General features: G+C 39.6%; 18 protein-coding genes, 5 long non-coding RNA genes and 2 pseudogenes across 36 annotated transcripts; 14 read left to right on the top strand and 11 right to left on the bottom strand.

The window, feature by feature from the left end:
• The first annotated feature begins 10,626 nt into the window (after positions 1-10,626).
• Positions 10,627-12,740, top strand: LOC133729672 (polyphenol oxidase, chloroplastic-like). Its single transcript, XM_062157238.1, has one exon. It carries the CDS (start codon positions 10,807-10,809, stop codon positions 12,613-12,615), a length of 1,809 nt encoding a protein of 602 aa, XP_062013222.1. The 5' UTR covers positions 10,627-10,806; the 3' UTR covers positions 12,616-12,740.
• A 647-nt stretch (positions 12,741-13,387) lies between these two features.
• Positions 13,388-14,282, bottom strand: LOC133733356 (polyphenol oxidase, chloroplastic-like). Its single transcript, XM_062160994.1, has one exon. The coding sequence runs from the start codon at positions 14,233-14,235 to the stop codon at positions 13,507-13,509; it is 729 nt and encodes a 242-aa protein (XP_062016978.1). The 5' UTR covers positions 14,236-14,282; the 3' UTR covers positions 13,388-13,506.
• A 1,011-nt stretch (positions 14,283-15,293) lies between these two features.
• LOC133733354 (polyphenol oxidase latent form, chloroplastic-like) lies at positions 15,294-16,154 on the bottom strand. The gene has a single exon (XM_062160993.1). The coding sequence runs from the start codon at positions 16,067-16,069 to the stop codon at positions 15,428-15,430; it is 642 nt and encodes a 213-aa protein (XP_062016977.1). The 5' UTR covers positions 16,070-16,154; the 3' UTR covers positions 15,294-15,427.
• Positions 16,155-30,595: 14,441 nt separating this feature from the next.
• Positions 30,596-32,678, top strand: LOC133729670 (uncharacterized). Of its 3 annotated transcripts, none has more exons than XM_062157235.1 (4): positions 30,596-30,710; positions 30,894-31,000; positions 31,878-32,077; positions 32,273-32,678. In XM_062157235.1, exons 2-4 carry the CDS (start codon positions 30,911-30,913, stop codon positions 32,526-32,528), a joined length of 546 nt encoding a protein of 181 aa, XP_062013219.1. In that variant the 5' UTR covers positions 30,596-30,710; positions 30,894-30,910; the 3' UTR covers positions 32,529-32,678. The 3 variants fall into 3 exon arrangements, with proteins under 3 accessions (XP_062013219.1, XP_062013218.1, XP_062013217.1); XM_062157234.1 differs by having other exon boundaries at positions 30,647-30,772; XM_062157233.1 differs by lacking the exon at positions 30,596-30,710 and having other exon boundaries at positions 30,834-31,000.
• A 734-nt stretch (positions 32,679-33,412) lies between these two features.
• Positions 33,413-35,043, bottom strand: LOC133729669 (dof zinc finger protein DOF1.4-like). Its single transcript, XM_062157232.1, has one exon. The coding sequence runs from the start codon at positions 34,587-34,589 to the stop codon at positions 33,702-33,704; it is 888 nt and encodes a 295-aa protein (XP_062013216.1). The 5' UTR covers positions 34,590-35,043; the 3' UTR covers positions 33,413-33,701.
• An 11,343-nt stretch (positions 35,044-46,386) lies between these two features.
• Positions 46,387-51,155, bottom strand: LOC133729668 (uncharacterized). The gene is made up of 16 exons (XM_062157231.1): positions 50,856-51,155; positions 50,207-50,326; positions 49,973-50,092; positions 49,819-49,881; positions 49,588-49,695; positions 49,037-49,114; positions 48,575-48,667; positions 48,390-48,476; positions 48,070-48,171; positions 47,853-47,972; positions 47,688-47,750; positions 47,426-47,562; positions 47,182-47,263; positions 46,885-47,081; positions 46,739-46,808; positions 46,387-46,649 (listed from the first exon to the last, which is right to left on the bottom strand). Exons 1-16 carry the CDS (start codon positions 51,066-51,068, stop codon positions 46,575-46,577), a joined length of 1,728 nt encoding a protein of 575 aa, XP_062013215.1. The 5' UTR covers positions 51,069-51,155; the 3' UTR covers positions 46,387-46,574.
• Positions 51,156-52,120: 965 nt separating this feature from the next.
• LOC133729667 (probable polyol transporter 4) lies at positions 52,121-54,672 on the top strand. The gene is made up of 2 exons (XM_062157230.1): positions 52,121-52,514; positions 53,157-54,672. The coding sequence occupies exons 1-2, from the start codon at positions 52,292-52,294 to the stop codon at positions 54,521-54,523; spliced, it is 1,590 nt and encodes a 529-aa protein (XP_062013214.1). The 5' UTR covers positions 52,121-52,291; the 3' UTR covers positions 54,524-54,672.
• Positions 54,673-58,147: 3,475 nt separating this feature from the next.
• Positions 58,148-59,872, bottom strand: LOC133733352 (uncharacterized). Its single transcript, XM_062160990.1, has one exon. The coding sequence runs from the start codon at positions 59,697-59,699 to the stop codon at positions 58,272-58,274; it is 1,428 nt and encodes a 475-aa protein (XP_062016974.1). The 5' UTR covers positions 59,700-59,872; the 3' UTR covers positions 58,148-58,271.
• Positions 59,873-61,532: 1,660 nt separating this feature from the next.
• On the bottom strand, positions 61,533-63,044 carry LOC133729487 (transcription initiation factor IIF subunit alpha-like). Its single transcript, XM_062157022.1, has one exon. It carries the CDS (start codon positions 63,042-63,044, stop codon positions 61,533-61,535), a length of 1,512 nt encoding a protein of 503 aa, XP_062013006.1.
• Positions 63,045-72,903: 9,859 nt separating this feature from the next.
• On the bottom strand, positions 72,904-76,150 carry LOC133729666 (protein RTF1 homolog). Its single transcript, XM_062157229.1, has 2 exons — positions 75,993-76,150; positions 72,904-75,282 (listed from the first exon to the last, which is right to left on the bottom strand). The coding sequence occupies exon 2, from the start codon at positions 75,240-75,242 to the stop codon at positions 73,269-73,271; it is 1,974 nt and encodes a 657-aa protein (XP_062013213.1). The 5' UTR covers positions 75,243-75,282; positions 75,993-76,150; the 3' UTR covers positions 72,904-73,268.
• Positions 76,151-76,471: 321 nt separating this feature from the next.
• Positions 76,472-78,605, top strand: LOC133734103 (uncharacterized). 8 transcript variants are annotated; one of them, XR_009858073.1, is made up of 6 exons: positions 76,472-76,638; positions 76,871-77,151; positions 77,359-77,393; positions 77,799-77,830; positions 78,019-78,071; positions 78,332-78,605. It is a non-coding gene; the product is annotated as an uncharacterized LOC133734103 (long non-coding RNA). The 8 variants fall into 8 exon arrangements; XR_009858072.1 differs by having other exon boundaries at positions 78,327-78,605; XR_009858069.1 differs by having other exon boundaries at positions 78,263-78,605.
• Positions 78,606-81,826: 3,221 nt separating this feature from the next.
• On the top strand, positions 81,827-93,494 carry LOC133729664 (uncharacterized). Of its 2 annotated transcripts, none has more exons than XM_062157227.1 (10): positions 81,827-81,983; positions 82,083-82,297; positions 89,895-90,065; positions 90,148-90,383; positions 90,668-90,872; positions 91,416-91,497; positions 91,594-91,808; positions 92,237-92,407; positions 92,492-92,727; positions 93,035-93,494. In XM_062157227.1, exons 1-10 carry the CDS (start codon positions 81,914-81,916, stop codon positions 93,282-93,284), a joined length of 1,851 nt encoding a protein of 616 aa, XP_062013211.1. In that variant the 5' UTR covers positions 81,827-81,913; the 3' UTR covers positions 93,285-93,494. The 2 variants fall into 2 exon arrangements, with proteins under 2 accessions (XP_062013211.1, XP_062013212.1); XM_062157228.1 differs by having other exon boundaries at positions 81,830-81,983; positions 91,425-91,497.
• Positions 93,495-94,273: 779 nt separating this feature from the next.
• On the top strand, positions 94,274-96,106 carry LOC133729693 (uncharacterized; annotated as a pseudogene).
• Positions 96,107-97,200: 1,094 nt separating this feature from the next.
• LOC133729662 (uncharacterized) lies at positions 97,201-100,175 on the top strand. The gene is made up of 5 exons (XM_062157225.1): positions 97,201-97,359; positions 97,428-97,642; positions 97,978-98,148; positions 99,237-99,475; positions 99,742-100,175. The coding sequence occupies exons 1-5, from the start codon at positions 97,290-97,292 to the stop codon at positions 99,986-99,988; spliced, it is 942 nt and encodes a 313-aa protein (XP_062013209.1). The 5' UTR covers positions 97,201-97,289; the 3' UTR covers positions 99,989-100,175.
• Positions 100,176-100,793: 618 nt separating this feature from the next.
• On the top strand, positions 100,794-101,556 carry LOC133731376 (uncharacterized). The gene is made up of 4 exons (XM_062158762.1): positions 100,794-100,863; positions 100,946-101,157; positions 101,217-101,276; positions 101,344-101,556. The coding sequence occupies exons 1-4, from the start codon at positions 100,794-100,796 to the stop codon at positions 101,554-101,556; spliced, it is 555 nt and encodes a 184-aa protein (XP_062014746.1).
• Positions 101,557-110,852: 9,296 nt separating this feature from the next.
• LOC133729661 (uncharacterized) lies at positions 110,853-111,751 on the bottom strand. Its single transcript, XR_009856453.1, has 2 exons — positions 111,503-111,751; positions 110,853-111,409 (listed from the first exon to the last, which is right to left on the bottom strand). It is a non-coding gene; the product is annotated as an uncharacterized LOC133729661 (long non-coding RNA).
• Positions 111,752-112,485: 734 nt separating this feature from the next.
• Positions 112,486-114,453, top strand: LOC133733344 (uncharacterized). The gene is made up of 5 exons (XM_062160981.1): positions 112,486-112,644; positions 112,713-112,927; positions 113,261-113,431; positions 113,528-113,766; positions 114,027-114,453. Exons 1-5 carry the CDS (start codon positions 112,575-112,577, stop codon positions 114,271-114,273), a joined length of 942 nt encoding a protein of 313 aa, XP_062016965.1. The 5' UTR covers positions 112,486-112,574; the 3' UTR covers positions 114,274-114,453.
• Positions 114,454-115,001: 548 nt separating this feature from the next.
• Positions 115,002-116,900, top strand: LOC133729660 (uncharacterized). The gene is made up of 5 exons (XM_062157224.1): positions 115,002-115,159; positions 115,242-115,456; positions 115,844-116,014; positions 116,117-116,340; positions 116,454-116,900. Exons 1-5 carry the CDS (start codon positions 115,090-115,092, stop codon positions 116,698-116,700), a joined length of 927 nt encoding a protein of 308 aa, XP_062013208.1. The 5' UTR covers positions 115,002-115,089; the 3' UTR covers positions 116,701-116,900.
• A 329-nt stretch (positions 116,901-117,229) lies between these two features.
• LOC133729659 (wings apart-like protein 1) lies at positions 117,230-124,007 on the bottom strand. The gene is made up of 12 exons (XM_062157223.1): positions 123,368-124,007; positions 122,570-122,669; positions 122,130-122,469; positions 121,556-121,668; positions 120,827-120,952; positions 120,642-120,735; positions 119,843-120,564; positions 119,168-119,424; positions 118,222-118,369; positions 117,931-118,028; positions 117,753-117,834; positions 117,230-117,598 (listed from the first exon to the last, which is right to left on the bottom strand). Exons 1-12 carry the CDS (start codon positions 123,859-123,861, stop codon positions 117,515-117,517), a joined length of 2,658 nt encoding a protein of 885 aa, XP_062013207.1. The 5' UTR covers positions 123,862-124,007; the 3' UTR covers positions 117,230-117,514.
• A 40,266-nt stretch (positions 124,008-164,273) lies between these two features.
• LOC133729657 (uncharacterized) lies at positions 164,274-165,781 on the top strand. Its single transcript, XR_009856452.1, has 2 exons — positions 164,274-164,535; positions 165,076-165,781. It is a non-coding gene; the product is annotated as an uncharacterized LOC133729657 (long non-coding RNA).
• Positions 165,782-170,004: 4,223 nt separating this feature from the next.
• On the bottom strand, positions 170,005-175,107 carry LOC133729656 (uncharacterized). Of its 4 annotated transcripts, XR_009856449.1 has the most exons (8): positions 174,961-175,062; positions 174,417-174,554; positions 174,253-174,328; positions 172,653-172,700; positions 172,461-172,556; positions 171,902-171,978; positions 171,532-171,579; positions 170,005-170,042 (listed from the first exon to the last, which is right to left on the bottom strand). It is a non-coding gene; the product is annotated as an uncharacterized LOC133729656 (long non-coding RNA). The 4 variants fall into 4 exon arrangements; XR_009856450.1 differs by lacking the exon at positions 171,532-171,579; XR_009856448.1 differs by lacking the exon at positions 170,005-170,042 and having other exon boundaries at positions 170,063-171,978; positions 175,044-175,107.
• A 27,938-nt stretch (positions 175,108-203,045) lies between these two features.
• Positions 203,046-204,828, bottom strand: LOC133729651 (uncharacterized). Its single transcript, XR_009856443.1, has 2 exons — positions 204,713-204,828; positions 203,046-203,691 (listed from the first exon to the last, which is right to left on the bottom strand). It is a non-coding gene; the product is annotated as an uncharacterized LOC133729651 (long non-coding RNA).
• LOC133729650 (RNA polymerase II C-terminal domain phosphatase-like 1) lies at positions 203,435-204,827 on the top strand. Its single transcript, XM_062157217.1, has 3 exons — positions 203,435-203,710; positions 204,524-204,561; positions 204,691-204,827. Exons 1-3 carry the CDS (start codon positions 203,435-203,437, stop codon positions 204,695-204,697), a joined length of 321 nt encoding a protein of 106 aa, XP_062013201.1. The 3' UTR covers positions 204,698-204,827.
• Positions 204,829-207,687: 2,859 nt separating the features above from the next.
• Positions 207,688-208,211, top strand: LOC133731375 (protein RTF1 homolog; the record flags this gene model as incomplete). Its single annotated transcript, XM_062158761.1, has 1 exon — positions 207,688-208,211. A coding segment is annotated over one exon (321 nt), but the record flags the coding sequence as incomplete, so codon positions are not given.
• A 707-nt stretch (positions 208,212-208,918) lies between these two features.
• On the top strand, positions 208,919-210,051 carry LOC133731374 (protein RTF1 homolog; annotated as a pseudogene).
• Positions 210,052-225,408: the final 15,357 nt, after the last annotated feature.

Raw genomic sequence — 225,408 nt, 5'->3', positions numbered from 1 at the left:
GTTCAAATGTTCAATACTTAATTTAGGTTAATGTTATGATTGTTATCGTACTTTAAGTCTTTAAGAGTTCAAGTGAATGAAATTTGGATTCTAGGGTTTCAAACTTTCAATTTTAGAGTTTCAGCTTTCAATAGTGTTCTGTGTTCATTGATTTGCTTGTTCATTGAAGATACAAGCTTAGTTTCTCACTGATTTGCTTTTCTGTGATCTGATTTGGGGTTTTATCTTTTGTGTTCACTATTTTCAGGATGGAAGGCAATTCGGAGCCTGCTGCAACACCAACTGATGTCATCGGGAGTAGCATTGGAACTACACCAGCAAGCACACCATCTGGAACTGCTGCTGCATCAGGAACTGCACCAAGTGATGTTGCTGCTGCTCAACTTCAAGTTGTTCAATCCACTGCTGCTGATACTTCAAGTCAACTTCCTCCTGCTGATGCTGGAAGCAAAAGAAAGAACAAGAGCATTGCTTGGGATCATTTCACCAAGCTTCTGAATGCTGATGGTACGAAGATGGAGAAGCCTCGAGCCAAGTGCAATTACTGTCTGCAGACATACCTTGTGCACGCGAAGTCAAATGGGACTACAAGCATGAGGAACCACATGCTCTATCAATGTAAGAAGTGTCCTCTCTACCTTCCTTAAAAAAAAAACAGAAGTTCCTAGCATTTGATTCTGCTGAACTTGGTGCAAACCTGAAAGCTTTTGGTTATGATATGGATGTATCTAGGATTGCATGTGCTAGGATGGTTATTAGAGATGAACTTCCATTTAGTTTCGTGGAGGGACAAAGGTTTATAGACTTCATGAAGGTAACTCAACCGCAGTTTAGTCCACCTTCCCGTAGGGCTATAAGGAGAGATATATGGGATCTATATCAATGTGAGAAGACTAGGATTAGGAATATCTTAGCTACCTATTCTCAGAGAGTGAGCCTGACCACTGATACTTGGACTTCGATCCAAAATATCAATTATATGGTCTTAACTGCCCACTTTATCGATGACAGTTGGGCATTGCATAAGCGTATCCTTAACTTTGTTGTCATCCCTAATCATAAGGGCAAGACAATTGGGAAGCTTGTAGAGTCATGCTTGATAGGATGGGGAATAGAAAAGGTGTTTACCATTGTTGTGGATAATGCTAGCCCGAACCAAGTTGCGCTTGATTATATGCGGGAAAAGATAGGAAATTGGAAAGAGCTTGTGTTGAATGGTAGCTTTTTGCACATGAGGTGCTGCTGCCATATCCTTAACTTGATAGTTAAGGATGGCATGGAGGAGTTGGACAGTTCCATCGATGCAATTAGGAACTGTGTTAAATACATCAGATCATCTCCTTCAAGGTTGGATAAACTTCGAAAGGCTGCAGCTCAGGAAAAGGTAGAGCATAAGGGTGGCATTGTTCCCTTGGATGTATGCACCAGGTGGAACTCAACTTACTTCATGCTTGATATTGCCGTGAAGTTTAAGAAAGCTTTTATGAGGTTAGAGGATGAGGACACACAGTTTGAGGGATATTTTCAAGAAAGAGTTGGTGGGAAGAAAAGGGATGGGCCTCCTACTTCTGTTGATTGGGAGAAGGCATCAAGACTTGTGAAGTTTTTGAAGATTTTCTATGATGCGACGATTCAATTTAGTGGCACCAAAGTTGTGACAGCCAATCAGCCCATTCTTTGGATGTGTACCATTATTGGGGAGTTAGATAAATGCATCCAAGGTTCAGATCCTCTCTTGGTGAACATTGGGACATCAATGAAGAAGAAGTTCGATAAGTATTGGAAAAAGCTGGAGGACATGAACAAGATCTGCCTAATTGCTGTTGTGATGGATCCAAGATACAAGTTGCTATATCTGAGCTACTTCTTCCCCAAGTTGCAGCAAGACAAAGCAATGGTGCAGTTGATGGTGGATGAGGTCAAGGCCACTTTTATAAAGTTGTACGAGGAATATGCTGAGGCTGATCCAGAAGCTGCCCAAGCTTCAATTGAGGCCACTATGCCTAAAATGGATTCTGCAAATGAACTAAGTGTGGAGGAGGACAGCCATGCTCAGAATATTTCTGGTTTCATGAAGCTGAGACAAGAACAAGATGTTGTCGAGATAAAAACAGAGGTTGACAAGTACCTCCTTGAAGCTGCCGAAGACCCTACAAACCTGAACTTCAACTTATTGGCTTGGTGGAAAGAAAATGCAGCTAGGTTCCCCATTCTATCGCAGATTGCATGAGACGTGTTTGCTGTTCCTGCATCCACAGTTGCATCTGAAAGTGCCTTTTCTCTTGGAAAAAGGGTCATCGATCCTTTTAGAGCAAGCTTAACTCCCAGAATGGTGGAATGTCTAGTATGCTGCAGTGATTGACTGAGGGCAAACAGTGTGTCTACACTATACAAAGAGCCAACAAAGACTGAGCTTGATCTCTATGCAGAACTGGAAAAGCTTGAATCAGGTTTGGTAGTTGGAACTTTGCATTTCTGTTAGTTTCTGCATTTCTGTTTGAAGTGTTGGATTGTTGTGAATTTCTGAAATTTTCTTTAACTGTTGCTTTCAATATCTAAGCTTGATTTCTGCTTGTTTATATGTTTTTGAAGATGTGTCTGGAGTTACATAAGTCTCTGTTTCTGAGGAGTACAAAGGGAAGAAGTGAAGAATTGAGGATGTTGCCGCAGATATCTCATGAGGGTCTACAACTTTTTAGTTTTTATTATGTTAATTTTCAATGGAACTGCTGGTTTGTAATTTGGTAATTTGAAATTTGAACTACTGTTGGAGCTGGACTGCTAGTTATGACTGCTGGTTATGTACTTATGTTTATGCGTTAAACTTCGAACTGTGATGGGATGAACTTGTTTACATCTGTGTTTATTTGGTGATGTTGATTATTATGTATTTATGTTGATTGTTGAGAACATAGTTCATTAGTTTGAACATTGCAGGTTGAAAACTTGAAAATTTGAATACTTTGCCACTAGCAGGTTGTTGTAGTCTTGTAGTTATGTAACAGTGTGATTATATGAATGTTGCTCAGTTTGGGCATTTTCAGTTTGTAGGGTGTTGAAAACAGCGATTTAGGGCTAAAACAAATGTATTTGTAACGAAATTTGGGCATCAGAAAGAATAAAACTTTGGGCCTGAAAATGAAGTATTTGGGCCCAAAATGGAACCGAAACCGAACCGGCCCGACCCGGAATTCAGTTGCACCGATAAATTCGGCCTGACCCGTTACATTTCGGTTGTCGGTTTCAAATCTGGCCCAACCGACAAATGCGGTTCGGATTCGGTTTGGGCCCAGAACCGAACCAGCCCGACATATGCCTAGGCCTCCCTGAATCTACAGATCTAGGGGCTTCTGCAGACAAAATTTGGTGGAAATTGGAGGTCCATAAGATGGTGAACCGGTGGAATATTTGCTGCGGGTTGTATGTAGCTTCCGGTGGCCTGTTCGGTAGGTTTCCGGCCAGTTCTTGGAGTGCCGCCACAGGTTATGGACTCCTGGGGTCGAGGGCTTCAAGGTGGGAGGTGGAGGCAGAAAAGGCTTCAAGGTTTTGTATTCGAATTTGGGGTCTTAGCTTCTTGAATCAGGGTTTGGCTATTTGTTTCAGGGTTAGGGCTTCGTGCTGATAACGTGTTTTAGGGAAACGATATTTGAGAGAGAATTGCTGTGTCTTCTCATTGATAATAAGGGCCTCTTTATATAGAGGATTACAATGCATAGAATCCGAATCATATAAGGAAAGATTAATCATACATTGAATAGAAATATCTAGATTCTTCTAATTAAATCATATTACCACTAAGTTAATGAACCTAGAGTTTGGGTTAGACACACAATTAGAGATTTACTTGAACACTTAATTAATAAAGATATCAATTATTAATCTTTAGTCCACCATGATTTGGGGATTATACCTCACAGGATACTAAACCCAAAACTAAATAATCTCCTCACAACTCCTTGGTCAATAGAAGAAAACGATATATATCTTCTTTTGTCCTGTTGATAACGAATAGTTGAATACTAACAAGCCATCACTTTTTCGTATCAAAAAAAAACAAGCCATCACTTTTACTTAATTTGTCAGCTTCTACCAAGTAGCATTTGGAACGGCCGAACGGGTGCTAGTTTCATCATAACGAAGTAGGAACGTTATCTACTAGGCAATACGAGTTGCCAAGTCGCATACTTAGACGTGCTTCGTATAATCTTCCATCACGTGGGAAAAACCCCATATCCCACGTACACACAATGTAAAACAACGTAGCATTAATTGGGATCCATACACACGCGTGAGACTATTCAAGACATGAAGCTTCTACGAAACCATACTAATTGTGAACTTTCTTAAAGATTTAGGAATTAATTAACATGGCTTCCATCATTCTTAAATCCAATCCAAGGATTTGATATAATGTAATTTGAAATGTTAAAATAACTAGAGCAAAGTAACAAAAATGTCATGATTGATCCACTAAGTAGATTGTTTTTTAAAAAAATCATATTTATAAAACTCTTTTATTTGTAAGATATGAATTAATGACAACAAACTTGTCGAACAGACACGCTAAGATTGTCTTGATTGTCTGACTGAAGACTGCCACCACACCATAATAGGAAGATAGGTGGTCATTATTTCATAATTAGCGATGGGATACATACACCCGCTTAAGACTATTCAGGACATCAAGCTTCTACGACCACAATAATTGTGAACTTTCTTGAAGAGTTGTTCAGGGATCAATATGGCCAACCTCATACTTAATTGCATGTGGTTGGCTGGTTGCCATGTAAATCCAATCCAAGGATTTGGTATAATGTAACGAATGTTAAGAAAACTAGAGCAAAGTAAAAAGTTTGAGTTGAACAGCCATGTTATGATAACATGATTGATCCACTAATTAAATTTAAAAAAAATAAAAGTTCATACTTAGAACTTTATAAGACCCATTTTACTTATTAATAATTTAATATGAATTAGCGACAACAGACTTGTCGAACAATATTCTTAACATTCTGACTGTCTGACTGAAGGCTGCCACCACATCGTAATACGGGTGAGTCATTATTTCCTAATTAAAAGAGAACCCAAACCTCTACAATCTACCTAGCTATTTTTTTTTTTTTTGAAAAGGGGTTTGGAACCCAGCCTAACTGGGAGGCTCAGCCCCACGCCCGTTATTATTATTAAGATTTAAATGATGATTGTACAGCGAGGGGGACGTAATACCTATACCTCGAGTACTAGTACAAGAATCCTCATAGAGAACATCCTGGATAATCACAGGTGTCTCATCTAACCAATACTCATCTAAATAATTAACACTAGCAAGGTGTGTCAATCTATGGGCAACACCATTTGCTTCACGATATATAGATTGTAAAGAATAATAGGGGATTGCTTGCAAATATGCTTTACAATCCTCCACAATACAACCTACCTCCGAAAGATCCTCCAAATCTCCCTTTAGGGCGTTCACCACAGCAGCACAATCAGTCTCAATGTCAACCTGATCATAGCCTTGGTGGATAACAAGTAGGAGGCCAGCTCTCATCGCTTCAATTTCCATTTGTAGAGCCGATCTAACAAAGGAAAAGGGCCGTGCAATTGCAGCTAAGCACACACCGAGGTCATCTCTAATAACGGCACCAATTCCTCCCTGCCCGGAAGCCTCATGATAAGCCCCATCTATATTCAGCTTGAGTCTCCCACTGGGTGGGAGCTGCCACTTCGTCCTCCGTTTGATTGTCTTCTTCTGTTTGACCGTATGCACAGCTTGGTAATCAGCAAGAAGCTTAGATGCCCAAATTGCCGCATTCAAGGGACAGAACGTGGACCCCTTCCACACAACAGAGTTTCTCTCCACCCAAATGGCCCATAGTAGCATATAAAAAATATATTTCTCATGATTGGATAGAATTTCACAAACATGCAAAATCCATGCAATTAGAGTAGGAAAATGTTGGTGACGTACCTTCAGATTCAAAGGACCAAACCTCCAGAATTCTTCAACTTTACTACACATTTTGAAGATATGCAAGTCATCTTCAGCATGGTTGTTGCAAACGGCACAAGTTGTATCCAAGGAAACACCTCTCCTTGCTAATGCAATCCGTGTGGGAACAATGCCCCTACACAACCTCCACATAAAAGAACGAACCTTTGGAGGAATGTTGGCCTTCCATAAACCCAACCAGTGCTTCTCCACAACCCCTCTTGAGCTACTTGAGGTTGAAGCGCGCTGATGCAAGTTCTCTGTGAGTCGAAAAGCATGATAACCACTTCTAACACTGTATCTCCCCTTCTTATCAAAATGCCACACCTATTTATCCACCGATCCACGGATACTCAATGGTATACTAGCAATAGTGCTAGCCTCTACGTCCGTAAAAATTTCTTGAATAAAAGGCACTGCCCACTCACCACTCTCCTGTTCAATGAGATCCTCCACAAGATAGTTTTCGGTTCCATCCATAGGAGTAGAGAACGGTTTGAAACTATACGACAAGGGCAGCCAGGGGTCATCCCACACCCTAATCGAGGAACCATTGCCAACTTTGAGTCTCAATCCCCTACGTAACACTTCCTGACCCTTCATAATACTCCTCCATGCAAAAGAAACATCACCCTTGATTGAAGCATGCATAAAATCAGTGTGTGGGAAATATCTTGATTTCAGAAGCCGAGCAACAAGTGAGGTGGGTTCGTGAATCAGTCTCCATCCTTTCTTAGCTAGAAGAGTGAGGTTAAAATGATGCATATTCCGAAAGCCCAAACCCCCTTCAGATTTAGGATAACACAATCGTTCCCATGACAACCAATGTAACTTCTTGTCCTCCTCCGAAGAACCCCACCAAAACTTTGCCATCAAGCTATGCATCTCATTACACAAATGCACCGGTATCTCAAAACAGCTCATAACATACGTTGGAATTGATTGTGCAACAGCTTTTATTAAAATCTCCTTCCCGGCCGTTCTAAGACACTTCTCTCTCCAGCCCTTAGTTCTCTTCTTTATGCGGTCATTTAAAAAGCTAAAAGCCTCTGTCTTGGAATAGCTAATATCAATGGAAAGCCCAAGATACATCTCATGTTTTTCAACCCGTTCCACATGAAGAACTGCAGCAAGTTCATCTTGCATATCTCGTCGGACGTTCTTACTGAAGGCAATGTTGCTTTTTTGGTAGTTCACAAGCTGTCCCGAACAACTAGCATACACTTCTAGGATCTCTTTCAAAACCCTTGCATCATCAAACTCAGCCTGGAAAAAAATAAAAGAATCGTCTGCGAAGAAAAGATGTGAAATACAAGGTGCACCAGTACAAAGCTCAATCCCATGTAAGTGCCCTTCAACCTCAGCTTTCAAGATAAGTCTTGACAAGATCTCCGCACACAGTAAGAAGAGATAAGGTGAAATACAGTCCCCTTGCCGTAAGCCCCTAGAAGGTCGAATGTTTCCCCTAGGTTCACCATTCAATATGAAGGAATAGGATACTGTTCGCACGCAGCACATGATCCACCGAGTCCAAACTGTGTTGAAACCAAACCCTAGCAAAACAAACTCGAGAAAATCCCACTCGACTCTATCATAGGCTTAACTCATATCAAGCTTTAAAGCACCAAAGCCAAAATTACCCCTCCTCCTGCGTTTCAGAAAGTGCGATATTTCAAAAGCCACAAGGGAGTTATCAGAGATCAACCTCCCAGGAACGAATGCACTCTGGAACGGGGAGATGAGATCATGGAGAAGGGGCTTCAAACGGTTAGCTAGAACTTTGGAGCCTACTTTATAGATCACGTTACAAAGACTTATAGGTCTTAATTGATGCATAGTCTCAGGATGCTTGATTTTTGGGATGAGCGTAACATTGGTGTGGTTAATTTGCCTCGTCCAGCTTTCAGACCCAATAAAACATCTCACTGCTTCTACCACATCAGCACCCACCACCGACCAAAAGTGTTGGTAGAAACAAGGGGAGAAACCATCAGGTCCCGGGGATTTCGAGGGGTGCATTTGCTTCAAAGCTCTAAGGACTTCATCAGCTGAAATAGTCCTAGTTAACTCCACATTCATCTCCTCAGTAACAATCCTAGGGATGACGTCCTCCACCCGTTCGAAACCCGTGGGATCAGAAGACGTGAAAAGGTTTCGGAAGTAGGTCAAAACCACATCTTCAAGATCCTCATCTTCTGTGCACCATCTATTAGCATCATTAAAGAGACCCTTGATCATAGTCTTCCGCTTTCTGTTGCTGGCTCGCTGATGGAAGAATTTTGTGTTCATGTCCCCATCTGTAAGCCAGAAAACCTTGGCTCACTGTTTCCAGAATGTCTGCTCAAGATGAAGTAATTCCCCAAGTTTAGTCTCCAACGCCATACGAACAGAATCCACCGGGGCTGATAAAGAAGTATCATAAAAAATAGCAAGTTGTCCTCTGATGTCTTCAATCTGCCTCTTTAAATCCCCAAACTTTGCTTGACTCCACACGACTAGGGCGCGTCTCGTGGAATCGATCTTACTACATACCCTAGGGAACGGATGATCACCACTCCCCCCAGACCAACCCGCCTCCACAATCTTGGAGCATTCCTCATCTCTCAACCACAACTCCTCAAATTTGAATCGCCTCTTCCTCCTTTTCTTCCTCTTTTTACGACGCTGAGTTATCTCCAACAGGATAGGGAGATGATCACTCCTACTAGGCTTGAGATTATAAGCCCTAGAAACAGGGAACCTGTTGAACCAACTAGTTGAAGATAGGAACCTATCCAGCCTCACTTTAACTTCACCACCACCCCTAATACCTCTCCAAGTGAATGGAGGCCCAGACCAAGAAACATCACGGAGTTGAAAGGATGAGCAAAAAGTCCTAAAGCCATCCATTTGATGCTCCCCACGAAGTAAGCCACCCTCCTTTTCCCTCCTGGAAACAATCTCATTGAAGTCACCTCCGAGAACCCATGGCTGAGAGCAGTCCCGCCCAATAGTGCTGAGTAGCTCCCAAGTCCGATGACGATCCTCCACTTTCGGAAACCCATAGATCCCCGTAAACCGCCAAGAGGTGGAGGGGTCGGATTTTCCAATGAGTACATCAATATGGTTCTTAGAGTAGGAATTCAAAGACACCTCAATATCTTGCCGCCAGAATAAACAAACCCCACCACTGCGACTATAACCCTTGCCTTTCTTCTTTTGTTTAAAAGTACAGGAAACTGAAAAAACATGAGAAAAACCGATCTGGCTTCGAACATCCACCATCTCAGCAGTAGTACATCTAGTTTCGGAAAGGAAAATTAAACTGGGAGAATTTTGGGATACCAATCCCTTAAGGCCTTGAACTGTCTCGGGGTTCCCGCACCCTTGACAGTTCCAGCAAAGAATCCTCATGGCTCGTGATGGGCCAAACCCGGACCCATCACGGTCGGACGTTTAGGAGTACGTCCAGAACTCGATGCCGAGGCAATAGAAACTGCCACCTTGCTGCTCTTCCCCACAACGTAACCTTTCTTCATACCGTGCCCATGCAAAACCGCCTTCGTCTTCCCATGCATGACAGGCCTAGTCTCATCGGGGGCTTGAGTGGCCTTGATCAAGTCCCCAACAGCTCTAACCACTTTGTCTTTTCTCTGGGCCTTCCCCACCTTAGAGCCCAAACCCCCATTACGATTATGCAAGTTAGGGCCTGACACCCCCTGTCCCACCAACGCTGGAACATGCAAATCAGCGCCTATAATTACAGAGTTGCCAGCTGGATAACCCTCAATCCCAACATTCTCTCCTAAATTCAAGGAGATCAGCTCGGATGGACTTCCCCCCTCATTCAAAGCCTGTTTTCCCTCCCCAGACACAGGGATCGACATCAAATCAACCATGGGTTTTGCACTCTGCAATGAAGTGTCATTACTCCCAATCTCCCTTCCTGATCCCGCCACAAAATTAGGGATTCGAAATAAAGTTTCCCTCGAATCCGCACATTCCAAAATAGGGACATCCTGTAAACCCTCTTCCGCCGTGTAGTTCATCCGCCGGACTGTCTCCGTCATCCGCCGCCGTTTACAAACCGTGCTCTCAAAGCTATCCCCTGTTGTACCTGAATCTATCTCCATAGCCTGATCTGGAGGTGCAGGTCCAACCAAATCCAACTCCCATTCCTCCCTATATCTAGTGAAGCCAATTGTTGGGAACTCCGGCGCCACCATTGTCCAGCCCGTCTTCTTAGCCGGTAGTAAACCGAACCGCGTTCCCCCACCACCAGAACAAAGCTCAGACTCGCGGTGTTCTGCCTACCTAGCCAACCACCGCTCCTTCTTCTCCGCATTAAGCAGGACATCATAGGTTGGCTCCGACACCTCACCAGCAATCCGACGGGGGCAAGTATTTCCAGTATGTGCGAGCAAACCACAGTATAGGCAAAAATGAGGCAGCCTCTCAATCTACCTAGCTATATTCAGATTCAAATTTGCTCACCACGTTTATTTTGTGGTGATATCACCACCCTATTAAAACTTGTCACGTCATATAGACTTAATTTAATACTTAAAATATAATTTTTTAATAAAACATCATGATTAACTATAATTATATTTCATAACACATGACAGCTTTATATTTGGTAGTGAACAAATTTAAATCCGCTATATTCCCACGTTAATGATGGTGCATGCATGGCAGTCCTATCGAATATTTTATTTGTCAACCATTCGGGGCTGCCTACCCTAATGTCTGCATCTGTATTATGGCAAGAAAAGTAAACCCAAACCCATTATAAAGCCGTGCCCCCATGAGTTTTATACCCAAACCAGATCACCATGGCTTCTCTATCACCTCCACCAGTCACCACAACAACCATTTCCATTTCAAGTTCCCTCTCTTCTTTCTCTCAAACCAGTTCCCAAATTTCCTTAATCCAAAACCCTAGGCTTTCCTTAATACGTACCAGGATTTTATGCAAAGCCACAAACAGTAATCAAAACCCTAGCGATGGACAAAAACGTCCCCAAAAAAACCTAGACCGGAGAAATGTGCTCATTGGGCTCGGAGGCCTATACGGTGTTGGTCTTGGTGGCGCCGACCCTTTCGCCTTTGCAAAGCCGGTGGCTCCACCGGACCTATCCAAGTGCGGAGCAGCAGACTTACCAACCGGTGCTCAACCAACAAATTGCTGCCCACCAATATCTGACAAGATAGTCGACTTCACCTTTCCTTCCTCCTCTCCACTCCGCGTCAGACCGGCAGCTCACGCCGTTGATCAGGCCTATATCGACAAATACTCCAAGGCCATTGAGCTCATGAAAGCCCTCCCCGACTCCGATCCACGCAGCTTTACTCAACAAGCCGATATTCACTGCGCTTACTGTGACGGCGCGTATGATCAAGTCAGTTTTCCTGATCTCGAGCTCCAAATCCACCAGTCATGGCTGTTCTTCCCCTTCCACAGATACTACTTATATTTCTACGAGAGAATTCTCGGAAAACTCATCGGCGACCCCACATTCGCATTGCCATTTTGGAACTGGGACTCCCCTCCGGGAATGAAGCTGCCAGCCCTCTTCGCTGACCCAAGCTCGCCGCTCTACGATGAGCTCCGAAACGCCAACCACCAGCCTCCAGCGCTCCTTGACCTAGACTGGAACCAGACCGACGTACCGACCACCGAGGCTGACCAAATATCAAGCAATTTGAAGATTATGTACAGGCAGATGGTGTCCAACGCCAAGAAACAGCAGCTCTTCTTTGGACAAGCTTACAGGGCTGGCACCGATCCAGATCCTAGAGCCGGCTCAATCGAGACTACTCCTCACGGGCCAATCCACGTCTGGACTGGTGATAACACCCAGCCCAATTACGAGGACATGGGGAACTTCTACTCTGCTGCTAGAGACCCTATTTTCTTCTCACACCATTCTAATGTCGATAGGATGTGGAGTGTATGGAAAACATTGGGTAAGAAGAACAAGGATATTACCGATCCAGATTGGTTGGACACAGGGTTCCTATTCTATGACGAGAACGCGCAGCTTGTGCGCGTAAAGGTACGCGACTGCCTTGACTCCAAAAAGCTTGGATATGTGTACCAAGATGTGGACATTCCATGGTTGACGTCCAAACCAACACCGCGTAGGTCGAAGCTTGCGAAAGCAGCCAAGGCCATTGGGGTGGCGCGTGCAGCGACCTCCGGACCAAAGGTGGTGGGAAGAGGCGATTTTCCAATAAAGTTGGACTCGAAGATTAGTACTGTGGTAACGAGGCCAAAGCAGAAGAAGAGGAGTAAGAAGGAGAAGGAGGACGAGGAGGAGATACTTGTGATCGAAGGGATCGAGTTTGATGAAGATGTGGCGGTGAAGTTTGATGTGTACGTTAATGACTTGGAAGACGATGATGAGCCGGGCAAGCCGGACGACAGTGAGTTTGCCGGGAGCTTCGTGAACGTGCCCCATAAGCATAAGGAGAAGAAGAAAAAGAAGAAGACTACGAGTTGCTTGAGGTTGGGGTTAACGGATTTATTGGAGGATTTGGGGGCTGAAGATGATGAGAGTGTGGTGGTGACTTTGGTGCCGAGGTATGGGACTAAGTCTCTCAAGATTCGTAGCGTCAAAATTGAGTTTCTTGCTGATTGAGCAAGCCTGATGTGTAAACTATGTATGTCGTTCATCTTTCAATTGGGTGAGTTTTGAACTTACCATTTGAAAGATAATGTTATTCTTTACTTATCATTAACATACAAAGATTCATTTTGTGAAAAGAGTTGTGAACTTGTGATATATATGGTAAATTGGTGATTGGGGTCCGTCCGATCGATCAAGTTCTAAAAATAGCATAAAGCTTGATGAAGGTTTTGTTGGCTGCATCTATAATTTTGACAACCAATAGCCACTTGTTTAAAATATTATCTTTTCTTTGACAATCTTTGTCATTCTTTTCCTTTGTTTGATCAGGAAACAATCAAAAGTGTTCAGGTCCACTTGTTTTATCGGATTGGGGACCGATGCTGAACCAGAGAATTGGATAACACTTGGGAGTAGTTGGGGCATATTCTATCTCATAATACCCAAGAATTAACTATTTGAAGCTTTTAATGAAATAATAAACAAAAACCCTCAATAATGAATTATACTAGATTCACTAAAAATAAAAGAAATAAGGCGCCATAGTAGAGTTTCCAATTAAAGTGCTAATATTTGTTTAATTGTTTGGTACTTATATGCATGGAAGTTAAACCCTAAACCTAATCGAATGACTACCATATATAGTTGTGAAGAACTGCCCTAGCCTATATAATGGTTCCTATTTGAAAAACTTTCTAATATTACAAATTAAAAGTTATAATATGACTGATAGGAACACAGACCTATGGAATTAAACACATAAGAAACATAAAAACACCAAAAAGAAACCTGAGAACCTAAAAGTAGATCCAATTATTTTAGAAAATTAAGTGTGCTTGGTGCTTGCTGTTACATCGATTATTTGTAGCAAGTAAAACTCAGAACACCATATACATAGACATATCATTTGAGAAACTCGATCTTGATCTTCCCAATAGTGACAGGTCGTTTCACATGCTTTGGCACCAAAGTCACCTTGATACTGTCATCACCGTCAGCACCCAAATCGTCCAACAAGTCCGTTATCCCAAGCCTAAGACTCGTCGTCACGGTCTTCCTCCGATGCGGCAAATACACAAAGCTCCCCGCAAATTCCGAGTTATCGGGTCGACTCAGATCTTCTTCGTCATCGTTGACATGCACGTCGAACTTCACAAACTCATCCGCCACAAACTCGATCCCTTGAATCGCTAACACCTCCTCTTCCTCTTCCTTTTCCTCCTTTGTCCGACACTTCTTCGGCCTCGGCACAGTGACGCTGATCACCGAGTCCAAAGTGATCGGGAACTCAGTGAGTTCTACTAGCTTCATGGGCGTTGACTCGGCCGCAGCATATGCTTCGGATTCACTAAAAGCCGGTGGTATTTCACTCATCTTTGATCCTAGCGCACTGAATAGCAAGTTTCTCCTGACCAGTTTGAATTTGTCTACAGAGCGTTGCTCATGATCAGCATCATTTTGATTACTATTTGTATTTGTAATTGGTTTGACATAAACTCTAAATACAGAGCGAGGGTTGGGAATTCGAAGCAAGGAAATTCGTGAATTTTTTTGGAAGATGGGAGAGATTGAAGAGTCGTGTAGGGTTGAGAGATTTGGTGTGGGCAAGGACGGTGGAGGAGGAGAAGCCATATAACTTTGATATTTGACTAGTTGTATCTTGTAACTTTGGTCATTGTATTGGACTTTAATTTTTAATTTGGGATATTTTGGAGGTCGGCAATGTTTATGCAATCATATTATAACTTAACTTTTATCCTTGATCATGTTGGGATTGGGAACTTTACAAAATTTACAGGGGATATCTATAAGGAGATTTCTTATTATAAATTTGGCCTGGCTTGCACCTCCATAATGCAAACCTAACCTTCTTGTGTGGAAGATCCAATCTGTTATGGCAACTCCTAAACCTCTATTATCTTCTTGGTTAAGTCACAGCTCGTAAGCGATAACTTTTCTTTTGAAGGTAAAGTGTGAGACCACTCACTAGATTCAACGTTCATGAAGGAAAGTGAGCCTTTCTTCAGATTTGCATGATTAGCTTCATCTTTTGCCAACCACTGCAAGTGGCCTAGTGGTTCTTGCCTAGTTGGGTGTGCTCCCCAACCTCGGTTCGAACCCCGAAGTTGTCAAAGTAGTCAGACATTGTGCTGCAATGCACAGTTGAAGCATTTCACATGCGCCGAAGGGGTTTATCTTGAGCCTAGGAAGCCTTTGGGTTCCCATTGACAAAGTCAAAAAAAAAAAAAAAAAACTTCATCTTTTGCCGAGTTATAACTTGGTGAAGGTTTGTATTCAACTCAACCACAAAAACTTTTAACTATTATTTTCAAAAATTCTCCTCTACCATAAATTTCCAAGTTGTACGACATAATTTTTAGGATGGGTTTTGATTTCCAGTACATCAGAACTTCGAACGAATTTTTTTTATAATCATTTTAGTTTTTATTTAAAAAATTCGTGAAATTACGTTGTGATTTGAGTTTTTTCACTTAAAGAAAATTATTATTTGAGGTCTTGAGGATGGAAAAATTTTGGTGTAAAAATAAGATTTAAAAAATCATAATAAAAATCTACACTAAAAAATCTTGTGTGTTATAGGCCGTATTTTGAATAGAAATTAGTATGGAGAATTTTTTTTTCATATTTTTTAAATTATGAGATTCATTTTCCAGGTACTTGGGACGACATAATACATGAACTATTGTTATTTTATAATTTTTGAACTTCTTTTTTTCATCTTGACAAAATTACAAGCACATAAAATGTTTCATACATTAACATGCACTCGACCAACAACATAATCAAGTAGCTCAATGAACATCTAGGCACTGAAATACTCGATCTTGATCCTCCCAATGGTGATAGGTCGTTGCACATACCTTGGCACCAAAGTCACCTTAATACTACTATCACCATCAGCTCCCAAATCCTCCAACAAGTCCGTTATCCCCAAATGCAAACTCGTTCTCACCCTCTTCCTGCTCTGCGGCAAGAACACCAAGCTTCCGGCAAATTCAGACGCGTCGGGTCGACTTAGATCGTCCTCGTCATCATTCACATGCACATCGAACTTCACAGCCTTATCCGCCACGAACTCAATGCCTTCGATCGACAGCACCTCCTCTTCCTCTTCCTTTTCTTTCTTGCTCCTCGACCTCCTCGGCCTCGGCACCATGACACTGATCACCGAGTCTAAAGCTGTCGGGAACTCAGTGAGTCGAACCAGCTTCTTTGACTCGGTTGCGCGTGCTAAGTTTGGATGATTGACCAAGATTAGCCCTCCCAAACCCAGAAGCACATTTCTCCTATCGAATTTTAGTACAGAAACTTGGTGGTTGCCAAGATTTTGATCACTGTTGAGTGTAGCTCTAGCACGATTTTGGACTGAAGAAACAAGGGTTCTGTTTGGAAATGAGTAACAGATTGACGGGGTTGAGTAATGGGGAATCAAATTCATAGACATAGCTTTGTTTTCGTATGAAAGGGAGATATGAACGATTATATATGTGGTACTGGATCTTTTGATGACCAATCACATTCACAACCACAAGCTCTTCTATATATTTATAGGTGTTGTGTTGTTTTGTTGATAAGGATGAGACTTTCTTGTAACATGGTGGCCTACGCTCGTCAAAATCACGCCCACTACATTGACTTTATACAACACGTCGCAATTCTTTAAAGGGAAAAATTCACCAACGGTGTCTGGACACTTTGGTGACTTTCAAAATGATACCTGAACTCTGAATGTTATCAATGTGATACCTGGATTCATTATTTCGTATCAATGTTGTACCTACGACTAATTTCCGTCACGGAGCCGTTAAATTTTGCACGTGCATCGCACGTGAGTCACTAAATAAAGATAAAAAGACTGATTTACCCTCAAATTTTTTTTTCCTTTTTCTTTTTATTTTTCTTCTTCGACCTTTCTTTCTTTCTTCTTCCTTTTTGGTTTCTTCTTCCACCGTTTTTTTTTTTTGGTAACACTTCTTCTTCCCCTAGTTTGAATCATCAAGATTCAAATCATCTCAGGTTTGATCTCGCAATATTCTCCGTTCATTGTCTCCTTCTCAATCTTCTTTTCATTTTTCTATCTCCGGATTCTCCTCAGTTGCGCCGGATTCTCCTTTGATTTTGGATCCGAGTTCTGGATTCATCACATAATGGTCTCGAATTCATGTAATTATTAATTGGTTGAAATTGGGAGGTGATGGCTACATTTAGTTATATATAGTCCAATTCCGGTAACATCTGAGAAATCAAACTTTCTCTGAGAGTTTTGCTAATATTTGGTTGAATTTACGCCAGCGATTTAACCGGTGAAATATTTTTGGTTTCTTCTTCCCCTGTTTTTTTTTTTGGTAACGCTTCTTCTTCCCCTGGTTTGAATCATCAAGATTCCATTCTGGCTACGTCATGGCCTTGAAGAAAACCGGCGCCGCCTTAAGCGATTACGGCCACGCAGAATCACAACAGACACAAGAAGAGCTACTCCTCCATCACGATCAGCGACCACTGGACTCCACCGCCACTGAGCAACTGGCTCCTCCTCCGCCGCTCGAACACCTCCCTCTGCCTTTGCCGACCTTCACTTCCAGCCCGCCGATCAAGCGCGCCACCAGCCTGCCGACGAAGGTCCAAAAATCGAGGATGCAAGGGGTTAGGTTGCCCATTGCTGAAGAGGACGAATCCGCCCACGCCTCCTCCTCCCCCGACCGCGACATCACCATGGAGTTCGCCGCGGCAATGCGGAGCCAGGTGGCAACACCAGCAGCGGCGGTGAGAACCAAGAAGACCTTGCAGAAACTCTGATTTTCATTTTCCATCACCACCCACAACCACACCTCCACCAAAACTCGAACTCAAAATCCATTAATATCAAGTTATTTAACTACAACAAAACACCAGCAAGTTTACAGAGAACCCAACCAAATCCCAATCCCAATCCCAATTTCAATTTCAATTTCAATTTCGTCCTCCAAAATGAAGGACAGAGTTTTCCCGAAGCCTTGCTTGTCGAATATCTGAAATCGGTGATGGAGTACGCCGCCGATCCTTTCGTCGAGGTCAACTGCGTCGGCGCCATGTGCCTGAAGAATCGGCGAGTGAAGTCAGAGAGATGATTGAGGGGAGAGGAAGAAGACGAGAGGTGGAAGGGTTAAAAGACAGATTTAATGGCGTCTGAAGGCAGAAAGCAAGAAGAAGAAAGAAAGAAATATCGAAGAAGAAGAAAAAGAAGAAGAAGAAGAAAAAGAAAAATAAAAAGAAAAAGGAAAAAAAAATTTGAGGGTAAATCCGTCTTTTTATCTTTATTTAGTGACTCACATGCATCGCACGTGCAAAATTTAACGGCTCCGTGACGGAAATTGGTCGTAGGTACGACGTTGATACAAAATAATGAATCCAGGTATCACATTGATAACATTCAGAGTTCAGGTATCATTTTGAAAGTCACCAAAGTGTCCAGACACCGTTGGTGAATTTTTCCCTTCTTTGAATCTTAACTTAATAGCTAGGTGTCATGGGCTTAGAATGGACCGAACAATTGGGCTGATTTGGGCTATATTAAATTAAGGGTTAAATACTTGTTACTCCCTGTACTTTGCTCCAGAAAACAGTTCAGTCCCTCACCTTTTAAATTAAATTGGATAGTCCTTATTCTCTCTGATTCTCACACAACAGGTCCGTAATAGGTCTAAAATGACTATTATACCCCTCACTTCCTCTTTTTTATTATTATTATTTTTTTACTCTCTCTCTCTTTTTTTTTCTTTTAGTTTTTTTGGTTCTCTCTCCCCCCTCTTCTTCTTCCTTTTCTCCCTCCGCAGCGACTGCCATTCACGGATCCGTACTACCCATTCACCATGCCTATCTCTCACCAGCGCCTGTTCCTCTCCCAAAGCCCCCAATTGTCCACCCAAACAACGCCGCACTCCTCTTCGACCTCAGTATCATACCCCTCTCCACCGTAATCCTCCACACCCCTTCCTCGGCATCACCCAGTCCCACCACTACGCCTTCCTCACCGCCAAACCACCACCACCACCTCAATTAGGTCGTTGGGCTTGGATTTTGATTGGCCCAAGGTTTCGATTCTCCGGCTTCCAATTATGTGGCATGATACTAGATCGAACACTTTCGGAAGCTCTGGGTCTCATTTCCGAGGAGACAGTTCGTCGAAGTGGATGTTGGGTCTACCGTCAGATCTTCTCCCCAGCTGGGTTTTGCTAGAAACTGAACTAGAAGAGCTCGAATTGGAGCTGGAAGTTGTGGCACTTTGATTTGATCTTCTTGTCAATTTTAGAATTTGAAATCCAATTCAATCGCATTCTCTTCATCGTCACCGCCCCTTTGATTTGATCTTCTTGTTTTCTAAATTGAAGCTCACATCGCCGTTCTGGTTTTGATCATCTGTCTCAGTCGAATGTGTGAGTCGATTGAGACGGTGGTAGCGGGCTGGTTGCCGATCTCACCTAACCGGAAGAGAGAACACAAATTGGTAGCCGTAGATGGATTTATAGCCCTTTTCGAACCCTAATTCTTGATCGAGAAAATTGAATACCCAGATGGCAATTTTGACTGAAAAGAAGGCAAAGTTGAATACCCAGATGATGAATTTGATTGAAAGAAGGCTGGGATTTTGATCGGCTTGTTGCTTGGAGTGCAGAGAGAGAGAGAAAGCTAAGAGAGAGAAGCAGAAAAATAAGAAATAAAAAGATAGAGAAATATAGAAAAAGAGAGAAAATAATTAAAATAAATAGAAAAAAGATGAAGTGAGGGGTATAATAGACATTTTGGACTTATCGTGTGAGAATTAAAGAGAATAAGGACTATCCAGTTTAATTTAAAAGGTGAGGGACTAAACTGTTTTTCGGGGAAAAGTTTGAGGAGTAACAAGCATTTAATCCTTAAATTAACATCGGGTTTTTACTTTATGGATGTAATATTCGCCGGCCCACATTGGAAAATTTTGGTCAATCACCTATGAATCTAAGATTCTAAACCAGTTTATTGCAGCATCAATATTTCATTGTTTAATATCCAAAAAAAAAATATTTCATTGTTTAATTAATGTGTTAGAAACTAACGGTTGGGTTGCAAGGTACAAAGTACAAGTACTTCAATATTGTACATGAATCTGTACTGCGGCTTGAATCTGTACTAAAACGTACTCCAACACCATTGTATATAATTATGAAGCACATCCTATATACGCTCTCTGAGGCGTCTTTCAATTTGTTCTCTTGTTATTTATCTCTAAAGCTATGAGTTTTGCAGTCTAGATCATACTTCCTTGATCTTGTTTCTTTTGTTCATCCATTATAGTGCAAGCTGCTATGCTACACAAAGAAAGTCGGGCCGGCAGTTTTTCATACCTTGGCACCAAAGTCACCACTAGATCGTGGTTATCCTCGCCAACCTGTCTTGTTGGAGGACGATCGAGTCGAAGATGATAATAATCGATCTAGTGATGATTTTGGTGCCAAGGAATGGGAAATGGTGAACCCAGTTTTGTTTGTACATATATATGGAGCCTGCATATATGTAATTGACGAAGCTTTTGGAGGTTGAGGAGGATCGATTCAGATGGCACTTGAAGGGATCTAGCTTAGTGGTAGAAATAAAATGCTCTGATGGGACAGATGATGCTGATTGCTATCCATTACAGGTCAAGCAAGTAATTGTTATATGATTTGATCAGGAGGACCTAACAACTTAGAACATCCTTTAGGTTTCTTCTTAGATAGAAAGCGACTTCGATACTGTGAGCCCTAGAAAAATGTATCGATCTTAGTGGAGATTTCACGAGAAATTGTTTAGCAATCTCGATAAACGTCAGAGTGCTCGAGAATATTTTCAGAAATTTTCTTAAAGTGAAATCCTCGATTTAAGAGTTGGATGGTAAAGTACACGACACGACGAGTTCGTGAGAATTTTTGGGGAATTTTTCGGACACCCGAAATGTTTATAATGAATTTCCGAAGTTTGGAAATTATGGAAATTCATTTTAAATAAATAGAATTTGTCCCTGATGCGATCTGGGCCGTTAATTAACCACCGCTTGATCTCGGCCGTTGGATCAGACTCAGGTTGGGCTATAAATAGTGGCAGATGAGAGTGAACGACCCAGATGGCTCCGGAGGATTCCAGAGCTCTCGACCCGGATCGACGACTCGACGACCCGATAGTAGGACCCAACCGGAATTTTCGTTTCCGGCGACGAAACGACAGGCAGACCACCCACGTTCGTTTCCTCTCTTCATCGCCGATGCGCCGCTGGCCTCAGATCGTCCATTTGATGACTGATGGCGACGGTACGACGTCGAGAAGCTGCTGCAACCTGGGTAGTTTTCCGGTGATTTCCGGCGACAGATTAAGCTGCATGAGGTGAGGAAATCCTTCTCCTCTTCATTCTCTACATCTGGGTATAATCAGTTTTCGAATTCGAATAGGTTCTGATGAGATTGTGTTTTTGGGTGTCGTCGGACCTCACTGCAAATCCGGTTTCCGGCAGAGTTTCCGGAGTTTTGAATCGTCTCCGATGGTGATTCTAATCCTGGAACTCAAAGGGGTGATTGTATTGGCTAGGCTGAGTTGATGAACCCAGAATTGATTAAGCTGGAGATCGACTTGCTGTGTTCGTCCGCCAGGGAGCAGACCTGCAATATAGGTTCTGTTCTTCATCTACTTTGATCTCAAGGTTAGTTGGAATTTGTTTTAAGGGTTCTGCGAATTTATTTGCTGCTGGAATTGATTGCATGCGTTTGCATGCTTACCGTGAAATTTTGTTTGAGGGAGGTGATTTTGGTTTGTTGTGAATTAAAAAGGAATTGGGGTTAATTGGAAACCTGGACGAGTTGGTAAACTGATAGTGTGTGTCTAGATTGGGTTGTTGCTTTCTGATTGGTATTAAAGGTGATCAAGCTTGATTGTTAATTGGACATGTGAGGTTGAATTGTACGTGGTGATTTCTGTTTGGCTCCAAAACCAGTTGGCTTGCAAACTGTCTCTTTTGAGCGAGTGATTGCGCAGGCGTGCAAGCACCGCGGGGTGCAGTCGTTGGGGTAGTCCCTTGACCTGACTTCTTCTTCAAGCGCTGTGGACGAGGAGAGCACCAACCTCGTCACAGGGTTCTTCTCTAGCCTTTCGGAAAAGGACTTTTGCCTTACGGATAAGGACTTTGGTTGTGGTCTCTTGCGTTCACCGAATCGATACTTAGTGTTGTAGACTAAGCAGAGCAATCACTGGGAAGTTGGGAGAAAGCACGGGTTGCGCTAAAGCGTGACTTTAGCTTCGCTGGGTTGCGAGGGCGTTACCCTTGCTTCGCTGGCAGTAACGGTGGCGGTTGCGCTCGCAGTCGGCTCGCTGGGAGACTGGGACTGGAAGTACGGCCGCCGGGTTGGTCTGGTGATGCTGACAGTCGGCTCTTGGAGAGACTAGGACTGGCGCACCGTCACCGGGTTTCAACAAGGTTGAAGGTTTGCTCCGGGGAGGCTTTGTAATCGCTAGGATTGATTGATATGAGAGAGGTCCTTTTCTGTATCGTCTTTAGCCTCTATATATAGGCTGCTGCAGCTTCATTTTCCAAATAGGAATGAAATACTATATTTTAGGCCACAGTTATTGGCCTTGAATCAAATCAAAACTCTTAATAGTTTTGATATTATCGTAGGCGATAATTAATAATTATCCTCTGTCACCGCTGGAATATAGGCAAGGTTACTTGCCTCTTTGAGTCCTGGATGTAATCTTCTTGGATGCGGTAGGATATGCACGTCTTTATGTTTATATATATATCTTCGCGACTTGGTGAGGACTCCTCGCGGGGACTCTACAATCATCAATTGCATGGGCAAGCATTTGGTCGCTTACATATGATTGGCTGGTGAATGATGGCCCACCATGCTATTTAATTGCATGAATACTTTGAATATAAGTGGAGAAGGACAGCACGTTGCCATGTTTAATTGCATGGGGAATCTTCCTTACTTGAACCATGCATGAGCCACCATACATACATCATATATATATATTCCTCTTTGACCACCATCAAGCATGATTGCATGCTTCCATATATGCCATTGCACATTAATTGCATGGGAATATATGAATATTTGCATGGGCACGTTATTGTTTTCCCTTGCATAATCTTGGTAATCAAGCATACAAATCACCATTAATTATCAAATATTTGATAATTAAATAGTAAATCGAGGATTAATCAGATTTGCTTCGATATTGCTTGATCTCCAAGTAGGCTTTATTCGAGTCCTCCTTGTCGGGAAAAAATGTTATTTTGGGTTCAAACATTGCCCCCCAGACCTCGAAGTCAAAGTTCCCCATCTTGACTGAAGAGGTCTTGAGTCAGCACTAATCTTGCAATAACGTCGCTTTATAGCCACTTGCATTGGCTTCAACTGATATCACTGGACTGATTAAGTATAGGCCATGAAGCTTGATTGCCACCAACTCAATCTTGATAGACAAAGACCTGCAAATGATGTACTTGCCATAAGTTTTTGAATTGCTCCACAAAGTATTATCAACCTGGATGAAAAACTTTTATTTTTAGGCCACTGAAATTGGCCTTAAAGAGCTTAAACACTGCATAAGTCTTGAGCAAGAATATTGGCAAAGTGAAACTTTGGTAAAAACTTAAAAGCCACAGGTGTTGGCCTTAAAAATGATATCTTCTCCAAAACTTCTCTGAAGAGAAATCTCAGTAAGGAGGAAATCCCCTTGAGGAAGATAGAAATCTTCTCAAGGAAGATCTAAGTGAGGAGCAAATGTCCTTGAGGAGAAATCTCAGTAAGCTTGATTTAAATGTGCTTCGCGAACACACATTCCTCGCGAAGGTTTCTCTGATATTTGCCTTGAGCTCGCGAACAAATGCAAGACCTCGCGAAGATTTGTTGACTATCAACTTGCGAAAATCTCCTTAAGGAGGATCCTAGTAAGGAGCAAATCCCCTCGAGGAAGATCTTGATGAGGACGAAATCGGAGTGAGCTTGATGAAAGTTCTTCGCGAAGTATTTTTACTTGTTGCATTTACTCTCTACCTCGTGAAGTCTCCAAACTGCTCGCGACCCTTCGCGGTGATGAGAATGGGTTTCGGCTGCAAATGTTCGCGAACTCTGGACTCTTCGCGGTGACCAACCTCTTTGCAGAGTGTTTTACACCAAAGCCTTTTTTCCTTGTGACCCCGCTACGTCTTTCAATGAAGGTTAGGTGTTACTGGCAAGTGCTAAAAATTAGGCCAGCTAGCAGCATCTTGTATCATTAATACACCATGATCGTGTCGAATGGTAACCACCTCTGAGTGAATGAATAAATATGTGGCAGGCATCATGGTCATGCCCCTGGCAACATGTTGTAGCTATGCATGGTTTAATCCAGAAAACATGCTAGCGGCAGGTGCACTTCTTCATGCAGAGTATCCATTCATGCATGTGATAGCTGCATCACATGTAAGACAATTTCTTCTCGTGCAATTAATACAATTAAGCCACCATGTTGGCTGTACGTTTAGCATGTATTGTAAGAACATACCACCGCTTCACTGCCTTGGCTTCTTCTTCATTATATATATGTATGCAAAAGCCACCAGCTGGCTCTGAACCTCTTTTGAAGAAGGCTTAGAAGAACCCGATCCTGATGCCTCTATGTCAAACGGAATTATTCAGCCAGTATCTAGATCTAACGATAATTTGGTGCTTCCAAATGAAATGCCCAGTATGCAGATCGATGAACCAAATCCAGATGATCAAGAAATTCAAATAATTCAAGACCCTGTTTCATTTGCTTGTAAACGTATGCAGAAGACCATTGCAAGCTGAAGTTAATCCCACACAAACTACCACAGTCCTCCAAACTCTATTTAAGATAATAAGGAATGCTCCTGAACAACCCAGGTGAATCGAAATACAGAAGACTGCGCAAGGCTAAGAAATGTCGCAAACTACAAAGCCGCCATGGAATTTCTGTTTCTGATTGGCTTCAATGAAAATGTTGTGGATGAAATTAGACAGCCAGAAACTTATCTAGTGTTGAAGCGGGATGATCCGGCCTTATTGTGGCCTGCCAAGTCTTCCCATCTGTAATCTCCCTTGTATTGTGCTTCAGGTACTGCTTACATATTGAACGTGTGGCATTGTAACGTGTTTGTTTATGTGGAACATTTATCCCATGTATTCCCTTATGTGCGAACCAATGTATGCTGCCATTGCAATTGGCATTCATCACTTGTGTCACCTGTCGCCCCAAGTCGCTGACCTTCTCAGGAAATCTTCAAACTCCGTGTGAAATCATCACGAGAATGCTACTGTGCTCTGTTGAGGATTGTAATCTTAAGGCAACAGTTCTGCCCCCCAAGTCTACACACGTCTTTACAGAATGTTTCTCTCAAGCATTCCATCAAACACCTTGCGGGCATATATCATATTCTCAGATTTTTGGCTAAGGCTCAACTGAATAACCCACAGGAGATCAATTAATCAGCACAAAGCACAAACAATCACTATTTCCTGGGGATTGGGTTCAATTCTTCGTAGCAGCAGTGGAAGATGACTCTGGGTTGGATACGGAACCTTCTGCAATTCGATTTTGCTTCTTCTCGCCGCTGGAAGAAACTCTCCCTGACTCCGTTTTGGCGTCAAACTCCTTCCACGATGCTATACCTCGATGCCTGCCACTGTGGTTGGCAGAAGATTGTCCATTAAGGTCCACTCGCTGGCCTTTAGATCGACTTCGCCTCAGTTGTATTTCGCTCGCGAGGAATGGGTGAAGTGTATTTAACGAACGCTCGCTGCACGTGACCAGTGCTCGCCAGAAAAGCGTTCGCGAAAGGTTCCTCGCTAGTATTCGGCCTCCTTCGCGAGCACTCGCTCCTCGCGGCCTACAAACTCTCTTTTTGTATTTTTCTTTTTGTATTTTTTTTTTTTTTTTTTTTGACTAACTAAAGAAAGATGCAAACTGAAAATTGACAGAAAATTAGAAGCAAATAAAGAAGCTAGCAGCAGTGCGTTTAGCTAACCTCTAGAAGGCCACGGGGGAGGCCACCTATGCTTCACTCCAAGCTCTGACGCATCAAAATTTATGACATGAAAATCCCTCTTGCGAGAACTTATAGGAAAGCAACAAAGATACTTCGCGTCGAAAACTTGGAAGAAATTTGGCTCGTAGGAGGAGTATTAATTGCCCCCCAAGTATCTTTGTTGGTTGGCGAAGCATGATCTTCAAGTGAAATTTTGGAGATGATGGTGTCCCAAGATCGGCTTTGTCGCCAACTACCATGTCATAGAACATGGTGTCTTCAGAATAAGCCACAAATTGGCCCTTATATTTAACCACTTGTTGGAGGAATTTGAACTGCTGCATATGATTTTTGGAACCAATAATTAAATTGTAATCATCATCATATTCATCATATATTGGCTCCATGTTGAGATCATATTTAGAATCACCAAAATTTGATGAATCGATCTCTTCTTCAGAAATAGGCATATCAAATATTTGTTTGCCTCTATTTTCTTTCCAGGCATCATATTGAGACGCCTCTATGGACTGTATAGTATCATCATAGACAAATTCCTTTTGCAAGAAATTTGAATAACTGTAAACAAGAGTTAACTTGTATTGATGATACTCAAATTTGCAGTCGCGAAGGACAAATTGGCCACTAGAATAATTATTCTGGCCATTCTTGCAAGGTGGGTTGAAGATGTATCTTCCATGTATATCAAAGCCACCGCTTGGCCTTGAAACACTGATGAAGAAATTCAAGTGGAATTGATTAATAAAGCCACAGATTGGCTTCTCTTGACCACAACTTAATTGATAATTAAGTTGGCCATGATTGTGGCCACCTTCACCATGACGTCCAGTAGCATGGCCAAAGCTTAATTGATGATAGTAAGGTGGGCCATGCCTCAATTGATAATTAAGTAGGCCATGCTCTTGACCCTTTTCATGGTCATGACGTTCAGTAGCAGAGTCATAATTAACTTGATCATGAACTTGCTTCTTTTGATCAAGGGGGTGAACCTGGACTCCATCTTGCCCCCCATGCATCTGATCAGTAGCCACGTATTTGGCTTGATCAGTGGAGAAATTAGATATTTGTTCAGAGACAATTTTCTTGTCAGAAGAACAATTTTGTTGATGATCTTCTCCATGTACAGCCTCTATGGCCGCGTGTGCTATGGCCATCTTGGCGAGCTTTTGTGCATGCGCCTTAGCCTTAGCTTGTTCTGATTTCGCGAATAAAGCTGCCAGATGCTTCCGAAAATTGTCGTTGTCGACCATAAGGATGCGGAGTCGCTCCTCGATGCTAGCATCCTCTGGGATGATGAGGGGCACGAACTCGTCATCAATGTCAGTATTGCCAGTGGTGGCAACGTTGGCCATCTTATCACTTTAGGAATTTCTTTTGGGAAAGATTTTCCCCTGGCATCCCAATGATGGTGAATATAAAAAGACTTTAGCGTGGTCCCACTGGGCGTGCCAAAATGTTTGGCTCCAAAACCAGTTGGCTTGCAAACTGTCTCTTTTGAGCGAGTGATTGCGCAGGCGTGCAAGCACCGCGGGGTGCAGTCGTTGGGGTAGTCCCTTGACCTGACTTCTTCTTCAAGCGCTGTGGACGAGGAGAGCACCAACCTTGTCACAGGGTTCTTCTCTAGCCTTTCGGAAAAGGACTTTTGCCTTACGGATAAGGACTTTGGTTGTGGTCTCTTGCGTTCACCGAATCGATACTTAGTGTTGTAGACTAAGCAGAGCAATCACTGGGAAGTTGGGAGAAAGCACGGGTTGCGCTAAAGCGTGACTTTAGCTTCGCTGGGTTGCGAGGGCGTTACCCTTGCTTCGCTGGCAGTAACGGTGGCGGTTGCGCTCGCAGTCGGCTCGCTGGGAGACTGGGACTGGAAGTACGGCCGCCGGGTTGGTCTGGTGATGCTGACAGTCGGCTCTTGGAGAGACTAGGACTGGCGCACCGTCACCGGGTTTCAACAAGGTTGAAGGTTTGCTCCGGGGAGGCTTTGTAATCGCTAGGATTGATTGATATGAGAGAGGTCCTTTTCTGTATCGTCTTTAGCCTCTATATATAGGCTGCTGCAGCTTCATTTTCCAAATAGGAATGAAATACTATATTTTAGGCCACAGTTATTGGCCTTGAATCAAATCAAAACTCTTAATAGTTTTGATATTATCGTAGGCGATAATTAATAATTATCCTCTGTCACCGCTGGAATATAGGCAAGGTTACTTGCCTCTTTGAGTCCTGGATGTAATCTTCTTGGATGCGGTAGGATATGCACGTCTTTATGTTTATATATATATCTTCGCGACTTGGTGAGGACTCCTCGCGGGGACTCTACAATCATCAATTGCATGGGCAAGCATTTGGTCGCTTACATATGATTGGCTGGTGAATGATGGCCCACCATGCTATTTAATTGCATGAATACTTTGAATATAAGTGGAGAAGGACAGCACGTTGCCATGTTTAATTGCATGGGGAATCTTCCTTACTTGAACCATGCATGAGCCACCATACATACATCATATATATATATTCCTCTTTGACCACCATCAAGCATGATTGCATGCTTCCATATATGCCATTGCACATTAATTGCATGGGAATATATGAATATTTGCATGGACACGTTATTGTTTTCCCTTGCATAATCTTGGTAATCAAGCATACAAATCACCATTAATTATCAAATATTTGATAATTAAATAGTAAATCGAGGATTAATCAGATTTGCTTCGATATTGCTTGATCTCCAAGTAGGCTTTATTCGAGTCCTCCTTGTCGGAAAAAAATGTTATTTTGGGTTCAAACAATTTCCTTTTGTTTTACTATTGGTCAAGGAAAATTTCCAGGGTATGCCATGGTATTTTCAATATGGCATAATCATGGTTTTGTTTATCATGGGATCTGGATGCTGAAAGTTACACGATTAAATAGAAGGCTAATCATGGTCCAAGTTTAATGTTGGGTGCCCTTAGTAATTTTCAGGGTGCACCTAATTGAAAAGGAAATTGTGTTGATTTGAGAAACATCTTGATATGGTTATGATTGGTGAAAAATCTAAAAAATGATAAAATATTCGGTAATTGGGATAATTATCGAATTTGTGGTGATTGGTCAAAGGTTGGTCAAACTGTGGTCAATCTTGGTCAAAACAGGAAAGGTTGGTTAGACGATTTATTAATCGTCGATATTTTATATAATTGTTCAATATGATATTAATGGTCGAAATGTCGGAATCTAGGACTCCAATTACCCGAGGAACGGAAGGTTCGCGACTCTCAGAGTATGTGATAGGAAGCATCGGAATCCAGGTAGGGATTCAAGACTCTCCTCGGTTAGTGATTTTCTTATATTGTTATTAAATGATGCATGTTAGATGGTATGGTTTGGTTATGTTCAAATGCAACGCATACTAATCAAACCATGTGAGAAATGTGATGGCTTGAGAGCGAAGGGTGGCTCTGACTTCCTTGGGTTCGATCCCCAAAACCTCCGGAGGGTTAGTTACACCGGTCGGACGGTGAGCGATCGCAATGACGACCCGATCTGTGTGTGTAGCTAGGTAGCGGACGCTCTCGCTACGCTCTCGCTACGCTTACCTGGTGATAAATTAATTTGAGGTAAGGTCGTGTAGTGGGTCTATGGGACCGGCCATCAAGTAATACTTGGATTTGGCGCCATATTTATTAAAGCATCATGCATCGGTTTTTAAGTTATAAAATCTTATAAAGTTTGTCGTTCCTTGGAATCTTTGGTTAAGCATGTTTTCATACTGGGATCCCAAAGATATATTTGCTGGTTTCAAACCTAGTCGTGGTAGAGTTCCTGTAGAGCAGCGAGGACGAAAGCTCACCCCTACAACAGTGTGGATGCAGGTACTGTGCACTGGTGACGGGACAATAGCGGACGGAGCTGGGTGTGTGGAACAAGTTCGGTAAATTTTGTCGTTTAGACCTTGTTCTAGATTCTATTTCTTGAACTTCGTATTCCGAGACTTGTTGATAGTTAGCCTTGTGTCAATTTTGGTTGAGTTCTCATTTCCTTGAAGTTCGTACCTCGTGTGTGAGAATTCATTTCAAGTTCTAGACGAATGAAATAAACTTTAGCAACTCAAGGATTTTCACCTCAAAAATATTTGTAGCTTCCGCTGTGTTTATACGAAAAGTTTTCAAACAAAATGCCTAGCGGTTCTCTAGAATGTAAATCGAGCGTTCGGTTTATGTTTTAGAGGCTCGCGGCACGGTGACGTGCTTAAGCTGGTGAGGTGCAGTTTGGGGCGTTACAGAAAATATCTACCAAGTCCTAATTTACCCTATGAATGGGGAAATCTAAACCAACCAACTATATATTAGTTATTAGTCTAGTAACCTATTTACATCATGAATGTTACATTGAAGTTGGAATCCTTCATTTTCAAAATGGTAAAATAGAAATGGAAGAATTTAATTTTATATTTCAAGTGAAGCGTAAAGAACTATACTACAGTAGGAGTTGTTCAACATGACAGTGGATCTCATAGGGTCACCATCGAAGATAAAAGCTTTGATGCTCGAACACCTGTGGATGCCAGTTATTTATTTTCACAAAAGAAACATAAAATATTTGTACTAAGAGCCGAATTAACAACTGCAGACGGGAAAAAACGATCCAACACGTGACAAAAGATCTCGAACATCAAGAAGAGGGTCGTCGACTCTTACATTAAATCGAAAACAATGACAAAGTGAAGAGCCAATCACACGATCTCCAAATTGAGATTAATATGTTTAATCTCGAAATTATAAGTTTCTATCTTTTTGGTACAACTCGAAATTATAAGTTGCAACTCTAGAGACCAAATTAAACTTTTAAGTTCATGGTATTATACCAAAAGAAAATAAATTTTATTTATTTATTTATATTTAACAAAGAAAAAAGAAGAAGATCGAAGGAGATGGGTTATAAAAGGTCCCAAGTCCATTTTGTCCTAACCCTTTATTTGTAAGAAGAGAATCTAGGTTTTCCTAATTTCCCGGGAGCGGCGGCGGCCGGCGGGGGGTTAATTCACCACGAAGTAAAAAGAGTGGTAAAACCATGTTTCTCGGAAGCGTGTGAAAGATTTAGTTTGTGACTGGTCCATAAACAAAAGTGATTATAACGTTTTGCGCTTTATCTTCTTTTATGTCCCAACATTATTTATAATCTCCTATTCCTATTCTCATAGTGGGGTTTAGACTTTTCCTGATAGAGAGGTTTTGTGGGATTGTAGCTATTTGAAGGAGAATAATGGCTTCAAGGCTGGTCTTGGCTGTCACTTTTGTGCTTGATCTTATTGCCTTTGCTCTTGCTGTGGCTGCTGAGCAGAGGAGGTCAAACGTAAGTCCCTTTTATCACTCTCTATTATTCTCACATGGTTGTTGATTCAGAACTGTTTTTCTTTTTAGAATTAGGGGTTGGATTCATTTGGGTGCTCTTGCTTCATTTTTGTATGTTGGGTTTTTACTGAAGCTTGATGCTGGTTTATGAAGAGGGGTTGTTTCTTTGTTTGTTTCTGAGGGTTTTGTGGGTTTTTGAAATTTTTGAGAGAGAGAGAGAGAGACTATGTGATGATTTTGGCATTTACACATAAATAATAAGAGGGTATATGGTTTGAATCTGGGTTATTTTCAAACTACAAGTCCAATATGGTCAACTTTAGGATAAAGATGAAATTTGGAAATTGGGTTATCTAGATGAGGGGATATTTGCTATCCTTCTGGTAAATCTGGTATTTAGTTTACAACAAGTTATTTCAAAGATTCAATGACAACTTAGAAATTGGGGTTGCGCCCGTGACACAGGATTTGGTTTAGAATCTGAAATTTGCTTGTGAAGGCTAGTAACTCGTTGGCAGGATTCTTAATCAGTATAACATGAATAGACACAGAAGAAGCTAGAGGTTGTAGTTAATATGAGACTATGAATCTTGATTAAATATCTGAAAGAGCCGAAAGTAAAAAGACAAATCTTGTATATGTTTCTCCTCCTCGATGTTTGATTAGAGTTGTTGGCATAGTTTACTTTCAATTGATGTTAACAGGAAATCGGAGTAAACATGCTCTATTCGTTCAAATACAAGATTAAATGGTTTCTCCTACAAGTAGAACAATGCTACTTAAAGTCATTGAGTAATTTGACTAATTTCAGTGATACTAGAGGATATATTAGTTTTGCTCTGTCTGGTCCTAATTCCTCGATGATTTCTCCCTGGCAGTCTAAGATTCAGAAAGATGGAAATTCCAGCTACTGTGTGTATGACTCCGACATTGCCACCGGCTTAGGTGTTGGGGCATTTCTGTTCCTGTTGACAAGTCAGGCTCTGTTAATGATTGTAAGTCGATGCTTGTGCTGTGGAAAGGCTTTGAGACCGAGTGGTTCTAGGTCATGGGCAATCATGCTATTCATTACCAGCTGGTATGTTCTTGTTCTTGCACAGATTTTCAGTTGAATAACTTGGTCATGCTCTGAGAATATTACATGGTTCATAATCTGTAGTCATTTGCAACTAGACCTGCTAATAAATCTAAACTTTAATTTGCTTGTCACTTGTTGTCCAAAGACCAATCTTGGACTTGTAATTGACTGCCGTGTATCATATTGAATCTTCAGGGTATTTTTCTGTATTGCTGAGGCGTGCTTACTTGCGGGTTCAGTGAGAAATGCCTACCACACCAAGTACAGGACCAAGTTACCTACTGAAAACCTTTCATGTGAGACATTGAGGAAGGGGATCTTCGGGGCTGGCGCTGCCTTTGTGGTCTTCACAGGCATAGTCTCTGAGTTCTACTATGCTAGTTACTCCAAGGCTAATGATGCAGAGGCTCACTACGCCAGAGACACTGGAGTGAGGATGCAGAACCTTTGAATCAGATATTGCAGTTTATTATGTGACATATTCTTCTTAATTCATGACTAAGGCAACAGGACATATGATTGAATTCATGATTTAATGTGTGATATGGAGTTTAGTAGGGGATTTTACTCTAGTTTTTAATGTTCTGCGTCTCTTAGCTTATTGGACTCATGCTTACGGAGACATCCCATGTTATGACAATAATTTTGGTTTTGGGCCGGCCCAAAATTTTTCAGATGATGAGGATCCTTCTGACACTTGGATATTCATAAGAATGCATATATGTCACCCAATTTCAAGCACTTCCCTACCATCCGGTGAAACTATAACCGGGGAAAGAAGGTCGACTCTAATTCGACTTTGTAAAACGGCTTAAGAGGTGTAATATAAGTGGGAGTTTGGATAAAAGGATATCGTAACTTTGCTTATTCCGTGAATTGAAAACGGAGTATTGGTTTTTTCCGATTCGACAGGCTGATACAAACGAAAGACATGGTGAGGTGGGGAGATATTCATCAAATCTACAATATGGTCATACAATTTCAACTTTTCCATAAGAACATATATTAACAACACAATGTTTTGGCAATTACTTTACAACCAAAACATTCTGTCGGGACTAGAAGCAAAGAATAGTTTGGAACCAGTGGCCATAAAATATGGGGAAACGAATCCCTGTAATGATCCAGAAGTAGTCCAAAATATACATGTATATCCAAAAGAATCTTCCATCACATTCTGTCAGTCACTTCTTGCTGTACAAGACCCCATTTTCTGTCATCTTTCCTTATATCACAAAGCACTAAGAGTGCCCCAAAATTCAATCAAATTAATTTGTTTGTGGGTTTCAACAAGCTAATTAAAGAAAATGAAAGAGCAAAACTGCAAGATTATAGTTACAAAATGGACAAATCTTAATTAGTAGCCTTGAAGCTGAAGCTTCAAAAAGTCAGCTTCAAACAGTCTACATCTCTCTGTGTAGAAATTACAAGATTGAGAGAGTGAAATAAATGAAGTACCAGAAAATCATGATCACCTGAAGATCAAGATCATAGCACAAAATACATAATTGACAATGACATAGAAAGAGACTGTTTGATACACACCCAACCCAATTCAAAGAGAAAAATTAACCTCTATAGATACCCACTAACTAATTAAAATGGTTAAGTAAATAATATTCCTTTATGGGTTCATATCAGAATCATCCCAAGGCACATTGAGATCAGTAGAAACAAGGGTTTCAATGTCCTCCCAATTCCAGTCGTTTGATGTGTACATGCCGACGCTTGAATTATTAGCCTGCGGGATTGTGATGGTTGTTGAGGGCATGATGCTGGTGATGGTTGGCTCCTCCATGGATTTGAATTCTTGGGGGTAGTTGCAAACATTTGGGGATTGAAAAGATGTTGAAATTGCGTCAAAGGAACTTGAAGTACTTGAGCTTGAGAAGGGAAAGCTCAGTACTTGGGCTCTACCAGCTTGAAGAAAATTATAAGGCATAGTAGTACTACTTAAACCTGATGACGATGAAAATATATGGTTGTCCAATTCACTTGAGGTGATTAAATTCTGTTGAGGAAGAAGAACTCCCGTATGCGAGTTGAGCCTTTGCTCTCCATCAATTGCCAAGTGGCTGTTAAGCCTTTGCACACCGTCGGTTCGATCAAATACCAAGTTGGTATTATTGACCCTAGTCGTCGTGGCAATAGTACTAGCACCATTTGTGGTGGTTTTGGCGGCGGAGGCACTAGAGTTCGGTTTCCTGGTGCGCTTGTTTTTCCGACCATGGCCACCAACAGGGACGTTTCGGAGTGTTCCACCGTTGGTCCAGTGCCTCTTGCAAGCTCTGCAGAAGTGCCTAGGCTGAGTCTTGTTGTAGTTGTTGTAGTAACAGAACTTTGTGTTTGTTGATTCACACCTCGGACACTTCAACTGCTCCGATTGCTCCTGGCTTTGTTGCTGTTGCCGCCTCGCCACAGGCGGTTTTGGCAGCTCAAAGCTTTGTGCTTGCAACAAGGTCTGGCTCCAATCCAAGCCATCACTACTAACCTGCTTTGTACTCAATCCCATCTCCCAAACCAAATACCTTGATCAAAACCTGAAACTGATGACGATCCCTTAAGATGGATGATCTAATTAAGCGAATATCCTTTTCGATTTGTGATCTAGATGAAGAATTCTAGCCCTTGGAACGAGGGAGAAGAAGAGAAAGCAATCGGAAGAGGACGAGGTTAATGTTGCTTATAAGGCAGAGAGTTTCAGGTGCTGTAACGAAATGGCCAGGAAGCTGATGAGAAGTGAGGAGCATATCTTTATGTAAAAGGAATATTAGTGTTTATTAACACAGGAATATATAAGAGAGATGATGATGATGATCAGAAATTTCTTGTGAAGCTTTTGTATGGTCCAAGATAGTTTGTGATTGATGTATGTGGGGTTTGGTACTACTGGTGAAGATGAGGTGGTGGCTGGCAACCCTATTAGAATTATGCAAACTTATAGGTGACAATCAATAGTAGCATGCTCCCACAATTTTATAGAGAAAAAGAGGAAGGTACTTAAGTAATAAGAGAAGAACCAACGTGGAGAAGAAGGATGGGAAATGGGAAAGAGAATTACTTAACCATGAAGGTGATGGTGGGTTGGTGACTTGGTGACATGTGGCTACTTCGTCACCATTGATAGTGCTTTGTAGTGTTGGATGTGTAAAAAGAACATGTACTGCGTGTATCGTTTCTCCCTTATGTTAAACTTCCTTCATCGTAAACAACAGTGACTAATCTCAAAGTTCATTATACTTCAGATGATTACATGTGGCCGGTGGCCCATCACAAAAGTAATTTAAAAATTATCATATTTCAGTAAAATGAGAATATTCAATATTATGTTCTTATTTCACGAAATTTTGCATTGTCGTTATATTTAGTATGAATATTATTCTATTCATGATTAAATACATTGTTGAAGTAAAATTATGCATATCATGTTAATAAGACGACAATTTTTCAACGAAATGATATTACGTACGTGATGTCTTGGGATATATACACAAAATATTTTAGGTTTTCATTTCATTAGCGATAGGTAAAAAATCACAAATAGTCACTGAGTTATGACTCATTCGACACTTAACTCACTGTATTTTCAACAATATCATTTAACTCACTCATTTTTACATCCGTCTTTCACTTAACTCACTGTCATTAATTGTACCGTTAAAAGCAGTTAAAATTGAGGGTATATTTATCAAAACGCTTAAAAATACATTTTTAACTTTAAAAAAAATCTAAATTTATTATATTTGTTTCAATTTTTTTTAGTTTCTGAAATTTCTAATAAAAAAGAATTTTAATTTAATTTAAATATATAATTTGATAAAAAATTGTCTTTCTTTTTTAAAGATTTTTTTTTAAAAAAAAAGTTAGAAATGCATTTTTTTAGTGTTTAGACAAATATACCCTTAATTTCAATGACTTTTAACAGTAGAATTAGCGACAATAAGTTAAGTGTAAAAATGAGTAAGTTAAGTGATATTGTTGAAAATATAGTGAGTTAAGTGTCGAATGAATCATAACTCAGCAACCATTTGTGATATTTTCCCTTAGCGATAATATGTTTCCCGTTTCCATTCCATTCCATTCCACTAGAGAGGAAGTTGTGAACATATCAAGGAATAAAAGTACATGTAATACGGTCCAGGGGCTAGTTACCTTACCTAGCTAGCTCGTCTTTCTGTGGTGTTGTTTTGTGAAGGACTAGTTAAGTATATAGAGGGGTGGCGGGTAGACCCCAACTTTGTAGGGATAGATATGAACAGTGCAATCACCATCACGTGGCTACTAGTTAGGGTAAACCCTACAACGTAGGTTTCTGAATTCTGATCGACGATCCTCATTACTTATGGGCCTTTGTACATGTGATTACACGTTACGTATCTTGGCGTTTTATTCCCGTCACATCCATGCATGCAAGCACCATGCAAATCTAGGATACAAAACTAGCTAGAAACGTATTTTCGGATTTTCTTCAATAAAATCGACCCAATATATATAGTTGAGATAGGCTGAATCGATCTATATATTAATTTTCGATAATGGTATATTGGTATACTATAGTTCTATTCATCTGAGCTAAAGGTATTGTGTTATATTGAGATAATCTACCACTATTGAAAATGAGCATATATATATATATATATAATATTTATCCAGAGCGAGGCCTCGCACTGAAATTAAAGTGCGAGGCTTCTCATCTTCACATCTCGACCATTCAGTTTTTAGATACTAATATGTAGATCATCTCTACAATTTTCAACTAAATTAATGATCTTTAAGGTATCTCTGCACATTAACATATTTAACGGTTACTTAAAGAAATATAGCGATTTCTAATGATAAATGACTACGATTATTGATAGATTACAATAATAATTAATAAACAAAATAATTGACTTTTAATTTTCGCGTTAGACTAGTGAAATATATATTCCACTGTCCTCGAACTCGGCTCATGAGGACGGAGGGAATGTATAGTTTTTAGTTTTCAGTGGATATAATGAGTGGCTGGTAGTTTGCCGTCACACAAATAGGACAGGCCGGCTACGAGAGCCACGTGCATATATATAATTAGGGCACCACAGGATTTTGAAGATAGCAAATATATATTCCCATGTTTGCTAAGATTGCTTGTGATCAAAGACAAAGACAGTGTGAATGGAATTGAAATAATCTGAAGAACTTGTTCGTCCATCTGTTGGTTAGGTAAAGGTTCGTCTTCCACGTAATTCTCAAAGATACGACGGAATCAGAATGTCTGTCGTAAACGAATAAACCCTAAAAAACTAAGAAGCAAAAAGGAAAGTCGTAATAAGGTGACCAAAGAACACGAAGCTAAGCCACCATATTCATACCCCATTCCAGATTTCATAAAAATATTCATTCAATCTCTTATTCAAAAAAAAAAATATTCAATCTCACTGTGGGAGTGGTCAAATTCTGCTGGGCCCGCAATTAAAGCGATTAACTCCGTAGTTAGTATGGCGTTAAATTTCAGTCATGAATGCGGTGATTATTACGACAATAACTACGCACAATGAGTATGATTATAAGTGCGCAATGAGTGACTATCATAAATACGCAATGAATGACGGTCGTAAGTACGCAATGATTAACTGTTATTAGTGCAGCAATAATTGTCATCATAAAGTGTGTAAATAAATGCAGCCATAAAAGCCGGAATAATGACGGCTTGCTCCCTAAGTAAGTCATCGCCTATATAAAGGAGGCTCGACGTCCAGGTAATCCATCGAATTCCAATTCACTCTACTCCACTACTAAGAAACGTACTGACTTAGGCATCGGAGAGTTTTCTGCAGGTACCCCCCCTCCTCCTCGAGCCGACGGTCAAACTTCGAGTCAACGCTCGAGGGAAGCTTCTCGATCGTTCCCGGTCAGCTCCCGCTCCAGTCCGCATTCATTGGTGAGTCAAACTCCTCAACGGAATTTTTCGACACCAACAAGTGGCGCCGTCTGTGGGAAACACTTTTCCCTAAAAAGTGATGGCGGGAGCTGCACCATTAGAAATCTCATTTCTGTCACTAAGGACTGGGAGTGATGGAATACAAGCCCCGAAGTGATAAAAGTCTGGGTAACGTAAACTAGCGTTCTTTCCTTTAGTAATCATATTCTGATTTTTTCCTTTTATAATTGAAATATATTTGTGGTTAGTGTTGTTGAAATGTATGTGTAAGGCTGGTGGCCAGAGTAAATACCCAAGGCCGGTGGCCAAGGAGAATAAAATGTTGTTGATCAGATTCAAAGGGAAATGGGGGCAATTCCATATCTCATGCTGAAAATGAATCTTTGCCTTGAGGAAAGAATCGAGGCGGCTAGGGCCCGAGGAAAGAATCGAGGCGGCCAGGGCCCGAGGAAAGATTCAGGGCGGCCAAGGCCCGAGGAAAGATTCGGGGCGGCCAGGACGGCCAGGGCCCGAGGAAAGAATTGGGGCGGCCAGGGCGGCCAGGGCCTGAGGAAAGAATCGGGGCGGCCAGGGCTCGAGGAAAGAATCGGGACGGCCAGGGCTCGAGGTAATAATTGAGGCAAGATTCGAAACAGCCAGAGAATGGAAATTTCCTCTTAGGACGAGTGTCCAAAGAGAAAATTTGGGGGCATTGTGGGAGTGGTCAAATTCTGCTGGGCCCGCAATTAAAGCGATTAACTCCGTAGTTAGTATGGCGTTAAATTTCAGTCATGAATGCGGTGATTATTACGACAATAACTACGCACAATGAGTATGATTATAAGTGCGCAATGAATGACTATCATAAATACGCAATGAATGACGGTCGTAAGTACGCAATGATTAACTGTTATTAGTGCAGCAATAATTGTCATCATAAAGTGTGTAAATAAATGCAGCCATAAAAGCCGGAATAATGACGGCTTGCTCCCTAAGTAAGTCATCGCCTATATAAAGGAGGCTCGACGTCCAGGTAATCCATCGAATTCCAATTCACTCTACTCCACTACTAAGAAACGTACTGACTTAGGCATCGGAGAGTTTTCTGCAGGTACCCCCCCTCCTCCTCCTCGAGCCGACGGTCAAACTTCGAGTCAACGCTCGAGGGAAGCTTCTCGATTGTTCCCGGTCAGCTCCCGCTCCAGTCCGCATTCATTGGTGAGTCAAACTCCTCTACGGAATTTTTCGACACCAACACTCACTGACCAAACAAAGAGAATTACAGAAAAGCTTAAAATATAGATGGGAAACGCATGCATGCCAACCCTTTGTTTTATTCTTTACTATCATTATCACTGGTTAATTAAACTCACTGGTTAATTATTATTAATTTCCATGTGAAGCAGGATTGAGAAGGGTCCAAAATGATTGTCCCACGAGTCACCGTATCGTGGGGTGATGGGGGTCCTTGAGGCTGGACCAGGTTTGATTGATGGTCCCAGATAGAAATAAACATGGACGATCGATCTGATAATCGATCTCGGTATATATGTTTAGGTTGGTCCATATATGAAACATTAATCAAATATATAATTAAGGTCACTTTGATTAATTTTGACTATTTTTGAAACCAAACCAGTTGTTAGCTAGTCAGCAATCATGAATCATAAACCTCTATATATGAATAAGGAAATGAATATATAAAAAACCAGTAGTTGCAGCTGGTCTAGTTATTCCTGTTTATACTTCAAAGCTTAACAGGAAGCCTAGTGCTTAATTGCTTGAGATCTGTCGTTGCAAAGAAGATTCATGGCTAGGGGTCTACTATAGTCAATTGCATGGGTCAAATAAGCAATTGTCACACACAAGAAATGAGTGAAGAAAATGTTAAGACATGTATAGGTACCTTATTTGACTTAGGTCTCTAATGCTATGGTGGGTACTGGGTAGCTAGGGAGAGGCAGGTGATGGGTCCATTGAGTGTTTATCACTTGCATGGAACGATACATATAGTAACAAATAATTAGAAGTGTAGATTGGATTTTTCGTAAAATAATTCTGCCAACTAATTAAACCCTAGCTAGTGTCAAATTAGGGTTTGACAGAACCTTACCCATGTGATTTCTATGAGTCTAATCTATCGACTGGTAGGGATTGTGTACATGATAGACCTTTAGGTATTGCTCTTATTCAAATCTAGCCATTATTCATATAATTGAATAACAATTATCAAGATCCTAGGAGTCTAGAAGTATTGCGATATTGGCACACCAACCAGAATTTGGAAAGAAACTTACTAACTTAGGTTTTTTTTTGCTAGTAAGGTAAATTTAACTCAGTTTTATATAAAAAATGTTCAAAATTTCCTATTATGGAGCAGTAGTATCAAGGAAAACTAATGTCCTATATCAACAACTAATCACCTCCAAATTCTCATATACAACTCACATGCACTAACATTCGTCCGTGAAATTCTTCTATATATTCTCATTTTTCAACGGCAGATAGTACATCCAGGGTTGTTTTAATAGTTTTATTAGCAAGGACAGACGAATTGTGTGATATACATGCATACATAACTTGCTCAAGATGGATTTAGTGTGCAAGAGAAAAATTCCGTTAGGACAAACTTGTAAGGACTTCGACTTTCTTGCATGGTTGACACTAAATGATTTCAATACTACTACTTAAGTACTCCAATCCTTTGGGTTGTAAAATCCACTTCTTTTTTTTCACTATTGAAAGTACAACTATGACGCACTATTATTTTGCAAATGGGCATGTAGACTAGTTTTATGATCAACTAATGTTAATCAGTACAGGGAACCAATGTGGCAATTCAAAACTAAAATCACATTAATTGTTACTAAGTCAACCTATAATTAGGAGAAAATGTGGCCGATCGAGTGTCATTGCCAGTTTGAGAATGTATAAAGTTACATTTGGAATTAGGGTGCGGCTATTGCCACCCTACTAACTACTTTGTTCACCATACTTTCTCTTCTCACCCTACATTTATTTTTTTAATTTGTAGTTTACTTTGTTCACCCATTTGCAGTACTCAAAATACCTTTTTTCAAGTCACCCTACTGATTATTTTGTTCACCCTACTTTCTTTTCTCACCCTACATATATTTTTTAAATTTCAAGTCTACTTTGTTCACCCTACTTTCTTTTCTCTCCCCACATTATTTTTAAAATTTCAAACCATATGGTGTTTTCAGACAACATGATTACCTCATTTTCAGGATCCAAGTAGGTGTTTTCAGACTCCATTAGCGTTAATTTGATAAATTTTGAGGCATAAAGCTTGTTACCATAGCATAAGAACAATTGTAGATGATGAAAAAAAAATAAAGAGTTAGGGTTTAACGGTGAATGGAAATATTAAGAACGTGTTTTAATAAGAGATTGTCTTTTATTGTAATTTTTATATTAAGATATTTTAGTTTTTTAATAAATCATAAAGTTGTAGGGTGAACAAAATAGTTAGTAGGGTGGCAATATCCAAGGGTGAGGCATTATTCTGTATGCCAATAGCAACATTTTCCGCAGGTTTAGGAGTACCTGACATACACGACTCTTAGAAGAAAAGATGTTTTTCAAAACGAAATGGTAACTTTGTAAGCCTTTAGCTCGACCTTTACAATCTGCAAAGAAAGACTCAATACTCCAATGGTTAAGAAGCATAGGCTGCCCTCGGGTTTTCAATTAAGGTTAGAGCCCCATAATTTCTTATTTTCGCCCCCAACATAGTAGAAAGAAAACGGTCCAATGATTAATACATCAACCAACACATTGGTACATCAATCAGAATTCATAAAGCAACAAATTACTTTGTTCTAATAATTCTTAGTTATTAAAAAGAAAAGAAAAAAAAAATAGGGTCACAAGATATGTTATCTAACGAACACTGCATATCCAAATGACCATTTGGTAGTCTCTTTATTGGTATACTTTGCACCAACCATTTATGCAGCCCTATCAACTATCAGTTTCCTGACTTTCCTCCAATCTTCCACCAACCACTTCTTCATTGCTGTGCACACCTTCTATATATTCTCATTTTTGGTCTTGTACTATCGTATTTTATAGCAAAGTAAAGACCATTTGTGTGATACACGTACATAATATTAAACTTGCTCGATCAAGGTGGATTTAGTATGCAGGAGAAAAGGTGATTTAGAACTTGTAAAATGATTAGTTTCCAAAGTTCTTCGAAGTATTTTTCCGTATCCTTATGACATGTGTGTAGGTTCTGATGTTGTTGACATGAAGGCTAGATGTGGTATCCAAAATCAAAGACCAGAAGGGAAATATAAGCACAACATTCGTAGGCAAAGTGCATGAGAAGTGAATTAATCGTCGATCATATATTGAAGATCACCAGAACTAGACTTGGCTTCCAGTACGTAGAACTTGAATTTGAAACAATATACCAAAACACGCCTAGCTAGAGTATTTGATATCCTCTTCTTGTTGGATTTGCCTCCTTATTTCTGCATGTTAACGCTTTCCCTTCTGCAGAAGGAAGAAGAAGAAGAGAGTCTCATTCTAAATTTTATTATAGAATGTTGATATGATGTAATGTAATTTACTTTTTTTTTAATTTCCTTGGGCTTCGGCTTCTTAATCGGGGAGCTGTTTGTTCAGTTTTCGGATCACAATCCTCAACCTCCGAACTTGTGCTCCATCTTCAAGCGACTTTTGATTTGGGGATTCTCAGAAATCGATCCTAACAATTTCTCAAAGTTGTAAAAATGTGGGACGCCATTGCTTTTTTTGAAGCTTTTTGTGCAGAGTCGCACAGTAGACAGTCACATAAGGCCGGAAGTTAAAAAGATGGCAACAATGAAAAAGCTTGAGCAAAAAAACCTCATCGTCACCCCTATCCATGATTAAATTTGTTGCAACTTAATGAACCCCAAAAAAATTTATATTTGATAAGCGACAAATGGTTGCCAATGAATTGTTTGTCGACAAAAATTTCTCATAAAGTTCGTCGGCTAAAGCCTCTGCTTAATTCGTCAGTAAAAGTCTCTTAAAATAGAAGAGAGAGAGTGATTTTGCCAACTACTTATTCGTTGCCCCTGGGAAACACTTCTCATAAAAAAAATAAAAAGAAAAAATTAAAAAGAGACACCTTTGCCATCAAACGTGTCATCGGCAAAGGTTTCCTATAGAAAAATAAATTAAAAAGAGACACTTATACGGATGAGTTGTGTGGTGTAACATGAATGCTAAACTTGCTCAGGTAGGATTGGGGGTTGAGCTTGAATGAAAGTTCCCTTCGGGTCCAACCAAGGTTTCAAATTTCGGTTTCGGTTTCGATTTCGGTACTTCAAATTTAAGGAAATTTCGGAGAAAGTTTCGATTTCGGTGGAAATTTCGGTTAAAAATAAAGAAATCAAATTAATTGCATTTATAAAATGATATTTTTGAATGAAACTTTTAAATAGACTAAACTAACCTATAATAAACCTATTTACAATGTAACATCTCTAAAATTATACATTTATAACAGAATTATGATATTTTATATGGATGAGTAATTAACTAGTACTGTAGTAGATTGCTAAACTAATGTTTTTATCTATGTGTATTGATAATGTGTTGTATATTGATAATGTAAATATGATTTACTTTTTTTAATAATTAGAAAATTACAAGGGGGCGGGGCGGGGCACGTAAAACTAAAACTCCGTGAATGAAAATGAACAAGTACAACAAAAGGAATATAAAAGCTACTACGATGTGGTTCGATCTAGCTGGTTGAACTGCTTTCATTTAGTATCATACAATACTGCTCCCAAGTACATGAATTTTGGAAATGATTTTCGTACTTCATCACATGGTTATTGTATGTGTACGTGTTGTTCTCTTTCCACATGCAATCCATATATCAGATATTGTGGAATTACCTAATATGATGTTACAGTGTATGAAGCATACAATATTTGAGACGAAGCAAAAAGGAAATCATGTTATGGTTGGAGCATTCAACTTTGTAGCAGATAAAAACAAAAAGATTTTTTGTTGTATTCAACTTGATTGCAAAAAAAAAAAAAAAAAATCAAAATCAAAATTTCATATTTTCTCTATAAAAGTATGAAGTAAAAATTCATTGTAGGTGACATAAAATTTAACAGAAATTTTAGAGAAATTTCAGACAAAATTTCGGTATGAATTTTTAAATATATATTGTGTGTGTAGATATTTCGGAAATTAAGAATTTCTTGGAAATGTACGGAAAATTTCGGGAAATTTCGGGAAACTTCTGACGGAAATGATATAGCATATGAATTTCGTTTCGGTACTTCAAAATTACGGAAATTTCGACGGAAATTTCGGCAGTTTCGGAGAAATTTAAAACCTTGGGTCCAACAAACTACTAACTTGTTTGAATTTCTTGATTTCTTCTTATGCAGTCACACATCTTTCTCGTTCTTTAAGGTAACCTTTTATTTTACCGCCGCAAGTTATTTTGTTGCAAAAATTGTCGATTTTATATAATTTACCAAGCAAAATAATGAATAAATCCAGGTAACATCATATTTTAAATTGAAATTGATGATACAAACACATCAGCAATTTAAACAAAAACAAAAATTGAGTGACCAAATAATTAAACTATTTCACAATGTTAATTATTTTATGTGAAGATTTTCATTGATATATTAAAACAAGATGATGTTGCACTTATTGCAAGCCATAAATAGACTATGGAGTATGGACTCTAGCTAACTATAAACCTTGTTCTAAAGATGAACTTGGATATTTGTTACATGTAATATTGAATACTTAATTTATAAAGTTTAGTGCATAATTCGTCTCAATATTTACCACGTACAAAGTGGTACATGACACTCAAAACATTTCTATTTGTACCATACACTTACGCACTAGACGCTTGACCTCATCCTTACTCTCTCCAAATTCATATACAACTTCATCAATCAACACAAGGAGATCCATGATTTTGTTAATAGTGACAAAACCAAGTGTTTTCCTCTTTTATATATACAACTTCATCAATCAACACAAGGAGATCCATGGTTTTGTTACTAGCGACAAAACCAAGTGTTTTCCTCTTTTATGACAGTACTAGGACATCAATGGTTTTGTAACTTTGTTACTAGCTTAATAGGTAAAACACTAGTCGTTTTGTGTGACATATACATGCCTACTATAAAGAGGACATCAGCGGTTTTGTTACTAGCTCTATAGCTAAAACAAGTCGTTCCGTGCTATAAAGTTAGTGACAAGAGTCATTTTGTATGATATACATGCATACTAAACTTGCTCAAGCGTGTGCAGGAGAAAAAATGGGAACAAAAAGTCAAGGACTGAAAAATCGAAACTTTCGGCAAAATTTCGGTTTTTTAAGGGGTCGATATATCCGTAACATACTAAGCATATTTCGACCGAAATTTTGGAAATTTCCCGATATATTCGATATATCGCCGAAATTATGGATATTTCCGAAACATACTCAGTTTCTCAGAGAAACTTTCTCACGCCAACCCTCATTCTTGCAAGGTCAACTTTGACCTACCATTCTGCCATGCACGTCCACCACTCTGTCCACCACTCTTCCTTCAAAGTTCAATCAAGTGACAACTCATGGACACAATCTGAAGGACAATCTTCAAATGATTATGGTTATGGCCAAAGTCGAGCAATGCATGATCCCTACTATAACTACCAGCACCAAAACCCGCAGCCAATCCCCCCGGACCCATATGCTTGGCATGTAAGTCAATACATGCAAAACTACAGAGGGGAGGTATCATTTAATGACTATTCTTCACAATACACTCAAGACTCTACATATAGAGATGATGAAGATAGTGGAGATTTTGTACCTCATAGGTCTTCTACGTGATTCTAAGTTACTCATGTAATTCAAGATGTAATGTATGATATGTATAAAGAATGTATATAAGGTGTGATGGCCTAGCCTCCCATTGGGTTTCCAGCCATAAAAAAAAAATTAGACTTTTATTTCAAAAAATTTCAGAGTTGTCGGCGATTCAGTATTTACCATTTTATGTTAAATTATAACAAATTACTATATAACAATGTTTATTCAAGGTTTTCTTTTCATATATAGTAGACAACTGATAAAACAAACATATCCAAAAGTTTCACTTAAAATTTCCATATTTTTCTTCAAATTTCCATCATTTTTCTTGATTTTATATCGAAATCGATATATCCTCGATATTTCCGTCGAAATTTCCGTTTCCGGGACCATCGAAATTTCCTCAAAACTCGATATTTTGGTCCTTGCAAAAAGTTGTCTTCCGATTGGATAGATTAACTTGTTCGAATTTCCTTTGACATGGGGGACAAGCATAGTATATTAAGGAAAAGATACATCTCTGTATGGCTTCTAATACGTGAGAAGTGCATAAAAGTGAATAATCATATATTGAAGATCATACACAAAAGGTTAATATCTCATTTTCAATACTATCCAATACAACTAGGATTCAAACGGCTCTTTAAATCTCAACATCTCGCTCAGCTTCTTCCAAAACTTGATAGAACTCAGATCTCTCATGTCTTGCAAAAACAATTATACCCAAACACACCCTAAAACTTGAAATCTTTCTTTTTGTTGGATTTCCCTTCCTTGTCCTGCATCTTACGTTTCCTCTTCTTCTCATTCTGCAGAAGTAAAAAATCTCATTCAAATATTCAAGCATAACTGAAAATTCATAAAACAAACAGGTGAGGTATACAGAAAAGGCACACACCTCCGCAACCATATCACTGAAATCCTCTCGCTGACTCCGCAGCTTCTCCTCCTCCCTTGCTTGTTCATACCTGTGGAAAACATTGTAAGTCAAACCGGTTCTCCTAAAAGGCAAAGTACGTAAATTTGAACCTGAGTTTCACTCACTTTTCAGGCAAGACATTCTCCATAGCTTCCAATTCTTCAGGTTGTAGAGTGACATCCACTTTATCTGCTTTCTGACCTCGGAGTAGATCCACCCTTTTAGCTCCTGCTTTGTCTTGCGTGCCACTACCAACAACATAGGTGTGAGTCGTTCCAAGCAATGTCCCTGAGGCAACCCTTTCTTCTTTCTCTTCAAGTACCTTTGCAACACAAGTCAGAAGAACAATTAGAAAGAAAAACAAAAAATGGAATCAGCAAATGTTTAATAGACAGAAAGAAAGTTTCTATGGTTGTACTTACTTGGTATAAAGGCCTTTCAGGTTCCTTTCTCTGAAGCTTGCGAAGGTCCATGACATCAGGTGTCTCAACGCCAGTGGGAGTACTGAAGGAAGTGTGGAAGTTTGTTAGTAAAATAGAACTCAGAAAATTACCTTCAGTGCAAAAATAACCAACAAAAAAGTTCTCTGAAAAACCAACATATATAACTATACATTACGGAACTTCACAAAGTATTAATACAAAATGAGAATGGGAAAGCATGTACCTTGAAATGCTATCTACAGATTCAATACCATCCTCTAAATCTTCGTCCTCCATCAGTTCTTCCTCTTCCTCGTCCTCTTCTTCCTCTTCCTCTTCCTCCAAATCACCCCAATGCTTTGTCTTATCAACTGGCTCTTCCTAAATTTCAGAAGGAACGGAAATGTTATTTCATATAACACGCAAATGCTACAACTAATGTCAATTACAACTTCGTAGTTGGCAATCCACATGTAAAATCTGATTCTCCAAATCACAAGCCATACCTCATAATTAGGCTGATCTTGCTGCTGAACACCAAAAACGTCTCCATACAACGGTTGGCCATACTATTAAAAAACAAAAGAAAAGCAGATCAGTTAAAAACAATATATATAAAGAAGTTTAAATCATATACACATAATAGAAATGCCGAGAACTTAAAAACTTACTTCATCAACAGGAGGCTTTCCCCAGCCACCTGGATGATAACCAAAGCTAGCTCCAGCGGGGATTGGAGCATTCAGCCCAGGGATTTTCAAATGTGGATATGATGGAGGAGGACCATATCTCTGGAAGAAAAATACAACAGTTAAGACAATACCAAGCATTAACATACAGTTCAAATACCAGAGCTAAAGAGAGAACAAAAGATATTAGCAGTTTCACCTGCATATTAATGAGCCATGGGGGAGGAGCACCATCTGGCATACCCAGAGCTTCTTTCAGTTCATGTGACAGCATGCCTGGCTTCATCTCTCTTAATTTTACCTGGTAAAAACAAGGGTCCAACATGAATAACATGGAGTTGCACCTTCATAAGGAAAAGTAGTACAATTACAGAAAAAGGAATTATTTGCTTGAAGTGGGTTCTTCATTTACTTGGCTATGCATGAGGTATCATAAGATAGCAAAAAAGACGATGGATAATTTTTACCAACACAAAACTATGTCTCTGGAGCAAGAATATTGTTGGAGCGAGAGTATACCTCAAACTCTTTCCCTTCATGGTACAGATCACCAAGTGTTGTGAGCTTTGGCTTAGTTTGGTACTTGAAGAAAGCATCATGAAGAACCTATAAACACAGATTGCATAGTCTCATCAATAAAACATTACATAAGAGCATTAAAATAAGAGTCCAAAGACTTGATGCAAAACATAATAAAGGCAAACCTGATAATCAATATCCATTTTGCCCATCTTTGGCTGCATACGTTCTCGTTGTTTTTGCTTCAACTTCTTACTATCTTCTTTTTCAATGTATGCCTGCAGTAGACAGATAAATATTGAAGTCAGTATCTTTAAAAAGTATAATCCGGTCAGATAAAGAAAGAGAAGGGGCAAAATAAACCATAATTCTACCATGTATGCCTAAGTTGCCTAGTTGCATTCACAACCTATATAGGTAACTAATGCAAGTATGGTACACATCAATGTTATATATGATTGCTTCAAATTCTACAGAACATCATTCTGCAGAAATGTCATTCAGGACTTTTCTGGGAAGATTTAAAATGGGTAATAGCAGATCTAGGAACCATGTGTGGTGCGGTTACAAAGACAACAACTTAAATTTAGGCAAATAGGTGACCCAAAGAAGAATAAACAAAATTAAAAACCTCATGACCAATTTACCTGTCTAATTTTCTCAATTCCAGTTGCAGCAATGAAATCAGGAAGCTGGAACGGTTGCTTCTCGATACCACGTTTACCCTGCAAAATCAATCCAGTCTCGATGAGATACCAGTAACAGTATAGTTCTTCTACATTCAAATCAGCAGTCTAATATATTAAAATTATAGATGAACGCTGCAGCACTAAGCATTATGAGAAGGCCTCTGAAAGTTCAAAGCAGATACATCAGCACCTTTAAATTGAATTAAAAAAACGTATACTATGCTAAGAATATCCCCAAAATATGGCCCTAATTATGCCTAGATCCCCCAATCACACTAGCAGATGCATATAAAGACAAATAAATCAAGGGTGCCTTTTGCCAAACACCTACAAGTCCAGGCTCCATGGTAGCCACAGCCGCTCCCCTGCAAGAAGCACATGTATACATATAAGAGAAACCTCATCGACGTGATCTTCCCACACCCTATTCCCTAATCCCCTCATGCTAATCATACCCATTAATCATGCATCCACATTCAATAGTTTTAAAATCACAGCGAATCACTAACCTGTAAAAATTTCCTTTTCTGGCACCAATGCCTTGGCACCGGTACAGTATTCCGGTACGATTTCAAAAAGACCAGCAATTTAGGATCAGCTGCAGTTGCATCCCACACCTGGAAACATATTAACAGTTAAACAATCTTAATATCAAAGCTGTACAAATGCATAAAAAACAACAGATACAAACAAAAGGCTAAACAGAAATGGAAACAGAGTTAAAGGAACAACATGCATACCTCAACAACATCAGGCCTTGCACAGATCTGTTTCAATTCTGCAATCTTCATTCGCCGTTGAAGCTGAAATATGACCATATTTGCATTAGCCTCAAGTCCTCAACTAAGATTATGATGATAATAACAGAAAAATACAACAAACACTATTAACAACCTTTTTCTTCTTGTTTGAAACGCCTTTCTCTTTTTGTTCATTATCCTGTTCCTCCTCTTCAGAATCTGAATCAGCCTTCTTCTTTGAGGCTCCTTCTTGAGACTCATCTTTCTTTTCCTCCTGAATGCAGAACAGAAATAATGAATCACAGACTATCATAGTAAGGAAGGAAGAACGGTACGACAAAGATGCATATGACAGATTATTTACAAGAACAGAAAAGTCTGTTTTTACCTCAACACCCGCAGCATTCTTGAATGTGAATTTTTCAAAAATTTTCCTGAACTCCTCATCCATGTCTTCATTTAGCTCAGCTTTCTCTGGAACATACTCGATTTCAACTTGCTCAACAACCTGCAAAGTAAATACACAAGATAAGATGATCGCCCATAACTATGAGATTGAAAACAGTGAAAATTCAAGTACAAGTACACCCGCGCCACTAACAAAAAGTTCCTACGATGAATCTCTAACCAGTATGCAATAAACTACAAAATTTTCCAGAAACAAAAAATGTTTAGAAGAATAAATGAACAACTTTATCGACACAACTATCTCTCATAAGATAAACACCAAATGTTTTCCACTCCCACTTTTTTTCACCATAAGAAATTGATGCACACGAAAGCTGTTAAACCAAGGATCAACTATTTCATTTTCTGCATATTAATCAAGTGACCTACTTACACCAACAGCTCTATATCTAACACAAAATAAAAAAAAAAACAACAACAACAACAACAGCAGAGCCCTCTAAGCTAATTGAGCTAGAGCATTGAGCGCAAAACCCTAATTGCATCCAAATCAGAGCAAAACCCTAGAAATCTACTTCCATAAACTAACTCAAAACAGTTCCGAGATAGAGGAAGATAAAACAAGAAACCTGTTGAGTATCGTTGTTCTCCTTCACATCTTCGCCGTCGCTGACGTCGCTGGCGGTGGTGGATTGAGAAGCTTTGCGGTTCTTCTTCTGCTTTCTCCTCCGACGGCGTCGTTCGATCTCCCTCGCTTTTTTGACGGCGCCGTTAGCGAGCGGATTCAGATCGCCGTTGGCGACGGCGCCGTTTGGGTGCTGAGAGAGCGTCTCGGCAGGCATGGGGTTTGGGTTTGGGTTTGGATTGGGGAAGAAGAACGAATCGAAAGAGAGAATCTGAGAGTGAGAGGTTTATATTGTGTTAAAAGAAGGGAAATAAAATTGAGGGAGATAATGGGGATTGGGTCTTATTTGTACTAGGTGTTGGGCCTTATCTAGGCCCGTATTGGAGGTTGAAGTTTGGATTAACACTTTGCAAAATAAATGGGCCAGGTGATTGTTATAACAAGATGGGCTAGGCTAAAAAGTAGTAGAGCTCCAAGTTTTGGTCCTTTCCTTTTTAACCGAATTCTCAACTTCCCGTAAATTAAGGATTTTCTAGAGAATGGGAAGCAATAGCCTTCGTGATTGATATAAATATAGGGCCCTATCACTTACAAAGAGGGAGGTTGATGTGTAATTTTATTGAAACACTATACTTTTTTTTTTTTTTTTCAAAAATCTATACTTGTCCAATACAGAAAAATTTGTAAGCAGTGTAACGCGTATAGCACATTAGCTTATAAGAATTAGCTCTAGCCCTTTCTTTCAGAACCTTGGAACTGAAATAACCGACCTAGTCCCTTAACTACTTGGCTCAGGTTTTTCTATCTCTTAGTTTGGTGCGGCCATAGCTTAGAACTCTTCTCTTAAACCTGATGGGGGAGTGTCCACCCCCCTACCGGTTAATGCGTAGTTTAAAATAAAATAAGGAAATATAATTTTTTTCTTCTTCGTTTTCATGATTCAATTCATGGACGAAAAAGAAGAACTTTAACATTGCCAAATTTAACCAATTATACTTCTACTAGACCACATAACATTACTTCACATATCATTTTTGATAATGCTATCACTCAAAAACGTGAGTTTAGACATCAATTTTCGAGCTTTAGTGTCCAAATCTTAAACCCTTCCATATTTTTTTTTTTTTTTTTTGAAGAATAAGTCCAACCAACTATTAAAAACTTACTTATTTTGAAATTTTCTATTCAACTTTAGAAACAAGGAAAAAGCCGGAAAGAGACACAATGGACGAGTAAAATTTGTCCTTGACTGTCATTCAGTGGGGCCCGCCTCCAGTTCTTGCCGTCTTTGTACTCTTCAAAGTTGTGACCTCCTCTGTTTTTCCTCTGTTTCAGATCTGAGTCTAATTCTCTGAAACTGAGTCGACTCAGCTCCAAACTTCAAAGCACAATAAAGGTCCTCCCTTTCTCTTCCAGAAATTTTGGAGGGAAAAGGGTGTAATGGGTTTTGAGGAAAACAGGAATGCTGGTCAGAATGGAGTGTTTGGGTCTGACTCTTCCGAGTTTCAACTCGGGAGCAAGAACAAATACAAGAGAATGAAGTCTGAGGTAACAGAAGAAGAAGAAGAAGATGGTTCATTCACAAAGGAGAATCGTGGAACAAAGAAATATGTGTTTGCTTGTGCCATCTTTGCTTCTCTCAATTCTGTGCTGCTTGGATACGGTTGGTATTTAATTCCATCTTTTTAATCATTCTATTATATGATCTGTGTTTTTTTGGCTTGATCTGCTTAAATCCTTGAAACGCATGTTCATTTTTTTTTTTTTAAAGCTAGAGTCTTATATGTTTCTGTTTGATCTGCTAAGTTGGCTAATTCCTACATTGTGTCAGACTTGTCTGAGATTATATAGGAGATGGAGGTCATTTGTGTAACTTGTGTTAAGAACTTAAGACGAGTGCATTATTTTGCAAGTGGCATGAAATTTGGTACTTAATTATAGAATGTTACAAGCCTTTATTTTAAATTTTTTTGCAAGGGTCTTGTTAGTCTATATAGTTGAGATAATCCTAGTGAAGCCAAATATCATAGATGAGTTAAGTTCCACAAGTATTGGGTTAACAGATTTCACTTGTGAAGTTGAAATGTCGGTAAGCAATCTTGTCTTTAAAAGGTTTTTCGACACTTGAAAATACCATAATGAAATAAAGATACTGTCTTTAACTATGAAAGTTAGTGCCTTTATAGACCATGCAGTTGAATTGTTCTTTCTTTTCTTTGGGTTTTGATTTTGGAACTGTATAAGAGGAAAATTCAGATCAATCTTCACCTGTGTTTACGTACAATGTGTATTGATCACAATGCAGATGTGGGTGTTATGAGTGGAGCTATTCTCTTCATTCAGGAGGATTTGAAAATCACAGTTGTACAACAAGAACTTCTTGTTGGGATTTTGAGCATAATCTCCCTATTGGGTAGTTTAGCAGGTGGGAAAACATCAGACGCCATTGGTCGAAAATGGACAATTGCATTTGCAGCCTTTATCTTTCAGACAGGTGCTGCTGTAATGGCACTTGCTCCTTCTTATGAAGTATTGATGATTGGTAGACTCTTTGCTGGGATTGGTATAGGATTTGGGGTCATGATTGCACCTGTATATATTGCTGAGATCTCACCTTCAATAGCTAGGGGTTCGCTTACTTCATTTCCTGAGATCTTTATAAATCTAGGCATCCTTCTTGGATACATATCGAATTATGCTTTCTCGGGGCTTCCAGTGCATATAAGCTGGAGGGTGATGCTTGGTGTGGGAATCATACCTTCAGTCTTTCTTGGATTTGCTCTTTTTGTGATCCCCGAATCCCCAAGGTGGTTAGTAATGCAGAACAGGATTGAAGAAGCGAGAATAGTATTGACCAAGACGAATGAGAGTGAAAAAGAAGTTGAGGAGAGATTGGCAGAAATTCAGCTAGCTGCTGCAGGGATGGCTAATGCTGAGAATAATGAAGGAAAAGCTATATGGCGTGAAATTCTGAATCCTTCTCCCCCAGTTCGACGAATGCTGATTACTGGTTGTGGAATCCAATGTTTCCAACAGATTACAGGCATTGATGCAACTGTGTATTATAGTCCAACCATTTTCAAAAATGCCGGAATTAAAGGCAACACTCAACTTCTTGCTGCAACTGTTATTGTTGGGGTTACAAAGACTCTGTTCATCTTGGTAGCTATCTTTCTTATAGACAAAGTGGGCAGAAAGCCTTTGCTTTATGTGAGCACTATTGGAATGACTACTTGCTTACTTGGTCTAAGCCTTGCCCTGGCTTTTCTTGGAAATGGAAAACTTGGAATTGGATTGGCAGTATTAGCCGTTTGTGGAAATGTAGCTTTCTTCTCAGTTGGAATTGGCCCGGTTTGTTGGGTCTTGTCATCTGAAATCTTCCCTCTAAGGCTCCGAGCTCAAGCATCTGCGCTTGGGGCAGTTGGTAGTAGGGTTAGTAGTGGTGTGATTACCATGTCATTTCTCTCGGTATCTCGAGCAATTACAGTAGCAGGAACCTTCTTTGTTTTTTCAGTGATTTCAGCTCTCTCAGTTGTTTTTGTTCATACATGTGTTCCGGAAACAAAAGGGAAGTCTTTAGAAGAAATCGAAATGATTTTCCATCATGAAGGGGAGTGGCAAGGAAGTGAAGTAGAAATGGGAGATGCACAACGTCTAATGCAGAAAGAATAAGTGCAGAAAGATGTGTGAGTTATTATACTATTCTGTTTTGGCCAAATTGATTGAGCATTATACTGATTTATCTGTGAAATGTAGCCATTGCACATATCACAACAGAACCAAAAGAGATGAAATTTATTCAATTTGTTATTTTTGGTCTCCATTACACATTTTATTGCATTATGTTTTGTCCACCATGAAGGCTCATGGTGAGTGAAATCAGATTGCGTTGATTAAATTACACAATCAGGATAGTATTCTTTATTAATGGAATGACTAGACCTCCAATATCTCAACCTCATAGACAATAATCTGATCAGTTTTCCTTGGTTAAGCTTTCTTTGCATCCATGACCAATTGTGAGCATTTGGAAACATTGCCTTCTGATCCTTTACATAACATCCTTCCTCATTTGGTATGAAATCTTTCTGGTTATCTTCAAATTTCTGCAATAGACTATTGCAACCTCAAGAAATTGGCAAAAGCATATCAAGGCTCTCAACGCATGCAACATCGATGTTGAACAACATTGTTAAGTCTTCCAAGAGCCAATATTTTCTGTTCGGAGTGCATAAATTTTTCATATATCACTTTCTTTGTTAAAGGGTGGCATTTGGTATCGATTCTGAATCTCTTGATCACATTTTTCTTAATTGCTCTTTTACGGCGGCAATATGGAGTCATTTTACTTCTCTCTTTGAGTTGGGTGGAGTTCCTCCCTCAATTTTGGAGGGTTTACAAGTGGGTATGGCTGTAGGACGAAGTGGACAGCTCAAAGACTTATGGTTGATTTGTTTCACTTCAATATTGTGGTTTGTATGGAATGCTAGAAACAAAATGAGACATGAGGGGAAGGTGTTTTCAGTTGGTACTATTTGTAGGCTTGTCTCTTGTCATATTCAAGCAGCTAGTCGTTTGGCAGCAGGTACCATGCACAATTCCATCCAAGATCTACGCAATTCAAGTAAGGGGCATGCCTCTTATTTGCTTCAGCTAAAAAAAAAAAAAAAGGGTGGCATTTGGTAAGTTACGATCAAAGAACATATCAAAGTCACACATGTAGTGGAGAACAACATATGCACAATATTTGGACAAGGACAATCCCCAATTGCTATAGATACCTAGACATACATAAATTTCAGGGGTGATCTTGTCCATGAGCCAAATTTTGTCCCAACCCAAACCCTTCTTTCGGAGTCAAGCAGATTCAAGAATTACATCTTACCTATATACTAATTCACCATGAAGAACTTCACGAGAACTGATCACCAAGAGAAAAACTAAAGCCTACTGTGAATCATATAAATGCAGTACGTACTATTGCACTATATGAATGGACCTCTATAACCATGTGGCAAACAAGTAACCCATAGGTAAAGGTTACTAATTTTATCTAGTTGTGCAATTTCAAACAGAACATGCAGCAGTACTGCCCCCCTCTGCTGCCGCTTTTGTCGCCAAGATGTGGGCTTTCGTGCGTTTCTGCTGCTTCTGCATGGCAGTAACGTAGTAATATGTAAAAGATTGAAATGCTTTTTCATCATGAATGAGAGTGGCAAGCGAGTGAAGTAGAATGGGAGCTGCACGTGCAGCGTCTAGTGCAGAAAGAATGAGTGAAGAAATAAGATTTGTTTGAATTAGTACTATACTTGTTTGTTTGGCCAAATTGGTCCGAGTATTGTACTGATTTATCTGTGAAACGTACTCATTGCACATATCACAACAGAACCAAATTAAAGAGAATAAGGATTCAGTATCAGTTGCAATGCTTAAAAGCTAATGAATCTAGACCTCCAATATTTCAACCTCAGATAACAATTAATCTGATCCGTTAAGCTTTCTTTACATCCATGAGTCATGACCATGTTGTCTCTGGAATAATGTGAATGACTTCTAATCCTTTAAACAACATCGAATCTTCCTAGCTATAGTTTTCTCCAAAGTTCTGCACAACACTATGGCAACCTCAAGGAATTGGTGAGAAATTAATGATTTTCTAACCGTACGAATTAACAAACTTATATAGTTATATGACTTATATCTATGCATGTGATATTAAAGGCATTCAAAAGAAATTGGAAACTGTACACTGCTAAGGGGTGTTGTTCCTAATTAATTCGCATTGATAGTAACTACTCCATCAGGTTAGGGTTGATCGGGTTTGGTTCACCCCTAGTCCTACGACTCTTATGACCCAAAAAAAACAAAAAGAAAAGAAACAGAAAAAAACAAAAACAAAATCCTACGGTCGTCAATGCATTCGACTTTGATGTTGAACAACATTGTAGAATTTCCGATCAGAGCCAATATTTTTTTTTTTGCAGTACACATTTATCTCATTATTTGTTAAAGGGATGAATTTGATGAGTTGCTGAAAATGAAAGAACGCATCTAGGACCCTAGGTCACATGTAGTGGAGAACACCTACAATATAAGGACAAGGACAATTCCCAATTGCTATAGATACCTATACATTCATAAATTTCCAGGTTGATCTTGTCCTGAGGTCAATTTTGGTCCCAAACTAAACCCTTCTTTTGTAGCCAAGCAGATTCAAGATTTACAAGTTACCTATCTAATTCACCATGAAGATCTTCACGAGAACTGGTCCTCATACAAAGAGAAAAACTAAAAGCCTGGATGTGAATCCTATAAATGCACCATATAAATGGAACTCCATAACCATGTGGCCACCACGTACTAAAATTAACAGCAAACAGCATGTAGTGATTCACACTCCATGTTACAAAGATTGGATCCCATTAATAATGCTCGATATCCAACTTTCCCATTATGCATCTAATTAATTAAGCTTCTCAGGTTTATCTGAGGAAAATTCTAGCTCATGATGAATATTAAGATCTGGTTTCTGATAGTCAAAGGAATTGGTATTCCATTTAAATAAAAAGAAAATAAACAGAGGAATAAAACATGAAGTCAATGACTCGTTTAACACTCAAGTATATTTTTCATTCCATTAATTACATCGCTATTTTATACTCATGGAAAATAAGCATGATATACGGCACGTCTTTTGCCTTGTTTTGCTTTGTACAATGAGCAAGAACTATGAGTCCTACCTAACCAAGCTTGCTAATTTTTGATAGATCACCAAAAATGTTTGGTCCTTTTCACCTCCTCAAAATATACATGACAGATAACCTCCTCCCTTTTCCTCTCTGTTTTTTTTTTCCCTTAAGATCATGAAAGATAACCTCCTCAGTGAACCCAATAAGTGCCAGTATGGTGAAAATAAGTAGGTTTTCTTATTTGGTATCTTATGGACTAATTCTCCCACACTAAGAACAATAAGGAAATGCAGATGGTGATGTAATATGACCAGAAAAGTAGGTACCCTACATTGATTGGAAGCCTGTATATCACTCTCACAATAATGTAATCTCAATGAGCTTCTAGGTTATAATACTGCTTTTTGCACACAAGTTGTGGAAAAACAAATCCATCATACATTTTCATATTCCGAAGACATTTCCAACAAGATTCCCGTAAAGTCGTGCAAAATTCCATCAATTTAATAGTTGTACTAATTTCTTTGCATCCTCCAATTAAAAAAGGCCGGCCTTATAAGTTTCTAGATGATAAACATTGAACAATGCATTGCTAAAAATAAAAGGAGAAAAAAAAATGAATTCCTATCTTCTTTTATTCCTGTCTCAATCATCACTACAATATCCACATGCGAGCACAAGCACTAAAACATTACATAAGACAGGTGACCTACACAAGTATGAACCTTCTTCTATAATGACAAGCTTGAAGTTGCAGAAGAAGAATTGTAACAGATGGTAAAATCTGACATTATATGATCAATAATGCTTCCCTTCTGAACCTTCAGTCTTCTACTCTGACTATTCCACAAGTGCAATGCAAAGCTATGAGATCTAATATGCTTCAGCTTTGTAAGCAGCCATTTCGAGTAAACCTCATCTTTCGGACCACAAAAAATACTCCGAATACGGCTCCAATTCACCGGATAAAATGCCGAGGGAGTTACCACAGTAAAGTTAAAACCAGGGTTTGGTTTTTCACTGATCCTTGAAACCACTCTTGAGACCAAGTAAGGTCCATTGTGACCCCATTTGTTACCATCAAAAGTCAGAGCAAATTCCTGAATGAACTTGAAGAGTAATGGATGATTCTTGTCGAACACCAACACAGCATTGTTCAATCGGCTCCAATTACCGGTTTTGAGGTCAATTGTCTGAGCCCCAATCACATTTTTCATCTTTGACAAACTCCTTAACACTATAACATCTGTGTCCAAGTAAATCCCACCAAACTTGTACAACAAAGCAAGCCTAAGCACATTGGAGAGGTTCTGACCAATTGAGACTCCGCCAGGTCTCACATTGCCTTTTCTCAACCCAAAAAACCAAGCCTCAGCAGGAGTATTGTGGAACAAGTAATCAAAATCAGGAGCAATTGCCATTACTCGAAAGCCCAAATCCGAAAACGGCTTCAGGATTTCAAGTCCCTTGTAGGAATCCAGAGAATTTGAGACTATGACCAAACAAGCATTTGGGTGGGATTTGAACACACTCTCCACAGCTAACAATTCCCTATTTCCAAGAGTCTTGGATGAAATCCAAGTCATGAAAAACCTGATTTTGCAAGAAGAACCAGAAGAGTTTCCACTAAAAAACTCTCTCATTCTTGTTGGGAATTGACTCTGAGACAGAGGAAACTTCGCCTCAATGGGTATGGCTTTGAGCTTGCGCTTGTGTTTTCTGAACCTTCTTGACCTCTGAAACTTAGATTTCAATATGGGTATCATTGAGTTTGTTGGGTTTTGCAGAGAGGCCAAATGGGTTGTGTTCTTCAAGAACATGGGTGCGTTTTCTTCTTTCACCACATACATAACAGAAGAAGACTGAAGCTTTGATGAAGAAGAAGAGCGAAATGGAGGGGCCCATTTTGGGAAGGGTTTTGCGGCGAGACTTGGCGGCGAGAAATTGGCGGGTTCCGGCGGGGGTTTGGCGGGAAAAGGGAGAGTAATACAGAAGACATAGAAGCTGTTGTAGACCAAAAGGAGAATGAGAAACAGAGCAAGAAGAGAACTGGGTAGGCTTAGAAGAACAGAGAGTGTTGATCTTCTCAAGTCTTGCAATTGGGTGATGAAGACAATGAGGAGACTGAGAAGTTTGGGGGTTTTTTCAGAGTCAAGCATGATGGTGTTGGGTTTGGTTTGGTGGGAGGGTTATGGTTTTTGGGTACTACAGTAGTTGAGGTGTTAATGAGAGTTGCAGAGTAGATTGGAGAGCGTTTTAATGGTGGAGGCGGCAAAAAGATTGCGGAAGTTGAAATCTTTTGGGATTGAAATGGGCATTGGGGACCAAAATTATGTGAAAGGAAGTTAAAGTCACTAGCTTTTAACATTTTTGAGAAAGAGAGAGGAGTATGGCTTGGCTCAACTAATATTTTTTTTATAATAAAAATAGATATAATTAGAAATCAATAACGAAAAGGATTAGAGTCTAGAGTTTACTTGTACTCTAAACTTTTTTTATCTTTTCGTAATCGGATTTGATTAATCAATAATATAAGTCAAAACTTGTCTATATATAAAAGATATACTATGTAAGGGTTCTATTCATATAATTAAATGATATGATCAAATGCCTACACCCAACTTTTTCTTTGGATTCTAGTCATAATTAATTTGGAAATGTCTGACTTATTTCAAATTAATACGTAGATTAGAGGTGAAAATATTGTGCCGTCGTCTTAGCTAGTTTTGTTTTTATTATATATCTTAGCCCTAAATCGAGGGGTGTATGCTTTTATCCTAAAATTGGATCTATTTGTAGATTTGTTGTTACTTTTGATCATCTCAAAGATTCCCTCGATGATTAGAGTAAAATCTATATCAAACCAAAACAAGCTAAGAACATTGTACACGGTAAGATAAATATTATAACAGGATGTCAAGTTAATTAATTTCAAGCGGTAGAGTAAGATAATTCTTTGTTGGAACCGGAAGACTGGAAGAGGTGGCAATTGGAACTGAAAACACAAGAATTACTGATCAATTTGCATTGACTAACACAAATTGGCCAATTCATGGACATATATACAGTCATTCTCTGCTATCGCATATTTTAAAATATGTGGATTTCCTTGATAGACTAATTTTTCGATTATATATTCACATCTTAACCGTTCAGTTTTTAGGTATATATGAATAGATCATCTCTACAAATTTTCAGCCAAATTGATAATCATTAAGGCATTCAAAACTGCGATTTATAATTATGGACACGAACGGTTCAAGTTGGACAGATTCGGTCCGTTCATTGATTTAATCCAGTTCGATACCTTAACGATCATTAATTTGGCTAAAAATTTACATAAGTGATCTATACATTAGGATCTAAAAACTGAACAGTCAAGATGTGGATATGCGATCGAAAAGTGAGTATATTCAAGAAAATCTACATCTTTTTAAAATATGCGGAGGTGCTTAGCAGAGAAGCACTGTGTGCCTGTGTGTGGGCATATAAGTTTTCAGTCTCGGCTTCGGAATATCAACGACTAACATAGTTGATTAGGTTTAACAATTGTCCGAGCCGGATCAAGACTGTCACAATGTAGCATCTTAGTTTTACGAATCCTAAATTATCTTCTTCACTTTCTGGTCAAATTGAAGATTTTATCCTAACATGTAAAGTTTTGCAAAAAGTGAAATGAATCACACTAGTCAATAGTACATGCTTGTATATTCTAGCATGGACCGCATGGTGGATTAATACATTGAAGGTTTTCATGCGAAAGAAAGAAGCTAGATTAGAAGAGCATAAGCTTCAAAGATGCATGTCTAATGTATTTCCCTCACTGCATGTCACTTACATAATTAAGGAGCATAAGAACACATATGCATGTCTAGAGATTGGATATCTCAAGATCCAAAGCGGTCAAGTATAATTGTTCTTCAAATAGTACGTTATGCTACCTTTATTGAACAAATCTAAGGCTGATATGTGAATTCTGGCAGTAGAATCATTCACTTCTTTCTCAATACAACATAGCTGATCCCGTTCTTCTTCTCTAGCTCAGATACTTTCTTAACGATTGCTGTAAAAGCATCCTTCTGCTCTTTGGAATATTTGCGTCTTTCCGGGAAGTTATTAACAAAATCAGGTAGGGCGATTGGTGCCTTTTGCATCAATAGAGCCCTAATTTCTTCCTCAGATACCGGACTAGCAGAACCAGTTTTCAAGGATTGAGTAACTTTGGCGTGCACACTAATTTCAGAAGCAGCTGGCTTCTCTCTGACAGATGATTTTTGTTCATTTTCAGTCTTCATCTTCTTCGGAGGTGCAGTGTTAGATGCCTTATTAGCCTGATCACTATCTAGTTTTCTCTTTCCCTTCGTAACTGGTTTTGTGGATCTGTTGTCAAATGGTTCCAGCTGTTTGGGTGCATCCTTCTGCTTTGGTGCCGGAGGCAATAAGCCAATATCCTCATCCATATCATCCTCATCATCGTCGTCTTCATCTTCCTCTTCCTCATCAATACCATTCAGGCCACCACTTCTCCCAAGTAGCTTCTTCAACTCTCTCCCTGATTCAGTCAGCCCGGCCTCCTCTTCATTACCATCATCATCCTGCTTAGTTTCCGGTGGAGCTGGAGCCTCATGTTCGAAATCTTCTTGTTCATCAGGATTACCTACAGCTTCATCATCATCACTGAAAATTTCTTCGTGCTCCCAATCACTACCCTTGTCACTACCATCATCATTTAAGTCACCATCTTCGTTTGCACCTATAAGATTATCCTCATCATCATCACCATCCCCGCCTATTTTGTTGAGTGATCCAAGTCTATATCTTTTCCTGGTTGTTTCTTCTTCCTCATTGTCAGAGAAGTTTCCTTCACCACCACCACCATCATCACCAGTAACTTTTTCAGGTCCGTTTCCAAATTTCATAATCCATCTTTTATATCCATCTCGATTAGTCTTTTGCCTATTATTCATCTTCTCTTCCGCTTCCTCTAGAGTAAGTTGCTTATATTGTGCAACCTTGTTGAAGTTGAACCAAGAACCAGCCGGAACAGCCGAAAACTCCTTTCCTTGCTTCATTAGTAGGTAGTAACTTGCAGACTGTGCACCTTCTTGATGACCCTGATACCGAGACTGGCCCGTTAGTTCATCCAAGACCCATGGTTTAGTTTTCTGCTCTTCCTTGTTCTTTCTTGGGTCTTGAAGATCCTTACGAAGAGACCATTTATTCTGAGAAGGATTCTTCGTTTTCGAAAAGTTTGGCAAACCCGTCCCGAATCTGCCAATGAAGTAGTTCTTGTTGTTGACAGTACTTTCCCGCCGAACATTGTACTCGCGAATTAAGCGAGTGACAATGGCGTCGCATTGGATGCATTTGGCTTTGTTCTCTGCCATGGACTTGCCACATGAGAAGCACAGAGTCATGTGATTACAGTTGCTTCCGTACAAGTCAGAAGTCGATCCACATCCGCGGACTTGGCACGACGGCTTTAACAACAAATCGGTTGACATCTTCAGGTTGAAGATTAGGGTTAGAAACTAAAAAGCTAGCTAGGGTTTATAGTTGCGAAGCTCAGAATTTAACGATTCACGTATAGATTGAGATGAAATCGAATTGCCTCTTGTTCAGAGGCTTGGTTTTTTCAGAGGTTTTGTTCAATTGAAGATGGATTTTTTTGTTTGAGGATGAAGAGGGAATATATGCGTTTTCCGGTGCAGGCAAGAATCTGGTCTAATCTGAGGAGGGGAGGACCTTTATGTTTCCTAGGTAGGTTTTCTAATACTATTTGGATTTTACTCCTAATTATAGTTGGGTTATATTAATTTACTATGTTACTTGCCAATTTACTTCAATACATTTACTTTCCTTATTCAATTAAAAACTTGGTTAATTGGACTTGTTTCATTAGGCACGGCCTTTGGCCCCTTCACTCACAATAGATAGCAAAACATTATTTTCAAGAGGAAAATCCAACTTAATTAATTAGACGCAATGGCAGACCAGGGTGAAGGTGATCGGGTGAGCTTTTCTGATATGAGAGACTTCGTCATAGAGATTGAGGCAAAGTGTCGAACCTTGTGGCAAGAAGAGAACGATGCTGCTAATGAATCCGAATCCAAGGTGTGTTGTTTCGAAACTTTTCCTTTCCTCAAATCAATGACAAATCTTTGGATTTTGGAAGGTAATCCAACACTTGAAACAAGAGTTTTGTGCAGACTATGATAGACTAGCAGGTGACAATGTCACCTTGCCTTCTTTAGTTTTAGCTGTGCCCAGCAAGTTTGAACCAAGTTTTCCAATATGCATGCCTTGCAAGATTACTTCATATATATTCTGCTGATGCCGTACGATTCTCCTTGGCTGAGGCTTTTTATCAAGCTTTGAAGCTTACAACTCAGTATGTATATAGACATGCAAGATTAGCCATGGAATGTTTCACTAGAGGATCTCTTGTATAAGGAACTACTTTAGGGTTCATCTTTGAGACAAGGCGCCCCTTCGGATAGTTATGCAGACAGGGCATTTGCTAATGAGATAAACATTGCTGTGAACAAGACCAGGCAAAGCAGATTTGGACAAGCCATCAATTCTGGCTTTCATGGCCTTCAATGTGCCAGGGATTGGTACACTAGGGAATGTGGTTCCACGGGCATGAACCATGATCTGGTGCGGCATTTCATAGATGTGCAGACGCGCCTTATTGCTCCGATCTGTCCACACTATGCTGAATATGTTTGGAAGCTGCTTTTGAAGAAGGAAGGGTTTGTGGTTAGTGCAGGGTGGCTTGCGGCGGATGCTCCAGAAGATTCAGCCCTCCAGATTAGCCAGTGTTACTCACAAAAATAATTACGAACGTTGAAAGGAAGGTAAATCGGTCTACAGCTGAAGCTTCATCCCAAGTAGGCTTATGTTAAGGAGGAATATGATGGATGGAAGGCAGACTGCTTGAGGATGTTCCAAATAAAGAACTTCAACTCGAAGACTCTTACTTTTGTTGATGATCAGGACAAGGTAATAAACTAATAATGAAGGCATTAATGGATCAATACATCTTCCTCTCATTTTATCCCTGTACCCTTTTCTTAGATAGCAAGAAAAGTGCTCCAGTTAAATTTGGGGATCAGGCCTTGGAGTTGAAGCGATTACCATTTGGAGAGGTTGAGTTCCTCCAAGAGAACTAGGACTTGATTAAGAGACTCACATGTCTTCAAGAGGTACAAGTTTTGTCCCATACCAACGCGGAGCATCGTGCTAGAGCTCGTAGAATCATGAAGACATCTTGGGAATGTTTGGATAGCAATTTCCAACTACCGATATCCCAACAGTTTTCTTACTTCATGAGGATCAGCAAGTGATTGAACAGCTTGATGTCGACGTATGGAAATCTGACAGCAGATGTGAAGCTACCACATCAAGATCAGATGATGATTATAGTGGCGCTGATCTTAACCTTGCTTCCTTATATCGTCCTCCGTTTAAGCTATTGTTCCTGGGCTCCCTTGAATAGGCAAAAGAGGCTGCTTGTGTCCAGGACAAATGGCTCCTGGTGAACTTGCAATCCGCTAAGGAGTTCAGCTCGCATATGCTTAATCGAGACACCTGGACTAATGAAGCCCGTCTCTCAGATCATTACAACTAATTTTATATTTTGGCAGGCGTATGATCATACAGAGGAGTCGGAACCTATTATATCTCCTCTAGCGCTCATCATTCATCCTATCTTCGGCCAAAAGGTGCGCTAATGGAGTGGAATGGTTCAACCAGAACGTTTGCTGGAGGACGTAGTAGTATGGTGTACCATTCTTGGATAGTTCCCCAAGGAATAGTTCTCTTACAGACGCAGGAAACTAAAGAAGAAACTGAAGAAAAGGAAACATTTCCAAGCTAAAGGACAAATACTTCGTACTTGGGAGTAAATTCTTCTTGTACCGTTGATTTAATGTTTATTGGGAGCAAATTTCTACTGAATACCAGTTTTATACTTATGTTGGAATTATTTTTGTATGTTGATTCAAATTATGCAGTGTTGTAGTATATATGAAACATGTTGTATTGTTCATTGTATAAAATGTCTATGTCATGTATAAGATAAGTATTTGAGTGAATAGCATAGGTATAGTGACTTGTGAGTCAAGCTTTATGCCAATGGGGAACAAGTGTGGCAATCATCATCACAAACCACAATGTGGAGCTGCAAATGGAGATGCCACAATGGAAGGCTACAAATGAAGATGCCATCAAGTTGTATCATTATTTACTTCAAATGTATCCCTATAAATACCTCCTATTGAATGAAATGAAACACACACTTGAATCTCTATTCCCTCTCTCTCTCTGTCAATTTTTCTTGTCCTTAAACACGTTATCAGCACGAAATTGCTCTAGAATTAGAATCGAAATTGAAAAGAGTAGAGGAGTTCAAAATCCGATCGAAGTCATTTTTCCAAACTAACAAAAAACCTCCAAACCCTAGCTCATATCAAAGCCCTTGATCCAAGAAGCCCAGAACCGGTTTTAGAACCTCCAGAACCGGCCGGAAACCGCCTGAATCGGCCACCGGAAAAATTGAACCGCTGCCGGACCGCTGTCGAGTCCTGCCGAAGTGCTGCCGAGCAGCTGCCGAGACCTGTCGAGTCCTGCCGAGCCCCTGCCGAGCAGCTGCCGAGACCTGCCGAGTCCTGCCGAGCTCCTGCCGAAGTGCTGCCGAGACCTGCCGAAGTGCTGCCGAGCCCCTGCCGAGACCTGCCGAGACCCCTGCGCAGCACCTGCCGACAGCACCTGCCGAGTCCTGCCGAAGCCCCTGCGCAGCAGCTGCCGAGCACCCGCCGAGGACCTGCGCAGCAGCTGCCGAGCCATCTGCCGAGCAGCTGTCGACAGATCTGTCGAGTAACTTTCCGGCAACTCTCCGGCCACTTCTCCGGCAACTTTTCCGGCCACTCTCCGGACACTTTTCCGGCGACTTTTCGACAACTTTTCCGGCAACTTTTCTACAACTTTTCCGGCGACTTTTCCGGTGACTTTTCCGGCAACTTTTGGGCAACTTTTTCGGTCATTTCCGACAACACTATTTCAAGGTATTCTTTACTAAAAGTTCCCGCTTTTGAGTTTTTATTTATTTTTCTCCTCCTTTTTTCTTTTTGGGAACTTACAATTAAAAAGCGGAATTATAGAAATTCACGCTAAACGAACTAAGAGCGTTCGTAGTCAATGAACTAAGAGTGTTCATAATATTCGGACTAAGAGCGTCCGCAAGCATCGACTTATGACCCTATTAAACATCATTGTTTCGGTCTAATCCAAATATTCTTGGAAATTGATTTCTTGGTAGCATAGCTCGGAAATCTTATTGTTTTAGTTTTTCGTGGAAGTTTTAAACTCTGAAACTAATACATCTTTTTCTTCTTATATTTCAAGGATGTCGAATGAACCTAGACTCGAATTTCAAATCCTTGACTCAACTGGTTCGGATTACCATAGTTGGAAAACTGACGTTGAGAACCATCTCACATCAAAAGGGATATTGCCCATAATCCAGGCACCAAACGCGGGCCTTGTGTTCCAACGAACACCCATAAAGCATGCACAAGCAATTATCTTGATGCGACGCCATATGGACAGAGCACTCAGATTAGAGTATATGTCCATCAAAGATGCAAGGGACCTATGGGTAGCGCTAGAAGAACGCTTTGATAATATCCAAGATTCCCTCCTCCCTGACTTGAAGGTTCAATGGAACAATATACGCTTCTCCGACTTCAAGTCTGTTGCTGAATACAATTCAGAAGCTCTTCGGCTAAAAGCCATGCTGAAGTTCTGTGGAAAACCTCTCACAGAAGAAGAGCTAATTGAGAAGACTCTCTCCACCTTCCCCGTCGCAGCAATTATACTATCAAAGCAATATCGCACTGAATTTAATGTTGGACGACTTACGAAGTTCAATGAGCTTATCAATATTTTGTCGGTGTCTGAGAAGCACGACAATATCCTTGTGAAGAATTATAATTCAAGGCCCGTAGGAACCAAAAGCGTTCATGAGGCAAATTATAATGCACCCAAGAAAGGGCGCAAGGAGCGGTACCCTACTAATAAGGGGCATGTATACCCTAATAACAGGGGACATGACAGACGAATGGGTCCATACAACCGCCCCAATAAGGAAGGAAACCGCAACTTTGGAGCGGGCACACGTGGTGGCAATTCCACACGTGGGAAAAGAGAATATAACAACACCATGGGCCGTAACACTGTGGGCCGTGGAGGTCGCATAATACGCCGTGGTAGTAGCAGCAACAACCCGCCTAGGGAATATCCACAACGTGCACCTCAAATAAAGAAAGTCAACCACAATGACGTGTGTCATAGGTGTGGATCAATCGAGCATTGGTTTAAGCAATGCCAAGCAAGTACTCAACTAGCTGCACGCTACAAGGAGTACAGGGAAATGAGGGAGCAAGAAGCTCACCTTGCTGAAGAAGAAGATGGTGAAGATGTTATTCTCACCATAAAAGACTTCAAAGCTGAAAATGAAAAGCACGAGGATGCCGCAGACTTTGATTAAAATAGTCTTTTCTATTTTCCAATAAAACGGCAAATGTGCCTTAGTCAAATAACAATTGAATTGACTCTTTCTCATGTGGCGTACCCAATGAAGTATGATGTCTAGGCAAGTAATTGAGATCGGGGTATTTAAGCGAGCCTCGCTCCACCAACATCTCTCTACTTACCTGGTCATATTTTATTGGAATTACCAAACGGATTGAGCAATTACAATTTGTATAAAGTTTAATTTTATATTGGAATAAACTTTGGAAACTTTGATGTAATCATTGACTATTTTCCCTATTAATAAAGTATCGCATTATCAATGTCATTGACATGTGTTAATATTCCGAACTTTATTTTTTCAGTATGTCTTCGGGAGAATTGGAATGCCTTCTTGATAGTGGCACCACACATACTATATTACGACATAGGCAATTATTCTTATGGATGACGCCTAGTCAATCTTCAGTGACCACGATGGCAGGACCATCTCAATTGATTCATGGTCGTGGACCAGCTCAATTTCTATTGCCGAATGGCACAAATATTAATGTCGCCAAAGCTTTATATGCTCCAAGGGCTGGAAGAACCCTATTAAGTTTTAAAGATATAAGAGCCAATGATTTTCATGTGAAAACACATTGTGAGAATGGACAAGAGTTCCTTTACATCACCTCTAATAACTACGGAAATACACGAGTATTAGAGAAACTCATGTGTCGCTCTAGTGGATTGTACGCAACCACTATTAGAGTCATTGAATCCAACCATGTCATGAATGAAAATTTATGGGATTCCGACACATACAAACTTTGGCACGACCGTTTGGGACACCCAGGTCGAGATATGATGCTCCGTATATTAAAAACTTCACACAGACATCCATTCTTTAAAACAAAAGGAAGTACGAACCAAAGAAAGGTTCAAAGAATTACTTCTGAAGCATATCATTCGTTTTGCAAAGCTTGCTCTTTAGCAAAAGTAGGATCGAGACCATCCTATGCAAAAGACATTAAAGAAAATATACCATTCTTGCAAAGAATACAAGGTGATATCTGTGGACCTATACATCCAACTTGCGGACCATTTAGATATTTTATGGTGTTGGTTGATGCATCGACACGTTGGTCACATGTCATGCTCTTATCCACAAGAAATGCTGCATTTGCTAAACTCCTAGCACAAATCATTAAGTTAAGGGCTCACCACCCTGATCATCCTATTAAGTCAATTCGTCTTGACAATGCTGGGGAATTTACATCAAAAACTTTTGATGATTATTGCATGTCCATTGGGATCGAGGTTGAACATCCTGTCCCTCATGTACATACCCAAAATGGTCTCGCAGAAGCTGCCATTAAAAGACTTCAAATGATTGCTAGGGCATTGGTTATGCGCACCAATCTCCCTATTTCTGCTTGGGGCTATGCAATATTACACGCAGCTGTGCTTATTCGTCTAAGGCCCACTGCCACCCAACCTTTTTCTGCGTCCCAGATGGTAACTGGGTATGAGCCTAATATCTCACATTTACGCATATTTGGGTGTGCAGTCTATGTGCCAATTGCGCCACCACAGCGCACTAAAATGGGTCCTCAAAGACGATTAGGCCTTTATGTTGGCTATGACTCTCCAACCATAATCCGCTACATAGAACCCTTGACAGGTGATCTATTTACCGCTAGATTTGCGGATTGTCACTTTGATGAGACAGTCTTCCCGCCTTTAGGGGGAGACATGAACACTAATGTTCATCAAAAAGGACAGGAATTGTCGTGGTTTGTCCCCACTTTGTCCCATCTTGATCCCCGAACCGCACAATCTGAAAAGAAGTGCAGAGAATTCTCGATCTTCAGAACGTAGCAGAATCGATGCCTGATGCGTTTTCTGATATCGCTAAAGTGACGAGATCACACATACCTGCTGCAAATATACCTGCAAGGATTGATGTCCCTAAAAGACATAATGCCATCTCAAAAATACATGAGAATGGCGCCAACGTTCCCTCTATGGGTGACACATTGGCTAGGCCCATGGCTCCTGCCAGGAAGCGCGGGAGACCTATAGGTTCGATGGATTCTCGCCCAAGAAAGAAAGCGAGTTTGGCACAAAATAATCCATTAATCATAGATATGAATAATCCATCTCACGAGAATACTCCGGATTATGGTTATGTCCAAGAGACATCATTGGGGGACGCTCCAATGTCAGAACCAACTCCAGAGAATAGAGAAATCTCCATAAATTACAATAGTGTACATGAGATGATGGATAGAAATTCTATGGCAATTGATGATGCGTTTGCATATCATGTTGCAAAAGGAATCATAGAATATGATGATATCGAGCCTCGCTCTGTTGAAGAATGTCAACGAAGAGCGGATTGGCCTAAATGGAAAAATGCGATCCAGACTGAATTGGATTCACTAACAAAGAGACAGGTATTTGGGTCTATAATGCTGACACCACCAAATATAAAGCCTGTTGGCCATAAATGGGTCTTTGTTAGAAAGCGTAATGAGAAAAATGAGGTGATGAGATATAAAGCCCGCCTTGTGGCACAAGGTTTCTCACAACGCCCTGGAATCGACTACGAGGAGACATACTCTCCCGTAATGGACGTTATAACGTTCCGCTACCTTGTCAGTTTGGTAGTTTCCGAAAAACTTGACATGCAGCTTATGGATGTGGTTACAGCATATCTCTATGGGGATCTAGATTCAGAGATATATATGAAGGTTCCTGATGGACTTCAATTACCAAAATCAAGTGGTTCTAAACCACGGAGCGCGTTTTCAATAAAATTAAGACGCTCACTATATGGATTGAAACAATCCGGACGGATGTGGTATAACCGTCTAAGTGACTACTTGATTGGAAAGGGATATGTTAACAATGAAATATGCCCTTGCGTGTTCATTAAAAGAACAAGTTCCGGATTTGCAATTGTAGCAGTTTATGTCGATGACATGAACCTAATTGGAACTCTAGATGAGTTAAAAGAAACTGCTAAATATTTGGAATCCGAGTTTGAGATGAAAGATCTTGGGAAAACACGGTTTTGCCTCGGAATAGAACTCGAGCACCGTAGTGATGGGATTATGATCCATCAGTCAGCATATACTCAAAAATTACTAAGGCGCTTTAATGAAGATAAAGCAAAGCCTGTAAGTACTCCCATGATCGGCCGAAGTCTTGAGCCCACAAAAGATCCGTTTCGTCCAAGGGATGAGGACGAAGAATTATTAGAGGCTGAAGTACCCTATCTAAGTGCGATAGGCGCATTATTGTATTTAGCTCAATGCACAAGACCGGATATCTCATTCGCAGTGAACTTGTTAGCTCGACATAGTTCTGCGCCAACACGCCGCCATTGGATTGGCATAAAGACAATCTTTCGATACTTAAAGGGTATGATTGATATGGGCTTGTTTTATCCCTACAAAGAGAAAAGAAAAGACGGAAGCATGAGATCAGACCCCATGAGGCAAAAAGCCACCTTCCGTAATGTAGACGCCGGCGACACCATCAATGGTGACCGACGTTCTCCTCCTCCCCTCCATCAAAATAAAAATAATGTTTTGATGGGATTTGCTGATGCGGGGTATCTCTCTGACCCCCATAAAGGTCGCTCCCAAACAGGTTATGTCTTTACCATGGGAAGCACGGCGATATCTTGGAGATCTACAAAACAGACCCTTGTCGCTACTTCCTCAAATCATGCAGAGATTATTGCTCTACATGAAGCTGTGCGTGAATGCATATGGCTAAGGTCTATAAATAGACACATTCGAGGAACTTGTGGTTTGAAGTTTACCACAGATAAACCTACATGCATTTATGAAGATAATGCAGCTTGTATTGAGCAAATGAAATTAGGTTTCATCAAGGGTGACAATACTAAACATATATCACCGAAATTCTTCTACAATCAGCAACAGCAAACACTTCTAAACATTGAAGTAAATCAAATCCGATCAGAGGATAATGTAGCGGACTTATTTACTAAGTCGCTACCAAAAAGCCCTTTCGAGAAGCATGTGAAGAGCATCGGATTAAGAAGGTTATCCGAACTCCCATGATCTTCAGGGGGAGAATAAATCAGGGGGAGTATCTAGAAACATACTCCACACTTAATGCGCGTTGCACTCTTTTTCTCCTTCGACCAAGGTTGTTTTTTCCCACAGGGTTTTATTACTTGGCAAGGTTTTTAACGAGGCAATTTCGAAGCGCACGGCTTAGACAAATACTATCGACATGAAATATCCAAGGGGGAGTGTTGTAGTATATATGAAACATGTTGTATTGTTCATTGTATAAAATGTCTATGTCATGTATAAGATAAGTATTTGAGTGAATAGCATAGGTATAGTGACTTGTGAGTCAAGCTTTATGCCAATGGGGAACAAGTGTGGCAATCATCATCACAAACCACAATGTGGAGCTGCAAATGGAGATGCCACAATGGAAGGCTACAAATGAAGATGCCATCAAGTTGTATCATTATTTACTTCAAATGTATCCCTATAAATACCTCCTATTGAATGAAATGAAACACACACTTGAATCTCTATTCCCTCTCTCTCTCTGTCAATTTTTCTTGTCCTTAAACATGCAGCAGAATTACATGATCTACTTCTTTGTTCAACTGGACTAAAAAAGGAACTAAAAACTCGTATTAGCAAGGTATCTTTTGGGTGTTTTCAGTCGAATTATCTTTGACCAAAAAAGGGGGGGAAAAAAGTTAAATTTATATTATCTTTATACTTGTGATCTACGGAGAAAGGTACCAATTTATCGAAGTATCGAACTAAAAACACCCAAAAGTATCGAAGCCTGATAACAGTATCAATTTATCACCAAACATGGCGAAGATAAGGGTTACAAATATAATACACTTATTGGAGCAACCAAGATGCAAACCTGCAAGTCGGGAGCTTTCTCTCAACTAAATAAGTCATACAACAAAGTGAACAAACTAAAACAGAAACCAACCAGAATTGCACATACCAGGAAATACAACGAACCAACCAATACTAGTGTACACTACCAATGAAACAAATGTAGTTCTTATAGCTTAAACTTCAAAGCATAAGCTTTACCTTCGCAAAGTAACACCAATTCAGTTTTTGCCGAGAAAGTTGATGTTGCCTCTTTCAAGACAGGTTGGCTGGAGCCTCAACATTTGCATTTCAGAGAAGCCCTCTTCTTCTCTTGTAATCACTAACTGTAAGCGTCAATGCATGCCTCCTCCCATCATCCTCTGGGACTCGGCAACCAACTGTTGCTTCTATCCTTTGTTTTCTTGCCATGAATCCTTCCTGAGCTCCTTGCGGCCCACCAAACTTCTGAAGCGTGGCCAATGAGATCGGCAGCTCAAAATTGTGCAATGGATTTGACGATGTTCCTTGATCAACAGGAGCCATCGTATCGATCAACTTCCCAGCACCAGCTGCAGCTTCCAGAGCTGCCGCTGTGGCTACCAAGCCAGCTCGTACTGCTACTATCCCTTCTGTTCCATTAGTCTCCACCTCTGCCAATGCCTCAGCAGCAACAGCAGTTTCCTCAACATCATCTTTTTGTTCACCAGGCTTTGAAACATAGTAATTTCTTGACCTGGTCCATCTCCTCGAAAATGGATCATAACCAGCCTCCCCAGCTTTTAAACCTGTTTTCACAGGTTTTAATCCTGAGGCATTCTTGAAATTGTCAACTCTATTCTTTCTGTTCATCTCAGCAAGCCTAACAGCCTTGCTATCTTTCCCCTGTGATTGTCGCCGTGCGTCCAACTGCTGAAGTCTTGCCTTGATCCTTTCAACCTCTGCATCATCATGCTTGCTTTGTGCAATTTCCAATTCCCTCCTCAACCGGTCCTTCTCAAGCGCAATGTTCAATGGCCTTGACGAAGCAGATTTTTTCTCCTGTATCATCTGCTTCACAGTTTCAGCTGAGTAGACAAATGTATTCGTTTTTTTTATGGCTTCCTTTTTTTCCAACACATCCTCTTTGCTTGGCAAGCGGCCACCATTTTTCTCCACCTCTCTAACCCACTGATCATATTCCTCCTCCAGAGGTAAGGAGTCTGAAACCATAGCCATCTGCCACCTGGCAGCAGAGTTTTCATTGCCCCAAACGACATTCAGATACTTGTGTGTGGTTTTATTCTCTAGTTTGTACTGCCGGTCAGGATCTGAAGAGTCAACATTACGGACCGAGCAGAGCCTGTAGATGGGCCGCCCAGACTTAGTCTTCCCAATTCCAACCCGTACAAAGCAACCCACAATTAATTCCTCAAAGAAAGGTTCCATAAGCCACTTTGCAAGTCTTGACCTCCGAATGGTAATTTCCTTTATATCTTCAAATACTAGTCCCAGTGTGCCCCTTTCATCATCACTGTCAATAGCATCATCTGCACTTGATCCTTCATCATCACTATGAGACCGACTTTCACTGTCACTTTGACTAGAGCTACTCCGACCGACAGCAGAGAAAGACTTCCTGTTGGTGTGTGAGAAATTCCTACTCCCCGCACTTCCTCTAGATGCATCTCTCAATTTACGGTGAGCCTCAGGGTCCTGCTGTTTCAAACGTTTTGCTCGTAACTCATTCAGTGCATCATCTTTCGCAGCTGCCCTGTCAGCAGATCTAGCTGAGGAGCGCACTCGAGAAGATGGGAGAGGTGGAGTCACTTTCCTGGACTGTGTGGCCTTCCCTTTATCCCACTTTGGTCTGAATTTCTCCTTTAGACTCTTATCATCTTTCTTCTGCGCTCTTTCAGACAGAATCAGCTCTCTTTGAAGTTCAGACATTTCTGCAAGCTTCCGCCTGTCATCTTCATCTTTGTAAAGATCACTGCCAACATCAGATTCATTGCTCTCTCCCCCACGGTCAGAACCGCTATCATTATAATCTCCTTCTTCCTGGCTGCCATGTTCATCATCTACTTCTGAAGGGTCCAGCCGCTTCTTCAAAGGAACTTGAGATCCAGAGGGTTTCCTACTCGCATAGCCCCGACCATCATCAGAGTCCTCACCCCTAGAGTCACTTCCACCATCAGAATATGAATCATCACGTCTCCTCTTTGAAGTTGGATGTGAGTGCCGGTTTTTCCGCCCCGAACTTGTTCTTCCTGCAGCCTCCAAGAGCAAATCATCCAAATCTGCCATTATCTTCCGTGCCTCCCTGTATTCTTTGACGTTTCACACACTGTTGGATAACACACCGAAATCAGTATTATCAAAAGCAGAGAAATGTGTTCTTTATATGAACTTCTCATATGATTGATATACAAACTAGTCAAACTTGACATTAAGCACAAAGCCACAAAGAGTGAGTTTCTACTTATCATAAACGAAAAAAGTACACTTTCCGAAAAGATTAAAGATCAGGAAGATGACTATGGTTCAGAGATAATTGCATTCACTATACCAATGTACTTAACAAAAAGACTACAAAATGAAAAACCCAGCACTTAAATCCCCAAACTTGAGCTCAAAATCCAAAACAGACAAGGGTCTATGATTTTTATAGAATTCTAATAGCTTCCAGTAACATAATAAACAACCCTTTACCAAAAGCATTCAAATTTCAAACAAACTCAGCAATTCTGACATATACACAATGCAAATTTCTCTTAGATTTTGGTTCCAAATTCATTCAAGCATCAAATATTGCAAAACACAATCTAAAGTTCTTACCTTTATCAAACCCCAAAAAGGGAGGACACCCCAGAAATAAACAAATAACCTGAAATTGGGTTCCTTGCGGTCTAGATCTATAAGGGTATTCAAACTCAACCAGACAGAACCCAGAAAGTTTCAAGCTTGAAGCTTTGAAATTTTTGAAAAATCCTTTTTTTTTTTTTGGATTAGTATAAACCCTAGAGATAAGAGATTTGGGTGAATTGGAGGCTTTACCTTGTAGGGTCTTTGGTGATGTAAGACTCGGTGAGTCAGCTCAGATGCCCAGAACACGGTCACCGTGAGATGAGGGACTGTCCTTTGTGCCAAGAGTAAAAAACGCAGCTTGAAGGAGAAAGAAAGATCTTTAGCCTCTTATAGTTGTAACCTGGCTCAGCAAAATAAAACATAATCCACCGACCACGATCTGTAAAACTACATGTCGTTAGAGAATAGATTTGGGTCATATTTTACAAAGCAAAAATGGAATCGATGAGTGTTATGGCGGCAACGATCTATTTATTACATCAGTAATTGAGTAATATAATAAGGGGGGTGAAATTTGCACCCACATATTTACAAACCACACCCATTTTCATTTTTTTAATAATATTTCATCTTAAATTTTTTTGCACTTCCTAAAATGCCCTCAAAAGTCAGATTTTCTTTTATTTTCTTTTTGGGTCTTTTCTTCTCTCTCTCTCTCCCTCCCTCTTCTCACGACAACAATCTCCCTCTTCTCTCTTTCTTCTCCAGATAACGACCTCTTCTCCATTGAAAATTGGTCATCTTCTCCATTCAAAAGTCAATTAAGGGGAATAGTAAGAAACAGTTCCTGAGTGCAGGCTTGCCATCGCTGTTGAGGTCAAAGAACAAGTCTCATGTAAGTAGATTTCCTTGATTCTTCTCAGTTAGTTTATGAGTTCGTAATTTGGATTGGATTTTACATTAAGTTTCAGTTTTGATTTCAGTTGGGTTATTTTTGCTCTTTGATTTCTGCTAATTTTATTCAATTGGGTATAGCATGAGAAGTTTAGGATATTTGATCGAGTGAGCGATTGTGCATCACTGATTTCCTATTATAGTATGCATAATAGTGACTTTTGGGTTTTCAGAGGGCAAAATCATTTGGGTTCTACGGACAAAGAGAAAAAGAGACGAGACGGAAAAAAAAAAAGAAAAAAAAAAAAGGGAGAAGAGAACAGGGGAAGAAGGGAAACAAGAAGAGATTCAGAGGAAGAAAGAAAAGGGGAGAGAGGAAGAACAAAAGAAAAAAAAGAAGTGGCTCTCCCTGTCTGTAGTTGAGCAACTAACTGAGACTGCACTTGCTATCACCAACCAGGGACCAACAAGGTCACATTCCTACTACATTTTAGCACGATCTTACCATAGCAAGGTAAGAAAATATTATGCTCTTCTTTTTTATATGGCAAGGTCATGATAATGAAGGGCTCTTTATATTTTTTCTAATCTCTATATTGTGTTGGTAAAGGAAGTATAGCTGGGCAATAAAAGATATTTGTTTGACGTGTTCTTGGTCATTTACTCATGGGTAATTCATGGTAGAGGGACTGATTTGTACTATTTGTAACTGTTAATGCAGGGACTGGCTATGGTAATGCCACTTCTAAAGTTGCTGTAAGTAATCCAATTAACTTATTTGATAATTCCTGCACTTGATTTCTTTGTTGATAAAATTTCCAGCTACGGAAGTGTTTACACTGATATACTAATCCATTGGTTATTTTTTTTTTTTTTTCAATTAAGTAGAGCTTTCTTTCGTGAATGTCTTACATTTTTAGATTATGACATGAGCCAGTATAAAATGAGGCAAAAACAAGTTGATGTCTACGAACAATAAATCTGTTTGGCAACTTTTATTGAAATTGTATTGACTCTGTAGGCATGTGGAATTCTTAGAAATACATAATTTCTGTAGAAATACCTTATTAGTGATTTGCTATTGTTTATATAATGTTTTTTATGCTTATTTCGAAGAAATTTGACATCCTTGCCTTTTGTTATTTTCCTATCTAAAAACAGGTTTTAGGAGGAATCAAGTCTGCCACATTATGGTGAGAAGCAATCTTCTTTGTGTGTATTTGTTTTGTGAGATCAATACAAAAGTGGGAGAGGGATTTGAGTTTTGATTACAGTCCGAAATTCCCAATTGTTGATTTTTTCTTTTTGGATTGTTTGCAAATAGACCACTTCTTTTCCATTTACGAAATCATTCACAAATAGTGACTTTTTCTTTTCTAAGGTGGAACTGACAAGAAAATATTGTAAGGGACGATTTGTCTTTAGATTTGGAAGGTACTTAATATTTTTAGTTTTGATGTTAGCTTTAGTTACATTTCTAGACAGATGTTCGCAGTTTTTCATTAGTATTTAACTCAATGTTTCAATCTTTGAGAATATATGCTGTTAGTATACTTCATGTAACTTGAAAATGACCATTTTTTTTCATACTGCCTAATAAGAGGGGCTTAGTTGAGTTTTTACAGCGATTTGGCTGGATGGTGATGGATTTATTGCGGAAGGATCTAACATGAATGTGGCTTTTGTTAGAAAAGACAAGGAACTTCTGATGCCTTAGTTTGACAAAATACCAAGTGGCTGCACGGCTAAGAGAGTTTTGGCGCTTGCAGAAGGCCTGGTGAAGGAGGGTAAGCTTCAAGGAATGCTCTGTAAAGATCCTTCTAAAAGGCTCGCTGCTCACCAGGTTTTAGGTAGTTTAAGTAATGATTGCAGTAATAGAGTTTGCTCAAATGAGATCATTCTAGCTAGCATCTGTAATATGATACGAGTTAAAGTTGAAAGTTTGGTGTAGTATGATCAGTACTTTGATATGAGGACTCCAAATTTCTCAATTTATCAGCAAACATATTACCCACAAATCATAAAGAAAGAAACTTGTCCAATTTGATATGAGCCAGAAGAGAAGGAACAGTAAGAAAGATTGAATTGCAGAAGAGAAAAACAAAGTTAAACATGAAATTAGAGTTGATATAGTGAGATAATAAAGAGAAAAGTTGGGATTGTGACCTGTTGGAAAGAAGAAGGGTTGAGGTTGACCAATTTCAATGGAGAAGAGGTCGTTATCTGGAGAAGAAAGAGAGAAGAGGGGAATTGTTGTCGTGAGAAGAGGGAGGGAGAGAGAGAGAGAAGAAAAGACCCAAAAAGAAAATAAAAGAAAATCTGACTTTTGAGGGCATTTTAGGAAGTACAAAAAAATTTGGGATGAAATATTATTAAAAAAATGAAAATGGGTGTGGTTTGTAAATATGTGGGTGCAAATTTCACCCCCCTATAATAACTTGTCTAAAAAGTAAAATAAAATCAAGAATCAAGGAGGCTAGATGTTAACTTCTAGAGATTGAAAATATATATCAGTTATAAACAGAATGAAAGCTTAAATGACATTTAAGAAACGAAAATAGGGTTATAACTAACAATGTTTTATGACTTTACTAACGACCTTTGAGTCTCTCGAGTGTTGAGCACTAAGACGTGCCATTGATTTGAGCAATAATATTTCAATTTCAGTAGTACTGTTTTGCTTTACTCATGGCGTTATGCTTGATTTTTACGTACTTGCCACCTAATCTTAGTCCTATATTTAACATTCAAGTGTTCATCTTTCATCAAGAAATGACCAGAAACTCATATGAATTCATAACTGTAAAATTAGAAAGAAAAGTAATATCACAGTATACTGGAAAAGTTATGGCGGATCAAATAAACGAGCAAAAGAACAATAACTGAGAGTCCGGACGAAATAAAAACACAGCTAGCTAGTAACAATCAAAAGGGCTAGGTAGCTAATCAAGCTCAGAGGGTTTTTTCTTTCTCATTGTTCCTAATGTTATGAGGCTTATTGTATCTCTTTATCCAATGCACCAGTCTCTCACCCAAGATACATGTCTTCAAGATCGCAGACATAAAAGTTCTATTCACATCGGTTTTCTTATTCACTAATTCAAACAATTTGGACCTGGTAGTCTCTAGTTCCTCCTCATATTGCTGGAGTTCACCTTCCACCGATGCCAAAAATTTGTCCACCAAATTAGTCTTGAGACCACGTTGCCGTTGGGTCAAGTGAAATCTCAAAATGTCAATTTTCATGTTCAAACTCCTTATTCCTTTGTAGATACTTGAGTAGTGATTGCCCCATCTCCTGCAACGTTACCTCGTTCAAGTTCTCAGCTTCCAGTAAACCTAATTTTTTTGAATTGTAGGCTTTAATCTTCTCGAGTTGTGTGCTTGCCAAATCCACCAGCACAGAAATATCAATATCCTCCTCCTCAAATAATTTGATTGTAGACTGGATTGAAGATCCTACGTACTGTTGACAAATTTTTTTTGCTGCCTCCCTGTTTTGTCTCTTCATCATTGTCAGCAACCCCTTTTGTGTAATCATCTCTAGCTGCACAATAGAATTGAAAAGATAAACATCTTCAAGGAGGTTCGCATTATGAAGATTGAATAGTCGAGCCTTTAGGGTCTCCACGGCCTTCAATTTCACCTGATCAAGTTCATCAGATTCGGAAACATCTTCTAATTTAACGACAACCTTCCATTCAACTGCTTCAAATACTCGATCGGCACTTCCAAAAGCTCGGAATATTGGTCATAATAACTCCCACCATCATTTTCATGATGGTCAACATCCCCAGAACGAGTCGTATTCTTGTATTTCTTCTTCATTGTTGATCGATGCTACTTGAATACAATCAATCTGTGTAAACCTAGGAGTTTTAATTCAATCTTAACTAGGAGTACTTTTATAATGTTTAAGAATGAAGGATGCAATAGGATATCTGTGTCTTTAATTAATAATATGAACCTCTATATATAGAGTGTATAGGTACAAAACCATTGAGTACAAAGAATCTTATTCTAATTAAAAATAGGAATCTAGAATAATCTTCTCCTATTACAACAATGGAAAACAATCCTAATTTAGTAAGGCGCACATAAATCGAATATCCTTCAATATAATATATATATATATATATATATATATACAGATTCTATCCAGAGCGGAGCTCCGCTTTGAAAATTAACGTGTGAAGTTCGAGTTTTTGGTCACTTTTCGGTCGCATATCCACATCTTGACCGTTCAGTTTTTAGGTACTAGTGTATAGATCGTCTCTGCAAATTTTCAGCTAAAATGATGATCGTTAAGGCATTGATAATTGTCTTAAAGCTAGTACGGTTCAGGTTGACAGATTCAGTCCGTCCATTAGTTTAAGCGAGTTAGATACCTTAACGATAATCAATTTGGCTGAAAATTTGCAGAGATGATCTATACACTAGTACTTAAAAACTGAACGGTCGAGATGTGGATATGCGACCGAAAAGTGGACTCAAAACTCGAACTTCACAGGTTAATTTCAAAGCAGAGCTCCGCTCTGGATAAAATCTGTATATATATATATATATATATATATATATATATACAGATTTTATCCAGAGCCGTATAGATCATCTCTGCAAATTTTCAGCCAAATTGATTATCGTTAAGGTATCTAACTCGCTTAAACTAATGGACGGACTGAATCTGTCAACCTGAACCGTACTAGCTTTAAGACAATTATCAATGCCTTAACGATCATCATTTTAGCTGAAAATTTGCAGAGACGATCTATACACTAGTACCTAAAAACTGAACGGTCAAGATGTGGATATGCGACCGAAAAGTGACCCAAAACTTGAACTTCACACGTTAATTTCTGGATAAGAATATATATTTTTAAAGGACAAAACTAGGAGTTCAATCCATAAGAATTTGTAAACTAGACCATTAGATTACATTGGTGTTAACTTTTATTATTATTTTTTTGAAAACGTTTATCTTTCAAAACGCTTCATGATAAGGTATTTAGTATACAGAGGACATAATGGATCAAACTAGAAAAATAAACTAATGCATGAAATAAAACCAAAGAATGGATTCATGGAATGAAATCGACCTTGAAATAGTAAGTATAATTTTACCCCTCTTTATTTTACTACAGGATTTGCGGTTCGGAGTAACTTTTGGCTAATAGTTACCCATTGACTTTCAGTCCCAAACTCCTACTTGTACTCCATTGTAGAAACTGAGCTCAGCGTACCCGTCTCTCTCTTGTTCTCTGAACTCTGTGTCAGAAATGAACCAGATTCACCACAAGTACGTAACCGTACAAGGCCTGAAGCTCCATGTCGCCGACATCGGAACAGGTCAGCACTCCCGGAAAACCATGCAATCAAGTACTATCCTTGTTGCACCTTTAGTTTAACTGTCTAATATAATCGAATACTTTCTCTCGTGTTTTTCAGGTCCCAACGTGGTCGTGTTCCTGCATGGTTTCCCGGAGATATGGTATTCCTGGCGCCACCAGATGATCGCCGTAGCCGACGCCGGTTTCCGGGCCATCGCTCCTGACTACCGCGGATACGGACTATCCGACCCGCCTCCCCAACCCGAGAAGACCTCCTCCCATGACCTCATCAATGACCTTATTGGAATTCTTGATGCTTTGGGTATTCCTAAGGTAGTCTAAAAAAGTACTAATACTATGATTGAGAATTTGAAATACCAATTTGTTCACTTCCCTTATTTTGTAGTTTGGGATTTTGGGAACTCCAATTTGTTTATTTGGGATCGATTGGTGCATGATAAAAGAAAGTTTGTTCCTTTCAAAAAAAAAAAGAAAGTTTGTTTATTTTTATTTTTGGATGAAAAATGGACCAAAAATTTATGAACTTGGGTACTTTAATAGAGTTAAGTTTGAATCTTGATGGGAAAGGTTCTTGCCTCTAAGTTGTCTTCAATTTATTGATGCTGTTGTAAATCATTATGGCTATATCATGTAAATAGATATAGGGTAAATCATTATGTTGTTATAGGCTTACCCTTTCCATGTTTTATGGATGACTTTAGGAATCCTTGTTTTATGGAGGACTTTAGGGGTCCTTGTTTTATGGAGGACTTTAGGCTACATGTTCCCTATCTTCCACTATATGTAGTCCATTTCTCATCCATGTTAGAAGATGAAAAACAGAAAATACTACACTTATTATCTGCATCTAAACTCTCTCTCTCTCTCAAGTTCTTAGAAGCAAAGCTCTCTCCATTTTCTGAAACACTTTTTATGTTAGTTTTACAACACGTTATCAGCACGACTAGCTCTAGGATTCGGATTGCCGATCGACAAGAGAAGAGGTGAATAACTCTTGGGTTGCAGAAAAGAAGAGGTTCATCATTCAATCAACATCAATCTACCAGCTCTACAACCAAGTATGTTTTTCCAAGCAAAAACGGATTTTACTGTTTCAGTTTACCTTCTGTCCTCTGTGTTCCCGTATTTATTTAAAATAGTAATTCAACTCCAAAATTCACCAAATTTTGTATGCTAGAGCCTCTGTGTGTTTACTGCATCTCTATAATTTTTCATATTTTTCTGGGTTGTTTTGGTTGGGATTTTGGTTTGTTTTTCGACTGCTATTCAGTAGAAGCTGCAATCACGATTTATGACTTTTATTGAAGCATCTAGTTTAACTTAATCATCTATGAGAGACACTTATTTCTCTTGCACTATAATTGGCATAATGGAATGAGTAAAAGGAAAATCAATAGCTTTTTAATTTAGCTATTAATTCATGTATATTGTGACAAATATCTATAAATACTTGTTTGGACTTTGTGATAATGATACATCTTTCCTTCATTATTTATTATGATAATGTTTTGTGGTGTTACCTGCTCATATTAAATTTAAATATTTTACCCGCTTAAATTCTTTGCATTAGAATATATATGTGCGGAATGCAGGTACTTAACGAACCGGAAGTTCACACACATAAACATTGAACCAAAATTTCATACATAAATATTGAACCAGAAGTTCACATATAGTATCGAACCTGTAGTTTTGACAACACTGAAATATTATGAATCTTTCCAAGTAGGCTCACCCAATTCGATGTGATGTCTAGGCAAGATACAATGAGGCTGTGTACTTAAGAGAGCCTCGCTCCACCCAAACCTCATACTCTTACCTGGTCGTATTTAATTGGAGTTACCAAAAGGGTTGAGTAATAACTTTTCATTCCTTGGCAGACCAGCTTGAGCCCAGCAGGCCCACTCTCCCTCTGCGGGACCTAGCAGCCCAGTAGGCCTCACACACCATTTAAATTACGCATGAAAGGCCGGGTCACAAGCCCGCAGACTAAGCCCGATAGGCTTCACTATCAAGCCCACTCCTTTGGTCCAGCAGAATCAAATAAAAGGAAAAATGATTTGATATTGTAAATAGATTCACCATATTTAATATGTGTAATTAATTGCCAGAAACATTTATTCACATAATTGTGTGATAATTACTATGTTATTTTACTAGCATGCAATTAATATCTCAATTGATTTGTGATTTCCATTTATCCAATTTGTGAGATTATTTCAATCTGCTCAATTCAATATTATTGTGTTACTTGTCTAAATTTTCGCACTAGAATATATGTGTAGAAAATGCAGGTACCTAATGAACTAGAAGTTCTAAATGAACCAGTAGTTCATTCACATATCGAACCTGTAGTTTCGATAATGCCATTTAAGAAACTTGAAGTTTCCTTCATAAATTCACCACACATGATAAAACCAGTAGATTTTACATGTTTAATCCGATTTTCCATACCATGTTATAGAACCTGAAATTCCTATTAGTTGCTTATGGACGATACTACCCAAAGCACTAAGATTATTTGTTCCTTTCCTGTAAGAAATGCCAAATCTCAACAAACTTGACTTTGTTGCTTTGGAGGTTTCCAGAAGAAACTATCTAAAGTGAACTCAAGATGTGAAAATTCATCTGATTGCAAAGAAGATGAGATCAACAATCAATGCTAACAATGTCGTCATTGAGGCTTTTAATATGAGTGCCATAATTTTCAAAGGAAACGTATGGAGAAAACACTCCAAGTTGAGTATCCGATGAAGAGGATACACAGACTCTTTGGGTCGCTCTAGAAGAGCACTTTCACCATCAAATGACCATTTTCTTGCTTGAAGCAAGACATGATTGGCAGAACGAAATTAGCCCATATGATCGTCTGCCACTTGGCCAAAGCCCAAGAGGCCATGTAATCAGGCTCCACGTGGCCAAGGCCCACGTGGTAGGAACCATGATGCCATAACTCAACAAGCCCAAGTTGAAAGGAACACTGGTCCGGCCCGCTGCCACCAGAATCAGCATGATCTTTGTTATCAATGTGGAGGAATTGACTGCTGGTCCCGCACCTGTTGTGCGATAGCCTAAGCAGTAGATGAGTATTACGCCGGTCGCGGAACTCGAAATACCAACTTTATTAAAGGGTCATTTTCTATCGATTCCACACTAGAGATCACGGATTTTCAGGCAGTTACTGAACATACCGAGGATTAGAACTCGAAGACATGGGTATAATTGGCCCCTTGTGCCATATCTATTTCATCTTAATGAATGAAACATCTTCGGATTTTGGTGATTTATGTTTTCAATTATTTTGGATTATAGAAATGTGGTTATGTTCGAATATATTTAATTCAATAAACTTATTCATACATGTGATCCATTGAATTAAATAAATGAATAGGCATATTCTGTGGGGAAGTTTGTTGTCTGGTTAAAAGTGCTATTACGCACACCATACTCCCAGATCGGAGATATTTTTCAAACTTATTGTCTATTCATACCTCTGTGACAACCGTATCAGGCCAATCCAACCTGATAGAGGGTTATGGCAAAACCCACTATATGTTGTCCAATGGTACTGAACCTACCATTAATGAGGCCTTATAATCTCCACGTTCCAGAAGAACGTTATTGAGTATTAAGGATATTCGAACCAACGGTTATCACGCTGAAACCACTGAGAAAAATGAGTGTAATATCTTTGCATAACCTCCAAAGTGTGTGGCCAGAAGCGTACATTGGAGAAATTGGAATCTGTTAGCTAGAAGCTAACTAATTTAAGCAACTACTTGCTATGGCATGACCGTTTGGGACACCCAGGTCAAAGTATGATGCACCGTATCCTCAATTCATTGCAGGTGCATCCCCTTCTGAATAAGGGTCTTGTATATAATGACACGCTATGCCATACTAGACCATCATATGCAAAGACTAGTACATACATCACCATTTTTCTGCACAGAATGCAAGGGAAATTTGTGGACATATATATCCAACCACCATGTGGACCAGTTAAATATTAATGGTTTTGGTTGATGTATCGACAAAGTGATCACATGTTACACTATTGTCCACAAGAAAACGCTGCTTTTGCTAAACTCTCACCCAGATCATGAAATTGAGGGTTCACCACTCGGATTATCCCATAAAGTCTATAAGACTTGATAATACCGGAGAGTTTACATTGAAGTCTTTCGATGATTATTGCATATCCCTTGGGATTGATGCTGAACATATAGTTCCCTATGTTCACACCCAAGATGGTCTCGCAAATAGAATCTTGGTAATGCGCACCAAGCTTCTAGTTTTTGCGTGGGGCTATGCAATCTTGCATGCAGCTATGTTGGTCCCGTTGAGGCCCACTGCTACCCAACCTTACTCCGCGTTACAGTTGGTAACTGGGTACGAACCTGATGTTTCGCACTTACTCGCATTTGGGTATGCAGTCCGCGTGCCAATTGTGCCGTCACAACGTACAAAATTGGGTCCTCAACGAAGGATGGGCATATATGTCGGTTATGAATCCCCATCCATTATACGCTTTTTAGAGCCCTTGACAGGCGATCTCTTTACCGCTAGATTTGCGGATTGTTACTTTGATGAGACAGTCTTCCCGCCGTTAGGGGGAGATAAGAACGTTACCGTTCCTGATGAACGACGTGAATTGACGTGGAAAGTCCCCACTATGTCTCATCTTGATCCCCGAACCGCACAATGTGATAATGAAGTGCGGAGAATTCTAGATCTACAGAGTGTAGCCCAAAATATGCCAGACGCTTTCTCTGATCTAGCTAAAGTGACGAGATCACATATACCTGCTGCAAATGTGCCTGCAAGGATAGATGTCCCTGTAGGACGCGTCGTCCCAGATGGACGAGGTACGACCATGGCGGCTAACCAGTCACATGTCCCTGCCCAGAAGCGAGGTAGACCACTAGGTTCGAAGGATTCCTATCCCCGGAAGAGGGTAAAACCAGCACAAACGAATCCACTAGACATCGCGATCTCAACTGATCCATCTCACGAGATAATTCCAGATTATGGGTCCGTCCTAGAAGAGACAACGTTGGGGGACGCTCCAACGTTTGAACCCACTCTCGAGAATAGAGAAATCTCGATAAATTATGCATGCTTAAGTGAGATTTGGAATCGAAATGAGATTATCATCGATGATATATTTGTATTCGCGGTAGCTACCGAAATTATAACTAGCGATGACATCGAACCTCGCTCTATTGATGAATGTCAACGTAGAGACGACTGGCCAAAATGGAAAGAAGCAATCCAGGTCGAATTAGATTCCTTGACAAAGAGAAAAGTGTTCGGACCTGTCGTTCCCACACCTCACCATGTTAAACCTGTAGGATTTAAATGGGTATTTGTAAGGAAGCGTAATGAGGAAAACGAGATTGTAAGATACAAGGCTCGTCTAGTGGCGCAAGGATTTTCTCAACTCCCTGTGATTGATTACGAGGAGGCGTATTCTCCAGTAATGGACGTCATAACGTTCCGCTACCTTATCAGTTTGGTAGTTTCTGAAAAACTGAATATGCAGCTTATGAATGTGGTCATAGCTTATCTCCATAGGGATCACAATACAGAGATATACATGAAAGTTCCTGAAGGACTTATGATACCCGATGCAAATAGTTCTAGACCACGGAACACGCTCTCCATTAGTTTTGAGGCGTTCACTTTATAGATTGAAAAAATCTAGACGGAGATGGTATAACTGTCTAAGTGAATATTTGATCGGGATGAGATATGTGAATAATAAACTATGCCCATGCGTGTTTATGAAGGAAACAAGTTCCGGGTTTGCAATTGTGCGGTCTATGTCAATGACATGAATTTGATTGATATTCCTGAAGAAATCAAAGAAACCGCAAAGCACCTGAAGTCAGAATTTGAGATGAAAGACCTTGGGAGAACAAATCATTGTCTCGGAGCCCGAGCACAGTGCAGATGAATTTTTGGTCCATCAACCAAATTACATCCAGAAGATGTTAAGACGCTTTAATGAGGATAAAAGCAAGCACACCCATGGTCGTCTGAAGTCTAGAGAGAACCGTATCATCCTGCAGATGATAACGAAGAGATATTGGTGTCAGAAGTCCCATATCTAAGTACAATAGACCATGGGTACTTGGCTCAATGCCCTAGACAGGACATCCCATTCGATGTGAACTTGTTAGCTAGATATAGCTCTGCGCCAACACGCCGCCACTGGAATGGCATGAAAGACATTTTTCCGCTACCTTAGAGGTACAACGGATATGGGCTTATTCTATCCCTACGCATCAAGGAATGGATCAAACCCCCTTGATCCTCAGAATGATGCTCGCCTTGTTGGATATGCTGATATAGACTATCTATCAGACCCGCACAAGGCACGTTCCCAAACTGGTTATGTCTTTACCATTGGGAATACTGCAATTTCTTGGAGGTCTACGAAATAGACACTTGTTGCTACCTCTTCGAATCATGCTGAGATACTAGCTCTTCAAGAAGCAGTATGTGAATGTACATGGCTAAGAGCCGTTACAAAGCATGTTCGAAGCACATGTGGACTGCATTCCACCACTGATGAACCAACCATTATCTACGAGGATAATGCTGCTTACATAGAGCAGATGAAGACGGGTTTCATCAAAGGAGACAACACCAAACATATTGCACCGAAGTTCTTCTTCAATCAGCAACAACAGGAGCATCAGAAGATTGAAGTCAAGCAGATTCGATCTGAAGATAATCGTGCAGACCTCTTTACCAAGTCACTACCAAAGTCTACATTCCAGAAGCATGTTCAAGGTATTGGTCTACGTAAACTATCTGAATTACCTAACATGTAATTTTCAGGGGGAGTCGAAATCAGGGGGAGTATCCCGAAGCATATACACTTGACCATCGTGTACTCTTTTCGTCATTCGTCCAGGGTTATTTTGTCCCACTGGGTTTTGTTACCTGGCAAGGTTTTAACGAGGCACATCTTTAGAATGGTCACCCCACTTATACTACATCCTGAAGATGCTTTGATTTGACATATATGCATTTGCTCATCTTTTCCCTTCGACCACGGGTTTCTCCCACTGGGTTTACCGGGCAAGGTTTTGGTGTAGCAAATCTAAATGCATCCCTCTCGTAGACATACTACCTGCTACTTCTGATGCTGATAAGAAAACTCCACTTATCTCCGAAGCTGTGATATTACTACTCCACACTCATACGCGTTGTGCTCTTTTTCTCCTTCGACCAAGGTTGTTTTTTTCCCACAGGGTTTTATTACTTGGCAAGGTTTTTGATGAGACAACTTAGAAGCGCACAACCCATGCAACACTATTAACATGAAATATCCAAGGGGGAGTGTTGTAAATCATTATGGCTATATCATGTAAATAGATATAGGGTAAATCATTATGTTGTTATAGGCTTACCCTTTCCATGTTTTATGGATGACTTTAGGAATCCTTGTTTTATGGAGGACTTTAGGGGTCCTTGTTTTATGGAGGACTTTAGGCTACATGTTCCCTATCTTCCACTATATGTAGTCCATTTCTCATCCATGTTAGAAGATGAAAAACAGAAAATACTACACTTATTATCTGCATCTAAACTCTCTCTCTCTCTCAAGTTCTTAGAAGCAAAGCTCTCTCCATTTTCTGAAACACTTTTTATGTTAGTTTTACAACAGATGCTACTTTTTTCTGTGTTGGTTATCAGCTTATAAAGATTTCAGCGAATTGCCTAGAGAACTAGACTTTTTGTATGATAAAGAGTAGAAGCTAGCTAAGCTTCGTTGTGCACTATTTGTTAGATGTTGTTTGGTAACAGAGAAAGCATGTATCTAATGAGCCTAGGTAAATTGACTCTTCAGATTGATGTAACATGATCATCTGTTACTCTAATGTAATTTATATAGGTTTTCCTCATCGGAAAAGATTTTGGAGCTAGACCGGTATACTTGTTTGCCCTTCTGCACCCAGAAAAGGTGTTGGGAGTTGTAACAATGGGAGTTCCATACAGGCCACCATCAACTCGTTCCCCATATGATAAAGATCTCCCTGAAGGTTTCTACATCAATAGATGGCGGGTAGGGATTCTATTGGTCTTGTTATCTATTCAATGTCCACTGCCATGACTTGCTTGTAATGAAATTTTGGGCTCTATTATAGGAACCTGGCAGGGCTGAAGCTGATTTTGGACGCCTTGATGCAAAAACAGTTGTTAGGAATGTTTACATCCTTTTCTCAAGAAGCGAACTACCAATAGCTGCTGAGAACCAGGAGATCATGGACTTGGTGGACTCGTCCACACCTCTTCCCCCTTGGTTTACTGAGGAAGATCTTGAAGCATATGGAAAGCTGTATGAGAAATCAGGTTTCCGAACTGCCTTGCAAATGCCATATAGGTACTGCAATTGATCTTAATTTGATTTTCTATTGAGTGACTAAGTGGTCTTATTACAATCACCTTATAGCACCAGTTTGCAGGTATAAGAGAGCTTGTACTTCTAAAAGATTTTACACTTTCACCTTGCATACTAGAGTACTAGACAGTTGATGATGAGGACGTTAATTGATGTGAAATGATCAGAACTAGCATTCAAAATTAGTTCAATCCTGCTAACTAGACAAAGTTGCAAGTAAACTAGTAATCTTTAGTGATTCTTAACTATGTTGCATATATTGACAGGAAATCCATAGACGACTTGGGCACAACCGAATCAATCGTTAGAGTTCCAGTGCTGTTTTTAATGGGAGAGAAGGATTATTTCTTGAAATTTCCAGGGATAGAACATTACATAAACAGTGGAAAGTTAAACGAGTTTGTCCCCGATTTGGAGATTGTATCTCTGCCGGAAGGAACACATTTTGTTCAAGAACAATCACCTAAACAGGTTAATGAGCTCATCCTCACCTTCCTCAGAAAGCACATTTGATCGCTCATGCTTGTATTATGATGATTTCCAGATATGAAGTTTGTCCAAAGTTTGGGAGAGAGGTCATGTGGTGTGATAGTGTGACTAATTTAGTGTGTAGTTTTGTACAATCAAATAAGGCCCATATATCAACTCCTACTATTGTTGTGACTTTGTTAGCTTGTGGCATGCAATTTTTCTCAATACCACTAGTTATTTTATATCAAATATCATGAATATGAGATGAATGAGAGTGAACTCTTGAAAGTATCGGAGTTCATATATTTATCTCCACCATATTATCGAACTCCCAAATGAATAATAAATTTAGACGAGTTTGGTTTGTTTAGTATGCAACGTGAAATCGACCACAGTAACTGAATTTGCATTACGGACAAATTCGAATAATAGTCACACATGCTTTCAGTCCCCAAATTCTCTATTCAAAGATTCTTTTGGCTCCACTCCATTGTCCTAAACAAGAACTCAGTTTCACTTTCTGTCTTGTTCTCTGAACTTAAGTTGTACCAGAAAATGGACCAGATTCAGCACAAGTACGTAACCGTACATGGCCTGAACCTCCACGTCGCCGACTTCGGAACCGGTAAGAATAATCCCGGAAAACCATGCAATCAAGTACTGTCCTTTTCCACCTTAGTTATTATTGTTCTTGGTCTAAATCGACGGTCGTGTTTTTCAGGTCCCAATGTGGTCGTGTTCCTGCACGGATTCCCAGAAATCTGGTACTCGTGGCGCCACCAGATGGTCGCCGTGGCCAATGCCGGGTTCCGGGCCATCGCGCCCGACTACCGCGGGTACGGACTCTCCGACCCACCACCCAAACCGGAGAAGACCACCTTCCATGACCTCATCAATGACCTCCTTGGAATTCTCGATGCTCTGGCCATTCCCAAGGTAATTGAGAATTTACAATACCGATTTGACTCCTCTCTTATTTCGTAATTACTTGTTGGGAAATTTGGATATTGAATTTTGTTAATCTACTTACTTCGTCTTGGTGGGAACAAATGGGTTATGAAGTCATGAACTTGGTTCCTTTATTTGATGTTTTGGTTATGGACATCGAAGCCCATTTAAAGTACTTATTTTTATGATTGATAGTATGTATTTAAGCTATTTGCTCCCTAAAGCTGGAGACTTTTGTGTGATGAAAGAGTAGAAATATATAGTGTAGTTTTTGTATGACTAAAAGCATCTGCTATACTTCCTTGTGAACCTATTTTCAGTTTTGCTTGCAAGTCTAAAAGACTGAAACATATTGTCATATGATGTGTTCAAACACGGTGCAAATATATTGATATGTAGGTATGTAATTTACATAGGTTTTCCTCATTGCGAAAGATTTTGGAGCCCGGCCGGCATACTTGTTTGCCCTTCTGCACCCAGAAAGGGTCTCGGGAGTTGTAACAATGGGAGTTCCATACACACCACCAACAAGTCGTCCCCAATACGAGAATTCCCTCCCTGAAGGTTTTTACATCAACAGATGGCAAGTAGGTATTCACTTGGTGTTGTTATGTATTCAATATGTGCACCACCATGACTTGCTTGTAATGAAATTTTGGCCTCTATTATAGGAACCTGGCCGGGCAGAAGCTGATTTTGGACGCCTTGATGCAAAAGCAGTTGTTCGGAATATTTACATCCTTTTCGCAAGAAGTGAACTACCAATAGCTGCAGAAAACCAGGAGATCATGGACTTGGTGGACTCGTCTACACCTCTTCCCCCATGGTTTACTGAGGAAGATCTTGAAGCATATGGAAAGTTGTACGAGAAATCAGGTTTCCGAACCGCACTGCAAGTTCCATATAGGTAATGCAATGCATTTGATCATAGATCTTCTGTTGAGTAACTAGTGGTCTTATAATACACTCATGAACCTCAAGTACAATAAAAGTTTAGAGTATCTAAAAGCGCTTTTAGCACTTCTCAAACACTATCAAAGGAGTGCTGTTAGTACCCCTAAAAGCACTCACCTTGCACAGTAGACAGTTATTGGTAACGACATTGATATGAAATTATCAGACCTAGCATTTGAAAGTAGTTTGACACTCGCTAACTAGACAAAGTTGCAAGTACTCCTTAATAATTTCCTTAACATCATTTTACATATTGACAGGGTGATTAAAGAAGATTTGGGCATAACCAATGATCCAACTGTTAAAGTTCCAGTGCTGAATATAATGGGAAACAAGGATTATGTATTCAAATTTCCAGGGATGGCAGATTACATAAACAGTGGAATGTTGAAAGAGTTTGTCCCCGATCTGGAGATTGTATTTCTCCCTGAAGGAACTCATTTTGTTCAAGAACAATTGCCTGAACAGATTAATGAGCTCATCCTCACCTTCCTTGGAAAGCACATTTGATTGGTGATGCTTCTATGATCATTACCAGACATAAAATTGTCCAAGGTTCCAGAGAGAAGATGAGGATAGGGAAGGATACCAACTTCCTACTTCTGTTGTGACATGTAACTTTTCGAGTTTCTCTGATACTGAATTAAGGCAATTCTGCCATGATCAGATTCCATAAATGTTAGACAGGCATTTTCCTTAAACTGCACTCTTTTTCACTTACATGCAACAGTGAAATCTACAAATAGGACCGTCAGGTCCTGATATGTGCATTACCAACACTAGCTGGTTCCCAAATTCCAGGCTCTACTTGCAGAAAATTTTGATCAAGCCTGCGTCCAGAGAGTTATGAAAAAAACTAGGGAGAATTTGTGGAACATTTGAAGAACTATCGATGACTGAAAAGAGAGCAGAAGAAACTACAAATAACAATCTTTATGAAGAATTGAATAAACTCAATCTCATATTCATATGTATGTGAGCGCCTCCTAAAACATCAAAATTAAAAGCATGAAGGTCAAAAATGGAAGTGAACGCCTCCATCCTGTAACACTCGCAGTACGGCCAACACTCGCAGTTGCATCAGCAACAAAATTTGCCTCTCAGCAAACATGAGTAAAAGTAATGGAATGGAAATGCGAAGCTAGTTTATGGATGTCATGCACCGGAGTTTTGCTTCTTTGAAGTGTAGATATCTTACTGTTGATGCTGTCAATCAGTAGTTTTGAATCACCTTAGACTTGAACTTTAAGATAGCCATGAAGTAAAGTAGCATGCAAACCAACTCTTAATGCCAGAGCCTCTGTGGTTAGAACATCGGAAACACCTATTTTTTTGGATGAAGCAATTGTAGCGTTTCCTTGATCATCTCTTGAACTATTCCTGTTGCACCACACCATATAACTTTAGTTGACTATTAGTTTGCTTATTTTAATCCAGTACTACTCATTGACTATGGCTAGCTGCACAAAGTTTCTCACACTCGATCTATTGCTTCGAACATGGACCAGATCGAGCACAAGTTAACCGTGCAAGGCCTAAGGCTCCATGTGGCCGACATCGGAACAAGTCATCAACCCTCTTGCCTTTTCCTCATTCTTAACATCATCGATTCACTAACAATCGTGTGTTTCAGGTCCCAATGTGGTCGTCTTCCTACATGGACTCCCAGAAATATGGTACACGTGGCGCCACCAGATGATCGCTTTGGCCCACGCCGGGTTCCGGGCCATTGCGCCCGACTACATACCGCGGATACGGACTCTCCGACCCGCCTGCACAACCCGAGAAGGCCTCCTTCCTTGAACTTGACAATGACCTCCTTGCTATTCTTGATGCCCTTGCCATTCCTAAGGTACCAATTTGGTTTCTTTTCTCTTACTTACAAATACTTATTTGCATTCTCAAAAAAAAAAAAAAAAAAAATACTTATTTGAAGAATTTAGGATCTTGAATTTTTGTTAAGATTGGTGCAGGATAAAGAAGCCTGCTTTAGCTTTGTTTTGAGGTAGAAGGAGAAATGAACTTGAAAATGATGAGCTTGATTCCTGTTTGTTTGTTTTTACTTTTTACTTATTGTGTGTACATATATATTTAGGCTATTTGCATCCACAATGCTGTAGACTTTAGTATAGTTTGTTTATTTATTGGTATTTGTTAACTGTTGATTCAAGCAACTTGTAAAACTTCCATGTGAACCCTTTTTGTTCATGTTGCTTGAGACAGATTATGTAGTGTCGTTCTAATATATTCTACAATTCTCCATAGGTCTTCCTCATCGGAAAAGATTTATTTGGAGCTTGGCCGGCGTACATATTTGCCGGTCTGCAGCCAGAAAGGACCTTGGGAGTTGTAACAATGGGAGTGCCATACATGCCAAAGTCGAGTCGTCCAATGTTTCAAGATGATAGGTACGTGCGAATCTACTTGGTCATATTATGATCGATGTTATCTATTCAGTGTGCACTCTGCAGTACCATAACTTACTTGTTGTGAAATTGTGCCCTCTATTATAGGAACCAGGTGGCAGGGCAGAATCTGATTTTGGACGCCTTGATGCGAAAACAGTTATTCGCAATGTGTACATTCTTTTCTCGAGGAGTGAAATACCAATAGCTGCAGAAAACCAGGAGATCATGGACTTGATGGACTCGTCTATGCCTCATCCCCCTTGGTTCACTGAGGAAGATCTTGAAGCATATGGAAAGTTGTATGAGAAATTTGGTTTCCAAACCGCATTGCAGCCTCCATATAGGTAATGCATTAATTGATCTTAGCTTTCTGCAGCAGTCTCACCAACTAGACTAGAAAGGCATTATTTATATGCAGTTTTAAGATATATATATATATATATATATAACTGTGTGTGTGTGTGTGTTTAAACAAGGGTTATATAATTTGAGGCGTTCAGAAATCAAAGGCCTAGTGTCAGCACCACCCACACACTCCCGGGGCCGCCCCTGATCAGACCTAGCATTTGAAAGTAGCTTAACCCTGTAAATAGACCATGAGTAATTTCTTTACTTTATGTATTGACAGGGCATTGAAACATGACTTGGCATAACAGCTGATTCCACTATTGAAGTTCCAGCGCTTTTCATAATGGGAAAAAAGGATTATGTATACGAAGTTCCAGGGATGAAAGATTACATAGGCAGTGATCAACTGAAAGAGTTTGTCCCGGATTTGGAAATTGTATTTCTGCCAGAAGGAACATATTTTGTTCATGAACAATTACCTGACCAGGTTAAGGAGCTCATCCTCACCTTCCTCCGAAAGCACATTTGATCATCATGCTTGTATATATGCCAGAGATGAAGTTTATCCAAGGTTCCGAGAGAGTTGTGTTCTGTAATAGTGTGGAATCTAGTGTTTGAACTTTGAACCAATAAGGACCACAATATCTATCGCCTACTTTTGTTGTGGCGGGTAATTTGTCTCAAATAGTGAGTAAAGGCAACACTGCCATTATCAAATTCCCTTCAAATGTCGACACATAATAGAACATTCAAAAATGGTCAAAGGTTCCAGAGAGATGATCAGGATAGGAAGGATACCAACGTCCTACTTCTGTTGTGACATGTAATTTTTTAAGTTTCGCCGATACTAGAATAAGGCAATCCTGCATAATCAAATTCCATAAATGTAAGACAGGCATTTTCCTTAAACTACACTCTTTTTTAGTTACCTGCAACAGTGAAATCTACAAATAGGACCCTCAGAAACTTTAGCCCTCATATGTGTATTACCAACACTAGTTCCCAAAGCTTGCAGAAAATTTCGCTTAAGCCTACGTTCCGAGAGCTTAAAAAAAAGCTAGGTAGAATTTGTGGAGCATTTGAAGTATTGCTGATGACTAAAAGAGAGCAGAAGAAACTGCAATAACAATTTTTCATGAAGAATGAACAAAACTCAATCATATAGGAGAAGTGAAATTGACACGTCCCATTTTACAATCCACACTCCATGTTTTTTATTTTTATTTTTTTTTCTTAGATTTTGTTTTTAAAGATTTTAGTTTTATCCTTTTATAAAGCTTCAACCAAATATGAAAAGAATAGTGTAGATTTCACTTCCCCTTATATAATCATATTCATGATCAAATTGAAAGAGCATATATAGAGTTCAATTATCATCTACAATTGAATAAACTATGCCAAATTTCTAAGATCCATTTTTTCCCATTAAAATGAGGACATATGCCTAGCATGCGAGGCTAAAAAGTCCATTTAAATCAAAGAAAATCTGTTACTTTTCCAAAAAGTGAGATTCTTGATCATTTCCTCAAAGTAACTCCTGTTGCAACAAAGATAAGCTTAAATAGTCCAGTCCAATCCAATCCTTTTGTGTTAGCCTATCCAAACAAGACCATAGTTGACTATTTGTTATCTTTAGTTGACTATGAGCTTGCGTCATCTAATCTAATAACAATACTACTCATCCACCCCAAACTCCACAAAGTTTCTATTCAAGGAAATACTCGGCTATTTTCCTCATACTCACTCTCTTGCTCCGAGCATGGATCAAATCCAGCACAAGCACATAACCGTACAAGGCCTGAAGCTACACGTGGCCGACATCGGAACAGGTTCACCAATCCCACTACCTCTTCCTCATTCTTAACATCATCGAATTACTAACGATCGTGTGTTTCAGGTCCCAATGTAGTCGTGTTCCTACATGGATTCCCAGAAATATGGTACACGTGGCGCCACCAGATGATCGCTCTGGCCAACGCCGGGTTCCGGGCCATAGCCCCGGACTACCGCGGATACGGACTCTCCGACCCGCCTCCCCAACCCGAGAAGGCCACCTTCCTTGACCTTGACAATGACCTCCTTGCTATTCTTGATGCCCTTGCCATTCCTAAGGTACCAATTTGGTTTTTTTTTTTTTTTTTTTTGTTATTTGAATTGTTTGGGATCTTGAATTTTTGTTAAAGTGGGTACATGATAAAGATGCCTGCTTTAGTTGTGTTTTGGGGTAGAAGCAGAAATGAAGTTGAAGATGATGAGCTTGGTTCCTGTTTGTTTTCAATTATTGTGTGTATTTAGGCTAGCTATTTGCATCCACAAAGCTGTAGACTTCAGTATAGTTTGTTTTTTTTATAAATCAACTTGTAAGACTTGCTTGTGAACCCTTTTCGTCATGTTGCTTGAGACAGATGATCATATTATGTAGTGTCATTCTAATAAAATCTACATAGGTTTTCCTCATCGGAAAAGATTTGGGAGCTTGGCCGGCGTACATATTTGCCAGTCTGCACCCAGAAAGGACCTTGGGAGTTGTAACAATGGGAGTGCCATACATGCCAAAGTCAAGTAGTCCCCAATTCATTAACCACCTTCCTGAAGGTTTCTATATTTCAAGATGGCAGGTGTGAATCTACTTGGTCATGATGTGATGTTATCTATTCAGAGTCTGCACTACCATGACTTGCTTGTTGTGAAATTGTGACCTCTATTGATGTAGGACGAGAATGGACCCGATTCAATCAGAAAATCATAAAAGTAAAGAAGCAGCATATAATTAAGAAAAGTGATTGGAAAATAGGTAACTCACGTGTAAGGAGGTTATTAGCTGCTGGAATATTCAAGAAAAATTGGTTTTGGACTTTTCGGGTTTCTTGTGCGAAAAGTCAGGTTTTGATTTTGAATCAGAATTGACTAACTTTTGGCCAGAATGTCCGTTTGAGACGCATGATACATTTCCAGAATGGGAACGACGAGATCTTCAAGACTCACTTTAGTGAGCCCTAACGGATTTAGGCCAAAATATGTCGTTTTAATTATCCGATTCGGGATTTAATATTTTAGGCTAGTTTTGCATTCTTTTTATTTTAGGTTTTCTAGTTTGTTTTGTTTTTACCCATGGGCTTTAGGGTTCAATGTTAGTTGCCCTAGGGTTTTATTTCTCCTATTTAAGCAGCCGTATGTGGCTGCAGAACGGATCTTTCAACTTTTAATAAATAAAATAGAGATTTTCTCTTTTATCCCTGGTGGACTCCAGAATCCTTTTGTTAGGTTTATTGCTGGTAAACCTAGGTTATCAATCCGATCATTCCGACTGCGTCAGGTGGTATCAGAGCCCTGTCTCTTTTATTTGCCTTAGTAGCAATGGGTGAAGTTACGAAATCAGATATTGAAGCTCTTACAACAGCGTTTACCGCTGCCATCAATTCCTTGAATAATCAGATCGGAGAAATTCGTGGATTGTTGGGTGAGAGGAACAACAACAACAATAATCGAAATAGAGGCGGGGAAGGAGGCGAGCGAGTTAGGGCTCCACGTAGAGAAACCCGAAAAGTCCAAAACCAATTTTTCTTGAATATTCCAGCAGCTAATAACCTCCTTACACGTGAGTTACCTATTTTCCAATCACTTTTCTTAATTATATGCCGCTTCTTTACTTTTATGATTTTCTGATTGAATCGGGTCCATTCTCGTCCTACATCATCTATTATAGGAACCAGGTGGCAGGGCAGAAGCTGATTTTGGACGCCTTGATGCGAAAACAGTTATCCGCAATGTGTACATTCTTTTCTCGAGGAGTGAAATACCAATAGCTGCAGAAAACCAGGAGATCATGGACTTGGTGGACTCGTCTACGCCTCTTCCCCCTTGGTTCACTGAGGAAGATCTTGAAACATATGGAAAGTTGTACGAGAAATCTGGTTTCCAAACTGCATTGCAACTTCCATATAGGTAAATGCAATTAATCTTAGCTTTTCTGCAGCAGGCTTTCCAACTAGACTAGAAAGGCATTATTTGTATGCAGCTTTTAAGAGATATGTATATAGTTAAACAAGGGTTATATAATTGGAGGCCTTCAAATATCAAAGGCCTAGTGCGGCAGCACCACCCGCACACTCACATTGCCGCCCTTGATCAGACCTAGCATTTGAAAGTAGTTTAACCCTGTTAACTAGACCATGAATTTCTTTAATTACTTCCATCTTATGTATTGACAGGGCACTGAAAGATGGCTTGGGCATACCTGATTCCACTATTGAAGTTCCAGTTCTTTTTATAATGGGAAAAAAGGATTATGTATACGAATTTCCAGGGATGAAAGATTACATAAACAGTGAAAAGCTGAAAGAGTTTGTCCTGGATTTGGAGATTGTATTTCTGCCAGAAGGAACACATTTTGTTCACGAACAATCACCTGAACAAGTTAATGAGCTCATCCTCACCTTCCTTCAAAAGCACATTTGATCACTCGTGCTTGTATGATTGAAATGAAGTTTATCCAAGGTTTCCGAGAGATTTGTGTTTTATAGAAGTGTGAAATCTAGTGTTTGAATCCAATAAGGACCGGAAGTATATTTTGTTGTGGCATGTAATTTGTCTCAAACAGTGAATAAAGGCAGCACCGCCATTATCAAATTCCCTTCTAAGAACATATGATGGAAACATATGATGGACATTTCACATTTCTTTCTTACCAATTGTAAAATCTACCAGTGGGAAGATTGAAACCTATTTCATGCAATGATTTGTTCAATAATCATATGCAAGACCAAAATGAAAGAGTTGAATACAATGGATATCTGACTAAGTATGGCCACCGAGGTGTAGCAGGGCAGGGGATATGAAAACTCTCCATCCCCTCCTTCCTAAACCTACCCATTCAAGATGGTGCTCCTCAATCCCTAATGTTTATTGTGCAACACATATCAGAATAAATAATCCAACATAACGAAACTCACTACACAAATTACCTAAATAATAAAATGAGTCGTATACTATTCTTGGCTGAAACAACAATGAGTCGTATACTGTTGATGTGTGAGTCATATTGATAACGCATGAGTCATTATTAGTTGACACATGAATAGTTACGACAACAATGAATCGTATACGACTCCGAATAGTCAAATATAGACATTACTTGGCTTAATCTAAGACTACTCATTGACTCTGACACTACATTTCCATTCTAGGAAACTCCTCCTCTCTTCTTAAAGTGGACACTTCGTTGACAGTTCTTGTCTTCCTTCTCAGTTTCTCACTTCTAAACATGGATCAAATCCAGCACAACTTCATAACAGTGCAAGGCCTCAAGCTCCACGTAACCGTCATCGGAACAGGTCAGCAATCCCTGAATCTTGCTCATTCTTAACATACTCGAACACTTTTTCAGTTGTCACTATCGGTCAACGAGTGTTTCAGGTCCCAATGTGGTCTTGTTCCTGCACGGATTCCCAGAAATATTGTACACGTGGCGCCACCAGATGATCGCTGCCGCCAACGCCGGTTTCCGGGCCATCGCGCCTGACTACCGTGGACACGGTCTTTCCGACCAGCCGCCCGAACCCGACAAGGCCTCCTACCGTGACCTCGTCAACGACATCCTTGCTATTGAAGCTCTTGCTATTACCAAGGTATTATCATAACTGCTAGCCTAATCCAAGTTTATGTTTTTCTCATTTGTGGTTTTTAGCTTATTGGATCTCTGAGTTGTTTAGGATGGAACATAATTATAAGATTTAGGGATGAAATGGTAAGATCATAATGATTTCTGCTGATCTGAACACCCTTTAATGTAGTATTTATTTTTGTGTATTTAGGCTTCTGCTTCCCTGAAGGATTACTTTAACAAGTTTCCGGGGATAGAGGACTCTATAACCAGTGGAAAGGCGACACTGCCATTATCAAATCCCCTTTCACATGTTACACATATTAGAACATTCAAAAATTGTCAAAGGTTCCAGAGAGAAGATCAGGATAGGAAGGATACCAACTTCCTACTTGTTAGGGTCATACCCAAACCCTCCTCTTAATCACCAGGCCCAGGCCCAATTACAGTTGATCCTCTTGTTCCTTTCAACAAACCGAATCTCCAAGCAGTACAGCTGATCAGACTCCTTCTGAGTCAACCCTGCTATATTTTGTGATTCAGACTGTCACCCTTTGTCTCACATGTTGTTGGAACCTTTTTGTCCTTCTATTCTATTGTCCCTATCGAGATGTCAGGAACCCAAATGTAGAAGACTCTTTATATGGGAAATTCGTCCAAACAGTGTCTGAACTTTTCCAGACTATTAATTTTCATACCTATACTTTGAAAAATGTCATAATGGTACCTGAAGTTTTGGCCCCGACCTAATTTCCGTACCTAGCAACAGTAAAGTCGTCAAGGGCGTTAAATTTTGAGGGGTAAATCTGGAACTTTAGGTATTCTCAAGGGAAAATCTTCTAAACAGTATCTGAACTTTTCCAGACTATTAATTTTCATACCTATACTTTGAAAAATATCAAAATGGTACCTGACGATTTAAGCCCGACCCAATATTCATACCTAGGAACAGTAAAATGGTTGACTCCGTTGAACAGTACCAGAAAAGTATGCCAATAACTACCATGCCCAATACGAGATTCAAATACCAATATCAACATGGTATACCTAGATCTAAATATTCATATACCCGTATCCAGAAGAACTCAGGAAGATCGGCGTACGATGCCAGACCACCGCCAACAGCCGTACTCAGACCCATACTTGATCGGAACCCGACCTTCATCTACATCGACGACCTGAATTCGGAATCGTCCTCCGACACCCCAGAACCTGACTTAGGGTCTCGCGTCAAGGCTGTCTAGCAGATTGCCCAAACTACGACATCTCGTTTTGACAGAGATCGGAATCGCTTCGCCATTCCATTTCCGACAGAGATCGGACCCAGACTTGACCCAAAGTGGAATTACCAAAATTTCAGATTCCTTTGCTATCAGACTCGTCGGATTCCAACCTAAAGCATTGAAATTTCCTTGTGCATCCACCCGAATAATCTCCATGATTCCAATTATCTGGTGAACTAGGCTTAAAACCGAGCAAACCCTTGCAAACCAAACCATTTTTGCTGTTATAGCTACCAAAATTTCCACATGCATCTACCTAATCACGACTTTTCTTTCCTTCTTCTCTGTTGTCTTCTCCCAAACCCATCAAAAAAAGAAAAATTGAAATTGATTTCAGCTGCAAATAATTGAATTTGATTTTTTGGATTGTGGGTTTTGGGATTTTTGATTGAAATCGAAGCAGAGAAGATGCTGGAGAAGATCGCGTTGCCGGCGAAGCCATCACTGAGAGGGAATAATTGGGTGGTTGACGCCTCACATTGTGGATTCGATCTGTAATAGCGAATTCCAACATATCTTCTAGTACCAGAGCTTCTGTTAGGAGTAAAGAACCCGAGTTCAATTTTTTCTCCTGATAGAAAACTGAGGTAGGTAGCTGAGTTCTGCGGCTCTCAACTGAGGTAAGACGAAGACCTTTGACTTCGAGGTCTGGGGGGCAATGTTTGAACCCAACGGTAGTTATTGGCATACTTTTCTGGTACTGTTCAACGGAGTCAACGGTTTTACTGTTCCTAGGTATGAATATTGGGTCGGGCTTAAATCGTCAGGTACCATTTTGATTTTTTTCAAAGTATAGGTATGAAAATTAATAGTCTGGAAAAGTTCAGACACTGTTTGGAAGATTTTCTCTTGAGAATACCTGAAGTTCCAGATTTACCCCTCAAAATTTAACGCCGTTGACGACTTTACTGTTGCTAGGTACGGAAATTGGGTCGGGGCCAAAACTTCAGGTACCATTATGACATTTTTCAAAGTATAGGTATGAAAATTAATAGTCTGGAAAAGTTCAGACATCCTTCTGAGTCAACCCTGCTATATTTTGTGATTCAGACTGTCACCCTTTGTCTCACATGTTGTTGGAACCTTTTTGTCCTTCTATTCTATTGTCCCTATCGAGATGTCAGGAACCCAAATGTAGAAGACTCTTTATATTGTATCAAACGGCTCTTTGAAAGCCATCAATGAATGAAATGCATTTCCATTAATTTATCTTTCTGTTTGAATTAGCTCAAGTACCTAATATCTGGTATCAGAGCCCCTGCATGAGGGGCTTGCACCTAGCACCACCATCCTCATTACTTCCAACCACACCTACAATGGCATCGCCACCACGCACCAACATCCCAACCACCACCAAAACTGCTGCAACAACCTCCCAACAAGAGATCCCTGCTATCTAAGAAGTCCAACAATCTGTAGCAACTTTACAAGCTCAGAATGCCGAGCTAAACACCTCCATGGAATCCTTTCGAGCCTCACCAACCAATTCTTTCAACTGCAACAAACCATCACTGATACTATAAACCGCCTCCAACCCACACTGTCCTCTGGTCCCTCTTCCCCAACACCATCCACAGAAGCAGTTATCTCTCAAATAGCCACACCTCACACTCACCCACAGCTCACACTACCACAAATCCTTTTCGGCTCTCTACCATCTCCCCCCTCCACACCATGGAATGGCTTAGGCTTGTCCCAACCACAGGCTACACCACCCAACACTAGCCTCCCACTCTCTACTGCGGGAATGATCTTTTCGACAGTAGTTTCCACATATCCTCACCCACCCACTTCCTCCGTTCCCCTTCACACCTCAATTTCAACTATACCCACATCCCTGAGTTTCGGTGGCTCAACCACATCCCCCTTCACCACATCTCCTACTCACCCACTTCCACCACCACCTCCCTACCATTACTGCCCACCACGATCAGACTTACCTCGTTTCACTGGCGAGGATATAGTAGGGTGGTTAGCTATGGCGGAACGCCACCTCCGACTCAACCAAGTTCCCCCTCATGAGAGAGTCTTCACTATCTCATCCTACTTCGGGCCCGATGCCTCTGTTTGGATGACTGCCTTTGAGCAGAGAAATCCCATTATCACTTGGGAAACCCTCACATCTGCTATGCTAGAGCAATTCGGTTCCGGCACAGTTGCCGACATCACAGCTCAACTCTCTCACCTTCAACAGTCTGCCTCAGTTGAAGATTTCATCAACCGGTTCACCAAACTGTCATGTCGAGTACCGGGATGGTCCGACGCCCAACTGCTGCACATTTTCTGTGGGGGTCTCAAACCTAAGGCCCGACACGATGTCATGGCCCTGGAACCCAGATCCTTAGCCCAAGCTCAGCGTCTAGCTCGCAGGTATGAACAAAAGAACCAAGACTTGCGTCTTTCCCGCTTCCACCGGTCCACTAGTTGGAGCCCATCCACCATATTCACTTCACCCTAAACACCTCCTCCACTTCCCCAATTTCCACCTCACAATCCAACCCTTGCACTACCAACAACCGCCCCACCCGCATTCTCTCACCTCTGGAACAGCGAGAACGTCGGGCCAAGAACCTATGTTTCAATTGTGACGAGCAATACTCTAAAGGTCACGTCTGCAAAAACCCCATCATGACCATTCTGGAATCCCATACCACCACCGAAGAAAGCCCAGAATTCCATGCCTGCCCAATTGAATTGGAAGACACCACTGTAGAGACCGAACCAATTGTCCCCTTGCATACCATCAGCCACTCCAAAGCCAGCGAGATGATGCGACTCAAAGGCTACATCTTGGGAGTCGAAATTGACGTTTTCATCGACTGCGGAGCTGCCATGAACTTTCTCAACCCCAAAGTCGCCATCAAGTTGGGATTACCCATTTGCTCCCCACCTCCGCAAACATTCACCGCGGCTTCAGGCCATCCCCTATCACCGTCAGGGTTGGTGCACGACATCACAGTGGAAATGCAAGGATACAAGTACACCAACTCCTTCTTGCTTCTTCCGGTGGCAGGTTGCGATTTGGTCTTGGGTGCACAGTGGCTGGACTCTTTGGGATATATAGATTGGCATTTCTTGGAGAAAATCATGATGTTCGTGGTTGAGGGAGAAAAACACGTTCTGCGGGGGTTAACCTCTCGAAGTCAAACACTGGATGAAGCGGGCTTGATGGGCCTCCTACCCTCAGACCATCTTGACATTCTAGCCCAAGTCACCGCTCGGCCAGCTCCTCTGCCCATCCCCCTTGCGGTCCCAGAACTCGAAGCCCTATTCACCCAATTTGCCTCCATCTTTGAGCCACCTACTGGGCTGCCTCCTAAGCGGTTCGTGGACCACCGGATTCTTCTCATACCCAATGCTGGGCCTGTAAATGTTAGACCCTATCGTTATGCTCACTCACAAAAGGAGGAACTTGAGACCCAAGTACAAGAGATGTTGTCTCAAGGCATCATACGGCCTAGCAGCAGCCCTTACTCTTCCCCGGTGTTGTTAGTACGCAAAAAGGAGGGTACTTGCCGTTTTTGTGTTGATTATCGCTCCCTCAATGCGGTCACTATCAAGGATCGCTTCCCCATTCCCGTGGTGGACGAACTCCATGGTTCCACCCTCTTCACCAAGTTGGATCTACGCTTCGATTATCATCAAATTCGGATGCATGAGGATGACATCCACAAAACGGCATTTCGAACTCACGATGGTCACTTCGAGTTCGTCGTTATGCCCTTTGGCCTCTCCAACGCCCCATCCACCTTTCATGCACTCATGAACCATGTTTTCAAGCATATGCTCCGTAAGTTTGTACTCGTTTTCTTCGATGACATACTTATTAATAGCAAGGACTTAGCTTCTCATATTCAACATATTCATAATGTGTTTCAAGTCTTACATGAGCATAACTTACGGGTCACAGTGTCCAAGTGTTCCTTTGTTCAATCAAGTGTGGCCTACTTGGGCCATGTAATCTCTGGCCAAGGTGTTGCAGTGGACCCGGCTAAGATTCAAAGCATTGTGGACTGGCCTAAACCCAAGTCCACCAAGGCCCTCAGGGGATTTCTGGGCATCACAGGGTACTACCGCAAATTTGTCAAAGATTATGGGCTTATTGCTAAACCTCTGTCAGACATGTTGAAAGTCAATAATTTCACCTGGTCTCCTGACGCAGAAGCTGCCTTTCTGCAACTCAAAACCGCTCTAACCACAGCCCCCGTTCTAGCTCTTCCAGACTTCACCGCCCCATTTGTTATTGAGAATGACGCTAGCGGCACAGGAATTGGTGCAGTACTGCAGCAAAAAAACACCTTATTGCTTATCTTAGCAAGCCACTATCTCCCAGAAATCAGGCTCTCTCGGTATATGAAAAAGAGATGCTGGCCATATTGTTTGCCGTCGAAAAATGGAGGCACTACATCTTGGGGCAAGCTTTTACCATCCTCGCCGATCACAAGACACTCAAACACTTGCTCGATCAACGTATTACAACCCCGACTCAACACCAATGGCTCTCCAAATTGCTTCGGTACAACTATAAAGTTGAGTACCGTGTCGGCCATCTCAACACGGTTCCGGACGCTTTGTCTCGCTACCATGAAGTATGCACCATCCAGGCCATTACAGCACCCGTTTTTGACTGCCTCACACACATTGACACCGCATGTGCGTCCGACCCCGAAGCTCAGGACATCAAAGCATCCCTCTTACATGGGCAGCCAACAAAAAAGGGGTTTTCTTTGCTCCAGGACCGACTTTATTACAAGGACAGAGTGTTCGTACCTTCCACCTCTGATTGGAGATCCAAGCTTCTCTTCAAATTTCATGCTTCTCTTCAAGCTGGGCATTCGGGCTTCCTCCGAACCTTTGTAAGATTGGCCTGCCATTTTGCTTGGCCGGGAATGCGACGAGATGTCAAGTCATTCGTAGCCACCTGTGATCACTGCCAACATCAATCCTATGAAACCATCAAACCCCCCGGCCTTCTCCAACCACTGCCGGTCCCGGATAATGTATTCTTCGACATCTCCATGGATTTCATTGACGGGTTACCTCCATCTCAAGGTAAAACCACCATCACGGTAGTCGTGGACAGACTCTCCAAGTATGCCCACTTCTTGCCGGTCTCACATCCCTATACGGCCGCTACCATTGCTGATCTCTTCATCAAGGATGTCTTCCGCCTTCATGGCATGCCTCGCAGCATTGTCACAGATCGCGACCCAATTTTCATCAGCCAATTTTGGGAGCATTTCTTCAAACTTCAAGGGACCAAACTGTGTCGGAGCTCCGCCTACCATCCACAATCCGATGGCCAAACGGAGGTTCTTAACCAGTCTCTCGAACACTACCTCCGCTGCTTCGTGGCTGACAAACCCACGTCTTGGCCTAATTTGCTCCATTGGGCTGAGTATTGGTACAACTCAAGCTATCACAGTACCATCAAGATGTCCCCTTTTCAGGCACTTTACGGCACCCCACCTCCTTCCATCATCCGGTATCTTCCCGGCAGCACCGCCGTTCACGCCGTTGATGTCGCCCTGCAGACCAGGGACTCTCTTCTCACTCTCCTCAAGTCCAACATGGAATTGGCCCGAAACAGAATGAAGCAACAAGCTGATAAGGGTCGTACCGAGCGTGAATTTGCTGAAGGTGACTGGGTGTTCCTCAAACTTCATCCTTACCATCAGCAATCTCCGGTCTGCCGCGCCTCTCACAAGCTTTCACCAAGATTCTATGGCCCTTACTAGATCGCATGCAGCACGAATTGGCCGTGTTGCTTATCGTCTTCAGCTCCCTCCCAATGCCAAGATCCACCCGGTTTTTCATGTCTCTCTTTTGAAGAAAAAGCTGGGCGATCAGGTCTCCGTCTCCACCGCGCTCCCACCCATGGAAAACGATGGAACTCTCTCTTGGATTCCGTCTAAGGTACTGGATATGTCGGTCGAACACCAGCGCAACAAGACTACCACCAAGTGGCTCATTCAGTGGACTGGACTCCCTATTGAAGATGTAACATGGGAAGAGGCCCGCACCATCATGAATCAATTTCCAGATTTCAAGGCCTGAGGTCAGGCCTTTTTTTAAGGGGGCGGGACTTGTTAGGGTCATACCCAAACCCTCCTCTTAATCACCAGGCCCAGGCCCAATTACAGTTAATCCTCTTGTTCCTTTCAACAAACCGAATCTCCAAGCAGTACAGCTGATCAGACTCCTTCTGAGTCAACCCTGCTATATTTTGTGATTCAGACTGTCACCCTTTGTCTCACATGTTGTTGGAACCTTTTTGTCCTTCTATTCTATTGTCCTTGTCGAGATGTCAGGAACCCAAATGTAGAAGACTCTTTATATTGTATCAAACGGCTCTTTGAAAGCCATCAATGAATGAAATGCATTTCCATTAATTTATCTTTCTGTTTGAATTAGCTCAAGTACCTAATACTACTGCTATTGTGACATGTAACTTTTTTAAGTTTCTCCGATACTAGAATAGGCAATTCTGCCATAATCAAATTCCATAAATGTAAAACTGGCATTTTCCTTAAACTAACACTCTTTTTTACTTACCTGCAACAGTGAAATCTACAAATAGGACCCCTCAGAAACTTTAGTCCTCATATGTGCAATACCAACACTGGTTCCCAAATTGCAATTTCCAGGCTCTACTTGCAGAAAATTTCGCTTAAGCCTACGTTATGAGAGCTAACAAAAAAAGCTAGGTAGAATTTGTGGAGCATTTGAAGTACTGCTGATGACTAAAAAGAGAGCAGAAGAAACTGCAATAACAATTTTTCATGATGAATTGAACAAACTCAATCATATAGGGGAAGTGAAATTCACACTCCCTATTTTACAATTCACACTTTTTATATATATATATATTTTTTAATATCTTAGATTTTGTCTTTAAAGACTTTAGTTTTATCTTTTTATAAAACTTCAACTAAATATGAAAAGAAGAGTGTAGATTTCTGTAACGCCCCAAACTGCACCTCACCAGCTTGAACACATCACAGTGCCGCGAGACCCCGAAACATAAACCAAAGGTTCGATTTACGTTCCAGAAACCCGCAAGGCATTTTATTAAATAATTTTTCGTAAACCGCACAGCGAAAACGTTTAAAATAATATTGAGGTGAAAACTTTAAAACTTTTAAATTCAAATGTTCGTCCAAGACTTAACGTTGCAAACAACCGAGGAATAAAGGACTTAGCATAAAACAAACAAATTGTGACAAGTTCCGAAAATACAATTTTAAGGAACAGGAATAAGATTGGAACTTAGAACCTGACTTCTATTGAAATATGCACACCCAGCTCCGTCCGCTCCAATCCCGTTCCCAGTGCACAGTACCTGCAACCACACTGTTGTAGGGGTGAGCTTTCGTCCTCGCTACTCAGTAGGGACTTCACCCGACTAGGTTAGAAAACCGACACATAAGATAATAATTTGGGATCCCAGTATGAAAAAGTTAAACCATTTCTTTAAAGAACGACAAACTTTAAATATCTTTCGGACTCAAAATCCAATGCACGAAACTCAAAGAAATGCATAATACCTGATGGCCAGTCCCATGGACCAACTACACGGCCTTACCTCAAATAAAATCATCACCAGGTAAGCGTAGTGAGAGTGTCCACTTACGCCATATCACCTAGAAATAGTGCCACACCTCAGAGGATGTCAGACACCATTCCGTCCATACGGCCCCTCCGGAGGTTTAGGGGATCGAAGCCCAAGGAATCGCTATGTTCCACTCACTCTCAAGCCATCAATAACCAAACCATGCAACTCAAATATGCATAAACATTTAATTCAAAACGGAAAACAACTAACCGAATGAGTCCCGAGTCCCCTACCTGGATTCCGATGCTTTAACCTTTTACGTTGTCCGGAATTCACAAACCTTCCGTTCCTCGGGTAACTGGAGTCCTAGATTCCGACATAATTAACGTTAATAATTCGTCGAACAAATATTTAAAGCCAACCCTTCCTGGTTTAACCAGGATTGACCATGCTTTGACCAAAGTTGACCAATCACTACAAGTTCGATAACTATCCCAACTACCGAACATCTTACTTGAGATTTAGGATATCGACCAATAATATTAGGTGCACCCGAATTAACTAAGGTCACCCAATATATATATTAATTTATTTTCTTTACTTAACGATTGTGTCGCACAATAATTCGACGGAATTACTAAGGACACCCAATTAATTTTGACTCAATATGGGTGTACCTAATTTACTCAAATTTAACCCATAATTCAAACATACTTCAAACCACCAAATCTGCCCAACTCGATTAAACTAGGCAAAACATCACAGTTCATCCAATATGCCAAGGCAATTCTAACAAAACATAAACTTGATCATCCAAGTCCCTTCAAATCAATACACGACAACCCATTCTGCCTATGCATTCAAACTTATAACCAGGATATCTCAATCTCAACCACAACACAACAATTCATTCAATTCAAAACACCACAACTCAATCGTAACAACAATACAATTTACTCGTTCATCACTAATCATCAATTTTCACAGGAACCTCATGTACCCACAATATCTATTCCACAATCCAGATCAATTTCTCAATATGCAACTCAACCAATTTAATCCAAGACTCAAACACCCGATCCACACATGCATTCGAACTTCAATTTCACTTCCAACACCATAATTCATCCAAACTGTCACAAGTACCACAGAGCAGACTTCGATTTTACCTTCAGTAGTCGACATGCAGGTGAGACCTCAGGGCGGAGAACACAGTTGCTGGAGATAGCCTAGTCGACGCCGAGTTGATCAACTCCGTCCAGCCTACTTTCGAAACTCGACCGGTGACGGAGTTCGACCTGATGGCCACTCAACCAGCAATTCTCGTACTTCAATACCTAAACAAGGTCTGCCTTCGTATACAGACGCATTCCAACCAGAAGCTAAGCCCAGAAGTGCCGGAAACGTCGTCGGAGTCGAAGAACACGGCGAAGCCGTGGCTACCCAGAAACGCAAAATTGTCAAAACTTGATTAAATCGAAAAACTAATTTTACTAGGGTGTTGAGCATGACGAGAGGATGGACTTTCATACCGAATGCAGCCCAAGCGGTGGCCGGAAATTGCAGAAACTCGCCGGCGCAGTCGCTGCTTCTCACTGTCGAGTCTCCCTCCTCGTCCGGTGCATGGGCGATCTGAGGATGTAGGGAGGTAGGCGACGCGGAGATGAAGCAGATGGTGGTCGTCCGTCAGCGATCGGTGGCCGGACGGTGGCGCGGCGGCCGGGTCTCCTTCTCGGGTCGGTGGCGTCCGGGTCAGAGCTCCCAGCTCTCTCCCTCTCGTGTTTTCTACAACTAATCCCCATCCTTGGTCTGATCAAGGAATATAAATACCCCAACCTCAATTGAAAATCAAGGGCTAGGATTAGGCAGTGGGTAGATCAACGGCTAGGATTGCACCGCAGAAAATCCTATTTCTTTAATTTATTTTCTAAAATTCCACCCCTTCGGAAAATCGTTATAAATAGCTCGGGTATCCGAAAAATTCCACGAAAATTTCCACGAACTCGTCGTGACGTGTACTTTATTACCCAACTCTGAAATTGAGGATTTCACAATATGAAAATTTCTGAAAATATTCTCGAGCACTTTGGCAATTGTCGAGATCGCGAAATAATTTCTCGTACGATCATCAATAAGTTCAACACATTTTTCCGGGGCTCACAATTTCACTCCCCCTCATATCATCATATTCAAGATCAAATTAAAAGAGCATAGAATTCGATTATCCTCTACAATTAAATAAACTATGCCAAATTTCTAAGATCCATTTTTTCCCATTAAAATGAGGACATATACCTAGCATGCGAGGCTAAAAAGTCCATTTAAATCAAAGAAAATCTGTTTCTTTTCCAAAAAGTGAGATTCTTGATCATTTCCTCAAAGTAACTTCTGTTGCAACAAAGATAGGCTTAAATAGTCCAGTCAAATCCAATCCTTTTGTGTTAGCCTATCCAAACAAGACCATAGTTGACTATTTGTTATCTTTAGTTGACTATTAGCTTGCGTGATCTAATAACAGTACTACTCATCCACCCCAACTCCACAAAGTTTCTACTCAAGGAAATACTCGGCTATTTTCCTCATACTCACTCTCTTGCTCCGAGCATGGATCAAATCCAGCACAAGTACATAACCGTACAAGGCCTGAAACTACACGTGGCCGACATCGGAACAGGTTCACCAATCCCACTACCTCTTCCTCATTCTTAACATCATCGAATTACTAACAATCGTGTGTTTCAGGTCCCAATGTGGTCGTGTTCCTACATGGATTCCCAGAAATATGGTACACGTGGCGCCACCAGATGATCGCTCTGGCCAACGCCGGGTTCCGGGCCATAGCCCCGGACTACCGCGGATACGGACTCTCCGACCCGCCTCCCCAACCCGATAAGGCCACCTTCCTTGACCTTGACAATGACCTCCTTGCTATTCTTGATGCCCTTGCCATTCCTAAGGTACCAATTTGGTTTTTTTTTTTTTTTTTTGTTATTTGAATTGTTTGGGATCTTGAATTTTTGTTAAAGTGGGTACATGATAAAGATGCCTGCTTTAGTTGTGTTTTGGGGTAGAAGCAGAAATGAAGTTGAAGATGATGAGCTTGGTTCCTGTTTGTTTTCAATTATTGTGTGTATTTAGGCTAGCTATTTGCATCCACAAAGCTGTAGACTTCAGTATAGTTTGTTTTTTTTATAAATCAACTTGTAAGACTTGCTTGTGAACCCTTTTCGTCATGTTGCTTGAGACAGATGATCATATTATGTAGTGTCATTCTAATAAAATCTACATAGGTTTTCCTCATCGGAAAAGATTTTGGAGCTTGGCCGGCGTACATATTTGCCGGTCTGCATCCAGAAAGGACCTTGGGAGTTGTAACAATGGGAGTGCCATACATGCCAAAGTCAAGTCGTCCCCAATTCATTAACCACCTTCCTGAAGGTTTCTATATTTCAAGATGGCAGGTGTGAATCTACTTAGTCATGCTGTGATGTTATCTATTCAGTGTCTGCACTGCCATGACTTAATTGCTTGTTGTGAAATTGTGACCTCCATTATAGGAACCAGGTGGCAGGGCAGAAGCTGATTTTGGACGCCTTGATGCGAAAACAGTTATCCGCAATGTGTACATTCTTTTCTCGAGGAGTAAAATACCAATAGCTGCAGAAAACCAGGAGATCATGGACTTGGTGGACTCGTCTACGCCTCTTCCCCCTTGGTTCACTGAGGAAGATCTTGAAGCATATGGAAAGTTGTACGAGAAATCTGGTTTTCAAACTGCATTGCAACTTCCATATAGGTAAATGCAATTAATCTTAACTTTTCTGCAGCAGGCTTACCAACTAGACTAGAAAGGCATTATTTGTATGCAGCTTTTAAGAGATATGTATATAGTTAAACAAGGGTTATATAATTGGAGGCCTTCAAATATCAAAGGCCTAGTGCGGCAGCACCACCCACACACTCACATTGCCGCCCCTGATCAGACCTAGCATTTGAAAGTAGTTTAACCCTGCTAACTAGACCATGAATTTCTTTACTTCATTTATGTATTGACAGGGCAATGAAAGATGGCTTGGGCATACCTGATTCCACTATTGAAGTTCCAGCTCTTTTTATAATGGGAAAAAAGGATTATGTATACGAATTTCCAGGGATGAAAGATTACATAAACAGTGAAAAGCTGAAAGAGTTTGTCCCGGATTTGGAGATTGTATTTCTGCCAGAAGGAACACATTTTGTTCACGAACAATCACCTGAACAAGTTTATGAGCTCATCCTCACCTTCCTCCAAAAGCACATTTGATCACTCGTGCTTGTATGATTGAAATGAAGTTTATCCAAGGTTTCCGAGAGATTTGTGTTTTATAGAAGTGTGAAATCTAGTGTTTGAATCCAATAAGGACCAGAATATATATCTCCTACTTTTGTTGTGGCATGTAATTTGTCTCAAACAGTGAATAAAGGCAGCACTGCCATTACCAAATTCCCTTCTAAGAACATATGATGGACATTTCACATTTCTTTCTTAGCAATTGTAAAATCTACCAGTGGGAAAATTAAAACCTATTTCATGCAATGATTTGTTCAATAATCATATGCAAGACCAAAATGAAAGAGTTGAGACTTTCATTTTCTACAATGGATATCTGACAAAGTATGGCCACCGAGGTGTAGCAGGGCAGGGGATATGAAAACTCTCCATCCCCTCCTTCCTGAACCTACCCATTCAAGATGGTGCTCCTCAGTCCCTAATGTTTATTGTGCAACACATATCAGAATATTCAACATGAAATTAATCCAACATAACGAAACTCAATACACAAATTACCTACATAATAATAGAACGAGTCGTATATTATTCTTGGCTGAAACAACAATGAGTCATATACTATTGATGTGTGAGTCATAATGATAAGGCATGAGTCATTATTAGTTGACACATGAATAGTTACAACAACAATGAATCGTATACGACTCCTAATAGTCAAAAATAGACATTACTCGGCTTAATCTAAGACTACTCATTGACTCCGACGCTATATTTCCATTCTAGGAAACTCCTCCTCTCTTCTTGAAGTGGACACTTCGTTGACAGTTCTTGTCTTCCTTACTTCTAAACATGGATCAAATCCAGCACAACTTCATAACAGTGGAAGGCCTCAAGCTCCACGTAGCCGACATCGGAACAGGTCAGCAATCCCTGAGTCTTGCTCATTCTTAACATACTCGAACACCTTTTCAGTTGTCACTATCGGTCAACGTATGTTTCAGGTCCCAATGTGGTCTTGTTCCTGCACGGATTCCCAGAAATATGGTACACGTGGCGCCACCAGATGATCGCTGCCGCCAACGCCGGTTTCCGGGCCATCGCGCCTGACTACCGTGGACACGGTCTTTCCGACCAGCCGCCCGAACCCGACAAGGCCTCCTACCGTGACCTCGTCAACGACATCCTTGCTATTCTTGAAGCTCTTGCTATTACCAAGGTATTATCAAACTGCTAGGCTAATCCAAGTTTATGTTTTTCTCATTTGTGTTTTTTAGCTTATAGGATCTCTGAGTTGTTTAGGATGGAACATAATTATAAGATTTAGGGATGAAATGGTAAGATCATAATGATTTCTGCTGATCTGAACACCCTTTAATGTAGTATTTATTTTTGTGTATTTAGGCTTCTGATTCCCTGAAGCTCTGGAATTTTTAAATTTTTTGAGTATATAGTTTGTTTGTGTATATTGGGTTTTGTTGATTGATTATGAGAAGGATTAGAACATATGCTATACTTGCGACTTGTGAGCCATTTCTTGATGTTTCCTAAAAGAGATCGAGTACATTGTAACATGTTCATCTGTTACCTTTTATAATATACATAGGTTTTCGTTGTCGCAAAAGATTTTGGAGCTTGGCCGGCGTACATACTTGCCCTTCTTTACCCCGATAGGATCTTGGGAGTTGTAACATTGGGAGTGCCATACATACCAGCTTCAAGTCGTCCCAGTTTCACCAAATCCCTCCCTGAAGGTTTCTACATTTCAAGATTTCATGTAGGCATTACTTGGTTTTGTTATCAGTTCATTGCTTTTACTAGCATTAATCACTTGCTTGTAGCATAATCTTGACGAGTTGATGACCTCTATTAAATATAGGAACCAGGCAGGGCTGAAGCTGATTTTGGGCGCTTTGATGCGACAACAGTTTTTCGGAATATTTACATCCTTTTCTCCAGAAGTGAAATCCCAATAGCTGCAGAAAACCAGGAGATCATGGACTTGGTTGACCCATCTACGCCTCTTCCCCCTTGGTTCTCTGAGGAAGATCTTAAAGCATATGAGAGAACAGGTTTCCAGACTGCATTGCAGATCACATATAGGTAAAAAATATTCTTGGATTAACTAGTGAGTGAATAGTGGTCTTATGTTGCTAACTAGAATTAGTTGCAGCAAATACTTGATACTTTCTCGACTTTAATTCATATATTGACAGGTCCAAGTCAGACGACATGGGCATAACAGAACTAATTGTTAAAGTTCCGGTGCTTGTTATAATGGGACGGAAGGATTACTTTAACAAGTTTCCGGGGATAGAGGACTCTATAACCAGTGGAAAGGTGAACGAGTTTACATCTGATTTGGAGCTTGTATATATGCCTGAAGGAACACATTTTGCTCAAGAACAATCTCCTGACCAGTTCAATCAGCTAATGCTCACCTTCCTTAAAAAGCACATCTGATTTCCACAGATCGTGTTATTTAAGTTTTCAAAGAGGTTTATGTGAATCTTACAGGGTATTATCACATGATAATGCATGTGAGAGATGGAATAATTGACATATGTCCTACTACTAGTGTGGCATGTAATATTCTGAAATACGAAAATAAGGTAATATCTTCATTTCAAAGTCCGTAAGGAAAGTGTAGGGATTCGAATTCAGATGTGGCTCTAATTGTCTATTCTCCTTCTATTGCACGGTGATCACTATCAGAGTTCCTTCTGGAATCAAAATGTAACAATGAGTGGGAAGGTATCAAGTTTAAGCAAAACTTCGACCAAAATCCATTGTTTCTGATTTGGTCTATGAGTTCTACATTTTCTTCTTGGGACAACTGCAAGTTGAGGGAGAAAAAAAAAATCGCATCTGCTTTGTTCGAATTACAACCCATGTTCCAAGATATGAGCAAAGTTCTGACATCAAACTTGGGATAATTTGTATAACAGTGGAAGAGTTTGCTACAACATACATGGACAGTACACACTACACAAAACGAAAGCGAGATATTTTCATTTCGTTTTATCATCTTTTGTATACAAGATCTCTCTAACCGCTACAAGATGGTAAAAAACAAAAAAGATACAAAAGAATAGCGAAACAGGGGAAACAAAAAAGAGAGAACAAAAGAACCACACAAGCAAAAAAGGCCTGCGGTCAGTTCAATACAATGTGCAGCTGAAATTCAAAACCCTATAGGAGGCGTGGAGTGTCATGTAAACAACAATTTATCTTAATGGAAGGCCAAATCTGTACAGGATCTCCATCTCTGAAGCTCTTATCGTATCCTACATGATTCAATTACTTCGCTTACGACTTTATGAGTCTCCGGTGAGATCATGTTTAATGTCAAGTGAAATGCCTGAATAAGAAAAAAAAAAAGGTACATAATCACATGAGCAATATAACTTGTCATCTATATACAGCATCCAAATATGTAAAGCATCTACAAAAGTTCCGTTAAGTTCACGCTTACTCTATATCATGACATAGAAAATTAGAAGTCAAATACATACCACAAATCTGTCCAACACAGGTACTAGGATAGCCAGGTTACGATCTGGGAGACAATCAGCAATGGCATCGCGTACCCCCTTACTGAAGACAGCAAAATAATAAATATATAAATAAGCGTCAATAATATCCAGAAGAATGTTTTAACCAGTAAAACAGGAGAAAGGAAAATAAAACAACCTTTCAGTTGAAAGGAATGCTAAAAGCAGGGCAGCATAAGCCTCTACTATCATTTTCTCAGCTTCTTGTTCTCCTTGTAACACAGCTGCCTCATCATTCTGTGGAATACAATTTGTTCAGAGTAAGAACTTCAGAAGACAAATATAATCAGATAGATTCTCTATACCATTGTAGAAATCGTTTTTCTGTTTTTTTTTTTTTTTTTCAATTTCTTTTACATTCATTATCTCTATAAAATCTTACAAGAAATAAGAACTATTAGAAAATTTTCCATAGACAATGTGAACTCACTGGCAAAGTTTTTCCTTCTTCGGATCCCTCGCCAGCACCTTGATTAGCCAGGAATATAGAGCATATTAGCAGAATTAGATCCTTGTGACTTTCCTCTTCAAACCCATCAGAAATAGGTAAGTGAACAGTGACTGCAGCGAGCCGTGATCTGGAATGAACAGTGATTTGAAAAGAATTAAAATATGAACTTGCCAATCTGATTTATAAGAACTAGAGGCTAATAATGCCCCATTTAAACTCATATTAAAGAAAATATAATACACAGTCAGCAATTTTCAGAACAAAAACCATGCTTATCCAACTTCTCAAGCACATCAGTCTATTAGACTACTATCATGAATTGCTACCAAGTGCAACACAACACTGCGGTGTGACCCAATTATAGCATCTTTCATTGTCTCAATTTTTTGGGATATAATTGGTCTGACAGGGAGTCATAAAGAAAATATAATCACAGTTAGCAACTACCAATAAGAGAACGCTTGCTTATCCTACTTTTTAAGCACATCTGTCTAACAAAATACTATAATGAAATACCAGCAAGTGCAACAAAACACTAGGGTGCAATTGGTTCATTAGGAATCTTATATTCAACTCAGTACATCTGGAAATTGACTTTCAAAATTCTACTTTGGGGTATAATTGATCTAACAGGAAGAGCCATAAAGAAAATATAACCGCAGTCAGCATCTTGCAAAAATAAAAGAATGCTTTCGTTTCTAACTTTTTAAGTTCATAGATCTATTAGGATACTATCATGAATCATCATCAAGTGCAACAAAACACTAAGATGTGTCCCCAAATAGTCTATTAGGAACTCTTATATGCACTCATAACATTTAAAAGGGGCGAGACGTGCAAGCCTAACAATAGTTCCAAGCACAATACTACAGCAAAAATAAACATAATCATAAAGATCTGAGAAAAATTAAGAAGTCACACTAACCTGTTTTGACCATCTTTCTCAACTAAGTTTACAAGCAGGCCCAAAATAGCTACAAGAAAATCTAGCTCTTGATCAGTAAGATGTCTACCATTCTGATTATCCAGTTCAATGCTTGAAGTATTGTCATTTCTCTCGCTGAAGGGAGATGAGAATGAAGGAAAGTGGCTAGCAATCAAGGAAGACATGGTCTCCAGTCCTCCATTCGCAGCAATTTGCTGACAACCAACAGGATTCTCATTTGCCAAGTTCATCAGAACCTGCCAAGAAAATTTATGAGCTTTTACATTTCAATCTTCTGTATGTGTGATGCTGAATCATCATATTTCATACTATGGACTCAAGACCCTCTATGAGAAAGAACCAAGACAGGGTTTCAAATAATATTGCCACCAGTTGGAACAGCACTCAAACAGCTTATCAGTAGTACTAAACATAAAAGGTTATGCAGGGAATAAATCCATGAGGAAATCAACCAGTTAAATAGTAACCATGATAATTTCTTATGGTTCAGACATAGGGAGACTAGACTTGCATGATGTTTGACACAAAGCATCTAACTAATCTACTAGAGTACTACACCACCACCATCCACACTATTGCATGGAGGTTGACAAAGAGAACCCACAAAGTCCAATATATTGTGAACAAGTATAAAATATTAGACCACATAATTACCTTAACAGCAGTAAGAAGGCAGTCAGCTAAAAGACTGGAACCCTCTTTACTAACAGCACCCGCATAGGATGTCTCAGGCATATCATGGTCTTCCCCGATACTTGATTCTGCTTGGCTCATAATCAGCTGCAATTGGCAACCATCATCAAGTTCTCTGTAAGCTTCTCCATTTTTTCGCGTTCGACAAATCTTTTTCTTGCCAGATAATATGTCCCACTGAGAAGGTTCAATATCATCTTCATCAAATGCAAAAGGATCTTGACTCTCCTGTGAAAGGTCAACTTTACAGTCTTCAGAAATATAGGATCTCTGACTGAGACCAGCATCCTCACCGGAACCATAGCTAAATGCAAAAGGATCTTGGCTCTCCTCCGAAAGATCAATTATAGAGTTTTTAGAAATATAGGATCTCTGACTGGGACCAGCATCTTTCCGGGAACCATAGCTAAATGTGCGGGTTGCCTCACTTAAATGGCTTGCTGTACCACTAGATGAGCCATTTCTGGAAGAACTAAGTCTTGTCTTCAACGAATAGGTGTCAGTCATAGACGTGCTGGTAGTTTCTGAACTGGATACAGAATATACCGAGCGAGAAGTGGACACCAATCCATTGCTCTGACATTTGTGGGAGCTTTTCTCAGAAGCATATTCATTCCCATTTGAAAGATTATGAGACTTGTCATCATTGGAGGCAGCAGATAAACTTTTATGTAGATACAGCCCTGCAGAACAATGCCATTAAACACTAGAAACAAAACAATATTAAGAATTAAAATTCACTCCAGAAACTATAAGTTACCTGATAGGATACTGATGGTACTTATAACAAGTTCTGTGAAAGACATGGGCTTTTCCATGGGATCCAACTTTCCTTTCATTTCTAGCAAGTGGCTCTGATATGGAAGGACAGATGTCATTATCTATTTCCCTTTTTCATAATAACTAAGAGGAGTGGAAGAGAACCTAAATCACTTTCAACTATACCTGATTTTCTTTACTCAAGAATGTGGCATTTTCCATGATCTTCAAGCATTTCAAAAGCAGAACCAGGCTCCGCACCATGTTGATTTCCTTTTCCCAAGTAGAAGGAGAATTACCTTTTAGCCAACCCTGCATATTAATTTCTTGAGCTTAGAAACAACTTCCCCCCAATAAAAATTGAGTATCATAACCCCAAAGATTTAAATAAAATAAAATTAAAATAAAACACAAGAGAATAGGATATGTAGAAACTTATTATATAATGCTTACGGTATAAGGTTTTGGACTTTGCCTGAAAGCAAGTGACATTCTTAGCACGCATTGTTATTTATGTTAACTCCAAGGAAATAATCAGGACCCACAATCAATGATAAATAATCAGGACCCACAAGATGACACTATACAAGGGCAAATCTACTGCCCATTATTACTGTCAAAACTTCTAATACGAACGAAGTCCACATATATATATATATATAAATGACAGACCAACATTAATACATATGTACACTAGTATCATTGCCATTCTTTCCCATTATATGAATTATATTTGCAGAGAAATATGATATTGCTAACCACAGATATTCCTAAAAAAATTTACTTATAGTAAATATCTCTGATAACTGTTTGAAGCATTACGGTTCCTTGATATTTTTACACTAATCTAAGCCATTTCAGTTCTGATATGTAATGAAGCAGCCAATGAGATTAAACAAACATACAAGCTCACACCTCCATTTCGGAATGGCAAGTCATGGACACCTCAAAGACAGCATCAAGGCCTCCAAGCTCTCGTAATTTTTCTTTAAAGTTGCCCCCAGCCTTCCTCACTGTACCAGTTGTTTCTGAAAGCAGTCCATTTAAAACAAATAGGAAATCAGGGATTAACATAAAGGACAAAACAAAGTCTATTTCAGATGTAAAAATAAAAGCATGGATGATATTGACCAACTTATCCCAATCCCAGTATTAGAAAGGAACATTTTGAAAATTTATTTCTTAGTCCTCAGGAATATCAGACCTTGCAGTGGATAGCTAGAAAACTCTAAAGCAATTCTGAGCAAAAATTCCCCTTAAATACACATTACAGAATTTAACTACTAACTTTAGACTTTTATTTTTTTAGTATATAATGCCATGATTGTATCAATTCACTTGTTCACACCTATGGGGTAGTATTCAATCTTATTGAGCCTAGATTATCATTCAAAAGGAATCTGGCCAATGCTTTAGGTACTGATATAATAAACTGTAGTAACATTTAACATAATGAGACAACCATCAGCTTCAAAATATAGAATCAGACCTTCAAGAGAAATAGTAGATAAGCAAGCTTTCTCCATAGTAAGCAAAGCTATCCATTTGGGGCTTAACTCCGGCATGCTCATTTCACCATCATCAGCAGAACTTGGTTTCATTTCCTTGCAAGTAACAAGAATCTCATGTACTTTGGAAAGAATAGCAGCTGAGCTGGAGTCTAATCTTTTTGGTGCACAATGCGAGATGTCAGCACTCAAACGCAATGCTAAAAGCTTTCGTCCAATTTTTGGTGCTTTATCTTCAGTGATGTTTGAGACAATTGGTTTGCAAAACCTAATCAAAAATTTAATACAGCTTGGTGATTCCAAAAGAGGATCATCCTGACCCTGCAATAGTGAAAGGTGACAAGCTTTTAGGATTCTTAACTTTATCAAAATGAAAAATTGAACAGAAATTCGAATTATAGTCAGATACTGAATTACTTACATCACAAGTCAAAACATAGAAAATTGTTGCAGCAGCCAGATCACTAGGTGTATCATCAAAACTGAGACCCAATATAGCGTCAATTATCGTTTTTGCCATCCTGATAACAGAGCACTTCATATCAGTGATATACCCCAGAAAACAGCCCACTGACAATTTTGATTGAGAACAAGGACAAACCAAACAGCTTATAGTAGTCAATCACAACAGAGTGTCAAGCATAGTGGATCAAACACACCCCCAAAACAATAGACAAATACTTTCAGATGAAAAGCAAAGAAAAACAAATTTTCCGAAACATTGTCATGCAACCCTATAAACAATGCATTCCCAAAAATCAAGATCACTCGAAAACACCCACACTACATCTCCAAAAAATGGAAACCAATCAAGAACTGCTTCATAAAATTCAAAAACCCCACTAACCCAAAAACCAAATGCCCACCAAGAACCACCTGAAACCAACATTACCATTTACAACACAGCAAAAATTCATGAAGTTCAACAGAAACCCATTACCAAGTTCAAATTTTGACACTCAACAATGCATTCCTATACATTGCAAAGCTCAAATTTTGATACTCAACACTCGAATTTTCCAATACATTGTCATGCAACCCTACAAACAATGCATTCCCAAAAATCAAGATCACTCGAAAACCTCAACACGAAGACCCCTCTTATCCAAGAACCACCTGAAACCAACATTACCATTTACACACTAAAAAATTCACCAAGTTCAACAGAATCCCATTACCAAGCTCAAATTTTGAGACTGAAAACCCAGCAAGAACCTACCCCTGAGTCCTCAGAAGCCGTCTCTGCTGAGGCGTGCCGCAAATCCCCAACAAAGACAACAAGCTCGCCCTTCTGATCCGAACCGGCTGACCATTCCTCAGTCCATCTAGCGCGAAATTGACCTCGTCCACATGCTCCATCATCTCCCCGAACTCCTGCGCCTCCATCAACGTCGCCGTCGCCAGCGCCGCCGCGGCCTTCTTCGCCTTCTTCGACGGCCTCCTCAAAACGTCGCCGTTTCGCGAACTGGGCCTTTTCAATTCGGGAGGATAGGGCTCCGAATCGAACTGCGACCACTGCGACGACGAGTCTTGCGACGACGAGAAATTGAAATTGAATTGGGGGGTATCTTGGGAGAGAGAGATTCTAAACGGGTCGGTGCTGAGGTCGTCGTCGTCGTCGCCGCGAACGGCGTCGTTTAGGGTTGAGTCGGAATAAGTCCTGGGAAGGCCTACTCCTCCTCCCTTACGCCGGCCGTAGGTCCTCACAATCATCGCTACGGCGCCGTTACGCGGGGCTGGGGTGGAAAAAGATTTGAAATTGGAGGGTAGAATTGGAAGATTGGAGAGTTTAGCTCAGAGAAGAAGAAGAAGAAGCAATTTTGGGGTTTGGGTTTGAATCTTGAGAAAGAAGAAGGTTTTTTGTTTTTGGTTTTGGTTTGGATTTGAAAGACTCCGTGGACTGTGAAATTCAGTGCTTTTTTGGTTTTGTTCTTCTTTTTACTTTCGTCCAATCACAGTTTTTCTTTCCTTTTTTTTTTCTTGATTATATTTTAAAATGGGGGTATTTTGGTCATTTGATGAAGGTTTTTGGATCTGTTGGGTTCTGGCAGAGCAGCCAAAATGATGAGAGTACGAGGCGCATGTCGTTTGCTTGGGACGTTAAGATTTGGGTTTTTGTCCATTTATACCAGATTTTTTTCCCACTTACCCCACTAAGTTTTTTTAATTCCCTCTTACCCAAAACACTCTAAGGAGGTCTTCCCTAATACCTCATTAAGATTTTTTTTTTAATATTTTTTTTAATACCATTTTACCCTCACCTTTGTTACTTAGAGAGAGAGAGAGAGAATGAGAGAGAGAGAAACCATAGGGGACTTCGCCGGAATCCGGCCAACTAATCGACCTCCTCCCACCGGAAATGTTTTTTTGCCTCCAATAGACATGTATTGCCCCCCAATAGACGTCTATTGGCCCGATAGTCTATTGCCCCCTAATAGACGTCTATTGCCCTTCAATAGACGACTATCAACCATGTATTGCCCCCCAATAGACGACTATCAACCATGTATTGCCCCCCAATAGACGTTTCGATTACCGAAATGGGAACTAATTTTCCTAAAATTACACAAATAAAACTTTGATTAAAGAAAAAAAAGAGGAGATTACGTCAATTCAAAACGTTTATTGCCCCCTAATAGACATCTATTGCCCCCCAATAGACCTGTACTTCCCTTGGCATAACACCATTTTGTAGCTTGTTACTCCAATAATTTACATTTTATATCATCAAAATTTCTCATTAAAAGGCCAAAAAGAAGAATAGAGAAAAAAAAGAAAAGAAAAAAGAAGGACCGGCTTGATTGAGCTGTTTAGAGGTACTTGTCACCAGGGAAGGTGATGAAATTGATTTGGGCACCCTTCTCCCTTCTGTGAAGCTGTGAAGCCGTGCTCGATCTCACCGGAAAACAGCCTCAGGTGGGCTCGCTGGTGAACTTTCGCCGGGGAGGGAGAGATTGATGTCGCCATCGACCCCGTCGGAGCTCCACCACCACCCCCACCACATCTTCACTTATTCTCAGCAGATCAGCCGGAGATGCTACTCCTCCGAAACGGAGACAGAAATCCAATTCGTCGCCAATGAAGCTGAGTCAACCAAAAGCAATCTCCAGTGTTCGTCGACCTCAACCACTGAGAACGACGAGTTTGCGCTACGACGGGCCGGGTTGGGCGAGTTCCAATCGGATTTATCCTCCAGCTCCGGAGCTTCGACGACAGAGAGAGAGAGAGAGAAATCGGAGGGCAAGGACCCAGGGGAGGCAGAAGCCTTCGTCGCGGATGAGGTCGTTATGGACCGCCGAGGAGGTCGATCTCGACCATCACTCACATCCTCGCCTCCGACGACATCGTTCTGGAGAATCTCGCCGGCTTTGAAAAACCGGTGTGGAAAAACCGAAGGTATTTTTTGCCGGCGTGCTGGAGAGAGAACCAGCGAGTTGGACAGAGAGTCAGAGAGAGAGGACAATGGCTGTAGTTGTAATTCTTTAATTGAGTTGAGGGCAAATTGGTCATTTTGCATTAGATTGGGTAAGTGGGAACAAAAATCTGTTGCTGGGGTAAGTGGGATAATTTTTACTCATTTTGGGGCTTTGGGTCAAGGACCCTTAAGATTTGATATTAACGGGAAAGTAGGGGTCGCTTTTTGAAGATCGGAAACCGAGAAATTACCGTAATTGGAATGCACTTCAAATCCTGATCTAGATCGCTTTGATTTTGATTTGTGTTAAAGATTGCAAAAAAACAAAAAAAATCTTTACTACAATTATCAATAAAGAATAAAAAAAATTCATGATTTAAGCCTTAAAATTTATTAAGAGGATCACTATAAGGATATTAATGTAGCTCAAGGTCAAGATTTTATGTCTCTCTAATGCAATCTTACTACTGTATAATGTACAATATAAATTTAAAGAAAGTGGTTAGTTAACTCGAAGTCAGATTACGTTTACCTCCACTGATTCTCAGAAGCCGGCTGTCATCTCTTCCTATTACTTGCTGTCGTTTTGTGCACTGGTTGTTTGGCCTTCTAGAATTCATCCAATCATGAAAAGTGAACTGAAAACAATGGCGATGGGAGTTTGGAATGTACCATTCCATAACTTATTGTTTTCGTTCTTCCAAATTGCCCATAGTATCATTAATAGCTTTTCAAAGACATCTTGCTTGAGGTTAAAAACATGATCAAGCATCCATTCTTTGAAATTGATGTTTGGCAGTAAGCTCTTATGCATATCAAAAGGAGGTGATGAAAGTATAGTATGAGCAGTGGGACACTTACAAAACATGTCAGCACCATTTTCAATAACATCAAGGCAAATCAAGCAATTTTTTTTTAAAAAAAAAAAAAACCATTAGCCCACCCCACCCTTACATATGTCAGTGAGAATCGAACCCATGACCTTTACAATGTTAGTGTTTCTTATGTAACCTTTTTTTATCAGTTTAGCTTTTTAGGCAGTAAATCATTGTATCGTATGTTCTAACAATCCATTAGGAGCCTAAAGCTCAAATATTCATTTTCATAAAATCAAATCAACTACGACATAAAAAAATAAAATCAATTCAACTACTACATAAAAAACAAATTCATTGTAATTGGGGGTATTCGAATTTCTCTAAAATCAAAGTTGTAATGGGAGTGCGCTACTACGGAAATCTAACAAGGGAGACCAATAACAAAAGAAAAATAAAGAGAAAAAAAAAAAGTAAAAATGGGCCGGTGCTTTTTCGGTCTAAAATTATCCCTAAAACAATCGTTTTTTATTCTTGTTAGGCCGAAAAAGCACCGGCCCATTTTTACTTTTTTTCGGCCAAGTCCACCAGCACAGAAATATCAATATCCTCCTCCTCAAATAATTCAACTGTAGACTGGATTGAAGATGCTAAGTACCGTTGACACTCCTTTTCTGCTGCCTCCCAGTTTTATCTCTTCATTGTTGTCAGCCACCTTTTTTGTATAATCATCATTGTCAGGAATTCCAGCCACACAATAAAAAAATAGAATGAAACGTCTTTAGGGATGAACGCATTATGAAGATTGAATAATTGAGCCTTTAGGGTCTCCACGGCCTTCAATTTCTCTTGATCGAGTTCATCATTGAACATGTGTAGATTGTTTCATTGAACCGGTAGGGTAGAAAATAAACTGTTGGATTATAAGTGGAGTCTAAATTTCAGACCATAGAAAAGAAAGAAAGAAAAAGTGGAGTCCAGGGATGGGCCTCTCATTACTCATTACTTTATATCTGGGAGTTTTATTATATCAGTGTTTGCTCTATTGCCATGATTGTTCTACAGGATTGTAGACTTGTGAATGTTCTACCATTTTGTAGAGTAGACTGCAATCAAGTTCTTAAACTAGCTAATACAGTGATTTCAGAAAATAACGGAATAGACTGTGGAATTAGAACCGGTGGAACTTGCGGGTACCGCAAGCGAGGTGGTGGAGGCATGTTGCGCATCTCTGTAAGAAACTGTAAGGTGCTACGTCTAACATAAACAGGATCTTGACGAGTCCCCGATCGTTGAACGAAACCAGGAGCAACAAACTGGTCTTCTAAAGTATTATGAGGACCACGATATGCTACCTGGTTGACGTGGGTGTAGGCTTCGTTGGCTCTTTGTTCATCCTTGAAGAGGATGCGGTGAATGTGGATATCCAACCTCATTACCACAAAGTGATGCGCTTGAAGATCGTCCCATGTCGCCTCACCATTAGGCCTGACAGAAAAAAAAAAAAAATATATATATATATATATATATATATATATATATATATATATAATTGATTATATAAAGGTTTAGGAAACACAAAAGTCTTCCATCCCCTTCACAAATTGATTTCTTCTAATTCAACTTGACCTTCCATTCAACCGCTTTCAAATACTCGACCGGCACTTCCAAAGGCTCAAAATATTAGTCATGATAACTCCCATGATTTTCATGATGGTCAACATCACCAGAACGAGTTGTATTCTTATCTTTCTTCTCCATTATTGATCGATGCTACTTGAATACAATCAACTGTTTATGAAGACCATCACAAAATAAAAATCATTGTCTATGTAAACCTAGGAGCTTTAGTTCAATCTCAACTAGGAGTATTTTTATCACCTTTTTTTTTTCTTTTCTTTAAAGGACATAAAACTAGGAGTTCAATCCATAAGAATTTGTAAACGAGACTATTAGATTACATTGGTGTTAACTTTTATTATTATTTTTTTTTTGAGAAAGTTTATATTTCAGAACGCTCTGTGATAAGAACCGTCGTGACTCTTCTTGCAACTTTTTCGAGTGGAAACATTGCCTGTTTCGCCATGATGTGCTTCTAATACTCAAATTATCGAGAATGCTTATGGTTGAGATGACCCATTCTCTCAAAACTTTGAAGAGACAGAGACAATAAAATGTTCAAGGACCTACACAGGTCGATTACCTCATCTCTAAAATCACCTCGGAACTGGGTCGTGAGTATTGCCTCATTGAATGAGCACCGTTCACCTCCACATCCGATGGCGGAGGAAGCGCATGAAATTCTGAATAGACAAACTTTTAGTTTCCTCTAATATTTCAACTAAGACTTCACAATTCGAAATGGAACTGTTTTTATGGTAACAAAAGTATAACACACAATCATGGTTCTAAGACAGTGAGAGATTGATGTAGGGATTTGATATTGAGAATAGCCATGAAAATGTGTTTAGAACGATGAGTATTGTGTGCCTTTGAACTGATGAAACTATTAATATCTAGCAAACTAAATTGTCACAACACAATTGAGCAAACTAAATTGATCAAGTCATTAAATTGTTTATTTAATCAAGAAAAAAAAGGACAAGGAATTCCAAATATAGAATATGGTTAAGATGTTTATTTTGGCGGGACGAGTACAAGGAGAACCAAAGTAACAGCGCTTTATCTTGTCTCATGAGAACTAGGAATTTTATATATACAATCTAGTTAGGATGAAGATGTAGTATTTAGGCGGGGCGAAATTTGGCGGGAGGAGAATAACAGGAACCAATTTAGGCAGGGCGAAATTTGGCGCAGGATCAAAATCATTCCTTGTTTGGGTTTGAATCTTGAGAAAGAAGAAGGTTTTTGGTTTGGGTTTGGATTTGAAAGACTCCGACGATTGTGAAATTCAGTGCTTTTTTGTTATTGTCCTTTTATTTACTTTTGACCAATCACAGTTTTTTTATTTTCTTGATTATATCTAAAAATGGGGGTATTCTGGTCATTTGATGAGGGTTTCTAGATCTGCTTGGTACTAGCAGAGAAGCCAAATGATGAGAGTACGAGGCGCATGTCATTTGCTTGGGATGTTAAGGTTTGATATAAACGGGAGAAAGTAGGGGTCACTTTTTGTTAATTGGAAACCGATAAATTACCCGAATTGGAATGAATTGGCCGCTTGGTTATCGGAATGGAACTGAGCTCGGACATGATGACAACTTAGCCTTTCTCTCTCATCTTTTTATGTCGTTATTCTATGTATCAAGATTACAATAGTGGGTTGAAAGACGAAATGAAGTGTTTTTTTTTTTTTTTTTGAAGTAAAGGTTCATTGCATTAGATGACCAGCTAAAAAGCCAGAATCTACAGACACTTAAAAGATAGAAAAACAATTTCCTATCTAAGCACTGCAAACTCATTACAAGTCAAGTTGAGCCCGCTACGTAAGCGAACCCATAAACAAAGAACAACTCCGTGTCTTCTGAGGAAAAATCATCTTCTAGCCCTCCATTAGCCAGGCACGCAATTATGGTACGAACCGAAAGCTTCCCAGCAAACAAATAGGAGTCAATTCCTCATCTATAAGCCGCTTCCTCCAGTCCAACTTAAGATAATTATCAAATCCGTAGAACCATGATCTAAGTACGAAAAAAAGTACGACTGGTACTTTAAAGACCTTAAAAAGCCTAAATAACCCAAGTAGGTCAAATTCTCAAGTCCGGCCCGCCCGACTCCTAAGTAATGAATGAGGGTGGCAAGACACCCTCCTTGGAAGCCCATAACTTAATTAAGCCTAGGCTTAGAGCCCAACAACCCAAGTTTGAGCCCAGGCCCAAAAGCCCAAGCCCAAACAGCAACCCTAGCCCTCAGTAACCAAGTCGCCGCTGCCGCCGTTCCTTCTGGCAGCCGACAGCAACCGAGCCTAACCATGGTGGACTCAAGCCACAAACCAACCAACGTCTCTGAGCACTTGCACAACAGCCCGGCAACAACTAAACCGAGCTAGAAACTTCGGTCGGAGGCGGCCAAGCACAGAAGAGTGCAGACCTATCATGCCTGCTCCGAGCCCAAACAAAACCCAGAGATCGGGAGAATCTGATCCCCTCAAAACCCCGATCGATCAAGCACTCGGATCCAATTCCACCCGCCAACGATCAGAGCAGAAACCTCCGGCGAACTCCTCCCGACGCTGGCATTGCTAAGCACAATGGATCTAGCCGAAACGCGGCGCCGCTACTAGACTCGAAACCTTGGCTGCAACCCATTGACGGAAGGAAGTGTTGGACATACTAATATCGAAAAATATGGACAACTTTACTATTCTTCTACTAAAATCGTGTGAATAGTGTGGCTTTTTACTAAAAGTAGTGCTCATACTAAGTCGTTACACAGTGATCACAAGTCAGTGTCGGTAGCAGTAAAGATTGATGACGGATGTGGAAAGAATCCAGCTGTAGATATAGAAAGGGATCAATGTTAAATGAAAAAAAAAAACTTTTATTTTTACGAGAAACACACTTGAAATTAAGTTTTATGAAAAAATTGCATGTCCTAACAAAATTATTTTTGGTGGAAGTGCTAAGTAATTTTTGTCTTGAAAACCAATGTTTGTTTTAGTCAGACTAATATTTCACATTAGTTCTTACCCAGTAAGAGTGTCCATCACTTGTTACACTGATGCTTGTGGCATGGCTTGATTAATAATGTATCACTTACTGATATCGTGTTAGAATTTTTAATTAATTCTCAATAATATGCATGTTCTTCTTCTTTTTTCAATTAATGCATCGGTTTTTTTTCCCGTTGATAAAACAAAGTTTAGGGGAGAATTCCACAAATGGTCACTCAACTATGACTCATTCGACACTTTGGTCACTCACTTTTCAAATATATCACTTTGGTCATTCAAGTATTACTCTGTCAATCACTTTAGTCACCCAAGGGGCATTTTGTCTCACTTTAATTACTTCCTCCAATCATTCCAATTCAGATTTCTCAAATTTTCACAATTGGTTGGACAAAAATATAATTGATATTGTAGCAAATAATTGTTTTTTAATGAAAAAAAATTAACGAAGTAACTAAAGTGAATAACAGAGTTAAAGTTGAGTGACCAAAATGATATATTTAAAAGGTGAGTGACCAAAGTGTCGAATAGGTAAAAGTTAAATGACTATTTGTGATATTCTCTCCAAAGTTTAGAAACATTAGATTTTCAAAAAACAAGTGATCTAGGATATTTCATTATATCTGATGCAAAATTCAGTTTTATAGAAAAAATTGCATGTCCTAGCAAAATTGTTTCCGGGGAATGCTAAGCAATTTTTGTCTAGAAAAGCAATTTTTTTTTAATCAATCTATCCATGATTGTATTATTAAATGCTCAAACCAGAATGACCATTACATACATCTCCGCTATCATTTAAAGATAGACAAAAGGTTATGGAGGTAACACATGGTACATGGTGCTAGACCATTCATTAGACGTCTTGTGCTCACTTTAAAAGCAAGCTTGTTAACTATGATACACTAGGACATAGTAGTGGCCATAGTTCAAAATAGAAAAAACTAGATTTTCTCCTTGTCCTTCAGGCTAGGGCCAGGAGGTTTCTCTGAGTATAGAACACTTGAGACATCTTATGCCAGAACTTCTTTTGAGTTGGATAGGTTCTTGTTCTTCAAACCAAAAAGCTGAGGTTCCTTTTCCAGACTGAAGAGGTATGGCCCCAAAAAGAAGTAGGCCCAAAAGCAACCCAAAACCTTGACAACCCTTTTGATTTGGACACCCCCATTAGGGCACCCTGTTGCATTCGTCAGCCATAGTTCAAAATAGAAAAAACTACATTTTCTCCTTGTCCTTCAGGCTAGGGCCAGGAGGTTTCTCCGAGTATAGAACACTTGAGACATCTTATGCCAAAACTTCTTTTGAGTTGGATAGGTTCTTGTTCTTCAAACCTAAGAGCCTTGGTTCCTTTTCCAGACTGAAGAGGTCTGGCCCCAAAAAGAAGTAGGCCCAAAAGCAACCCAAAACCTTGACAACCCTTTTGATTTGGACACCCCCGTTAGGGCACCCTGTTGCATTCGTCAGCCGCCGGCTTCCATAGACATCATAAGCACCGCACATAGCCACCAGCCACCGCTATGCTAACAAGAGAGCATCTGATGCCATAGGAGTCGAGGCCGGGGCTATGATGGGCGGTAGCCAGGCAGTTGTATCGACCCAGTTAGGATTGAGCATGACGTCTCTTCTAGGCCAGTCTATAGGTTGCTCCGCTGTAGAAAACACTGAAAGCATCGCTGCAAAACCTGCGTCACTTCGTGCAACGCCGCTCCAATTCCAACCCAAAGAATATGGGCTGCCTTCACTGCCATCACCACTTGCCATATTACCCACTACCGCCTCCGTCAGAAACCAAAAAGTCCAAGTGGGATTCAAAATGGACCATATCAATCCAGCACTGCCGCACTTCACTTTCGTTGTCAATAGAAACCGACCCAATCGCAGATGATCGCGGGTTGTCTGCTTTTGAACCCCCGGTCGGATCCCCCAACCCATACGCAATCGCAGCCACAAAGGCGTCAAAATACCAATCCCAGCTGTTTTAGGAGACAACCCATACGAGGAAATCGTGTCACCATCGTGGATGAGGCACTTCACCCTTTCACTACCGCCATGGCTTTCGCCAGCCCAAATTATCAGGGCCTCAGCACCACTGCCACGATCACTTTCAATAATAGGGGTTAGATCTTGCAAAAATAGATCAATGGAAGGGCAAAGGTGCCCTGAGATTAGAAACCGACCAGAGTCGTTGTGCACCTCGCCAGCAAGAGGAGGCGGCGTTAATGTCAATGCTAGGAGACACACTGCTAGGGAGAATAGCAATCTTTGTTTGAGTCATAGTCTAATATTTCACACTAGTTCTTACTCGGTAGATGACTAAGACTGTCCATCATATTTTTTGTTACTTAAAATTTGTCATTTTATAAAATTTCAACCCAAAAAGAAAAAAGAAAAAATGAATGTAGACCTATAAAATCCATTATCCAAACAACATGCACAATATGATTTTAACAAAAGTGGTTGGTCAACTCGAACATATACGTTCGTGAAATATCATACATTCGGCTAAAAAATGAAAAAAGAAAAAGAGAATACAAACATGCTCGTGGATGAAAAATGAAAAATGAAAAAAGAAAAAAGAAAAAGAGAATGCAAATACGGGCCCGTGTTTTTTGGGCTTTAGATATAAGATATAAAATACATCGGGGTCATTAGTAGCCCAACCTTTTAATTGCTTCGTCTTCTTCCTCCGTCTCTCTCATTTTCCCGCTAAATCCTCTGCAACTCACACCCAAAAATGGCATCTTGCCCAGAATCCAACAATTCCCAAAGAACAACTGAAATTTCCCAGAAATTTAAGCACATTCTTGAAGATGCTGACTCTAAAATTGCTGAGCTCCTTGAACAAAATGGTGAGGCTTCCCCTGAAATTCTTCAAAACATTCTTCAAGCACAGAAATCGATCAAAGATTTGATCTTGGAGTACAACCCTAGCTCAACTGAAGATGGGTTCAGTTTTGAGGTACCACCTCATTTTCAAGCCACTCCCGAGAGCTCTGCACAACCATATTTGCATTACTGGAAGCTGCTTCAGTCCGTCTCTGGAATCTTGAAGGCGATAACAAAGTTGATGGGCATTCTGTCCAGCTTTCCCGGCAGCGGCATCGTCGGCACCGCCGTCATCGGCTTCCAACTGGCACAACTCGCTGCGGAAGTCTTGGTGATCTCATCCAGACTCTTACAGCCATGGCCACAAAGAGAAAACATAAGGTTCAAGTTTGGACAGTGGTGGATCATATCCTTTCTACAGTGACTACGGACCTCGGCGAGTATACCCTGATTGATCGAGCGCCGTCCACCTCCGGCAGCGGCGGTGGCTACGCGGCGGAGGAAGTGCCGGAAGGTTCTGGGTCTGGCGACCAGTGAAGGTCCCTTCTCCTGTTCTTGTTCTCTCTCATTCCTTCTCTCTTCACGTTCACTAGATTCTCCAGATCTTGCTTCCATCTCATTCCTTCTCTCTTCATATACCCAGTTTCTTTAGCTCGATCAAGTTTCCTTTTGTCCTAGCCCAATTCAATCATTCTTTCCATTTAGATTCTTTGCATTTGCGTTTTTGGCCATCTTTCGATCGAGTTTCCTTTTGTCCTAGTCCAATTCAATCATTCTTTCCATTCAGATTCTTTGCATTGCGTTTTTGGCCAGCTTTCATTTCATTTCATTGGTTACCAGAAAAAACAAAAAAAAGTTCATCCAGTCATTCTATTCATTTGAATTCTGGGGTTTCAGTTTCATGTCAGAGGTCTTGTTCTGTTGTATATAGGCCTGTGGTCAGTTTGGTGTTGATAGAATGTGCAGCTGAAATACAAACAAAATTGAAGTTGTGGTAAATGGCAATGTATTACAATAGAAGTAGAAGTCTGTACAAATCCATCTCTAAGAGCATCAGAGTATCCTAAATCATTTAGTGACTTGCTGGTCTCCGGTGAGATCCAAAGCTCATGGCAGCTAGTCGGCAACTTAGCAGAAGAGAAGGATCAATATCTTTGAAGTCTTTTACATTAGATTGGCAAATGCTACACAATTCAGTTTCTTCGCTTATAGCTGTATGAGTCTCTAGTGTGATCTTGTTCAACATCATGTGAAATGCCTGAAGAAGGAAGAGCTACATAAGGAGCATAACTACAAGCCTCCAGTCAGTTTCAATGTTTGACAAATTTGTATAGCTGTTTGTAGTTACCATTTCCATAGCCTGAGCAACTTGATAGGCCATGATGTATATTTTTGAGCAACTAAATAGATATCAGAAAACATTTCATCAGCCTTATCCAAATTCAGAGTTTTCCAGTTTGCACTTTTTTTCTTCTTGACAGGCTCAGCAGGAGGCCATTCCTTAACTATGAGTGCAATTGTCAATATTGTGTTTCCCAATCCCTGCAAATTGAAGAAAGGACATCAGGCACAACTCTTTGACAGATAAATTAGTTGGTGTTAGCAAATTCCAAAGGATAGTTTAGACCTGATCATCAACAAGAATTAGTCTGGAACAGAACATTTGGATTTCCATCTTATATTATCAAAAACAGCTGCATAGTTTACTTCATTTGGAATAAAACAGAACAGCCAACTTTCTTTACCTTGAAAGTTGAAACATGGAAAAAATCATTTTAAGCACAAAAATTATCCTAGTTTACTTGAGTTGATTATCACAGTACCAGAAACTAACAAATTCCCAGTGCTCCATTTGCCTTTTTACAGGTGTTCCAAACTATATTCATGTGATCATGTCTATTCCATCAACTTCCAACCACAAAGGCCGTAAACTAATATTTTTTCTTATGGTAGTTATGAAGAAAATAAAGGGTACAATTAAAAACCTGAAGTCATAAGAGAGGTGCCGCAATGCATCACAAAATTTGGTCCTGACTTGGTTGGCATCAGTTGGCTTCTGACTTGGTATATAAAAGGTCCTGCAATTTTTTATCACAAAATTTGGTGGTTTCAGATGCATCTTTCAGTAATCCTACACTAATTAATTTAGAATTCTCTTTTGGTTAAAATCTCAAATACCACTGTAATACCCTTTTCTCCTTAACTGAATGAGATGTTAATAACAACAACTTTATATAGAGTGAAAAACAGTAGAGAACCCTCTGCAAATTAGTTTTTCAAATAACAAGTACAGTAACTTCCAAGTATTCTACTGAACAAGTCAAGTATTTGATACAAAGAAAGTAATCTATCTCATATATAACAGCCAGCTACTTTACAGAATCAAACATTTGATAGAGGATCCGTGAAGTGATTCATCTATGAGTAGCATTTACAAGAAAGAAAGCAAACCTGCAAAACCAATTGCCCATCCCTTGTCCCTTGTCTTGTTGCATCAATCATTGGTGAATCAAAGCCACATGTACCAGTTATTCCCTCATGACAATTTACATTAATCTTATTGCATGAGCATCAACTAGGAAGTCTGAAATTCCACTGACTCAACCTTTGACATTAGTCATCTTTTAACTACGCTGTGAGGACTAAGCTGCATTGAGGAAATTAACCACCAGAAATGCATTGTCTAAGCTCATACTACCCATAGAGTACTTTAATGGTCACTCAAAAAATCAGAATTTCGACAAGCAGATTCGGTACAAGTAACATTCGGTGAACTCAACTCTATGTTATCAATGCCAAGGCACTGTGAAAGAGCTAGGCCAATTTCAAATTTCAAAACCAAGTGAACATGCCAAAACTAGGTGCAAAACTTCAAACACATAAGAAAGATGCCAGTTTTATAGTCCCCTAAGTTCTATATCCTGGATGAAGAGCAGAGAACACATTTCATACAATAGAACAATCAAAAACTTGGAAAGCAATAAAATTGCAAGCTTAGCTACGTTCAACACATCCAGACATGTAATTATTTGATGCATAATTAAATAAGGCGATGAAATTTCAAATAATTTACTTAGAATAGAAACCCAACAAAGATTTACTTAGAATTCAGAGACCACCCACTTGTCCAAAAACCGAAAATCACTCTGGCAGCGCTTACCCAGAAGAAGCCCGAGTCTCTGCGAAATGCGAATAGACAACGACACAGCTTTCCTGGACTGAACCAATATTAGTTATAAATCCCACTCCTCGGACAATGCATGCTATCCCACTCCCTCACTCTCACCTCCCACGTTAGGTTTTGCTTCTTCTTTTTTTTCCAATATTTTCAATTACCAATATATCTTTTATGTGTTAGATTATAAATTATAGAGTTTTTAATGAACTATGGGTAAAATAGGTAGTTCAAAAATTTAACCATTCTCCCTGAGAATTGGCTTAATTATCTTTTATGTGTTAGATTATAAATTATAGAGTTTTTAATGAACCATGGGTAAAATAGGTAGTTCAAAAATTTAACCATTCTCCCTGAGAATTGGCTTAATTATATAAGATTGTTGGGTAATACCCACCTGATAATAGTTTGTGGATAATACCCATCAAATAATTTGTGGGTATAGGTATTTACCCAATTCATTTCTAAACGGGTAAACTCATCATACCCACCCATTTACCTGTTTTCAATATTGACAGTTTTTTTTTTAAGGCCTTTAGCCTATTAAAGGCTGAGATTTTTTTTTTTTTAATACTCACTATTTAAGAGCCCCCATTCCCCATATGGAGATATTTTCAAATAGTCGATTGAGTATTTCAAATACTTGAGACAGTGTTTAAGAAAGAAATTGTTGGTTTTGCCACGAGGAAGCAATACGTTTAAAACAAATATTTATTTCCGTAAAACAATTTTCACAACTTGGCGATTAAATGTAAAATAATAAAATTCGGTTCGTAAATGAACCATCCTCACGGATCGCCTTTTGAATCGTCTTTTCACAATTATACGATGATCCAACGGTCGGATCCTCACAGATCTCCCTTAAGATCATCCTCTCAAAATTATACGAAGATCCAACGGTCGGATCCTCACATATCACCTCTTTTCACAATTATACGATGATCCAACGGTCTGATCCTCACGGATCGCCCTTAAGATCATCCTCTCAAAATTATACGAATATCCAACGGTCGGATCCTCATGGATCGCCTTTTGAAGGATCTTTTCACAATTAACGGTCGGATCCTCACGGATCGCCCTTAAGATCATCCTCTCAAAATTATACGATGATCCAACGGTCGGATCCTTACAGATCGCCCTTAAGATCATCCTCTCAAAATTATACCAAGATCCAACGGTCGGATCCTCACGGATCGCCTTTTGAACGATCTTTTCACAATTATACGATGATCCAACGGTCAGATCCTCATCCGAGACCACACAAAGTCATCGGGACACTTCTACGATAAATATATCAAATCTACAAATCAATCGGACGGCCTGATCCTCACGGATCAAAACCCATTTACGCCAATATATCGAAACTACATTTCGTAACAATTGAGACTTTATTAAATTTACCCCAAACAAGAATTAATACCAAAAATCTCGATCATTACATTTTGGGTCTCAGAGTTTTGGCTGCACAACACCTCCAATCATGGTGGCTCGTCTCGTTGAAGACTTGAAGGTGTATTCTGGGTGGGAAAGAGAAATACCCCGTATAGGTTTTTTGTTTTATTTTTTTTTTAGAATAAGAAAATTATAAAAATGCCCCATATGTTGGTTGAAAAATAATAGTTCTCAATTAAACCTTGTATTAATATACATAAATTTTAAGAAATATTGAGAAATGGGTAAAACAACCCTACTCTCTCTAGCACCAATTTTTCTTGCCCTCACTCTTAACGCCTTCTCTTGTCGGCGATGCATACGGCGGTTCCGACCAACTTCCAAGCCCAAAGCTTTTGGGTCCGATCTCTATTGCCTTTGAAGGTGATGGGAATGATCCTTCTGATTCGCCTTCTTGGAAGAGCAGCTTTCTGCTTGAAGGAGGCCTGAAGTCGTGGTGGCCCGACTCCCGGGCAATGGTAGTGGCAGCAGCAAGGCAGTCTGGCTGCTAACCCAATCTATCTCTGTGTCTTCAATGGCAGCGTCGTTATCTGAGACGCGAGTGACAGGCAGTGCTGCTCGAAGGTGTAGCGCTGAGGCTACAGATCTAGAACTAATGCTGGACGACGCATTGCCGGCACTGCACTCAGAGTTGCCGGTGACATGCCAATGGATCTGGGTGTCCAAAAGTATGGCAGGATTGTTTTTTGGCTCAAACCCGAGCCCAGTTCTCGGTGATTCTGATGATATTGCCCGGTGGTGTTCACAGGTCGCTACATTGGTCCCTGGCGGTGGTCCAAGTGGCTATGCAATTAGTGGGTGTCTCCCTGCGACGGATATGGAATGGCCTATAGCAGAGTGGCTACTACCTTAGTCATATTGGGTTTGGGCCCAAATTGGCTAGGGCAAACTGTTGGGCCTATGCTTAAGGTTCTTGATATTGGGCTCATCAATGCTGCTGTGGGCCAACAAATGAAGATGAAAAAAGAATGTGTTGGGCTCGGGCTTTTCTTTAATGAATCAATTTGGATCTTTAAGAGTTTGAGTAGTTGTGGGGTCCACTTCACCTTAATGTTTGGCCCAATCTCTCTACGGACCGGACAACTTTTGCATTCGACAAAATCTCCTAGTCCTAGCTTGACGGGCAAGGAAAAAATATAGATATGTGTGGTATGGGCCTATTTACTATGTCTTACAATTCTCCATAGTTTGTAGGCTCACTTTAAATAAGTGAGCAGTTAGTTCGAATATAGATGGTATGTTTCTATGTATTATAGTAGTTCTCTTACTACAATTTCTTGATCTGTCTAGTTGAAGGCAGCAAAAAGATATATTATGGCTATCTTGACATGCGTTAATGAAATCCACATTTTTTTAAAAAAAATGTAAATAATTTTTAATAATTGTGTGGTAATATGGTAAATAGAAAAATTAAAAATTATATAAAAATGAAATAAATAATTTTTCAGATAGTTAAAAATCTATGTTTGCAATAGCTACTCATAATTCAGATAACCTCCTACTTTATTTCTTAAATAACTTCTATTTTTTATTCTCAATATAATAATAATAAAAATTATACAGAAGACCAGTGTTACTAATGAAAACTGGGGCCAATGTTTGACCTCTCTCCAATGCAACGATAAATCGATTACGTCCATGAAAAGCAAGCCACAAATTCCATTAAAAATAAAGTCGATTTTAGCTAGCTAGGTAGGCTAATGATCGATGAAGCTGATCTATTATTTCTAACCTCGGACAAAAGTCGTAGGCCCTCTAGCAGCAATCGACTTTGTTTTTCTGACACGGCTATGGAAACACTAATGGTCTCGGATGCCAATTTTTTGGCCCTATCTTGCAAGAGATCGATCTCGTTCATAATACGATGCAGTGTGGGGGTGGTCAACGAATTTGACCCTACAATCAAGGCAATTAAAGAGAATTAACGGCAGTAATAAATGCGACAGTTAACGCAGCCGTAAATGCGACAATTAATGTGATTCAGTATGGCAATCATGGCTGCCAATAAAATGACGGTTATTGCAGGAATAAGTGCGGCCTTAATGGTGACTTGCTAGTCAAGTTCTTGGTAACTTGCCAGACAAGTTTACTTACAGCCCAAGTTGTAAGTCGCCTATAAAAGGAAAGTAGAACCTCCAGGTATGACATCGAACTCTAATTGAGACTCATATACTCGACTAAGGAAAATACTGATTTAGGCATCGGAGGGTCTTTTGCAGGTACCCCCCCTCCTTCATCCTTCACACCGACGACGGAGGGAGCTCGCATAGGGAGGTGGGAGCTCGCGTAGGGAGGTTACGGAGGGAGCTCGCCTAGGGAGGTTACGGAGGGAGCTCGCGTAGGGAGGTTACGGAGGGAGCTCGCGTAGGGAGGTTACGGAGGGAGCTCGCGTAGGGAGGTTACGGAGGGAGCTCGCGTAGGGAGGTTACGGAGGGAGCTCGCGTAGGGAGGTTACGGAGGGAGCTCGCGTAGGGAGGTTACGGAGGGAGCTCGCGTAGGGAGGTTACGAAGGGAGCTCGCATAGGGAGGTTACGGAGGGAGAAGGTTACGGAGGGAGCTCGCGTAGGGAGGTTACGGAGGGAGCTCGCGTAGGGAGGTTACGGAGGGAGCTCGCGTAGGGAGGTTACGGAGGGAGCTCGCGTAGGGAGGTTACGGAGGGAGCTCGCATAGGGAGACTACAGAGGGAGCTCGCATAGGGAGACTACAGAGGGAGCTCGCATAGGGATATTACGGAGCGTAGAGGCATCGTGGAGAGGAGACAAGTTACGAAGCAGAAAGGAGACAAGTTACAAAGCCGAAAGGAGACTTCGCGCCGTCATCGTCAAAATCAACGCCAAACATAAGCCTCTCGATTGTACCCGGTTCAGCTCCCGCGCCAGTCCGCATTAATTGTTGGGTCAAATTCCCAATCGGAATTTTTCACCTCCAACATGCAGTCTGTCTAACACAAAAGGAAGAAGAATGGCGCACCCCAGGAGAAGTATGGCTTCAAGATCGGTTTCTCCATCGGGGGAACTAATCATGTTGCAAACACACATAACCACCGGCACCGCTAGAATCTTCTTTGCAATCGGGCCAACACCACCTCTGAAAACCACCTTCATCAAAATAAACTGCAGAGTCGTCTTCGATACTAGCTCCAGTGCCAAAAACATCTCTAACAATAGCACTATGCAAAGTAACATCATCTCAGAAGACATGACTTGATTGAATATTTTTAATTTTTTAGCTACAGAGAATTTCTTTAAGCCTAGACTTCTATGTGTGCGTGAGTAACTGTGTGTGTGTGTGTGTGTGTGTGTGTGTGTATATTTCTCTGTTCTCAAAACCCTAAAAAGCCTTCTCTTGCTTGGAATAGGAAATAATGTTAGGCTAGGCTTTGCTGTCTTTCTTTGAGTTTGATTCAATAAAAAAGGAAAACCTACTCCAACTTGATTTATATATTGCGCTTGCATACATGTTATTACTGACCCCAAAAAAAAAAAAAAACATACATGTTATTTTCAGTTTTTTTTTTTTCGCAAATTAATGTTCAGTCATACATAGCCCAACTGTATCTGTCACAGTGTCATGTATTCTAATTAACTTCTAAGATACGATTGATGTTTCTTCCAGTTCTACTAAATATTTGTCAAACTCGAGCATCAGTTGCAAGTTTCTATAACTGGTTAAAAATCACAAACATTAAATTTTTCAAAGGGTGGTTTGTGGTTTCGGGATTTGGTGAACTTCAATCAAGCTTTGCTGGCCAAACAATGCTGGAGGCTTCTCTCTGCTCCTGATGCCTTGGTGACGCAGATTTACAGTGGTCGTTATTATCGTCATTCCACTTTTCTATCTGCTCCTGTTGGATGCTCTAGCTCTTTCATTTGGAGATCTTTACTATGGGGTCGTGAATTGCTTTCATCCGGTTTAAGGTGGAGAGTGGGAGATGGCAGGTCCGTTTTAATTTATGAAGATGCTTGGATTCCAATTCCATTTCTTTTCACATTCAATCTCCTCATAATCTGCCACTGCATTCTTCAGTTTCCACTCTTATTACAGTTCATGATCAGTGGGATTTTAATCTACTTTGTCAGAGTTTTTGGCAATCTGAGGTGGAGGCAATTTTATCTATTCCACTGCCTTTATTTCCACTGGCCGACAGACTTTGCTGGCATTACTCTGAAAGTGGAATTTATTCTGTTAAAAGTGGCTATAGACTAGTGCAGGAACTTCAAGACAGAGATGCGGGTGGAGTGGAAGGCTCCTCTTCTCAACAGAATACCCTCTGGCAGTGTTTGTACGTAGTCTCAAAATTCCGAGTGCAGCAATTAAGAATTTTATTTGGAGAGCTTTACAAGATTGCTACCAACTTATTCCGAAGGCACTTAATTACATCTCCTAGTTGTGGAGATGTAGAATAGCAGTGGAATCACCACTACATGCATTATGGTCTTGCCCCAAAGCAAAGGCAGTTTGGCTTCTATCTCCCTTCAAAGCTGCTTTTGGAGTTGGGAGCAATGGCTCGTTCAAGGAGTTGTTTTGTTTTGCTGCTATAAACCTAAAGAACATGGACTTTGGTGGTCTTATTATGTCGACGTATCTGGCAGGCCAGAAACGAAGAGCTTCATGGAAGAAAATTTGTAAGTGCTCAGTTTCTCTTTTGATGAGGTCCAGTCTTCTTTTCTTGAATTTCTGGAGGTAAACAAGACTTCCCCTCTTCCTTCAAGAACTATTACACTCTCTGACAGTTGGGTCAAACCTCATGTTCCTTTTCTGAAATTAAATGTTGATGGAGCATTAGATGATTCGAATGGTATTAGGGGGCTGGGTATTATCCTCCATAATGAAAGGGGGGAGCTATTATTGGCAGCATCTAAGGGACTACATGGCAGATTTTACTGCTAAGGCTACTGAAATATATGCGGCAGCTTTGGGACTACAAGTGCTCTCCAATTCTGGATTTCAATCTTCTCATCTTATTTTGGAGTTTGATGCCTTGGCTGTGGTGACTGATTTAGAGAAAGACGAATTAGATTGGTCTGCAGAGAGTGTGTTACTAGATGAGGTTAAATCATTGTTTCATCTCTTCACTTCAAGTTATTTGTACTTAATTATTTCTATCTAAATTGCTTATCAATGCAATGCATTTTTCTTCTCAATCAATAGCTGTAAGTACATTAATAGTGACTTCAATATTAAATCTAATGGCTGCCCCAATGACAATAAAAATTTGGATTTTGACACTCTTCATTCATCAAAATTAGGGCTAAGTGATCTATATCCAATTAGATCGAATTTCCCAAACAGTGTTTGGCCGTGGCTGGGATGAGCAACATATATATATATAGACAGATTTTTTTTCTTTTGTTAAGAATGTAACATTACTATTGAACAACAATCCACATACATCAGAGTTTACAACATGATCATTGACCCAAACATCAATGTCAGGAACCTAAAATTATTACTCAAGATTAAATAAATCAACTTAAAATTAAACCTTGGAACACATAATCGATTGACGATGGATCAATTAACGATGGAGGTTCTGCAATCTGTTTTGTCTGTCAAGTCGTATTGCATCAAGTCGTTGGAGCGTTGCCTTCTGTTGAGCGACTCTTTCTTCCATGTCCCGCTCAAAGGCTAGGTTAAACTCAAACTCTGACACCATTTTTTTCCATACCTCGACCTCAGTCATACGATGACTCAGTCTTTCTATCACACCAGCAAGAAATATGGAGCAGATATAGAGAGTAATGGCTTTTAGACTGGGAATTCCGTCTTCGAAAGTAATCGTGTGAAGCGCGTCGCCGGCGTAGCCAAGACCAACGCCGCCGAGGAATATCATCACCGGGGTTCTGAAGGGAATCGAGTCAAACAAAAGTGCCAGTAGCAGCGCTATCTGTGTGAGTATTACTGTGCAAAGAAGCATCTCAGCCATGATTGAAAGTTGTTTGAACTTTGAAGGATTTGAGAGTTTTAGAATAAGCTTTTTTTCATTGTGTTAATGCCCTAATTCCAATTGTGCATATATATATATATATATAGGAGTCCTACTAATTTCAGTCTACCAGCGCAGGAGGTTTTTGCGGCGTCAGAGTCCTATGAGAGCAAGGAATCTGAATTAAGATTGTAATTGATCTACATAAGAGCAATGAATCTGAACTAAGATAGGAAATCTAATTAGAAACTTCATGCTACGCGGATTCCAAAACTACTTCTTAGATAAGTGCTTCTAAATCTTATGTAATTTGGACAACAAAAGTATCATCTCAACTAAATGTAGGAAATTATTTAAGGGTGCGGATATCACCACCCTATTGTCTACTTTCACCCTTAAAAACAATTTTATGTTCAAAATATCCAATTTTACCCTTCAGTTAAACATAAAAAGAGATAATAGAAAATTACTCTAATGATGAAAATGAAAGGGAAAAAAAAAAATTAAACTCAACACCATTGTTACAAACTTACAACCCTTTTACGCTGACTGCGATTTCACTGGCTCCTCCTTCTTTCTCTGTTGTCTCCTCCCGTATAGCTTCAACATCATCCTAGGAAACATATCTTAGTAGTACTGAAATGATGAGTTGATGGCATATAAACATAACTTGCAAAACTAAAAATACGATATCGTGTGAAGTGTGAATGTACTGAATACACTGAAATTCATATCTTACGAAATGACAAATTAAAGTTGTTACGATGTGATTGTGACAAATGGCAAGTTTGCATGTCCTTCATCGTACTAAGGCTTAGTTTGACATTTTGGTGAGATTACACCTAACAGAAGTTGACCAAACAAATGAGCTAGCAGTATAAAGAAGTTGGTCTAGAACAAAAAGAATCCAATCAAACAGAGTCCTCATGTAATTAACCTCTTTCTTTTTGTTAACTGGAGAAAAAAATGGATCGTGATATATCTATCAGAAATCTCATTCAATTAGATACGATAGATTACATCAAAAGAATTTCACAGCTGAGCCCTATAAATTGATAATTAATGGAGCAAATCACTGGAAGAGGTTGATCTTGTTCCTACTTCCCCTTGATGACCATGTAAACCCGCGCTAAAACTAGCCAATCTTCGATACTCCAAAGGCTTCTCCATAACCATCATCGATCCACCCCCGATTCAACTTAACAAACCCTTGGAGTAGAACTTGTTTCCAATGGAAGTTTATTTTGAAAATTTTAGGTCTACGTCTTGTTTGAGCATCTTAATTTTCCTTTTATTTTAATTCAGTGTACGTGTGTCAAATAAAAAACCTTCAATTATTGGATTGGCATTATAAATCAAATAGTTGTAAATAAGTTGGTTTTTGACTTTAATAGAAATTGGTGCCAATTAAGTTTTTTTTTTTTGAACGCGTGGGGTGTCAGTCCATTGAAGTAAAGTAGGAAACATTACAAAATATGACTCACCCGGACTCCGGCCGGGCAACGACAGAAAGAGTCATGAATAAAAAATCTAAGCCAAACCTGGACTAATCAAACATAATGAATCCATGGGATGAAGCTCAAGTGCTGTAGAAACCAAGTTCGACACTACTAGGATGGTCTCCGACGATAATCAAAAGACCATCCCAATTTATTCATGTTCCCAAGAAGCAACCCTACACTAGGGCACTCATAAGAGTGCATTCCTCCAGATCAGGTTCTTTACTAGAAGACATGTGCTCCTCCCCAATACAAGGGGGTATACTATTGCTGTAACCAATCCCGAACTACCCTATCCAGAGGACGAAAGCGTAGCCAAACTCCTCTTTCTCATCCCCACGCCCAGATTGAAAGCCTCCACAGCGACTCCGCCACCAGCCCCCGCACCTCCCGCAAAGCCAATGGCCAAATCACCTCTGATCTGTTGACCAATCCCCGTAGCATCCAACAAACCGAGGTCACCTCCATAACAGCCACCATGTTCATCGCACCTAGGGGCCCAAAACCTACCAAAATTCACGCCACCGCCAGACCACAGACCTGCGCTCTGAACCACTTCACCAAAGCCGCTGGCCATGGCCGCCATATGACCTGCCCGCAACCCATCACCGCTAAGGATGTGGTCGATGGTCACATCCTCAGCCGCTAAGCCTCCAACAGCCAGCTCTAAGATCCCACGCCAAACAGCAGAACCTGGTCCGCGCACAGACGTCCAGCCCTCTACCACGGCTTCCCCGGAAAGATCCGCCCAGCCATCATGGTGAAACGGCAGCCACACTGCTCTACTCTTCACAAGAAGAACAAGCCCCCTAACCAAAACTGATGAGAGGAAGGTGATGAGAAGGAGGCCGAGGCCAACCCAAGACCCCAAACGGGGGTGGTGCCAGAACCGGCAACCCTTGCGGCCTGCGATCCCCATACATAGCTCAGATAGGTTTGCGGCGTTGCAAAACCCTAGCAGAGCGAAAGTCATTTTTTTGGGAGTGGGTAGAGTTAGTAAAGTAAAATAATTGTTGCCAATTAAGTTAATTGTTGCTACATAGATTGTGGAGACACTGGCATAAAAAATGTTTACGGATTTGTACAATTTTCGGATGTCTTTGTGCAATGATGGTCTATACTCTATATAGAAATACTCAATCTTCAAGCTTTTGATCAAATAAACAAAAATTTTGATAATGATAATTTATGTCTTCCTCTCCGATGTAAACAATATTACATAAATTTTTCAGAGTTTATTTTCAATTTCGGTGATTGGCCATTTATACACTGCCACATTTCAGACTTGCGCCTTTGCCAAATACAACCACCGTTGAGAGAAATGCAAAAGCATACCCTGCCATCAGGACTGTAATGATGTGGCTTCCTACGAAACTCAAAAATGCAACAACAATTCCACCACTGCCAGTGATAACTCCAAAGAACGCGTCTAAAACCACTCTGACCCTTACTTGCAATCCCGTGCTAGAGGTTGAACAAGTATTGTATGATTGGGTATCAGATGTTGGTGTTGCACTTTCTGAAACCTTGTATGTGAGCAGCTGTGGCTGAGGAGACGGCGGCATTGTAGATGAAAATGACGTCGGGACAGTGGCCTAGGTGGCATTCTGTGGTGGAAGAGAGAGGACTCACAGCGGTTGCGGTTTTGACGTTCGCCCAATTCCTGACGCCGATTGATGAAAATAAGAGATGGAGAAAATTTTATTTCAAAAGAAAGCAGAATTTCAAATAAGGAATATAGTTGGGATAATCCACCTCGTTTCATCCATGAAAACAAGTAATTCCAAATATGGAATAAGTTTTTTATATTATTATTATTATTATTATATTTTAATACAGAAATACTATAAAGATGGAAGCCCTTTAGGCCAACCAGAGTTGACTGCATCAAACAAAAGAGCTCTAGATGAAATTAGAATATAGTTATGATGAAGAATTTTGGGTAGGACAAGGATAGGCCTACAAACTTGTGCCAGTCTTATCTCATCCCATGAGATGAGGAATCCTATACATAGAATGTTCTTAAGATGGAGTACTTAAGTGGGAGCAAATTTGACGGAGTGGGGATAAGGTGGACTGTCACGCCCCGAATTTTAAATAACAAATTAAAATCCGAAACGTGAATTACACAACTTACTTAAATATCAACCAGAATTTTTTTTTCATAATCCCACACCTCACACCACTCAATATTACATAACCAAATCCTCAAGGAGTTTATTTATTACAGTACACTCTCTCCAAATATAATGTAAGCTCAGATGAGCATAACAAACCTCACAATAATAGGGAATAAAATAATGCTGCAACCCTTAACCAGCTCGACCTCCGTCACGATTTTCCTGACCTGCAGGATTATCCGCTACACCGTTTGAATAGTGTACCGGGATTGCAACAACACAAAACCCGGTAAGCTTTTGACAGCCAGTATGAGTAAACAAGAATGAACGGTTGATTTATTTAATTTCCAATTCTTTTAACTCAAGTAACAACCAACAATCTCAACATTCACAATACAATTGTCAGACCAACTCACGGAAAACAACAAGGAATACATTCTTAAAATCCCTTGACTCCTATATCACCTATGTGGTCTTTCCCACAACTAGTTAATATTCCCATTGCATGTAGTCTTTCCCACCCGTGCAATTATCCTTACTGCATGTGGTCCTTCCCACCCGCACAGTATCTCCACTGTTAGAGCTCTAACTACATCGTTACATCACCTTGGCCTAGGTTTAGTAAACGACATATATCCGGGTTATTTAATAACCACCGATCCTTGGACCCCTGTCCTCAGACCCCTACCTTCTCTATCCGGGTTATTTAATAACCACCGATCCTTGGACCCCTGTCCTCAGACCCTTACTTTCTCTACTTTCTATTCAACTCACAAGGTCAACAAGATTATCACAAACATTCATCGGTCATCATTATCACAAATAATCAAGGCAATTTCAAAAATAATAACATATCATAACCAAGTTATCGCAATTCCATGCACACCTCAATGTCACGCCATTCCATATATAACCACGTAAATATATATATATGTAATTATCCGCTCAGGGATAATCACTAATACCAACTATAGTTCAAGCATAAAAATCGTGAAATTCATTTTGTATAACTAAAATCATTTTACTTACCTATGGATCGTAGTTGATCAAGTCCATATGTTTTAAAACAATTATTTAATCATAAATATTTTTCACACAATTACGACAAAATAATTTAATTAAAAGTGCTCGGTTCGTAATATGAACCATGTGAGGTTTACTCACCTCGATCTTCCCGCTGCGTCTTCAATTTAACACACTTCACAACCGAACTTGCTCACCCAAGTAAGACCGTCAATCACCTAATCAAACACGACCTTCACTTAGCCAATAACTCAAAAACATACTCCAACGACAATCCAACGGTCGGATCGAAATTAAATGATGATCCAACGGTCGGATCCTCACGGATTGCCTTTAGGATCATCCTCCAAGAATCATCACGAAGATCCAACGGTCGGATCTTCCTGAATCGTCCTTACTAACATCTCCGCTAATTTATACGAAAATCCAACGGACGGATTCTCACGAATCGCCTCCCTAATCACTGTTTAGCAATTATACGAAGATCCAACGGTCGGATCTTCGCCCATGACCACACAAAGCCACTGGGACAGTCATAAGATCAACATATTAAACTACAAGTCCATCGGACGGTCCGATCTTCACAGATCACAAATCGAACGATCGAAATCGATCGAAATCGTAAAATTCATAACTTAATTATACGATATCCAAAAATTGCGTATAATATGTCTAAATGATCGTATTGAAGTAAAGAATCTACAAAAGCACAGAAACTGTCCTTGTGACCCCCGGAGGTGGCCGGAAATGGACGCCGGAGTTAGTGGCAGAGCCGCCGCCGATCACCACCAATGGTGTCGGGGCCGGGCTTTTCTGCTTCGTCTCATCAAGCCTAATAACTTTCCCAACTAGCATGTAAGCTGGAAATAACGGGAAGGGATCGAAATTACCTAGAACCAGTCGAGGTGGCCGGAATTTTTCCAGAAACCGGCGAGTGCTCCGATCCACGTAAAAACTTCAACAACTCGCTTCGATTTTTTCTGGTGATTTGTTCAGAAACTCAAGGCGAGTCCACCAGTTCAAGAATCACAAGAAATGATGGTCTGTAGCTCGAGATATCCTGATCGATAGCTCGGTTTCGATTTAGATCGGGTCTGGCTTCCAGCCGTCACCACGAGCAGCGCCTCCGTGTAAGGACACTTCTGGGGGGTTCAGGAGGTTGAGGCGAGCTCTAGGATGAAGTTTGGTGGGGATTGGTGGCCGGAAACACGAGGAGGATGAGTTGGTTCGGTTTCGGGTGCAACCGGATTCGAGCTGGTTTGTCGGACCTTGAGGCTGTGCCGGAGGATATGACGACGTCCAGCAGGTAAAGCGGCCCGAGGCGAAGACAAGGGGAGTGGTCCGACGTCTAGAGGTGGTCGATGAAGGGAGAACAAGGCTGGAGAAATTTGCTCTGTTTCGGTGGCTTCGGAAGAGAGAGAGAGAGAGAGAAAATGGTTTTGGAGAGAAAATGAAGTGCTTAAGGCTTAAGCACCGGAGCTTGGAGTGTTAAAGCTAGCTAAGGACGTGGTCAAAAAGCCGTAACACATCAATTATGCTTAATCATGAAAGTTAAAGCATTGAAATCATGAAAGGTAAAGCGTTGCAATCATGAAAAGTAAAGCACCGGTAATCATGGGTAATCATGAAAAGTAAAGCACCGGTAATCATGTTTTTCCTTGATTAAAAATTTGCGGTTATTACAATCTACCCCCCTTAAAGGAATTTCGTCCCGAAATTCAAGCACCTAAATCCACAAAGAGCTGTGGATACTTCACTCTCATGTCAGACTCTAACTCCCATGATGCATCACCCTCGTCATGATGACTCCACAGCACCTTCACAAGATCAACCTCCTTCCTACGAAGCTTCTTCGTAGACCAATCTAAGATACGAACAGGTTCGACCACAAAGGTTACATCCGTGTTTACCTCAATCGTACCATGATCAATCACGTGAGACTCATCTCGGACGTACTTCCTGAGCATAGACACATGAAAGACATTGTGTACACCAGACATGCTAACAGGTAAGGCAAGACGATATGCCAACTTCCCAACCCTTTCTAGAATCTCAAAAGGTCCAACATATCTTGGTGCCAACTTCCCCTTCTTACCAAATCTCACCACACCCTTCATAGGTGAGACTTTCAAGAACACGTAATCACCCGTCTCGAACTCAACTGGTCTTCTCTTCAAGTCTGCATAACTCTTCTGTCTACTTTGTGCTATTCGGATCCTGTCCCGAATAGTAGTGATCTTCTCTGTAGTCTCCAGAACAAGTTCAGGACCAAAGAGTCCCTTCTCTCCTACTTCTGTCCAACAGATAGGAGTTCTACATGGCCTACCATAAAGAGCCTCATACGGGGCCATGCCGATGCTGGCATGATAACTGTTGTTGTAGGCAAACTCTACTAATGGTAGATGATCCACCCAACTTCCCTTAAAGTCCAACACACAAGCTCTAAGCATATCCTCCATCACCTGATTCACTCTTTCAGTCTGCCCATCAGTCTGAGGATGAAATGCAGTGCTCATAGCTAAAGATGTGCCCAATGCCTTATGGAATCTACGCCAAAATTCTGAAGTGAAGCGAGCATCCCGATCAGAAACAATTGTAACAGGCACACCATGCAGCCTTACTATCTCCTTCACGTACAACTTACCCAACGCATCCCCTGAGTAAGTTTTTGCCACAGGAAGAAAGTGTGCAGACTTCGTCAATCGGTCCACAATTACCCAAATGGAGTCACAACCTTGTTTGGACCTGGGCAATCCAGTCACAAAGTCCATGGAGATATCTTCCCATTTCCATACAGGAATTGGTAAGGGTTTCAGCATCCCTGCGGGCCTCTGATGCTCTGCCTTCACTCGTTGACATGTAAGACACTTTGACACATGTTCCGCCACATCCCTCTTCATTCCATACCACCAAAATTGTCTTCGTAGGTCCATATACATTTTAGTACCCCCTGGATGTATCGTGTATCGAGATCTATGAGCTTCCCGCATGACCTCCTCCTTGAGGTTATCAACACTTGGAACATACAATCTCCCTCGAAATCTCAACCCTCCATCTGCTCTAGTAGCCCACTCAGAAGGGCCCTCCACATTCGGATCAGCAGTCATCTCAGCAATCCTCGTCTGAGCAAACTCATCAAGTGTCTGACCCTGAATGATCCTGGAAATCAAGGTGGACTGTAAAGTGATACTTCCGAGAAAGATTTCATGTCCTCCTCCTGTGGGCATAAGATCAAACTCGGATGCTGCTTCCAACATGAGCCACTCCTGCACCATAAGCGATGCCATGATTACTCGGGGTTTCCTACTCAAAGCATCCGCCACTACATTGGCCTTTCCAGGATGATACTCTAAAGTGAAATCATAATCCTTAATGAGCTCCATCCATCTCCTCTGCCTCATGTTCAACTCCTTCTGGGAGAATAGATATTTCAAACTCTTATGATCAGAAAAGAGTTCGAACTTCTCACCATAAAGATAGTGCCTCCAAATCTTCAAGGCAAAAACTACTGCAGCTAACTCTAGATCATGAGTGGGGTAATTCCGCTCATGAACCTTCAGTTGCCTAGAACCATAAGCAACAACACCACCATTCTGCATTAACACACACCCCAAACCTTGATGAGATGCATCACTGTAGATAACTAGACCGCCACCACTAGTAGGAATAGTCAACACTGGAGCCGTAGTCAACCTAGTCTTTAGCTCGTTGAAAGCCTTCTCACACTCATCCGTCCATACAAACTGAGTGTCCTTCCTTGTCAATTTGGTCAAAGCCGAAGCAATACCGGAAAACCCCTCAATGAATCGCCTGTAATACCCTGCCAATCCGAGGAAGCTACGGATTTCAGTAACAGTGGTAGGGCGACTCCAACTCATCACCGCTTCAACCTTCGAAGGATCCACCGAAACTCCATCCTTCGAAACTACATGCCCAAGGAACTTGACCTCCTTCTGCCAAAATTCGCATTTCTCGAACTTGGCATACAATTTCTTCTCTTTTAATGTTTGCAGTACAATCCGCAAATGCTTCTCATGTTCATCGGACGACTTTGAATAAATCAAGATGTCGTCAACGAATACCACTACAAACTGATCTAAGTAGGGACTGAACGTACGGTTCATTAAGTCCATGAATGCCGCAGGTGCATTAGTTAGACCAAAAGGCATGACAAGGAACTCAAAATGTCCATACCTGGTCCTGAACGCCGTTTTTGGAATATCCTCATCCTTCACTCTTAACTGGTGATATCCAGATCTCAAATCAATCTTTGAGAACACAGTAGCCTCTCTAAGCTGATCGAACAAGTCATCAATCCTAGGTAAAGGGTACCTGTTCTTGATGGTCACCTTGTTCAGCTGCCGATAATCCACACATAATCGAAGTGAATTATCCTTCTTCTTCACAAACAGCACCGGCGCACCCCAAGGAGATACACTAGCCTGTATGAACCCTTGAGCCAGTAATCCATCAATCTGAACCTTCAACTCCTGAAGTTCAGCTGGAGCCATTCGATATGGTGCTTTCGATACAGGGGCAGTACCTGGTATCACATCGATGGAGAAGTCCATTACCCTTTTTGGAGGCAACCCTGGTATCTCCTTAAACACACCAGCATACTCTGAAACTACAGGAATCCCTGTAATCTCAGAAATACTACTCCCTGATTCAATATGAGCCAAAATCCCTGCCCTCATGGCGATGTCGGACCTCAGACAACGGTAATGAAACACTGGTTGCCCAGGAATACAGAAGGACACAATCATCCTAAAGCAATCAATCAATGCATGGTTCGGACTCAACCAATCCATACCCAAAATCACATCATATGTGTGATCTGGAATCACAATCAATGATGCAGAGAACTCTCTACCACCTATCCCAATAGGGCAATCATCACAAAACATATCCAGCTCGTAGTTGATCAAGTCCATATGTTTTAAAACAATTATTTAATCATAAATATTTTTCACACAATTACGACAAAATAATTTAATTAAAAGTGCTCGGTTCGTAATATGAACCATGTGAGGTTTACTCACCTCGATCTTCCCGCTGCGTCTTCAATTTAACACACTTCACAACTGAACTTGCTCACCCAAGTAAGACCGTCAATCACCTAATCAAACACGACCTTCACTTAGCCAATAACTCAAAAACATACTCCAACGACAATCCAACGGTCGGATCGAAATTAAATGATGATCCAACGGTCGGATCCTCACGGATTGCCTTTAGGATCATCCTCCAAGAATCATCACGAAGATCCAACGGTCGGATCTTCCTGAATCGTCCTTACTAACATCTCCGCTAATTTATACGAAAATCCAACGGACGGATTCTCACGAATCGCCTCCCTAATCACTGTTTAGCAATTATACGAAGATCCAACGGTCGGATCTTCGCCCATGACCACACAAAGCCACTGGGACAGTCATAAGATCAACATATTAAACTACAAGTCCATCGGACGGTCCGATCTTCACAGATCACAAATCGAACGATCGAAATCGATCGAAATCGTAAAATTCATAACTTAATTATACGATATCCAAAAATTGCGTATAATATGTCTAAATGATCGTATTGAAGTAAAGAATCTACAAAAGCACAGAAACTGTCCTTGTGACCCCCGGAGGTGGCCGGAAATGGACGCCGGAGTTAGTGGCAGAGCCGCCGCCGATCACCACCAATGGTGTCGGGGCCGGGCTTTTCTGCTTCGTCTCATCAAGCCTAATAACTTTCCCAACTAGCATGTAAGCTGGAAATAACGGGAAGGGATCGAAATTACCTAGAACCAGTCGAGGTGGCCGGAATTTTTCCAGAAACCGGCGAGTGCTCCGATCCACGTAAAAACTTCAACAACTCGCTTCGATTTTTTCTGGTGATTTGTTCAGAAACTCAAGGCGAGTCCACCAGTTCAAGAATCACAAGAAATGATGGTCTGTAGCTCGAGATATCCTGATCGATAGCTCGGTTTCGATTTAGATCGGGTCTGGCTTCCAGCCGTCACCACGAGCAGCGCCTCCGTGTAAGGACACTTCTGGGGGGTTCAGGAGGTTGAGGCGAGCTCTAGGATGAAGTTTGGTGGGGATTGGTGGCCGGAAACACGAGGAGGATGAGTTGGTTCGGTTTCGGGTGCAACCGGATTCGAGCTGGTTTGTCGGACCTTGAGGCTGTGCCGGAGGATATGACGACGTCCAGCAGGTAAAGCGGCCCGAGGCGAAGACAAGGGGAGTGGTCCGACGTCTAGAGGTGGTCGATGAAGGGAGAACAAGGCTGGAGAAATTTGCTCTGTTTCGGTGGCTTCGGAAGAGAGAGAGAGAGAGAGAAAATGGTTTTGGAGAGAAAATGAAGTGCTTAAGGCTTAAGCACCGGAGCTTGGAGTGTTAAAGCTAGCTAAGGACGTGGTCAAAAAGCCGTAACACATCAATTATGCTTAATCATGAAAGTTAAAGCATTGAAATCATGAAAGGTAAAGCGTTGCAATCATGAAAAGTAAAGCACCGGTAATCATGGGTAATCATGAAAAGTAAAGCACCGGTAATCATGTTTTTCCTTGATTAAAAATTTGCGGTTATTACATGGACAAAACCTAACTTTGCCTTGTTTGATCCCACGAGAGTGAGGTAACTCATACATGGAGTCTTAGTAGGATATCCAGAGGAAATTTGGTAGAACGAGGATAGTGAGGATAAATTGGATCCATGCATGTATAAATCAAGCGAGATGGAGTATTTAGGCGGAGAAAATTTAGCGGCACAAGAATAGCGAGGAAAAGATCGACTCTAGTTCTTCTTATTATGTGAGAACAAGAAATTCCAAATAGGAAATATGGTTAAGATATTATTTATTTTGGAGGGAGGAATGCAGGGAGGACAGAAGTAATCCCGCCTTGTCTTGTCCCATGAGAACTAGGAATCCTATATATAGAATCTAGTTAGGATGAAAATGCAATATTTAGGCGGGAAAAAATTCGTGTCCAATTTCGTTTTCCTTTAACATGTTATCTTCTTGATTATGATTAGGGACAAAATTTGGGTCCTTTGGTTGCTGTGGCGTCACTCTCGTCGTCGGATGATAGAGGTGACAGATGGCCACTGACGCGTAAGACAGAGTCGTTTTCAGAGCCGACAAAGCTGGCGCTCTGAGGAAGAGAAAGCGGATTCATCACAGAGATGAGGTTATCCAGGCTTCCAAAGCTGATCTCTTCCTCGACAATGTCCTCGACTTTCCTCAGTGTAGATTTCGTGGCCGGAGGTAGCGAGCCTGAGGCCATGCGTGCCACTGCATAGTTTGTCTTCAAGAAGGCGGTTGCGCTCGTGACAAAGGCGTCGGGGTGAATTATCCGACGGTTGTTCACAGTGTAATTCACGGCGGTGTTGTTGGTTATGGTTATAAATCTTCCGGGAAGGAGAGTGGGAAGACGAGAACCGGTCTCCAAGAGAATCAAATCTGCAAACGTCAGCCGCTGAGGCACCACGTGGTCCGGTGACAAGAATTCATTTGTGGCCGGTACCTCGTCGTTTCCGGAGTGGAAAACCGTCATGCTCTGTGGAAGAGAGAGCTGAGTCCCGGCAGCGATGACTTGTACGAAGCTCCCGGAGTCGATCGGTGCCTCCGTGACGTGCTGGACGTTCTGCTGCGACGCTGTAGTGTCCAGAGGAGATGCCGGAAGTGACGATGGAGGAGAAGGCGGCGCTGAGGCCAGGAGGCGTGACACAGCGTCGTTTGCAGAGAGGGAGACGGTCGCGCGCGAGAGATGATCGCCGACGGTGATGACGTGTGCAAACCTCCCGAAGTCGATCGCTGCCTCCGTGAACTCATCGGGGTCCTGCGGTGACGGCCGAGGTGACGCCGGCGCTGAGGCCTGCACGTCGTTTCCAGTGAGAGATACGGGTGCGATCTTTGGAATCCGGCTTGTAAAGTCACCGAAGCCGAGAGGTGGCTCGGCGATGACGTCCTCAAGCCTCTTGGCCGGAGGAGACGACTGGAATGGAGGTGGAGGTGGTGGTGGTGGTGAGGCAGTGAGGGGTGAAGTGGAGGTGGCGGCGGTTCTGATGAGAGTGGTGGTGAGGAAGAGAATGAACAAAGAAAGTGAGGCACTGTGGTAAGTTGCCATGAGAGGATCAGAGGGTTTCTTGATTTTATCAGAGACTGAGAAAAATAGAGTATGAGAAATGAGAGAGAGTAAGAGAGTAGTTATATAACGAAGGCGAGGGCAAGTCCGTTAGATTCTTGTGACCCTGAGAATATCGCTGCGAACTACAAAGCAAGCAACCAATTCTTGGCGGGAGATTATTCACACGCCAAAATCGTGTGGGAGAGGCCTGCGGAAATTACATGTTTTTTTTTTTTTTTAAGGGGAGGTTTTGAAATTTTTTCCGTAACCGACTTGCCAAATACGCAGTATTAACCAACTACTTGCTCTAACGGAATTGCCAGCCACAAAGCGTTTTGGCGGGAAATTCCCGTCTTCATTTTTTTTTTTTTTTTTTGGATAGGGATTCCCATCCGTTAAATGTGAAAGGATGTATGACAACAAACTAGTATACCTAATAAAATGTGTATAGTAAACTATGGCTTTATAGTTGTCAAAAATATGATACATTTTCATATCAATACTCGTTAAAAACAAAACATAATGTTGCAAGGTTATGTCGGTTATTTTAGATTTCAGTCATGGTCATCTAAGTAATGAGCAAGGCGGGTAGTTCACATATAAATTTGTTTCTTTGCGGAGCACAAGCTCCTGTTTAACATTTTACATTCTTTATTGAATTTTTCATTTCGATGACTCCTTAAAGAGATCTAAATTTGCTCATCTGACCTCTCTACTCTCTACACCTCCTTCTTGCTTTTAAATACCCAATGTTTGCTCACTAGACCTCCTTTTGAATTCCTAAAATAACCTTAGTTATATTATTCACATACAAAACAAGAAATTACTCATTATACCTCTAATTCACTCACTACACCTCCATTCCTTGATTTTTTTTTTATTTTTTTATATTTTGCATGCAAACACAAACTTGGACCATATTTTATTACTAAACAAAAAATAAATCATGATTCTAGCTAGAACCATACTTGCAGTACGCACACATAGTTTGACTACAATATTTATATATAAAAGTTAACTCATTAACTCCTATGCTCCTATTAATCGAAACAAACTCATATGCTCCTATGTGGTGATTAAACACACTGAAGGCCATTAAGAAGATTGATAATGTTAGAGTCGAACACAAACGCAGAAGAAAAAAAAAAACAAAGCAAGAAACACCAGCAATAACCAAACGCAGAAAAAAAAAAAAAAAAAAAAAAAAAAAAAAAAAAAAAAAAACTAAAAGCCATCGTCTCCCATCCAAAAACTCTCATCATCCAACCAAACCTTAAACAAAGTCTAGATTAAGAACTTAATTAGAGTTCTGAAAAAATTTCTTAGCCTTTTAATCAACAACAAACTTTATACTAGTATTCAAATAATACCTTGCTTGGAGGCTCTGAAACATTGAATTGTGTATCCATTAATAACGTTATTTCAAATAGTTGCAATAGCTCTTATGCACGTTGCTGGCTTTGACGTTGTGATCAGTGGCGGAACTACGTGAAGGGCTGCTTGGGCTGTAGCCCAACCCAAAATTCTTGGGATATTTTATATATTATAAGTGTGCCTCACTAACAGAAGTCTAACGTTGGTTCAGTTGGCAGCTTTTTGAGTTGTCTTCTTTCCTACTAAGATCCCACCTTGTTTCGAGTCCCCACAACCCCCTTTTGTTGCTGTTTTCCCATTTCCTTCTCCGTTTTTGGCATTTTTTTCCCCCTTTTTTTGGTGTCTTTTTCCCATTTTCTTCTCCCATTCTCTTTTCTTTTCTTACAACATTTTTCTATTCCTAGTTTCTTAACAGTTTCTTCTCTTAAAGGCAATCTAGCCTGTTAATTTTTTTTTCTCTTTCCCCTTTTTTTCCTCTTTTTTTTTTTTTTTAGTTCCATCATGCTCCATTAGTATTTCTTATAAACTTGAGTCCCAAAATTATTGGAATCATCATCGACAAAAAAAAAAAAAACTAACTTGTAAGCTCTTTAAATTAGCCCAACCCTAATTTTCATCCTGGTTCCGCCACTGGTTGTGATCAGAACGGGAACGTTATCATGGATGAGAGTAAGATCACAGGTCTAGGGTTTAAAACCACTGTATCGTGAAAACTAGCTAGGTAGAGAGGTTTGTAAAGAAAATATTAGTTAATTAAAATTCATTGTCTATAATTGTCATTTTATAAGAGGATATATATGTAATTCAATAATTCAAAAGAGGTAGAGGTCAAATGAGCAAATTGGGAGGTCCCAATAGAAAATCTCCTCCTTAAATTCACGACTGTTAAGATTTTGGGAGATGTAGACCCATTGACTTGATCAGAAGGAGTTGCGATCCTCACGCCCCCAATCACCTTAACTGAAGTCAATTGTTACACCACCGTCATGGGAGTACTGATTCAAGTTAGTAGATATCACCTTGTCCAGGAGCTTAGAGAATTAATTGGAGATTAAAATTTGGGTTTCCTCTGGGTTCATCTATACATGTTTTAAATTATCAAATAACTACGATCTTTGAGATATGCGGCTGGTGGGCGGGGCGGGGCTTTCTTGTTTAATCAAATCTCGGTAAGGTGTAAGTGTAACCAAGCGGAAGTCCAATTAAGAAATTAGCTGCTAAATTGAGCTAATAAACCTCCAACTAACCCGATTGGGCGGAAGCCCAAAAGCTTCCCGAACCACATTTTCACTGAGGTTTGATTTTCTGTTAAAAAAAAATTAAGGGAGCTATTTATGACAGGAAATACCAGATGTGTTTAGAAAATGCATGGTAGCGGCTAACGAGATATACCTCAAGGTTCCAAGTGGAGATGTATATCCAATGCAAGTGACAATGTGTAAAGGGCAGATGTGGGCAGAAAGAGGTTGGCCAGAATTTGCAAAAGTTTACTCCCTAGAACATGGATGCACCTTAGATTTTAATTACGAAGGCAAACATTCGCTTTTGAAAGTAGACCTTTATGATAGGACTAATTCGAAGATTAAATATGATGATCCATTAAGTTCAAGCAATGATGAACTTAATGATGAGGAACAGAATGTATCTGCAGGTATGTGTGTGAATTTGGTTATGTTTATGTCAATGTGTATTTAGAGTTTTATTCAGGTTCTATTTCTGTTTTGGGAGGATCATGGATCAAAATTTGCAATTTGTAGCTTGCATGGTAATGAAATAGTTCTTGTGTAAGTTAGAGAGAAATATTTGTTGGGGAAATGATCATTTACCCAATTTCAGCTTAAAAATTGCCCACTTGCTCAACTAACAGTTTTTTAACCCCATTTACCCAAAACACTCTAAAACGGATTATTTCTCTAATACCCAATTAATTCTTTTTTTATTCTTTTTATTTATTTTTGAAACTTTTTTGCCCTCTCATTCTTTCTCACTTAGAGAGAGAAGTCATCCTCCACCTTGATGTGCTCCGGTGACCAATGGCCGGCAGCGGACTCCGATGGCCGGCAGCGGACTCCGACGACCGGTGACCGGAGTCCTTCGTCCAGTGACTGGAATCCGACTGCCGGACTGGTGACCGGATTCCGGCGTCTGGAGTGCCCCCAGTAACAAGTTTATTAGGGATCAATAATTAATAAACAATGAAGATGTTTATAATTTTGAAGGTTTTGTAGGTTTATTCAAATAAATAATCTTATTATTGCCCCCCAATAATCATATTATTGCCTCCCAATAACCATATTATTGCCCTCGATAATCATATTATTGCCCTCAAATAATCATATTATTGCCCTCAAGTGAATTGCATAAACTCTCAAAACCAAAATGAATATATTACAGACACAATTGATCAATTTATATGTTCCTTCCCCACTCTCGGATCTCAAGGTATACCACAAAAAAAAAAAAGGTGCTCTGGGCACCAGATCAGATCGACCGGAGCCGCTTAACCAACACTCTTCCAGAGCCGAGCAATTTTCTAGCACGGCGTTCATTCCCTTGGCTCCGAAGGTGCACGATCCACAGGATAGCTTCTTTAAACCTTGGAGTTCTTTGTGGACAACAGCATGCCTGCGTCGGTCAAATCGCGGCACGTGCGGAGCTTCAGTTTGGTGAGGTTCCGACACAACAGCGGGATGGGAGCTTCAGATCGGTGATCGGTGATTGAGGGTGATCGGCACCAGATCGGTGATTGGCACCAGAAAGGTGATCGGCGATTGACGGTGGGCTTGAGGTCGACGAAGATGGGGCTTGGGATGTGCTAGCCGGCGCCGGGCTCAAGGTCGACGAAGAAGGTGTTGAAGGCGTGGTCGCCACTGCCGGCTGGAGAGAGAGAGAGAGAGAGTCCGGGAGGAGAGAGATCTGTGAGTTTCAATTTGATTAATAGGGGCAAAACTGTCAGTAGATGAGGTTAGAAAACTCTTAGAGGAGCACGTGGGCAATTTTTAAGCTGAAATTGGGTAAGTGGTCACGGCCCCGAAAAAAAACTAGTATAATATGGTTTGAAATTAAGTTGGTGAAATGTTCATTTATGTTGATTAAATACATCAATTTTGTTTCAAGTTGTCATCCCCACCACAACCCAAAAAAAAAAAAAAAAAGAACCACCCTGCATATATTGAATCTGGAAGTTCCGCCTTATTAGTACTCAGTTAACTTTTTAATTATCATTTGCTTGGAGTGAAACCGGCAGAAAATAAATACTAATAAATACTTATATATATGTTATAGTCCATTGACAATTGAATGATATGAAAAATTTCTGATAGAATAAACTAAGAATAAGAGAGAGAATGGCTCTTTAAGAAAACCCTAAACTCCAACGCGCCGCACGCGCATCTACTTTGGTCCAGTTTCAACCGAGGTCCTCTCGTCCGGCGGCTCTCTGCTTCGGTGGGGCTTGCCTCGTCGTCGCTGTGAGGCTGCCGGACGGGCGTTGATGGTCTAGGGGTGCGCTGTGGTTCATGGATCTGCAGTGGCTCGAGGTTTTTATCTGATCGGTCTTGCCTGGGTCGAAGCTTCCATGTGGCTGGAAGTCGTGGATCCGATTCAAGGGACGGCGCGGGCTGGGGCTTTCTGGCAACGGCGACAGTGCAGCGGCATCATGGGAGGCAGCCGGTGCTCTAGGGGCACAGGGGATCTTTTCTTTTGGATCGGGGTCTGGTGTCGTTCGGGGTATTTGTTGTCCTCACGGTGGTGGTGCTGTGTTGTGGCGGTGGTCTTTGAATTGGGCGGCGATGGTATGGTGCAGGTGCGGCGGTGGCTGGCTTGCGGCGTGCGGCATCCTCAACATGGGAAGACGGAAGTGCAACAGGGCTGGGTCAGTTTGGGCCTCGGGCTCTGCTCTTCTTTGGGCCATTTGGGCCATTAGTTTAGCTGTTGTTTATTTTCTAGTTTCATTTAGGCCTTTTTTGAGGCAGTCTAGTGGATTTATTTCCTACCTAGTTTTAGTATTTGGTCTTGGTCTTTGTCAGTTTTAACTCTCAGTGTATCTAGTCGTACACCAATTGAGGTCTCTAGGCGACTACATTTACTGGATTATGAGTTAGGTTGGGAGGACCGGACCTTCTAGCGCCTCCGGCGTAGTACCAAAGGGGGATTCCCGCTATGTCTACGTATTGATTGTACAATGAGTGGGTCTATTTTTCTATGTACCATTGTGGGTACTACCACTATCTTCTTATCTGTCTATAGATGACAGTGGAAGGGTATGTAATGGCCTATTCTGGCTTGTGATGAATATATATTCGCCTACTGGCTCGATTTTCAAAAAGACAATTGAATGATATGAGTGTTGTAGAGAAAAGGAATTTGGGAGAATGCAACTAGGGTATTAATCTTGTTTGGATTAGGCACACTAGAACTCTACCTCTTGCAACACGTACAGAGATGATTCTTTTTCATCTTTGACAGGGAAAGATGATTATCTCCCTGAAAAATCTTGTTATCAAATAACTGTCTGTTGACCGTAGTCTATGAGTCTTCGTTGTATTAATGATTTTAGACGTATTTAATTAACATGGATAAGAAAAGTTATAGTCTTTGTTTTATTTTTTTGGTCTGGACAAGGGACTCGAGAGGAACGAGAATATATAATAAATTGGCTTCCAAATGTGGGGGATGTTTCTTTTACAGAGATGAGAATTACAGAACTTAGACAACATCTATGAACATTGGTATGGAGGAGCTTAAATCTTTGGGTTTGAGTTGGTTTGGTTGGAGGCCCGGTGCTTTGGGTATGAATAAGTTTGTGGAAGAAGTTTCGGGAACCTAGCAAGAATAAGTTTTGGACGGCAATGATGTGGACAATGTACTAGGCTACCAGAGGAGTTGGCCTCTCAATCAATAGACCGTTGGATCTAGGGCTGTCAATTCCGACACGACCCGATAACACGACTCGAAACCGGCACGAAACAAAGCGGGTTGAACCTGCACGATTAAAAAGTGGGTCGGTAGCAGGTCAACCCGTCATGACCCATTTAATAAACGGGTAGGCCGCGGGTCAACCCGCCAACACGAAGTGAACCCGTATAACCTGATTATGCTATACTTCTTGAAATTTTGGACGTTAGAGTTGGAAGTATTTGAATCCTAGGATTGGACAATTTGAAATATTTTGCTTCATCATTATTGGATTTAATTATTTATGAATTATATATAAATTATTTATATTCTTCGTCTTATGGAGTTTTTAGTGAATTTAATCAATTTATGCATTTTTTTTTAGTTAAATAGGTCGTAGTGTTAACCCTTAAATGAGTCATTTTGTCCAACACTACACGATCTATTTATTAAATGGGTTAAGTGGGTTGGAAACGGGTAACCCGTTTAATAAATAGGTTGGGTTTGAGTTTAAATTTTCAACACGATTAATAAATGGGTTGGGTTTGAGTTTGTCTCTTGTGACACGACATATACATTGACCCGACACGAACCCAAGACAGCCCTAGTTGGATCATAAGTTAAAGTGGGAGTCTAAATTTCAGACCAAAAAGTGAAGAAAAGAAATGATGGGCCTCTCAATCCAATTTGACCCAAAAAGAGAAAAAAAAAAAAAAGACGGTGGATCAGGTGTGAACAATGAACATTCAACCTACAGGCTTCTTAACCAAAATAAAAACACAAAAAAAGATGCACGGTTTGGGAAAGAAAAGGCCCAGGCCCTGAACATAAACCAATCAAGTTACGCCACGTTTTCGACGACCGAGTAAGATATGTCGGTTCTCTCTCTCTCTCTCTCTCTGCGCGTATAAAATAGACCCAAAAGCCATAGATCTCAAAGAAAGAAAAAGCCATAGATCTGGATCTCGAAACCCCCAATTCCATTTGAGCTTGATCATTATGACCCTGTACTTGAGACATATATCGGATTTGGACCTGGACGATCCCCGACGGCGGGAGCCGCCAGCAGACGAGTCGCTGCGGTATTTATGGGAGACGGGTCGTGTCGCGGTTTCATGTATGTTGTTTGTTTAGATTTGGAGTTTGCCTGCTTTGGTTCAATTTTAGTTTATGGGAATTGTTTCGGTTTTCGGATGATCAGATTTTACAATTGCTCGATGATCAGATTTTGGTTCAATTTGATAATCCTATCAAATTCCATTGCCTTGAGATATGATGCGTGCTTGTTTATTTTTTATTTTTTATTTTTTATTTTGACCCACTGTTCAATTCTATATCTGAATTTTTATGGAGTAGACAGTAAAACAATCTGTTTGATTTATATTAAGAACATCTTAACAAACAGAAAGTTTCAAGTCTAGAATCGGCAGATTTAGCTTGTATATTGCTGAAAATTAGTTGCGTAGATCTTGTGTAATTGCTTTTATATTCGTCTCTCATAACTTTGTACTACTAGCGTTGTGCCTGTGTATCGGTTTGTTGATGGGATCATAGATGATAGCGGCGGCTACCTCTGCAAGCTTTGCCTTTTACATAATATATTCCATCCAAGATTGAAGATTCTTTGCTGATTTTTTTTTTTGTCTTCTGTCGACAGTGTTAGAATTGTTTTCCTTACATGAAAAACGATGCAACAACGCACAAGAACCAAACCCTCGTGACTGTACGCCTCGGGCGGAACAACAAAAACAAAGTCGCCGACGCCGACGCCTAATTCATGAATGTATTAATAGGGAGCTTCCTCTTTCAAAGAGACATGCAAAGGGACTTGGTTATCATCCTCGCACAATGGGTGTTGATACTAATGACTCTCATGCAAAACCTTCTACTCATTCTGCTGTCACGTCCTGTAACTGCTGTGGTATCACCCACTGGCGTCGACATTGTCCAAATCGTGATCAACGTGCTCCAGTATTGGGATCAGAAACAAAATCAAAATCTGCTGCTGGCAGCGACAGAAGTTCACGTGAGATCAAGGAATGATCCCCACTTTCCACCCTTTGTAACCCGTGTTTACTTTGCTCTATCTATATGGTGACTCAGTGCGTGGAGAGAGAGGATTTGTTTGTGGAACTCTCGTTAGATGTTATGTATTTGTATGGTGACTCAGTGTTTACTTTGCTCTATCTATATAGTGACTCAGTGCGTGGAGAGAGAGGATTTGTTTCTGGAACTCTCGTTAGATGTTATGTATTTGTATGGTGACTCGTGTGTTTACTTTGCTCTATCTATATGGTGACTCGTGTGTTTACTTTGCTCTATCTATATAGTGACTCAGTGTGTGGAGAGAGAGGATTTGTTTCTGGAACTCTCGTTAGATGTTATGTATTTGTATGGTGACTCGTGTGTTTACTTTGCTCTATCTTGTTTACTTTGCTCTATCTATATAGTGACTCAGTGCGTGGAGAGAGGATTTGTTTCTGGAACTCTCGTTAGATGTTATGTATTTGTATGGGAACTTTGTTAGATCCATGACCAGTCATTCGCAGTATTAGATCTTTAATATCAATGTCAATGGTGCTTGTGCACATTCCGACTTTCTTTTATTTATTGTGTTGATTTCTGATGTTATATCTCAAATTCCCAAACAGACGCCTGCCAGAGGATAACCTTAACTTTGAGACAAGCACCCTAAAATGAACTTGCAGAAGTCACTGATGCATTGCAATACTGATGCACCTTTGGCCTCAATTTCAAAGGGTGTCGGTCCCATTTTTCAGTTTATTGCTCTGCCGGTGACATCTCTGCCACTATCTTCCGTAGTATTAGTTTTGGTCATTAATTCCTCAAACTTGCGCCTATGGCTGAATGGTAAACAATGGGGAACACACTCGTAGTCGAAAGGTCCGCTTTAGTCTGTACATGAAGTGGTGTGAGTCTGTTCAGTTGTTAGTTGTTTTCTGAGGTACGAGTTATATTCATTCTGCCATGATGCAACACATAGTGGATCATTAGCGTATCTTAACACTAATCAAAAGTAAATAGAACGATCCATCTAAATACGTCATTCACAGCCATCTTGTCCGCCACAGAGCCCTCCTCCTGCAGAGAATACGCCTTAAACATAGTGGTGAAGGTCTTAGCTAGCACTGGGCTGCCGACCCTATGCGATCATCTCCGCCCAGCTGCTAGTTCTAGTGGATCGGTTTGAGATCAATCCATTTGGTAGCTGAGCGTTGGATTGGCTCGTTCAATCTTGTCCTGAGTTCTAGAATTGACCAAGAATTTGACGGGTTTGATTCGGTTGTCACACCTAGTTTAATCTTGCCTTGAGTTTTTCAATTGCTTATGTAAGTTTTGTCTCCAAAATATTGAAGAAATTGTGTGAGCACATCATTATTTTACAGTTGCGTGTATATACTACATAGTTTGGTATCAAAATTATAAGGCTTTAGGGTTAATACATGGTGCCCGGCCAGTACAATTTTGTGTTGTACTGAATAAATCCTAGCTATATCTTAAACGCTGCAGGAATAATTCAATTTTATTTGCTTTCCAATTTCAAGAAGATGTCTCCAGCGTCTCCGAATGGTAGCTGGTCTGGTGAGTCGGAAGAACATCAACACAAAACATCTAGTCCTCCCGTTAAGCCCGAGACAGTACCGGGAACTGACAATGACAACAGCCAGCAAGCTCAAGAGTTGCATGAACGATGTAGTGGTTTTCTGATGTCGACAAAATTGAAGGCACTTGCTCAACAGATGACGGCGATTGGTTTTACGCTAGAACTGGCAACAGAGGCTCTCATTTGCAATGAAGGCAGTGTTGAGAAATCAGTAGCATGTGTAAGATCAAATATGGACATAACACATATCATCATAAAGTAATTGATGATTAGCTTAATATCAATCCTAGTTTAACATGGATACAAACAGTAAATCAATACTAGTAACTTAATGAATAGTGTATCAATTCATTAAGGATAGTAATCCATTGCTTAGTCGACAAGAAAGGCTACAAGTTGTGATATTGTTCTGTCCATTGAGAAGCAAGTTGGTAAGTAACAGAAGACCATATTCAGTGATCGTGTTTAGCAGCTGCATAAGATGGAATCCATGACAGTGATTGCTGAAGGTAAGCCTTAATCCTATTATGATTGTTGTGCATATGTTGTGAGCATGTAACTATGGTTTTACAATTGGTATCAGAGCATAGGCTCACAAATATGAAAAATCGTTTTAGGGTTTTGAAAAACAAACATAAAATTTTTTAAGAGTTTTTTGCTTTACGGGTCAAGTAATTGATCAGGTTACTGACCAAGTCACTGGTCATGTAACTGGTCAGGTATCTGACCAAGTAAGTAACTGACCAGGTAACTGACCAAGTAACTGGTCAGGTACCTGATCAAGGTAAGTTACTTAAGTCGACTGCTGCATCTGGTTAATTATAAAATTCACGCTTCCGCTATGATTTTTTAGCAGCAAATTGGGGAAAAAGCAAAAACAGGTTTTTCTGTGAAAATTGTTTTCGATTCATAGCATGATAATTAAGTTTTGATTGTGCTCAAGAACCCTAGTTGCATTCCCGGCGTGCGTTAGGCTAGAGTAGATGGTGACCGGATGAAATTTATAATTTCTTGATTATTCTGTGGTTTCTTGGAATCGAATCAATTTTGGTTATGCTTGAATATGCATGTTGAATTGATTGATGATATGGTATTGTATCTGTGATTGTGTAAAATTGTATGAAGAACAGAAATCTCCCAGATTTTGTTTACACGTTAAAGTTGACAGATACAAGAGCTTAATTTTCTTACAAGGATGAATCTGGATAGAATGTAAAGTAAAAGAGCTCATATGTTTTGTGGTTTTCTGTTGGCATAAGTGATTATGATGCACAAAGCATCCTTCATTGATGTTGGCAGAAAACATTGATCAGGTACGTGTAACTGGTCAAGTAACTGACCAAGCAACTGACCAAGTAACTGTACCTGATCGAGTAACAAAACTGAAATTGTGTTTTGTGTTTTAAAACTATGCTTCAGTTTTATCTTCCAAAGAAGTGGTTAAGTATGGTTTTAGAATACAAAACAGCAGTATGCATGCTTGATGAAAATAAATACGGATACTTAGAAATTTTTCTTCTGTCTAAAGATGTGGATAAATTTCTTTGGATAACTTGTTTTCATTGAACATGGCATATTGATAAAGAACTCCAGGATATTAAGTTTCTGCTCAAAAGTGATGCTTAATATTGTTTTTGTTATGGACTGACATGAATGCAAGTATGGTGTTTAGGTTTTCTGTATGTTCTTGTTTTGGTTACTTAAAGCTAAATAAAACACAGAAAACTTAAACATATTTTCTTTACAAACTGAGAACTCACTCGAATTTTTGTTTTGCTCCTTAGGTAACTCTTACATGAACTTGAACAGTGTCTTGATGTTAACTGGAACCAACTATAGAGCTTGGCTAGACTCTGTGGAAAATTATATGGGAATGCATGAGAACATAGACTACTGCTTTACTGAGGATAAGCCTGAAGAGTTAAATGAAAAGAGCACCAAGAAAGATACTGACCTTTACAAGAAGTGGCATAGATCCAATAGAATGGCTAAGAACCTCATCAGAACATCTATGTCTAAGACTGTCAGGGGAAGTATAGAAGAGCCTGAGCTAGCATCAGATTTTCTAGAACTCATAGGTGCTAAGTTTAAAGAAAGTGAAAAAGCAGAAGCAGCTAGGCTAACCAAGGAGTTTCATGATTTGAAGTACATGGGTTCAGGGGGAGTTAGAGAACATATTATGAAGATGATCAATATAAATGGCAGACTCAGGGAACTCTTAATGGGGGTTAGGGATGAGCAAGTAGTGCATTATGCACTACATTCCTTGCCTAACAGTTTTAGTCATCTTAGGACCAGTTACAACTCTCAAAAGGGAAACTGGACTCTAGATGAACTTATATCCATCTGTGTGGATGAGGAATCTAGGATCAAGGAAGAAAAGGAACCTGCTACAACCATTAACCTCATTGAGAAGCCTAAAAGGAAAAAGCCCCAGAATAAGCTCAAGCCTACCAAAGCCATAACTAAGAGTTCAACAGCTGTAGTGGCCAAGGAAAACAGGCCATTCAGGTTCAAGTGCTACTTTTGCAAAAGAGTAGGACACATGAAAAAGGACTGCACTGGCTATAAGAACTGGTTAGCCAAAAAGGGTAAGATTTTTTCTAATACAGTTTTTTCCTTAGAAATTAATCTTATAAATGTTGAACCACAGTCTTGGTGGATAGATTCAGGCTCACCTATTCATATTACTAATTCTTTGCAGGGATTCATAAGGAGGAGAATCCCAAAAAGTGATGAAGTGAACCTGTGTGTAGGAAATGGCATGAGAGTAGCAGTCAAGGCTATTGGAACCTTAAAGCTCGATTTAGGATTAGGAAAATTATTAGTTCTGGACAATGTTTTTTATGTACCTTCCATGAGAAGGAATTTGGTTTCAGTTTCTCTTTTAGTAAAATCTGGTTGTAGACTTGTTATGGATAGTAATGGAATTCTTATTTCTAAAAATTCTGTTCAAATTGGTTTTTGGTTGTCATTCATCTGCTGCTGAAAACAATTGCCTACAGATTTGGAAGAAAAACATGGTGATGAACAGATTTGTAATGCAAAGCTTAGCAACAAACCATAGATAACTGAAGTTAAAAATAGAGCCAAGCAAAGCAACTACCAAGAAAACAAACATAGCAAAATTATCAAAACAAAACTGCTAACTCCCTTTTAATCAGTGTAGAAGGCTAATCAATTTAAAACTGATTTTCTTCTTTGCAATGATATAAATAACTGCATTATATTTCCAAGATCCCAATATGATAATCGCAAACCCCTGCATTATCGAATACATCAGACAACCTTTACTGAAAATATCTATCATGAAAAAAGAAATCCCACAGTCACACAAATCCAGACCTAATGATTATTATACTGGTGTTGAAACTCATTCTCTCGCATCAATTCCAGCAAGTTATCTAAAAATTGAAGCTAAATCAAAAGCGGAGGCCAGAGAAGACCCACCTTGTTTGAACCACTTATATAAATTCCAAATTTTGTACAAAAAACAAAACAAAAGGAAAAAAAATGGAAGAAGAAGATTGTTAAACCTTCAATTGTAGGACTCAACATGGACATAACATAGAAGTAATTTTTTATTTCAAAATTTCATACATTGTAAGTCGAACAAAATTTTGCTTTTCTGGTTGTTGTGTATAATTTGAAAAGGTAGAAGCAAATATGATAATTGTAGTGAGTCTTAAATGTTGATATTTCTTAGTAATTATTATTATTATTATTATTATTATTATTATTATTATTATTATTATCAGGGAATAAACATTTGGAATAGTACATAAAAGATTGAAAGGTATAGAGTCGAAACTTTATATGCAGCAGTCTATAAAGCAAATCAATCTTTCCAATTGTGCTTTCAGAATAAGTAAGTGCTGATCCATATGAATGCAGAGATAAAATTGTTAGTATACCAGTAGTTAAAAGGTCTCCAAACTGAAAGACAATGAGAGAATTAGCGAACACCAGTAGACTACCTAATATTCACGAAAGTAACAGAGTATGAACTGTGTGTGATCTACATTGGATAAAACATTTGTACTTGAAAAAGCAAAGACTCCTCAATTTACACCTCCAAAATACTCAAAAATCTCAGATCTTTTCTATGATTACTTGAAAAAGGTGGCTGAAAATCAATGTAGAAAAATCTTCAACAAATCAAAGCAATTGCTGCATTCTATCATTGATCCCATGATTAGATTCATATATAACTTAATAAAAGATTTGAAATTATCAAAGATGAAAACTGTACATTGAAGTAATAAGTACACCAAAAACGGTAAATGAAATCAAATGTGCAAGAACTACAAAATGCAGAGAGAAATTGACCCTTGCTATCTTTGAATTTATCATAATGCAATCATCTCTAATAACAGTTTCTTTTCTAGCAGATATATTTAGATGGTATATCTTCTTGTTTTAAGACTTGGGAGAATTACAATAATTGTTGCAAGGAAGCTAAAAGATGAAAGACAACAGACTACTCACCATGAAGCTACAGCTCGTGATCTGTTCAATAACAACTTTCAGCCTCTCCTACAGAAAAAAACAATAGCAAATAGGGTATGAATTATTCCGACAGAGAACATGCAGAACCTATTCTCTCCACTGATTTGAACTAAACTGGAGAAATTACAAATAGAAAACATACCAAGAAGAAGAAAGCATATACAATTGAAAGTGAAAACGGAACCAAGCAAAGCAAAAAATGATATATACTGACATATGCATGAAACCATTTACTGAATCTAACCCCTTTCCATATGCAATTCTACAAAACACACCTCAAATACAAATCCACACAGAACTCAAATTCAAATCAGAAACCAAACACAATTAGATAAACTTACAAACCCACCTTCTCTTCAAAAATAAGCAGACAAATCAAAAACAATGGTAATTCCAGATCTTCCTTCTTGCTATACCCAAATTTTCCTGCAAAACAGTGAAAGGATTAATTATCTTCATGAAAAATTGCAAACTGAGCTTAATTTGAAATTCTTAGTTGCGAGGGAAGATTTTGGCAAACATGCTTTAATCCAATAGCCGAAGAATTCAGAAGGGGTATCTAATCTCAAAGGATACTGTAAAAACAAATACAAAACAATGAGCCTGAAATTCAATTGGTCAAAACACAGATTGAAGTTATGTCCTAATTGAATCTCAGGCTCATTCTAGTGTAGCTGTCCTTACAGTAATCTTGAAGATTACATACTCCTGATTTCTTCCCCCACAGGATTAAAGCATGTTACCCAAAATCTTGACCGCAACAAATAGGTTCAAATCACAGTCAGTGTACAGATTTTAAACAAACACAACTGATGTTCATTATTTTGGCTACAAATGCATATTCAAATCTAAATACTATAAACGACAATGAAAAATTAAAGAGGAGAGGAACAAAATAATGACCAGACCATATCACTGGCAGACCACTTCATCTTTTCGCTTGCTTCGCAAATCACTTCATCTTTTTGGTTGCCATTCATCTGCTGCTCAAAACAATTGCATGCCTACATATCCAGAAGAAGAAATAATCAACACATTATCAAAAGGAAAGCAGAAAAATAAGAACAGGTGGAACATTTTAGTTATGTCCTATTCATTACCTATTTAATCTCTTTTCCCAGTTTCCTTCTTGCTGTACCCAAATTTTCCTGCAAAACAGTGAAAGGATTAGACATCTCAGATGAACCAATCTTCCAGCAATCAAACCATATTGATTATCTTATCAAGCTTTCTTCACGCGTTTCTAAAATTGATTTGCAGATTGTGAACAAACTCATTCAATAATAGTTAGCATCACTGTTTAAATTTTATTAGCAACATCATTTAAACATTCGTACCTGAATTTATATACTATTCTGCAAAACAAAAGAAGACCACTCATTACAACTACTAATACTTTCTTTGTATGAGAGTTCTAATTATGTGTGAAATCTGGCCAACTATGGTTGAAGTCTCTTTGAAATGAAGGTTATTTTCTAAACAGAAAAAAAACAGGTTGAAAAAGTGAGAGTTTCTGCTCTCACATTATCCACTTGTATTTTTTACAGCTTCACCTGCTTTTGGTATTCTACTTTTCAGTTGGAAGAAATGCGTCCATATTGCACAAAAGAAGCTCTAGTTAGAAATGCTATATGCTATTCTCTGCAAATAGTTCATTGCAGTACTAACTTTGCTACTTGTTTATCAACACAAACAAAGAATACGACACAAATTACACTGCAAAGCCTTGCAATCTTTCTCTCATTCTTTGCATTACAGATTTTTGTTTTCACTGAGGTTACACGCTTTTAAGAAGGCTGAAAACATTTACACTTGACTACTTAAATACCATTATTCTCTTCATTGTCTTTGATTGCATTTTCATTATTAACTTCTATCAAAACTAACTTCAATAGAAAGTTCATTATTGTGTATCAATACTCCTAATACTTTTTCCTTTCAAACACCATGAAATATTACTCCGGCCATACAATATGTCCTTCTCTACTGAATGACCAATCAAGCAATACACAAAACTCAGTCAGAAAAGAAGCAAAACAGAAACCAGTTAGAGTGTAACTTGAAAACCGGACCCTTATGTAAATCCAATTCCAATAAGTTAATCATTTAACTTAGTGCTATAGGAATTCAATCAACAAAATTGTTTATATAACATTATGAAAACTTAGTGGGTTCCTAGTTTGCAATTCTATATAATCATCATTAAATCCACATATCTACTCATTCTCTCTTCATGACAAAACAGAGCACGAAAAAAAGAAAATAAAGAATGATTTCGCTGCAAAGAAAGCAGAAAGAAAACACACCCGAATGTAGACACATTCATCATCAAGTAAAGAAGGCTGATTAATGTTTACGATAAAGAGAGAATGGGCATCATGTGGAGATCGTCAGACATGCAGAAATCAAACCCATAGAGCAATCTAACCAAAACCCTCTTTCATATACCTTTTTTCTAGCATAAGAAGAATTCGTCAACAGCATATAATCTCACACCAGCAGACCACCTCATATCAATTTTCTACTCTACTCTCGGGCTATGGCTTTAAAATTGAACTACAATGTTCAAAGGTTACAACTTCAAAAAAATTCATCCTCTACAAATCTCAGGAAAAAAAAAAACCTTATCAAAAAGTTTCTAAAAATTTAAAGTTGAGCATGATTTCAAAAATTGCTTAACATGTATTCGATTCCATTTACCTTGATTTACAGATTCAACTTTCTCCTTCTCTTCAGACCTTGCAGACCAATTTCTTACAACAGTAGCATATGAAACCTGCATACAAAACCAATCACAGTTTAACATTAAATAGGAACAGTTTACAATTACAATGGACAAAATTGAGAGAGGAGAATTAAGGAACCTTGAATGTAGAAGCAATCTATGTCTCCAAGCATGAACAATAACTCTGGAATTGGATGTTTGAAGCCACACCTCAGTAGCTCTTCTGCCTTTCTCAACACACATCCACCTCAAGGTTAAGCCAATAACCCAGAAACCCCTGTCATCACCAAAACCCCAAATCAAAATTCTTTCAAAAAGAACTACAAATTCTTTCATTCTGCGTGTTTCTTGATTATTACTATTATCAGAGAACACAAAAACACACACACGGAGAACATGCAGAACATATTCTCTGGAATTGTCTCCCTCTCTTTCACTCTATCAACAACAGAAACACAAAGCTCAGCCAAGAACAAAGAGAAAAAAGAAGAAGAAAACATCGTGTTTATCAGCTTGAAAAAATAGATTACATGAAACCCAAAATTTAACTCATCACCAAAACCCACTCTTTGAACACAAATCAAATTTGACGAACTGTAAATCGAAAAAACAGCCAACAAAGAAACCCTAAATCGAAGAAACACAGATGCAACCATGGCATGCAACATCAGAACTGAAATTACCCGCAAATCGGTTGCAAGTAATCTTGCCAAAAATCCTCAAATGGAAATAAAAGACCGATTGCACAATCCTCAACACTATTTACCTCTCGGTGGAGCGAGGTATCATAGACACGATAGCACTGAGAACACCCAGGTGTCGACGCAAGAGACATGAGGCAGGGGTACAATAGACTTTTCACAATACGGCTGGGCTCGAGCCGGCACTGTTACTAAGCCGATGAACAGTTAACTGAGAATTAGTATATAGTAAATAAATGTTACATCTTGCCCTATGCTTTAAGGCTCATGGACATATGGCCGTGCTGTTATCTCTTTGTTCCCTACGTAGAGCGTGAGGACCTGTGCACCCTTCAGAAGGTTGGTTACAGCCTGAGGGGCCTGGAAGGTCACAGTGGCCCACCTGGGCTGGTCACCTGCCCCTTCTGGTAAACTCACAGAATCGACCTCACCGAATCTACAAAGTAGATGGAAAAGTTGGAATTGAAAAAAAAAAAAAAAAGGTTAGGAGCAGAGTTACCTGTGAAAGAAATTGTGGAGGTCGAGGAAAGTCAGAGGCGCAACATCGAAAGTGACAAGGATCATTCGATCCCTGTTACTGGAGTCATGTAGCTTAGCCACCTGTGCGCTGACCAAAACTTGGGGGCCATCCCCTAGATCGTATGCAATAGCTCCCAAGCCACCCATGATAGAACCCACAGCATAAGGGCTCCTTAAAGTGACCCTTGAGTCGAACGCATCACACATATGGATGCTCTCAATCATGCGAAGATCACTACATATAACCATAAATCTTCAATCACTACATTGTTATTTTGGATTAGCAATCTAATTTCAAGATTAATTGACTCTAAAACACAAGAACAAAAACAGTTTTGACCCAAATTCCCAAAATGTCGTACAGTGCCATAAAGATTCCCGGAGCCCATGCACATCGATCCTAATAATAAAGAACCACGTATATAACGGAGGAGGAACTAACTTCGAGAAAGAACTTTGTAATTTCTCTCTGGTGATGGCACCAAGCTCCGGAGAGGCAGTCCAGTGCACCTGCACTGTGCGATCCTCAACTGCAGTGTAGTGGGTGAAAGGAAGGATGTCGATAAGAGGAGGCGTGATGATAGTAGGGTCCGAAAGTAGGGACGAGTAGGAAATCACGTAGTGTCCGTCGTGGTGTGGTGCCTCTGGGCTTGAGGGGGCGCTATAACGACTGACGACCCATCGCTAGTTCGCTACCCATTACGGCGTCGTACGCCACCACCCTGACATAGGCACCGATTCGGTTGGGGAAATACAGGGGCGGTTTTCCAAGATTGTCGGTGATGATGGGGACCTTTGCGTCAACGAAGCATTCTCTCTTCCCTGACCCACACATTCTCATCGGCAGACCCAGGGTGACTTGGTTTCTTTCGTCGGCGTATATCATGTAGTCGTAGCCTTCCAAGATTCTAAATTGACATCTTGGGTTTGCAGGTGTTGGGCTCGGCAACGCCGTGAAGGATGGGGTTGGAGGAGTTAGGACCGGCAGGGCCATGAAGGTCGGAGGACGAAGAAAGGAGGGAGAAGACGGGGAGAGAGAGAGAGAGAGAGCATTCACAGAAACAGAGTGAGCATGTTAGAGAGTCGAGTGTTAGAAATGAGTCCTTATATAGTCTTCAGCGAGAGGCGAATCCGTTACGCTCTCTAGCCGTACTCTAACCGACTACAACGGCGGGACTTGCTATGTGGGCCTGTACTTGCGTCATGCCTGTTAGCGAAATATTTCTACTGGAGTAAAACGGTAAAAAAGGAGGTGAGGAACTTTCTTATGTTTTAACTTTTATTTTGGCGCGGGGCCAACAACTTTTCCTTATTTTCACCAAAAATCTCAAAACCACATTACGTAACTATGTAAACTTTGAGCAAATCGACCCATTTAATAGACCACTCGTAACTCATGTTTTAACTTTTATTTTGGCGCGGGGCCAACAACTTTTCCTTATTTTCACCAAAAATCCCAAAACCACATTACGTAACTTTGTAAACTTTGAGCAAATCGACCCATTTAATTGACCACTCGTAACACATATTTATTTTCAATATACAAGCGGCTTTCTCTTTAACATGTATATATCTCTAAACTCTCAATTCTATCACAAGTAATCTGTCGTACGTACAACATGCACCTTCGATCTCCACTGTCTTTTCATTAATTTCAAAACCGCTCTAAATTGACCGTGTACACGTCTCAATTAACATCCAACACCATTGTCGTCAAATTACACACACACACACACACACACATATATATATATATATATACACAGCCCTTCTTGGCTGCGGATATCCGCACCTAAGCAAAAGGTGCGGATTTTTCAGTTTTTCCCCATTTTCCGATCATATTTTCACATCTTAACCGTTCAGTTTTTAGGTCCTAATGTATAGATCACTTTTGCAAATTTTCAGCCAATTTGGTGATCGTTAAGGCATTCAAAATTGCAATTTACCATTATAGACACGAACGGTTCCGGTTTGACAGATTCGGTTCGTTCGTGTAAATTGCAGTTTTGGATGCCTTAACGATCATCAAATTGGCTGAAATTTTGTAGAGATGATCTATACATTAGGATCTAAAAACTGAACGGTTAAGATGTGAAAATATGATCGGAAAGTGGGTAAAAATGAGAAATCCAGACGTTTTGCTTAGGTGCGGATATCCGCACCTGAGCAAGGTTGTATGTATATATATATATATATATATATATATATATATATTATATATATATATATATATATATATTATATATATATATTCTTCTCCAAATAGACTTGTCGATCACTCGCTCACAAAACAAATGATCCAAACACACATGCATTGCCACAAAATTATTTATGTCCGTAAAGCCCTATTTATGTGGGCTTGTTTCCAGTTTTTTGAATGTTCTCCAAACCCTTTTATTTATTTTTATCTAAAGTAAGTTACCAAAAACCTAACTTATTGTGTTTTTGAATGATGCTCAAAATACGTATGAGCGGTTCCCACATCTGATATCTTTTTTCTAAGCATGTGCTATTGTTGTTCTTTGAAATCATGAATAAAGAAAGCTTTTTTGAGATTATGTGCACATCTATTTCCTCAATTGATTGACCAAAAAAAAGAAACAAAGAGAAAATGTAACACATATCAAATACACCATATTAAGAAACTCAATCATCTCAAACTCGAGGGGGAGTCTAATAAATATCAACAAAGTCTTCTTTGCAACTTAATTATATCAATCTCCTAAATCCTCATGGAGTCTTCTTCAACGTGTTTGGACCCAAAATGAACATTTTGGCCTGACAAGGCATGTGTTGGAGAAATTGAGCCAATGTCAGTGGCTCAAGCTATATATTGTCGACAAGCTCGAAATATATATTTAGAGGTTAAATAAAGCCTACTATGGAAGCATGGAAGCATGAGAAGTTAACTTTAGCACATTTTCCTACTTCGGCTAGGAGAAACCGAGCTAAACAAGGAAGGAGGGGCGGCAGACTAACCAAATGAAATCTAAATGAGCTAAAACTTTCCAGATTAATACTAGACATCCCAAGGATAATTTCTTATGAAGAGTGACAGAGCTAGCTTTGAGTGGAAGGCTTTCAAACAATCAGTCCAATTTTTCTACAGAAGCAAAACTGGAAAACTGGACCTGTAAGAGGTCCAGCAGCATTTCCGGCCCAACCGCATGGAATAAAGCTCTGAAAATTTGTCAGGATGATCTACACTCATAGTGGAACATTTTTTATGAAGAAGTCGAAGGCTCATTCTGAAGTCTTGGTGGAGAAATAATTGAAGGAATAAAGGGGCAGAAACTGACCTAAAACCAGCTCAACATTCATCATGTTCATATTTCCTACCCACATGAAGAAAGCTAGATGCTTTTCTCTTTTTCCTTGGATATATTTTTCTTCTACAATCTCTTTAATAGATCATCATTACTTCCATGTTTCTGCACCTTCATGCTTTGCTTTCATTTCATCATTTCTCTATCTTTTCCATATTTTACAAATCACTTCCATACTCCACTTTCATTATTTTTCTTCCACTCATCATTTCACTCTTCTTTTTCTTCCTTATATAAACATCTTCTCCTCTCATTCTCAAACACACATTCACAACATCAAAACATCTCTAAGATGATCTAAGTTCTCTCTAGAGCAACTCCTCTCCTTCTCTTTCTCTTACCGGTGATCACACTCCTAGTCCTAGTCTTCTCAGAAGCAGACTTTCAGTGCCGCCAAACCCTCTGTCAACGTACTTCGGTTCTAGTCTCCTCGAGAGCCGATTGTAGTACCACGACCAAACACCAACACCAAGACACATTCACAACATCAAAACATCTCTAAGATGATCTAAGTTCTCTCTAGAGCAACCTCTCTAAGAGCAACTCCTTTCCTTCTCTTTCTCTTACCGGTGATCACACTCCTGGTCCTAGTCTTCTCAGAAGCCGACTTTCAGTGCCACCAAACCCTCTGCCAACGTGCTTCGGTCCTAGTCTCCTCGGGAGCCGACGGTAGTGCCGCGACCACAACGGTTACAGAACCAGCCAAGCAAGGGTAACGCCCTAGCAACCCAGCCAAGCTAAAGTCACGCTTTAGCAAGATCTCAATACTTCCCGGTGATTTCGCTCTGCTCAATCTGCAATATTGAGTATCGACTTGTGAACAAGAAGAAACTTCAGCAAAAGTCCTCGCCACGAGGCACAAAGAATCCCACCACGAGGTTGGTGCTCTCCTCGTCTACAATCGCTTGATAGAAGTCAGGTCAAGGGACACCCCCGACGACCGCACCCGAACGGTGCAGGCACGCCCGCGCAAGAAAAGAGACTGTTGACCAGCTGCAACAAAATTGGAGCCAAACACAACGTACTTGTGTAAACTGGTGTCTCAATTAACCAAATGAGATCCTCCAAGAGTGTTAGTAGTTCATTTTATCTAGACAAGTGAAAGTGAACACATATTTTCTGGTACTGATTGTAAACAAAGATTCGATATAAAATAATATCCTAAAACAACCAAGTGTACCACACGTACGCATTGAACAGAGGTTGGGGAGGGGGCATGGCTATTCTTAATATTTTACTATCTACCACACTTACATGGCGCTGAGTTGGCGTCTAACTTTGTGCCCTGTTAACAGAGTAATTGGACAGCGATGACCTATTAAACGGAAATTGTAACCACAGAGAGTTTTTAGATTGAATTAGAATGTCCAGATATTGAAATGATGACAGACTCATAGTACATGGACTAAAAAAAAATTTAACCATAATGATACCAAGCGTACCACACGTATGGTAGGGAGGAGGTGTGAAGTGACAAGTCACGTGAGAAGAGGCAGCATGGAGTTGTGTTTCAGTACGGATATCTCCATTGACTTTCGTCCCAGCCCCCAATGACAGATACTCGCGCGCTCCATTTTTTAAGTATCAGGGGGCATTATAGGTATCAAGTTTTGAAAAGAAGCTTTCTGATTGGCTCCATTTACGAACAGAGCCATATGAACCTATAGAACGACGACATCCCGTTTGCCCGTCTGATGCGCGACGCGTGCCCCAAAATGGCCAACTTTTTATGCCTGTTCTTGTGGTCCACCTGTACTTGCGCCGCACAGTTAAGGAAGGGGGAATTAGCTAGGCCTCATCAAAAAGCCCGCGGATCAAGTGGGCCGATGGAGGCCCGCCGGCCCGCAGGGCTTTTGGCCCGGCCCGGCCCGTCAAAAAGCCCGCAAAAGCCCGCCTTGGTGGGCCGATGGAGGCACGCCAAAAAGCCCGCAAAAACCCGGCCCGGCCCGTAAAAGCCCGCTAGGCCCGGCCCGTAAAAGCCCGTAAACTATTATATATATATATATGTAGATATGTGTGTGTGTTTATAAATATATATACACACATATAGATATATATTTGTGTGTGTTTATATATATATATATATGTGTGTGTGTGTGTGTGTGTGTTATATATAGATATATCTATATATGTGTGTGTGTTTATAAATATATATATATATATATATATATATATATATATATAGATATATATTTGTGTGTGTGTTTATATAGATATATATATATATATATATATATATATATATATATATATATAATATGTGTGTGTTTATATATATATATAGAGATATAGAGATACATATATATATATATATATATATATATATATATATTCTAAATATCGGTTGACCAATTCGATCGGATTCGAAAATATGGTGAAATTGGCTAAATTTTTTACCACACTCATAATTTATTGTAATAAACTCATCCAACGGTCGGATTTTCCATTTTCTTTGAATTGATAGGGGTTGCTCTTAGGAGTGTATGATATATAAATATAGGTTTATAAGAGTAACTACGTTTGACCTAGTTGATCGAATTCGAAACGATAACCAAATTTGCTAGATTTTTTACAACCACCATAAAATATTACAATCTCTCAATCGAGCGGTTGGTTTCTCCAAATTCATCTTCCACTTCATGGTTGTTTTAGAATGGACCTCAACAATTTAAATGCAATGTATAAGTCATACAACTTTAGGAGACAAATTAGTATAGGCCAACGTATTTGTAATTAAAAATTGAAATTTTTATCTTATGTCCACACACATCCATCGATGAATTATTTACAAGCGTGATGTAAAAAAATAAACAAGTTTTGCGTTCATCACGCCATCGGTCAACCAAGAAAACATGCAAGTGACTACAATTGACCAATCCGATCGAGTTCGAAACTATGGTGAAATTAACTAAATTTTTAACCACACTCATAATTTATTGTAATAATCACATCCAACGGTCGGTTTTCCCATTTTCTTTGAATTGATAGGGGTTGGTCTTTGGAGCGTGTGATATATAAATAGAGGTTTAGAAGAGTAACTAGGTTTGACCTAGTTGATCGAATTCGAAACGAAAACCAAATTGGCTGTATTTTTTACAACCACCATAAAATATTACAATCTCTCAATCGAGCGGTTGGTTTCTCCAAATTCATCTTCCACTTCATGGTTGTTTTAGAATGGACCTCAACAATTTAAATGCAATGTATAAGTCATACAACTTTAGGAAGAAAATTGGTATAGGCCAATGTGTTTGTAATTAAAATTAATTTTTTTTATCTTATGTCCATGCACATCCATCGATGTAATATATACAAACGTGATGTGAAAAAATAAGCACGTTTCGCGGTTGTCACGCCATCGGTCAACCAAGAAAACATATAAGTGACTACGGTTGACCAATCCGATCGAATTCGAAATTATGGTGAAATTGGCTAAATTTTTTATCACACTCATAATTTATTGTAATAAACTCATCCAACGGTCGGTTTTTTCATTTTCTTTGAATTGATAGGGGTTGCTCTTTGGAGTGTATGATATATAAATATAAATATAGGTTTATAAGAGTAACTACGTTTGACCTAGTTGATCGAATTCGAAACGATAACCAAATTGGCTAGATTTTTTACAACCACCATAAAATATTACAATCTCTCAATCGAGCGGTTGGTTTCTCCAAATTCATCTTCCACTTCACGGTTGTTTTAGAATGGACCTCAACAATTTAAATGCAATGTATAAGTCATACAACTTTAGGAGACAAATTAATATAGGCCAACGTATTTGTAATTAAAAATTGAAATTTTTATCTTATGTCCACACACATCCATCGATGAAATATTTACAAACGTGATGTAAAAAAATAAGCAAGTTTTGCGTTCATCACGCCATCGGTCAACCAAGAAAACATGCAAGTGACTACAGTTGACCAATCCGATCGGGTTTGAAACTATGGTGAAATTGACTAAATTTTTAACCACACTCTTATTTTATTGTAATAATCACATCCAACGGTCAGTTTTCTCATTTTCTTTGAATTGCTATATGTTGCTCTTTGGAGTGTATGATGTATAAATATAGATTTATAAAAAATTAGTGCCTTTAAAAATTTATTTATCAATAAATTAGTATCTATATATAAATAAAGATTTTTTTTTGGTACAATATAGAATTATAGATATGTTATCTTTGATTGTATTTGATCATTATCCAATGAATTTCCAAAGCTTGATTAAAAAAAAAAATATTTGTGTCTTTAAATATTTATTTATACATAAAGCCCGCAAGGCCCGGCCCAAAAAAGCCCGCAAGGCCAAGCCCGGCCCGGCCCGAAAAAGCCCGCAAAGCCCGCTTTATATGGACGGGCTTGGATCCGTCTATTTTTAATAAAGCCCGGCCCGGCCCGGCCCGCTATTATTTAAAAATATAACAAGGCCCGGCCCAAGCCCGCTATGAATGGGCCGGGCCCGGCCCGGCCCGGCCCGTTGACGACCCCTAGAATTAGCTGCTAAATTGAGCTAACTTTTCGGCTGGCTAATTGGGGGAAAGCCCAAAAGCTTCTTGATCCTAGACTCGCAGGTACGATGTGAGTCCTAGACTCGCAGCAATTACTCTACAGTCTACAATGGATTGTGCTTGTGAAGGTGTCCCTGTGATTTGTATGCCCAATTTCAAATGATCAAATGGTGCTTGCAAGATCTGTAAGTGAGGTTTGGAAAATTGGGCTTCATTTTAATCCTATTCACATCTCATTCAAGAAATTAAAATCTAATTAAAAACTAATAGTAATTTTGTCAAAAAAGGAGAGCCGAGAGCGAGAACTCTCAAAAAACTAGACTCGTCACACTATACAATGACAATTTTTATCACTAATTCAATGAATTAAACCTTCAGAATAAAAATGATAATATTATCTTTTTTTACTTAGAGGCCAAATGTCTGGTTAGTTTATTAAAGAAAAAGTGGATTCTTGAAAAAAAAAAAATTATATAATTAAGCCAATTACTAGGTGCTCGCTTGTTATATTTATTTAAATTACTTCTGAGTTTTATAAGCTTTGTAAGAATAAAGGTGTGTAAAAGTACTTAAAAGATGGGTGTATCCGGGAGTGCGATGCTCTGTCTTGTCTAGTATAGGTTATTTGTATGTCCTAAAGGGATGGCTCTTTCTGTCGGCCCCTTAGGGTGTGTTTGGATAAACTAGTTTCAATTTCCACAGATATTCTCAAATCATGAGAATTACGATTTCATGATTTTAAATTCCATTAATTGAGAATTCTATTGTTTGGATTTCATAATGTTGAATTTTTAAAATGACAAGAATTACGAATTCTAGTGTTTGGACTCATTTTTGTTAATGGAATTCAAATCAAATTCAAACAAATTATTGGAATAATCAAGTAAAAGTTAGGATCAGATTCTAAACAAAGATCCAACCATAATTCTATCCCTCTTGGCCTTGCCTTTGATCTATAACGTACACTAAATATATATTTCTGTCCAATTTTCTGTAGTTGAGGTTTTGTTCCTTAGTCCTTACTGAGACATCTATATTTGGTGTAAAAATCAGGGTGCAAATTTGACAGAAAATAATACAGTCTGCGTCTGATTGGTCCAGACATAGAGCACTACATAAGGAAGCTTCTCTGATGGAGAAATCAAGTACAACATGGATGTAAGAGTCCTTAACTTCAGCATGGGCAAGCCTCGCGTTATGTTCAATAACAACGAATTTCAACCTCAGGATGTATGATGATAAGATTAAGCTAGAGTTGTCAAACACAAAGGCTGGAGAAAGAAGATGAACACATTAGGTTTGATGAAAGAGTAGTGTCTTCCCTTCCATCTATTCTTACTCAATGAAGGTTAATATGTGATTATGTACAGTAGAATATACATCTGAATTTATTTCTCTAGAAGTTAACTACTCCGAAATGAAGAGAGATGACAGATTATCAAGAAATTTTATTCAATTGATGCGATTAAAGGCTGATTGAGGAAATGAGGAGACAGATAGATCAGCTCTTCTTCTACACCAGTACCCTACTATTCTTCCATTTCCTACAACAAAACCACATTTTCTAGTAAGATATATCATACAGATTTTATGAAACAATTCATTGCATATATTACACATACTCCAGAACAAAACCATTGTTGTCTGTATTCAAAGATCAAGAGCTACATCATGCATAAAAGGTGCCAAACCACAACCAAATGCAAATAAGAAGAAACAATGAGAGGAAGAGCAACTTACAGAAAAACTACCAAACAGATATGAAACAGAAATCCATGTTCCAATAGAATTTGATTCTGATGCATCAAATATAGATCCAGCATCACAGCCACAAAAATCATTCTTAATCAATCACAAAAATCATCTATTCAACTTTTAATATATATAGAAGGAGATATATCTAATTTTTAGAAGAAGAGTGAATTTTCAGAAGATAGACGATGAAGTTGTATGTGCAGCCAATTTTCCAATGAGGAGGCCACGACTATATCCAACAGCAACCCTCCACTTCGTCTTCGTCTTCGTCTTCGTCTTCGTCTTCCTCTATTATCCAATCAATTCTTCTTCCTGTGGTACTTATCAAAGCTCCTATCTTACGGTTCTGAGTTGGAAGACTCTAATATAATTATAGCTTTATATAAACTCATATTGTAAAACTAAAGTAAGATTGTACTCAATCTAAGAACACAAAACATAATTAGAGTAACATAAGCATAACACTACGATGAACAAAATATAAATCATGTATACCAACTTGAATTAGTCATGATAGATCTTCTCCTCTATCCAATCCTGTATGCAAACTTTTATGGGGCAAAGCTTATGAATAGCGTGGTGATTGATAGAGCAGGGATCTAAGACTTTTATAGGCATCAAGGACTAGGTACCTCCCATAAAGGATTCTTAGTCCTAATTAATGTAGGCATTTGTCAAACTATTTCATGTACATTTAGGATTACTCTATAATTAAGTAATCAACAATATATACCGTATTCAGTACTGATTATACATAAAGAGGTCATAAAACTTGAATAATCAAAGCATTGTCTAATTACGTATTCTGCAAATAAGGTAGCTAAGTTGTTGTGGTCCATAGTGAACATTGATAAGTCCATATTAATTCTTACAGTCTCCCACTTGGACTATCAATGCTCAAACAACAAGAATGCTACTGCATCAGATATAGTAATTATGAAGTGTGCACATAGACAAGACAAAATCATCAAGCCATCCTTAAACTCAGTCATTCTATGACTAATCACATTAAACTGCAGGAAATCAAACACTTAACTAAGCATTAGCACCCTGCAATTATAATGCAACAATTCACAAAACACAGGAGCTATTCTTTGTACATGAAAACTCAGTTTACTCAGATTAAAATCTGTAATGCAAGTAAACCAATGTATGATCCATTCTTAAGGATTCTTAAATATATAGAATCTGTAACTTAAGGCTTCTAGAAGCTTCACACAAATTTCATCAGTCATGTTGTAACTTATCTGCAAAGAACGCTATAATACTGAAATAGCTCATTACTCGAGTAAAATAAATGCAGATAAATTCAACAATGCTAATTAAGTCAGAAATTTGCCAAATACTAAATAGGAACTTCAAAAGGTTAATGTTATTACATCAATAAAATTTAATTAAAGTAAATCCTTACAGCAACAAGTTCTCAAAATTATCAAAGTAGTTTAAGTATATCAGAGTACTCCCACTGTCCAAAAGCATGGAAGATTTTCAGGTACTCTAATAGTCTGCGCATGATTTTCATGATTATGAAATTGCTGAAACTTTGGTGAATGAAGTTAACCAACAGATGTACCAATCTTACAGCTTTTATAGCATTCCCAGAAAAGAATCTACTCCCACTGAACTTTTAATTCAGGTATGCATTCAGTAAAAGGACATAACAAGGCAGATGCAATAAAGTCCAACACTTAAAACTTTGTTTCTACAACACATATGAAGGACTAAGCTGCATGTCCTTGGATTAAATAAATGCAAATGAAAACGCAGTTGGATTGAACGCAAAATATTGAACCATATGACTTAAAGTGTGTCTTTTAAAGGTGAGAACAATTCATGAAAGACAAATGGATTTACATTACCCCTGTCAAAAATAAATTGGTTATAGACACCCTATAAAGGTCCTTATTAATTGTAGTATATTCAATTTCAATTTCAAGGTACTGCAATTATCAACTAGATAGAAAAGAAGATGAACTGCAAAAATACACAAAAGGACAAAATTCACTACAACTCTGGTATCTATATCTTGTAATGCAAATTAACTTGTGTAATCTATGCACGAAATGATCTTAATTTCCCAAGGCATTAATAAAGGAGAATAACATAAAGTGAACACAAGACCACATTCGACATAATGAACAGTAATCATAAAGGAAATATCCCTGTAAATATATATATCATTTTATTTGGAACCTAGCTGTTCCATTATACCTCTAAACTTAGTTCATTTAATATTTCCTAAACAGAAAGAAAATTGCCAAAACAGACTATATGTAACAGAAATAACAATACATGTAGGATCATAAGAACTACACAACTTGTGTCCACCCTTAAACAAGTGAATCTAATAAACCTGCCAAAAGCAAAAATTCTTTTTATTTCATTTAAGTATTTGCTAAGAGTTTCACTTAGCAACGATATTGATATAAAGAGGACCTATCATATGACTCCTAATAATGAGAAAAACTATGATTCATTGCTATCGAATTAATGTGAACAAATACCAAAATATATTTTCTTTGATAAGTAGCACAGTAGCGTTTATCAAAAGATCATTATTTGAGTAGAGAAGGCAAACTGATAAAAACTTATCTTTAAAATGAGTCAATGTTTAAAGATGACTGCACTTATGGCAGTTGCTTGAGTTACCAAAAATTTGAAGTAGATTTTCATGCAGAGAATGAAAAAGTATATTTAGTCTTGAAAAATCCTTTTCTAAAAGATAGCATGAAATAATGAATGAGTTATATGAAGATCCAGGAACTTAAAGTAGTTAAAATAAATAAAAGACGCCGAATAAATATATATAAGCAACTTGTTTAACACTAAGAATCAGATCTGCAAGAATATTTGAAGATCATGAACAAGCTTCAAAACAAGGCAATACTTTGGCATCCAACATATACAGATAGTATACCAAACACATAATCAAAATTAATACATAATTAGGTAAAAGCAGCACATCTTGACTATGTAACTCATCAAGGTATTGTTTGATTACCAAGCAAACGAAAAGCAAATGGTCCTTTTTAATTACGGGTCCATGAATAAACCAAAATAAAATAATGTAACACTCTCCAAAAAGGAACCATGATTGAGCAAAAACCAAACATAAAGTCAACACCATAACTATCCAAGACTTTCAGAAGGGTTGATAAACATAGCTACTATAATTGAACCATATAGAAATAAGCAACTTCAGGGGATAATTACATTCCTTCCCCCCTTAAAAGATAAAAGAAAACAGTATCTATTGAGGTATCACAAATCTCTTCCCCTCAAGGTAAAAGAAAGCAGTAGTTATTTATGAAAATTGATAGAAGATTCAGACACTCAACTCTAGTTGCTGCCCCAATTTAACCTCTTAAATAAGAAAGTGGAAAAACTTTATAGAATACTTATTGCTGTAACAAATCATTAACAGTTCCTTAAAATTTACCCTAGTTTGAAAATTGAGAACTAGGCTTTAAAACTGAAGAGCCCCAAGTGCTTCATCGTGCCAGCCTTACCTAGAGTGGCAAAAGGACAATTAACACTACTGAATCACATAACCAAAGATCAAAACTCAACTATAGTCGGATAGATAATGTCAACACCTAGGGCGGCAAGAAGAACATCTCTAATGACCTCTGAATGTGAATTTTAATTTTGTTATGTGCTAATATTGAATTTAAAAGTTGTGAATGTTTAAACCTCCTATGGGGAGCAAAGACACTAACTTCCAAACTCAATATTACAAGGTATTGATCCAATACTTATGTTTAATTATAGTCTTGTACATGGGATTGCTATTGACAATACATTATGTTAAAAGATGTTAATTAAACTGGACCAAAAAGTATGCAGAGTTTTATGTATTTTATTCGAGTTTTATGAATTGTTCACTAATAACTATTTACTGAATTTGGAGAACAAGTAATCAGCTATTTTTTAAGCATATAGTGAATCAAACAATGCAGACAGAAGCATCCAGGATCATAAACTCGATAAAATACAAGGATTAAATCAACACAGTTTGCCAAAATCATGCATGCCTCACCAGGGTCATGAAAAATTACTTAAAACCAAGACAATTCATCATGTAAAGCATGTAGGAAATCATGATTGAACTACGGCAACTATATAGTTTTGCTTAATTTTAAGATAGGTATGGAAACGCACCTGGAAGCAAAATTATCCTGCAACTTGGAAATAGCAACAAAATGAAAGCATACCCGCAGCAATAGGCTTCCTCAACCACGCTTTCAACAATAATTATACACAAATATAGGCGGAAAAAGTAAATTGAAAAAGCGAAAATATTTGTCAGGATAAACATTGTGAAAACGGATTGGTTTTAGTCAAATGAGTTCTTTTCAAAAATTTCTTATTTTCTGAACATAAAAGAATCAATCTTTCGTGCAAACTCATGCATAAGTTTTATTAAGATGCAAACCAAAGCAAAATCAGAAAATAAACTGAAGTTCCAGTTTTGCATAACATGTCTGCTCAGCTGTAGTGCCAAGACTGTGACATACTGAATCACATTCCCAAAACTGAAATAACCAACTGTAGGTTATAAGCTAAGTCAACATGTTTGGAGGCATGAAGAACTTCCTACACCATCTGAAAGTGATTATCCCAGCTTGTAAGGTGCTGATCTCACACCTAAAGATGCATGTTATTTAAACCTCCTGTGGGAGCAAGAACTACAATCTTTAGGAAATAAAATCACAAGTCTTCTGATCCTTTCTATAGAGTTATGAAATTTTTTAACATGTAATTGCTAGGGCAATATTGAATGTTAATTAAAATTTTAGATAACTTAGATCAGAACAAGTTTTAAGTGTCTTATGTCGAAATCTTTCAGAGTTTTACACAAAAACTTAAGGAATTGTGTAGTTTTGCTTAGCGAAAAAGGGAGTACTTAATCCACACAGCCACCAAAACACACAAAACAAAACCAGATAAGCAAACAATATTCATAGAATTCGACTAACACCTACAGTAGTTTCATATAGGCCTCAAGGCTATGGAATTTAGATTTGCAGTAGTAAATTGATAAAATATAAAGCATATATGAAACTCATGTAAAGATCAAGTTGAACACCATGTTTACTAAAACTGAATAATGTTTGCATCAAAAACATCTAGTTTGGTCAATTTGAAGGTATAAAACGGTTTGCATAAGTGTTAGTAGTAAAACCTTTAAGCCAAAGAAAAAAAAAAAATTCAATATAGAACCCACAAAGAAAATAAAATTTTCTAATTTCTCAGGAGAAAGGCAATCTACGGCTTAAAGATTAATTACATGCTGGGAGAAAGCATCCCAATTGGCAAAATACATTTATCAAGCTTCAGTGAAGAATTTACTGAAGAACTCCAACTTTTCAAGGTTTTTAAAATTTGCCACAAAATATCAGACTAAAATTCACAAAACATACCTCAATCGAGTTGCAAAAGTATCTAAAACAAAACCCATAAAACGATTTTGACAAAACAAATTGCAAAACCCTCTGTTCTCTTTTGTACTTCGCGCGCCAGAGAAAGAACAACGCCCAGAAAGAAAGAACTTTTTTTTTCTTTTTTTTTTTTAAGACCAAAGGTTTTTGGGTTTTGATTAAAAACCTGGTTTGACCCATTAAAGACGGGTCGACCCTCTACAATTTTGTTTTCAAATAATCGGCAGCACCTTTTTTTTTTTTTTTTTTTTAAAACACATGCTTTTCTTCCTCTTTTAAGATCAATCGGTCCAAAACATTTTGATTCTTAATTGAGCACAAAAGGCTCTGATACCAAATGTAAAACTAAAGTAAGATTGTACTCAATCTAAGAACACAAAACATAATTAGAGTAACATAAGCATAATGTCACACCCCGAATTCTGAACAAAGGATTTAAATCCGAAGCATGAAACTCAAATACCCTATTCATAATCTCAGAATTTTTTTCTCAAAACCAACCTCACCTTACACCTCTTAATATTACATAAACCAAATCCTCAAGTTACTTATTACAGCACACTCTCACCAAAACAAATTGTAAAGCTCAAATGAGCATAATTCTCCTCACAAAACAAATGCTGTAAATCCAATACTAATACTCTAAACTGCACGATCACTGCCCTGATTCTCCTGACCTGTAAGATTACCCGCTACACAATTTGAATAGTGTACCGGGAATTGCAACAACACAAAACCCGGTAAGCTTTTGACAGCCCGTATGAGTAAACAAGAAAGAACTGTTGATTTATTCAATTATATTTATTATAACTCAAGTAAACAATCAACACAGTCACAAGGTAACTCCAAAAATCACAGAAACATAAAAGCAAGTATATTCTCGATACTCTCTTTTAAAACTCAACATTTGACTGATCACAACCAACAAATATTGCAACATTAATATGTGAAATAACATTAAAGCAAAGCATGCTTGATTCTCTTTTCACTAACACCTTCACATATTAACAATATATCACGGATAGATATTTGATCAAAATAATATAAGTACACTTCTCTTCTTAGTGAATTTTCGGATTAACTGGTAACAAATCATAAATCCACATGCTAGGGTCCAACGTACTATACCAAAGCATGGGACAACCAGGTTGACTGGTAACAAATCACAAATCCACGTACTAAGGACACTACCAAAGTACGGGTAAGCCGCAGCATACCAAGGACACTACCAAAGTATGTATACTCAAAGTAAGCACCCTTCCTAAGAGTATAATAGTGCACTATCTGAAGGGACTAGGGCCCACAGCTTAACTTCCACATAACACCAAAACACATTTACCAGTAATTCACTTAAGCACGGGGTAGTAGATAACACCCGGCTTCACAATTGTACTTTTCAGACATGATCAAATTCACAAAATACAATCTTTATAATTTATAGATCGTATATATGTATATGTACACCCACATAAAGAGACATATTATTTCAAGACAAATCTTTATTTCTTAAAATAATTTCCATATATTCACAATTGGGCATATAGAATAGCTTTCACACCACATGATCAAAATTTCATTATTCAACAATTAAATGGGAGATTAATAGCTTGAATAATATCAAATCCATACTCAATCATTTCATCATACCAATCACACGTCAACCAAAATATATATTCCACGTAAATATATATATACGTAATCATCCGCTCAGGAATGACTACTAATACCAACTATAGTTCAAGTATAAAAACTGTGAAATTCATTTGTATAATAAAATCATTTTACTTACCTATGGACCGTAGTTGATCAAGTCCATATGATTTAAAACAAATATTTATTCCACAAATATTTTCACACAATTGCGACAAAATAAAGTAATTAAATTTGTTCGGTTCGTAATATGAACCACGTGAGGTTTACTCACCTCTAATCCAGCTGCGTCTTCTAAAAAGCCAAATATATCAATCCGAATCGTCCACCAAATCAATCCATCGATCACCTAATCCAATAATGATCTTAACTTAGCCAACAACTCAAAAACGTACTTAAACGATGATCCAACGGTCAGATCGAATTTAAACGATGATCCAACGGTCAGATCGAAATTATATGATGATCCAACGGTCGGATCCTCACGGATCGCCCTTAGGATCATCCTCCAATATTATCACTAAGATCCAACGGTCCGATCTTCCTGAATTGCCCTTACTAATATCTCCATAATTTTATATGAAAATCCGACGGTCAGATTCTCACGAATCGCCTTCCGAATTGCTGTTTTACAATTATACGAAGATCCAACGGTCGGATCTTCGCCCGTGACCTCACAAAGTCATCGGGACAGTCATACGATCAACATATCTAAATTTGAAGCAAAACCGATGGTCTGATCTTCGCAGATCGTAAACCGAAGATAAAACGTAAAAACCGTAAATAGTAACGTTAAAAACGTAAATCCACTATTTATCAACTTTTTCTAACATGACCATGTTATATATCAAAACGCTCGTATGGATGCATAGATCATCGCCTAGATAATGAAAACTCGAAATATGGTCTGACGCGCCGCCACAAGCGGTGGTCAGTGGGCGGTCAACGCGGCGGTCAACTCCGGGTCAACCACCTCCGATGGCAAAGCGACCAACTACAAACTGGTTCAAACTGAAGAGTTGCTCGACTTTCATACCTGAAGCTAAGCGAGATTCGGTCTAGATCGTCCTAGATCAAGCTTGGAAGTTGGATTAATCTGGCGCGTCTGATCTGATTCCAGATTGAATCAGAGTTGTCGAAACTTCAAACCTTGATCTTTTGCTCCACACTCAAAATCGTCATGCAAGGCTTATATGGGGATGATCAGCAAGAGGAGGACAACCCAAAACCGAGAGGATCGGTCGAGGTGATGCCGGAAAATAGGTTTTCCGGTCGGGTCACCGATCGGTGGCTGAGGTGCTCCGATCTCCGTCTGGGGGCAGCGGCGGGCCAAGATGACACCATGGGGCGACTGGTCGTGAAGCGACGAGTCTGGGGAAGGCCGGGTCGTGGCCGGAGGACGCCGGAGGAGTGAGATGGGGCCGGGTCGGGACGGTCGCGACCCGTCGGGTCTGAGGGACGCACGAGAGAGAGAACGGAGAGAGCTGGGGGACTATTCAGCAAAAATGAGATTTTTTCGTCCTTAATGAAAAATTCTGATTTTTCTGCTATTTATAGAAAAATCTCAATTTTCAAATATTCATAATTTATTCATACGAACTCCGAATATTGCGTTCCACATATGCACGAGATCGTATCGACGAGCTCTACAACTTTCATGAAGGAAGTTTTCCCAAATTCCGTACGTATAAAAAGTCAATTTCCACGAGCCCCTAAATAACGTTCGTTTTCGAAAATAAAATCGTTTGAACTAATTCCACAACTTCTCCAAGCTTCGTACTCGCTCCTACTATCGTGAAATCACTTCTAAAAATCCATGGAATTTAATTTGGATTTTTCGGGGTATTACAGTCTACCCTCCTTAAAGAAATTTCGTCCCGAAATTCAAGTACACTTATCGTCGAACAACAGTGGATACCTTGATCTCATATCTGATCCTAACTCCCAAGATGCATCACCGTCATCATGGTGACCCCACAACACCTTCACTAAGTTAACTTCTTTCCTTTGAAGCTATTTTGTTGACCTAACCATGGTACGAACAGTTTCAACGACTAGGGTCACGCCCGTCTTCACCTTAATAGTACTATGATCGACCACGTGGGACTCATCTTGGATATACTCTGACACATCTCTCATCATCCTATTCCACCAAAACTGTTATCGTAGGTCCATATACATTTATGTGCTCTCTGGTTGTGTAATATATTGAGATCGATGTGCTACTCGCAGGATCTCCTCCTTGAGATTATCAAAACTCGAAACGCACAATCTCGATCTTCAATCTCAACCCACCATCTGCTCCAACTGTCCACTCACAAAGTCCCTCGTCATTCAAATCAGTAGTTGATTTAATCACTTTTTAAACTAGTCAACTCCTTCGCTCAATGTTGTATTGTAATCTTGTCTAAAAATGAAACCTACATCCAACGATGGTTGTACCAACTTTTACTTCAACAAAACCTCAATTCCCTGCTCTGGATCCATCATAACCTTCTTTTCCTTTAGTTTAGTCTCATCGATACGTTCATTGCCACCATACTCTAAGAGATACGATAAATCTAAACACTGAATCTCCACCTCTCGATACAATTGCAACAGGTCATATCATTATTTCCGTATGTCAAGCCATACAGAGAGCCTATCATAGTAGCAATGAATCATGCATCACTACACAACAAGTGTCCTACTATCTCAGAACACAATCAAGAAAAAGGTCTAGCCTCAACTAGCCCATACCAATCATTACATGGCATTACACACATAATCATTGTCACACAAACAGCCATAAAATACTGCCAGACAATTAAACAAGCACTGCCACACCTTCATAAAGATGTACCACCAACAATCATTCTCAAAACACATCAATAAATCAAGTCACACAAAGGTCTAGCTAGAATCATCTGAGCCAAACCAAACACAAAACAAATCTGAAGAAATGCAATACTTCACTAAAGTCAAGGACGAATAACAGTTAAGACCTCCCATTTAAAACATCACGAGAACGCTACATGCCCAACGTGTGTAGTCGAACTAAATTCAACAGCTATCTCAGTTGACGCCTGCTAATGATCATCTGCCTTTTCCAGGACCCACACTGAGTACCTGACGTACTACTGCTCTCTACAACTACATTTTTCCTCATTCTCGGAAATCTCACATTGTTGTCATCTTCCTAAAAGAAGTCTTAAATTCTTGCTCCATTGTCCAAGCACTAGCAAGGTTCATTGACATGTAAAGGGACTACTCTTTCCCTAATCTCGTAATTTAGTCCCTACTAGAACATATGAGCCAACACCTCAACAGCTATCAACTAGACAAATCGATACATTTGTGTGAGCTAAGCTCCTAGTCTCCAACACTTATAACCCTCCAGACTAACGTAATGAGATCAACTCCAATTTCTCCACCACTAGAGTATAAGCACACGTCCCAAAAAGGTTCTACAAAGTCCTCTCGAGACATGGTCACTATAATCCTAGTTCCTTAGCACAAAAATCTCACCTTCATCACCCTCACCATAAAGGATGAGCATAACTATCATCTTCTTCTTCTTCAACAATACGGTACAATCCATGGAGAAGTACTAGGCCTAATGAATCCCTACTCAAGTAAACTCTCACCTTGAACCTTCAACTCCTTAAGTTCAGTTGGTGTCATCCGATAAGGTGCTAATAATATAGGTATCATACCTGGTATCACCTCGATAACAAACTCCACTACCCTCCTTAGAGGTAACATAAGTATTTCCCAAATTATATCACTAAGCCCGAAAACCACAACAATCTCTTTCCTAACCGCAACACTACCCATAAGCTCCACATGAGTCAAGAATCCTATTCAATGGCTAACACCCTAACCAAAATAAGTTCTATCAATTGGTTACGTCATGCTAAAGGGAAGCATTCAGCCCCAGCTGAAACTTCATGGCCAAACTCCTTGAATCCATTTGTCTCCTAAACCAATATAGTCTTGAGAATTCTGCCTCATAATCTCTCATATTCCTATCATCTTGAGTTGGTGAGATCAATTTTCTTTCCAACTGCTCCTAGATTCTCAATCTCTATCACCACTTCAACCCAAGAATAACATCCATCACATCAACTACAGGTGGAACAGGCAGCTCAACCTCTGATGCCTCCACCTCATCCTCAACTGTCTCTATAGAAAGATCATGTCCCTACATCGGACTCTACCTCTACCTCTACCTCTGGGTCTACCTCAACCCCTAGTTATGCCTCTCAATTTGTCCACTAGCTTGGAAGCAAAACAATACGTGGTAAATACTTGTATAACACTAAAACATAACATAAGTCAATACAAGTACATATTATTTAAGATACTAACACATCTATGGTAACTCAAAGTCCTAAAACGACTTAACGTTCTAAATGACTCCTAACACTCTTACATACCAATGACTTGATCAATACTGAAGAGCACACGATGGGGATCCGCTGCAGACGGGCCATCACTCAGAAAGTATTGACAATCATTGAATATGTACCTTACGCTCTGATACCAAACTGTCACACCCCGAATTCTGAATAAAGGATTTAAACCCGAAGCATGAAACTCAAATACCCTATTCATAATCTCAGAATTTTTTTCTCAAAACCAACCTCACCTTACACCTCTTAATATTACATAAACCAAATCCTCAAGTTACTTATTACAGCACACTCTCACCAAAACAAATTGTAAAGCTCAAATGAGCATAATTCTCCTCACAAAACAAATGCTGTAAATCCAATACTAATACTCTAAACTGCACGATCACTGCCCTGATTCTCCTGACCTGTAAGATTACCCGCTACACAATTTGAATAGTGTACCGGGAATTGCAACAACACAAAACCCGGTAAGCTTTTGACAGCCCGTATGAGTAAACAAGAAAGAACTGTTGATTTATTCAATTATATTTATTATAACTCAAGTAAACAATCAACACAGTCACAAGGTAACTCCAAAAATCACAGAAACATAAAAGCAAGTATATTCTCGATACTCTCTTTTAAAACTCAACATTTGACTGATCACAACCAACAAATATTGCAACATTAATATGTGAAATAACATTAAAGCAAAGCATGCTTGATTCTCTTTTCACTAACACCTTCACATATTAACAATATATCACGGATAGATATTTGATCAAAATAATATAAGTACACTTCTCTTCTTAGTGAATTTTCGGATTAACTGGTAACAAATCATAAATCCACATGCTAGGGTCCAACGTACTATACCAAAGCATGGGACAACCAGGTTGACTGGTAACAAATCACAAATCCACGTACTAAGGACACTACCAAAGTACGGGTAAGCCGCAGCATACCAAGGACACTACCAAAGTATGTATACTCAAAGTAAGCACCCTTCCTAAGAGTATAATAGTGCACTATCTGAAGGGACTAGGGCCCACAGCTTAACTTCCACATAACACCAAAACACATTTACCAGTAATTCACTTAAGCACGGGGTAGTAGATAACACCCGGCTTCACAATTGTACTTTTCAGACATGATCAAATTCACAAAATACAATCTTTATAATTTATAGATCGTATATATGTATATGTACACCCACATAAAGAGACATATTATTTCAAGACAAATCTTTATTTCTTAAAATAATTTCCATATATTCACAATTGGGCATATAGAATAGCTTTCACACCACATGATCAAAATTTCATTATTCAACAATTAAATGGGAGATTAATAGCTTGAATAATATCAAATCCATACTCAATCATTTCATCATACCAATCACACGTCAACCAAAATATATATTCCACGTAAATATATATATACGTAATCATCCGCTCAGGAATGACTACTAATACCAACTATAGTTCAAGTATAAAAACTGTGAAATTCATTTGTATAATAAAATCATTTTACTTACCTATGGACCGTAGTTGATCAAGTCCATATGATTTAAAACAAATATTTATTCCACAAATATTTTCACACAATTGCGACAAAATAAAGTAATTAAATTTGTTCGGTTCGTAATATGAACCACGTGAGGTTTACTCACCTCTAATCCAGTTGCGTCTTCTAAAAAGCCAAATATATCAATCCGAATCGTCCACCAAATCAATCCATCGATCACCTAATCCAATAATGATCTTAACTTAGCCAACAACTCAAAAACGTACTTAAACGATGATCCAACGGTCAGATCGAATTTAAACGATGATCCAACGGTCAGATCGAAATTATATGATGATCCAACGGTCGGATCCTCACGGATCGCCCTTAGGATCATCCTCCAATATTATCACTAAGATCCAACGGTCCGATCTTCCTGAATTGCCCTTACTAATATCTCCATAATTTTATATGAAAATCCGACGGTCAGATTCTCACGAATCGCCTTCCGAATTGCTGTTTTACAATTATACGAAGATCCAACGGTCGGATCTTCGCCCGTGACCTCACAAAGTCATCGGGACAGTCATACGATCAACATATCTAAATTTGAAGCAAAACCGATGGTCTGATCTTCGCAGATCGTAAACCGAAGATAAAACGTAAAAACCGTAAATAGTAACGTTAAAAACGTAAATCCACTATTTATCAACTTTTTCTAACATGACCATGTTATATATCAAAACGCTCGTATGGATGCATAGATCATCGCCTAGATAATGAAAACTCGAAATATGGTCTGACGCGCCGCCACAAGCGGTGGTCAGTGGGCGGTCAACGCGGCGGTCAACTCCGGGTCAACCACCTCCAATGGCAAAGCGACCAACTACAAACTGGTTCAAACTGAAGAGTTGCTCGACTTTCATACCTGAAGCTAAGCGAGATTCGGTCTAGATCGTCCTAGATCAAGCTTGGAAGTTGGATTAATCTGGTGCGTCTGATCTGATTCCAGATTGAATCAGAGTTGTCGAAACTTCAAACCTTGATCTTTTGCTCCACACTCAAAATCGTCATGCAAGGCTTATATGGGGATGATCAGCAAGAGGAGGACAACCCAAAACCGAGAGGATCGGTCGAGGTGATGCCGGAAAATAGGTTTTCCGGTCGGGTCACCGATCGGTGGCTGAGGTGCTCCGATCTCCGTCTGGGGGCAGCGGCGGGCCAAGATGACACCATGGGGCGACTGGTCGTGAAGCGACGAGTCTGGGGAAGGCCGGGTCGTGGCCGGAGGACGCCGGAGGAGTGAGATGGGGCCGGGTCGGGACGGTCGCGACCCGTCGGGTCTGAGGGACGCACGAGAGAGAGAACGGAGAGAGCTGGGAGACTATTCAGCAAAAATGAGATTTTTTCGTCCTTAATGAAAAATTCTGATTTTTCTGCTATTTATAGAAAAATCTCAATTTTCAAATATTCATAATTTATTCATACGAACTCCGAATATTGCGTTCCACATATGCACGAGATCGTATCGACGTGCTCTACAACTTTCATGAAGGAAGTTTTCCCAAATTCCGTACGTATAAAAAGTCAATTTCCACGAGCCCCTAAATAACGTTCGTTTTCGAAAATAAAATCGTTTGAACTAATTCCACAACTTCTCCAAGCTTCGTACTCGCTCCTACTATCGTGAAATCACTTCTAAAAATCCATGGAATTTAATTTGGATTTTTCGGGGTATTACACATAACACTACGATGAACAAAATATAAATCATGTATACCAACTTGAATTAGTCATGATAGATCTTCTCCTCTATCCAATCCTGTATGCAAACTTTTATGGGGCAAAGCTTATGAATAGCGTGGTGATTGATAGAGCAGGGATCTAAGACTTTTATAGGCATCAAGGACTAGGTACCTCCCATAAAGGATTCTTAGTCCTAATTAATGTAGGCCTTTGTCAAACTATTTCATGTACATTTAGGATTACTCTATAATTAAGTAATCAACAATATATACCGTATTCAGTACTGATTATACATAAAGAGGTCATAAAACTTGAATAATCAAAGCATTGTCTAATTAAGTATTCTGCAAATAAGGTAGCTAAGTTGTTGTGGTCCATAGTGAACATTGATAAGTCCATATTAATTCTTACACATATCAGATGAAACTTTACCGCCAGACACGAAGGCTTTGGCGCGATGGAAAAGAAAATCTCCTTGCTTGGATGGAATTGAAGAATAACGCCTATTTTTGAAGGAATTGAAGTCGGGAATCTCCATCTCCAATTCCATCGATTTTTCTCGTGCAGCAATTGCAAATTTCATGGAGTGTCTATCCAAATAGAGGACTTTGGGTCGTGGAATCGTGAAATATCGACTTTTCTTAAATTCCCCCGTTTTTTCCCTTATCCAAACACACTCTTAGGGATGTGTCGTTTCTGATATTGCCCGCTGAATTATAATATTCCATGACCTATTTTGATTCAAAAAAAAAAAAAAAATCTTAAGGTAATTGTTAAAATTTTGAACTACCATTTATGCCCCTACAAAATATAGATCTTAATAAATAAATTATTTATATATGAGGATAAGATAGTCAATAGACTATTCAAATATGAAAAAATTGTAATACTTTCCATGAAAAAAGGAGAAGTTTTCCCAAAATCATGACAGAAATTGCAGTAATTTTTTTAATTTTAAAAAATAAAAACCAATTGACATGTACGGAGCACATGTTAAGAGGCTAATATCTATATTTTTTTTTTTTGAAATGATATCTATACTCTTATTAAGAGAAGAGAGTTTGCTCTCCAAAACTTTTTTTTTTTACCGATTTAACCTTTATTGATTAAAAAACTGTGAAATATAATTAATCAATAGAGATAATATAGTAATTTATAGAAAACAAAATAATTGAAAAAAGTAGAAAATGTGATAATTGTTCGAGAAGTTTTTCTACTACCTACCGAGAAATTCTTAGATAGGGATTGCCCAACCACGTGGCGGTAGGGCAGCCCAATCAAAATTAAGAAAGAACTTTGTGTATTTCAAAATTATCCCTCTTTTAATAAAACAATATACCCAAAACACTCCCTTTGTATTTTATTTGACAAGTAGCGAAAATCATCAGATCATAGAAGTAGCGGTCCGCCCATCGAACCAGCGTTAACCAAGGTTTAGCTACCGCTAAATCTTAAGTATTAACAGGATCTAACATCCTAATAACCCTTTTTTTTTTTTTAAGGCTTTCTTATCAAATCGGATTACAGAGCTCTGTTTGACAACAGTAATGGTTTATGTCGATCGAACTCTAATGAGAAATCAAAGGAAATGAATAAAGATGGAGCATGGAGGTGGAGTATTTAGGCGGCGAGGATAGCAAGGAAAAATTCTACTCGGATTCGTCTTACTGTATAAGAATAAGGAGTTCCAAATGTGGAATATGGTTAGTGTGTTATTTTTGGGGGGACGAGTACATGGCGGACAAAAGTAACCCATTCTTATCGATCCTGTCCCATGAGAACTAGGAATCCTATACATAGAATCTAGTTAGGATAAAGATGTTGTATTTAGGCGGGATGAAATTTGGCAGGAGGAGAATAATGAGGACAAGTTTAACCCTGTCTCATTTCTTTTTATTGCCATATTATCTATCGAATGATAAAAAAGATTGAGTTTTAACAATTTTCTTCTTATATCACATTTTCTTGCTCTAAAAGTTTTCACACACGAATGATGTAACAATACATCTGAATACGGAACAATTCGTAAATTCATTCGAATTCAGCATTTACTAAATACATAGTATTGTAAAGGTCATTAAAATTTTTCATTAAAAATGCAAGGACCATACACTTTATTACTGAAAAACTCAAAAAAAAAAAAAAAAAATCATCAATTGCAAGTCTAAATTGTTAATATTCTTCAATCTTCATTAAAAATAATCAATTTCATGGACATATCTCTTTTACCAATTTTGTAACCCTCCTAAATTTACACTTTGACATATACAAAACCAGACGAAGGCAAATGAAACCTTCATGCGAGCAGTCAAAGATCGACAAAAATCTAAAACCACAGCCATATACACCGTAACCCAATCCCCATATGCAACGTACTGCTTCTCTCAGTCTCCAAACCGCCCCATAACTTTCCCAATTTCACAAAATTGCCCCAAAAATATTTTAAAGTTCAAACACGTCCAGTTACCCACGAGACCCGTGTAATAATGAAAAATTATTTTATACATGAATAGTGCACTGAACCAACACATATGACTGATATTAGGTGATCTTATTTCTTGATATAGTTAACGATTGTTTAATAATAAAAAATATATATTTGATAACCATGATATGTGATTTCTGCCATGATATTTACCGTCAATGTTTCACCAAAATAATAAAAAACTACATTTGATGTTACTTACTCATCGATTTCTGTTGATGCAAGTGTACATCAGGTGCTTTTGATCAATTCCCCATTCTCTTATCAACATTTTATAGAAACACAATTTTTGCAAATTAAGAAAATGGCCCAATCAAAATTCTTTATAGCAACAACCAATTTCTTTTTTTACCAAAAAAATAACAAAATTCTTTTCTGCATGAGTATCGCAAGTGAACCAACACTTAATATACAATAGCAGCTTTGGCACTTGTGAGTTACAAATTGTGATAAACTATTGACTAAAATAACCAAAAATGACAATTTATATTATCCAATTGTCCGATTATGTCAGTGCACGTCAGTTTTCTGAATCTATTTCGTGTGTTATAACAGACTCGAGCAAGTTCGTTACATTTATTTATAGTATCAGAAATCCTGCAAATTAAGAAAATGGCCCATGACAGCCAAGGGTCTGCTAATTTTTTTATAAATTAAAAACCCCAAGCCATATTTTCTTTTATAAATATTATTACTATCTGACTTATGAATTGCAGTGCTATTTTGACCTTTCGCTATCCGGATCTAGGGTTTCTTCTCTTGACGACTTCTCTGTTCTTCATCATCATCAATTCATCATCACCAAAAAAAGAAAAAACAAAAAACAAAAAAACCTAGCTAGCTCTCTCAGCACCACAGATATAAGCACCGATTCGATTTGGAAACAAAAAAAACTTATTGGGGGTATTCATCAATCACGGATCTAACATCTTCTACTTGAAATTAACCCTAATTTTTTTTTTTTATATCTTCTTTTGGGTTCTTTCTTCCTAAATCGGATTATTGGATTACAGTCACAATTAGCTGTGTTTGACGGCGGCGATGGTTTCTGTGGATCGAAATCCGACGAGAAATCGAAGTTTGGGAATAAAGATTTGATTTTTAATTTTTTTGGGGATTTTTTTTGGGGGTTTTTGAAAATGCTTAAGCTTGTGTATAAAGGGGAAGAGTTACTTGGGGAGGTAGAGGTATACCCAGAAGAGTTGAACAACAAGAAAATCTTGGATGAGTTGAAGGACATCAGAATAAGCCATTTTTCGCAATCCAGTGAGAGGTGTCCACCTGTGGCTGTGCTTCACACCATTAGCTCTAATGGGGTTTGCTTCAAAATGGAGTCAAAGTCTTCTTCTTCTTCTTCTGTTCAGGACACATCGCCGCTCTTTCTTTTGCACTCTTCCTGTATCATGGAGAACAAGGTATTATATAAAGCACAAACCACCCATTGAAATTAAACTAAGAACTTTAACAATCAAGAAAAAAACAGAAAGAAAGAAAACCCATGTTGTAATTCAGATTCATAATGAACCCTCTTTCATTGATAATGGACTCTGGACAGTTTTACAGGGGACCCATTTTGAGATTTGCTTTATTTTTTGAGAATTTCAGTGAAACCCAGAAAATTTTTGTACTAATTTAGGTCAGCTGTCTGAGGTTTAACTAGATTGTGGGAACTGTTTCTGAACTGAAATTTCTGTTTTTGTAGAATTGTAAGCTGAAATATATTCCTCAACTTGCTAAATTGGGCATAATTGACTCTGCTATGCTAAGAATGTACCATGTTAATTTCTGTTGCTGTCTTACTGATGTGTGCTTGATCGATGTACGTTGTTCTGTTTAGGGTACGTTGTGATGTGATGAGATTGCATATTTGTGTAGTTTACGTAACTGGATATTCGTTTGTTGTTGCTGCAGTTTATGTTGAGAGAAGAATTCTTGAATTATATTTGAGAAGTATTTAGTACCATTATCTTTTGGAATGCAGTACAAACTCCTTTATGAACCTTAAGCATGTCATTGATTTCTGGCTTTTATTGTGTAAATGATATGTGCTCATTGACTTGTACTGGTATTGGTACTCTCTTCATAGTTCATACTATCAGTAATGCTATTCTTTAATGAGATGTGATATTGCTCTATAATCAGTAAATTTATCCTTTCTTAATCAAGTTTCATTCCCGTGGATGGTTGTCTTTGCAAACCTTGACAATGATTCCATATTGTAACTGCAGACTGCAGTTATGGCCCTAGGAGGACTCTTTCGTTTATGGTAAGTAGAAACTCACTCTTCGTGGCTTTGTGCTTAATGTAAAGTTTGACTAGAATCATATGAGAAGTTCATGTAAAGAAAACATTTCTCTGCTTTTGATAATACTGATCTCAGTGTGTTATTCAACAGTGTGTGAAACGTCAGAGAATACCGTGTGGCCCGGAAGATAATGGCGGATTTGGATGATTTGCTCTTGGAGGCTGCAGGAAGAACAAGTTCAGGGTGGAAAAACCGGCACTCACATCCAACTTCAAAGACGAGGCGTGATGATTCATATTCTTATTGTAATAACCTCGATCGTTGGAGGAATAATACGAACCTCGTTGGAGGAATAATACGAACATTTCACCTCTTCCTTTAGCTTTTCACTCTCCCTTTTGGCTGTCTCGGTCTCTCTCTTTCGTCCCAAGCATAATTGCTTCTCTTTTCTTTTTCTCTGTCACGAGCTCTCTCACTCTCTCTCTCTCTCGCTCTCTCGTTCGAAAGCATCCAAGAAACAGAGCAAAAGCTCTCAATTCTCTCTCTCTCTCCGCCGGCCACCAATCTGTACCAAACCATCTCCCACAGCTTCAACTCGATCTTGCGCAGCTGCAGGCGGCAGCCTTTCTCTGCAGAACAACCGGATACGACGGCGGAAAACGGTTTGTTTTGAAAACCGTTTTAGTTCCAAGCTTGATAACTCGTGCTTCCGGTCACCAATACTCACCAAACTTCATCCTCGAGCTCGCCTCAACTTCCTGAAGCTCTCAGAAGCAGCCTCACACGGCGGCGTGGCCCGTAGCAGTGGCTGCAAGTCAAACCCAACCAAGAACGAAACCGGAGCTATCGATCCAAATATCTTGAGCTACAGGACGTCGTTTTGAGTGATTCTTAAACCAGTGAGCTCGCCTTGAAGTTCTGAACAACTCTTCAGAAGGGATCGAAGCGAGTAGTGGAAGTTTTTACGTCGAACGGGAGCTCGCCGGATTCTGCAAATTTTCCGGCCACCGACGCTTTCGATCAAGATATCTCGAGCTGTAGAGCTTCGTTTTGAGTGATTCTTGAACCAGTTCGTTCTTCTTTAAGTTCTGAACAAGTCTCCTGAAGGAATCGAAGCGAAAGGAGGACATTTTTACGTTGATCGGAGCTTCGCCGGTTTCTGGAAAAATTCCGGCCACCTCGACTGTTTTAGGTAATTTCAACCACTTCCGGTCATTTTCAGCTTACATGGTAGTTATGAAAGTTGTTAAGCATGATGAGAGGAAGAAGAGCAGCCCGGCCCCGACACCATTGGTGGTGGTCGGCGGCGGCTCTGCCACTAACTCCGGCGGCCCTTTCCGGCCACCTCCGGGGATCAAAAATATGGTTTCTGTGCATTTTCAGATTCTATATTTCAATACGATCATTTTGATATATTATACGCAATTTTTGGATATCGTATGATTAAGTTATGAATTTTTAAGTTTAGATCGATTTCGATCGTTAGATTTGTGATCTGTGAAGTTAGGACCGTCAGATGGACTTGTAGTTTTGATATGATGATCTTATGACTGTCCCAGTGGCTTTGTGTGGTCATGGGCGAAGATCCGACCGTTGGATCTTCGTATAAATGCAAAACAGTGATTAGGGAGGCGATTCGTGAGAATCCGTCCGTCGGATTTTCGTATAAATTTGTGAAGATGTTAGTAAGGACGATTCAGGAAGATCTGACCGTTGGATCTTCGTGATGATTTTTGGAGGGTGATCCTAAAGGCGATCCGTGAGGATCCGACCGTTGGATCATCATTTAATTTCGATCCGACCGTTGGATTGTTGTTTGAGTATGTTTTTGAGTTGTTGGCTAAGTTAAGGTCATGTTTGACTAGGTGATTGACGGTCTTCCTTGGGTGAGCGGTTTCGGTGTGTATTGTGTTGAATTGAAGACGCAGCGGGAATATCGAGGTGAGTAAATCGCACATGGTTCATTCACGAACCGAAATTCGGTGATTTTATTTAATTGAGAAATTGTGGAAATTGTTTTATGAAAATAAATATTTGTTTTAAATTATATGGACTTGATCGACTACGGTCCATAGGTAAGTAAAATGTATTTAACTATAAAAAAATGAATTTCTAGATTTTATTGCATGTGAACTATAGTTGGTATTAGTGGTCACTCTTGTGTGGGTGACTACGTATATATATATTTACGTGGAATATATATTGGATGGTGTAATTTACTGAGTTATATTTTGAGCATTACCCTTTGGAATATGTGATTTATCTTAGATGTTGTGTTGTCTATGATAATGGGTAATTGAGTAAAGTGCGATAGTTGAGTCGTTGAGATGAATTAAATGAGGAGTCGAGTGAATTGAGAAAAGCAGTCATTCGTAAGGTGAACCTTGGCCCAGGTGACACTTTACGATACAGTTAGAGCTCTAGTCTGTCTTCCATCATACTGCTTGGGGGATAAACGAGTTATCATATGCCCTTGGGTATGACATGACATACTGAATGGGGTGATTAATATAATTAATCATAAGCCTGTAAGTATGATATACTGAATGGGGTGATTAATCTAATTAATCATAAGCCTGTAAGTATAATATACTGCATGGGATGATTTATATAAATAAATCATAAGCCTGTGAGTATATATTGAGTAAACAGTTGTTTGTTTTTGAGTAGTCATGTTGAGATGTGAGTTGATTGATGCTTGAAGTGACGTTGTACACTTCAATTATTATGCAAAGAAAATACTTGAGTTAAATTTATGCTTGAGTCGATTTGGTTACTTTAAATCGTGCAATCCTTTCATTTACTCATACGAGCTGTCAAAAGCTTACCGGGTTTGTGTTGTTGCAATCCCGGTACACTATTCAAATTGTGTAGCGGGTAATCCTACAGGTCAGGAGAATCAGGACGGTGATCGTGCGCGTTAGAGAATTTGTTATAGTTTTACAGCATTTGTAATAGTGAGGTGAGTTAAGCTCATTGAGCCTTAGAATTTGATTTGGTGAGAGTGTGTTGTAATAATTAACTTGAGGATTTGATTTATTGTAATATTGAGAGGTGTGAAGTGTGGTTGTTTGTGAGAAAAAAATTCAGGACGTTAATTGTAATTGTTATTATTCATGTTTCGGATTTGAATTGATTATTCAAAATTCGGGGCGTGACACTTATGGTGGAAGTGACTCTAGGGGTGAGGACTCTGGTGATGGTCGTGGCTATGTGAGTAGGAAACCCTCTGGATCTCAAGTTCCTTTGAAGAAGCGGCTGGACCCTTCAGAAGTAGATGATGAACATGGCAGCCAGGAAGAACGTGATTATAATGATAGCGGTTCTGACCGTGGGGGAGAGAGCAATGAATCTGATGTTGGCAGTAATCTTTACAAAGATGAAGATGACAGGCGAAAGCTTGCAGAAATGTCTGAACTTCAAAGAGAGCTGATTCTGTCCAAGAGAGCGCAGAAGAAAGATGATTAGAGTCTAAAGGAGAAATTCAGACCAAAGTGGGATAAAGGGAAGGCCACACAGTCCAGGAAAGTGACCCCACCTCTTCCATCTTCTCGATGGAAGACTCAAGCGCAATGTTCAATGGCCTTGATGAAGCAGATTTTTTCTCCTGTATTGTAGAAACTCAATAAACAAGTGCAGAAATGTACTGCAATCTCACTCGATCATGAAATTCAAAGAAAGCAGATAGCTTATAAAGCCTTACAAATTAGGTGAAAAGCAAACAGCACTAAACAAGTGTCAAGGAGCATGATTCAAGGAAAGTCCAAACCTACCGCACTACCCTATTGAATAGGGATTATTAACATAAAACAATAACACAAAACATATCTTATCTTCTTTGGAAGATAGACCTTGTCAGCTCCAACATGTATCATCTGCTTCACAGTTTCAGCTGAGTAGACAATGTATTGGTATTTTTTATGGCTTCCTTTTTTTCCAACACATCCTCTTTGCTTGGCAAGCGGCCACCATTTTTCTCCACCTCTCTAACCCACTGATCATACTCCTCCTCCAGAGGTATAGAGTCTGAAACCATAGCCATCTGCCACCTGGCAGCAGAGTTTTCATTGCCCCAAACGACATTCAGATACTTGTGTGTGGTTTTATTCTCTAGTTTGTACTGCCGGTCAGGATCTGAAGAGTCAACATTACGGACCGAGCAGAGCCTGTAGATGAGCCGCCCAGACTTAGTCTTCCCAATTCCAACCCGTACAAAGCAACCCACGATTAATTCCTCAAAGAAAGGTTCCATAAGCCACTTTGCAAGTCTTGACCTCCGAATGGTAATTTCCTTTATATCTTCAAATGCTAGTCCCTGTGTGCCCCTTTCATCATCACTGCCAATAGCATCATCTGCACTTGATCCTTCATCATCACTATGAGACCGACTTTCACTGTCACTTTGACTAGAGCTACTCCGACCGACAGCAGAGAAAGATTTCCTGTTGGTGTGTGAGAAATTCCTAGTCCCCGCACTTCCTCTAGATGCATCTCTCAATTTACGGTGAGCTTCAGGGTCCTGCTGTTTCAAACGTTTTGCTCGTAATTCATTCAATGCATCATCTTTAGCAGGTGCCCTGTCAGCAGATCTAGCTGAGGAGGGAAATTGCACAAAGCAAGCATGATGATGCAAAGGTTGAAAGGATCAAGGCAAGACTTCAGCAGTTGGACGCACGGCGACAATCACAGGGGAAAGATAGCAAGGCTGTTAGGCTTGCTGAGATGAACAGAAAGAATAGAGTTGATAATTTCAAGAATGCCTCAGGATTAAAACCTGTGAAAACGGGTTTAAAAGCTGGGGAGGCTGGTTATGATCCATTTTTGAGGAGATGGACCAGGTCAAGAAATTACTATGTTTCAGAGCCTGGTGAACAAAAAGATGATGCCGAGGAAACTGCTGTTGCTGCTGAGGCATTGGCAGAGGTGGAAACTAATGGAGCAGAAGGGATAGTAGCAGTACGAGCTGGCTTGGTAGCCACAGCGGCAGCTCTGGAAGCTGCAGCTGGTGCTGGGAAGTTGATCGATACGATGGCTTCTGTTGATCAAGGAACATCGTCAAATCTCGCACAATTTTGAGCTGCCGATCTCATTGGCCACGCTTCAGAAGTTTGGTGGGCCGCAAGGAGCTCAGGAAGGATTCGTGGCAAGAAAACAAAGGATAGAAGCAACAGTTGGTTGCCGAGTCCCAGAGGATGATGGGAGGAGGCATGCGTTGACGCTTACAGTTAGCGACTACAAGAGAAGAAGAGGGCTTCTCTGAAATGCAAATGTTGAGGCTCCAGCCAAGCTGTCTTGAAAGAAGCAACATTAGCTTTCTCGGCAAAAACTGAATTGGTGTTACTTTGCGAAGGTAAAGCTTATGCTTGGAAGTTTAAGCTATAAGAACTACATTTGTTTCAGTGGTAGTGTACACTAGTATTGGTTGGTTCATTGTATTTCCTGGTATGTGCAACTATGGTTGGTTTCTGTTTCAGTTTGTTCACTTTGTTGTGACTTATTTAGTTGAGAGAATGCTCCCGACTTGCAGCACTACTCCAAAAACCTTATCAGACAACGGCAGAAAACCGTTGTGGGATTTGGAGACCCACCGTTGTAGAGTGAGCCGTTGTCTGTTGAAAATTCAAACAATGGTGGAACACAGTTGTGTGAGAAACACACAGACAACATGTATGTGTTATAACTGTTGTGTGATAGCTCGGCAGATGCCAAGCGCAACTGCGCAGCAGTTGAGGCGCTGTCTTCAGACAACAGTGCAAGTTTTCAAGCTGTTGTATGTTAAGACTTGTCAGACAACATTTCTTTAATTTTTCTGTTGTATGATTTAGATTAGGACAACAGAGTTCTAGTCTGGTCTGTTGTTTGATTGCTTGTCATACAATATTTCTTTAATTTTTCTGTTGTTTCATTACTCCTCACACAACAATTTATAGAGTATTAGTGTCGTATGATTGTTACCTGATCATTGTGTGATCATAATTAGGCAAAATTAATACTCCATTACCTAAATAATGGTACTAGTTGTTGTAAATGATAATGACTATTCATGCTATAGGTATTGCTTAATGTATGCGATTGACAGACTCGTAATGTACGCGATTGACATACTTGTAATGTGCGATTGATTAGTATAGCTATTATGTATTGCCTTTTGTATACATAATGTAACCCTATATAAACCTCATGGTGAGATGAATACAATACAATTATCCAATTCTCTACAACACTAGTGAAAATTCATGAAAAGAAATTTGAATCCAATTCATCAATTGAAGCACTCCAATTCATACATTATAGTCAAATGTACTACAAATTATGTATTTCCTAATCATCTATACATTAAAACACAAAAAACCATTCTAATAGCTCCTAGATATATGTATTGACGACAAAATTAGCCCAATCATTCCACATCTGAAAATACCAAATCATCTGGTGCTCTTAACTGCTCTCCTGAGCAAACACACTTCATCATCTTTCTGAAGCTCCCCGAGTTTCTACCTCTGCTCCCCTTTTCACTTCTACTAGCAATACCATATGAAGTACCAAACCTATAATTCAGACAAAACAACAATACAGTTATGCAACTCTATTACCTAAAATAAAATGTTACATTCTATGATTAGTTAAGAGCAGAGCTAATACTATGCCCAACATTGGATGTTTCCAGAAAAATCTAGCAAGTACAGAAATAGCTTTGAATTTAAGCACACTATCAGCTTTGACAGAGTAATATTCTTTTCATGTTAAACCTAGTAAGGACAGAGAAATAGCTTCAAATTGAATTGTCATCCAATTGAGAAGTCTTTGGTTTCCTTGAAATTGCTGTAATTTTTCTGTTTATGCAGAAATCAATTGATTTTAGAAAGCAGGAACAGATTTCTTGCAAATCCCAAAAACAAAATCCAAAATCTCAAATCTAACCCCATCAACAAAATCCAGAAATCCCAAAATAGCAATGAGTATGGCAAAAGAAGTTTTCCCAATATATGTGCGTGTAGTCAAGTCTGACCATAGGAGCTAAGATATATTGAAATAGATTATATTAGAAAAACATAAACAGAACAAGCCCTTCACCAATATTGATCAAATTGCAAATACACATGCCAGTTATAGTGTAGCATACTCTATCATACCTCAAGTTCTGTAATCCCTACCAAAGACAATAGAAGTACTCCTCTAGAAATGACAAGGAGAATACATTGTAGCTCAGTGCATTCTCAACTAAAATCCTGGTTTTGCTTACACTGTATCAAACCCAGATGTCTGTAAAGAAGAAGGGACCATGCAAGTTAGTATCAAACTATCAATTTTTTCTCTATCCATAGAGAAAAAGTGCATCATCTAAATAGCGAGAGAGAGAGAGAGAGAGAGAGGCAAGGAGAGGGAGAGGCAGGGGGGTTGGAGAGAAGGGGGCCGCGGGGGGGGGGGGGGGGGGGGGGCAAAACTGTAGCAAAAAATTGTTAGAAACATAGCTTAGCCAAATATAAGTCACTAGCTTGCATTCCTCTTTCAACACCAACCTGACAAAATTGAGACCAAACTGAATTAACGTAACTAACTCTGACAAAGTCGTGATGTAGAATAACATTCTGCAGGTCCATAAAAGTCTACACATAAGGCATATACTATATATATTCCATGTAAATCTATTGGAAGGAGAAGTAGCCACCTGTTTGAATGTTAATTGAGGTCAGCTGAGTTCTCATCAGGCGTGGGGTTATATTGAGGAAATAAAACTTCAGTGCTTCTTTTCTTTTGAAGTAGACCAGCATGTTGGTAAGCAGACAAACTAGATATATCCATCAGCTATATATTCAAAAAAAAAAAAAAGTTGCTTTAAGTAGATACAAGTTAATTGCATTAGAAACTTGTAGATATATCCATCAGCTATATATTCAACAAAAACAGAGGTTACTTTAAGTAGATACAAGTTAATTGCAGTAGAAAGTAGAAACTAGAAGCAAAATACAATACAATTTGCATAAATATGTGGTGTTTGTTCTCCAAATTAAGACAACACAATAAAACAATGACAATAGAAGCTAGCAGCTAAATGAATAGAAACCGGTTTACTTGATTAATACAAGTTAATATTTACCAACCAATGTTACTTATAAACATCGAATTGATATAGTATAAGAATCGCAGGTATCACAACTACCACAAATAACCTAATAACAAAGACTAAGGAAAAAGTACCAAAGCATGCTTATAACAATCATATTCTTAAAACCAAATCCAGAACAATGTATTAAAATATCAATGATATAACAAAATGTAAGACTTATAAAATTACATTTGAAAGACATCATATAACCAACTACCCCAAACTGAACACGAGTGAAATCATATGATATCAAGCACCCAAATTATCCTTAATCAATACCGGACTCTCAAATTCCCTAGTAATATCACAGTGGGGAAATTGCTACAATGACAAGAAAATATCAAAGCAGCGAAGTCAAATATATCAGTCCTAAGCAAAACCAAAATAGGAACAACCAAGAAACATCAGTAAACTTGTAGACCTGAAAATTTCAGGAACTTTACCCTGCATCAAACCCCCCAAAAATCCTCATTCAAAACACACTTTGCCTCCCAAAACTCACAGTAAATGAAACACAACCAAAGCTTCGAAATATAACTGAAAAACAAATTATGGAACCAAAGAGGAAAACAACTTTCTCCTATAAACAAATCATGGTACCAAACTGAATAAAGAAATAAGAAGTAGAAAATTGGTTTTCAAAGCTATCTATCTGATAAACATCAAAACTCCACCACTTATAAAACCAAAGAGTGAGATTCGTAGAAAACCCAAACCGTCAAGAATAAATGCCGGGAGAGGTTCACTGAGCAATTCTTACTCTTACTGGTAAGAAGATAACATATATGAAACTTAGAGAGATGAAAAACAACAGGAATGAAAACATCCAAACTCAATGTCATAACACAATGATAGGAAAACCAATTTGAAAACGTATATAATGAAAACCAAGAACAGCATAATATATCATCAGGAAAAGAAAGACAATTTCAGAAAAACAAGTCACTCACCCCAAATACTAAACGGAACAAAAAAATAGAATTGAAACAAAACTCAAGTCTGCCAAATTCCAAACTTCTTTCAAATTCAAGAATAAGATGGAAAACTAGCACCATTAAACTAACCGAAATCAATACCATGTTATTAATCAAAGAACAATCAACAAGAACATAATATCAAGAAAAGAAACACAATCCAGAAAATAGAAACCACTCACCCAACTCAAAACAACCAATAATAATCGGACCAACCAAGCATACCAATCCCACACACTGTTCATATGCTCAAAGCAATAGATGACAATCGGACCACCAAATCATCTATTCAATTTTCACAAATGAAAGACTTGATTTGAAACGTACTAACACATAACCAATTCGCAAAGCCATAAATCTTAACCAAGCATCAATAGAGCAATAAGGAAATTCAAGTAAAATTATAAAACAAAGGAGTCACTCACCGTAAAGCAAGGCAAACATAGACAGTAAACAACCCAAAACAAAGCCCTCCACTTCCGAAACATTCTCCCCTTTTGCCTTTCTACAAACCTGATCAAAACCAGAAAACCAAACTCTCAAATGCTCATCTTTGCTTCTGAAAATCAATCTAAACCCTTTAGCTTCTCTCCCCTCAAACCAAACTACCTAATTCGTAGCCTTTGATAAAAACCCAAACTCTCCAAACTCTCTTCTCTTCCTGTCTCTCTATATCTCTCTCTCTCTCGCTCACTCTGGCTCTGATTCTTCTTTCTTTTTTTCTTTTTTTCTTCATCTTCTCTTCTCCTCTCCCTTTTCCCATCTCCTCCACTCGCCTTTAGTCGGCCACTGCTCCCTTCTTATCTTCCCAAAATAAAAGACAACCATATACCCATAACAATAAAATAGAACAATTAACTAATAGACAATTAAATATATATTTATTGGGGTTGCTCGATGAGGAGCGCATGAACGGCTTGTTAGCCTTGTCGGGGTCGCCGTTGGCTTCGTGAATCATCTTCTGCTCCCCAATGCTTTGTACTTTTCAGAATCTCAGACAAACTCAGCAGGCTCTTCGGCACCTAAAAAAAAATTAAGGTCAGAATTGGCCCCGCTTCATTTTGTGGGAGGAGAATAAACATGAACAAAATTGGCCCCGCTTCATTTTGTTCTATTGCCATATCTTTTGAACGATAAAAAAAAATTGGTTTCATATTTCTCTTCTTATATAGCATTTTCTTACTTTAAAAATTTTCACACACAAATGAACTAGTAATACATTTGAATACGGAACAACTCGTAAATTTGAATCAATTCAATATTTACTAAATACATAGTACTGAGCAACCTTATGCAATAATTTTGTCATAAAAAAGGACTAACATGGTCGGATGAGAGTTACAATTGAAACAATTTTACTAAAATATTATGTTCTAAAGGATTGTTATAGTTCAAATATTACTTCTTATAAAATCAAATAAATTACCACATAAAAATAAAATAAAAATTCATTGTAATTGTGGGATTCGGAATTCCTACAAACTAGTAATATGGGAATGCTCTATCGTGAAAAACTAACGAGGAGAGCAATGAGAATTATATATACTTCAAAGAAAAGAATAATAACATAAGTAAAAAAAAGGGGCCCGTGCTTTTTGGACTTGAACTATAAAAGACATCGGTCATTTTAGGAGCCCAACCTTTCATTTCCTTCGTCTTCTTCCTCCGTTTTCCTTCCAATTCTCTGCAACTCACTAACCCAAAAATGGTATCTCGCCCATAATTGGTGAATTCTCAAAGACTACATGAAATTTCCCAGCAACTAAACCACATTCTTGAAGATACTAAGTCCAAAATCGCTGATGTCCTTTAAAAAAATGGTGATACTTCACCTGAAGCTCTCCAAAACCTTCTTCGGGGCCAGAGATCGTTCAAAGATCAGATATTAGAGTACAAAAACTCTAGCTATTTGGAACGCAACTGTTTGTATGGTAACAAAAGTATAACACACGATCATGGTTCGAAGAGAGTAAGAGATTGATGTGGGATTTAATATTGAGAATAGCCATGAAATGGCGTGATTATGTGTTTAGAACGGTGAGTATTATGTGCCTTTGAACTTATGAAACTATTACAATCTAGCAAACTAAACTGTCACAACACAATCAAGCAAACTAAATTGATCCAGTCATCAAACTATTACGATCGAGCAAATTAGAAAGGGGAAGACTCTAATCAAAATCATTCCTTGTTTGGGTTTGAATCTTGAGAAAGAAGAAGGTTTTTGGTTTGGGTTTGAATTTGAAAGACTCCGAGGATTGTGAAATTCAATGCTTTTTTGTTATTGTCCTTTTATTTACTTTTGACCAATCACAGTTTTTTTTATTTTCTTGATTATATCTAAAAATAGGGGTATTCTGGTCATTTGATGAGGGTTTCTGGATCTGCTCGGTACTGGCGGAGAAGCCAAATGATGAGAGTACGAGGCGCATGTCGTTTGCTTGGGATGTTAAGGTTTGATATAAACGGGAGAAAGTGGGGGTCACTTTTTGTTAATTGGAAACCGAGAAATTACCCGAATTGGAATGAACTGGCCGCTTGGTTATCGGAAAGGAACTGAGCTCGGACGTCGATGACAGATTAGCCTTTCTCTCTCATATTTTTATGTCGTTATTCTATGTATCAAGATTACAATAATGGGTTGAAAGACGAAAAGAAGTGTTTTTTTTTTTTTTTTTGAAGTAAAGGTTCATTGCATTAGATGACCAGCTAAAAAGCCAGAATCTACAGACACTTAAAAGACAGAAAAACAATTTCCTATCTAAGCACTGCAAACTCATTACAAGTCAAGTTGAGCCCGCTACTGAAGCGAATCCATAAACAAAGAACAACTTCGTGTCTTCTGAGGAAAAATCATCTTCTAGCCATTCATTCGCTAGGCACGCAATTGTGGTACTAACCGAAAGCTTCTTAGCAAACAAATAGGAGTTGATTCCTCATCTATAAGCCGCTTCTTCCAGTCCAACTCAAGATAATTATCAATTCCGCTGAACCATGATCTAAGTACGACTGGTACTTTAAAGACCTTAAAAAGCCTAAATAACCCAAGTACGTCAAATTCTCAGGTCAGGCCCACCCGACGCGCTAAGTAATGAATGAGGGTGGCAAGACACCCTCCTTGCCAGCCCATAACTTAAGCTTAGGATTAGAGCCTAGCAGCCCAAGTTTGAGCCCAGGCCCAAAAGCCCAAGCCCAAACCCGAGCTACCCAAACAGCAGCCCTAGCCCTCAGTAACCAAGTCGCCGCTGCCGCCGTTCCTTCTGGCGGCCGACAGCAACCGAGCCTGACCATGGTGGACTTAAGCCACAAACCAACCAACGTCTCTGAGCACTTGCACAACAGCCCGACAACAACTAAACCGAGCTCGAAACTTCGGTCGAAGACGGCCAAGCACAGAAGAGTGCAGACCTATCGTGCCTGCTCCGAGCCCAAACAAAACCCAGAGATCGGGAGAATCTGGTCCCCTCAAAACACCGATCGATCAAGCACTCGGATCTAATTCCACCGGCCAACGATCAGAGCGAAGACCTCCAGCGAACTCCTCCCGACGCTGCCGTCGCTAAGCACAGTGGATCCTGTCGAAACGCGGCGCTGCTGCTAGACTCGAAACCCTAGGTTTCACTGGCTGCAAACCCATTGACGGAAGGAAGTGTTGGACATACTAATATCGAAAAATATGGACAACTTTACTATGCTTCTACTAAAATCGTGTGAATAGTGTGGCTTTTTACTAAAAGTAGTGCTCATACTAAGTCGTGACACAGTGATCACAAGTCGGTGTCGGTAGGAGTAAAGATTGATGACGGATGTGGAAAGAGTCCAGCAGAAGATATAGAAAGGGATCAATGTTAAATGGAAAAAAAAAAAAAAAAAAAACTTTTATTTTTAGGAGAAACACACTTGAAATTAAGTTTTATGAAAAAATTGCATGTCCTAACAAAATTATTTTTGGTGGAAGTGCTAAGTAATTTTTGTCTTGAAAACCAATGTTTGTTTTAGTTAGACTAACATTTCACATTAGTTCTTACCCAGTAAGAGTGTCCATCACTTGTTACAATGATGCTTGTGGCATGGCTTGATTAATAATGTATCACTTACTGATATCGTGTTAGAATTTTTAATTAATTCTCAATAATATGCATGTTCTTCTTTTTTTTTTCAATTAATGCATCGGTTTTTTTTTTCCCGTTGATAAAACAAAGTTTAGGGGAGAATTCCACAAATGGTCACTCAACTATGACTCATTCGACACTTTGGTCACTTACTTTTCAAATATATCACTTTGGTCATTAATTCAACTATTACTCTATCAATCACTTTAGTCACCTAAGGGGCATTTTGTCTCACTTTAATCACTTTCTCCAATCATTCCAATTCAGATTTCTCAATTTTTCACAATTGGTTGGACAAAAATATCATTGATATTGTGGCAAATAATTTTTTTTTAATGAAAAAAATTAACGAAGTGACTAAAGTGAATAACAAAGTTAAAGTTGAGTGACTAAAGTGATATATTTAAAAGGTGAGTGACCAAAGTGTCGAATAGGTTAAAAGTTAAATGACTATTTGTGATATTCTCTCCAAAGTTTAGCAACATTAGATTTTCAAAAAACAAGTGATCTAGGATATTACATTATATCTGATGCAAAATTAAGTTTTATAGAAAAAATTGCATGTCCTAGCAAAATTGTTTCCGGGGAATGCTAAGCAATTTTTGTCTAGAAAAGCAATTTTTTTTTTTAATCAATCTATCCATGATTGTATTATTAAATGCTCAAGCCAGAATGACCATTACATACATCTCCACTACCATTCAAATATTGCCAAAAAGTTGTGGAGGTAACACATGGTACATGGTGCTAGACCATTCATTAGACGTCTTGTGCTCACTTTAAAAGCAAACATGTTAACTATGATACACTAGGACATAGTAGTGGCCATAGTTCAAAATAGAAAAAACTACATTTTCTCCTTGTCCTTCAGGCTAGGGCCAGGAGGTTTCTCTGAGTATAGAACACTTGAGACATCTTATGACAAAACTTCTTTTGAGTTGGATAGGTTCTTGTTCTTCAAACCTAAGAGCCTTGGTTCCTTTTCCAGACTGAAGAGGTCTGGCCCCAAAAAGAAGTAGGCCCAAAAGCAACCCAAAACCTTGACAACCCTTTTGATTTGGACACCCCCATTAGGGCACCCTGTTGCATTCGTCAGCCATAGTTCAAAATAGAAAAAACTACATTTTCTCCTTGTCCTTCAGGCTAGGGCCAGGAGGTTTCTCCGAGTATAGAACACTTGAGACATCTTATGCCAAAACTTCTTTTGAGTTGGATAGGTTCTTGTTCTTCAAACCTAAGAGCCTTGGTTCGTTTTCCAGACTGAAAAGGTCTGGCCCCAAAAAGAAGTAGGCCCAAAAGCAACCCAAAACCTTGACAACCCTTTTGATTTGGACACCCCCGTTAGGGCACCCTGTTGCATTCGTCAGCCGCCGGCTTCCATAGACATCATAAGCACCGCACATAGCCACCAGCCACCGCTATGCTAACAAGAGAGCATCTGATGCCATAGGAGTCGAGGCCGGGGCTATGATGGGCGGTAGCCAGGCAGTTGTATCGACCCAGTTAGGATTGAGCATGACGTCTCTTCTAGGCCAGTCTATATATAGGTTGCTCCGCTGTAGAAAACACTGAAAGCATCGCTGCAAAACCTGCGTCACTTCGTGCAACGCCGCTCCAATTCCAACCCAAAGAATATGGGCTGCCTTCACTGCCATCACCACTTGCCATATTACCCACTACCGCCTCCGTCAGAAACCAAAAAGTCCAAGTGGGATTCAAAATGGACCATATCAATCCAGCACTGCCGCACTTCACTTTCGTTGTCAATAGAAACCGACCCAATCGCAGATGATCGCGGGTTGTCTGCTTTTGAACCCCCGGTCGGATCCCCCAACCCATACGCAATCGCAGCCACAAAGGCGTCAAAATACCAATCCCAGCTGTTTTAGGAGACAACCCATACGAGGAAATCGTGTCACCATCGTGGATGAGGCACTTCACCCTTTCACTACCGCCATGGCTTTCGCCAGCCCAAATTATCAGGGCCTCAGCACCACTGCCACGATCACTTTCAATAATAGGGGTTAGATCTTGCAAAAATAGATCAATGGAAGGGCAAAGGTGCCCTGAGATTAGAAACCGACCAGAGTCGTTGTGCACCTCGCCAGCAAGAGGAGGCGGCGTTAATGTCAATGCTAGGAGACACACTGCTAGGGAGAATAGCAATCTTTGTTTGAGTCATAGTCTAATATTTCACACTAGTTCTTACTCGGTAGATGACTAAGACTGTCCATCATATTTTTTGTTACTTAAAATTTGTCATTTTGTAAAATTTCAACCCAAAAAGAAAAAAAGAAAAAAAATGAATGTAGATCACCTATAAGAGAATGTGAATTCCATTATCCAAACAAAATGCACAATATGATTTTAACAAAATTGGTTGGTCAACTCGAACATATACGTTCGTGAAATATCATACATTCGGCTAAAAAATGAAAAAAAAAAAGAGAATGCAAATACGGGCCCGTGTTTTTTGGGCTTTAGATATAAAATACATCGGGGTCATTGGTAGCCCAACCTTTTAATTGCTTCGTCTTCTTCCTCCGTCTCTCTCATTTTCCCGCTAAATCCTCTGCAACTCACACCCAAAAATGGCATCTTGCCCAGAATTCAACAATTCCCAAAGAACAAATGAAATTTCCCAGAAATTTAAGCACATTCTTGAAGATGCTGACTCTAAAATTGCTGAGCTCGTTGAACAAAATGGTGAGGCTTCCCCTGAAATTCTTCAAAACATTCTCCAAGCCCAGAAATCGATCAAAGATTTGATCTTGGAGTATAACCCTAGCTCAACTGAAGATGGGTTCAGTTTTGAGGTACCACCTCATTTTCAAGCCACTCCCGAGAGCTCTGCACAATCATATTGGCATTACTGGAAGCTGCTTCAGTCCGTCTCTGGAATCTTGAAGGCGATAACAAAGTTGATGGGCATTCTGGCCAGCTTTCCCGCCGCCGGCATCGTCGGCACCGCCGTCATCTGCTTCCAACTGACCCAACTCGCTGCGGAAGCCATGGGGCTTCTTGGTGATCTCATCCAGAATCTTACAGCCCTGACCACAAAGAGAAAGCAGGAGATTCAAGTTTGGACAGTGATGGATCATATCCTTTCTACAGTGACTACGGACCTCGGCGAGTATACCCTGATTGATCGAGCGCCGTCCACCTCCGGCAGCGGCGGCGTCGGCGGTGGCGACGCGGCGGAGGAAGCGCCGGAAGGTTCTGGGTCTGGCGACCAGTGAAGGTCCCTTCTCCTGTTCTTGTTCTCTCTCATTCCTTCTCTCTTCACGTTCACTAGATTCTCCAGTTCTTGCTTCCATCTCATTCCTTCTCTCTTCATATACCCAGTTTCTTTAGGTCCATCTCACTCCCTTTCTCTTCACGAACCCAGTTTCTTTAGGTCGATCAAGTTTCCTTTTGTCCTAGCCCAATTCAATCATTCTCCCCCTCAATCATTCTTTCCATTTAGATTCTTTGCATTTGCGTTTTTGGCCATCTTTCGATCGAGTTTCCTTTTGTCCTAGTCCAATTCAATCATTCTTTCCATTCAGATTCTTTGCATTGCGTTTTTGGCCAGCTTTCATTTCATTTCATTGGTTACCAGAAAAAACAAAAAAAAGTTCTTCCAGTCATTCTATTCATTTGAATTCTGGGGTTTCAGTTTCATGTCAGAGGTCTTGTTCTGTTGTATATAGTTACCAGAAAAACGAGTAAAGATGGAGAGTAATAGCCAGAAAGGCCTGTGGTCAGTTTGGTGTTGATAGAATGTGCAGCTGAAATACAAACAACATTGAAGTTGTGGTGAATGGCAATGTATTACAATAGAAGTAGAAGTCTGTACAAATCCATCTCTAAGAGCATCAGAGTATCCTAAATCATTTAGTGACTTGCTGGTCTCCGGTGAGATCCAAAGATCATGGCAGCTAGTCGGCAACTTAGCAGAAGAGAAGGATCAACATCTTTGAAGTCTTTTACGTTAGATGGCAAATGCTACACAATTCAGTTTCTTCGCTTATAGCTGTATGAGTCTAGTGTGATCTTGTTCAACATCATGTGAAATGCCTGAGGAAGGAAGAGCTACATAAGGAGCATAACTACAAGCCTCCAGTCAGTTTCAATGTTTGACAAATTTGTATAGCTGTTTGTAGTTACCATTTCCATAGTCTGAGCAACTTGATAGGCCATGATGTATATTTTTGAGTGAGCAACTAAATAGAAATCAGAAAACATATCATCAGCCTTGTCCAAATTCAGAGTTTTCCAGTCTGCACTTTTTTTCTTCTTGACAGGCTCAGCAGGAAGCCTTTCCTTAACTATGAGTGCAATTGTCAATATTGTGTTTCCCAATCCCTGCAAATTGAAGAAAGGATATCAGGCACAACTCTTTGACAGATAAATTAGTTGGTGTTAGCAAATTCCAAAGGATAGTTTAGACCTGATCATCAGCAAGAATTAGTCTGGAACAAAACATCTGGATTTCCATCTTATATTATCAAAAACAGCTGCATAGTTTACTTCATTTGGAATAAAACAGAACAACCAACTTTCTTTACCTTGAAAGTTGAAACATGGAAATAATCATTTTAAGCACAAAAATTATCCTAGTTTACTTGAGTTGATTATCACGGTACCAGAAACTAACAAATTCCCAGTGCTCCATTTGCCTTTTTACAGGTGTTCCAAACTATATTCATGTGATCATGTCTATTCCATCAACTTCCAACCACAAAGGCCGTAAACTAATATTTTTTCTTATGGTAGTTATGAAGAAAATAAAGGGTACAATTAAAAACCTGAAGTCATAAGAGAGGTGCTGCAATGCATCACAAAATTTGGTCCTGACTTGGTTGGCGTCAGTTGGCTTCTGACTTGGTATATGAAAGGTCCTGCAATTTTTGATCACAAAATTTGGTGGTTTTAGATGCATCTTTCAGTAATCCTACACTAATTAATTTAGAATTCTCTTTTGGTTAAAATCTCAAATACAACTGTAATACCCTTTTCTCCTTAACTGAATGAGATGTTAATAACAACAACTTTATATCAAGTGAAAAACAGTAGAGAACCCTCTGCAAATTAGTTTTTCAAATAACAAGTACAGTAACTTCCAAGTATTCTACTGAACAAGTCAAGCACTTGATACAAAGAAAGTAATCTATCTCATATGTAACAGCTAGCTACTTTACAGAATCAAACATTTGATAAAGGATCCGTGAAGTGATTCATCTATGAGTAGCATTTACAAGAAAGAAAGCATAATTTCATATAATAGAACAATCAAAAACTTGGTAAGCAATAAAAGTAGCAAACTTAGCTACGTTCAACACATCCAGACATGTAATTATCTGATGCATAATTAAATAAGGCGATGAAATTTCAAATAATTTACTTAGAACAGAAACCCAACCTTAGAATTCAGAGACCACCCACTTGTCCAAAAACTGAAAATCACTCCGGCTGCGCTTACCCAGAAGAAGCCCGAGTCTCTGCGAAATGCGAATAGACAACGACACAGCTTTCCTGGTCTGAACCAATATTACTCTTGTTTGTTGAGGATATTACAGTCATCTCACTACTGTTGCTAATACTCTACACCCAAAATTGGGCTTTTCCTAAATCTCGTCTAACTATAGTGGCTGGCCCATAAAAGGAAACTGAGGAACATACTTCACCTCTTATAGTCTGCAATTCTTGTATTCAATTGATCTTGACTGCGTTAAAGATCACCTCAAAGAAGATAAATCAGTTATCGACAAACGATAAAAACTGTCATTGTGATAAGCCTTAATTAAAATTCATTACGAGGATCAATTATATAATCTATACTATATTTAAAAGAATGATTAAATACTTGTTACTCCTCAAACTTTTGCCTGAAAAACAGTTCAAATTAAACTGGATAGTCCTTATTCTCTCTAATTCTCATATAACAAGTCCAAAATGATCCAAAATAACTATTATGCCCCTCATTTTCTATTTTTATTATTATTTAAATTTTTTTCTCTATTTTTTTTATTTTTTCTCCCCTTTTTTTATACTCTCTCTCTCTCTCTCTCCCTCCCTCTCTCCCTCTCTCCTGGCCGCACGGTCTCTCTCTCTCCCTCGACCTCTCTTCTTCTTCTCTTCCTCTGCCATCACCGGAGACCACCACTTCCGGCCGCCATCTCACCAAAAACCTAAACTCTCCCTTTCTCTCTTCTCAGCCGCGAGTCCTTCTCTCTCTCCCCTGACCTCTCTCTTCTTCTTCCCTATGCAACCACCGGAGAACACCATCTCCGGCCACCATTTCATCACCCTCTCACAATCCAAAATTAAACAACACAATTAGGGATTCCATTTCTCGTCAACCCAGAAGCTCCAATCAAAGGAAAAACACGAAGATTACCTAATAGAGGCGGTCTGAAGCTCCAGCAGCCATGAGCGGCGGAGCTAGCTTCTCCCACGCACCAGCGGCGGCGCGTGAAGCGCGTGCGAAGGCTCTGGTCAGAATCGGAGGTCGGGAGTTTGGGGTTTCGAAAGATAGTGTAGCTCCGACTTCGTTTATGGAGGTGTTGAAGCTCGATTCAAGCTGGAGACTAGAAATCGAAGGCATGCAGAGCCGAGAGCTCCGGTGATGCTCGAACGGCGTCGTCAGGCGTCGGCGGGCAAAGGGGTTTCTGGGATTTGGGTGCTGGATCGATTGGAAGTGGCGGCGTGATGAAATGGTGGCCGGAGATGGTGTTCTCCGGTGGTTGCAGAGGGAAGAAGAAGAGAGAGGGAGCGAGAGGTCAGGGGAGAGAGAGAAGGACGCGCGGCTGAGAAGAGAGAAAAGGAGAGTTTAGGTTTTTGCCTTTTTGGTGAGATGGTGGCCGGAAGTGGTGGTCTCCGGTGATGGCAGAGGAAGAGAAGAAGAAGAGAGGTCGAGGGAGAGAGAGAGACCGTGCGGCCAGGAGAGAGGGAGAGAGGGAGGGAGAGAGAGAGAGAGAGAGTATAAAAAAAGGGGAGAAAAATTAAAAAAAATAGAGAAAAAAATAAAAATAATAACAATAATAGAAAATTGGGGGTAGAATAGTCATTTTAGACCTATTTTGGACCTGTTGTGTGAGAATTGGAAAGAATAAGGACTATCCAGTTTAATTCGAAAGGCGATGGACTAAACTGTTTTTCAGGCAAAAGTTTGAGGAGTAACAAGTATTTAATCCTTAAAAGAATAAGTTTTGTTAGTCAAAGTGGGTGTGAAAAATAAAACCCTTAAACCTTGTATTAATATACATAAATTTTAAGAAATATCGAGAAATGGGTAAAACAACCCTACTCTCTCTCTAGCACCAATTTTTCTTACCCTTACGAGACCTGTCGGCGATGCATACGGCGGTTCCGACCGACTTCCAAGCCCAAAATTTTTGGGTCCGATCGCTATCTGTTGCCTTTGCGGGTGATGGGAATGATCCTTCTGATTTGCCAATGTTTGAACCGAAGAGCAGCTTTCTGCTTGAAGGAGGCCTGAAGTCGTGGTGGCCCGATCTCCCGGGCAATGGTAGTGGCGGCAGCGAGGCAGTGTGGCTGCTAACCCAATCTACCTCTGTATCTTCAATTGCGGCGTCGTTGTCTGAGGACGCGAGTGACAAGCAGTGCTGCTCGAAGGATGGACGGCGTCGTTATCTGAGTCTTGCAGCGCTGAGGCTACAGATCCAGAACT

The sequence above is a fragment of the Rosa rugosa genome, chromosome 2 (genome assembly GCF_958449725.1).
Source record: "Rosa rugosa chromosome 2, drRosRugo1.1, whole genome shotgun sequence".
NCBI classification, from domain to species: domain Eukaryota; kingdom Viridiplantae; phylum Streptophyta; class Magnoliopsida; order Rosales; family Rosaceae; genus Rosa; species Rosa rugosa.
This window is presented reverse-complemented; position numbering and strand designations above follow the sequence as displayed.

What these genes read in the sequence shown, in the direction of transcription:
- LOC133729659 (XM_062157223.1), bottom strand. Translation starts at nt 123,861, where the DNA reads ATGATTGTGAGGACCTACGGCCGGCGTAAGGGAGGAGGAGTAGGCCTT. An exon ending in TCTATGTTTTGACTTGTGAT is followed by an intron (nt 122,470 to 122,569) that starts GTAAGTAATTCA and finishes TCACTATTGCAG; the next exon opens with GGTCAGGATGATCCTCTTTT. An exon ending in GAGAAAGATGGTCAAAACAG is followed by an intron (nt 118,370 to 119,167) that starts GTTAGTGTGACT and finishes TGTTCATTCCAG; the next exon opens with ATCACGGCTCGCTGCAGTCA.
- LOC133733354 (XM_062160993.1), bottom strand. Translation starts at nt 16,069, where the DNA reads ATGTCTATGAATTTGATTCCCCATTACTCAACCCCGTCAATCTGTTAC.
- LOC133733344 (XM_062160981.1), top strand. Translation starts at nt 112,575, where the DNA reads ATGGATCAAATCCAGCACAAGTACATAACCGTACAAGGCCTGAAACTA. An exon ending in ATGCCCTTGCCATTCCTAAG is followed by an intron (nt 112,928 to 113,260) that starts GTACCAATTTGG and finishes AAATCTACATAG; the next exon opens with GTTTTCCTCATCGGAAAAGA. An exon ending in GCATTGCAACTTCCATATAG is followed by an intron (nt 113,767 to 114,026) that starts GTAAATGCAATT and finishes ATGTATTGACAG; the next exon opens with GGCAATGAAAGATGGCTTGG.
- LOC133729650 (XM_062157217.1), top strand. Translation starts at nt 203,435, where the DNA reads ATGCTTAAGCTTGTGTATAAAGGGGAAGAGTTACTTGGGGAGGTAGAG. An exon ending in CCTGTATCATGGAGAACAAG is followed by an intron (nt 203,711 to 204,523) that starts GTATTATATAAA and finishes TTGTAACTGCAG; the next exon opens with ACTGCAGTTATGGCCCTAGG.
- LOC133729667 (XM_062157230.1), top strand. Translation starts at nt 52,292, where the DNA reads ATGGGTTTTGAGGAAAACAGGAATGCTGGTCAGAATGGAGTGTTTGGG. An exon ending in TTCTGTGCTGCTTGGATACG is followed by an intron (nt 52,515 to 53,156) that starts GTTGGTATTTAA and finishes ATCACAATGCAG; the next exon opens with ATGTGGGTGTTATGAGTGGA.
- LOC133729669 (XM_062157232.1), bottom strand. Translation starts at nt 34,589, where the DNA reads ATGGGATTGAGTACAAAGCAGGTTAGTAGTGATGGCTTGGATTGGAGC.
- LOC133733356 (XM_062160994.1), bottom strand. Translation starts at nt 14,235, where the DNA reads ATGGCTTCTCCTCCTCCACCGTCCTTGCCCACACCAAATCTCTCAACC.
- LOC133729666 (XM_062157229.1), bottom strand. Translation starts at nt 75,242, where the DNA reads ATGGCAGATTTGGATGATTTGCTCTTGGAGGCTGCAGGAAGAACAAGT.
- LOC133729662 (XM_062157225.1), top strand. Translation starts at nt 97,290, where the DNA reads ATGGATCAAATCCAGCACAAGCACATAACCGTACAAGGCCTGAAGCTA. An exon ending in CGTGGCCGACATCGGAACAG is followed by an intron (nt 97,360 to 97,427) that starts GTTCACCAATCC and finishes CGTGTGTTTCAG; the next exon opens with GTCCCAATGTAGTCGTGTTC. An exon ending in TCTATATTTCAAGATGGCAG is followed by an intron (nt 98,149 to 99,236) that starts GTGTGAATCTAC and finishes CATCTATTATAG; the next exon opens with GAACCAGGTGGCAGGGCAGA.
- LOC133731376 (XM_062158762.1), top strand. Translation starts at nt 100,794, where the DNA reads ATGGATCAAATCCAGCACAACTTCATAACAGTGCAAGGCCTCAAGCTC. An exon ending in AAGCTCTTGCTATTACCAAG is followed by an intron (nt 101,158 to 101,216) that starts GTATTATCATAA and finishes TGTGGTTTTTAG; the next exon opens with CTTATTGGATCTCTGAGTTG. An exon ending in TAAGATTTAGGGATGAAATG is followed by an intron (nt 101,277 to 101,343) that starts GTAAGATCATAA and finishes TTGTGTATTTAG; the next exon opens with GCTTCTGCTTCCCTGAAGGA.
- LOC133729660 (XM_062157224.1), top strand. Translation starts at nt 115,090, where the DNA reads ATGGATCAAATCCAGCACAACTTCATAACAGTGGAAGGCCTCAAGCTC. An exon ending in AAGCTCTTGCTATTACCAAG is followed by an intron (nt 115,457 to 115,843) that starts GTATTATCAAAC and finishes TAATATACATAG; the next exon opens with GTTTTCGTTGTCGCAAAAGA. An exon ending in GCATTGCAGATCACATATAG is followed by an intron (nt 116,341 to 116,453) that starts GTAAAAAATATT and finishes ATATATTGACAG; the next exon opens with GTCCAAGTCAGACGACATGG.
- LOC133729487 (XM_062157022.1), bottom strand. Translation starts at nt 63,044, where the DNA reads ATGTCAACCGATTTGTTGTTAAAGCCGTCGTGCCAAGTCCGCGGATGT.
- LOC133729672 (XM_062157238.1), top strand. Translation starts at nt 10,807, where the DNA reads ATGGCTTCTCTATCACCTCCACCAGTCACCACAACAACCATTTCCATT.
- LOC133729668 (XM_062157231.1), bottom strand. Translation starts at nt 51,068, where the DNA reads ATGCCTGCCGAGACGCTCTCTCAGCACCCAAACGGCGCCGTCGCCAAC. An exon ending in TCTGTAGATAGCATTTCAAG is followed by an intron (nt 47,264 to 47,425) that starts GTACATGCTTTC and finishes CACTTCCTTCAG; the next exon opens with TACTCCCACTGGCGTTGAGA. An exon ending in CTGAAAGGCCTTTATACCAA is followed by an intron (nt 47,082 to 47,181) that starts GTAAGTACAACC and finishes TGTGTTGCAAAG; the next exon opens with GTACTTGAAGAGAAAGAAGA.
- LOC133729664 (XM_062157227.1), top strand. Translation starts at nt 81,914, where the DNA reads ATGAACCAGATTCACCACAAGTACGTAACCGTACAAGGCCTGAAGCTC. An exon ending in GCCTTGCAAATGCCATATAG is followed by an intron (nt 90,384 to 90,667) that starts GTACTGCAATTG and finishes ATATATTGACAG; the next exon opens with GAAATCCATAGACGACTTGG. An exon ending in ATGCTCTGGCCATTCCCAAG is followed by an intron (nt 91,809 to 92,236) that starts GTAATTGAGAAT and finishes TAATTTACATAG; the next exon opens with GTTTTCCTCATTGCGAAAGA.
- LOC133733352 (XM_062160990.1), bottom strand. Translation starts at nt 59,699, where the DNA reads ATGCTTGACTCTGAAAAAACCCCCAAACTTCTCAGTCTCCTCATTGTC.
- LOC133729670 (XM_062157235.1), top strand. Translation starts at nt 30,911, where the DNA reads ATGGCTTCAAGGCTGGTCTTGGCTGTCACTTTTGTGCTTGATCTTATT. An exon ending in CTGAGCAGAGGAGGTCAAAC is followed by an intron (nt 31,001 to 31,877) that starts GTAAGTCCCTTT and finishes TCTCCCTGGCAG; the next exon opens with TCTAAGATTCAGAAAGATGG. An exon ending in ATGCTATTCATTACCAGCTG is followed by an intron (nt 32,078 to 32,272) that starts GTATGTTCTTGT and finishes TTGAATCTTCAG; the next exon opens with GGTATTTTTCTGTATTGCTG.